Source organism: Tamandua tetradactyla, chromosome 5 (assembly GCF_023851605.1).
Source record: "Tamandua tetradactyla isolate mTamTet1 chromosome 5, mTamTet1.pri, whole genome shotgun sequence".
NCBI classification, from domain to species: domain Eukaryota; kingdom Metazoa; phylum Chordata; class Mammalia; order Pilosa; family Myrmecophagidae; genus Tamandua; species Tamandua tetradactyla.
The window spans coordinates 98,363,783-98,650,969 of NC_135331.1; the positions used below are offsets into that span (position 1 = coordinate 98,363,783).

General features: G+C 41.6%; 9 protein-coding genes and 1 pseudogene across 34 annotated transcripts; 6 read left to right on the forward strand and 4 right to left on the reverse strand.

Annotated features, from left to right (window-relative positions):
* Positions 1-88,419: 88,419 nt before the first annotated feature.
* On the reverse strand, positions 88,420-104,445 carry UNC5CL (unc-5 family C-terminal like). Of its 3 annotated transcripts, none has more exons than XM_077161726.1 (9): positions 99,872-104,445; positions 95,847-96,291; positions 95,027-95,327; positions 94,029-94,291; positions 93,245-93,346; positions 92,930-92,997; positions 91,960-92,060; positions 91,692-91,805; positions 88,420-90,140 (listed from the first exon to the last, which is right to left on the reverse strand). In XM_077161726.1, exons 2-9 carry the CDS (start codon positions 96,229-96,231, stop codon positions 89,918-89,920), a joined length of 1,557 nt encoding a protein of 518 aa, XP_077017841.1. In that variant the 5' UTR covers positions 96,232-96,291; positions 99,872-104,445; the 3' UTR covers positions 88,420-89,917. The 3 variants fall into 3 exon arrangements, with proteins under 3 accessions (XP_077017841.1, XP_077017843.1, XP_077017842.1); XM_077161728.1 differs by having other exon boundaries at positions 99,867-104,445; XM_077161727.1 differs by lacking the exon at positions 99,872-104,445 and having other exon boundaries at positions 95,847-99,719.
* TSPO2 (translocator protein 2) lies at positions 102,621-104,474 on the forward strand. The gene is made up of 4 exons (XM_077161752.1): positions 102,621-102,703; positions 103,110-103,302; positions 103,706-103,847; positions 104,065-104,474. Exons 2-4 carry the CDS (start codon positions 103,130-103,132, stop codon positions 104,263-104,265), a joined length of 516 nt encoding a protein of 171 aa, XP_077017867.1. The 5' UTR covers positions 102,621-102,703; positions 103,110-103,129; the 3' UTR covers positions 104,266-104,474.
* A 62-nt stretch (positions 104,475-104,536) lies between these two features.
* On the reverse strand, positions 104,537-131,422 carry OARD1 (O-acyl-ADP-ribose deacylase 1). Of its 8 annotated transcripts, none has more exons than XR_013176115.1 (8): positions 130,900-131,364; positions 130,180-130,258; positions 129,701-129,845; positions 128,650-128,708; positions 127,492-127,604; positions 126,110-126,167; positions 109,029-113,969; positions 104,538-108,440 (listed from the first exon to the last, which is right to left on the reverse strand). XR_013176115.1 is itself a non-coding variant. In XM_077161748.1 (8 exons), exons 2-7 carry the CDS (start codon positions 130,216-130,218, stop codon positions 113,916-113,918), a joined length of 468 nt encoding a protein of 155 aa, XP_077017863.1. In that variant the 5' UTR covers positions 130,219-130,258; positions 130,900-131,364; the 3' UTR covers positions 104,546-110,311; positions 113,871-113,915. The 8 variants fall into 8 exon arrangements, 7 of the variants coding, with proteins under 7 accessions (XP_077017862.1, XP_077017863.1, XP_077017860.1 ...); XM_077161748.1 differs by having other exon boundaries at positions 104,546-110,311; positions 113,871-113,969; XM_077161747.1 differs by having other exon boundaries at positions 104,537-113,969.
* Positions 109,971-123,604, forward strand: APOBEC2 (apolipoprotein B mRNA editing enzyme catalytic subunit 2). 3 transcript variants are annotated; one of them, XM_077161741.1, is made up of 4 exons: positions 109,971-109,987; positions 113,332-113,486; positions 120,280-120,819; positions 123,192-123,604. In XM_077161741.1, the coding sequence occupies exons 2-4, from the start codon at positions 113,356-113,358 to the stop codon at positions 123,226-123,228; spliced, it is 708 nt and encodes a 235-aa protein (XP_077017856.1). In that variant the 5' UTR covers positions 109,971-109,987; positions 113,332-113,355; the 3' UTR covers positions 123,229-123,604. The 3 variants fall into 3 exon arrangements, with proteins under 3 accessions (XP_077017856.1, XP_077017858.1, XP_077017855.1); XM_077161743.1 differs by lacking the exon at positions 109,971-109,987 and having other exon boundaries at positions 113,210-113,486; positions 120,280-120,843; XM_077161740.1 differs by lacking the exon at positions 109,971-109,987 and having other exon boundaries at positions 113,210-113,486.
* NFYA (nuclear transcription factor Y subunit alpha) lies at positions 131,188-163,420 on the forward strand. Of its 9 annotated transcripts, none has more exons than XM_077161730.1 (11): positions 131,188-131,203; positions 131,544-131,665; positions 141,695-141,842; positions 143,424-143,510; positions 146,290-146,436; positions 153,288-153,419; positions 153,614-153,719; positions 155,488-155,654; positions 156,749-156,922; positions 158,285-158,386; positions 160,877-163,420. In XM_077161730.1, the coding sequence occupies exons 3-11, from the start codon at positions 141,768-141,770 to the stop codon at positions 160,928-160,930; spliced, it is 1,044 nt and encodes a 347-aa protein (XP_077017845.1). In that variant the 5' UTR covers positions 131,188-131,203; positions 131,544-131,665; positions 141,695-141,767; the 3' UTR covers positions 160,931-163,420. The 9 variants fall into 9 exon arrangements, with proteins under 9 accessions (XP_077017845.1, XP_077017846.1, XP_077017850.1 ...); XM_077161731.1 differs by lacking the exon at positions 131,188-131,203 and adding an exon at positions 139,843-140,157 and having other exon boundaries at positions 131,519-131,665; XM_077161735.1 differs by lacking the exon at positions 131,188-131,203 and having other exon boundaries at positions 131,519-131,665; positions 143,424-143,507.
* An 879-nt stretch (positions 163,421-164,299) lies between these two features.
* LOC143684618 (adenylate cyclase type 10-like) lies at positions 164,300-202,364 on the forward strand. The gene is made up of 16 exons (XM_077161725.1): positions 164,300-164,629; positions 165,523-165,627; positions 168,517-168,555; positions 169,275-169,418; positions 186,287-186,492; positions 186,787-186,877; positions 186,964-187,052; positions 187,644-187,835; positions 189,231-189,352; positions 193,655-193,731; positions 193,836-194,025; positions 194,555-194,610; positions 196,593-196,746; positions 196,912-197,101; positions 198,301-198,387; positions 202,253-202,364. Exons 1-16 carry the CDS (start codon positions 164,473-164,475, stop codon positions 202,253-202,255), a joined length of 1,902 nt encoding a protein of 633 aa, XP_077017840.1. The 5' UTR covers positions 164,300-164,472; the 3' UTR covers positions 202,256-202,364.
* LOC143684619 (coilin pseudogene) lies at positions 198,400-202,362 on the forward strand (annotated as a pseudogene). The gene is made up of 2 exons (XR_013176114.1): positions 198,400-201,069; positions 202,249-202,362. The product of XR_013176114.1 is annotated as a coilin pseudogene (transcript).
* Positions 202,365-202,406: 42 nt separating the features above from the next.
* On the forward strand, positions 202,407-231,063 carry LOC143684617 (adenylate cyclase type 10-like). 4 transcript variants are annotated; one of them, XM_077161721.1, is made up of 17 exons: positions 202,407-202,520; positions 203,218-203,354; positions 203,897-204,038; positions 207,470-207,742; positions 208,592-208,927; positions 211,037-211,100; positions 212,485-212,704; positions 213,169-213,294; positions 214,814-214,986; positions 215,659-215,818; positions 217,825-218,029; positions 218,120-218,216; positions 218,690-218,808; positions 219,048-219,165; positions 219,656-219,854; positions 220,380-220,593; positions 221,124-231,059. In XM_077161721.1, the coding sequence occupies exons 2-17, from the start codon at positions 203,304-203,306 to the stop codon at positions 221,189-221,191; spliced, it is 2,565 nt and encodes an 854-aa protein (XP_077017836.1). In that variant the 5' UTR covers positions 202,407-202,520; positions 203,218-203,303; the 3' UTR covers positions 221,192-231,059. The 4 variants fall into 4 exon arrangements, with proteins under 4 accessions (XP_077017836.1, XP_077017835.1, XP_077017837.1 ...); XM_077161720.1 differs by lacking the exon at positions 202,407-202,520 and having other exon boundaries at positions 202,527-203,354; positions 203,913-204,038; positions 221,124-231,058; XM_077161722.1 differs by lacking the exon at positions 202,407-202,520 and having other exon boundaries at positions 203,189-203,354.
* Positions 231,064-233,822: 2,759 nt separating this feature from the next.
* On the reverse strand, positions 233,823-238,207 carry TREML1 (triggering receptor expressed on myeloid cells like 1). The gene is made up of 6 exons (XM_077161739.1): positions 238,136-238,207; positions 237,615-237,947; positions 235,840-235,942; positions 235,375-235,460; positions 234,808-234,860; positions 233,823-234,463 (listed from the first exon to the last, which is right to left on the reverse strand). Exons 1-6 carry the CDS (start codon positions 238,197-238,199, stop codon positions 234,173-234,175), a joined length of 930 nt encoding a protein of 309 aa, XP_077017854.1. The 5' UTR covers positions 238,200-238,207; the 3' UTR covers positions 233,823-234,172.
* Positions 238,208-259,166: 20,959 nt separating this feature from the next.
* TREM2 (triggering receptor expressed on myeloid cells 2) lies at positions 259,167-264,547 on the reverse strand. 3 transcript variants are annotated; one of them, XM_077161753.1, is made up of 6 exons: positions 264,276-264,547; positions 262,412-262,762; positions 260,555-260,593; positions 260,318-260,408; positions 259,492-259,685; positions 259,167-259,390 (listed from the first exon to the last, which is right to left on the reverse strand). In XM_077161753.1, the coding sequence occupies exons 1-6, from the start codon at positions 264,421-264,423 to the stop codon at positions 259,368-259,370; spliced, it is 846 nt and encodes a 281-aa protein (XP_077017868.1). In that variant the 5' UTR covers positions 264,424-264,547; the 3' UTR covers positions 259,167-259,367. The 3 variants fall into 3 exon arrangements, with proteins under 3 accessions (XP_077017868.1, XP_077017869.1, XP_077017870.1); XM_077161754.1 differs by lacking the exon at positions 260,555-260,593 and having other exon boundaries at positions 264,276-264,546; XM_077161755.1 differs by lacking the exon at positions 264,276-264,547 and having other exon boundaries at positions 262,412-262,774.
* Positions 264,548-287,187: the final 22,640 nt, after the last annotated feature.

Sequence of the window (287,187 nt, forward strand, 5' to 3'; positions counted from 1 at the left end):
AACATGGGATATAACTCCCAGGGATGAGCCTGGCCCTGGCACTGTGGGATCCATAGTGTCTTCTTGACCGAAAGGGGGAAAATAATTGTAACAAATAAGGTATCAGTGACTGAGAGAGTTCAAATACAGTTGAGAGGCTACTCTTATGCAAGCCTCAGCTAGATATTGCTACTTATCATGGTTTGTAAAACCCCAATCAAAACCATTCCTGACAATCCTACAGAACACCTAGTGCTTTATCTGAGATTCTACAAATGTTCCATGCACTATGATTACTTTCCAGAAGCCTACAGTCTCCAGATGGGGTCCTAGGCCAGGTAAGTCCTGAAACTCAGAGGGTCCAGCCTTTCTAGAACATCAACTAGTTACATCCCCCTATCTGATATTGTCAACAGCCCTTTCCAACATGAAAAAATTAAAATGGGTATAGCCCAAATACCCCTAAAGATTGGGAGAAATATCAAAGGAAAAAGTGGAGTTATAACAGAGAATATAGGGTTGAATAGATGAATATGACCGCTGAATCATAGATTTCTTTTTTTTTTTTTTTTTAGCCTCCAGTGTCCTGGAGCAGCTAGAAAGAAAAACCTAAAATTGTGGAACCATACCAAACTCTGAAATCTTTTCTATAAATTGTTGTAGTGTACTTTAAAATTTATTGCTTTATTGTATATATGTTATTTTTCACATTTAAAAAAAAGAGTAAAGCTTACAGAAAAAAGCCTCAGAGAAGCTAAGAGGTGACCCACAGATGCTCAGTGAGGAAACTACTGGAACCAGAAGCTGAAAAAAATGAACCCCAGGAGTCAAAAACCAACAGATGCCAGCCATGTGCTTTCTTATGTGGCAGAGCTATCCAGATGGCAACAGCTTTTCTTCAGAGTCCAGGTATCGTCCTGTTGATGCCTAGATTTGGACATTTTCATGGGCTAAAAACTGTAAATTGTAAGTTAATAAATCCCCATTGTAAAAACCAATCCATTTCTATTATATTGTATTCTGGAAGCTTTAACAAACCAAAACACCCAGAAACTTGGAAAATAGGGCAGGGGTAGAGGGGCAGAGATGTGGATATCTGATCATGGGAAGATATCCTCCTTCCATTTGTGTGGATGAATCCAGTCTCTCACAGGGTGGGCAACCACTGACCACCCTTGATTTTTGATTTAGCTTACATTGTTCAGAGTTAGGCTTAGGGAAAGGCTAAATGCCTCCTCTGACTAGAATTGCCTAGGGACTCAGATGGCTTTAGAGACAGCCCTTTTAGTGATATAGTTCTGGACTGTATGACATTTTGCGATTACTTTCAACTCTTATATATCATGATTCTAAGAGCAGCAGGATGGAGAGAGAATCTCAAACACACTTGCCATTGATTAGAGGCCTGCTTTCCAAACTGTGAGTCACGACTAATTAGCAAGCCATGAAATCAATTTAGCATTTTGAAAAACAAAATGGAACTCAATATAATAGAAAATATCATTGTGCATTACACATTTGGTAATCTATCACTGCATAATGAACCAACCCAAGGTGTAGTAGGCTTAAAACAATGTTTATTTGCTTATTATTCTGCACTTTGGGTAGGGCTTCAGGTGGCATCCATTGGGGTGGCCCAACAAGAACTCACCAGCTGCCTCACTCAGATGGCTGGCAAGTTGGTACTGTCTTTTGGCTGGAAGCTCAGCTGGTGGTCAGCTGGGGCCTTGGTGCTCCTCTGAGTCAACTGTCTATATGGCTACATTAGGCTTCCCACAACCCCATCCCAAGAACAAGCATTCCAAGAGGACAAGCTCCAACATGAAAACACCTATCAAATGTCTTGCATCCTTGCTTATCTGGCCAAGCCCAGAGTCAATGTGGGAAGGCACTACATGAGACATGAATAATGGGAGGTGTGGTTCCTGAAAAATAAAAGAATGTATTTTTAGCTGTATGTGTGTATAAGTATTGGATAGCAATGGAAAATATATTCCTCATCATTGATCACAATTCAACAGGTTTGAGAAACACAGAACCAGAAAACCTCAGGAAACAGGTAGAACACAAACTTATTTTCCTTGGTTTCTGTTTCTCTGTTCCATTTCTGTATCTCCACACCTATCTCCATTTTTCTGATACCTTCTGTATTAGTTTGCTAATGCTGCCAGAAAGCAATATACTAGAAATGGAACAGCTTCCACAAAGGGAGTTTAATAAGTTACAAGTTTACAGTTCTTGTGACAAGAAAATGCCCAAATTAAGAAAAGACACAAGCAAAAGGTTACCTTCATTCAAGAAAGGCTGATGCCATATGGAACACCTCTGTCAGCTGGGAAGAAACATGGCTTGTGTCTGCTGGTCCGTTGCTCCAGGGCTCTGTTGTTTTCAGCCCCTGTTTCCTAGGGCAGGGAGGGAGCCCCTCCATTGGCATATGTGGGCTTTCACTTAGCTCCTCTGGAACACAACTCTGGGTTCTGGCCTGCCCAGCATCTCATGGTAAAGCACATAGTGAAGCCCACCAGGCCCCACATTTCCAAACATCTGGGTCTTGCATTAGTTCTGTCAGCTCTAAAGCAACTGCCCTCTAGTGTCCGCATCTGTTTTGAGATTTCTTCAAAATGTTTCTCTTTTAAAGGTTTCTAGCAAATAATCAAGACCATCTTGAATGCATGGAGTCACATCTCCATCTAATCAAAAGGTCACATCCACAATGGGCATGTACATCTCCTGCAGATAATCTAATTAAAAAAAATTCCACCCTACAGTATTGAATCATAAAACATGGCTTTTCTGGGGAACATAATACTTTCAAACTGGCACACTTTCCCACCTCCATTTTTTTTCTTCTTTGTTTCTTTTTCTTCCCTTATCTCTTATCTTTCTCAATCTTAGTATCTCTGCCATGGAATCATTTTTTTACACCTGACCTTTCACATTCAAACATCTTCTCTTTCAAACACATGCCTACAGAAATATAAGCTGGGCTCCCCTGTGACTCATCCTCTACATGATATCACATATAAATGAGCACAGTCCAGTAGCCAAAGGTAATTTTACATTTATTTCAACTTTTCCTGAATCTCCTGAAGAATATTAATATAGATGCAGTTTAAATTCCACAGATTAACTCTAAAATTCTTCTTTCCTCCTCCAGTCCCCACCTGACAATACCTCTAGAGTCGCTCACTTCCCAAACCCGCACATTTCTCAACATACCACCAGGTAGGCTTGCCCCACCCATCTCCCTCCCCTTCCTCCCTCTTTTTTAGTATAGCTTAGTGTAGCTTACCTGATTTCAACCCTCCTAATATCTTGATTCTGTGTCACAGAGATCTAAAACCTAGATTGACAAGTAGAACTCAGAGAGAGGGGTAGAGACAGAATCTGAGAGGGCAACAGAATTCTCTTTAGGTGAGGGGGTTGGGGAGCACTTGAATTGTTATAAATTTTTATCCCAGTCATCACACATCAAATGTGGTGTCTTAGAAGTCCAAATGGTGAGTCAAGAGAAACTGATTTTAATTCTGTAACTGAGAAGTTAGGATTTAAAAAATGATTATGATTATTGAATCATTATATAGATATTTCTTTTTACTTTCTAGTGTATTAAAATATCCAGAAGGAAATACCTGAAATTGCTGAACTGCAATCCAGTTGCCTTGATTTCTGATAATGTTTATATAACTATATAGCCTTTATCTTGTGACCTTATGATTATAAAGACCCGTGTGACTGACCCTCACTTGTTCCCCTTTATCTGCTTTATCAACATCAGAGTCCTGGGATCACTAAACACACCCCTTAATGTTTATTAGTGAAGGGCCTTGAGTCAGCCCAGAATTAACCCACCCCAATTCTAAAACTATCTTGATACATGGAGCTGGATCTAACAAAATGGGCTGCCTAACATACACAGTAGCTTAAACTGTAACCTATAAGTGGCCTACACTTCATTATATTACTAAAAATCATACCCATCATCACATTAAGGCCACCCTTTTCTTACATACATTCTGTGACCAAGCATGTCATCAGTCTGTGCATGCTCAATAATTAGATCATCTCTAAATACCTCATCTCAAGCTATTGTGCTCATTATCCATCTTTTGAGGCTATAAAATAATCAGAATTAGTGCAGTTTGGAGAGACAGATTTTTAGGCCAATAGGCCATCTGATCTCCTGCTTCATGCCCAGCAATAAACTCTTTCTCTCCTTGAAACCCGTTTCTCAGGATTTGGTCATTTGAATGCATAGGGTAGAGAACCCACTGCTTTTGATAAGTATTAATTTGGTGACCCAGAAGATTCCTAAGAAGCAAGGAGTCCGACTGCCCAAAGTTTTAGAGCCCTGTAAGGATACGTAAACACAGCATCAAGCCTTTTGCAGCTGCTGGACTCTAAGTCTTAAGGCTCAGCAACCAGGTTTTTCTCTGCTCTGCTGGCACTTCAGACTCTCTTAAAATGCTTCGAAGAGACAGACAGTGTCCTGTTCCACGTCTGGACATCAGACTGGATGAGTGGGACATCAAGATCAAAGTGCATCCAGAAGTTTGAGTTCCCTTAGTCCCAGGTCCTGCTTCTAGAACAATCCTCCTCTGCTCTGATCTCTGCATCTTCCCATTTTTGAATAGCGTTCCATATGGAGTCTAAGGTCCTGCCTTGAGTTTATCTGTTGAATGTACTCCTAGAAAATAAGTAATGCAACAAATAATTGGTATTTAATGAAATTAAGTATATGATGCCTGTTTAACTGTTAACTGGTGTGTTACTTAGGAATAATAAGTGTTTTAATGCCTGTTTAACTGTCAATCAGCATGTTTTTCTAGTTATTAATTGATGTGTTATTTAAATATATAGTAAGCGTGAAGTGACTTTAAACCTGTTAGTTGGTGTGTTACTGCATTTTTATTGTTTAAGTATTCCTAACTGATTACTGATTGTGGAAATTCTAATTGGGAAATTAGAAAATAGGAAATTCTAATTCTAATAGCATTCCTGAATATAGGGCTTTGTACCATATTTTGAAAAATTGAAAAGATTTTAGTTATGAGCCTATGATAAAAACAACAAAAAATTTGTTTATTTCTGTAATATAGTCTGCCCCAATATGATTTAGAATCAGGAAAGAAATGGCCTGAAAATGGTCCTATAGAAAGTAACACTGTATTACAGTTGGAGTTGTTCTGCAAAAGAGAGCAGAAACGGGGTGAGATAGTGTATATTCAATCCTTCATTTATCCCTTTCAAAAGTATATTTCTATGTTTCTGGTTTGTTTGTTTTTTTGAGTGTCTAACTTTCTATTTCTATCTGTGCAATATATATTTTCCTATTTCTGTATGATAATAAGAAATTGCAAACACAAAGTAAATTAATAATAAAAGAGCTCTTTTCAAATTGCTTAAAGATAAATATGTGCATATACATATTTATTTATGTATATGTGTGTGTATATATATATATATATATATATATATATAAATCAGTACTCCTGGAATCCAGAGAAAAAGAAAAGCCCTCTGGGCACCAGGGTTCAAAGCCTTAGTTTTTGTAATTACTGTAAACAAACCTGGACATTGGAAAGAAAGAAGCACCTCTGGAATTTCCCTAAGGCAGTAGAGGGCTGCATTGGAAAGGGCAAAGACACAGCTTTAGGCAAAAATAGATCTAATAATTGGAAAAAATTAAAATGAAGGCATAAGAACTCTCATCAACACTAAGGCCACCTTAGGGGTCTTAAATCCAACTGTCCTCATTTAAAACTTTTAAAGCCAAGTTCAACAAACCAAGCCTCATTCTTTCTATCTCACCTATTCCTACTCTCAGGACCTCACTAGCTAAGGTAGCTATTGGGAGACAGTTGGGTGCAGAAAGATGGGGGAGACATGGACTTGGTTCAGAACTCTTTCTACTGGGCCTGGAGATTATAAATGGTCATCACAAAAGAAATGCTGTGGAATAGGCCATGCTTGTTCTGAAAGAATTCCCCACTTAAAATTATTTTTTCCAGTAACGCTTTTGCAACAGTAACCTAGTAAACAAATCATTGTTATAATATAAATAACCTTGGGATAGGAGTAACTGAATAAGATCAAATTGCCTAATTTCAGTAAGTTAAAAAAACTATTCTTGAGAGCTATGGAAAAGTTTGCCTGGATTTAGGCTTGGGGCAAATTAAACTATTGTAATGTATTTCCAGAGCTTGATAGACAATATATTTTTAAGATTCTTCTTAATTTTAGGATATTATGAAGACAAAGAGATTTTTTTAACCTACAATAGAAGGCATAAAAAAAGGAAATACAGTCACACAAAAAAATGCAGTGACTAAGTCTGGTCCTATTCCTGTTTTTATGGTGACTTTTTGAATCAGACAAATCCAATTTTGTTCTACTTAGATATGTTCTCCCCAAATTTATACAAGTTTACTAATTAAATAAGCTAACATTTTATCTATTAGATCTTTATTATGATAAAAAAGAGTGTAAGTTTGGGCTTAATGAAATTGTTATTTTTACAAACTTTATTTTAAAAATAATTATGTTTTATAAGATGTTTAAAGACAGTATCAAAAATCTTTTTAGTAGCTTTTTAAAGTATGATTGTATATTAAATATACAAGATGGGTTTTTGTTAAAGAAAAGTGTGTAGTTTTATCCTTGAGAATGTATAGGGCAAAACCTGAGTGAATATGGAAAGGTGTAGGTTTGCAAAAGTGAATTTTGTTTGTTGTAGTGATCACTGACTACAAGCCTTAATAGATTTGGAAAGTTGTAGAAAGTTTGTGAAAGTGAATTCTGCCTGTCATAGTGTTTTAGTTTACTAGCTGCTAGAATGCAACACACCAGAGTTGGATTGGCTTTCAATAAAAGGGGATTCATTTAGTTAACTATAGTTCTTCAGAGGAAAGGAAGCTAACTTTCAACTGAGGTTCTTTTTGATGTGGGTAGGCACAGGGTGATCTCTGCTGGCCTTCTCTCCAGGCCTCTGGGTTCCAACAACTTTCTCTGGGGTGATTCCTTTCTGCATCTCCAAAGGCCTGGGCTGAGCTGCAAGTGCTGAAATGATGTATGCTGAGCTGCTTGGGCTGTACTACGTTGCACTCTCTCATTTAAGCACCAGCCAATTAAATCAAACATCATTCATTGCAACAGGCAGCCTCTTAGCTGACTGCAGATGTAATCAACAACAGATGAGGTTCACATGCCGTCGACTCATGTCCACAGCAATAGAACTAGGCACCTTCACCTAGCTAAGTTGACGCCTGAACCTAACTGCCACACACAGTCAATGCTGACAAAAATTTGATAGGCCTGTTTATAATATTTTTAAGGAGACTTTGTGTCAAACCATGTATTCATATAAAACTGGAGTTTAGTTTTCTTTCTGTTAAGATGATGTGGATTGTTGGTCTTCTCTTAATGAACAGCTATAAAAAGTTTTTCTTAATTATCTCAATACTCTGTCTAAAAAACAAAGATGTTATATTATATCAGAATAATGTCCTTATTGATATTTATGTTGGCCTTATCATCCTTTATTTCAAAAAGATAAGTCTTCTCACTTTTAAAGGGAAACTGTTGCAAAGGATCTGTTCTTTCACCTTGTAAAAGTGAGGCACTCAAATAACATAACATATTACATAGGAAGTGTTTGGGAAGTATTACAATAATTAAAATGGATCTTCTATCCTTCTGTCAGCTAAATTGGCATGAGTGAAATGGGTTTTTTGAAAAATTCTTAAAGTCTTGACAGTGTCCACAGTTGCCCATGTTATATCCTGATACTGATCTGCATGGTGTTAGACAACAGTATGATGTTACTAGTCATGGTTTTACTTATTCTTATAAGAAGGTTGCAGATCATGGAAACAACCAAATTTACTTGCCAGTTATACCACTTTGCTCTAATGTTTCTCTAAAAATACATGTGATCAGCTATAAGTCAGAACTTCATCTTCAACAAAAAGGGACTTTAAGAGAGAAGTAAGACAATTATATAAATTATGTTCTACTTCTTAATTAATAACCCCAGTAAATATATAAAGGTGAGACAGGACAAAATTTCTGCTTAGTTTTTGGTTGATTATCCAAATATAAGTTAACTGTCAAATTGTCTATTTCTGAAAATAGCTTCATTTAGAAAATGTTTATCAGAAAATTAGGGCCTAGATCACAAGCTCTTACAGCAGTTACATTTGCTCCTGAGCTTTAACCATTATTTCTGAGTTCTGAGATGCTTTGCTCTTTGTGTATAACCTGATAGTTCCCTGGAACTTTGGGTATCTGTGTGACACCTGAGATTTGAGTTAGAGTTCTCAAGCTCTGAAAGTCAGCACCACTCCATATAGCAACTGTTAAAGAAGCTGAAAAAGAGATCAGACTTCAATTATAGATGTGAGTGAAGTGGACCTGGCTAGGACTAAGGTAAATCAGAATACCTGGTAAAAGATGATATTGTCTATATTTCACAACTTTAAATTCTGTGTGAGACCAAAGGAAAAGATGTTTATTTTATCCAAAGTTTAAATTTTCTGTACATGCTACCTAATTTAACCTATCTGGTCAGTTTATTAAACAACATAATTCAGCTTTATTTGACATGGAACCTAGAATAGAGAATAAAAACTTGATATTATATACAGGTTAATGTAATACCCTGATGCATTTCAGAGTATTTTGGGCAGAAAATGAAAAAGTATTTGCAAAGTCTCTTGAGGGACTGGAGAAAAATGTGGAAATATTAAATATCCCCACCTGGGGAATTCCTGCTAGTCTCTCAAGCAATAGGAGCTCCCAATTTAATAAGCCAAGTCCTCAATCTTGAGGCTTGCCCTTATGAAACTAGTTTCTGTAATGGCAAAGCTAAACCAACTCATATATAATGCCTAACAGTCACTCCCAGAGAAACTCTTTTGATGCGCAGATGTGGTCTCTCTCTCTAAGTTAAACTCTGCAGTGGCCAAGAGACTTCAAATAGAGTAAAGAGGTCATTCTGGAGGTTACTCTTATGCAAAATTCAGTCAGGTGTTGCAAATTGCCATAGTCTGCCAAGCCCCAATGAATAGCGTTCCTGAAAATCCAAAAAGATAGACTGGGATCAATCTATGAAAATGTTACTTATTAAGTTTATTTTTCAGAGACTTAAAGCCCCTGGATTGTTCCTATGCCAGATAAGCCATGAAAGCCAGAGGTCCAGTCTCCTAAGAACAACAACCAGTTTCATTCCTCTACCCCATAATCTGATGTCCCTTTTCAGCATGAGGAAGTTAGTGTGGTCATCACCCAGATATTCCTCAAGATTGATAGCGTGAACAAATGAGAGGGAGGAGTTGTAACTGAGAAGTTAGGACTTGAGAAATGATTAGGTTATGATTATTGAATCACTATATAGGTATTTCTTTTTACTTTCTACTGTATTAGAATAGACAGAAGGAAATACCTGAAACTGCTGAACTAATCCAGTTGCCTATGATAATGATTGTATAACTATTTAGCTTTTATCTTGTGACCTTATGATTATAAAAACCTGGTGACTGACCCTCACTTGTTCCACTTTATCTGCTTTTCAACCTTAGAGTCTTGAGATCACTAAACACAGCACTTAATGTGTATTAGTAAAGGGTCTTGAGTCAGCCCAGAACTAACCCACCCTAATTCCAAAGCTACCGTGATACATGGGGCTGGATCTATCCAAAATGGGCTGCCTAACATGCGCAGAAGCTTAAATGTTAACCTATAAGTGACCTACACTTTATTATATTGCTAAAAATCACACCCATCATCACATTAAGGCCACCATTTTCTTACATATGTTCTGTGACTAAGCATATAATCAATCTGCACATGCTCAATGATTAGAGCATCTCTAATGACATCATCTAGAGCCATTGTTCTCATTACTCTAACACCTGCCCACCTTTTGATACCATAAAACTATCAGAATTACTGCAGTTTTTGAAGACAGATTTCTAGGCTGATTGGCTCTCTGATCTCCTGCTTCATGCCTAGCATTAAACTCTTTCTCTCTTTGAAAACCTGGTATCTCAGGAATCGACCATTTGAGAGTATGGGGCAGAGAATCTCCTGCTTTTGATCGGTATCAGTTCTGGCCAGATACTAATTGAATTCATAACCATTGACAAATTGTTCCACTTCTGAGCCTCCACATGGTAAGTAATAATGCCTATTTCTGAAGGTTATTGTGAAGACTAAATGACCTGCTGTATATAGTGTGCCTAGTGTGCAGTGGTGAGCAGAAAATGTAAGTCCCCTTGTGATTCCTCACCTATAAAATGGGGCCATGACACAAGCCTTGTTCATCTTGCAGGGCCTCTCTAAGGATCAAATTAGAAAATGCATGTGGAAGCCCTTTACAAACTACAAAACACTGTGCTAATTGTGTGTATGCTATTTTTCTTGCTTTATTGAACACAAAAATCTCATCCTATTCATGTTTGTGAAGAGAACCTTGCTTATTATCGGGCTCAGAAATAGCTAACATGTTCGTGCACCAATTATAATCATAAGGAGGTAGGGAAACTATGCTTCTCCATTTCCTCCCTCCTTCTCGCCTTTCACACATGCACTTTGCATTCAAGCGAATGGTGCCATCAAGTTCACAGAAGAAAACTTTGTTATTTAACCTGAAGGGAAAAGATTTCTTTGGCTCAGTGGTTCTTGAAGTGTGAGTCTTGGACTGGCAGCCTCAGCACTACCTAGAAAGTGTAAGATAAAAATTATTGGGACCCTGAAGGGATGCAGATTGTGCAACAGGACTGATTGTAAAAACTCAGAAATGGATAGCACAATACTACCTGATTGTAGCACAATAATGAATGAAACTGAGAATGTTAGAAAGATAGAGGGAGAAGGGTTGGGGACACATATGAAACCAGAAGGAAAGATAGACAATAAAGACTGAGATGGTATAATTTAGAAATGCCTAGAGTATACAATAATGGTGACTAAATGTACAAATTAAAAAATGTTTTTGCATGAGGAAGAACAAAGGAATGTCAATATTGCAGGGTGTTGAAAATAGATGGTCATTCGTATTTTAAAACTTCAACTTCTGTGTGAGACTAAAGCAAAAAATGCTTATTTGGTACAAGATTTATATTTTGACTAGTGCATTTCCTAATATAATTTATATGGACAGGTTAATTGAAAACCATAAGTACATAGAACCTTGAATAGGGTATGAGATTTTGTAGGATTGTCCAGTGTGATGCCCCAAAAAATCCCAGAGTGATTTGAACAGTGAATAAGAAGTATTTACAATGTCCCTTTGGGGGGATGGTGAGAAAGGGGGAAAGTTCAACTTCCCCATTTAGAGAATTCCACATATTCTCACAAGCAATGGGGACAACCAAGTCAATGAGTGGAGCCCTCAATCTTGGAATTTGTTCATATGAAACTTATCCCTGCAAAGGATAGGCTAAGCTTACTTAAAATTAGGCCTAAGAGTCACCCCCAGAGAACCTCTTTTTGTTGCTCAGATTTGGTCTTTCTCTCTCTCAGCCAACACGACAAGCAAAGTCATTCCCCTCCCCCTTTCTACATGGGACATAACTTCTGGGAGTGTAAACCTCCCTGGCAACGTGGAATAGAAGTCCTGAATGAGCTGGGACTCAGCATCAAGGGACTGAGAAAACCTTCCCGACCGAAAGGAAGAAGAGAGAAATGAGACAAAATAAAATGTCAGTGGTTAAGAGATTTCAAACAGAGTTGAGACGTTATCCTGGAGGTTATTCTCATGCATTATATAGATATACCCTTTTTAGTTTAAGGTGTATTAGAGAGGCTAGAGGGTAATACCTGAAACTGTAGAGCTGTGTTCCAGTAGCCATGTTTCTTGAAAAAGATTGTATGATAGAGTTTTCGCAATGTGACTGTGTGATTGTGAAAATCTTGTGTCTGATGCTCCTTTTATCTATGCTATGGACAGCTGAGTAAAAGATATGGATTAAAAATAAATAAATAATGGGGGAACAAATGTTAAAATAAATTGAGTAAATTGAAATACTAGTGATCAATGAGAGGGAGTGGTAAGGGGTATATAAAAAAATAGGGGGAACAAAGGGTAAAATATTTTGGGTAGATGGAAATACTAGTGGTCAATAAGAAGGAGAGGTAAGGGGTATGGTATGTATGAGCTTTTTCTTTTTTCTTTTTATTTCTTTTTCTGGAGTGATGCAAATATTCTGGGAAATGATCATGGTGATGAATATACAACTATGTGATATCGTGAGTCATTGATTATATACCAAGAATAGAATGTTCATATGTTAAGAATGTTCATGTTTGCATGTTGTTATGTTCTGTCAATAAACATATTAAAAAAAATTATGAGGACCCACCACAGACTTACTAACACAGACATTCGGGGGTGGGGCTTAGAAAGTTGTGTTTTAACGAGGCCTCCAGGTGATTCTGATGCATACTCAGTTTCGAGCCTATAAGAGGAATGGCAGCAGGGAGGATGTGACTCTCCTGTGTACAGCTGGTAAGGATTTTTGGCAGGGAAGCCAATCTTGGTGGCACAAGATGAAGTTACTCTATTCAGACACTTGAGGATGAAACTGAAAAGATTCTAACTGAGCACAGATTGAAACATCATGGAAGAGGTTCTTACTCTCTTTCCTTTGGGGCACAGTGCTCTCTCCTTCTCTGTTTGTGGAAACATCAGCTATCTCCTAGGTAAAGTCAAGTGAAGGAATAGCTTTGATTCACTAAGTCAGAGGTGGTGAAACTTTGCAAGAGAGAAGCTAGAATCAGGGTGAGGCAAGGGAGGCATTGGGGTGCAACATTTAAAAAGGCACCCAGTCTCAGGATCCTGCAAGTGCAGAGTCAGCTGAAAAGGGAGCTTCTGCTTGGAGGGATAGTAAGTCCTGTAGCCTGCAAGGCTAAGACCGGGCAAAGGGGTAAATGCGGAGAAAAGACGCTTATTCATGAGACACTCTGGAAATGTAGGGAATAGTTATCATGGGTCATCCCAAAGGACTGGAAACTGAGGCCTGCTCTTGCATGGTGCAAGGAACAAGTCTACTAGACTAGAGGACCCAACAACCCTGCTCTCCATCTCCTCAGCCAACACTGCATATTTGGATTTACCACTGAACAGCTTGAATAAAGAGCAGATGACTCTTCTCTGGGGTGCATCTACAGGTGTAGGATTCATTTCACCCAATGCAGTAAAGGGAATTGAAGAACAGCCTTGGTTGCTCCATCAGTGGCAGGCAACAAAAGCATCTTTCGGATTGGCCAGAGGAGCAATAAGCCAAACTGAGTAACCCGCCCAGCCCAAGAAACACCATGCAAGGCTGAAACCCCAGACTTCCCACCACTCTGAGGTGAGGCCAAAACCACATCCCGTGGATCAAAAGAGAGGGAGGAGAGCATTCACTTTGTAGTCATAATAGCAATAAAGTAGCACAACTCTAAAGACTGCCGGTTAGTTAATGCTTATTATGTGCTCAGTTGCTGGGCACTGTGTAGGCATTTTACACACTTTTTCTTTAATCCTATCAACCAGCACAGTGATGAGAGGAAACTTGGCCAGGTCACTGTACTGCAGGACTCCAAGAGCACCATTCAACAGACAACACAGTCTGTATAAGTGCATAGTACCCAAAGTGCAGGGCCTCGTGCAGCTGCCCTGAAATTGAAACTAAGAATAAACTACTTGCTCAAGGCCACATAGCCATTGATTACAGAGTAGACAGCATCTGCTACAGAGTGGAACAGTAAACAGTCCATCTGGCCCTAAGGTTGGGAGAGAGGCACCAACTCTCTCATGCGAATGGGTGAGTAAAGGAGTTAAAGGAGATTCAGTGGGTTTCACAGTGGCCTGGTGGGGAGAAGAAGCAGCAGGAAACCTGTGCCCCTGAGGATGGAAGGCAGAAAGGGGACTGAATGATTTACTCTGGCAATTTCCACCCACAGGCGGCCAGAATTGGAGAGGGGAGAAACAGGTTCACATCCTGTGCCCTGTGAGGCCAGGCTTCATCCTTTCATTTTGCACACATACATGTGCACACATGCACACACAAGTGTACATATGCACACTGAGATCTACCATGGACCTGTCACTGTGCCAGGTGTCAAAAATTCAATAAAGATTTAGCCTGGCCCTGCCTTGGAGGAGCCATGGTCCAGAGGGGAAGCAGGTGATCATGAAGTAGTGTAATTAGTGCTGTACTAAGCTAACAGGGGACTCCCAGATACACAGAAAAGGGAGGCCTGATGCTACCTCCACTGTAGATGGGAGGATGTTGAGGCAGGGAGGCAGCTGGGAGCCAGATTGTGGATAATTTGAAGTGTTGAGCTGATTGTCTCAGAGATTGGATTTCTTCTCAAGAGTGAAGGGAAACCATGGAGGAATCCTAAGCAGGGCAGTGACATTATTGAATTTATTATTTGGAAATATCACTCTGGCTGCTGTGAGGATAAAAGATTAGGGTGGGTGGGCAGTGAGGGCTTTGCAGTTATCCATATCAGAGTTGTGGGTGCAGTACTGCCAGCACAGCAGAGCAAGGGGAGCGCCCCACCCTGTCTCCAAACCATGCCCTGCCATGGTGGGGAGATACATCCTGCCCTGCAACAACCCAGCCCTAGAAGAGCAGTGCACCTTGGCTGGTGGGTGCAGCCTATATACAGACTCACACACAGGATCTATAACAATGTCAAGAGAGAGGTGCACAGTGGGTGAGGCCCACTCTCAGAGAGGGATCCATATTGCTGTGATGGTAGGTGGAGGGATTGCAGAGCCTGCAGAGGTCTTGCTGCTGCAACAGAAGCAGACATGACTAGGGCCAAGGTTCTAAAAGCAGGCTGGGTAATGGGTGTTTGGTCTTGCATTCTTGTTGCCACTGTTACTTTGGCTCATATTCCTGACTTCTTAACAATTAGGCTGTCAGATACTTTTACACACACACACACACACACACACACACACACACACCAGTCTAGAACATAGAAAGGCCACTATAGGCACTTAAAATTTCACTAACAGGGCTAGAGCAACTTAGACAGAGGACAGCAAACACAGACCTCAGTTACTTCAGTGATAGGTGTTAGGGAATTCCTACTTTTACTGTTCCCCCACAGATGAACAGACTGAATATACTTCAAACTCTGCCCACTTCCTCTGTCCCACTAAACTATCCCTTGGCTAAGAAAGCTGAAGCTCAGTCCTGTGCAGCTGGCAAATGCTGGGGAAGTCCTTGGTCTTAGAGTCCTCTCCTCACAGTGGGCCTCAAGAAACTACATGGTAAGGGCAGAACAGGACCTTAGAAATCACCTAGGGTGGTCATTCCCTGATACTGAGGCCCAAAGAGGAAGAATTACTTACTCAAGATCATAGTCCATTCTACATTCATTAATTTATTCACTCATTCATTCACTCACTCATCAAAAAGCACCAACTGAACATGTACCACTTGCCACACCTTGTTCTAATGGTGGGATGTAACAGTGAACAAGAATGGTCCCTGCTTTCAAAGAGCTTACATTCTAGTTAATTATAGCTAGATAAAGCAGGATAACTAGGTAAAACATAGAGAAAGTCATATAGTAATAATTACTAGAGAGAAGAATAAATCAGAGAAGGGAGATAGAGAGTGGAGGCAATTTTAAGTAGGGTAACATTTGAGAAAAGATCTGAAAGAGGTAAGAGAGTCTCTTTTGAGGGAAAAGGCATAAAGGCAGTAAGGGCAAAGTTCCTAAGGCAAGTAAATGCCTAAGTATTTGAAGGAAAGCAAGGAGGGCAATACGGTTGGAGTGGAGTTAGCAAGGAGGTGAATAGGAAAAGATAAAGTTAGAGAGGTAGGAAGAGTTACGGGGGATCCATTTTTATGGGGCTTGAGGCAGTTGTAAGAACTTGGCATTTACTCTAGTGAGATGGCATCCCCCAGAGGGCTCTCAGCAGAGGAAGTCTGTGCTCTGACTTAGGTGTTAAATGGCCATTGGGCTGTGAATAGACTGAAGGGTGGCAAGAGTGAGATCACAGAGGTGAGTGTAGGAGGTGACTGCTAAAGCCCATGCAAGGAATAATGGTGGCTTGGACCAGGAAAGTAGCATTGGACATGGGGGAGATGACATTGTTCAGAATATGGGGGTAAAGGCAATAATATTTACTGGAGTACTGGATGTGCGATGTGAGAGAAAAAGATGAGTAAAATGTTCTCCAAGATTTTTGTCACAAGTCACTAAAGGTAAGATGCTGCTGTCGACCACAAAGGAGAAGACTGTGAGCGCAGGTTTCAGTTTGAGTGTGTTGAGTCTGGAGCACCATTATACATCCCAGTGAAGGTGTTGAGGAGACAATGGAAACACGAGATGGGAGCTCAGAGACAAGGCCCCCAGAGGCAGAGCCAAGACTTGAACCTGAGAAGTCACCCATTACACTGCTTTGACTGAAACATGACAGATGTGCCTGGGCAGTCCAAGAGCTCTAGAGTGTTGAAAAGTCCATCACATGAGAAATATTGCGCTGGCAATGAACAAGCTCCATGCTGTCTTTGGGAAAACACTGCACAGAGGGACAGCAGCTACAGGGTATGGGAATGGGGAGCTCACACGGTAAAGTATTGACATTTAACTCAAGCACCCACTGCGTCCAGATTCAAGTGAAGGTGAGTTCCTCCCCTAAGATCATCCATCCTTGAAGACACCCTAGGAGATCATTAGGGAACTTCCTCAGGCAGCAGAATAAGCACATTTGATTAATGTTCCTTAGATTCACAAATCCCAAAGGTCTGTCACCAAGAAGATGGTCTTGTTAGGAGAGAGGAAGCTACCTTCTGGTATTTGCAGAGCATCACTCAATCCACAAGTATGTAGACTACTGAGCTGAGAAGGAGAGAAGTTTGGGTAGTGTCTTGGTTGGATTCCTCAGAAGCAGACCATGAGACCAGGCATTGGTTGAAAGTAGTTTATGTAAGAGATGAACCCAAAAAGCACCAGTAGGAGAGTGGGGAAGTGTATTAGTTAGGGTTCTCTAGAGAAACAGAATCAACAGGGAACACTCACAAATATAAAGTTTATAAAAGTGTCTCACGTGATTGTGGAAATGCAGAGTCCAAAATCCGCAGGGCAGGCTTTAAAGCCGATGACTCCGATGGAGGGTCTGGACGAACTCCACAGGAGAGGCTCACCAGCCAAAGGGAACAGCAGCTGCAGTTGGAGTGACCCCCCAGTTGAGCTTACGATAATCCACTGTCATCCTCCAAGACCCATCTGTTTTCTGCACAGGCCAAACAGGAGAGTTGAATGGGGATGTGGTGGGAATTACCACCCCTGCATCCTTCAAGTCCTTAAGAGTGGCAGTAATCTCTGCAATCCCTCCAGGAATCCGGTATTGCTTCTGATTTACTATTTTGCTCAGTAGGGGGAGTTCTAGTGGCTTCCACTTGGCCTTTCCCACCATAATAGCCCTCACTGCCTGAGTTAGAGAACCAATGTGGGGATTCTGCCAGTTGCTCGGTATGTCTATACCAATTATACATTCTGGAACTGGGGAAATAACTACAGAATGGGTCTGGGGGCCCACTAGACCCACTGTGAGACAGACCTGAGCTAAAACTCCATTGATCACCTGGCCTGCATAAGCCCCATGTGGTAGTTAGATTCAGTTGTCAACTTGGCCAGGTGAAGGCACTTAGTTCTGTTGCTGTGGACATGAGCCAATGGTACATGAACCTCATCTGTTGCTGATTTACATCTGCAGTCAGCTAGGAGGCGTGCCTGCTGCAATGAATGACATTTGAGTTGACTGGCTGGTGCTTAAATGAGAGCGCTCAATGTAGCACAGACCGAGCAGCTCAGCATACCTCATCTCAGCACTCACAGCTCAGCCCAGGCCTTTGGAAATGCAGAAAGAAATCACCCCGGGGAAAGTTATTGGAACCCAGAGGCCTGGAAAGGCTAGCAAAGACCATCCTGTGCCTTCCTACGTAAGAAAGAACCTCAGTGGAAAGTTAGCTGCCTTTCCTCTGAAGAACTAACAAAATAAATCCCCTTTTATTAAAAGCCAATCCATCTCTGGTGTGTTGCATTCCAGCAGCTAGCAAACTAGAACAGGAAGTAAGACAGAGAATAAGTATGTTAATGAGCAGGTGACCACCGCAGGCAACCAGAGCTCAGTTCCACTGTGGACACTCTGGGAGACTATGGAGAACATATCTCAGGGTTGTCCCACCCAACAGACAAGGAAGCTTGGTGTTTGTCCACTAACTCATCCATTCATTGCTTGAGGACTGTTCCCACAGACACTAACTTCCCATCACTTCCAATGTATCCCATGCCTGAGTGGTGCATTCTCTTGGGTCAGAGAAAGCCCTCAAGCACAGAGAAGCAGATGTTCGCTGTAGGAAGCTGTCAGCATGCACTGGAACTTGGAGTGCCAAGGAGTTTTGGCAGGACAGTGATGGTATCCACCACAATGGGTACACAGGAGGTGCCTGGGGCTGCACTAGTAGAGACTCCATTTTTAGTTTGTACTTTAAGAACTATTTTCATCCCAGTGAACAGGACTGAGAAACTCCTCTTAGCAATCCTGAAAGCAGAGATGGGAATGCTAGGGCGAAGTCTCACTGGTCTCTGCAGAAATGAGGTAGACATAGTGTACTCAGATTGGAGCCTAGGGGTATGGCAAGCCTCAACCTCAGCTGGAATTTTACAGTGTGTTGGAGGGGGGCAACCCTCCCCAGGAAATCTACAGATAGGCCCACTTCTTCAGGCTCTTAGTGAGCATTTGCGTTCAGTACATATGCAGTGGCTAAGGCTCAAGAAGGAAGGTCCTGGAGCAGGAAGTAGATGTCCGAGCACAGAACTTCAAATCAGACCATTAGGCTAACATCCCAGCCCTTCTGCTTAAGGATCATCCCGGGTTCCTAGTGTGAGGACCTGAAAACTGAAATCACAGCCCTTATCCTTATCAGTTTAGTACCATACACCTGTACGTGTACCATATACCTGTGTAAATTCTTCATTTGCATCAACAAATCCTTTTGCCATCTTCATAAGGTCCAGTTAAAGCCCTCACCCTAGGTATCGTCAGTTGCAGACCCCTAGATGGATAGATTCTACTGACTATTGGAGACAAGTTTCTCTTGACCATTTTTGGGAAAAAAACACAAGCAGTACCCAATCCTTCCCTCCCTAAAATTCTGTCTGGATGTCCCTGATGTAACAAGCTAGAACTTGTGTGCTATTGACCATTTGTCAAGAAACTATGACAAGTAAGGTAATTACAAGATAAATGAGATGGGACCCCTGCCTTTCAGAAGCTCCCAGGTCCTGCAAATAAATACCTGATCTTTAGTGGGATACTTGCTGAAACACTTCCATGAATAGAATGTTAAAATGGTGACATCTGCCACCCCCTGGTTTTTAGACCCAAGTTGCTTTCTCCATCTGAACGCTGCCCATTCCCTCCTGTGCATATCAGCCTCTTAAATGCTCAAAAAGCTATTGTTTCTCAGTCATCAGTGCTCGCCACCTCATTCAAGTTGGATTTGCAGTATGTCTTTGCAATCACCTTTCCATGTTTTTGTTTTGATATTTTTTTTAACCGTGCTGGGAGGTATCACAATATGAAGAAATAACATAGGCTTTGGAATTATACAGCTATGCGTTGGCTACAGTATCTTCCACCAATAAGCTGCGTGACCTTGGAACAGCTGTTTTACCCCTCTGAGCCTGTCATCTGGAAAATGGGAGTGACATTAGAGTGAACCACATGAAAGTGTCTTTGTGTAGGTCAAAAATGGTTGAATACTGGCAATGTCATAGGGCCCCTCTAATACCAATGCAGAGTTGTGGAGAGTAGTGAAAGAATATATGTGTCACTGCTGAGCCCCAGATCTAACCAGCTTTGGGGCTACAAAGGAAGCTCACATTCCCCTTAGTAGCCAAATCACATTTCTCCTGAATATCAGCAGTATGAGGACTTCAAGTTCATTCTTCTATAGGATTCCGAAGTGCTTCTGAGACCCTGGTGGTCTCTCATCTCATCCGCCAGCCTGTCCCTGCCATAGTGATGTTTATTGCACATTTACTACCTGCCAAGTGTGCCAAGCACTTTGATTATATGCATTTATCTAGTTCTCCTCTCCACCGATGTGAGGCAAGTACTGCTGTTAACATCCTCATTTCACAGGTAAGGAAACTAGACTGCCGAGAAGTGTAATTGCCAGGGTCACACAATCAATACATGGTAGGGCCAGGACTCAAAGTCACCAGCCCACGTTTCCTGACTTCTGGGCTCTGCCACTGCCATCATATTGAGCTGCTTTCTACCTGGCTCCCACAGGTGCTCTCCATGAGTCATTGCACTGGCCTCTCTAATTCTCCAAAGGACCAAGGTCAGGCAAACTTCCAGAAGGCTGGTGAAGGGGGAAAAAAGAGGACAATATCAAGCAAAATTACGAATAGGAAAGGGGGCATAACCTTCTATGCATTAGAGATTAAAAGATTACAAGGGAATTCTACATTCACTCTCTGGCAACAAAGTTGGAAATCTAGAAGAAATGGATATTCACTTACTAAAGAATAAATTACCTAAGTTGACCCAAGGAGAAGTAGCAAATGAGAAGGCCAATTATCATAGACTAGAAAGGTGATAAAAAATCTACCATTATAAAAGGCACCAGGAACAGATGGTTTCACAATGGAGTTCAATGTAACCTTTAAAGAACAAATAATTCCAATGTTAATTAAACTCTTCCAGATCGTAGAAAAAGATAAAGCAATGCAGTCCGTTTCATGAAGCCTGCATATCCATAGTACCCAAACCTGATACAGATCTCTTACAAAAGGAAAACAATCATTTTTATGAATGTAAATATGAAAGTTCAAAATAAAACACTAGCAAATAAAATCCAGTCAAATGTCATTATGATCAAGTCAAATTTATTCTAATAACACACAGATTTAGAACAGGAAATCAATTAACATAATTCATTATATCAACAAATTCAAGGAAAAAACCTGTGATCCTATCAATAAATGATGAAAGTGTTTGATGAAACAAAAACTCTAGGTAAAACGGGAATAGAAGAAATTCATATATTTCAACAAATATTTAATGAGCGCCTACTATGTGTCAGACCCTGTTCTAAACCCTGAGGCTTGTAGCCATAACCAAAACAGAAAACTATTCCCTGCCCTCATGGAGGTTATATTCTATTAAGGGAGACAAACAATAAGCAACATGTATAAGTAGAATATACGTATTAATTAGGGACATGGGCTAGGGAGAAAAAATTACATGGGGGATAGTAAGTGTCATGGGGAGTTAGAATTTTAGACAGACTGGTCAGGGCAGGTATTACCGAGAAGTGACACTGAGGAAAGCAAGGGCACAGCACGTGTATGAGAAGGACATTTCAGGCACAGAGAACAGCAGTGTGGGTACCCTGGGGCAGGCACATGCACTCTGGGGAAATAGCACAAGGATGTCAGTGGCATGGGGTGGTAAAGGGCAAGATACTCATTATCAAGTTTCTGAGACCAGATTGTGGATGTTTAAAACAATTTCACTGGAAACCTGTGGGATAACAGGGACAACACAGGGAGGTGAATTACACTGCCTCCGGACACTGTCACTCTTGGGCTCACATGCTTTACCTCGGGGTTTCTGTCCACGTTTGGAAGACCAGTTGAGCACTTTACATCAGAGTCATCAGACCCTTCCCTCCCCAGAGTTCAGGCTCCAACAGAACCTTCAGACCCGCTGGCAAGAGGAAGTCCTGCCTTCTTCCACCCCAAGGTCAGCTTATTTTCCACAATGGGATGGCTGACAGGGAGATGATGTCACCCTTCCAGGGTAGCCCCACGTCTCAACCACCAGGCTGGGCTGACTCCCAAGACCAGACATGACCATCACAATAGCTGATAGACACATCTCCCACAGTCTGGGTTATTCAGCCTGAAATCACATCATGTCATCAACTTCAAAGATCTGTGCAAATCTATAATTCAAAAAACACATTTTGTAATTCTTCAAGGACACAGATTGGTGAAATACACCACATTTCCATGGCGAGACAGAGCACACGTTCTCTGTTGAAAGCATAGGTAGTCAGACTTGGGCAATGTCACCATTTTTTCCAAAAGTTTGTTCTACTTTTCTCTACCCAAAGGCTCATCCTAGTGGTTTTCCTAAAATGAGAGAAGTCTTCCCCAAATTTGAACCCACCTTTCCATTTCCAAAATTCTCAAACTGTCCTGCTGTCTCCAAGTGATGGTTCTCCTGCAAAAAGAAAATACAACTCTAATAGCCTCCCATACCTATGAAGCACCTAAAATAATGCTTGAAATGATGGAGGCACTTAAGTCCTCTGGCCCTTCCTTTCCTTGGCCTTTTCAGCTCTCCACAATGTAACCCCACAGATGTCCCGTCTTTCTCCTGTGTGCAGGGCAATGGAGCTTCATGTGCACGGTGACTCTTCAAAGCTCAGAAAGGAGCCTCATGAGAATAAATGTTTTCCCCCACCCTCTCTTGGAAAATATTGGTAAGGTTGTCCCCTTCTGTACATCCAATCTATAAAAATAATGGCTTAATAAAGCAAATGTGGAGTGTTAGATGCAAATAGAGGTAAGGTGAAAGAGTCAAAGAAGTTTCTCTCTGCTCATCAATTCCCAGTGCAGGGACAGTAGTAAAATCTGCATCCCTAGGGCCAGATGGAGTGGAAGCCTGGACCTATGAGTTGGGGTCTCCTCTGAAGACCACCAAAACCTCTTCATTGATTCTGACCATGTGGTTTTCATGTTCTAGAGGAGTTCATGCATCTTAAGTTCAGCAGAGCTATCAATAGGGAGAAACAGAAGATACAAAGAGTCTTCCTCTTACATGGAACCCATATTAGCCTTATAGCAAAACATTAACCCTAGGCTTGGTATCAGAAGACTCCTGGCTTCTGGGTGCTCCATTTGCCAGCTGGAGAACTGCAGGAAATTTCTCTTAAGTTTTCTGAACCACAATTTCATAATCTATAAGAGGGAAGTGTTAATAGTCAACAAGGTTGTTAAGAAGATAAGATGAAATAATGCTTGTGGCAGGATCTAGCTCATAAGAGATGCTTCTATGTTTAAAGCACGTGATTCTCTGAAGGATCTCTTGTCTTTCTATGGTTCACCTACTCTCCTATCTCATCCATTGACATTTTTCCCCCAACCTCACTCATCCATGTTTTAATCCCAATAAATATGTTGATAAAGCACCAGGAACATACATATAATTAAAGTTAGATTTATTCACTTGCTGCAGCAAGGAGAGCATGCATGAAGGGGAACCATGCAGCATCTCAATAAGAGGGAATTAGAATGGGCTTGCTATAGGATTTGGGGGAGAGCTTAAAGAATTGTTCTAGATTGGGTGCTGTCAGGAAGCAGGGACATTTTTATGATTGTGTCTCAGTCATTTTTATCTATGAAACAAGAAGAATAAAGCAGGGCTAGAGTTGTCATTGGTAAAGAAATGTCATGTTAGCTGGAAGAAAAGGATGTTCTTTCATTTTTGTGGTTTCACAGTATCCTCACATTTATCATGGTCCTTTATGGTCACAAAGAGACCTCATTTGAAGTTGATATTTTGTGAAATTGTTTATGTTCAGCAGGGACCGCTAGGGCTAGACAATAGTTGCCAGGCCCACTGTCTAGGCTGGTGTTTTTGTCTGTTTGATTTGTTTTTTAAAAAAATTTCTCAATACACAGCAGTAGATACCAATTCCTAGAGGACACAAGTGCCCCCTGGCTCAAGAGTGATTTATTTCCAAATTCTAGGCAGACAGGATGTCTAACTACCACCTGGCCCTCCTCCCCACTCCCTCAGTCTCTGCTCTCCAGACCTGTGTTTGCCAGTCCCAGGCTGGAGAGAGTTGTCCCTTCCTAGATGACCTTGTCTGCAGGAAGATGCTTTGCATTTTCCTAAACCAGGAGCACTGGTCTGAGAGAAAGCTACTGACTTTGAGCACTGGCCGGGAAGATGGGAGAAGTGGATCTAGGCCTCATCTCCTGTGCAAGGCAGGTTAGTCCTGAAGGTCCCCTCGTGTCTGGCATCATAGGGGCCTAGGACTATCACTGAGGGGCTGAACAAGTGAAAAGTAGGCACTTCTCCACTAAGGATTTAGACTGGTGATAGGAGTTAAAAAGAGAGCCAGAACCAGGACAACTGAACCAGGAGCTCCTGACCAACTCACCATGTGAATGGGCATCCAGATCCTCAGGTATTACTGATAACATCCCCTGGCATGTGCTAACAGGTGGCACTTACATAAGGCTCATGATGAACTAGGTGCTGCCCTAAGCACTTTACACAGTCAACCTTTCAAGCTCACAACAATCCTACAGGGTTATTATTAAGCCCATTTTACAGATGAGAAAACTGAAACACAGAGCTATGAAGACACTTGCCCAGGGTCACACAGCTAGTAAGTGGTCCAGCTGGAGTTGGAACACAGGCAGTGTGGTTGGTTCCCAAGTCTTGGATCTCAACCATACGTGACACCACAGTTCTGAAACATAAACAGCCCCTTCTCTTTATCATCCCCTTTGATTTCGGAGCCTAGAGCAGGTGTCAGCTTTGGCCTGAGAGCCTGAGAACTAAATCTGGTTGGCCAACTGTTTCCATAAATAGGGTTTTATTGGAACATGGCCACATGCATTCATTTATGTATTGTTTGGCTTTTCAGCTACAGTAACAGAGTTGAGTAGTTGCAGCAAAGATCACATGGCCCATCGAGCCTAAAGGGATAACTTTCCGTTTTTTTACAGATAAAATTTGCCTAGAGCTCTCTGACCTAGAGCATGCCCTGCCTGTGTCCTGAGTCAGTTCAGCCACTAACTTCCTATATGACTGCAGACAAGTTGCTTTTCCAAACCTCAGCTTCATCTATAAAATGGGTTTGTTGCGGGGCTTCAATGCAGGGACTGAACACCTGACCCATAGCAAGTGTTTAAAGGAGTCTGCTGTCACTGCAGTGATGACAAATATGACTGATCACTGGCGACAGGGCAGGGAGCTTTACTCCACTGACTCGGAGAGAAAATGGTTTGCCCAAAGTTTCGTGAATAGGAAGAGGCAAAGCCCATATCTGCCCATGAAAGTCCAGCGCTCTGTGCCCCAGCCTTACCTCCACCCTGCAACTCCAATTCAAATGATTATGAAGCAGCCCCTATCTGTTTGTGAGTTTTTGGAGTCTCTAAGTACTCACAGCCACACAGAATTCACCAGCAAAGACATCTGTCAAAGATGACACGCCAGTCATCCATGCCACCAGAGACAGTGACAGATGCGCGCTCCGGCTCCGCCATCCGGGCAGCCGAGGATGGATGGGACTCCGCACGCACCAGGCTGGGCCTGCACGGGGACCCGCGGACCAGGAGAGAGACAAATGGCAGCGCAGTCAGCGGGCGAAGGGGTTCACTGCGCCCTGCATGCAGATGAAGCGACAGTTGCGCAGCAACCCTGCAAGCCGCGTCCTGCTGGCCTCCCCAGCTCCCACCCCCAAAACACACCCACGACCCTCTCTTCTCTCTCCCTCACCCCTCCCCACTGCCGCAGGGGAGGCATAAGTCTGTTTAGGACTTATGTGAAGTCACTGACAAAGTGCATGTCATGGGGTTTGGGCGATGTTCTAGTTTGCTAGCTGCCGGAATGCAATATACCAGAAACGGAACGGCTTTCCAAAAAGGGGAATTTAATAAGTTGCTAGTTTACAGTTCTAAGGCCAAGAAGATGTCCCAATTAAAACAAGTCTATAGAAATGTCCAATCTAAGGCATCCAGAGAAAGATACCTTGATTCAAGAAAGCCAGTGAAGTTCAGGGTTTCTCTCTCAAGTGAGAAGGCACATGGCAAACACAGTCAGGGCTTCTCTCTCAGCTGGAAGGGCACATGGCAAACACGCTGTCATCTGCTAGCTTTCTCTCCTGGCTTCCTGTTTCATGAAGCTCCCTTAGAGGCATTTTCCTTCTTCATCTCCGAAGGTCACTGGCTGATGGACTCTCTGCTTCGTGGTGCTGCAGCATTCTCTGCTCTCTCCGAATCTCCAGCTTTCTCCAAAATATTTCCTCTTTTATAGGATCCCCATAAACTAATCAAGAACCACCCAAATGGGTGGAGACACGCAGCTTAGCAACCACTCTTGATTGAGTCATATCTCCAGGGAGATGATCTAATTACAGTTTCAAACGTACAAAACTTAATAGGGATTAGAAGAAATAGCTGCCTTTAAAAAATGGGATTAGGATTAAAACACGGCTTTTCTAGGGTACATAAATCCTTTTAAACCAGCACAGGCTATTTTCAGTAATAATAACAAACAGACAAAAAAACAGCAACAGGTGACCCTTACTTACGCAGCACTGTTCTAAGGGTTTAAATGCCTAACTCCTCTCATAATTGGCCATCCCTTGGTGGAAGGACAGGAACCTGAGGCCAGAGAGGTTAGGAAACTTCGCCAATGTCACACAGCTTGTAAGTGGTACAGACAGGATTGGAATCCAGCCAGTTTGGCTCGGGTCCACTGCCCCTCACGATTACTATTCTAGGCTCTGGAATGGAAGTGGAATCATGGCCAGTGCAGGACACAACAACAGGAAGAGGAAACAAGAAGCTTGGGTTCTTGTCCCAGGCTCATCATTTACTGAAGTGTGGTCAGGAACACCTCGCCCCATCTCAGTTTCTTCACCGGAAAAGTGGGCAGTTGCTACTGATGGAATATTTCCCCCAGGCCCCAGACCAGCTCCAGGGATGGCTTCTCTCGTTCTTCTGGGAACCCCGGGGACCAGCTCCTCTGCCTTCACAGCCAGGGATGCCATCCCGGCTTTCCATCCTCCCACACGTGCCATCTCATAGCTCATTAAACCACCGCCTCTGTGTCCCCGAGGCAAGCTCACAGTCCTCTGGGATTTTGTAGGGATGTTTATAGTTGGTGACAGGCAAAGGGAACAGACCACATAAAACAAAACAAAGAGAGGCAATCCAGAGCCATAAAAAATTTCCAAAGTCTTGCTCAACAGCTCCTCATGGTATTTAGTCACGCAAGATGACCTGCTTTCCCCTCTTCTGGCTGAGAGGTTTGAAACAATCACCATTTGGTGTCGGGTTTAACCAATCACTTGCTGTGAGGCCTTGCAGAAGCCCTTCCTTTCTCTGAACTTACTTTCCTCATCTGTAAAATGGGGATGATGATAATACCCATCACATACAATCCTTACTTAAAGATTAAACATGAAAAGCCCTTAGAACAATGCCTGACACATGGCAAGTGCTCCATAAATACTGACTGTTGTTAATCTCTCTGGCTTTCAGTTTCCTATATGGGAATGAGCGGGTGGGCTTCACGCCAAGAGCAAGCTCCCATGATTTGGTGACACTCTCAGGATGCCGCCTCCCACTCTCCTGCAGCTTCCTTTTCCTATCTGCGCGCCCCAGCCAATTGCTCACGAGTGTGTGGGGATGGAGAAAGCCACACAAATGGGAGGCATTATCCCTCACACTCATGGTGGTGAAATTGTTCCAACTGCAAGGTACCATCGCATGGATCCATCTCCTTTGGTCCACACAGCTGGAAAATCTGAGCTACCATGGCCGGGACCCTGCCAACCACACCCTGCAACAATGGACCTCACCGTTGGACCCAAAGCTTCTGTGGGAAACGGTCGACACCATTCCGCCTGTGTAGACCCAGCCTCATCAGCCCAATGTTTGCAGAGATAAATAATTCCAGCTTCCCTGAAATTCATGCACAGGACCCCCATGCTGGGAAAGGAGTTCTCTTGCTGTTCAAGCTCCGTAAACACTTGAAAAGTCATTTTGCTTTTCAGTCTGTGGGTGGGATACCACCAAACCAGGAAGCATCATTAAGTAGACCTTGGGGGACTTTTTTCAGCTTTTTGGGGGGAGGGTGGGATGGGGTTTAGTGTTGGCTTTTTCCTCCACTGATGCTTTTTGGGTAAACACATAAATCAGCATCATCTATATTCATTAGATAACGTGCCTTGTTCAGTACAAAATTACCCCTGTTTTGCATGATTTTCCCCCCTTGTGATTAATATAAATGACTTAAGTTAATTATGTTTCTCTTCATGGAAAAATGTATTTGTCAAAGTGCTGAAACATCAATAAAAAATAAACACTGCCATTTGAAGAAGGGCAGAATTGCAAATGAGCATTCAGGGGACAGGCAAGGGAGTGGGCTCACCCGTCTGGGGATGTCATTCTGATGGAGTAGGCACACTTTATATTTACTAACAGTGACAAAAGCATTTTTCTCAGTTAAGCACTCATAAGTCCTGATGAAATAGATTGATGTCATCATTATTAACAATAATAGCGCCTCGGGTAGTGAGAAAACAGTTTTCTCCAGGATCCCAAATGGATTATACCTTGTCTATCCTTACCAGGGAAAACAAAAGCAGGGCATTTTACCAGCTGAACCCCCAAAACCAGACTCAGCATGTGGACTTTGCAGGAACAGACAAAGAGGCAAATACAGATGATGGAGTGGCTGTGAGGTCGGTAGAGAGAAAGAAAAGCAGATCACTAGTTGTTGCAGAGTCCCACAGCAAGGAGAAGGCTTAGAGTTCAGACAGCACAGCTAGGTCAGGATGTGGCTAAGGTCCAGAGATGGGAAGGGATTTGTTCAAGGCTACATACATAGACACGGGCACACACACACACACACACACACACACACACACACACACACACACACAGAGCCCTCACCTTTTCCCTTCATTCAGCTACCTCTCTTGCCACTTGGGATGGAGGCTCCTTTTCTCTTGTCCTTTCTTGAGCAGGTGAGCAGTGCTGGAGAATCAGAACCACAGGGAAATCCCTGGGTTACTGACTTTTTCTACAGTATCTGGAAGGTCTCCATCCCATTCCAACTGTCTTGGTTTGGGTTTCCTGAAAGCAGACCCTGGGACAAGATCTTGGGTGCTTGGGGTTTATCTGGAGGTCATTCCAAGGCATACAAGTGTGAGGAGGGGAAGTGAGCCAGGGAGAGGAGGAAAACCAATAGGAGGTGCATTAGTTGGTATGTTACTGCTTTGGGCAACTGTGCTCGCTTGTACCAGGAGAGAATGTATAGAACAAATCTCGGCATTGTCCCACTGCTGCACAAGAAGCTGAAGTATTCATTCACTGACTCCCAGGGCCTTTCATAACTAGCCCTTCTTGGTTACCCTACACCCAGCTGAGCAAGCTTCTGAGCTACCAGAAAAAACAGAGAACCAGAGACCTCAGCCATGAATTGGAAGTGCCCGTGTGCACAGTCACCAGCTATTGCAGATGAAGATGAACCTGGATGAGGGGTGGAACAGCCCAGAGTCTGCCACACCACCCTGCTCTACATGCTCGCAGCCTTCTGAGACCCCTTGTTGCAAAAAAACATAATCACCCTGTCCTCTGATGGTAAGAAATAATTTACCTAGTTTTGCCATGAGCCATCTTTTACTTCACTTATCTATTTGGATATCTTTACTGTCTCCCCAAATATTCTATAAGCAATTAAGACCCTAGTCATTCAGTCATTCAACAATTATTTCTTGAACATCTGCTGTGTGCCAAGTCATCTTTAACAAAATGCAGTACCAAAGGTAGAGGAAATCCTTGTCCTCAAAGAGCTTGCAATTTAGGGGTGGAGATGGGCAATAGTCAAGTAAATAAATACTTAATTTCAGGTAATGATAAGTGGTTCAAAGAAAAACAAAATAGAGTAAGGGGGTGGGGTGTTATTTTAAATAGAGCAATTGGGGAAAACCTCTCTACGAAGGGGATATTTCAGCAAAAGCTTGAATGAAATAGAGAAGTGAGTCTGTAAGAACCCAATGGAAGAGAATTTGCAAGGGAGAACCTCAGTGTAAAGGCCCTAGGGTGCAGCAACAAACTTGTTTAAGGAATAACAAAATGGTTGGTGGGGCTGCAAAGAATGAAGAAGAGTATGGTAAGAGATGAACTGAGAGAGGACCTTACTTTTAAACAGTACCTGGCACAAAAGAAAATTACTCAAAGCAAACTTGGAGGATAGGTAAATGGGTTTGTGGATACATACAGGAAGGGATGGATGCATTGGATGGATAGATAGGGATGGTGATGTATTGATGGATGAAGAAAGAAAAAACATAACTGCTTCTGTGGGAAGATCCAAGTGTGGTACCAATGGGTCATTCAAAGCCAGACTTCAGAAAAAGCAAATTCTGGGCCAAAAGTACCCAGAGATTTCCCCTTAAGTCAAAGAGGCTGTTTAAGGAGCGTTGTCCCACTCTGGGCCTCAGCCAATGAGAATCTAGAAAGCCAAATGTCCTGTCGCTTTTCATTCCCTGCAGAAGCCTGGCCTTACTTCCTCACCCCACTTTCTACCCCCATGGTGAATATTAATTAAACTTTGGTGGCTGGAAGCTAGTGAATCATCTCCCCATTATATGTTAACATATTTACTCACCAGGGCTCCATTTTTAATACCAGTCTTTTAATTAAAGCATGTCACAACAGTCCATTAGTGGGGAATTTGGAGGAGGAGATGTGCACATCAACAGTTGCTTACTGAGCACTTACTATATGCCTGGCAGGCTGCAGATATTATGAGAAAAGAAAGTGTAAGTCAAGGGCCTCAAGAAACTTACACTCCAAAACCAAGCTAACTCACACTCACAAACAACTGATGTAGAGTGGAATAGTCATGACCCATTTACCAGCTAACCAGGATCCTTTATTTAGTAGTGTTCTCCACCAGGCTTTACTTTAGGGGAACCAAGCTGATCAAAAGAAAATCTCTGGAACATTATTTTTAATCAAACATACAGAGTATGCCATAGCCTAGACCCTGTACAAACTAGATGTATTTGGGAAAGTCTCCTAATCTTTGTGAACCTCAATCTCCTCGTGGTGAAAAGGAGATAGGTTGTTGTTATCTAGGAACTCTCTAGATCCCAGCTGTAACATTTTCTCATATTTAACCCTCCACACCCTCATGCCCAGATGCTGAGAATGGATTTCCAGGGTGATGACTCACAGTCACTCTAATATTTTCATTCACCAGAGAAAGATTCCATTATTTTCATGACAGTCTGTTTCCTACATCTTCAAAGGGGACCAACAAGATTTTCTTGTAACTACAAGAAATTATAATACAAAGCACTCTGTGTGCACTTAAGTGGGGTCGGGGGGCAAAGCAAACATAGGAGAACTTAGAGGAGGATGGACATAATTCATAGGGCAATGGGGTGGAAGGCATTTGGTCTGAACCCTGAAGGCTGAGTAATATTGTAAGAGCAGACAGAGGAGAGGGAGAGAGCCCTTCAAGGAAAACTCCTCCCCCCACTCTCGTCCTTTCTGCCTTTCCAGGATGTGATGTGACATCCAGTTCTGAGGCCATGAACCATCACAGACTCATGCAGGGTAGCAGAGCAGAAGAATGGAATAAATCAGGGTCTTGGATGAACCGCACCATAACAATCTTTCCCCAGACCTCTTAAGTTACACCTTCTGATTTACTCCACCCTTGGCAGCATTTCTGTTATTTGCAGCTAAAAGCATCCTAGCTCTCATACATCCCTTACCGGCCCTTCCTCTTCCTGGCACTCTCTTCTAGGCATACGTGCTGGATCTGCACATGCCATTGTTCACCCGTGCCCAGGTCGTGACTGAGCTCTGTGACCCAAGTTCTCTCACCTGAGCCTAGAACTTCCCTTCCGCACATAGCAAGTACTTAAATTATGAATGATGAATAAAAGAAGGGCCACCCAGGCCCATCCCCTAATGCTAATAAAACCAATTGCACCACAAGGCTCGCTTTGCAAGTTCATTTTTTTCATTAAATCAAATAACTCTGGCAGTGACCTGAAAACAAACATTTGCAACAGGAATGGGAGACATCCAAAAATTAAAACACTTCTCAGCGAGGGGGAAAAAAAGTATTTACCCAAAACAACACCTGCAGGAGATAGTAACATTTTCAAATTAAGCGCACTTTGCGCTTTCACCGCATTAACATATAGCATAGGCCATTTAGATATCAGACAGCTCAAAGTGAGCGTTTAGAACCTTGTTAGTGCACAAAAACACCCAGGGCACTTGGCTTCCACACAGGCCTCTGCTTCTGTGGTGTGACTCGTTTGCCACCAACAACCCTTTTCAGTGACTGATGGGAAGAAAGCCTACAGATGCCATTGCTGGGGCAGCATGTAAATCTCGGGTACATTCTCCACTGTCTGAACTGGCTCCAGCCCTCTTCCTCCTAAGTAATCCCAACTGGAAGAACATGCCCTTCTCTGCTGTTCCTGAACTTACTGGATTTAAACTGTATCTTTTCACTTTCCAACTTCAGTCACTTTCTTTTTTCTGAGCCTCTTCCTTCTACTGCTTCCCTCCTTGGGTGAGCTCCTCCAGTCCCATAGTTTAAATCCCATTTGTGCAATGATGGCTCCCACATTTCTATCTCCAGCAGGAGCCTCTCTGCTGAGTTCCACACCCACCTGCCTGGCCACCGCTTGGGCCGTTTTGGATGTCTCAAGCTTAATGTGGCCAAAATGTGGCTCCTGATTCTCTCTGTGTCCGACTGGCTTTTCCTCATCCTTCAGTTCTCAACTTAGGCAATGCCTCCCCTAAATGACACACATACTCACACACATCCTTACATATAGCTACATATATACACATGTGCATTGTGTATATGTGGAATGTGTGTGTGTATATATACATACATATATACACAGACATACATATACACATACATATTCCCCAGAATTTTATGTATTTATTAGGGAGGGGTCAGGCCCTTCCTGGCCCCTTTTCTACAAACATCCTGCATTTCCCTTCACAAACTTGTTACACATTGCCAGGATATCTTTTCTATATACATATTTGATTAATGGTTGCCTACCCTGCTGGATTTTAGGTCCCACATGGACCACACCCCATTTGCTCACTACTGTGTCCTGAGTGCCTGGAACTGTGCTCAGCATTGAGTGAGCCCTCAATAAATATTTGTTAAAGAAAAGGCTGGGCCTCCCCCCCATCCTAAGCAGTGTGGAGGCTCTGCTTCTGCACACAATCAGCACACAGCGTACAGGAGCTTGAATTCTTTCTTCATGCCGGGTTCTGAGTTAAGCCCTTTTTCACGCATTACCTCATAATTCTTACAACAACCCTGGGAAGTAGATTTTATTACTACTCTCATTTTATAGATGAGAATAAAAAGGCTCAAGAGAAAAGGAACTTGCTCAAGATCATACATCCTGTAGGGGGTGGGGGTTGGGGTCTGTCAGTCTCGCAAACCCACACTCTAAGCAGTCCCCTGCCTCACAAACACCACCACGTTTGATAATACCACAGGCTCTTAGTAAGCTTGGTGACACCACTGGCTTGGCGTCAGGAGGCCTGGGTTTGAGTCTCAGCTATGCCATTTATAAGTTGCTCTGTGGCAGTCCCTCAATTTCTCTAAGCCTCAGTTTCCCTGACTGTATCTTTCTACCTTCATAACATAAAATGTGTGGCATTGCGTGCAAAAGTCTTTTGAACTGTTTTAAGAAAAAATAATTCTACAAGCATTTGGGAATAGAATTGCTGCTCCCCTCTGGAGCAGCTGCTCTCAGCAACCTCTGAAGCAGCTTTACTGCCTCATCTGAACTTGAACGATCTCACCACCTTCTGGCAGAATCAAAAACTGGAGGCCAAGGGTCCAAATGGGGGATAGAAAGGTATTTTGTTTGAGTCACAGAGTGCTTAATACTTATTTTTCATCCATCACATGAACATGAAGAGATTTCTTCTAAGGGTCTAGACTTTTGCCTTCTCTTAAAAATTAGGAAAAGGCCCTGAAACATTGGTCCCAAAGTATTATGGCATCCATTGATTGCAGCTGAAAGGTGACCATCCTCTCCAGTTTGACACTGTCCCTACCTGAGGCTGGGAATCAGGTGTCATTTATCACATTGCCTGTTCCTTTGTCTAACAGTAGAAACACATTTTACTGCACCCTTGTCTATATCAGAGCTGGGGAACCCAAGCCTAGACCACCAGGACTACATAATTTGAGATAATATCAGTGAATGTCATCCTTGGTGGAAGTGAAAAATAATCGTAAAGGTTTAATATGCTAAATGCATGTGTTTTAAAGCAATACGACCTCTAAAAGATTTAGCGTCCTGCTGTTACCTCTCTGGTCCCTATGGTTTTTGAGTGTCAGGTGCTTGCTTTGGTTATACAAGTTTTCTGACTAAAAGTGTTCATTGCACCAGAACAGAGGTGCTGCCTCCTCCCTCTCGCTTGACCTGCCTCTTTAAGCCCCTGCCTAGTGACTAACAGCTGCTCGGCTCCCAAAACCATGAAGAGCCGGGTGACAGGAAGCATCCTACCAATGAACCAGACCCAAGGCAGCCTGTCTGCTCCAGTTTCTGGGCTACAGGAGAAACTCTAAAGGAATAGGGGAATGGCTACTAGTGATTAATAATATTGCCAGGTTCTCTTCTTGCACCTACGAGTTTGGATAGTAATCTCATTCATTCAACATATATTCAATAAATATGTGTTGAGGCTCTATCATAGGCCAGGCACCATGCTAGGCACTGCAGCATAGTGGAATACCAGCAGGTAGTCAAGGTCCCTACCCTCAGGAAGCATCCAGGCAGGCAAGAAAACATTTATAGAACTAACATTTCTCTAACACTTCCCATGAGCCAACCACTCTTACAGTTGCTTTCCAGGTAGCAAATCATTGCTCTTCACCGTAATTCTATGAGATAGATACTATTCTTATTCCCATTTCACAGATGAGGAAACTGAGGTTGCAGAGGTTAAGCAAGTTGCTCCAGGTCGTAGGGGGAGCCATCTGTCTGACTCACAGTAGCTTGTTGCTCTAGGTGGGCTTTTGTGACCGTAGATTGGGCAGCTGAGATCTTTACCAGTGAAGATTTCCAAGGTCAAGGACGCATGGCTAGATCACCCCACACCATGGCTCTGAACTGTTTCTCTATCTCCCCTAAACTAATAGGCACATGTTCATAGGAGAAGAACTCCCTGCATTGGTTGCTCTGGTCTAAGAATGCCAGAGCTGTACTGGCAGGATTTGCAGATCCCTAGGCAATTTGCATTTCCTGTTGGAAGTTTTCCTCATCAGAGCAAAGGAAATCAATATAGAAAATACAGTTATAATGAACTGATCTGCTTACATTCCTTGTCTCTTCCTAAGGAGGAGGAATTGCAAGAGACATATTGGTTCCAGCTTTATCACGTTCCTCTGCTTCATCTGGTCCTCCCACAGGGAATTCCCCGTGCTCCTGACAACAGCATTTGAGATGTACTGGGCTTTTATTGAGATGTTCTTTGTCACTGTGTCTGGGAGGATTCAACAGAGTCAAGATTTAAGAGCCAGAGGGAGTTTGACTTCTACTAAGGAGCAGCCATGGCTACCTCTGCCTTCCAGAACACTTCTCATGGACCACAGGGTTGGAAGACTGGAGAATATTGAGTGACTGCCTCATTTCATATATGTGGAAACTGAGGCACAGAGAGCAAGCATCCCACAGCACAGGACCAGTGCACCTCTCCAGCATCAGTTCATCCTGCCTTCCTGGACAGATAATGCAAGAATCTCTTCTGCAGAAATGCACTGACTTCTGGGAAGCATCGCTACAGTGCTACTAGTTTTGGTGTCACACTGCTGGGGCAGAATGCCTGCCCCACCCATTCCTAGCTATGTGAGACCCTGAGAAATTTTCTCAAACTCTCAGTTTCCTCATAGTAAAATGGGGATGGCAATAAAAGTATCTGCCCCATTGAGTCATTGGAAACCATTGGAACTGTGGTTGACACATAAGTGTTGAATAAATGTTAATGATGGGCATTAAAACAATAGTATCCCTAGGACTAACAGTTACTGCTAAAGGAGCTTAGTTACCCCTGACTTAGAACTCTGAGTCGGAATATGAGCTTGTGTTGCACTGAGAACCAGTCTGGCTAACATAGAAATGGCCTCCCTTTGTTTCACAGGTGTCAGTATTTTTCCCTGGAGAAGTGGTGAAGATAGAAAGCCTCTAAGCATAGGAGACAGGCTAGATGTTTCTGTGTTACCTAACACAGTGTTGAGCACAAGGAGTCTGCCTTACTCTTGGGCCCATAAGCCAGACCCACCTACTTACATCCTGCACCTGCCAGCTCATGAAAACCAGCCTCCACATGAACTGAGGTTGTAAGGAATTGCTCCAGTTGAGTCCCATTGGTTTTGGCTCTTGACTTTTTTCCACCACTTCAGCAACCTGTCTCTGGACTTCCCAGATTTGGTATTCTTTCCAAGTTTTATGTATGCTTTCTGACTTAGTTCAGCTTCTTTCCTATATATTCCAAGCCCTGCCCATCCCAAGTACGTATCGGGTGCCCATCTCAAGTGTGTGTCATTGATTCAGTAAAGGAACGATGGCTCCAACACTCAGCCCCATGGAATTAACCCTACCTTCACCCCCAACACACACACACCAGCCCTTTCAACTCCTTCCAAGCCAGTGAGGTGTTGTCTTCTCCATTCTCACCCTTCCCTTTCTTGCCTAATTTCCAAGAGTTGAAAATACTTGATATGCACTCTCCCAAGCTCTCTCGTGGTTAGTGGTGACTGTGTGACCCAATCCTGGTTACATGGAATGGAGGCCTGCCTCTTGGAAGGTTTTCCTTCATCACAGACAAGAGGAGTCTGTGAGGAGAATCATCCCTCTTTCCTGTCTTGGTTGTTATTATGTGAGGCTGTGACGCTTGGACCTGTGACAGGCATCTTGCTATATGAGGAAACTTCCACAAGAATTTTAGAGATGCTGACGCAAGCCCTATCACACTGGGCTGCTAAATGAATTAACTCTGATGTAATTCTGGAATCACCAGCTTCTAGATTTTGTATAACATGAAACAATTAAGTCTCTGTATTTTTTAAGCCACTTTTAGTAAGGAGTTGTAGTGCTTGCAGCCAATGGCATTCCAAAGCTCCATCAGTCAAACATGAGTCTGCCTACCACAGCCTCCATTGAGGTGTAAGATTGAACTTTGTAGATTGAAAAACAAATTCTCTTCTTTAGTCTAAAAGGGGTCTATGTTAAAAAAAAAAAAAAAAAAGGATCTCAGAATTGGGAGATAACTTAAAAGCCATCCATGCCTAACATATAAATCATTGGAATAAACTTTGAGAGTCCAGAAATAAGCCCTCACATTTACAGTCAATTTATATTTGACAAGGGTGCCAACACAATTCACTGGGGGAAAGAATAGTCTTTGCGGCAAATGATGCCTGAGCAACTGGATTCCCACATGCAAAAGAACAAATTTGGAACTTTACCTAACATAAGATGCAAAAATTAACTCAAATGGATCAAAAATCTGAATGTAAGAGCTAAAACTACTGAACTCTTAGAAGAACAAATAGGCATAAATCTTCATGAACTTAGATTAGGCAATGACTTCTCAGATGTGGTACCAAAAGCAACAAAAGAAAAAATACATACATTGAATACCATAAAAATTTAAAACTTTCGTGCTTCAAAAGACACAGTGAAAGTACAATCTGCAGAATGAGAGAAAATATTTGCAAATCATATATCTGATATCCAGAATATATAAAGAACTCTTAAATCTCAATAACAAAAAGACAAAAAGAAAACTATTTAAAAATGGGGAAAGGATCTGAATAGACATTTCTCTAAGGAAGATATACACATGAAAAGATGCAACTTAAATGCTCAGAAATAAGGGAATGACTACACAAATTAAAATATATCCATTTGCTAGAATAGACTTTAAAATAATTGAATGATATAGGAAAACACTCACAATATAATGCCCCATTGAGGATCCAAAAGGAAGATGTAGTTATTTTTTAATTATATTAAATCTTTGCCAATTCATGGAAATATGGTTGGTAAGAAATACTACAAAGTGCTGATAGCAGCACTACCTGGACAGTGGGGCAAGCAGTGACATGCATTTCCTTCTTTATTCTTTTTTGTATTTTCCAAATTTCCTCAAATGATCATGTACTGTCCTTTTTCTCTTTTTGAGGGAAAAAAAAACAATATTATTATTAAAAAAGAAAGAAAGAAATCGAAGATCTTAAATCATCCCAGGCCCTTTTATTTCCAGCTGAGTCATGTCTCCCAAGGTCTCTGAGATTCAGAAGCCTCATTGGTAAAATAAGGACAATTGCACCTAAGCCATTTCACAGAAGGGCTGTGAAGATAAAATAAGATGATTTATATGACATGCTTTGAAAATTGCAAAGTACTGTACAAATGTTAGCTGTTGTTAACATGATAAGATAAAATCAACTCCAACAATCTGGGAAGAGAGGAAAAAGCCATAATAAGTTGCTTCAGGTTTTGACATGGAACTAAGAAAATAAAAGAATGAGCTAAGAATAGAAAGAAGGAAAAAGTCCATAGGAATCCTGAAGAATACTAACACTTCTCAGGAAGCCCAGGGAAAATGTTTAACAAAAACCAAAGAATCAGGTGGGCCACGGTGGCTCAGCAGGCAAGAATGCTTGCCTGCCACGCCAGAGGACCCAGGTTTGATTCCCGGTGCCTGCCCATGTTAAAAAAAAAAAAAAAAAACCCAAAGAATATATAACTTACAAGCTAACAAATGTTAATAGCATTGCTTGGCTAGCAAGCTACGTAAGGGATGCTGTCTTCATTTAAAAAGTATTTCTCAGTATCTTTTGAAAACTTGAGAAATATTCAAATCTGGAGAATCGAGGCATTCACCTATTGTGACAGGCAGGTGAAAATTAGAAATAACTTAGTTGAAAATTTATTTGAGAAGCATCTTGCAGGGTGCTGACTCCACAAGCAAAAATAACACACCTAAGAATGAAAGCTGAAGAGGCAGACAAGGCACCAAATGATCACAGGGCCAAGGCTGGAGTCAGAAATGACTAGGGCCCAGCAAAAGGACTTAGATTCTTTCCCTTGCTGTCGCTAAGGAAGATGCCTTTGCTGACCACTGCCTCCTGTTTGAAACTGTCTCTACTGTTCTTATTTCTCAGACCCTCACATGTCATGCTTGCCTGCAGCTTCTTTTCCATCTTCCTTCCCTCCTTCAGACCTCCACGTGAGATCTGCTCCAAGGACATTTATTTCTCCCTGCTTGCTCTTTACAGTCTGCACTGAAAACTAAAATCACATGCATCTTCTTTATTGTTTTCAAGCAAACAAACCAAAAATAATTGGTCTTATAGATCCTCACCTGCTATTCCTGATAATAGTTCTTCTAGAAACATTGGCTTTCTCTGTGCTTCTTCCTCTCCTCCCAAACCAAATTGAGTCCCAAATCCTACCGGCAAATCCTTTCATGTTTTTCTTGCATCAGGCCCTTCTCCTTGTCTCCATCCAGGCCCAAATCTTTATAGGTTACTATAACAGCCTCCTAACTAGTCTGCTCATCAATAAATCTCCTCTCCCCAATCCCTTTTATTTATTTTATTTTTATTTTTTAATTTTCTTTTCAACGCAATCCCTTTTAAATGTCACTGTCAAAGGGAGTTTCCCAAGAGGACACTCTCCTGACTTGTATTCTCCCAACAAAGGCTTTCATTGGCTACCTATTGCCTGTGAGACAAAGAACAAATACTTTGCTTGACATTCAAAGCTCTTGAGCCTTGACTAAGGACTGCACCAATGGTATGGCCCAGTCCACTTGAACAATTGGGCCAGGATGTGATCGAGATTAGATTTCAAGATTGGAGTCTAAGGATAACAGTTGTCAAAAGCTGGCTGAGCATAGGCAGAGCTGGCAGTAGTCAAAGAAAGGTCAAGTCTAGAGAGGAAAAGTAATTGTCAACACCTGGATGCAGAGAACTACATATCGATACGGATCACGGCAAGAGAATCAGAATCATTCTAGAAATGAACATGTGTCCACAGGTGCGAGGCAAGAAGATGGGCTCCAAAAACAAGAGCTAGGTGGGCAAAAGCTGGAGTTGGAGCAAAGAGGCCCCTGAGCATGAGCAGATGAGAAGCGTGCTTGCTCAGAGTCTAGGAAGCTGATGTTGGGCAGCATGCTGCACCTGAGACCATCCCAGCTGGGCACCTGGTCCATACACAAGACTCCATGCATGTAAGGCAATTTGCAGTTCTGGCAAGGGCAAGAATGCAGTGTCAAGAAGTTAACTTAAAAGTAGTTCTTTGAGGCCATTTTTCTTCCATGTGAGCCTTGCACTCCATGCTCACTATCCTTCAAAGGCAGCTATGTATCCTCATCTCTGGTCCTCTCTATCATTTCTGCAGCCTAGAATTTCCTTGCTCTGAAATACTTAATTCTCATCCAAATTTCCAGCATAATTCAAGTCCCATGTCCTACCCCCAGTTCATGAGGTATTTACCTCCTGCTGAACTCCAAGAAAGGAAAGAAAAAAAAAACAGGAGCTTGAAGGATTTACTGGCACTGAGTCTGTGCTATTCCTTTGGCATTGAAACTGCTTTCGATTATAAGTGACATTTGTATGCTTATGGCTTCTCTTCTGAGGCAGACACTGCCAGCTGGCTAATCCAACACCGTTTCCCAATCTCCTTCTCCCTTACTCCCCTCTACAAAAAAGCTGGAAAACACAAACATGCATTTTTCCAGCCTCCTTTACTGTAAGAGGTGGCCGTCTGGGACAATGAAAGATGAGTTCAAGTCTGCTGGAGAAGGGGAAGGACTGGGAACATGCATCTGAAAATATTTTTGTTTTCCTGATAAAAAGAGGCATAAATAGTTGCTGTCCTTCCTACCCTTCCTTTTTGTTCTTGCCTCAAATATTAGCATGATTCCTGGGACTCCAGCAACCATTTTTTGATCATGAGGCAGTAAGCCCAAGAATGAGAGGCCAATAGCTAAGAATGAACCTATACAGCCTGTTCCCTAAGGATATTGCTGAGCAGCTGAACTAATATCAGCATTCTTCCACCTCCAATCTACTTATAAAAGAAAAATCAACTCTTATTTAATCCACTTTTAGTCAATTCTGCTGTTACTTGCAGCTGAAAGCATTCCTAATTCAATCATTTTCCTCACCAGACAGTGAGCTCTTTGATGGAAGGCAACATATCTTCTATAACCTTGCTTCCTCCACAGTATCTAGTACAGAGTAGCCATCCTTAATAACCATCTGCTAACAGATGGGAAAAGACAGGAGGGATTTTCTTATACCCCAAATTGTCTTCTGAAGCAGACAAGACATGGGTATTAGATGAAACAGTGATAAACAAATGAGATGTTCTAGACCTAATTGACTGATTAGATGTAAATAAACCATGCCTACAGATGGCATCCACCCAAGAGGTCTGAAGGGTGAAATTACAGAAATGTTGGTCATGATGTGTGACCTGTTATTATGAAAGCCTTGGGTGTCAGAAGCCTGGACAATGGCCAAAGGCCCACCTACTTACAAAACTGCCTCCAGAGGAAATTGGGAACCAGAGGGCAATGGTTCTGACCTCCATTTCAAGCATGTGGATGGAATCTGTACTAAAGATCACAGGATGTGCCAAGAGCATGAAATTGATAGAAAGCTGGCATGACTTTTCCTGAAAGAGACTCAAAATAGGCTCATGTGAAAATTCTCTTTTAAAGGGAACAGAAAGAGAGGCAAGATGGAATAGGAACTGATGGGCAGGGCACATTTGGAATATCAAAAGTCTGTGATGTGGTTTTTTAACATTTGTTTTTAATTGTGAAATAAAACATATATACAAAAAAGCAATAAATTTCCAAGTACATTTTAATAAGTAGTTATAGAACAGATTTTAAAGTTTGGTATGGGTTACAGTTCCATGATTTTTCATTTTTCTTGTAGCTGTTCCAAGACACTAGAGATCAACAGAAATATAATGATTCAGCAGTCATACTCATTTGTTAAATTCCATCTTCTGTATTATACTCCCCCTTTCTTTAAATAACATATATACAGAAAAGCAATAAATTTCAAAGTACATCGCAATAATTAGTTATAGAACAGATTTCAGAGTTTGGTATGGGTCACAATTCCACAATTTTAGGTTTTTATTTCTAGCTGCTCTAAGGTACTGGAGGCTAAAGGAAACATCAGTATAATGATTCAGCACTCATACTCATTTGTGTGATGTGGTCTCAAAGCACAGGCTCACAAAGCATTCATCTGCTCTGGGAATGTTGAGTCTCAAGTATGGAAATGGAGAGTAGGATTAAGTAAGCACCTTCCTTAGCTAAGACCCGCTCAAGGTGGGCTCCCCTGCAAATGCACTGAGACCGACACGAGTGAAACGTTCTATAAAGTCTTTGGGAGTATTCACAGCAGCATTCTCCTATCTACATATGATCCTAGCAAAAAGCTCAAACAAGGGGAACACCGCTGCCAGATAAAATACAGGACATCTATATTTCACAAAAAATAATTTTTTGATACCAGTATAACCCAAATATAAGATTGTCCCATGCAACATTTGGGACATACTTACACAAAATTTATTTGTTATTTCTCTGAAATTCCAATTTACTGTGCACCCATCTTTTTATTTGCTAAGCCTGGTGACCTTAGATGCAGAGAAATGAAGGGAAGACTGGGAAGGCTGCATGAGTAGACCCAGAGTCTGCAAAGGGGCTACAGGAAGAGATGTTGGCCAAAACACTAGAGAAGGAATAATCTCAGGTAAGCCTATGAAACAACGGGCCTTGGGTCAACTTGGGGGACTGAGGACAGAAGAGTGGAGATTAAGAGACACAAGCAGTGTAAGCTAAAGATTGAGAGCACAAACTCTGAAGCCAGACTGGGTTCAAACCCTTGCTCTGCCACTCACTACCTGGGTATTTTGGAAGAGTTGTTTAACCACTCTGTGCCTCAGTCTCCTCATCTTCAAATTGGCTTGATAAGGGTGCCAATTGGATCCATGTATATAAAGTGCCTAGAACAGTGCCTGGCTCATGGTGAATGTCCGTTATCCTATGAGAAATAGGCAAGAACAGGTCTACACATTGACATCACCCTCCAACTAGTGGCTTCACAGAGACCAGACTAGCCCTGATGACTGCACTTGCCACTTCCCTGTCAGTCAGCGCCTTGCTGGAAAGCCACATGGGATATCTCATGGCTGATTGCTGGCAGTGGTTAGGAATCTGGAGTGGGCTTTCTTCGGGACAACCATCCTCTCCATGGGCCACCTCCCTGGTCTCCAGCACGCCAGCTCCCCTCCCTCTGGCCCTGCCAGGAGCAGTGAGAAAAGTGATCGGCAATCACATCTGCGTCCCCAAGCCCAGCAGCCCACACTTGGGCTCCAATAAACTAAGGCTCCGGAGGCAGTAGCCTCTTCAGAGTATTCTGCTATGGCTACACGGTCAGCACTGGACTTCCTGGCCTCCCACATTCTGGACCTTGGTCTGACCTTGCTCCTTCCTGGCTCCAAGGCTCCTGGCTTACTGCTCACCACTGGGCAGTGCATTCTTTGGCCCCTCCAGACACCATCTGGCTTACAGGTCTGTCCTCACTTGACCTTTGATGACTACAATGTACTCGGTCTTCTACCTACCAGCCCCTGTCCTCGGTTCCCCAATCCCCTTCTCCTACCCAGTGAACTGACTGTCCCAGAATAGGCTCTGTTTTCCCCTGTCTTACCCTAAAATAAAGCCATGAAAGATTCTGCTAAGAAAGGTGGTGAGGGTGGGGAGGGTGCTGACATTTTACTTGATTTGGAGTGAAGGCTGCACTATCAATATTCTTGCTTCCTGCTCATTGGGAACTATTTAGAATTTTGTTTCCCCACTAGATAACCAAATTTAGGGTTCCTGACCCCAACAGTCTTACAAAAGACTTTTGGCATGGGGGATACTTGGGTTTAGTTTTCTCAGCCACGGATGCAAGTATTTTATGAATATTTCAACAGGATGTTTCTACATGTATTTTTCAACTTTTACCTTGAACAAATTATAAACTCACAAGAAGTTGCAAAAAAAGTACAGAGAGGTGCTGGAGACTCCATCACCCAGCTTCCCCCAGTGGTGGCATCTTGCCTTGTTAAATTCAGAAACTTAACATTGACACAATACAATGAACTAGATCAAAGAACTTAATCAGATATTACCCATTTTTGCAAGTATTTTTTTGTATGTCTTTGTGTATAATTCTATGACATTTTATCACATGTATAGATTTTTTTTTTGCCATCACACATCTAAATGTATTTTGCTCCATAGGAGCAACAAGTAACCTGATAAACATCCTACGGTGAAATGACAGCATGAGCTTTGGCATTGGACAGACCCAGTTTTGAATCCTGAATTCTCCTCTTGGTAGCTGGGTGACCTTGGCCATGAGTGACTTCATCGCTCTGAGGCTGATCTGTACAATGGGGATGACAAAAATAGTACCCCGCTCTCTGTTTTGTCACGAAGATGAGATGAGAGCATTCCCAGAAGAGTAAGTACTGCTATTATGGGCATTCCAGCATCAATGCCTTTTGACTTTACAACTCACGGAGTTGACTCAGCCTCCAGAATAATTAAGCTGTTCATGAGAATGAAAAAAAAGGAAGAGAACCATAATCTGATGTACACAACATCCCTGGAGCTGCATGTCTCAGCCCCATCCCCTTGCTAAGGCTTTGATAACCCTTGGCCAAAGTCCCCATTGGCCTGGCCAATGCATGTCTCATTGTGTCCCATTCTTGTAGATGGCAGAGAAGGAAAGCTCCTCAGAGGTTCCGTTTTATTCTTCTTCATCTTCCTTCATCTTTCTCAAGGTTCTTTGTCAAAATTTTGATCCTCATATTGGATCCTGCTTTACCATCCTTTCCCTCTCCAGACCCCCACCTCCTTGTTTTTCAATCATGCTCACATTGCACGTGTAATAAGACCACAGTATACACCACTGCGTTTGTGTAAAGCAAAATTTTGTTTAAGGGGAACTTGTTTGGAGATATTGGCATTGATTTCTCCCTCTGTCTATTCTCTATCTGTCCCCCTTACTAGACTGGGAGCTCTTTGAAAGTAGGGATTCTGTATTTCAGAACTGTCAAGGCAGGTTTAAGGCATGCATGTACGCTAACCTCCCAACCCCCCTCTTCCCCATATCATCATAGTTTCTGTCTATTGAGCACCTACCACCTGCTTGTCGTGGTGTCTGAAGGTCTGATTCATACAACATTCTGCACAGTAGGTATTATGATCTCCATTTGTTGGGTGAGGAAGCCGAGCCTCAATGAGATGAAGTAATAGCCGGAGCTTGTTCTGTTTTGTCCCCAAAGTCTATACTCTCCATCCCTGCCTGCCAGATTAAAAACAGTGAGCCCGGAAGGCAGCATCCTGGGAGAGTGTTCTTATCTGTAAAGCAGTGATCACGGGATATTTGGTGAAGCTCCAGCGCCCCCTGGTTGGGGTCAGCCCACTGTAAACTGTGTCCCGCTTCCCGCCTGCACTCATTCACCGGCTGCCTTCCCCTTCTGGGAGGATCCTTCTTGCTTTTTACTTCTTCTCTTTTACTCCACCAGTCCCTAACTTCACCCTGAGCACACTCTCCTAGGCACACAGCAGGAAGTAAGTTCAAATTCATCTCACATTTCCTAAAGCCAGCCTTTGTTACAGCCTCTTCTGTATGGGTATTTAACTCCCTCTCAGGGAAGGATAACAGCTCTGCAATGCCGGTTTTATTCTCACCCTTGTTTTACATAAGAGCAAAGTGAGGCTCAAAGAGATTAAAGTGATCTGCCCAAGATCACACAACCAACAGAGCAGGTTTTGAACCCAAGTCTGCGATTCCACATCTGATGCTCTTTAAAAAACAATGTGTGCTTAGATTTTTTAAGTTTAAAGAATGCATAAAGCTAAATCAGTGATTTCCTCTCTCTCTCTCTCTCTTTTCCCATGGCACTTGGTTCTCTTCCTCAGAGGTGATATTATTATCTGTGTTTTCTTCTAGGGTTATTCTATATATATTATATAAATATGGGAGTATATTCCTTTTTCTCACTTCTTTCACATTCTTCAGTACTTTGGGTTGTTTTTTTCCCCCCACTTAATTTTGGATCTCAGAGATCTTTCCATAATTGGGTCATAGAAATTTCTCCGTTTTTTTAATAGTTGCCTAATAGCCTAATATTCCATTGTATGGATGGACCATAATTTGTTGAACAAATTTAGAGGCTTCTAACCTCTGCCTAACAAATAATCCTGAATTGCCTTGCACTTTATATCCTATTGCTTGCATGTGAGTAGATTTGTAAAACAAAATCTTAGAAACTGCATTATTGGGTCAAAGAGGGTGTGCATTTGAAATTTTGTAGTTATTAGCACTTTGCTCTCTGTAGGGGTTGTACCAATTTACATTTCCCGCAGAGCTCCTTCCTCTGCATTGCGCCATCTTGGAGCAGGGGCCAAGCTCAAGGAAAGGGGGTGTACCGCTGGAACACGTCTCTCTTGCTCTGCCCTTGAGAGACAGCCAGGTCTCCTGTCTTTCTTGTACTGTACCCTTTCTCACCCCCAGGGAAGTTACCAGATGTTTTGCTGCTGGAAGAAGGGGAGATGCTTTCCCTAAACAGAAAACACAAATATATCTGTTTACAAGTGTTTCACACCCAAAGCATCTATGAACTCTAAGATCCTTGGCAGACTCCAAAGGAAGCTCACAGCTGGAAGAGCCGGTGGTAGGGACAGTCTGCAGGCTTCAGTAAAATATTAATAAGGCTATAAAACATTTACTGCGCACTGATTCAGGGAACTGTGCTAAGCACCTTATATGATTACCTTATTGAATCCTCATGATAACCCGGCAAGATGTATACTGTCATTACCCCATTTTATGGAAGCAGAAATGGAGATACAGGGATTGTTTCCTAGGAATGTAGAACTAGCAAGTGGCACTGCTGGGATTTGAGTCCTGGCTGTCTGATTTCACACTCTTAATTTCTACACCAAATCACAACACTTAGGAGAGCAGAGAATGATCTGACTCCTTCTCTCTTCCATGCTTTGGTTTCAGAAAGAGCCCCTCCAACTTTTCCCCGCTCCCCCACTATCCTATCCTGCCTTTACTCTGGCAAGACTCAACTAGTTCCACCTTCTTCTCCCTCCAGAAACATAATAGATCTCTCCTTGTCCCGGTCCCTCAGCTTTTAAGCTGCACTTCCCAAGGTACAGTGAGTACAAATATATTAACAAACAATGACAACAATGTATGTCTCTACCAGACCTTGACCTGGTGGAATTTCAGGTGTTGAGGCGGTCAGATGAGGAGATCTTTTAGAGATGGGTGTGTGTGTGTATGTGTGTTATACCCTCTTAAATCACACTGCATGAGCAACTGCTCACTGAGAATGCTGGCTGAGGGGCTATTGACAGGAGTTCAGGAAACCTCTGCCTCAGTAGCTGCAATGGCTAAGGAGGAGAGTTGTCTGCTTGCTGGGCCCAGTGCCCCACCCATTGGCCTGAACTTCCCACTGGCCAGCAAAGGTGATGTTGGAAAGGACACAAGGAGAAGGCCAAGGTCGGCCTGGTAGCTATGGAAGGAGATGGGGTTATGTGTGTGTGGAGGTGGGGAGATGCTTTATTTCCATCCACTTATATTCCTATGTCCACCCTCCCCTCCCTTCAATGACAAAACCTTCACAAAGTGGTTGAGACATACCAGCTTTGAAACTCAATGGGTCAGTGACCTCAAACAGGTTACTCATCTGTAAACTGGGGTTTACAGATATGCCTCCTTCATAGAATGACTGAGGATGTGCTTTCTGGAAAGGAATGGAACTGAGATAAGAGGCAATATGCATGTGTGCTATGCTTTGGGACGGGGGCCTGGTACAGATTAAGAGCTTAATAAATGGGTGTTACTGTCATTGTCATTGCTTTATTTAATGACATCAATTCCCGTCTCTTTTTGCTGAGTCCTTCCCCTGCTTCTGAACACATTTCTTCTTTCCTGTCCTTTGGTTAGCCAGAGGGCAGGAATGCCTGAATGATTCCCCTGCTGTGCGAGACCATCAGAGTTTAATGGGAAACACCAGCTTATGTTTCCTGAGCAAGACGGGCTCTGGGGGATTTGTCGGACTGACTCAGCCATCCCTGGAGTCTCAGGGGCCTACAGCAAGGGCCAGAAAAGTAAAGTCCCCAGCCCTTTCCCGAACCATAAACAAAAAGACATTTTTACTTATTCCAATTCAGAAGATTTTGCTTGAGAATCTAGTATGTGTTGGAGAAACCCAGGGACCAAAGAAACATGGACATGCCATTTGGGGCTTCTTATTGCAGTTATGATATGGACACTGGGGTAAATAACTCCAACACAGGAGAGCTGTCTCCACTGGCTCTCTCCAATCCTCTCCTCCTTTCCTCTTGGCTACTCTCTGATCTAGGTTTCTAGGACACCCTCTCCTTAGACCTCACTGGTTGGCAGCCCCTTCTCGGTCTCTTTTGCTGGTTCTTTCTTGTCTCCTCAACTTCTGATGATTGGAACCCTCCAGACCTCAGGTGAGCCTTCTGTCTGCAATCATGCCCTCGATGATCTCGTCCAGTCCTCTGGCTTTAAGTCCCCTGGCTTTAACTTTTACGTCTCCCAAGTTCATGTCTCAGAACATGATGTCAGACTCAACCACCCATCTGCTCCTCACCTCCATTCCCACCTCTGCCCCTCTCCATCACTGCCACTCTCTTGTTTTGTTTTTCTCCACAACATTTCTCAGTATCTGAGAGATGCATTTACTAGTCTGTTTCCTCAGGCAACAACATGAGCTTCCTGGAGACAGACACTCTGTTTTATTCATTGCTGTATTCCCCAGCATACATACCTTCTATACTACTAGAGTATAGTAGGCACTTGAAAAATATTTGTCGAATGAATGCGTGAAAGAGAAAGAGAAAGGGAGTGGGAGAGAGAAAGGATGCAAAGCTAGAGGCAGTCAAGGGAACAATGGAGTGCCACCATTTATTGAACAACTATAAGGTGCTCAGGACTTGAAATACATTATTTCTAATCCTCACAATAACTCTAGAAGTGAGAAAATATCACTTCTATTATATAGAGAAGGAAATTGAGGCACAGAGAGATTAGGTAATTCATCTAAGGTCACAGAGCTTGTGAATGGCAGCCAGGATTCCAGTGCTGCTCTGTTTGACAACACAACCCAGGTTGCCTGACTCTTCCTTTACCTCCTGACTGGGGCATCTAGGAAGGCTTCCTGGAAGAAGCATTGCATTTGGCTTTGTGTATTGATGCAGGGTTTCTCACAGCCTCATCCATAGCAAGAAAGAGTTCTGAGGGCCACCCTCTCTTCCCATCTTGTTCTTGGTAGATCCTGCCCTGGAAAAGAAAACCGAGCCATTTTTGTGCAACTGGCCACTTGGAGCCTCTTTGCTCAGCCTGGAAGCCAGCAAAGAGCGGCAACTCCATCAAGAGGGTTCTGATTTACTAGCTGGTGTGGCTGGCAAGTTTCTGGCAGAATAGATATCCTCCTTCCCCTGGGAATCTTGGCAACCAGAGAGGGAGGAGAGGGGGCTGGTGGTGAGTAGAGTGGCCAGTCATCCCGGTTTGCCTGGACTGAGGGTTCTTCCAGAATGTGGGAAAGTCCCCAGCAAGGAAGTCTCCAGAAACTGCGATGAGTTGGTCACCTGAGCTGCAAGCGCCGCTACGCAAAAAGCTTCGACTTCTGGGGGTTGCCTCACATTTTCTCACCTCTTCTTTCTCATCACCCCTCACTGCTTCCAGTTTTAAAAGCTCCAGACTCTGACATCTCCCAGGGAGATACTCATTTGAAGGGCTTGAGGTGGGGTCCAAGCTTTCCCCACATCAACTTCTTATTTAGAAGAACTTCAAATCTATAGCTCAATTGTAAGTACCAAGTATACCTGGTACTTTCACTTTCATTTGCCACACATAAACTATATCTTTATTAAATATATCTATCATCTCTATCTCTATCTATCCATCATCTAACTAACCTATCCCTACCTGATCTATCTTCTATCTATCCCCTTCTTTCTTTTGCTGAATCATTTGAGTATAAGTTGCAGACATCATAATCCTTTCCCTTAAATACTCCATCAGGCATCACCTAAAGATATTATCCTACATACCCACAACACCATACTGCACCAAAGTGATGTAATAGTAATGTAATATTTTTAATATGCATCCGTATTCAAATTTCTCTCCTTGTCCCCAGAATGTCCTTTGTTTTTTTTTCCCAATCAAGGATCGTGCATTGTATGTCTCCTTATTCTCCTTTAAGCGAGAATAGTTCTCCCCAGTTCTTTTTTGTGTGTGTCCTTCACATACTGATTTTGTTTTGAAGAGTCCAGATCATTTCTCTTTTGGCATGTCCCACAATCTGGGCCTCCCTTATTGTTTCTCTGTGATTGGATTTAGGTTAAACATGTTTGGTTAGAACACTTCCTTCCAGTCACAGCACACCAGGAACCATTTAATGTCAGTAACTCCTATTATTGGTGATAAATGTGATCCTTTTGTTCAGGGGTGTCCCCTGTATTTTTCCATTGTACATTTACCCTTTATATTAATAAGAAATTTGAGGGGTTATATTTTGATTGTATGAATATCCTATGAAGCATTTACCCAATGGTAACAGAAGGCTTTGATGATCCTTAGCTGAATAAATTATGGCATGGTAAAATGGTAAATTTCTAACTCTATTATTCTTCCTACTTCATTAGCATTCATTCTTCTGTAAAGATGAATTTTCCCACTCTTTGGGATATTTTCATGGAATTGAAGAATTTTTTAAAATTCAATGTGTTATACTCCATTTCAGACACTAAAGCACTAATTGTCCCACCTTTGGCCCATGGGATTCTCTAAGTTGACTCCTGTGTTTCTTTGACATATCTCCATTAGAATTTGAATGCTTTCTTGATTTCTTGTATCACCCAATATTCTAGGCTTATCTGGTACTTTCTTTGCTCCATATGCAAATCAGTCATTTCCCCCAAATAGTGCTAGATCCCTTTAATGGAGAAAGGATGTTGAGAAACCAAGATCTGGGCACTTGGTGTGTCATTGCTATTGGGGTATCATTATTTTGAGACCCTTTCAGGGGATGGAGGTAGAAAATACTTTTTTAAAAACAAACCTTGAATTTATTTGGATACTTCCAGTCCAGAAACCTACACTGCAAGGTCTTCCTCCCTTTCCCACATTTCACAGTGATAACTGCTTTCTCCCATAGCGAGAACCTGTTCCCACAAACACCAATACATTTGTTCATTTTCTCCATCCTACTATACACACAACACGGTTTCAGAATTTCTACACCGGTAATACCATCAGCAACAAACATACCAAGTCAGGTCTAAGATTTCTTTGTGGTTCTTTTTCTCTTTAGAATGAATCTCATTAAGGATATTGAGATTTGGACATAGTCAGGGTACTATGTCCAAAATTACGTGAATTGCATTTTTTCCTATGTGATTTGTCATGTAGTTGGATTTGTTAAAATTCAATTTGAGATTTCACTTTTTTCATCCTTGGTTTAATTTCAATTTTGAACATGATTGAAAAATTAAAAGGTGTATTTAGAAAAGTCTCATTCCCATCTCTAATTCTTCTACTACATTTGTACCCACCCCCTGTAGATAACTATTTTTGTTAGATTCTCATTTACTCTTCCTGGCTTGACATTGTTTTTTTGTTTGTTTGTTTGTTTTTATTTATTTATTTTTGTTATTTTTATTCTAAAAGCATTGATCCAGAAGAAGAGGAAAAGGGGGGATTTAGCTAGAGAAACTAGGCGAATCTGTCTTATGGCTTAGCTTTTTAAGGAATAGTTCAAAATGCAAGGGGAAATAGTAGTAGGAAATTCAGGAACATAAGAGGCAGAAGCCAGGAAACCAGGGGACTTTTCAGGCCAGAGAGTCTCAAAACTTCAGAAGGCCCTGAAGATAGTGACGTTGGCAAGCTGACTTTGGGGGAAGTGAGCACTTCCTGACGATGGAGTCAAGTTCTGCTCCCTCCAAATTGATGGAGAGGGACAATTTCATGACTCTGCCCTTAGGTATAAGAGCAAGGTGATTGAAAATATTGTCTCAGGGATTGTGAACTTTTTAGTTAGCCTTTTAAGGAAGGAGATGACAGACAATTAGAAAGGGATGACGGCTGTCACTAAGAGAAGAGAACAGGAGGAGTCCCCAAAGGTTGGCCTGGGAATCAGAAATGGCCATCAGGTGAAGGGCCCTAGGGGTTCCTAATGACACAGGGTGAGGGCCAAATCCAGCAGTGTGGTCTCATCTGTAAGAAACAGGGCAGGGAAGACTGATGCCTTGAATGAGCTAAGGGTTGTGAACTCTCTGGAGACTCCCATTTATTTCTGTTCAGCCTCAAAACTGTAAGGACATTCATTGCTTAGAGAAAATGATTTAATGTCAGCTGAAGACAAAATGAGGGCAGTGCTGCTAATTATTATCTTAGCTCTTCCCTCTCTAGTAAGGAAAATAGTCTTCGAATTGGAAAGGTAGAGCAAACATCGCGAAAGGGGATTGAAGTCAAGGACAGGTGAAGAAGCAGTAATGAACCCAGGGCTCCAGGCCTGATGAGTTATGACCTGCAGCTCAGAGGGGACTTGACATGAGATTTCAGAGCTGCCATCATTAATCTTTGATATATTATAGAGAAAGGGATTGTGCTCAAAGACAAAAGATGGGCCTTTGAGCTTTTGACATTCAAAAAAGGGAAAAAGAATGAATCCTGGAGTGGGCTGGGAAGTTCTCACCATCAGGATTAAGGGAAGGTGTGTGCATCTTCACTGAAGGCAAGTTGGGGTCCCAGATTAGGTCCAGGACCAGGACAGGGCCAGCACGGAAATTCTGAGGTTAAGTCCCTGCTTTCAGGGCCAGGGTTGTCTGGAAAGTGTCAAACCCAGGGAAATATGGATGCTCTGGACTGTCCCTTCTCTAGTAATATTGTCCCTTCTCTAGTAATAACTGATTTTCCACTCTAGACTTCCAGCAGCCATGCTTGCCTGTCTTAGATTGGTGTCCCCAGATGCAGACCCTGAGATGAGGATTTGCATGAAACTTTTAGGAAGTATTCCCAGGAAAAATCAGTTAGGAGTATGGGGAAGAGAAGCAAGTAGATATCAAGCAAAGTCCCATCGAGAGTAACTTTGACTCAGTCCCAACAGGGAGAGGGCTGGAGTATCTATCCCTCATAATCAGTCACTGACTCAGGGATACCCTGGTGGGAGGTGAATTTCCAGGGATGAGGCAACCTGAGAGCAGTCCTCTGACAAAGCGACTCAGATGCTAGCTGCTGGGAATGGACCCACACCCACCAGGAGCTGGTGTGCATCAAAATGGGAGGGGGTCCTGAGGAGAACAGAGGGAGCACTGACAGCCTCCCCAACACTGCCTAACCTGTTAGCTAGGGCTGAGCCTGTGGAAAGCAAGGCAGGACAATCAAGTCCCCTCTCCTTGAAGCTTGGAGTAGGGCTTGAGATCTGCAGTTTGGGGGCCCAGGCTCTGTGAGGCAGCCGCATTCTGCCACTGGGGCTTCGTGGTCGTTTATCATGGTGTCTGACTGCTCAGCATTTTAGAACTACGAATGCTGATGCTTGCTCAATTCCTGATTTCTAGGAACTGCTGTTCTAATGTAGACCCAGAGTACTGGGATTTGGGGCGTCTTTTACAGTGAGGGCCAGGTCTGTGACTCGGGCTGCACCCATCAGGAGAGGCTCCATAAGACTTCGACTTGGAGGCAAACAAAAATCTCTGGGTGGCAGAAGCCTAGACTCCTTGCTTTGGGGATGCAATGCCAAATTCCTAACCCAGAAGTGGCAGCAGTACTGCTGTTGCAAAATTGGGTCCCTGACGTCCAGTGCAACCCACTGTGTTTTGCAGGGAAGCATTAAGAGACAGATCTGAGGAACGCTGTGGGCAGAAGGTCCTTAGGGTCCAAAGGGGGATTTGACTATCCCAGTGGACAGGTGGTAAAAATGTGATGCGCCAACCACTGTCCTTACCAAAAAAAAAAAGAGCTAACTAATGCACTGATAACTGGCTGGAAAGAAGTCTCTCTCGGCATACCACAGGGATCTGTCTTCGGCCTTGTCCCTTTCAACATTTCATCCATGACTGGGACGATGACACGGGCAATGTGCTCCCTGACAATGTGGAGAATACAAAGCTGACAGGGTCAGCAAACACGTAAGGTCACAGGATCATCAAGATGTCCTGGAAAATGGGCTGAAAATAAAACCTATTGGAATATGCATCAGTTTTGCATTGATTGGGTAAAAAAACAACCACATAAGGACAGATATGACAACAATGGGTATAAAGAAAATTTTGGAGGGAGAGGGAAATAAGTGTTTTTTATATATTTATACCTCCACTTCTTCCATGAAGGGTTTTCGAGGCCTTAATATGAATGGAAAAGAGTTAAAACATGGCAAACAGAATTGGGACAAAGTTAAAATAAAAATAGGAAAATATTAAAAGCACAGTTAAGATGATGCCCCAGCCATGCATATCTGCCACTCCTGTAGATGTTACAAGAGGTGCCCTGAGCTTCCCTGTGACCAAAGCAAAGAAAAAAATTACCTAAATTTATATACACTAGTACACATAAAAGATAAACAAACTATTTATCCAGGAGAAGTACTGCTTTCCTTTATAGTGAGACTTGAAAGAAAATGCTCCTCTGGATCCTTACTTTGATGAAACCTATGAGGCAGGGCATAAAGTACTCAAAAGGCAGTATGTCAAAGCAAATTCACTGAAAGCAGTTCTAGCTGGAGCCAGAAACATGTTGTCCAAGCACCAGCTCTAGACTGGGGTAGAATGTTGTATATCTCTCAAATGCAATGTTCCCCAATCTTTCCTTCATTATTGGCCCCCCTATGGAAAATATTTAATTTAAATTAAATTAATCTATTTAATTTAATTTCTCCCCATCCTAGATAAACTAAATGCTAAGAAATGAGAATTTTTCAGGTAAGTTTGATCTTTGGCACAGGGTCCCAAAATTGTACTATCTAATTTTTTCATTACTACTCCCCCCCAAGACTAGTATGTCCCCTCTTCAAGCACTATTGCCCCATGCTCTAACAGGATGGAGGGGGGTGTCCTTTCCACAGTGCTCCTCAATAATAGCTGCTCCAGGTGTATACTCTCTAGAAAGCATACTCCTATTTGGTGAATTTCCTCTCCTGGTGTAATTAATTTTTTGATCAACCTAACCTTGATGAGGTACAATTAGGAGATAGCTTTACTTTTCCCTAACTACTGTTTTCAAACTCTCTATCGCATTTCCCTTTTTTACCCGTTGGTGTATTCTCAGGCAGAGCCCAGAGCTTTGGGGCCACTTTCAATTATAATCACTAGTCTTATTTTGACCACCTCAGCCTACTTTTATGCACTGAAAGGCTTAGCTTAGGCTAAATCAAAGTATTAACCTCACACCCAACTCAAGGACTTTCCTCTCTCTCCATCACTTGGCTCACATCTGACCTGGAGGAGAGGCATAATCTGCTTTTTATTTCCCTCCCCACTTTTATGCCTCTTGCTTCTGGGGTCTCCTTTTGGGTTGGAGTCTCATCTCACCCTGGAGGAGGGAAGCATGTGAACTCACTCATCCTTGTCATACCAAATATTGAGAGGGAAACCACTCCCATGCCCTATCTGCATCTCTGCCACTGCAGGCTCCTCCAGCCAGCTGCCCACGTCCTTTATTGTTGTCTGGGCAAGAAGCAGGTGCCAGCCTCGCTGTTCCAGAACCAGGGGAAAGGACGAGGATGCTCACAAGCTCTTCTCCAGTGGGAATGCCTGTGTCAGTCTACTGGTTTCTGTGGTTCGGCCAGCACCCAGCTGGGCATTAGGTTCACTCTTCGCCCCTGGAAGCCCTCCTCATCTCCAGGCTATTCTACTGAACCCCCTTGCCTCTCCTGAGGTGTTCTAGTTTGCTAGCTGCTGGAATGCAATATACCAGAAATGGAATAGCTTTTAAAAGGGAGAATTTAATGAGTTGCTGGTTTATAGTTCTAAGGCCAAGAAAATGTCCCAATTAAAACAAGTCTATAGAAATGTCCAATCTAAGGCATCCAGGGAAATATACCTTGGTTCAAGAAAGCCAATGAAGTTCAGGGTTTCTCTCTCAAGTGAGAAGGCATGTAGCGAACAGTCAGGGTTTCTCTCTCAGCTGGAAGGGCACATGGCGAACATGGCGTTGTCATCTGCTAGTTTTCTCTCCCAGCTTCTGGTTTCATGAAGCTCCCCGGGAGGTGTTTTCCTTCTTCATCTCCAAAGGTCACTGGCTGGTGGACTCTGCTTCTCATGGCTATGTTGTTCTGCTCTCTCTGAATCTCTCATTTTCCAAAACATTTCCTCTTTTATAGGACTCCAATAAACCAATCAAGACCCACCCAAATGGGTGGAGACATGCCATCCCCTAATCCAGTTTAACAACCATTCTTGACTAAATCACATCATCCAGGGAGATGATCTCATTACAGTTTCAAACATACAGTATTGAATGGAGATTATTCTACCTTTATGAAATGGGATTTATACTAAAACATGGCTTTTCTTAGGGGGCGTACTTCCTTTCAAACCAGCACATTCCACCCTCTGGCCCCTAAAAAAGACATGTTTTTCCCATATACAAAATACATTAATTTCATAACAATATCAGAAATCCTTAAACCTTTCAGTAGCAATACAATGAAATACAAAATTAGAGATAGTATAAAATCTCATCAAGTCAGTTACGGGCATAGTCTGTCCTAAGGCAAAATTCTCTACATTTGCTCTGGACCTTTGAAAATCCATAACAAGTTATTTGCTGCCAACATACAAAGGAGGAACATTCATAGGATACATATACACATTTCCATAGGGAGGAAGGAACACAGGGGTCACCGGACCCATACAGTTTCGAAAACCTGCAGGGCAAAGTCCATTAGATTTCAAAATCTGAGAGTCATTTATCCTCAGGGCTTTAGAAAGCAGCGGTCCCACCCTTTCCAATGGCCTACACAGAGGCCTGCCTCTTTCCGAATACAACCTTGGGGGACATTGGGGAGACCACCTTTTTCTCAGCTCCATCCTCTCCAAGGATTGGTGCTGTCCTCAGGCTCTCTGCCATCTCCGGGGCACACGCTCAACTCCTCCATGTGGTGGTAGCAAGGCTCTCCCCAAACCCCAAGGAATGTGCTTCACCCTCTCCAAGGCCTGAGGCAGCATAACTCTTCCACTGCAGAGTTGGTACCGAGAGTGGGGTGCTGCTGTGGTTTGCAAATACCAGATCTGTTGGAACGGTGTTTTGGATGGCTAAGGGGAAGACTTAGGAGGAACTGTGAAGAGATTGATGAAGAAGTCCTGGAGTGTTTGAAGAGACTGTTGGTGTAAATGGAACCACTGACAATCTTGACAAAGGAGGACACAAAAGGGAGAGATTGGAGTTTGCAGAGTAAGGACCATGGAAGCTCGGGTCTGAAGCCAAGAAACTTCGGCCAGAAAGTGGACCCACCCATATACATGGAGAGGGTGAGTTTACCCTGAAGTGTGAGGATGAGCCTCTCATCTTGTTGCAGTGGAAGAGTTGTACAGCCTCAGGCCTTGGAGAAGGTAGAGCACGCTCCTTGGGGGACTGGGAGAGCCTGGCTGCCACCACATGAAGGGGTTGAGCATGTGCCCCAGAAGTGGCAGAGAGCCCAGGGGTGGCCCTGATGCCTGGAGAGAGTGGAGCCAAGAGGTGGTCTCCTTGATGTTCCCCAAGGTTGATTTGGAAAGAGGCGGGCCACTGCATAGGCCCTCGGAAAGGGTGGGACTGCCACTTTCTAAAGCCAAAGGATAAATGACTTTCAGACTTTGAAATCCAATGGTGTTTGCCCTGCAGGTTTTCCTTCCAGTTTCTCCCTATGGATCCTGTGTTTATCCTCCTTTGCATATTGGCATCAGATAACTTGTTTTGAGATTCACAGGTCCACAGCAAGAAGAGAATTTTTTGCACCTGTTTAAGGTGATGCTTGACGTTACCAAGTTGACAAGGGGTGGATATGTGTTAGTTAGATTCAGTTGTCAACTTGGCCAGGTGAGCATACCTAGTTTTGTTGCTGCGGACATAAGCCAATGGTACGTGAATCTCATCTGTTGCTAATTACATCTGCAGTCAGCTAGGAGGCGCGTCTGCTGCAGTGAGTGATGTTTGACTTAATTGGCTGGTGCTTAAATGAGAGAGCTCAACGTAGCACAGCCTAAGCAGCTCGGCATTCCTCATCTCAGCACTCGCTCAGCCCAGGCCTGTGGAGATGCAGAAAGAAGTCACCCCGGGGAAAGTTGTTGGAACCCAGGGGCCTGGAGAGAAGACCAGCAGAGACCATCCTGTGCCTTCCACATAAGAAAGAACCTCAGTGGAAAGTTAGCTGCCTTTCCTCTGAAGAACTAATGAAATAAATCCCCTTTTATTAAAAGCCAATCCATCTCTGGTGTGTTGCATTCCAGCAGCTAGCAAACTAGAAGATGAGGGCTGGAAGAAGCTTCTCCCATGTGGAGAGAAGAGAGAAAAGGAAGAGGGGAGAACATTTCAACCCTCTTACCTGGCCGACAACCCACTTCTCTTGAAAATGCCCTTACCTTAACTCTGTGAACTTCTGTTTGTCTTGGGAAGGTGGAGTGGGGGTGGCAGGACTGGGTCATTTACCTTTTAGTAAATCCAGCTGGTATGGTCTAAGTATGACCTTTTTATAATGTGGGGCACTTCAGCCTAATCTCCTCAATATCAGGGCTTTCTCAAAACTTCTGAGACTGCAGGAAAAGTCCCATTCAATACACCATTAGTTATTCAAACTTCCTCCTTGGTGTAGCCACATTTCTGGGGACTTGTTTGTACAGGCTTGTCTAACCCCTGATTCAGGGCAGCCCTGTCCAGTGGTCACAGGAACCAGATAAATGGCCATAGCACAGCCTGCTCCCCAGGTCCGTAGTTGTTCCAGGCCCTTTCTTTCTGCAAATTGCTAGGAAGCTTCTCTTAGAACTTCCTCTCTGCTGCTTTTAAGGTTAATTTCTTTTAGGTACTGATTCCTGGAGAAGGGAATCAGCTGGGCAGCATGTCTGAATTTTAAGAGAGCTGTATAGAGCAAAAGAACCTTCCCCTAATGGTGAGGCTGTGGCCTTATAGTGAGCAAACTTGGGGAATTCCAGCCATGCTTTATTCCCATGGGAGATATATTAGAGAGGCTAAGTTTTGCTATAATAATAAGTGACCCCACAAATTTCTGTAAACAGAGGTTTATTCCTCACTCATGCCACATGTCCATTGCAATTCAACTGTGGCTCTGCTCCATGTTTTTTTCTCCTGGGAGCCAAGTCTGTTGCATAAGGCACTAAGTCATTCCTGGTCACCATGAGAGCAGGACAAAGGAAAGCCAGAGTACCATGGGCTAACCCCCGTACCCCAAAGTGACATATAGGACTTCTGCTTACAGGCCATGGCTGTCTATACCAGGCAGAGAGATGTATATTCCCTCCAAAGGGAAGGGCCTGAACATTTGGGACAATAAAAGTCTTTTACAGGAGGCTACCTATTCTATTTACACACATGGCAGTTGCATGCCATTTGGAAATCTGAGAAAGATTATCAGAAAAGATTTGAAGGAAGCCGCCATATAGGGATTTGTGTTATGTCCCCCTTTTCTAGTTTGCTAGATGCCGGAATGCAATATACCAGAAACAGAATGGCTTTTAAAAAGGGGAATTTAATAAGTTGCTAGTTTGCAGTTCGAAGGCTGAGAAAATGTCCCAATTAAAGCAAGTCTATAGAAATGTCCAATCAAAGGCATCCATCCAGGGAGAGATACCTTGGTTCAGGAAGGCCGATCAAGTTCAGGATTTCTCTCTCAAGTGAGAAGGCACATGGAGAACAGTCAGGGCTTCTGTCTCAGCTGGAAGGGCACATGGTGAACACGGCATCATCTGCTAGCTTTCTCTCCTGGCTCCCAATTTCATGAAGCTCCCCATGAGGCATTTTCCTTCTTCATCTCCAAAGGTTGCTGGCTTGTGGACTCTTCTGCTTCGTGGTCTGCAGCATTCTCTGCTCTCTCCGAATCTCTTTCATTCTCCAAAATGTTCCCTCTTTTATAGGACTCCAGAAACTTATCAAGACTCACTCAAATGGGTGGAGACATGCTGTCACCTAATCCAGTTTAACAACCACTCTTGATTAAATCACATCTCCAGGGAGATGATCTGATCACAATTTCAAACATACATATTGAATAGGGATTATTCTCCCTTTATGAAATGGGATTTAGATTAAAACATGACTTTTCTAGGGGACATACATCCTTTCAAACCAGCACACCCCCTAAAGATTATTTCATGCTTATTGGAGCCATCATATTCTGATGTCCTTTTGCTGCCCCACAAGTATTGATAAGTTTTAACTGTTTAGTCTCTCACATAGCCATTAGCCACATCTGTTACTCCCTGACACACACCTCCTGGCTGGCTTATTTTCTGCCATTTCCATTCTGTCTGTTCCCCCAACACACCCACTCCTTCCCCCACCTCCACTCCCGCCACTTCATTTCTTTCTGGTTTCCCAAAACCACACAACTGCAACTTCTCTGTGGTCACCAAAGGTTTCCAAATGCCTCCCTCCTCCCTGAAGAGGCTGGGAATTTCCACTCAGGGAGTTTTCCTACTCTTTCCTCTAGCTAAGCCACAGGGTCTTAGGAAGGCTTTCTGTCTGAGGAGCTTTGTTTCCATTAGATGAGATTCATCAGGAGAACTCAGCATGCTTTTCGTTCTCTTCATCATTAAGAAGACCATTTTATTAAATCATCTGTCCAGAAAATAAATTAATAAAATCATAGCTATTAAAAGCACTTTAACAAAATAAATACTGGGTAGCCGTTTGGCACTTTTCTCATCATTTCTTTCTTTTATCAGCCCTGGCTAATCCTCTTCCTTGCTCTATGCCCCGAATGGATGTGGGCAAAGTGTCTTTCCGACTTCTAAGGGCGTCAGTGCCAGTGGTTGTAGCTCCGGGACTTTAGGCCCCCAGAGATCAGAAATCTTTCCAGGAGGCCGGCTTGTGTTCCGCTTCTACAGATGTTTCTGGGCCCCAGCTACAAACAGCCCACTCAGCCATCCTGGTGGGGAGAGCCCATAAAGAGGCAGACTTTTTCGTATTTTTTGCCTCCTTATCAACTGGGACAGTTTGTTTTTTCCTCTGACTCATAGACTCAGAATTTCAGGACTGGAAAGGGGCTTCCCTGCTGTTTCCTTCCAGTGACAAAAACACAAAGATAGAATTTAGCTACCTATAGTGCCTTGGTACATTTCAGCATGAAGAATATTTGTAATTGTCTTTTGGCCAGTCTCCTGGCCAGTTTACCTTCATTTGATTTTGAGGAGGCCCATTCCCTACCTTATTTTGTTTTATTTTGCTTTGTTCTTTAAAGACCTAAGCTGGGTCTTTTGTGAGCCTGTAATTTGCTCTCTGTGTCTCTTAGCAACCAGGAACTTTTCCAGCACACTGCTGAATCAGACCTTGGAGTTGCAAAGTTTATAAGAGAACCTGCTGAAGGCCAGTATCTCTCACAGAGCCAACAATTTTAAGCCAACGTTCAAATGAGAAAATTAACCAAAGTTTCAGGACAGTTATATCCAAAAAGGCAACAACTAACAGAACACATGCCTGGCTCTCCAGAAGGGTTGGCTTCTCTCCTGTTCCCAGTCTCAGATGGTTGAGTTCTCCCTGACTTTCTTTGCCCACCCCCCCACACACACACCCCCAAACATACACTCCCAATCCCATCTCACCCACCCCACCTGCAGCACAAGGCCTTCTCCACTCCCTCTTCCTGGGCTGCCGTGAAGCAGGTGGAGGCTGCCTCATTAGAAAACAGCTCATGCCCTGCCTGAAAGAGCATGAAGAGGTCCTGGGCCTGCGGTGGTTAGTAGAGGCCCCAGCTGATCATGGGGGCCTTTGCCAGTGTCATGCCATGCACATTATCTCCTGCCCACTCTGTGCCAGGCAGTGAGCTAGGGAACTGCATAGGACACGTTGTGGCCCTGAAGAGCTCACAGTCAAGTGGAAAAGACAGACAGAAACAAATCAGTTATTATCCAGTGGGATGAAGCTGCATAAACAAAGGACAGTGGAAGGAGAGAGCAGAGCTTTACCTGGGGAGTGAGTGAAAGCCCGTGAGAATGGCTGCACTGGGAACGGGTCAGGGGCCGGGGGGATATGGGAGGCAGAGGAGCTGGGTTAGCTGTCAGTAACTTCAGCGTGTGTGTTCAGCTATGACTTGCAACACTAGTCAGTCAGGCAGAGAGCCCAGATTCAGTTACTAGCCAGTGTGAGAGTTTTCTTGTTCTTTAGGTTGTGTATTGCAACATTAACAAAACACCCCACAGCTTAGTAGCTAAAATGACAACTGTCCTATTATGCTGTTGATTCTAGGGGTCAGGAATTAGAAAAGGGCACGGGGTGGGGGGGAGGTGACTCTTCCTTGCTCTCTGATGTCTGGGGCCTCAGCTCCAGGTAACCTGAACAGGTGAGGGCTGGAGGATCACTTCCCAGATGGCCTCTTCATTCACATGGCTGGCACCTGGGCTGGGGTGGCTGAAGTATGGGCTTGGCTGGGGCTGTTGTCCAAAGGGCTCCAGCATGGAGGTCTCAGGATGGCTGAACTTCTTACATGGAGACCCAGGGCTCTAAGAACAAATGCTTCTTTGAGAGCCAGGCAGAGGCTACCTAGCCTTCTAGACTCTATCATCAGCCAGAGAAGTAGAGAGTTTGCTTCTGGTTTGGTTTCTAAATTTTTCATACCAGCCATATCCAGAAATGGTTCTTGTACATACATAATACTGTGATTGAATTAAATAGTAAATGATGAGAGGTCATGGGAGGTGGGAATAAAAGGCAAGGGAGAAGAGGTCTGATTTCAGCTTAAATTAGAAAGGACATCGAGCTGCTAAGAAAAGGAGATGGGAGAGGAGAAAGGCCCAGTGGTGACAGGAACAAAAAAGGAACTGGCAGAACAAAACCCCATGGGTTGTTTTAGTCCCAGGGAAACTGCAGAGAGAGGTCAAACTCTGTGTTGAATATTAACAGGATATTGGGTAATTAAAAGGGGGGGGGACCCTGAAATCTGTTCTAAAACTAACTGTTACAATGTGCTTTGAAATTTATTGCTTTTTTGTTTATATGGGTTTTTTAATAATTAAAAAATATATAGTGAGAAAAACCTGAAGTTGCATGTAGTGCTGAGGTGAAGCAAAAAACAAGAAAGTGGTGCATGAAGGACTGGATATTTGTGATAGACGGGCTCTTTCAGAGCTGGATCCATTCCAAACATGGCTGCAAATGGAGTGACCATGCAAGACTGATTTATCAGGTCCTTTGGACATTGGGAACAAGGTTTGTCTATGATAAGCCATCCACTGGGGAGCTGGGGAGGGCAGACAGGAGAGGAGACATCGGAGAGGCCAGCTGGGCTTAGTGGAGGGAACCTGACTCCTCTGTCTCATCTACTTCATTCTGTTACCTGCATCCTATCATTCCCTCTCCAATCCACTGCCTCTTCCTGTCACAATTCATGTTAGACCTGCCTCCTTTCTCATACCTTCCCAGTCCCAATCCATCACAACCTTCAAAGCAGCCCATTCCCATCCCAGCTCCTTCACATGTTTATCCTCCATCATTTCATGTACAGATCCCTTTATTTGGTGCTAATCAGTATGATAGCCTAAGCGTTTATAGGATTAAACCCTCAAGACAGTAGGCCTTATGTTCAAGGAACTTGATGTCCCTAAAACAGGGCTTCTAGGCTTTTTCCTTTCATTACTACAGAGAGGATATTTGTACACTTCATTGAGGATAGGTTCCAGATTAACCCAAGCCTACTTAGCCACCCCCACAGCTGAGGAGATTGGTATCGAGGCATACCTGCACATTGCTTGGCAGGCTTTGCAAAGAACTATAGGATTAATTTTTTTTTGTATCCTGTATGGTGGAGGTCACATTTCATTCTTTTTCCATGTGAGTATCCCATTATTACAGCACCATGTGTTGAATTTTTGTTTATTTGTTTGTTTGGGGAAGTACATGGTCTCGGAATCAAACCTGGGTTTCCAGCATGGCGGGCAATAATTCTACCACTGAACGACCTTTGCGTGCCCAGGACTCTAGGATTTTGCATCTCTGCAGTCACAACATATTTTCCCTACAGAGTTGTATGTTGCCTATTTGCCCTTTGGCTGACTCAACAAGTGACATTGGCTCCAGTAACCTGAAGTCCTCATCCCTCTTCCAGTATCTAAGATAGCAGCAAAATACAGTAGGTTGGTGGTGGTGCAGTTCACAGCAGGACCAGTAGTTCATTTGCCTTAGTCAGCTAAAAGCAGCCAGGGTGTTAAAACACATTTAAGGGGAAAAACCATCACGCTAGTTATAGTAACAGTGCTAGGGTCTGCAAGGTACACAACAGAGAGCATGATGTAGTCCCTGCTTTTCAGAGCTTTTATTCTAGTAGCAGGTATGAGACATGCCTGGATGACTATTAAAAAAGACCAGAAAGATAAGCACCTGGGGATTCAAAGGAGGCAGAGAGCTAGTCCAGCTGGGAGAGACCCACACTGAGCTTCACCAGACTCCTGACATTTCAGATGCCTGAGGGAGGGAAAGGGTTTCCCTGGGAGGTAGAGTGGGCTGGAAGAGCATATTCCAGGCCCAGCGAAAAACATGAGAAAAGGCATAAAGGGCAAAAACAACAGATGGGGTGGAGAAAGTCATATGGTCCAGGAAACATGGAGAGTGTAAACCGTAGAGGGACAGCTGGAGATGATTACAGAGAAGTAAATTGGAAGCAGGTCAAGTAAGGCCTTGATGCCAGGGTGAGGGGTGGTATGAGCTGCTTATCTGAACTCTTCTTCTGAACCATTGGAAGCCTGAGGGACGGACTGAGAGAACAAAGTCAACAAGCTCTGATCTGGAAGAGGTAGAACCAAGGCGGCTTGGGATCAAATGGTTCCCAGAGACTCCTACTGAGTCATAAATTCAAGGGGATGCAGACAAGAGGTGGGGCCGAGATAGGAGACAAAAGTCTGGAAAACTGTGATGCCAGACCTGGAAAAATGGACCCTACAGAAGTAAAAGAATACATGCCTGGGCTCCTGGGGCATATTCATAGTCTTTTTAAGATAAATCTCTACCATATATGGGGAGGGAGTGATTAAGGGCCCCAAGCCAGCTCAAACACTGCCTCTATCAGAGGTGAGGACTTGGTCAGCCGTGGTCATTTGGGAATGCTTTCTGGAAGTCGCACGTAGATGTTGGAAGAGGCAGTCACCACAGATTCAGAGCATCCCTGCACATGCACGTTCTTGCTGAGAGTGCTGGGTTAAGTCTTCTCTGTCTCCTGATACTGTATGGTTTCTGTGCCAGTGACACAGGCAATCAAGTAGGCCAAGGCGCCCCCAGTGTGGCTGCTGTGTAACCTTCCCCTCCCTGCGAGGAGAGGTGGAGGACGGGTTCCTTTGTTGCGTGCCGCTTGGGTGGGCTCTGGGCTCTGGGGTCTTCTGTAGTGCAACCCACTGTATATGCCAGCTGGGTGGTCACTGTGGGACAGGGAGGAGCGGGGTAGAGGGTGTGTGTGAATATTACTACAGGTAGTTAGATCATTTAATTTAGACCAGCATTTTTCCAATGTGAGTGTGTATCAGAATCAACCAGAGGCCTTGTTAAAGCACAGATTGCTGGGCCCCAAACCCAAGCTTTTGATTCAGTGGGTCTGGGGTGTGGCCCAAGAATTTTGATTTTCTAACAAGTTGTCAGATGATGTTGCTGCTATGGGGGCCCAGAATTTATACTTTCAGAACCACTGGTTTAGATCAATGGTTTTCAACTCTGTCTAAATGCAGAAGAAATACCCAGGAGATTTTAAATATACAGTATTACATATATGAATAGATAATTTAATGATATATATATATAACATTACATATACACACACATATACATGCATATATATATATATATATACATTAAAAAAGTACCTGACCCTGTGCCTGACCAATTGAATCAGAATTTCAAGTGGTGATGGCACCTGGGCATTGGCCTTTTCTAAAAAATTCTCCCAAGGGATTCTAATGTGAAGTCAGGGTCTAAGTCAAAAATGATTCCACCCATGGGGATGAGCATATTGCTGCCTGATGTCTCTTAGTGGATCAAGGGGCCAGTGGGCAGGCATGCTCAGGCAGGAGCCTGGTGCTGGCCCCAGGGCGGATCACAGTGCTGTGAGCAAGCCCCTGAATGGGGGAGGGCAGCGCAGCGCAGCGGGACACAGGACGGTGGCTCTGTAGGTCTTTAAAGGGATAAACAACAATCCCTGGTGAATGATTCGATTCACTGGGAAGAGAGGGAGAGAGAGGGGTCTACGAAGACTCAGAGGGTTGGAGGAGAGTTAGGAAGACCTGGGGAAGGAAGCTCTGAGGGACTATGACAGTTCCAATACTGATGCGATGAGTTGTTGCCAGTGGGACACCTCTGGGCGAGGTGAAGCAGCAGCTGAGTGTGATGCAGACTGGAGACGCGTGATTAAGAGGTGAGGGGAAGGTGTTTGGAAACAGTGGTGGTCTCTCTCTGGCAGCAACTGATCCCAAGCCCCATGGCCAGTCATTGCATTCAACTACACGGCCTCAGAGCCACACATTTTCCAACCCACACATCTCAGCAGGATGCTGCCTAGTCCCTTGTTTTACTCACTTCTAATAATCCACTTTCTACCCAGTTCTCATCTGATCTTCCTAAGACAGGTCTGTGAGCACTTAACTCCTTTTCTTAAAGCTCTTCCACCCCCATTGAGTGGCTGCAAAAAGGAATGAAATTGTGAGGCTTGCAACTAGGTGAATGAACATCAAGGACATTATGTTGAGTGAAATAAGCCAGAAATGAAAGGACAAATATTGTAAGGCCTCACTAATATAAACCAGCTATAATGAGTAAATGCTGAGGATTGAATTTGAAAGTATAGGTTATCAGGGGATAGAATGTGGGCAGAGATCAGGCAATCAGTGATTAAGGAGTACAGAATGTACAATAAGGCATACTATAAAGTTTCCTAGATTGTAAGCTCTTACAGCAGTCACTTTTATTCCTTAGTGTGCTGGTTTGAAAGTATGACGTAATTATTAGGTACCCCAGAAAAGCCACGTTTTAATCCTGATTCAATATTATAGGGCAGAAACTTCTGATTAGATTATCTCCATGGAGATGTGGTAGACCCAACTGTGGGTGAAACTTTTTTATTAGATGGGGATGTGACTCCACCATTCAAGGTGGGTCTTTTATATATATACATTTTTCTTTTTTTTTGAGAAATCTTCACACACATACAGTCCATCTGTAGTATACAATCAATGACTCACAATATCATCACATCGTTACATTTTTCTCACAAAGATGATTTTTAGAACTTTGCATCTCTCCAGGAATGAAATAAAAAGAAAAAAGAAAAAACTCATACATTCTAAACCCCTTACCCTCTTCTCTCATTGACCACGAGTATTTCAATCTACCCAATTTTTTACTCTTATCCCCCCGACCCAGTGCTGATTTGAAAGCATTATGTACCCCCAGAAAAGCCATGTTTTAATCCTGATTCCATCTTGTGGAAGCAGCAGTTTCTTTTAATCCTAATTTAGTAGTGTAGGTTGGAATCATTTGATTAGATTATCTCCGTGGAGATGTGGCAGACCCAACTGTGGGTGTTAACTTTTGTTTAGATGGAGATGTGACTCTACTCATTCCAGGTGGGTCTTGATTGGTTTACTGGTGTCCTTTGAAGAATGAAACATTTTGGAGAAACCCCAGAACCAATAGAGCCCAAGCCAGAGACCTTTGGAGATGCATAAAGAAACACCCTGGGGGAGCCATTTAAGAAGCCTGGAGAGAAAGCTAGCAGTTGTTGCCATGTGCCTTTCTAGCTAAGAGAGAATGAACATCATTGGCCTTATTGAGCCAAGGTATCTTTCTCTGGATGCCTTAATTTGAACATTTTTATAGACTTGGCTTAATTTGAACATTTTCACAGCCTTGGAACTTACTAAATTCCCTTTTCAAAAGCCATTCCATTTCTGGTATATTGCATTCCAGCAGCTTTAGCAAACCAGTACACTGAGTTATAACTTATTTCTAAACTCTGAGATGCTGAGCTTGTTGTTTAGAGCCTGGTATTTCCTTGGAACTTTGGGTATCCATGTGACACCTGAGACTCAGATTTGGGGTTCTAGAGTTCTGAAAGTCAGCATTACTCCATATGGCAGCTGTTAAAGAAGCTGAAAAGAAGATAGACTTCAGTAGAGATATGAATGAAACAGACTTGATTAGGACTAAGGTAAATCAGAATATAGGGTAATGGATGATTTTGACTATAGTTTAAAATTTCAACTTCTATGTGACACCAAAGAAAGAGATGTTTTCTTGATACAAAATTTATATTTTCTGTACCAGACTATCTAACTGAACCTGTATGATGGGAATGACATATTGTTATTCTATATCAGTTAATGTAATACCCTGATACATCCTAGAGTATTTTTTGGCAGAAAATAAAAAGGTATTTGCAAAGGCCCCTTGAGGGACTGGGAGAAAAATGTAGAAATATTAAACTTTCCCACCTGGGGAATTCCTGATATTCTCTCAAACATTAGGGACTCCCAATTTAATAAGTTAAGCCCTTGATCTTGGGGCCTACACTTATGAAACCTATTCTTTCAAAGGAGAAGTTAAACCTACTCATAATTATGCCTAAGAGTCAGCCCCAGAGAACCTCTTCTGTTGGTCTCTCAGCCAAGTCTGCAGATAAACTCACTACCTTTCCCCCAACGTGGGACATGACTCCCAGGGGTGTAAATCTCACTGGAAACATGGAACATGACTCCCAGGGATGAGCCTGGCCCTAGCATCATGCAATTAAGAATGACTTCTTGACCAAAAGGGGGAAAACAAATGAAACAAAACGAAGTTTGGGTGGCTGAGAAATTTTAAATAAATCTGAGCGGTCATTCTGGAGGTTATTCTTATGCATTATTTAGATATCCCTTTTCAGTTTTTAGTGTATTGGAGTAACTAGAGGGAAATTCCTGAAGCTGATGAACTGTAACCCAGTAGTCTTGATGCTTGAAAAAGATTGTATAGCTATATAACTTTTACAGTGTAACCATGTGATTCCAAAAAGTAGTGACTGACACTCCCATTATCCACTGAATGACAGATGAGTAATAAAATAAAGACAAAAATAAATTTTAAAATGGGGAGGCACAAGGGGTATGGGATGTTTTGGGTGTTCTTTTTTATTTTTATCTTTTTTCTTGGAGTGAAGCTATTCTCAAATTGATTGTGGTGATGAATGCACAACTATATGATGAAAATGTGTGTGGTTTATTATATACTTTGGGTGGATTTTTTGTGTGTGGATATATCTCAATAAAATTTCATTTTTAAAAAATAGCTCTTTTGCAAATCCCTGATACTCTGGTGATGCCCTGACCCCAACCACACACTAGGCTCACTTGCGGAGTGTTGAACAAATACTGGGGTCACTACTGCTCCCACACGCACAGATTTTCTGATCTAATTGCTCTGAGTCGGGGCCTGGACATTTGTATTTCTGAAAATCTCTCCCAGTGATTCTAATGTATAGCCAGAGTCGAGACTCCTGAGTCACAAGATGAAGTCCAAACTCCTGTGTGTTGCATTCAGGCCCTTCCTGCAACGCTCCTGCATATCTTGCTGGTTTTATCTCTTCTTCCTCCCAGAGCTCAAACCATATCCCCTTGCATGCATTCCCTGAACCTGCTGTGCAGTTTCATGCCTCTCTGACTTTCTGCTGCTTTCTCTCTTGGGAAGCCCTTTCCTGCTTTTTGGCCTCATGGACATCTTTATTCAAGGCTCGCTCAGCTTAAGCAGCCTCTCCATCTTCAGGACTTCCTTAGCCTCCCAAGGTGGAGTTTCCCCCTTTCTGTGGGGTGCTCCTACCTTCTACTTTTCTTCCATTAAAGCACCCAGAACTTTGAATTGCCTATACATGCATTCATCTTGCTGATGGACTTTGGAGTCCTCTAAATTGGCCACTTTGTGCACTGCTTCTCTGTGACATCAGGCAAGATGTCAGCCCTCTGAGTCTCCACTTCCTTAGCTGTAAAAGAGGATAATGATCCTCATTGCATGTGTTTGTTATGAGGATTGCATGTGCTAACATGTGTAGAGGGCTTACACTGAGGCTGCCACAGAGTAAGCCCTCAATAAATGGTAATTGTTTTCTGACTCTCTACCTCTAGGTCAGCCTGGTCCAATAGAAATGTCACATGAGCCACAAATGGAAGCCACGTAATTTTTAATTTTCTAGTAACTGCATTAAAAAAGTAAAAAGGGAAATTAATTTCAATAATAAATTTTATTTAACCAAATATATCCAAAATATCATTTTAACATCTGATCAATATAAAAACTATTCATTTTACTTTTTTAAAAACCCAGAGTGACAGCATATCCCAATTCAGACTAATCACATATTGAGTGTTCAGTAGGCCTGTATATCTGGTTGCTACTGTATTGGCCAGTGCAGTGCAAGATTCTAGCAATTCTGTAAGTTCCTTGAGGATAGGCATGTTTTCTGATTTTTCTCTGCCTCATTTAATGTTTGGCACATAGTAATGTCTAATAAATGTTTACTAGTTATTATTGAATTAAGTCAAATGTTTACAGGATCATGTCATTGGGCAGGTTGCCAAAGGGAATAATTTGTATGTTATCCTCAGCTATAATGACAGACTAGGGAGCCCAGACAGTGACCCAAAGTATGGCTGTGCTTGATGCTGACAGAGCCAGGATGGAGGGGGAGCACAGACCACTCTATAGCAAGTCTGAGGTTATAATCCTGAAATTGGAAAGACTCAAATTTAGTCTTGATGCTGGTGACCACCAAGATTTGGGTTCTTTTCAGATCAGTCTCATGCTAAATATGCACCAAACAACCTCACCCAGTGGCAGAGTAGAAGGCTTTCTTGGGAGGGTCTTGGGACTCCAGTGGAAAAATCCCTTGACTCCAGATACCTCCCAACCAGGCTGACCTCCAGTGAACACTTATAAAAACAGACTGTGTTTGAGTTCTTGTTCCTCTACCATCTAGCTGTGTGACCTTGGAGAGCTTACTTTCACATCTCTGAGCTTCAGTTTCCTGACATGTGAAATGCAGAGCATAATGAGAGTCTATCTCATCAGATTGCCTTGAGAAGATCATGTATTGTGATCATGTCTTGAGGCACGTACTTCTGACATGGATCCTATTAGTCCCTGCCTCCTGGTACTTACTCCATGAGTGGGAGTGGGACCTAGTGACTTGAATCTGACACATAGAAAGTGGCAAAAGTGATAGAACACCAATTCCAGGATTAGGTTCCAAAAGTCTGTGACTTCCATCTTGCTAGCACTCTCTCTTTTTGGTACTCTCTCTTGCCTTCTCACTTGCCTGGTCTGAAGCATGCTACCATGTTGAGAGATGCTATATAGAGAGGTGCACATGGCAAGGAACAATAGACATTTCCAGCCTAAAGCTCACAAGAGCTCCACGAGGAACTGATGCCTCAGTCCAACAATCACAAAGAAGTAAATCTTGGCAATAACCTTATGAGTGCTTGGAAGTGGGTCCTTTCAAGATGAGCCTTGAGATGAGACTGCAGCCTTGTGAGAAACTTAGAACCAGAGGACCCAGCTAAGCCAGAAAAACTCAGGACCCAGCTAAGCCAGAAAAACTGACATAATAAATGTGTGCTCTTTTAAGCTGTTAAATTTGGGGTTATTTGTTGTACAGCAATAGATAGCTAATACATACATGCATTAGTTTGCTAAAAGCAGCTGGAATGCAATATATCAGAAATGGAATGGCTTTTAAAATGGAAGTTTAGTAAGTAACAAGTTTACAAAAATATCCAAATTAAGGCACTAACAAGAGGTTACCTTCACTCAAGAAAGGCTGATGCCATCTGGAGCACCTCTGTCAGTGGAAAGGTATGTGCTGGTCCCTTGCTCCTGGGATCTGTTGCTTTCAGCCTCTGTTTCCTGTGGGGGCTCCTCACTTGGCTTCTGTGGGCCTCCACTTAGCTCCTCTGGGACATAACTCTGGTTTCTGACTTGTTTAGCATCTCATGGGAAGACACATGGCAATGTCTGCTGGGTGCTTCCTGTGTCTAGGCATCTGCTCTCTCTGTCAGCACTCCAAGCATCTCCAAACACTCACATCTCTGTCAGTTCTGAAGCAGCTGTTCTCCAAGCCTTTACATCAGCTCTGAACTTTCTCCAAAATGTTTCCTCTTTTAAACGACACTAGTAAACAAATCAAGACCCACCATGAATGGGTGGAGTCACATCTCCAGCTAATCAAAAGGCCAGATATTTGTTTAAGAAACAAATATGATTGCTAAGTTATTAATCATTTAAATTTAGATCTAAATCTTTTAGATTACACTAAAAGACTAACTTTTAGTCTCCAGTATCTTAAAGCAGCTAGAAATAAAAACCTAAAATCATGAAATTGTAACCCACACCAAACTCTGAAATTTGTTCTACAACTACTTGTGCTGTGCTTTGAAATTTATTGCTTTTTTTTTGTATATATGTTATTTTTCAAAAGAAAAAAAGGTCAATTGTGATGTTAAAAAAAATATTTATTCCTTCTAGCCTCCTACATTTTGGAGCAACTAGAAAGAAAAATCTGAGATGATGGTATGGTAACCCATCACAAACTCTGGGATCTGTCCTGCAACTACTTGTTGAAGAGTGCTTTGAAAACTATTGTTTATTTCTTTCTTTGCTTTGCATATATGTCATACTATACAATAAAAAAGGCCACACCCACAATAAGCCATACCACACCTTCATGGAGATAATCTCATCAAAAGGCTTTCCACCCTACAATATTGAATCAGGATTAAAGGACATGGCTTTTCTGGGATACACAACACTTTCAAACTGGCATAATGCATGCAAGAGTTTGATACAGCATCTGAAATATAGAAGAGACTCAGTATTTGTTACTCTTAGCAGTTGTTTTAGTTTCTTAAGCTTCTCAAAGCAGATATCATAAAATGGGTTGGCTTTTAACAATAGGAGTTTATTAACTTACAAGTTTACAGTTTTGAGGCCATGCAAATGTCCAAATTAAGGTATGGTCAATATGATGCTTTCTTCCCAAAGACCAGTCGCCAGCGATCCTGGACTCTCCTGTCACATGGCAAAGCACGTAGTGGCATGTGTTAGTATCTCCCTCCTCCTCCGGGTTCCCTTGCTTTCAGCTTCTTGCTTCTGTGTTTTTCTCTAACTCTGTCTGTATTCATCGCATTTATAAAGGACTCCAGTAAGAGAATAAAGACCCACCCTAGGCCACACCTTAATGGAAGCAGGCTCATCAAGAAGTCCTGCCTACAATGGGTTCACACCCACAGAAATGGACTAGCTTTAAGAACTTGATTTTCTGGGGCACATACAGTTTCAAACCAGCACAGCAGTAGTACCAGAAAATTCTGTTATTGGTAAGGAACTGTTGTCCTATACCAGAGAAAACCTCTAAGCTAAGCAGCTCGTGCATGGTCTCCGTGAGCAGCCAGAATTCAATCAGACAGGCTTAAGGAGATACATGATTCTTTTTAAACTACAACTCATTCTTTTGCACTGGAGTTGGCATTTACTTGCTCCTTCCAGGAATGGTTTCCATTTCATCCTATCACATTCACCTTCACAACCAGTATCCACAATATACACACTGTGAAAACACAAACCGGACTTTTTCCTGAAACAGGGACCGTCAGCAGACTTGGGGGCTGAGAGCAGCAACAGGCCTGAGGGCAAGTGTCATGGGCTCCTGGGTCAGAGGAGTGTCTTTTTTTCCCTTTTGTTCAGTACTTGGTTGTCCTCTGAGAGCAAAGCTAGCAAGCAGAATCCATGCATAATGGAGTTAAGCATCTGTGATTGTGAAATCTAATCAATTGTGAAATCTAATCGATCACAGTGTGGCTTGTCTGAGAAACAAATGTATTAACCGAAGGGGGATGATATGTGCAGAGTTTAGAGAAAGGGGACCCAAGTAGATTTGTCAGTGTTTTTGCAGAGCTGTCCAGAGTAAGGGGACCCTGTCTGGCAGACAGAAACAGCCACTGTGCTTGACAGGTGGGCCTGAGAGGAGCCAGGCCATTAGGCCCCCACAGCTTACTGGCACAGGTCCTTAAGACCGCCCCGTGCTCTCGGCATGGAGTCCTCGCTCACCACGCGGCCTCCTGACGTCCCTTACCCATGCTCCTGGGTCTGCTCACCAACGAACATGAAGTTCTGGTTTTTTTTTGGCAATCATAGCTCTCTCTGGAACCAGTGAACTGATACTCTGGTTTATTCGTCAGTTGCTTGAGAGTTTGTTCAGACTGAGTCAGTCTCAGAACTCTAGGGCACTGATCCAACAGAGCTGCTGCCTCTTGGAGTGGAGAGCTGCCTGGGACCTAGTGGGTTCCTGCCTCCCTCCTTCCCCACTCCCTTCCTGCCTCCTTCCCTCCTTCCCCACTCCCTTCCTGCCTCCTTCCCTCCTTCCCCACCCTCCACCCCCACCTAATCTCACTTTCGTATGAATCATGTATAGCCTCCTGGTTAAGTGAATGGATTCTGAAGCCAGTGGGGTTTGAATCCTAGTCCTATCACTTGGTAGTTGCATGAGCTTGGGCAAATCACTTTAAGCTCTCTGTGACTCATGTGTAAAATGGAAATAATAGCTTTTACCTCGTAAGGCCGATGCCAGGACTAAATAAATTGGAACAATGTCCAGCACTGATAAGTGCTCAGTCAACATTAGCTAAAAAACAGAAGTGCCGGGATGGAGCTGGGTGCTGGTAACAGAAAGTACGAGGCACAGCCTGTCTGCTTGTGCTCTCTGGGAAAAGAAGGAGCCCTAGAAATCAACAGGCTGCTTCCAAGCTGCCCACCCAGGTGCAGGCCCATTGGGTCTCACGGCTTTGTTTGCTCACGGCTTTGAGAATCACTGCCCAGGGCTGAGGGAGTACAGCAGGAGGGTCCTGGACCTGGCATGGAAGTGAGCCCAAGAGAGGGGTAAACTTGCAAAAAAGAAGGGTGGGAAGGACCCTGGAGCCCAGGTACGCCTCTGTACTGGTGTTCCTGGGTGCCCTTTCTTTGACTGCAGAGCAGTGGTCTGCAGTCTCTGCACTGGGTGGTTCGTGAACTCGGCAGCTCATCGGGAAAGTCTTCTCTCCTGGTTTCCGGCGACTTCAGCCTTTGGGCCTCCTGCGTGGACGGGAGGGCATGTTGGCAACAACGTGGACGTGTCCGGACACTGGTGGATCCATGCTGACGTTGGGACTGATGTCTGATGGCCGGGGCTGCAGCTGCTCAGGGAGACCCTGATGTCCTCAGTAAGACTGAGTGAAAAACTAAGACAGCTTCCTCGGTGGTGAGGAAGGAGCTGTACATCTCACCACTCGTCCACCCCTTCTCCCCTGAGCCTCCCTCTAAGGGTCTGCCAGCTGAGTTGGCTCTCCAGAGGCCTTGGATGTCCCCTGGCCTCCTTGGATGTCAAATGCATGAGTTCTGCATCTTTGCTAATAGGCTTTCAATTTTTAAATAACGTAATAATAACTAAATTTAATTTTGGAATAGGTGATATATGGGCATGCCTAAAATTCTAAAGATATTAGAGGATATGCAAAAGGCTTCTCTCCCACCCCTGTCCCTAGCCATCTAGTTTTTGTCCCCAGAAGCCATTAGCATTATTAAGTTTCTTGTGAGATATAAGATTTTTAGATAAAAGGGTTCACAATTTATACGATTCATATCAATTCAACAGTTATTTACTGAGCACCAACCGAGTACCAGGCTCAGACTCTCCACCCTCAGGGATCCCACAGTCCAGTGCAGGGGGCAGCTAGGGTTAAGGAGAAATAGAGATGCGTGGGAGGAGCAGAGGTGGACCGAGGAGTGAAGAGAGAAACATAATCCAACAATGAGACAGCAAAGGGCCCATAACCCACCCAGATATGGGTATTAGAGAATTCACTTCCTTGTTGGTGAATTAATTTTTTATTGTGAAATTTAACATATATAGAAAGAAAAAGCAATAATTTCCAAAGTTCACTTCAACAAGTAGTTACAGACCATATTTCAGAGTTTGTTATGGGTTACCGTTCCACTATTTCAGATTTTTCCTTCTAGCTGCTCCAAAACACTGGAGAGTAGAAGGAATATCAATATGATTCAGCAGCCATACTCGTTTGTTAAATTCTGTTTTCTCTATTATACCTCCTCCTTCTCCTTTGACCTTTTTCCAAATCTATAGAGATCTTTAGGCAATGCCTGTTCTGAATTTTCATGTTGAGAAGGGGTGTCGACACTGAAGATAGGGGGTTGTAATTAATTGATAATACTGAAGAGGCTGGTCTCTCTGGGTTTCAGGATTTATCTGGCCTAGGAACCCTCTGGAAATTATTGGTTCCAGGAGTTAACAGGAGTGATGTTGGTTGGGGGGTTAGCAAACTACGGCAATTAGCACTGTGTAACTGAGGCTTGCATAAGAGTAGCCTCCAGAATAGCCTCTTTACTCCATCTGATCTCTCTTAGCCACTGAAGCCTTATTTTATTACACCTCTTTTCCCCCTTTTGGTAAGGAAGGCATTGTCAATCCCACAGTGTGAGGGCTAGACTCATCCCTGGGAGTCATTTCTCACATTGTCAGGAAGACTTTCACCCCTGGATGTCATGTCCCATGTATGGAGGAGGGTAAGGATTTTCCTTGAAGAGTTGGGCTTAGAGGGAGAAAATCCATATCGGAGCAACAAGAGGTTTCCTGGAAGCAACTCTTAAGCCTCATTATAGGTACTTAGCTTCTCCATTACAGAAATAGGTTTCATAAGGGCAAGCCTCAAAATCAAGGGCTTAGCCTATTTTCTTGGAAGTTCCCAGTGGTTGAGAGGGTAATCTGGGATTTCCCAGATGGGGATAAAACAGTTTCCTTTTTTTTTTTCCCTTTAGACCCTTAAGGGACTCTAGCAATACTCTGTAATTATCAGCCCACAATAGTCTGAAATGAATCCTGGTATTATAGTAAGCTATACAGAATTACGAGGCCTTATTCCTGTTCTGGACTCCAGGAGTTTGGGTTGTTTAAATGAGCCATCCAGACAGGCTGATTTAGGTTGTGTTACAGAAAATTTAGTTCTAGGCACAATAAACCTCTCTGCCTTTTGTCTCATATAGTAGGTGAAGATCTAGAGTACATATACTATATCATCTTTTAGCCTATATTGTGATTTACCTTAGTCCCAGCCAAATTGGCTTTGTTTATCTTTAATTGAAGCCTGATTTCTTTTTTTTTTTTGGTTACTTTAACTGTTATTGTATATAGCTATGCTGACTTTCAGGGCTGCAGCACTCCATTTCTGGGTCTTAGGTGTCACAGAGTTACTCAAAGTTTCGGAAAATATCAGCTGAGACATATATAGCGCAGTGTCTCAGAATCTAGAAATACAACTTCAGACTAAGTGTGGTTGCTATAAGGGCTTACAGTCTATGCTCCAATTTTCTTATAAGTATTTTCTGAAAGAGACCTTAGTGTATTTGTTCTTTTGTTCTGGCTTATTTTACACAACACATTGTCCCCGAGTTTTATTCAGTTCATTGCATGCCTCTTAACATCCTTTCCTTTTGTAGCCACACCATATTGGTGGATTAATTTTTTATTCCCTCTCTTAGCCTGGTCTCTTAGAATTGAAATCTCCTTTTTGGAGTATCTGCCTGCTTCAAAATTTTGATTTTTCTTCCAGATGCTCCTGCTTGAATCACCCACTTTGCCCTTCACTCTTCTGCCTCTGGACTTTGGGTCACTCCTGGGCCCACCCCAGCCCTCAAGCCCCCACTGAGCCGGTAGCAGCCTGGGGCAGAATTCCTAAGTTGTAAATATCTTAGGTGTTTTAACTATGGGCCACCAGGCCAACACATGCTTCTGGAGACCAGAAGGGGAAGGCTGTAGGAAGCAGAGAAAGGGAGGTGGGATCTATACAGTAGCGGTGCTGAGCTCCCTGTTCACTCCAGAACTGTGATGCTGCTTCTTTCTCTTACTCCTTAGGGTAACTTAAATTTTCTAATCTCACCCGCCTACAAAGGGACCCACATTTTTAGATGTCACCCATGTTTCACCAGCTTTTGCCCCCACTCATTATTACAGAGTTTCCGCCCTGTCCCAAATCCCCAGTTATTGCTGGGGGTTGCTGTTGGTGTCTCACGCAAAACCACGGGCCATCTGCTTATGTTTGCCACACACCCACAGGCCCATCTGCGATGCCCTCTGTCCACAGGTGCTGCAGGGTGCTGCGTCCCAGGCCCTCGGCCAGGTCTGGAGAACACTGGGATCTGGGCCCAGGAAGCTGCCTCCTGATATTGACAAACTCAAACCAAGCCCTGGGGCCTTGTGTCCACTGGACTTCCCTAGCCTGAAGCCACTGCAGAAGAAAGGAAAATACCCTCTTGGGCCATGTTTGGTTGCCTGGACACCAAAGCAGGCAGCCCAAGTATCACAGAATCCCTGTGAAATGGCTACTAAATTCTCTGTCAGCCATTCAGAGATAAATCCAAGGTTCTGAAACACAAATACAATCATAGTAAGAGCTGACATTTACTAAGCATTTACCATTTGCCAGACCCTGTGCCAAGTGGTTCCTGTTGGTAAACACATTTAATTCTGACAGATGTGTAGGCTGCTGTAACAAAGAGCCCCAGCAACAGTCCAGTGACACAAAGGAGTTAGAAGTTTATTTCTCTCTCACATCACATCAGAGGAAGTCTTTTTCAGTCAGGGGTGGCTCTATTTTAGGCAGAGATTTGGTGATCCAAGTTCCCTCCATCTTGTTTCTCTGCTTTTCCCCAAGATATGGCCGCATCCGCATGGTGGGAGCTGGGCCATTGCCGAGCTGGTTTGCCGCAGGTGAGAAGGATAAAAGAAGCGTGAAGGAAGCATACCAATTACATAAGGCACTGGGCCTGGAAGCCTCACACATCATTCCATTCACATTCCGTAAGTGAGAACTTAGTCATATAGCCTTATCCAACTGCAAGGAGATGGCAAATATGTGCCCAATACAATTTTTTTATAGCGAGAGAAGGGAAAAGTCCATTCTGGTGGACAGCCATAAACCTTGCCTCATAGTTATGCCCAAAGCTTCTCAATTAGGATAAATGCTTGCCGTAGGTAATTCAGATAAACTATATGTTTTGCATGTTTTAATAGGGATCTAAAGGAGATGCAAACTTAACCCAGAAGTGCGGCTCTAATGGGGGTGTGGATCTTGGCAGATCTTTTGGATTGGCATCTGAGTCCAGTTTTTAGGAAAGGGAGTCTTGGAGTTGAGTCTAGGGCTTACACTTAGGTAAATAACTGAACTTCTCTGCCCTCCATTCTTTGTAGGAAAGAATCCAAGGAGGGCCACGGTGGCTCAGCAGGCAAGAATGCTTGCCTGCCATACCAGAGGACCCAGGTTCGATTCCCGGTGCCTGCCCATGTAAAAAAAAATTGTTAAAGAATCCAAGGAGATGATAGATGTGGCATGGCCTAATAGATGGCAAGGTGATATCACCTGTGATATCACCAAAGTTACCCTGTGGGAAAGTGACAGGTAACCTTTTCCAAGGTTTGGGCTTAGGATTAACAGATTGAGCCTCAGGAATGTGGCAGGAGTTTGTGTGCACGTGTGTACTTGTGTGTGTAAGCTCACATGCCCTCCTGTGTGTTGCTCAGCCAGCTGGGTAAGCCAGTAATTTATCCACATGGGTGACTTGATTTGATTGAGTTAATAAGTACTAACTGAAAACAGTTTCCTGAAGGCCTGCAGTAAATTGGGTGCTATAGAAGAACCCTATAAATTTTTACAGCCCCACATTCTGCAAATATTGGAATAGTATAAAAGATAACTGAGGAGTAAGGGGAAGGAAAAGCAAACACTAGAGAAGGAGGGGCCACGGGAAGGGCATTAGAAGAGAAGGTGGAGGGTTGGTTGCTCTTGTGGTTTCCAAGCACTGGTGAGGGTGCTCGCCTATGAGATCTAACCAACCCACCCGCCCAATTACTGAAATACATAATCTGTCCTAGTCTGAGCAAACACTCATTAAACAGCTCACATTTACTGAGTGCTTATTAAATGCCAGACATTATGCTAAGTGCTTTATATACAATACTTCATTTAACCCTACAACCCTGAAGACCGCAATATGATTATGGCACTATTGTTAGTCCCATTTTACATGTGAAGAAATGAAGGCAGACTTGAGGTCACCCAGTTAATAAATGGCAGATTCAGGTTTGAAACCCAGGCCTGTCTGAGTGTGACACTGTTCCCTAACCACCATGTCTGACTACCATTTGCTGGCCATAAACCTCAGTCTCCTCATTGTGAAAATGAGCCATTGTATCCAGCTCTGCTTGCCCTATAGAGTCATTGTGAGGACCCAGTAATGATTGCCAAGGTGCATTGTGAACCTGCAAAGTTCATGTGAAAAGTTTAAACAATATTGCCCCAAGTTTTGCTACAATGATACTACTTTAAGCAGCTGGGGACTAAAACAGTTAAAAAAAAAAAAGTGATCAAGATTAAAATAAGCCTACTCTGCTTGGAAACAATTTTAGTTGTTGATTCACCCTGCAGAGAAGAGTTCTAACCAAGTCCAAGAACGCACAGCTGTTTTAACCCTGGACATCAGAATATCTAGGAATCAACAGTGAAGCTCTTACAGGGTGCTTGCCCCTGCCAAGGACACTTGTCACTCAGAATCCCAGCTTCATCAGCCTCTCTGGATCCTTTCTGGATGCTTGACAATCAGTAAACTCAACTGCTACTCCTAAAACTCCACTGCTGAAATTTAATCCCCATACAGTAAAAGTATTACTATGCTTTAAGTTTATACCAATCAACTACCAAAAAAAAAAAAAATAGTGCCCACTGGGTGACTTTAAGTGCTTAAAAAGATTATTTAAAAATTACCATGGATCTAAGTGCTGCAGAGTGTCCTCCACACCTCCAGAAGCAATAACAATCTTATAAATGTTGCCACAACTTTTGGGATTCCACACACAGAAGGTTTGGGAATTCCTGAGGAGTCTCAACCTTAGCCCAGTTGGCTCCAATTCCTGACCCCACCCTATTCATACACATTACCTCCTACCTCAGAGATAAACCTGAACTCAGAACAATCTTGTTATTGAATTATGTTGCTCAGGAGCACAGAAAGTGAGAGGGGTGGAGAAAGAAGGAGATCAGCAAAAGTCCTTGAAGGCCTCCATCCACACTCAACACTCCACCTCACACTCTAAGGAACAAACCAACCAGATCAATGAAAGAAGAGACAGTGCCTATACTGAGCTCCCCAGGAACATTCTCCACTCACCCAGCACTGCCATCTGCACATGCCCACATCTGTGAAGGCCTTGCTTGTTTTTGTTGATTATTCATATTGCAGAAAGAAGAAAATGAAGAAAGGCATGTGGGAATTATCTGGGAGCCTATAAGAGTCAGCCTCCAAGACAGTCCCCAGTGACACACATCTCCTGATGATGCCCTTGTGTGGTCCCCTCCCAATGTGAATCAGGGCTGGCCTGTGTACCCAGTAAAATCCAGAAGAAGGGATGGTGTATGACTTCTAAGGCTAGGCTGTATCAGCATTGCAGTTTCCTGAGAGAAGCCAGCCCTCATGCTAGGAGGACTCTTGAGCAGTCCATTGGGGATCCTCACAGGAGAGAAACTGAGATGCCTACCTTCATCCCTGCCAATAGGCCAACATCAACCCACCAGCCATGTGAGTGAACCACCATGGAAGGGGATCCTCCAGCCCCAGTCAAACCTTCAGATGACTGCAACCTTATGAAAGCCTGAGCCAAAAGCTTCTCCTGAATTCCTGACCCATAGAAATCACAATAGACAATAAATGACTATTGTTTTAATTCACCAAGTTTGGGGGTGATTTGTTACACAGCATTAGATAATTCATACAGAGCCCATGAAATAATTTAGGATTAAGGGGTGTTAGTCAGGGTTCATGGTTCCAAGCAAGAGAAACTAATTCCAGCAAATATAAATCAAAAGGGAACGCTCTAGGGGTGGGGAGAGAGGGGTCATCAAAGTTCACCAAATCTGTGAGAAGGCTGGGAGCCCAAAATTAGGGCCATCTGGCAACAGGAGCAACAGAATGCCAGCCCTAGTTCAGAAAGAGGAAAAGCCAGGTAGACATACGTCCATGGCTCTGAAGAGCCACTAACCCTTCCACCCTTCCCCAATCTACTCTCTCAGGATTCAGTGTCAGGGGAGAGAGGGATACAGATTACATCCAAGCCCCTGGCTGCATCAAGGCAGGAGAGAAAGTTTCTGTTCCCATGACTATCTCCCTCTAAGAATACTCCCGGGGGGGAGATGATTCCTGAAAGGAAATTGGGATGCTACTGGAGAGGGCTTGCTGGCTGCAGAACACAGAGGGCTGTTCTGCAGCCAAATCAATAAATGTTCAGCCAAGAGGTTACTGCATAGCATTACCAAGAGAAAAGCCCCAAATATTACTGATTCAGATCACATGCAGGTGGTAGACAGCTATTTACAGTCATCACCTCCTTATCCCCACAACAGTCCTTCAAGGAGGGTGGTGTGATACCCACCATCCAGACAGGGAGAGGGAGCCTCAGAGAGGTTGAGTAACTTGCCCAGGTCTGCACGGAAAGTGATGGAACTAGTTTTTAAATTCAGGAATATGGGGAACCAGAGTCCTTACCTGTCCCACATTATCAGGCTTCCAGGACTTGGAGTCTAGGAAATGCAACCACTGTTGTGATGAAATCAAATGAAGAGTTCATTAAGGAGAAGATACAGAGTCTGAAGTAAAGGGGCCTCCCAGTCTGCTCCCAATGAAGAATGTACCTGAGTTATATCTGACCAGCTGAGCCCGGAAAGAAGGGGATAGTCATAGCAGGAAGGTCAGCACAACCACACAGAAGTGGGGTTCCAGAAATTGAAGCTTGCCAAGGGCCCAGGCCACGATAAGGGGCACATGTACTGAAAGTGGACCTCTTCTGCCATCTAGCCACAGATGTCCTCTTCAACCAGAGTGCAAGAAGAGCAACTTTGGAGAAGTACCTTAGGTGGGTATATAGTGGGCACAAGCAACACTTGAAGGTTTGCCTGGTAGATCTCCAAGGAGACAATGTCACTAGGTCCTTCTTGGTTGCATACCTTCCTTATATTTTTCTGGGATTCCTAGCAGCAGGCAGCTGGCTCCTCCCTGGACCAGGTGTTAAGCCCTTTCTTGCCCCATCTCCACAGTCTACCCCTTTTGGAAATTTTTCTACAATCCCTCCCTCATCTACTTTAGCATTTTCACATAATATTCTTAATTTTAGGATTACTTCTTACCTAATTTCTTTGAAAAACAAATTTATTTATTGATAGCTTATATGAAATATATTCTCATCCTTGGGCTAAAGTTTTCACAATGTTGAGGCCACAAACAGCAAGTACTGACGTTAGCTTTTTGTTGGCCAAAAGCCATTATGTCTCTACCAAAGAGAAACTAACAGAGACTGGAAAAAAAAACTAGTTAAGAAAAGATAAACTAAAAATAAGAAAATAAATGAAGGCCCACCATGATTCCAAGTACATAGTAAGGAATCAAATATTACAGTAAGTAGTCAAATATTTAGCTGAGTAAATGAATAAATATACCTGGGTAAGACTCTAAAAGGAAGAATAAAGATGAAAGGTCTCATAAAAGAGTATTCTCAGGCTTTTGTATTTCACAAACCAATAATTTTGTTTCATTTTGTGTTTAAATCCGAGGATGGAAAAAATCAACATAGGATTATTTCCCTTCATTTTGCCTAGTAAGGACATTTTAGTAAAACTATGATCTATATCACTATCTGTTCATAAGATAATAGACCCTTTGACATCTGCAAAGTAGGAAAGGCATGATAACAGAGAAAAAGAGTCTTTCTAGAGAAGGAATCATGGGCACATTGGATGGGGATCTTATTTATACAATATATAGTCCCCCTCCAGCTAGTTTAAGCACAAAACAATATATTATGGAGCCTACAAATTTCAACAAATCATTGGAAGAGTCAAAGAAGTAGACCCTTAAGCTGTCCAGTATCAACTTCCCAAACCACACAACGCAACTGGGCCATCAGGGAAATTGTTGCCTGTGCCGCAGCCACTAAGCTCCCACATCAGGAAGCTCCTGCCACACAGTTTCTGGCTCCTGGACCACTCCAGCTCCTCAAAATAAGTACCAGCCTCAAATCCTGTTCAACTCCCCACATTATTCAGTTTCAAATCCAAGTTTTACCTAAGTTCGGCTGATTGATGTAATCTAAATATATCTAGATCCTCATCTACCAAGGAGACTGGGAAATGTGGTTTCAGTTTTGCAGGAAAATACCTGAGGTTGGAAAGGTTTTGAGTAGAGCAATTCACCATTATTGGCAAGCTTTTACTGCATACCTGTGAACATGTAAAGATTTGATTATGGATTATAAAATCACATTTTGGTGTACTGGCATGACGGTTGTCTGAGGAATGTGCCCAGGCATGCTTTACTGAGAAGATTCTGAAAGTTGGTGATATCTCGCAGGCACCTGCTGCGGGTATGACCTTTCTTGTGAAGAGTTTGCTGCCCGGGGCCCTGGCATTAATCATACTCTGGCTATAGTAGACATCTGTCATATCTTTGTCTGCCCATCAACCTTTGAGAAACTTTCCTAAATTTGGGGATATTTTTGTATGTAATGAGTCCCCATCTCCCCAGTATTGAAATCAGAATTCAAACTGCCAGACTCCTTTGCAGCTAGAATCAGGCATGTGATCTGGACTCTGTCAAGCAGATGCTGGCATTTGAGATTTAATTCAGAAGTGAGTAGCACAAAGAAGTAGACATGGTTCTGTCGTGGCTCTCTTGTTTTCTCCAAAATGTTTCCTCTTTTAAAGGATTCCAGTAAAGTAATCAAGATCCACCTGACATGGGTGAAGTTATATCTCCGTGGAGATTATCTAATCAAGTTTCCAACATACAGTGCTGAATAGGGTTTAAAAGAAAGGGTTGCTCCCACAAGATTGGACCAGGATTAAAACATGGCTTTTCTGGGGTACATAGTCCTTTCAAACCGGCACATCCTGCTATCTGGTACTCAGTAGCAGCAGTCACAGCAATACCATTTTCCTCCATGAGCTGGCTCTACAGCACAATAGAGCTGAGACTTATTTTTCCCAGGCCTCCAAATGACTATTTATCCTTCAATATCCTTTAATAAACTCCCCCTGTTCATTAACCAGTTATAGTGGAAAGTTGTTAGCAACCAAGAAGCCATCTGATATGCTGGGTAAGTTGGGAGCACCTGACTTTGAAGTGCCTCTGCCCCAACCTGCAAGGTGAGCCATTTCTACAGCAGAGAGCATCTTTCTGGACCTTGTTCCCACTTCCTTCTTGAATTAGATGGGGAGAGAGATGGAAGGCAAGTGCCCTTCCCTCTGATTCTACCATCCCAGGAACTCCAGGAGAATAAGAATGCTCTTCTTCATTATATTTTTATTACCAACACTTTGCACAGGGCTTTGCACAGAGTGGGTATCAAGCAAATATTTGGTGAATGAATAAATGAATGGTCAAGTATACACTATAAATAATACCAAGCTGGGGGGTGCAAGGGTAGTTCAATGGTAGAATTCTCACTGCCATGCAGGAAACCCAGGTTCGATTCCCAGCCCATGCACTTCCCCACACACACACACAAAAAAAAACTTTAACAAAATGGTGCTGCAATAACAAGATACTCACATGGAAAAAGAATGAAATGTGACCCCCACCATACAGCATCATATAGCATACAAAAAAAAAAAACAATGAATACCAAGCTGGATCCATGATCTAGACTTGTGCCATCCATTTTAGTAGCCAATAGTCACTTAGTACTTAAAATGTAACTACTATGCTCAGATGTGGCCTCTCTCTCCAGCCAACACAACAAGCAAACTCACCGCCCTCCCCCTGTCTACGTGGGACATGGCTCCCAGGGGTGTGGACTTCCCTGGCAACGTGGGACAGAAACCCTGGAATGAGCTGAAACTCAGCATCAAGAGATTGAGAAAAACCCTAGAATGAGCTAAGACTCAGCATCAAGAGATTGAGAAAACCTTCTCGACCAAAAGGGGTAAGAGTGAAATGAGACAGAGTGTCAGTGGCTGAGAGACTCCAAACAGAGTCAAGAGGTTATCCTGGAGGTTATTCTTACGCATTAAATAGATATCACCTTGTTATTCAAGATGTAGTGAAGAGGCTGGAGGGAAGTGCCTGAAAATGTAGAGCTGTGTTCCAGTAGCCATGTTTCTTGAAGATGATTGTATGATGAGGATATAGCTTTCACAATGTGACTGTGTGATTGTGAAAACCTTGTGTCCGATGCTCCTTTTATCTACCTTATTAACAGATGAGTAAAACGTGGAATAAAGATGAATAACAGGGGGAACAAATGTTAAAATAAAATTAGAGTGAAATGCTGGGATCGGTGAAGGGGAGGCGTGGGGGTAATGGTATGTATGAATTTTTTTGTTTTCTTTTTATTTCTTTTTCTGAATAGATGCAAATATTTCAAGAAATGAACATGATGATGACTATGCAACTATGTGACGATGTTGTGAATTACTGATTATATATGTAGAACGGAATGATCAAAAGTTACAAATGTTTGCGTTTGTTTGGGTTTTTTGGGTATTAAAAAAAAGAAAAAAACGTAACTACTAGGACTGAGGATCTAAACTTTTATTTTGTTGTATTTCATTTCATTTAAAGAGAAAAACTGATACCCAATTCAATTTTTGGAAAGCTTTTAACATGTTTAGCTTGTGTTTGTAAATCCACTTTTCTAACAGTAACTTTCTAAAAGCTAAATACAGGTCAAGCATTTCTGATGAAAATTTAGAGTCCAAATTGAGATGTGCAGAATTGGGAAATTCACACTAGATTCCAAAGGCTTAGCATGTAAAAAAATAATGTAAAATAGACCGTCAATAATTTCGATATTGATTACCTGTTGAAATGATACTTTGGATCTATTAGATTAATTTTTTAAATATTATTAAATTTGACTTCACCTATTTCTTTTTACATTTTTTAATGTGGCTACTAGAAAATCTTACATTACGCATGTGACTTATAGGGTGTTTCTATTGGTCTGCACAGATCTGGATGTTAATGTGAATGTCCTTTAACAATCAAGAGAGGTACTGAGGACACTTCTTGACACTGAGCACTGGAGCCTATGACCCATAGACCTCATTTCCCTCCCAGATTCTATTTAAACCAGCAGGAAGAAGTTCATACATGGGCTTCTATGACTTGTGTAAAGGCAAAAGTTACAAATTTGGTGTTTCTCAGGAATTAAGCAGGTAACGCATATCAGAAGAAAAGGCTGGAGGTAATGCACCAATTGTTCTATGTAAAGGTGCCATACAAAGTAAAAATTCCCAGGTGAATGTTCCTCGGTTGAACCAGAATTGAAGGAGGGCCCTTGGAGAGCTTCTAATATGGTTGCTTTGTGCCAAGGGTGAAGAGACAGATGCCCAAGTTAGGGCAACTCACATCTCCAAGGGTGCATGCCCCCTTTGTAGTTGGTATCAGTAAATACATACCAATCTTAAATTGATTTGAGAAAGGAACCACACACACACACACACACACACACACACACACACACACACACACACACACACACGGGAATCACACAACTGACCCCCTACCCCAAGATTTCCAAACTTCCCTTTCCGGTCCCTTCTGAGGAATTGCAGCGGAGACCAGTACACATTATCCCATCACAGGAACCTCTGAGGCTTCCCATCACAATTCAGGAAGACCTGGAACTCTTAAAATTATTTGTTCCAGAGTTATTGGGAACACAAGATAAAGATGCCTTTGACTAGCTTGGAAAACAAGGAGGAAACATGGGAGCAACTGGGAAAACAGTGGTGGGACTACAGGGGAGAAAGACACTCTTTGCAGTGCAATTCTGAAGCAAGTAGAGGGCAAACAGGCCGAGGCACCAACCGGGAGTGGCCTGGCAGCCTCTGACGAAGTAGGGAGAGCTGATAAGAAGGACGGGAGAGGTTGGGTGGGTCTACAGAGGAGGGAAGGGATGTGAGTGCCAGACTCTGAAAGCTGGCTTCCAGCAGAAAGGAAAGCAAATCCCTCCCGATTTACTATGCTGGACCTAGAAAATTTTCATACTGGAAGTAGTCTGCAAAAGGCTTCTCTCCAACTTGTCCTCATAGGTACAAATTTACCAAATGAAACCACTCATACCCACATCAAAATTTACCAATCTGAGCAAAATAGTAACAAAGAAAGACAATTTTCATATTTTATCATATAATATTTCTTTTCATAGAAAAAGCTTTAATATTTTTAATTAAATACAGAAGCAAATTGTTTTTGTTGTCAGATGAATTGTTTTCCTGCCCTTGAACAAATTAAAACACCTGTTTGCACACAACAACATTGCCAGAATTGAGTCAAATCCCCTTTGTTCACTTTCAAGATTCAGCCTATTCATCTCTTTTTCCATGCAGAATAGGTACTGAATAAATATTTGTTGACTGAATGGGGTGTTTTATTTTTTAACCCCTATCCTTTATTTCCTGATCCCAAACTGGATTTTTGGTTTATGGGAAAATAACCCCATCCATCCATTGTTAGGGTAGCTCGGCCTGTTTCAATAGCTTTTGGTACATAACTTTGGCATACAGACATTTGCCTGAGTTGAGAGAGACCCATCCCAGAACAATAAGCAGGCAGAGACAAAAAGATACAAAGACACAACAGAGAGACACAGAGATCCAGGGGTGGGGACCCCAAGAAGACAGCCACAGAAAGATAAAACCAGAGAGACATAGAGCCCTCTTAGTTTAAGATAGAGACAAAAAAAAAAGTTAGGCAAGAATGATAATCATGACATTTATTTTCAGCTTTAATGCTTCATAATAAAGAGAATGGCAGAAAGAGAGGGCGACAAGGCATGAGCATTGCCTTGGAGGATAAGGTACCCAAGAAGACAAGAGTGGCCAGTCAGGTATGACTGACCATCTCTACATCTGGCCTTGAACGCTGCCCTGACCTCACTTCAAACCCATTGGGCTGGTGCCTCTTTAAAGCCTCCAGTGTTCCATGCTTACTCTCGGTACCTACTGAAAGTCTAATCACTATCTTGCCCCCTTCCTGTAACTAAAGATCTCTGAACCACTCTTTGAGGGTCCAAATCCTCTCCAACATGCTCCAGGAAGCATTCTCACTGCCCCAACTCACACTCAGCTCCCTCCCGTCTCAACTCTTGAAGCACATATGGTTCATTGCATACCCACATCTCAACTCCCCAAGAGAAATGGGTACTTGCCAAGGCTCCAGCTCCTATCATATATATATATATGATATATATGATAGGTATATTCTGGTATTCCCTTGGGATGCTCAGCCCAGGGCTGGGTATGTACCAAGTATGCAATGAATACTTGCAGACTGACAAGTCCCTAAAGGGTGCCAAAAGGTCAACCCACCGTGCTGACAATCCAGTTCGTCTATTAAACAGCGGTCAGGAGGCTGGCCATCTCCTGGGCTCCTGCACCCCCTGCTGGCCAGAAAGAGATCTGCCATTTGGAGAAAATTTTCTGGCCGGAAAGAGCAGGCCTCACTCCTCCGGGAGCACTTGGGCCTCACGGGTGGGCCCTGAGCACTGGTCCAGGGTTCTGCTGAGGTCGTTGCGCACCGCCTGTAACCGCTGCTGTGTCCTTCTTAGAGGTGGAGGGCCGCCCTAGGGCCGGAGCCTTTCCTTACTGCAGTGCTGCAGACAGACGCCCACTCCACCCTGCCCCAGCTGGGTGCTCAGAGCTTCACGTCCAGCTCCAGGCCCTGGTTGTCCTGGGCGCCCCTGAGTGCGAGGAGTGGGCTGCTGCCGTGGGTCTGGCCCAGGTAGTTCTGGATGGCAGAGGCGCAGTCCAGCCGCTCCATGACGGTCATGAGGTAGTGCAGCTCCTGCAGGCTGCCGTTCTGCTCCTCAAACAGCTCCAGGATGGCGGCCGCAGGGCTGCGCTGGCAGGACAGGAACCTGCCGGGAGGAGGGAGGTGGGGGGGACCCCGTCCCTTCTCTGGCACCGCTCTGCCACTGGCTTCTCTGCCAGACCTACCCCTGTCCAGGCTCTTGTCCCTGGCTGCCAACCTTCCAAGGGGGCAAGGAGGCCCGAGGGACCAGGACCTTGAAGCCAGACACTGTCACAGCTCAGAGGCTAATTTTGGGGGCTGAGGCCCACTCCTGTCTGGCCCTCAGTTTCCTCTTCTCAAAATGAGGGATTGGAAGAAATGGCCTCTAAGGTCCCCGCCAGCTCTGAATTCTCTTTACTTCTTTGTGCCCATGTCCCACCCCCACCAGAACACACACTTCTTGTGTCACCCTGCCTCCCTACTGGCCTCCTTCCCCCACAGACCACATCATCCTGCCCACTACTGAGGAAACAATTGTTCTAACACATGGCTCTTACCCTGACCCTCTCCTGCTCCAGAGTCTTCCAGGATCTCTTCCCTCTACTAACCAGGCCCACGCTCCTGACTTCACCTGCCACCTGGCCTTGCCCTTTTCTGACCGTGCCTCCCACCCTCTCATCCTGAACCTTCCTTAGTCTGCCCCTTTCCCACCTCACACGTGCCACACTCACAACCACCTCTGCTGCTCCCCCAAATGGCTGCTCTCTCCTTCCTCACTGCCTCCTCCCTGAAGCCCTTTCTAATTCCTACCTCCCAAGCAGAAAGGACCATTCTGGACTCCCCAGCTCACAGTGCAGACTTCCTGTCATCCCCCCTCCCAAGCTTTATTATTCTTATTTCAGCTATTTTGTGTCTCTGTTCATTTTCAACCATCTCTACAATATTACATAAAATAAGGTGCTAGGGATGCTTGCCTTTATTTTTTAATCTCTCTGTATTCCTCCCTAGAGTGTGTGCTCCCAGGGACAAGAACCATGACTCATGCACCTTGAATCCCAGTGCCTAGCAGTTTCCACAACATAATAGGTATTTGATCAATGCTTGTCACATGGATGATTTTAAATTCCACCCTGTCTTCAGGGTCCAGCTCTAGTCCTGTCTCCTTGGTGAAGTCTTCCCTGATCATAGCACTCATAATCTGGGCACTGGAGTTTAGCTCAGAATATTTCTTCGACTGATTCCTTTGTGAGACTTGTCTACCTTTCCCAGGCAGACCTAGGATATCACATTGCTCCCATTATTACCTACATTTTTTTAACAATTAGCATGTGCCAGGCACTAGGCTACATGCTTCACATACTTTATTGTATGAGCTGCTATTCTGCCTCTCAGGGCCCTGCATGTTAAACACCCAATATGTACCCAACGGCTCGCACATTAATTGATTCATATAGAAGTATTTATCGAGCAATCTACTATGAGCCAGGCATCATTCTAGATACTAAAGATACTAGGATAAATAGAAAGAGCTGCTCTTTTATGGGAAATAGGGTGGGGAATAACTTCTCTAATTTCCAAGTCACTCCCTTGCTTATGGCTCAGTCCCCAAGATGTCCTGAGGGCCCCCTGCCCTATCCCACCCTCCCCACCCATCCACAGTCTTCACCTCTTTTCTTACCGGATTTTCATCCCACAGAGCCCTAGGTGGGAGGCCAGTCTGCGCCAGTCATTGCCTGTGATGCTGTTTGGCTCCAACAACATCTGCAGTTGCTCAAAGAGCTCTGGGGGCAGCCTGAAGCAAGGGGGAAATGGTGCGCTCAGAGGGGAGGATCACTGAGAACCCAGTCTGGCTTCTCTCCTCCCCCAGACACAAATCCATTCCGTGGAGCACTAGGGCAGGAATCCCAAGCACCCCTCAGGTAGCAACCCAGGTGGCCCCCCCTTACCTATTGCATGGCGTTGGCTGGGAGACTGGGGGAGGCACTGCCCAAGATTCCTCCTCTGATGCCTGGAACCTGAGGATCTCCATATACTTGGTCTCCAAGCCCTGCACCAACACAAGGGCAGGCAACACACTAGGGAACAGCAAGAAGCTGGGGAGCCTACCTCCCTCTCTCTTGTCTCTCCTTTAGCTGTCACCCAGAGCCATTTTATCAGGGAAGGAAGCATCCTGCCATCCAGCACGCTTTGCCCTCTGCTTTCCCAGCCCCAGAATCCCCTTTCAGCCTTAAGCTTGTCCACTGAGCTTTTTGAGAATTGGGACATGGAGACCAGCAGAGTGCATCCTAAGACACCTGGAGATGTCTCAGGTGGTTTCACAATAAAGACATACGTGTCCCCTTCCCTCTATTCCTCCTGTCCTGTCCCCTTCCCTCTATTCCTCCTGTCCCTGGTTCCTTCCCCCAGTAGCCCAAGTGATGACCTGAGGGATATCAGCTCACCCTCCATTAAGATGGTCACTTGTTTTTCCCCAAAGACTGTTCAACCCTGATTTCTCCATACCTTCCCTTGGTGGGAGAGGCAGAAACTTAACCCCTATCCCCTCTACTCAAGACCCCATTCCTGGTCATTCCCAACACTGAGGATGCACATCACCTCTCAGATGTACAGTCAGCCTAAAAAAGAACCATTTTGCCCTGAGTTTCCAGTAAGTCTGGATTGGGAGAAGTAGTTAATCGAAGGTCTAGTTCTTTCTTCTTCCACTGGATTTATCGAATGGCAAAAAAGAGAGAGGAAGGTTCTCTAGAGGTCACATGGTCCCAGCCCTCAAAGAGCTGGTATGGCAGCTCTGTGAAAAATGCGACCTCTGCCTGCTTAACTATGTGATCGGGACCACCCTCACCAGGCGCCAGGCCCCTCGCCCATTGCACCCGGGATTCCCCAAGGCCCTGCCGCTGCCCCTGAACTCCTACTCACATCCTGGAAGGTGTGCATGGTGACAATGATCTCATTGGTCAGTGACGAGCAGTCCTCACTCTCACTGGCTACAAAGAGGAAAGGAAGTGGCAGACGAGACAGCAGAAGTTAAAGGGGCTCTACAGTAAAAAGTCTTTGGAAATCTGGGGGAAACTGGGGCAGGACCCTGTCTCTCTCTCTCAAAGATCTAGGGTGGTGGCTCGCCTTTAAGAGAAGGTCTGTGTGCCTGGCCGCGGGGGAGCTGCAGAGCCCCAGGGCTGCCCTGTACAGGCTGGGGAGGAGAAGGGTAAGGTGCACGCAGAGCTCCCACACTACCTGCTTTTCTCCGGAAGCAGAAGGAGCGGAAGGGGCACTTTCCATGCCAGATGTGGAGGTACGGAACCAGCTGGCAGCTGCTATCATCCACATTCTCCCAACCTGTGGAGCAGGCAGAGGGAGAAAGGGCCTCAGAGAGTGGTTCTTTCCCCGCATACTTAGGGAGGGCCTGTTCTGTAGCAGGCACCTCACTGGGTGCTGTGGGGAAGTGTCAGGGAGCGAACAGAGGCAAGAGGGTCTCTAGAGGATGTGAATCTCCAGATCCTGGGCAGGAGGTGCTCTTGGAACCATCTTCATGCTCCCACCACACAACCCCTCCGCACACAAAGCTTGCCCCATCCCATCCAGTAGAGAAGCAGCCTTGCACACAAACTCCCTAGGAACCACCAGCAATTCTAGCAGCCCAAGCCATAAAGGAAAGAGGACCCAAAACAGAAGTCTGGGAACTCCTGCTCCCAACACCAGCTCCATCCAGATGGGAAAATAAAAGCCGCACCCTCACCCCCTTTCCTGTGGCAGACAACACCTCTCTTCCCTACCTCCCACCTGGAATCTCCCTGTCCTTCCACAAATGCCAGGTGGGCAGCAGTGGGAGAAAGTGGGCAAAGACATGGGCTCCTGGAGGCAGCAACAGAAGCCAAGCATTCTCCTTAAAGCTGCTTCCTGTCCAAGTCGCAGAAAGAACCTTGAGGTTCCAGGATTTCCACCTCCACAGGGAGGCCCAGCACCCCTTCCTCTGTCGGGACTCCCTACCATCCTTTCTCCTGTCCCCAGCTTCCCTCACCCTCAGAGATGTACTTGAGCTTCAGGTACTGGTCCCCTCGGGCCCCAGTGAAGTCGAAGAGCTGGCATGGCCCGCGCAGACGTCCACCGTGCGGCTGCTCATTGGCCATGGCCCACTGCAGGGCGCAGGGCGTGTTGTTGAGGAAGTAGACGCGGAGCTGCAGGTGGGACTGCCCCGGCACCAGGGGCGAGCAGAAAACAGCCAGCTGCAGCCATTTGCGGGCTGCCCACCCTGCGGGAGCTTCCAGCACACAGGTGTAGAGGCTGCAGAGCAAGACGGTGGCAGGGACCCGTGCGAGGTGGTCCAGGGGAGCCTAAGGTGCAGGCGCACCCACCACTTGCTCCCACCACACTCAGGCCCTCTGTGGGAGGACTCCAAGGAGGTAAGGAGGATAGACAGCAAGCTAGGAGGAGCTGGTGGGGGGTGACTAGGCATGGGGGTGGGGGAGCCACCAGTCGGGGAACCAGCCAGTACTCTGGGGCAGGAGAGAGAGGGGAGATGCCCTCAGGGTCCCCACGCTTGGGGGCAGGATCCCACACTGGCCCTGTGCTCGTCAATGAGTGGCAAGGAGAATGGGAGGCAGAAAGGTCTAAGATACTGGAGAGACAGAGAGGTGAAGGAGGCTAGACATGAAATGGGACAGTCTTAGAGATCTGGAGGGAACAGACTACCTTACACAGTTTGGGGACAGCCTGACAATTTTAGAGCCCGGGATGAGGATGGGACAGGTCCTAGACAGATGGGGTAGGGTCAAACCCTTCTACACAGGCAGAGAGACAGAAGTGGGAGGCACAGTCCTGGACAGGATTGGAAGGAACCAAGCTGCCATAGACACTTGGATAGAAGGACAGGAGAGGGACATGGGGGCAAAGGGGTTTCCAAACCATCTCAGATAGATAAAATAGCAGTTCTATGCAGGGATGAGAAGGAGGCAGAGAAAGGGGACAGAAAAGGCAACCCCAAAGGGATAGGAGCAAGAAGACAGGCCAGTGGTCTACCTGAAGTGGGAGAGGAGGATGCGACACTCGTCCCGGGAGGTGTGGGCTCCAGGCCGCCCCAGGGGTCTCCAGTTCTTGGCGTCGAGCAGGGCAGTGTTGCTGCTGTAGGTGCAGGCATGGTTGGGCTGCTGGGCGCAGTGCTTGAACGAGAGGGTGCAGGGCTTCAGGAACGAGGCCCCGTGGGGGCTGCATGCCACCACAGGGCTCACCAGTGCCTGGGCTCTGGACAGCGACGGGGCTTCCGACAGGTCCCAGACCAGGATCAGTGACACCCGCTCCTGGCGGCCCACAGCCACAGCACCTGGGGAGAGGGAGAGCTGAGATGGGGCTGGCAGAGGTCAGGGTGGGAAGGAAGTTGGTGGTAGTGGGGTGGGGAGCTAGGAGAGAGGGTGCCCAGCAGGGACACAAAGAGGCAAGATGATGAACTGGCAAAGCAAATGAGCTGACTTGAGGTATAGTCAAGTCACCCCCGTCCCTTCCAGGCCCAGTATTAGCCTATTCAGTGCCTTCTGTGATCTGCAAAAGGTGTTCTTTCTTCAGATGCTTTGCTTCTGTTTATTAGAGAATTGTCATAAAATACTGATTCTGCTACAACAAGCCACTTCACTTCCATATGCCAGAAAATTTTCATAACAAATATCTTCTGATTTGTCCATCTTTGGAGTTAATAAAAATGTAAACAATTTTCAAAACCATAAGGACACTTATAATGGTGCTCTCTTTAATGTGGTGTCCTTGTGCAATGCACAGTCTGAACAACTGTACACTGCCACCTCTGAAGGTGGAGGACCCCACCTAGAAGGGGACCAGGAGCCGTTACCTGGCGGGATGAGCAGGGAGATGCCCATATCTTGGAGCATCAGGCAGCCGCCCCGGTGATCTACCTCCCGAGCTGAAAACACCAACAGTTTGTGCATCAACTGCCGGACGACGGTCTGGCCTTGGGTAGGCATGTGCAGTTCCTGGTAGAAAGCAGCCATCTCGGACACAGTGACGGGTGGGCACTGCCTTGGAGGCTCATTTTCTGGTAGAGGGACCGGCAGAGGGGCTGGCTCCTCTTGACCATCTGGCTTCCGGCAGGCCCCCTGCAGCCAGCGAGGACAGTGCCATCGAAGGCACTGGGCCAGAAGGAGGACACTTGCCATTGGGACTCCCACCAGAAGTAAGAACTGGGAGGGTTGGAGGGAACTCTCATGGGGGTGCATTCGCCTGTCCTTCGATGTCACTGGCTCCCTTACACCCAAGTGCCAGCTAATGCCAGGGGCCTGGGGGAGAAAGAAGGAGTCAGTGCCAGCCTAAAATGTTGTGGGGTCAAACCTGGCTGCAATGAGGGAAAAAGTTGTCTTCATTCCAGTGCACCCTTTACACTCCAGTCAGATTGAGTTCCTTTAACAGGATTTCATCTATTTCTCTCCTGCTCAAGAACCTACCATGGCTCCCCATGACTTAGCAGATCAAATTAAATTCCCCTGAGGTAGAAAGAGCTTGGGTTTGAAGTTAGGGGCTGTCAGTTCAAATGCCAGCTTGGTCACTGTGGTTGGGAGAGCGTGTCCCATTGCTTAATGTTTCTCCATTTTCTCATGCATCAAAATATCTAATCTGCTTGTGCTGACATGGAAAAATATGTGGATAAAGCAAGTCACAGAGAAATAAATGCTTTATGATCTCATTAATATAAAAACACATAATTATCTACAAGTACATATACATATTTAGGGAAGTGTACATGGAAATGTAATACATAGAGAAAGGTCTAGGGTAGTTCTCTGTCAAATAAAAATATAATACAAGAAACAGCTGTAATTTTAACTTTTCCAGTAACTACATCAAAAACATAAAAAGAAGCAGGAGAAACTAATTTTAATAATGTATTTTTTTACCCTCAAATAGGCAAATTATCAATCTTTCAATGGGCAATCAATGTAAGATTATTCATGAACTATTTTATACTCTTATTTTCCCATACTGAGTTTTTTAAATCCATGTGTATTTTACATTTACAGCCCATCACAAGTGGGACTTACTACATTTCAAAGTGCCCAGTGGCCACATGTGGCAAGTAACTACTGCTTTGGACAGCAAAGATCCAGAAGATTACAAATAATTCACATTGGTTTCTACTAGAAAGAAGAGAGACAGAGACAGTAGAAAGAGTGAACAGGACTTTCAACCTTCTTCAGCTCTTTTTCCCATTTTCTTTGACTGTTGCACACTAAGCATGTATTTTGTATTAATTTTGCAATTCTTTTTAAAAGCTCTTAAAAGGGAAAACAAAATATATTACCTCCCAGAGTGATTGTGAGAATTGCATGAGATTGTGCAAAAAGCAGTGATAGATGATAAATCACTGTCCAAATGTTTTGTTTATACCCTCCTTGTGTCAGAAAGGTCTGAAGGAACTCACAGGGATACAAGATACACAAGAGTAACAAAAGTTAAAAGTAGAAGATAAAAAAAAGAAAGAAAAACAAAGGTGGAGGCCTACAGTGAAGCTGGCATGAGGCAGGGCAAAAGCGCACAGTAAACGCCAGCTCACCTGGTTACCCAGCCGAGGCCACCTTGGCTTTCAAGCAGCCTCCCCTTACAAATGTCAGCTCTTCCCGAGGCCCTCCAGGATCGCCTTCTCCCCTCCTACCTTCTTTCTTCCCCACCAATTTTCAACACCCCTACCATCTGTCCAAACTGGGCTCCTCACCTCTCCTTAACTTTAACCCCTGGCTTTTGCTCCTGTGTTTTTTTGCTTAGCCCCTCACCTGCTCTCTCCACCCTCCCCACCAGCCTCACCTGCACACCTCGGCTCCCTTCTGCTCCAAGGGCCTCCCTGCCTCATCCCATCCTTGACAATCTCACCCCTCTCTCAAATCTGTCTCCTTCAGACTGAGTAATGCTTGATTGTTTGCTGCCTTATAAGGTTTTCCTACTCAGCTGAACATTTTCTGAGCACCAGCTCTGTACCAGGCACTATGGGGAGTTCAGTTCTGCCAAAGATGAACATCATATTTGGTTCTCGAGGGCATGGGATTCATTCACTCTGTTACCATTGGTGAGAGCCTACTGGTTATCTTTGGTTGAGACTCTGTGGAGCATGATGTCTTCCCAGGCCCCTCAGGTTGATCCACCAGGGTCTGCACTGGAAAAACTTCTTGCATCAACCCTTCTCCACTTCCTTCACCTTGCACCGTCCACCTGGAGCCGAGGCTTTGCCCCAAGCCTCCAGCTCCTTCCTTACCCCCAATCGCACACTAAATCTTCTTCCCTCCTTCCCCAGTCCCCAGGAAGACCAAACCCTCCCTAGCTCCTCCCACACAGGGGCAGAAATTCCTCAGCATCCTCAGGTTCGAATACTAAAGAAGGAACTGTTTCCCCTGCATCCTCACTGAAAATGTAGACAGGAAGGGAAGGTTTGTCATTGTTCCTTCCGTCTTAAAATCCAACCCTCCAGACGGCAAACCAGCCTGCTTGGGGTGGGCCTCTTGCAGGCCATACAGGTGAATCAGGAGAGTTGAAAATGCTCCAAATCTAGTGGGAACGAAGGTTGGAGCAGCAGACTTCCCCCTACGTCCCATCCATTTTTTGGTTCTTTCACATTAATAATAATAACAATTATAATTGTAATAATATCTCACATTTGCAGAGCTTTACTCTGTGTCAAACAGTGTTAAAGCACTGGACAGGACATTTCCTCAATTGAGTTCTCAGAGCAGCTTTATGAGCCAGGTGTGATTTTAATCTCCATTTCACAGATAAGGAAGGAAGCTGAGTTTTATTCCCACCATGAGGATGGGGGGAAGGGGCTCTTAGGCCACAACGGAAGGTAGAAGTGAAGGATGAGCCAAGATGATGAGGACTTCCAGAAATACCCCCTTTCTCCCCACTCCCCTATTTTTTCCCAGCTCTCCTCCTTTCCACCTCTAGAGGAAATGAAGTTGGGAGAAAGAGAAACAAGAATAAAAATAAGGAACACATTCTCAGTTCCACAGTGAGTGATGTCTCCCATTCCCTGTTCCCCAAGGCACCAGGGACAGAGGATGGGCCAGCTAGGTGAAGAAAGGAGGGGGCCTGCTCCATTTCTATAGCAACTACCCCTTCCTGGGGCCTCCAAAGACCGGAGTCCAAATCCTCTCTATCCCACTGGGTTTCACAGCCGAGTCCCCTTGCCCAGCCTCCCAACCGGGAGCTCTGATTAGCTACCATTCCACCAAGGCCCTCTGGGCCTATCACAGGGAACCCGTTCAACAGCCTGGCCTGGAGCAGGTTAACTCCGCCTCCAGCTCAGCCCTGGGTCTCCCATGCTCTTAGCACTCCATCTCCACCTTGTCCCAGTGCTTCCCAAACCCATGCCTGGTCTCTTCATTACCCATTCCTCCACTTCATCTTGTCCCAGACCCCAGCTCATCCTGTGCAGCAGGTCCCCAAGGTAAGGGTCCCTTAGAATGCAGCCACCTGACCTTCAGCAGTTGCCTCCTCTAGCACAAAGATCCATGCTCCTGCTGCAAAGCTTTGCTCTTCCCCTACCCACTGATTCTCATTGTGTCTACCCAACACCTGAGAGGTCTCCAGTTATTGCAGGCATGCCAGGATGGATGATTCCAAATATATGTCCCGAACCTCATTCATTAGCGTAATATAAATTTCCATGCCACATAGTATCAACCTGGTCCTCACACCCACCAGCAGCGGCCCTTCCCCAGTCTCATTTTACTCCCCTCCCCCAACACAGGGTCCCCACACTGGCTTGCCAGGCAGAGATTACCTGCTCCTCCCCTGAACCCCAGGTGACCCCATCACAATGCCCAAACCCTACCACCACCCCTACCAGCTGTGCCAGCCAGGTCCTCACCTTACCGTCTAGGGGCGCCCACAGGCTGGTGGCTTGTCCAGGAACAGCAGTTCCTTCTCTGGGAAAGAGAGGCCAGCCAGACCCAGTCACCAGGCCAGCAGACAAGTGGAGGTAGGCGGGGAATTGGGCAGGAGTGACCTGGCGCTTCCCAGCAGAGTCCTCCCTCCCAGTTGCCCTCAAGATGGGCGGAGGAGCCTGGCCCTGTCTGCTAGCAAAGTCCAGCTGAGGTGGGGGAGTAGCTGTGGATCCTAGAAGTCCGTGGACTTACCAGTCTGGAATGGGGGGGAGGGTGGAGACAGCCTGAGTACAGGTGCAGCACCTGAGAGCCCTCCCTATAGTGCCCTCTACTGGTCTGTGGCCATCCCCAGCCAGAGGCAACTAAAACGGCTAGAGGAGGAGGGGAACTTAATGTACACACCTAGGGATCTTGCTAAAATGCACGTTCCGATTCCATAGGCCCGAGGTGACCTGAGATTCTGCATCTCTAAGAAGCTCCCAGGTAAGACCCGTGCAATGGACCCAGGGAGTCTACCCGGTAACTAGTTCCACCTTTCCCCTCACAGAGAGGAGGCATCAAGAAGGTGAATGACTCGCAAATCAAGTTGCTGGCAGCACTGCGGTGGGCTGTATCCTCTCTCTTCCCAGTACTCTTTCCACTCTTCACACAGGGCCCCCAGAATTGGCAGGGGAGACCTGAACTTGGGGGCTGTTAGCCAGCCAGAGTGCCCAGGAGACAAAGTACATGGGAATGGAAGCTCCCCGTGGAGAGGAATTTTTTACAGCTGTTTGCTGCTGTATTCTCAACTCCTGGCCCAGCCTGAGACATAGTAGGTGTTCAGTAAAGACTTGTTCAACAAATGAGAGGAAAGAGGATATGTTCTGGATCCAGGCTGCAAACCCTGAACCCAGTTGGCTATGTACTCTTGGGTAAAGTTACTTAACCCCTCTGAGCCTCAATTCCCTTGTCTGTAAAATGTAGATAATAATATCCTCCTGGGGTGGGTAATAATTGTCATTATTAAGTTAACAAGTGTAAAGCACCGACCACAAAATGGGTGCTAAATGAATGGGGACTGTGATCCCTGTGAGCCGGCCTCCTATACTTGAGGAACCAAGGTGAACTGCCTCAGCCCCAGCTATCCTCTCCCATGGGAAATAAGTAACTTCTGCTGCGTTGTCTCAGTTAATGATTCCCCAGTCTCTTGTCCCTAGCTGCAAACTACCCCCGCTCCCACTTCTTTCCCAGAGTGGAGGAGAGAAGATGGGATAAACACCTTCCAGGGGAGCCAAGTTCCCCCAGAATGCACTAATGTGGCAAAGGAATGGATGGAGAGCAGCCGACTCCTGGAAATGAGACCACCCACCTAAAGGTCAGCTAGAAAGGGGTATTTAGTGCTCTGAGAGAAAAAGCATTTGTCTTGGTTGGACAAAAGCTCTGAGTCACAAAGAACACTCTGCGTTCACCTCTGAGTCACACAGTTCTAGGGGGTTGTGAATAATCTGTCAGGTTAGAGTTCCAAGCCTGGACAGGTCACACACCAACTAGGAGGCTATAACCAGGAGCTGTGTCGGTATGTCATGAATTCATTTCCAAAGCTGGTACTTGCTTCACCCAGGGACAATCCCAGTTGCAGAAAGGCACTGGGGAAATCTGAGGACCGCCCCCCCTCAAGTGGAGACACCCACCACAGACAGAAAGCCGGCCCACAGGGACACACAGACCAGGCAGCAAGAGCCTGCTAGCTGTCTCAGGAGGTCACCTTCTCACAGTGCCGAACTCTCAACCCCTCCATCAAGAGGTTCCCTCCAAAGGCCAGGCACCATGAAAGGTCTAGCAGGCCAGGGTGACCCCGGCTGAGAGGAACCTGAAGGGGGCCTCTCCACCTAGGGAGAGGAAAAGGAAAGCCAGCTGGGAGCCCCACTCAGCCCTTCTCCTCACCCCCACCCTCCTCTGCCTAATACACGTATCATCAAGCACCGGGTCTGGGAGCTGTGCAGCCAGAGGGAAGGGGAGTACAGGACTGGGAAGAAGGAATCACTGAGTGGGATGACCACAGAAGAAAAGGGGATGGGGTGGGGAGGGGAGGAGGGACCTCCAATACTAGATAGAAAAATAGAAAATAATGAGATAAAGAGACAGGAAGGCAGAAGATGAGCAAATGGACAGTGGGGAGCAGAGAAAGCAAATAATAAGATGCACATGCAGGCAGCATCAGCCCTGTCCCAGGAATCTCTAAGGCATGGCTAGGGATATTTTTCAGGAAAGGATGGATTAGGCAGTCACTCCAGGACACTGAAATAAAGATTTTCCCCCTTTCAAATCCTGTCACTCATGGGCAGGAGGCTGATTTATCACATGCCAATGAGAAAAATGTTATTAGATAGGGGCCTAGGCTGGAGGAGGGACTGTACATTGTCCCACAGGCAAATGACATGCAAAGCAACATGCAAATGAGCATTGCCACTTTTTAAATCAAAGACCAGCGTAGTTTGTTTCCTTGAAAAGTTAGGTCACAAGAAATCTGCGCTTTTGAGTTTCTAGCCTGACCTCTAGAAGTGGAGAGACATTGGGGAACCATCTTCCAGGCCCTGAGGCTCCAGGAGTAGAAGAGAGCTAAGGTTTCAGAGAAACTCAGGGTGTTAGAATTGGGGCAGGAGATCAGTTGGGTGGGTCCTTCAGTTTGCCAGTCTGGTGTGGTGAGATAAGGCCTGAGCAGAAGGGCCACCCACTCTTAACTAGAAGAGACCCCTAGGAATCTCCAGCTCCTGCCTCCAGAGCTCGGTCCTTCCAAATGCAGGAGGAACAGGTTGGTTACCAGCAGTTCAGCTGAGTTCAGGTAAGACACTGTCCTTGTTGAGAGGCTGCTGTGTGTACCTGGTCAAGTGCTGTATGCTAGGAGAGGTAGAAAAGACTGTCAGATCCGGACCTGCCTCCAGGAGTCGGTTGCACATTGGGGAAGGGAAGCCTTTCACCCAGAAGCAGTTATCAACACTAGAAAGTATCCTCCAACTGCCAAATGAATAGTCTGGAGAAAATAAATCGATGGAAGGCAGAAAACAGGCAAGGCAGTGTGGGCTGCTGAGGGTGGTCTCAGAAGAGGCAGGACAGAAGTTGGGCCCAAGGTGAGGGTGATGGCCTGGATGACTAGATCTCCTATGAGGGGGCAAGAGGTGAAGACAAACCAAGAGACACAGGGAAAGAATCAAGGCTAAGGCTCAAATATCATGCTCTTTGCCTCCCAGATTTTGCTTCCTGTAAGAGAATGTGGCCTCAAGGGGCCATCTTTGTGGCCCTTCCCCACCTGGGGCCCATTCTGGTCTGGCTGTTTGCCCACCATCGGATGCCTGATTGGTGTGAGGGTCCACAGAAGCTGGCCTGGTGCCCACCCCACAAAATCTTGTTGCTTGTATGGACAACCATCTACTCTGTCACAGGGTGAGCACCCATTTCTCAGACCATGGCCCTGGAATCCACTAGGTGGAAACAAATTCCCCTATACCCATACCATTGATGCATACTGGCCTACAAAGGGATGGCACTGCATCCTGTCCCATATGGGGAGCCCCACAACCACAACCTCAAGTTCTATAAAACCCTCCATGCTTGCCAAGGATGCCTTCCAGTACTCTTCCTCCACCCTCTGCAAGTCTCCCATCCTCTCCCCTACCTCAGTGTCCAATTCCTCTCAACAACTCCCCCTTGGGCCTAGATCCTCCAGCTCCCATTTTAGCCCACAGAAGTTCCCTCATGGTAACCAACAGTCCTCTTCCCAGAGGCCCTCCCCCATTTACAGTGGAACTCCCTTCCTCTAAGTGTTTCTGACACCATCTCTCCACAGTTACGCCTCCTACCTGGTGTGGAAAGACCTGGGCGGAGGCTTTGGGCGGCCCCTGGCCCTGCCTCTAGGCCTCTATGCTGTACAGCTCGCCATCAGCTGGACCGTCCTAATCCTCTTTTTTGCAGCTCACAATGCTGGTCTGGTAAGGCACATAATGCTCAGCAGAAGAGGTGGAGTAGGAGAAGGTGACACCATCAGTCACCAAAAATACATAAAAGCAAAACAATCAGGGGCAGGCTGGTCACAGGTGGGCTGACCTCTGAATTCTCATTGAGGACACTGAGCCCCAATGGGCTGCCAAAAGGGAGAGGGGATGGTTCCTGGGGCAACATGCCTAATGGCCTCTGCCCTCTGCTCAGGCCCTACTGCACCTGCTGCTGCTCTATGGACTGGTGGTGAGCACGGCACTCATCTGGCACCCCATCAACAAGCTGGCTGCCCTGCTTTTGCTGCCCTACCTGGCCTGGCTCACCGTCACAGCATCCATTGCCTACCACCTGTGGAAGGAGAGCCTTTGTCAAGGCCACCAGCCTCAGCCTACCTGGGAGAAGGGTGACTGAGGCACTGGGGCACAGAAGGGGACAGCAAATGGCAGGGAGGGGTGGAGGAGACCACAGGCTGGGTTGTGGAGCCAGGGCTGGAAGAGAGGAGGAAAGGGAAGCAGCCAGAAACTGAGGAGTCCCTAGAGGTAACTTGCCCCAGTGCAGCCGCCATCCTGGGTCATCCTGGCACCCTGGTGAATGCCGGTTTTCATTAGAATCCAGAGAAATGGGAGAGTGGGGGTGGGGTGGGGATAGGGGGACGGGGGGGACTTGTTTTACAATTAAATAATAAAATCTTGTCACTAACTTTGAATGTGTGCTGTGAAGGCAAGTGTAGAGGGCTGCAGGGTAGGAACAGGAGTGTCAGTATGTGCGTGTGAAGGGATGGCTTAACGTGTGCTTGGGGAGGAGAGGGCACACACTTTCCAGCTCCACTCACGTGAACCACCCCCCCTCCCACAAATCTGGCATAAAGATCTAGGACTTCGATTTTTTAATGCAATTTTATTGAAATATATTCACACACCATACAATCTTTTCGAAGTATACAACCAATGGCTCACAGTATCATCACACAACTGTGCATTCATCACAACCAATTTTAGAACATTTTCATAACTCCCCCCCAAAAAAGAAGAGAAAACCAAAATACTCCATATCTCTTACACCACCCCCACCCCAACCCCATCACTGACCCCTAGCATTGGTGTCATGTGTCAATGTGGCCAGGTGATGGTGCCCAGTTGTCTGGTCAAGCAAGAACTGGTCTAACTGCAAGGACATTTCATGGCTGGTTAATAAATCCAAAGGCTAGTTTTATTAAATCATCATTCATTTGATTGCTTCTATGGCTGATTACATCTATGATCAACAAAGGGAGTGTCTTCCTCAATGAGAAAATCCAACCAGCAGGATTTAATTCAATCATCTGAAGACTTTTAAGGTAGAAGAGGGAACTTATTTTTCCCTCAGCCAGCCAGCCTCTCCTGAAGAGTTCACTGACGACCTTCATCAGAGTTGCCAGCTAATAGCCTGTCCTATGCAATTTGGACTCGTGCATCCCTACAGTTGCATGAGACACTTTTATAAAATTTCATATTTACAGATACCTCCTATTGGTTCTGTTTCTCTAGAGAACCCTGAGTAATACGATTGGTGTGGTACATTTGTTACTGTTGATAAGAGAATATTAAGCTGCTACTGTTAACTATATAGTCCATAGTTTGCAAAAGCGCATCATTTTTTTCCCATATACTACTCTATTATTAACTCCTTGTTCTAGTTTGTGGAAGGAATTTTTTATATTTGTACTGCTAATCACAGTAGGCCTTATATTTTTCATTACCCAAAACACAGAACCTTTTTAAAGTTACATGAAAGCAAAACAGAAAACCAGATCAAGTAAAAAAGGATCCTAATTATATATATCATGGGACTATTCTAAGACTTTATGTGATGATCTCTGATAAGCAAGATTATAGTTGATTTTTAATTTTTAAGATACTCATACTCAGTGGTTTTACTATTGTTATGTATCAATTACTATTATAAGAAAAAGGCTGGGAAAAAAAAGAGATGTAAGCCTTAGGGTGCTGAAGGATGAATCCAGTAGGAGCTCCTAGCCCAACCTTCCCATTTGCTTTATGCCTCTTCCCTCCTATTTTCTACTGCTCTTGTTTCATAGCCCTAATGGTGGCTAAGAGTGACTCTCTGTGGCTGTCTCCCAAGTCCTGCACAAGGGCAGCTGGAAGGTGTCTATACCTTGCCATGGGAACTTGTGAGAGCTGATAAGACCCTTGGGGGAAAGGAAGGACATTGTTTTGTTTTTAACTTCTCAGGTGGTTCCGATATGGTTTTAATGTATAGGCCACTGCTGCTCAGAGTACAACCCACTGGCCTCCTGGGGTGCTTGTTAAAGTTGTGGTACCCATCTCACCTGCACAAGGGCAGTGCTTGGCAGTTCAGGCCCTGGAGTCAGAGCCTGTGGGACTGAATACCGACTCTGTCGTTTATTAACCGGTAACGTCTATAATTGTCTGCTTCATGTTCCTCCTCTGAAATGATGATCTCACAGGATGGCTGGGAAGTGTAGGAGAACGGATAAAATGGTGTCTGGCATAGGGTATTCAGTGTTGGCTATTTCTTTCATACAGGCATGGGACCAATTCGGCTGCCCATTTAATAGGTACCTAAGGTTCTCAGGCACCCTACAATCTGAGGACCTCTCTGCTCTAACATCCGGACGGTCTACCCAAACTTTCCAATGCCAGGAGTGTGAGCAAACTTCTCAGATCTATAGGCTAGCCTGTCCTGTACCATGTGCATAAAATAACTGGCTTTTTCTATATTGCGGATTTTGTTTTAACCTCAAATTTTTAAAAGCTGCTTTTAATTTATAGCTCCATTTATATATGTACATTTATAAATTATGCTATATAATACATATTTCGTATTGTATCTCATTATATCAAATATTATAAAGTTTATAAATAATAATTTACAGAGAATCAGTTACTGAGCCACTCAGCAGGGATTTTTATCCTGCTCCACTCTGTGACCATGGACAAGTGAGCAGCCCAGAGTATTCTCAATATCATCATCATCATCTTACATAGGCATAATAAATATTTGCTCCCAATTTTATTCATGTTACTCACCAATTCTAGAAGTTAAACTGACCCTCTTGAAAACGCATCATGCCTTTATCTTTGACCTCCCCCTGGAAAAGCTGAAGCCAGGAGCCCAGAGACACAGATGCCTCTAGTTTTGGACACTTGGCTCTAGAAGGAACCTGGACAGAGGCAGTGTCCCAAGTTCAGGATTAACACAACTTCCTAATACAGGGGCCAAACTAAAGGGCTTCCTGACATTGTGCATGGTGTATGTCCATGTCTGACTTTGTGCAGAAACTCAGCCTGAACAGCAGGATCCTGTTCCCTAACTTTCATTCTCTGACCCTAAATGCTGTCCTTTCTGCCAGCACCTTGGTTCCTGGGCCGATGTGTCTCATTGGGCAGTCCCCAACCCTGCCTGGGCCTCTTGCTCTTCCCTTACCCCACCTCCAGTTCCATGCCCTGGCCTGGGGCACCCACTGTCCTCCGCCCCCTCCTCTCTTGTTATTTTAGAGTTGTACCTAAATAAAGTTGGAGCTGCCTCCAGTCTTTGCCAGATATATCCCAGGATTCCACCATCCAAATCGTGTGTGTGCTTCTTTGACCTTGAGCAGTGTTTTTTCATTTGCATATGAGTGGGTACCTGGTGTCTGAATGATTCATTTGGTGGGTGGGGAGAGAGACCAGCCCTTCATAGGGCTGAGCAGATCTCCTAGCTCTGGAGGTGAGGAGAGGTACCTATTAAAACCACAAACCCAGAAATTGGGATTCTTCTCAAACGCCTACTTCTCCTAAACCATTTTACTCTTCCTTGCTTTGCCAATTTCTGCAAAATGGACACACTGAGGGAAAAGGTGAGGTGGGTAGAATGGTAGGTGTCTGTCCAATGGATAAAGGCAGGTCAGCTGGGTTGGAAGAGAGACAGAGGGAGGAAAGGTACCTCTTACCTTCAGGCAGTAGAGCTGATGGGGATGAAGTGCAGAGACCCTTGAGCGTGGTCAGGCCCAAGCCAGAGCTCCAAGGTCTCCTTTCTTCCTTTGTGGGTCACCATCATTCACTCTTATCTCTTGCATCCCAAGCCCATATTGTCTTTCTAGAGTTCCTCTTTTTTATAGTTCCAGAAAACAAACACAAAACCCTTTTGTTTTAAACGTTTTACTGCTGATCCTCATTAGCAGCTCAAAAGTGACCCAGTCCCCACAGTCACAGCAATCCAGCTTCAAACTCAGGTCTCCCTCCAACATTGACTTTCTTTTTTTATCCTCAAGTAGAGCTCCCCTCCCAGGCCCTTTCTTCTTTCTAGCTTTTGAGAACGTTCCAGCAACTAAGCTGGAAGAAGCCGCTTTGGTCAAACCAGAGGCCTCAACGTTTATCTGGGACCCTATGGCATAGTTTTTATATCTCCAAGGTTCCCCAGCCCCACAAGCAAATTATCTACTCAGAGTACCAGAAAGCCCCCATCCCTCTGCCAGGGACCTACTCCAATACATTCCTCATTGGAAAACCTGAAGTGCTCTTCTCAAAAGTTGATTGCAAGTTTACAGCTTTCTCCCAGTAGGTTCTTTTGCCTTGTAAAGGTCCCTTCAAAGTGGAATACATTACCATCTTAATATACATGATTCTTATCAGATCCTTTATTCAAAAACTCAAGAGCCACCAGCCTCTGAGCTAGTTCTGGGAGTGGATACTGTAATGGAGGGCCATGGTGACCAGGACTAAAGTCTCAATGTCACCATTTTACCCAGGGCAGCGTGTCCTGCACAACCAGCCAAGCATTATGCCCTGTACAGGAGAAGATTTAAAACCCTGGCCTGCTCTGTGATTCTGGTGCTTTCTCTGACCCCAGCCACAAATTCTGGGAGACCCTGGGGCCCCTCCCTCTCACCCTGCCAAGGCTGCTCAAATTCCTGGACACTGGTATGTTTATGTCAACAGAGTGAATGCCAGAGAAGACTCCTGGTGCCCGTGGCACTGTTGTTTGTGTACCTGGTCTCGGTAGTGATGGTAGTGATGGGAGGGGCCGGCACGCCTGAGATGGATCTCTGGGGCAACACACTGTTAGAGTCCCAGCTGTCCATAAAGCATCCACTCCTTCAATACACCCCTGAGGTATCTTCTTTCACAGAATGAGAATTTAAACCTTCCACCCCATCCCCCTCTCTGGCTTACCTGCTTCCTTCCTGGTGAGGACAGTTCTGTATCAGGCCAAGAACCAAGGGATAGTCATGTCTGATCCTTCCCCTCCTCCCCAGTCACCTCCGAAAGCCTCCATAAATCTCCTGAAATGACCATGGGAAATGGGACAAGGAGAGACAGGCTGCAGGTTTCCTGGGCCTAATCCAGCTCCTTCCATCCAGGAGGGGCTGGGGCATGGAAAGGCAGGTTGGGAGAATTCCCTTTTTGGTTTCCATCCCCAGTCACCAGCCATCTGATACCTCTATACCTGTACCCCTCAAACACAAACACACATGCACCCCTTGTATGCCAATAACTCTTACTACTTTTAAAACACCTTTCTCCTTGAGTTTTTTTCAGGGAGAAAAAAATTGGGGGCTCCCCCTAGTCCTGGCAGCAGTAGAAACTAAATGATGATGTGGTTAAGAGCATGCCTCTGGACGCAAAGGGCTCTGCCTTCACTAGCTGCATGACCTCAGGCAAGTCACATAACCTCCCTCAAATATTCTTCCGAAGAGTGAAGCAATTAACTTACCTGACATGCTGAGAGTACACAGCTCTCATTACTACTGAATTCTAAGCAGTAAAACACTTGGAATGAAGAAAGCATGGAACCTGAAGGCCGACAGACCTGGGTTTCAATTCCAGCACTCCACCGACTTTGTGTGACCTTGGCCTCAATCCTGACTGCCTAGTTTCCTGCTCTGCAGGAAAGGCGTATTGCTAGAAGCCTATGCAATAAGGTTAACTTGAGGAACAGGGAGCTGCTGCCCTAAAAAAGAGTATAGAGTAGCTGCAGGGGGAGGAGTCAGTCTGGCTCCCGGCACCTGATCTCCCAGATTAACTGCTCCACTCTGGGGCCAGCAGGGGAAACTGGTCTGCCTTGGAAGAGAGAGTCATGGACAAAGCTAAGAATTCAAGCTCCCAGAAGGTGCCATAAATAGCCAGAGCAGGTCAGAGGAACCTCCAGAGATGGTGGAGTGGGGGTGGGGAAGGGATGGAAAGGAGCCGTGGAAAAGGAAGCTGTCTGTCATCAGTCTAGGGACTGGCCTAGGGCACTCTTCCAAATGTCAAAGGAAAATAGTGTATATGGTTATGCTGGAGGGGGCCGTCACCTCTTCAGAGAGGATAAGCTTGGGGCCACCACCGCCCCAACTCCCAAACTCACTCAGAGCTGTTGTGAGAGAGAGGAAATCTTCGCCACATTGTTCACTGTCACCCTAGAGCTCTTTGGAAGCCCATCCTGTTTCATCACCTTTTTCATCCCTTTGATTATCCTGGAATAGGGAACAGCTCAGCCAGTGTCACAGGTCGGAAAACTGCAACCCACAGATGTTAAACAATTTAGCGAAGATCACAGAGTCAAAGGCTGAGAGGGGACATGAACATGGACTTTTTGTGTGTGCCTTCAAATCCAGGATTATATCTGGGACAGGCAAATATGTAAGAACCCAACCTTAGAAAGGAAGACATTCCCACAGGGGAGCATAGCTGGGTCCTCAGTAACAAGTTGAAAGGACCCTCCCTGCTTTCCTCCCCCAATTTTACTGCTCCTCAGCTGATCCAAGCACATCACTGTAGCTGGTGTTGGGAGGTATATTTTATAATGCTTTAGAATGTATTGATCAGAGGTAGCTGGATACAGCCATGGAAGTAAGACTTAACCAAAGTTCAGAAGACCTAGACTCAAATCCTTGCTAAATGATCATCTTCCTGAGCTGCAGGTCCCTAACCTGCAAAACAAGGCCAAGAAGTCACCATGCCAGACCGGTGTGAGGACTCAATGAGATAAGGCATGCTTGAGTGCCTAATGCTCCAGATGTTATAAAGACAGGGAGCTCCTGGGGAGGAGCTTATTCATCTCTGTATTCTGGGGTTTGCTCAAGTGCTCAGCATACAGCAGGCCTTGATAAATGTTGACTAAATGAAAGAAGGAAGTAAACTCTTACATTTAAATGGCATGGGGCTGTGTAATTATAATAAACATTCATTGCTATTCAGCAGTTCTTACTGCTTTTTCTTTGTGGGCACAGGCACTATTAGCACTACTCTGTGTTTTACATCCCCTTAAAAAGTGCCTGGAAAAATCTCAGGATAAGAATGTCTTTTAATAATACACCTAAAAGGTTATGGTGACCATATAATTTATTGGCCACAATGGGACAACAATGGGGAGTGAAAGGTGAGCTATTAATAATTGCCTGGACAACAGTATAAATTATGATCGCCCCGGGAAAACCAAAATGTTTGCATATCACACTAATAGAGCACTATGATGCTCAGAACCCTCTTGAGAAGGGAGCCCTGAACACCCAAACCATTCTGACTCCATGCTCTAGTCAGTCCCTTGAAATGGTGCCAGTCCTTCTCATCCCAATACCCCACAACTGAAGCTGTTTTCACAGTGTGAAACCTAAGTCCTCAGTGTGCTTAGGTTCCTCAATTTCAACCTGCAGGTGACTGTGGAATCCCTCCTTGCCATTGCTCTGAGAATGTCCTGGGTATTTACACTGCCCCAAACATTAAAATCTATGGCCCCTGGTAAACACCCAACACGTGAGCTGCAATAATCATCTAGTTATCTTTTGATGCTGTTCTAGCACCGGAATTTTTCTAAAGATCCTTCTCCTCTCTCACTAGTTTCAAAAGGCTTCTGCCTCTTCAATAGTTTCAAACCTCTCCTAACAATAGGCTTCTGCTCTTTTTCCACCTATGGTCATTCTCAATCCAGCGGCCTGGGTGATCCTATAAAAATACCTCACATCCTGTGACTCCTCTATTCATATATAATGGCTTCACATCTCATTCAGGAAAAACTTAAGTCCTTATGATGGCCTTTTATGCCAGAGTCTATTTAGTCCCTGTAAACTCTTTGGTCTTAACTCCTAGAACTCTCCAACCACATATATGTCTTGTTTCTCAAACATATCAGGCATGCTCCCATCTCAGGGCCTTTGCACCTGCTCTTCCATTTCCTGGAACACTTTTCCCTTATATATATATATAATCATATATATATGATTACTTTTCTCACCTCCTTCAGGTCTTTTCTCAATTTTCTTCTTTTCAGAGTCCTTTCCTGGTTACCCTATCAAAATGCAACATCTACCCCTTAATATATCCTCTCCCTTCTCTGCCTTTTCTCCTTAGCACTTACCACTGCCAAATATACTATATATTTTATTTCTCTTGTTTATTGTCCAACTCCCCCATTCTCCACGAGGGCAGGAATTTTCATTTGGTTTGCTCTTTGCCATACCCCCGGTATTCAAAATGGTGCTTGCAACTGTATTATTTGTGGAATGAATAAAAAAACCTGCCTGAAAAGGTAGCACAGGATGAAGTTTGGCTTCTGGACTGAAAAGCTGAGACTTGAATCCAATGGCTCAGCCACTCATGAGCTGTATGACCTTAGGCAAGACCCTTAATCCTTCTGTGAGTCTCAGTTTCCCCATGTATACTGGGACTAATACACATTGTCCCCCAGGCTGTAAAGAACATTAAGTTACATTCTACACATAAAACCACTTCACTCACTGCCTGGCCAATTTCATGAAATCTAAGCTTAGTAAATGGCAGCTATTATCAACTACTAGCGGCTCTAGGTAGATCTGCCACTGTATTATGGACCCCTAACAGGCCAATTAGGACCCACACCCTCTGAGTCAGAACTCAGATAGTTTCTTTCCTAACTGGCAGTTCTTACCCCACCCTCATCAGGACCTTCCTTTCCTGAATCCCAATTCCCCCAACCATCCTGGCCTGGGTCTCTTTGCAACTATCCCCTTCAACATACTCTTCATCTTGCTTAAGCTTCTGAGAGCTTCTCTCCTAAAATATCTCAGGATCCCTTGCCTGATGCCCCTTCCACAAACTCCCATTAATGGAACTAGAAAAGCTGGGCAGGAAACAAAGGAAGAGATATAAGGTGAGGAAGGAGGGCAAAGAGCATATGTGTGTGAGCCTGCAGGGAGGAGGGGCCCAAAGAGAGGGAGAGGAAGCCAAGTCATCCCCACCTGCCAGCTTCCTGTCTTTCCCTGCTGATAAATAAGGGATACTAATGGCCAGATTTTCCATTCCCCCACCCCAGCACCCGCTGTCACTCAATTAAAAAAAGATAGCAGGAGAGGGCCTGGGGGAGGGGGAAGTGGCCTCTGGTTATAAAGCCTGCAGCAGCGGGGGTGGAAAACACTAGGCTTGGCCTGCCCCAGCCTCCAGCCAGATTTAGCTGGTGACAGCTGCTGGGGACCCTGCCATCAGGCCCTGCCCTATACCCACTGCCTCTGTTTTCTCTCAGTGACTCCTGAGTCTCAGTCCCTCCATGGCCCAGAAAGAAGAGGCCCCTGCAGCCGCTGCACCCACCGACCAGAATGGGGAGGATCTGGAAAACCTGGATGACCCTGAGAAACTGAAGGAGCTAATTGAGCTGCCACCCTTTGAGATCGTCACAGGGTAAGTCCCAGGTGTGGGCCAGGGAACTCCTCCCTAGAAGAGCACAGGCTGGGAACATGTTGTGGAAATGTAGGATGGTAATGGTAGGGGTCAGGGTCAGCTCCACCTTGCAGCAGTGTGTATGCATATGTGTGCATGGCAGGGCTTGCAGGGGACACAGCAGCAAGTCTCTCTTGGTTTCTCAGGTTGACACTTGGACTTCTCTTCGGGGGAAGCAGGAGAAGCTCCTTAGAGGCAAGGGCCCCGAGAATAAACCACCCCTCAGGCCTTCTGGTATTGGGACAGTCATCCTGCCTCTCTGGGTAGAGACTGTTTAGTCCTAGGGAGTTTGGTAATCAAATAGGATGAGACTGGCACCTTTAAATATGGCACCCTTTAAAGTACCTCTTCCCCTCAACTTCTTTCTCTGCCTCCGAATGAGTCTTTCCTCTAATTGTATGTCTCCAGCTCTTTCTTTAGAACTTCTCTCTGGAGCACAAGGTCCTGAAACAGAAATACAGATCCATCCTTACCAAGGCAAAATGAGAAGCATCTTTTTACTACAACTTTTCTGAGTCTCCCCAGAAGCTGTCCACACCCACCCTGAGGGAAACAAAGATGTTATAGTGCAAGTAACACAGGCCAGGGCCAGAAGCAAATGGATGGAGAAGGTAGCCCAATACCCTCCAGCCTCAGCCTGGAGGAACTGGGGTCCAGAGCAAAGTATCTGGAGCATTCAAAAAGGAGGCTATATGCCTTTGTCTTGTGCAAATTAGGACATTTCTAGGAATTAAACCAAGCAGTCTTCCTCTTTTTCCCTCTCTCATTCCTGTACTGGAAAAAAAGCAAAGAAGGAAGTATGCAGGGCCAAATTTCCTCCTTAGCCTCAGGATTTACCTCTAGGGCATGGCGGCTCTCCATTAATGCCCACAGGTAAGACTGGGCAGCAATTTTTTTCCAACCCTGGACTCAAATTTTTTCATTGTAAAATGAGGAAGTTGCATTAGTTGATTCCTAAGGTTGCTTCTAGATCAGATATTTTCTAATTTTTAAGAGAACCTGAGGGACAATGTGTCATAGTTCCTGAAGGCTGAGCAGCCCCTGAATTTCAGCTTGTCCATGCCTACCCAACTAACCTCACCCTTATACAAGATTAAGGGAGCAAGTGGGCACACACACACTCTACTCTGTGCAATGTTCTGATCTCCCTAGCATAGAGGCAGGGCAGGTCAAGAGTGGAATTAAACAATATTTCTTGAGTTTAACATAATTGGAGTCCCAGGATGGTGGATCTTGAGGTTAAGTCCTCCAATATAGCTTACATTTGTCCAAAGCCTTACAAATCATAACATACTTTGGCATGCGTGAGCTCATTCAACTCAATGCAATTTAGCAGAGGGAGATATTTTATTGACACTTTAGAGATGGGGAAACTGAGAGATTGGGTGACTTGCCCAAGACCATACAACAAGCAAGTGGCAGGTCAGACTCCTAGCCAAGTGTCCTCTCCACTGGTCTCTTCTTTGTTTTAGGTCCTTGGTTTCCCAAGCAAAGCTCCACCTATCTCTATCTGCATGGTAGTGAGGATCAGAGGCTTCCCACCCATAATCCAAAGCTCAGAAAAAGAGGCAAAGTGGGGTAGCTTGATGGACGCTCTGAGAGCTGTTCAGGTAGAGTATTTCCTGGCCACAAGCAACAGATGTCTCCTGTATAAATAGATGCTTAAAATAGCCCAGAACTGCAGCTATGTCTCTGCAGGGACACAGTGAGGGAAGAGCTTTCCTCTCCTTCTCTATCCAGTTGCCCTGGAGTAAAAATGCCCATCAAAGAAGTTCCTTTCCTAGCCTGAATCCTAAAGGCAATGGATCTATCCACAGGGTTCCTTAGATTTGAGCGGCAAGCTAGCAGATGAGCAGGTAGTTTTTCAGGAAACAGTCTTACCTCGAGGAGGAAGTACCAGGTAAGGAGTAAGGAGAAACAGGTCCTACTCATAGCGATTCTGATTTGACTCAGACACACAGTATAGAAAACAGGTGGAAAGTGCTAGCAAAAAAAGTCTAAAACTGCAGAGGTGTGCTAGAGCCTGCTCATATTGGGTTGTGAGTCAACTGCGTACATCTCATCCCAGCCCTGTGTTCAGTAACTTCACATTGGTAGCTTAAAATCAGCCAAAGTAGTATTTACACTATGGAAGTCAGCAAATGCTAGTCATTTTTCTTGCAGAGAAAAAACCAATTTCTTGAAAGAGAAAAACCTCTGTGAGAATAGTGTAGATTTGGTAATGTTTAAGAAAGAGCTCTGAATAATAAGCTATGAGGCCTGGAGAGGGCACCACTCATCAGTACTAACCTTAATTCCTCGAGTTTCTACTGTTATCTAAAATCTGAGTGTCTGGATTACTTACCCATCTTTAGATGAGGAAACTAAGCCCCTGAGGGATGAGTCATTTATGCCTATAGCTAGTTGGTGGAGTAGGGTGTGAACCCCAAGATTGTCAGACCTCTAATAACCAAACTGTGACAAAAATCATGATTATTTTTTTATTTACCAAATATTTACTGAATAGAAACTGTTCATTTATTGCCTGTGTCCCCAACTAGCATTTAATTTTCAGGAGCACAAGGGACATTGTTTGTTTCACTATTTTATCCCTAGCACTGAGAATATTACCTAGCTCCTAACAGGTACTCAGTAAATTTGTTGAATGAATGAGCACCTATTGTATGAATACCTATTGTACATTAGATACTATGCCCAGATAAGGAATTAACTGGAAGGAGGGCTTCTTGTGGAAAGAAACTCAGAACATATGAAGATCCAGCAGTACTAAAAAGAGAATTTTACTGGTCTATCCCTGTCTCTGAACTCAGCATGCTTTGGGGAAGCTCTGGAGCCCTGGAATTGGTTGTCTCCCAAACTCTCAATCCCATTGGTGAGTGACTGTGCTCTGCCTGGCAGCACCCCTTGTTGTATATTTGGTTTTGTCTCTAGTTGTGCTGTATATGTGCTTGCCTAAAGCTGAATCTGCTGTCAAAGGTATTATTAAGGAACAGAAATCAATGGTACATTGGGTGATTCTGCTTTTTGCCACTTCTTCAACTACCAGTAGTTTATCCTTGTCATGCGGGAAACACAGAGGGAAGAGGCAGGATCCATAAGAGAAGGGACAGGCAAGGAGTGAGGGGCCTTCAACACAACTGTTAATGCCACAAGCCTCTCAACCTCCCCCACTCCACCTGTACTTCTGGCATATGCTAGGAAGGTTGTTCCAAAAAGAAACGACGACTTGAAAACAGCAAACTGACTTTGGTCACCCTGGCCTCCACTGACGGGCCAAGGGTGGTCAAAACCCTAGACGCAAAGATGGCACCTCCCACAGTAAAAGGGAGAGCAGAGGACTTGCGTTGGACAGAATTTCATCTAGTCCTGCAAATGAGAAGCAGAGAGCCCTTCAAATCCCTTTTTAGCTCTAGGAAGTGAGGCTGCTAGACCCCTTTGCTTCTGCTCCTGCACTCCTCCTTCTCACTATGCCTACTCCTTAGCATCAGCTCATTGAAAGTGGTCTGAAAAAGGGAGAAATGAATTGAAACTGGCAGGTCAGCCTTTTTATGAGGTCACTAAAAGGTCTACTGAGGGAAAACTGAATCGAGCCAACACCCAATTACCCATGAGATTTTCCACTTCATGGATTATTTTGGAGCAAATACCACCCTCATGGTTACTTCCTTTCTGCGTGTTTAGGAAATGCAGATGTCTTTTAATATTAATATTAATGTGAGAAAAATATAACATCACTTCTACCTCCATCAAGTAGATCATCTTCCCAACTTTTTTCTAGATAGTAAAATTCTGTTTCTTCACTAGAGAATTCCAGTATGCAGGTAATTCTTAGGCTGCTGGGTCTAAGCAAGTAAAGTGTGACTGGCCTTTTTTGCAGAAAGTCTAAGGAAGCTATGCTTAAAGAGGTGCCATCTGAGGCTGGCAGAGAGGGGATGGGAACTGTGCTGTTGGCTTCTGTGTCTGAAGAAGAGGCTGAGACCAAAAAAGCTTGAAGTATATCTTCCAGCATCTTTTTCCTGGTCACCACTCTATACCCGCCTCCCTTACACATATAACTTTAGCAGTGAAATATCTGCTGGGATGGAAGAAAGGGGCTACCTTTCGTGATTCTATAAAATCACCTAAGATGGCCATGTTGACTAGCTCACTGAAAAATGTTGAGACATCCTGGGTACTTTCTCACCTCTGTTTTCCTGGTTCCCCTATGGGACCTGGCTGTTGTAGCCTGTAGGAAACCCAAAGAACCTCTTCCAACCTTGAATTCCTTCTGATCAAGAACCCCATTGAGATGCCAAGCAAGCTCAGTCTCTCAGCAAACCCAAAGGAAAGGCTGGGAGTCAAAACACTCCATGCCACCACTTTGCCTCATGAAAGTATTTCTCTTCCTGAGGCATATAGTCCAGAAGGCCCTGCTAAGTGGCAGAGGAGACTCTGGGGCTCCTGGCTGGAGGGGTAGGAAACAGGATATTTATAGAGAGGTGACCTTTCTTCCTCTCTTGGGTTTCAGATTTCTCTGGGTCCTCTTCTATTGCCTGGGAAAGAGGGAGAATCAGAGTTTAAGAGGGACTGAGAAACAACGATCTCATACCATCCAGCCAAGTTTGAAATGCATGCTGGCTAAATTCCTATTTTCTGCTTGGTACAATTAGGGGTTCCAAGAGACCTGAGGGCCCACACAGGTAACTATCCCTAAAGTTATCAAGCCAACCAAGTAACCATGAATACGCCCAAGAGTTCTACCTGAGAATCCATCATATAGATGGCTTGAAATTAGAATTGGGATAGGGGTAGTGGTCTTGCAAAAGACTGTGAAGAACAAAGAAGGTTTGAGGCAAAAGCAAAACAAAAACAAGGCAAAACAAAAAACCTCACAGGTAAGCCCTGTGCTTCTTGGAAGCCAAAATCTGCACCAAGAAGGAAGGGACCACTTATCAGAGTTAAGGAGTGGTCAGGAAGGATAAATTTAATTAGGGAGAGCTGAGTCTAAGTGAATTCCCTGCGAGGTCTGAAAGAGGAGAAGGGAATCATCATCTCCCCATCCTCCTAAAATGTTAAGTAAATAATAAACACTGCCAGAACAAGGACAGAGGGGTTAAGAGAGCTAAGTATAGAACCTGAAGGAATTCTGGGGCTGGGATTTCAAACACATCTATCTCCAGAGTAGAAACTCAACCTTACAGCAAGGGACATGGAAACTTGGGTAGAAGTTTGATGATGGGGTCTGGGGACAGGCCTGCAGAGTAATAGCACAAGTTTACTCAGCTCCTTGGCAGCTACTGCTTATTCCTAAGAATCCAAGGCCCTGGGACACTAGGGATTTCCCTGTAAGCAAGGAATCAGGTGATCTCTCAGGGGAAGAGCAGAATTAAATGTGTCACAGTATATCATCTGGGACAGCCAGAGAGATTCCTTTATTTGGGGGTGGGTATGTGATCCGGGAAGCAAAGAGATTCCATTTTTGAAAAGGAAAACATTTGTCCTCTCCTCTTCTGACATTTTTTACCTTTCCTGCTAAAATCTCTTCATTCTTTGGTCTTCAAACCTACACAAATCTTATTTTAGAAACACACACTATAAATGAAAACAGAATTCAACTTTGATGCTCTCTCAAGTACCTCTCCTTTTTCTGTACTTCCTTTGACTACCAAAATTCTTAAAGCACCAGGGCTTTTTCTGCTGCTTCCATTTCCTAACCACCCATCTCCCCTTGAAGCCACTGGACACCTACACTATTCATCACCAAGCCTGGACTTCCAAAGACACACCTAGTGGGCTTTCATAATTTCCGGCTTTTTCCCAGCTTCACTCTATATGCCCACATGCCGTCAAACTTAATTTCTTTGGACTTCACTTTTATTATGCCTTTCTCCTACCCAAGAACCTGTAACAATTCTGTATTGCCTCCTGAATAAAGGCTAAACTTTCAACAACTTCCTTAAACAACATATCCTCTACTCTATCCATTCACTTTTACCAGTCTTCTAATCAACTGTTTTCTTCTCTGTCCAGTTAGAATCTAGCTGCTAGATTATAAACAACAGGACAGAGGTCACATCTTCCAAGATTCTGAAAGGCTAAATTATACCTAGGTGCTCTTGGACCATTACCACGTGACAATGCTTCCTGCACCTAAGCAGAAAAACAGACTCAATGATCAGTCACTAGGAGAGCAAGACTTAGGCCACTCCATGCACAATGTGCAATTTACAAGTTAAAAGCATGAAATGTTCTGCAAAATTTTTGTCTTGCTCTGTCATGAGAAATTTTATATGCCTGACACTTTGTAAAATTGCTATTAGAACACTGTGAGCTTTCAAAGATTACTCATGCCTGGCCCCCCTCTCCAAATGTCCTGATTGAACTGGCATAGGATGGGGTCCCCGCATCAACATTTGTAGAATTCTCTACGTGATCCTAATCCATCGCCCGGTTAAAAGAATCATCGATTTACAAATGTAGAATGGTGTTATGCTGTCAGGATTGATGGCAGAGGCAATGTTTGGAGACCCTTCCAAGTGGGGTGACCAGAAATGTACACCCCAATCCAAATTCCCTTTTCCTCTAGATAACTCTTTTTGGATTCTTTCATGCCTTTGGGCCACTGACATTTAGTGTAGGCAAAGTCTGTTTCAATACCAAGAGTGAATTTGTCTATCAGGCACTGATCCTAGAGAACTATATACTCCAAGTTGGTCCTAGGGACAAGAACTCATTATTCCCTTTTTCCCTGTCCCTTTCTCCCCTTGACCTACAGAGAGAGGCTGCCTGTCAACTTCTTTAAGTTCCAATTCCGGAATGTGGAATACAGTTCTGGGCGGAACAAGACCTTCCTCTGCTACGTGGTTGAAGTGCAGAGCAAGGGAGGCCAAGTTCAGGCATCCCGGGGATACCTAGAGGATGAGCATGCAGCTGCACATGCCGAGGAAGCCTTCTTCAATACCATCCTCCCAGCCTTCGACCCGGCCCTGCGGTACAACGTCACCTGGTACGTGTCTTCCAGTCCCTGTGCAGCTTGTGCTGACTGCATCGTCAAAACCCTTAGCAAGACCAAAAACCTGCGCCTGCTCATTCTGGTGGGGCGACTCTTCATGTGGGAGGAGCCAGAGATCCAGGCTGCCCTGAAGAAGCTGAAGGAGGCTGGCTGCAAACTGCGCATCATGAAGCCCCAGGACTTCGAGTACATCTGGCAGAATTTTGTGGAGCAAGAAGAGGGTGAATCCAAGGCCTTTGAGCCCTGGGAGGACATTCAGGAGAACTTCCAATACTATGAGGAGAAGTTGGCAGATATCCTGAAGTAAGCGACAGGGCTCAGCCTCATGTGAGTTTTCCTGGTGACACGGAACCGTCACTTTTATTAACTGTTAACTTGGTAGAAGGCTGGAGGTCAGGTGGAACGAGTGGTAGGTTTTGATTTCCCTTTAGAAGGATTTCACTTAATTGCTCTTCTTTCTTTTTCTTTATTCTGACTCCTTCTCCTTAAGCCCCTTCCCTCACCCCCATAGTATTCTATTAAACTAACTTTCCTAACTTGCAATTCTCAAGGTTGATAGGGACCCTAAAGCCTGATGAAATGGAATGACTCTTTTTATTACACGATTTAGATGGGGCAAAGACCTGTTACTGAATGACAGCAGAGGAGTAGTTTAAATCCCCTAAACATGCCAGGTACATATGTTCAAACTTAGTAAATCTGGACACCTACCTTCTAGATGTCCTGCTCCAGCCCCAATCTGCAGTCTTATTGTTCCTGTTCTCTCTAATGCAAGTTTTCCATTCCTTTAGAGGTTTTTTGTTTTGTTTTTCTTTTTTGGTAGATTTGCAATTCCCCAAACAGATTTGTATTCAATTATTTTTTTGGCCAGAGAAGCTTTCATGTTTTCAAACAAATGATAGTGCTTTGAGGGAGACCGACAATTGCTACGTGAATGTATAATTCAAGAACATTTTTCTTATGTTGAGAAGATCTCAGAAGAACTCATAGGAAAATGTTCAATGGAGAAACGGGGATAATACAGCAGTAAGTTTTTCTAAGCAAGAATGTTTAAAGGATTAAAAAGACATTTGTACATCAGGTAGCAGCACAGAATCAGGTAGCACCTACATATATCAAGAAGTGATATGGAAACCGAAGGTAAAGATTGGCTCTTAAAGCAAACAATTAGGACACAATTAAGGCCAGTTTGGCTTCTTGCTTTGGGTAAATTAGATTCTTACATGAACAGGCTGATTACCCTCAGGAAAGAGGGTAAAGAATCTTTTACTATCTTTTTTTGAATTTGGTCTGCTCTAGTTTGCTCCCACCAAAAATCCTGTAACTAAGTCCCTTTGTGAGGCTTGAGTTACTGATCAAAATCCTCCAATAACAGAGAAGGATCTTTCACCACCTTCTCTTCAACTTGAATTCTGGAACAACTCACCTATTAACAAAATATACAACCAATATGCTTCCATTAAGATAGTCAATTTATTGTTTTGTGTCTCTCACTAATACCTATAAGAGAAGCTGTCACTTCATTAACACACTTTGGGAATATCGACAGCTTGATGTTGACAGGTGTTTGCTATCAGACATGCACATAGGGATCTGATAACTCTCCAGCTGAGTATTCACAATCCACGATGCCATGACTTTCAGCCAGTTCTTACAAAAAGCAAGATCCACTTACTGAATTCAGTAAGACTACGATAGGGGAATGCAATGTAGTACTCTGCTCACATAAAGTAAGGTACCACTCTTGAGTGGTGATGAGTAATAGTGAAAGCAGATTAGGGAGTGACCTCTGAAAATACAAAACTTAACTAGTTATCACTGTCTAACTACACGCCCTAGATAGATTCTAGAGAATGATGACAGATAGCTTAATTTTAATCTCAGTATATTCTCCTTTTGAAAAAAAATCTGAATAACAGGCCACTTATTTTAGCTACCTAAATAAATAGCAAGTACTCAGGAATTTTTTTTTCTCCATTTTAAGCCCCATACTTCAGTAGCTAAATCTGCTATAAAAATTAAACATTTCAAGGAAGATTTTTTTAATCTTTTAATTTTGTACTTATTCTACATTAATCTTAACAGAAATAAAGACGATAAGTCTGTTTGAGGGAAAATTCCATTTCTTAGTCAAATTGTTTCTAAAAATATCACTGGGTGTTTTCCACATTACAAACCTCCATCCATTTAGTGTACATAATTGTATTATCTAAATCCATTAACATGTTTCCCTGTTCTCTATTTGAGTTGGTCATGTTCCTGAAAGGAAAGGTTAAAACGTACCAAGTTAATACTTAAAAAAAAAGTGCAGGAAATAGAGTTGTAATATAAAAATCCAAAAGAATCAACTTGCTTAATTAAAATGGACAACTGTTAAATAAAATCTGCCCCATCTTTCTTTCATCTTTTTAAAAAAATGAGGATTTAATCAATACATTTATTCAAAAGAATAGAGTTAAAGCAGATCTCTTCTGTTAGCATCTTCTCTGTGACCCTCAAAACAAAAATGAAAGAAACAGATCCAATCCTAGTTTACCCAGAAATCATAGGAGAATGTGGAGAAATACAGGAACTGGTTAGGGAAAGCACACACAAACTCTAGCTCAAAAAAGAAAGTCCTAATTGCTTGGACCCGCAGGGCTCTGGGTAATATGCTTTCTGTTTTTTTCCCCAAGGTCTGCCTGCTGCCACCAAGAAACACCAGTGACATGAATGGCCACCTGGGACATGCCTGTCTTCCTAATACCACTTGGAGCCAAACAGGTGACACCAATCAATCCTACCAGACAAGGCCCTCAAAGGACTCAAAATACACTTCTCATGCTATAATTCATTTAGGCTGTGCCTCTTTCTATAAGGCTGCTCTTGGGAAAGAGGAAAGTGAGCATCAAGGAGAGAAATGCAACCACACACAGGCAGCAGGCATCCATGGGGCTGAAGGTCCCAATTACTCTCCAGAAAGGGTCCTTAAGGCAAAGATCCTCAAGAACCAAGGGGGAGATTTTTGAATACGTCCAGAAATGCATTTTAGGTTGTTGTTTTTATTAAGAAAGAAAGATGGCAAATTAATAAAAGAACTGAAGTGTTATGGATTGTCTGTGGTCAAGTTTTTTAAGGAATATAGACATTTGGAAGTTGCCATGGATAGTGCACAAGTTCCAAGAACAGGGATGTCCAGGCTATCAAACCAAGCCATGACATTATAGAGCAGGAGAGAGGCTTAAACCAGGATATATGTGCCTAGGAAACACAGGATACTGATTCTCCCATGTAGAGTTCGTACCATGGACTTAACTCGCATAAAATACTTCCTTCTTAGATTACTTATAAATGAGCCTTTTCTCTCTTCTCAAGTCAAGGAATATGGTAGAGGGTGGAACAAAAGGCATGGGAAATTTGTTATAAAGTATTCACATCCTAATTGCCAATTAATAAGCAATTAGCTTCTTGATTAAAGAGGAGGGGTAAAAAGCAGGGGGATTTAAATGTTCAGATACACACTGTATGAGAGTATTCAATATATGGTTCTTGATGGTGATAGGAGGGTGAGGTCAAAAGCCTTATTTCTTAAAAGATTTGCTGAGTACTATGTAGAAGTAAAACTTCACATGTGAATTTATGGGTGTTTGCCCAACTCTAATTAGGTTTCCAGGAATAATGTATTCATTCTGATTATCAGACCATGCTTCCTTTCCCCAGGCTCCAAGTGTGATAAGTCATCGGAATTTGACCCTCAAGACAATCTGAAAACGACAAAGCATTTACTTACTTTATCACATCCCTACTGAGTCCCAGAATTCCACTTACAGCCAATACTGGATGAGACTAGGCTTTCTTAAAAGAATCATAAAGGCCCATATTTTATGAAAAAAATTAACCTTAAGTAGAAGCCTGGAAAAAGCAATTTTTGACCCAAGTGTTGAGAGTTGCACAGAGTTAAGCAAAATTCTTTAATTCTTTAAATTTCTTATCACCCCACTCTCATTTTCAATTTTGCGTATTTGGGCATTCTCTCCCTTCTTTTGCTTCAATTTTATTTTGTTTACATAGGCGGAAACAAAGTTTCAGGAAAAGCCTCAGTCTTAATGTCTGATACCCCTGCACTGCCCCTGACCAACAACATGAAGAACATGTCTCTTCTGTATAAAAATACACAAGAAGTGAAAAACTTTCTGAAACTACTGTCTCATATCTGGCTGAAATGTGATTAACAACACAGGTCTAAAGTACAAAGATTATATATAACCATTGCTTTCCAGGTGTTTCAACAAGCCCCTTCTAAAACCCAGTTGTTTCTTCACACTTGAAAAACCAGCAAGTCCTGTGACAGGCACAGAATTCACTCTAGGGAGAAAATCAATAACAGGTCTGGCTGTTTTAAACCTCAGCAACAGTGGAGGGGAGAGGGAGACTTCCTACTTTTCCTAATAGTTTTGATATTAAACTACTGTGCTAAATCCATGAACTTTATTCTTGCACCATGAAAACAAGAGCAGACAAATTACTGCTCTCAGCATACGAAGGGGGGCTGATATTTATCACAGTGTTCTTGCCCCTCATTGGCTGCACATTATAATCATCTGTGGAACTTAAAAAAACAGAAAGAAACATAAGCCCCATACCACATCCACCAAATGAGACTTTTTCAGGGAGGAGGTGGGCTTTTATTATTTTTTTTAAAGATTCATATGGATTTTATTGAGAACTATGATTTACCTACTTTGTGCTAAGCTCACTGCCAGGCATTCAACATACATTATTTAATGTTTCATGATTAAACTCAGACAGATCCAATCACACACTTCACAGCTGATAGAGGAGGAAGAGTTCACCATTAAAGGATTCTAACAATCCTTACCTGTATTTTGACCCATAGTTCTAATCTACTCTTATTTCTCACCTTGCTGCTCTTCCCATCAGGCCCAGCTGTATGACAGTGAAATTAAACTATGCAGATCCTCCAATACCCAAGCCCAGACCAACAGACATGAGCACAGAATCTCACTGAACCCCAAGAAAAAGATATTTATTTTTCCATTTTTGTAACTATGCATTCCTTATTAAAAACACAGAATTCAATTTTGTAATTAAAAACAAAACAACCTCTAATTCTCTAGGATGAATGTGATGAAATAAAGATAACACCAAGTAAATGTACAAATGAAAAAAGATGCCAAACTAACTGAAATGTTCATCCTCCCTGAAATCTCTTAAAAAGCAGAGTAGAACCAATGCTGCCACCTACCAGCCAGCCAAGCAAATCCGGTAGCATACGAGAGCAAAACAAAGGTCAACTATCTGGCTTCCCTGCCTAACATCAGGCCACCTACTCCTTACCTCCCCACAAAAAAAATACAGCCACATATTCCAAACAGTTCATCCTCCAGAATCCCAGGCTGATTATTTGAATATGGCAACCCAAGTCTGGCCTGTGAAACAGGCTACTTCACATGAAGCCTTCCTCTGTCCATTTTAACGTCTGCTTGCCTAGTTCTATGGTCCAGCAAGGATCACAGAGAACATGGACACATCAAGAATGCTCATCTGTTCAGAGTGTGTACACAGTAATTTTGATGTCTGTTGCGTCAAATACCTCCTCAATCATTGCAGACACCTTCTCCCAGTGCAGACGATCAAGACCACATCCAATTCTGAAAAAGACAAAACATATTCATTGGTTGCAATGAAGGTATCTAGGAAATTGCTCTTCTTTCTTCCTTTAGACTGTATCTACCCAAAACATAAAGACAAGTTATCTGGCCTTACACCTATAGGAAGCCATGGTAGGAGTTTGGAAATCAATTCTTGTTGTGAATCACTCAAGGCTGTTCCTAGATAGGCCCAAGGTTCAAAAGCTGTCACTTCTCTTTTGCATAAGATATCACTTCCCAATTATTTCATGCTACATTTAGACATGTGTAACTCTGCCATGACTTGGGAGAAGCACTGTATCTCTATACCTACTGGCAAAAACTGACTATGGATGAAATGGCAGAAGGTTGCCATTTAAAAAATATCACCTACCATAATGGAATGTTAAAGGAGATAAAAAAAAGAAGGGACAAGGGAAGTCCAGATAGAATGTTGAGAAATGTTCAACTGCTGGCACTCCAAGAGTAAGGTCTTTGCAATATCCTGGTAAGAAGCCTCAATTAGCCCACAAAACTATATTCCCTTTCTTCCAACATGTTACTTTATTGATCCTCAACATCCTTGGTTAAAAAAAAAAAACTGCTGACCAGTTTCTGCCACATAGACCATGAATATATTTAAGACCACCTAAGACAAAGTGATACTGAAGACAAATAAGTTGGGACTTGGAAAAAACCTGCATACATGGTCAGCATCAACCCAAAACTATCAGGATGACAGGAAAAGAAGAGGTGATGATTTCCTGAAAAGAAAGCAAGGAGGTGACTGAGTACCAGTGTCATTCCCACAAGTTCCCAAAGGCTAGGGTCTAAGAAGTCACATCAGAGATGTACATTCTGGCTACAACCCCACTGAACACAAACAGGTGGGCAGTTTAAAGGGCAGTGATAATTTATAACTTTCTTGACCCAGGATTAACAGCTTTAGGAGCCTAGAAGTGCCTAAAAGGCAAATCACAATTGCTCAGCCTTGCTTCTTTAGCATATAAAGAATAACAAAGTTTCATTCTTCCCTTTAAGCAGCAAGGGCTGAGGCAGGTGCTTGTTTCAAAGTTTATTATCCTACTTCAAGGGTTGAGGCAGGTGCTTGTTTCAAGTTTATTATCCTAATTCATTCAACCCAAATAAGGAAATAAGTGTAGCTCGGCCTGCAATCAGACAACTGGTTCATTAGTGATTTTATAGTTTTGAAATTTGCCTACCTTTAAGTGGGTATTTTGCGTTAAAGACAGTTTTTAAGTCATTTGTCTTTGGGTAAGACACTAAAAACCCCGTAATTGAATCTTTCATTTAAATCTCCATTTAAGGCCTTGGATTTCCTTACCTGGGCATGGAGAGGTCAGTGACTCCATTCATCAGACAATGGGATTTCATGGCTTCTAAGCTCTTCTGTAAATTTTCATAAGTTGGCTTGTGTGAAGCCCTTTTCTTTGTAATCTGAGTGCAAAGAAACAATGCAAACTTTCACTAGTCCAAAATGATAGCTAACGAAGTCATCACAGACCCTAAGATCCTGATCATTAAAAGAAGGTTTATTTTCATAGCCTAGCGCAGGGATGACAAATGGTATGCTGCTCCTTCCATAGTGTATGAAAGGTCCTTTGGAAAAATCCTCTGAATCGGTCATGAAAAACCCAGACACAGCCATATAATCTTTCCTTGTTGTAGTAAATCCATGAATTAGCATACCCTGTCCACTGACTATTGTTTTTAAGGAACATAGGCAAAAGTCTTTGTGTCACTTTAAGATACAGGTTGCCTAACTCTAACAAGGAAGAACCAATACCACCTGAAAATTCCCTGTGAAACGTTTCTATTTATTTAGAGACCATGTTTGCTTGCTATTTCTCTATGGAAGAAAAGAAACTGGTAGTATCTCAAACAAGATAAAAACACTGGATATCACTAGAGCCAAAAATGCCAACTTAAAGTAGCAAGAACATCTCCCCACTTAATTTTCTGTCTAGATTAAGCTTTGTAGTAGGTTGTCTGTTGGTCACTCACCCTCATCACTAAGAAAGTCACATTTTGGCTGGGACTTAAGACCACTGGATAGGTGAAGAATCCCACCTTCAGGAAGAGGGCAAGAAAGGGGCTGGGTATTTCTAGGTACTGCACTAGATAGGGAGATAATGACAGGAAAAATTATTTCTGCAATCTGTCTCCTGAAATATTATTGTTTCTATCTTACATGGTTAAGAACCAAAGTATGGTTTGGCTTAGTGGAACAGCATCTCTAACTTTTGAAAGTCTCAGAACACATGCCTGTGGTGATCACAGTACTCTTTCCCAGAGCTGGGATGCAGCCTCGCATTCCTAACAATGCTCCAGATAGCCACCACCACCAGATCTCAGTCGATCTGAGATCAGAAGTTTTTTGACATCCTTGGTGGTCTAGAGTGGGGCATCATGATCATGACAAAGGCAGTAGAGCCCACTATTTACCAATCCTTAGAGGATATGAGAATTGGCCCCAGCTTACCAAGTAATATATATATCGCCCATCTCTCTTCAGAACAGCCACTTCTCCAGATTTCTTTTCTAAGAAAAAGAGTTATTTACTAGTAGAAAGGAAACAGAAAAGCAAATCACCAATTCCATTCTTATATATTTTAATCTTTACAGATCTGGTCATTTTCAACTTGGAAGAAATCTACTGTCTCCTATAAATCAGCTTTCTTGAAATACCGCATTCCTTAACTTCCAGATTTCTAATAACCATGTTTTCTTCACATTTCATCTTTTGTCTTGCCCCTAATTTCTAATATACTTTCTTCTCACTTAAGAACTTTAATATCTATTGTCTTGAAATTATGTTTTAGAATGAACAGCATTTTGACTTACCAACTATTTTCACTCAATAATTATCTTTTCACATACAAACAGCTGTGACAAGTATTGCGGGAAAGAAAGATGTATAAAAAGGCTCCTAGCTATTAAAGGCTTTTCAGTTCCCAAGTGTCATGTTTACAAACGACTACAACACAAAGCACTGAAAAATTGCTTTTGTCTAAGGCTGAGTTCAGAATTACCCATTCATTAAGTCTGGAATGCAGTCTGATCAACTGCATTGTTTCAGAAGTTCCTCGTGATAATACACATTTCTAGTTGAAAACCACTATTAAAATGTGATGGGAGGGGTCCTTAGGAAGAGATTTGTAACCCCCCTTTGAAGAATCAGTAGAGTATCAATAAATAAAAGATCTTGAATGCCAAGCCAACACTTAGAGGCTTTGCTAAGCACTTCATATTTATTAAAGTTTTAATGAAAATGGCATAATTACAAAGCATTTTAAAATAAATCTAAAGTTTTATGATAAGGAAGAGATTAGAAATATTTATAAGAATTTAGGTTTGGTGTGATAAGCACCTGAACTAGAGGCCATTCTTGCAGAGGAATAGTTTTAAAAGTACTCACTGGTTAGGAACTCGCTCTTTGGATGCAGATCTTGTTTAATAATTAAATTATTAACAGGCCATCAAAGGATTACCTATCCAGGAAAGAATATGTAAATTCTGTTTTCAAAACTCACGTTGATTTAACAGTTCCTGCATTCCTCCGAATTTCTTCTTGAAGAGGACTGCTATCCCAGCACCCATCCGGCAATCCTCACTGATGCAGTGGGCTAAAGAGTCTGTTTTGGGGCATGCGAAAAGATCTCCTTTCACATACACAATCTAAAACGTGCGAAAGGAAAAAACATGTCTTATTAGATAAAGAAAACTACTAAGTTATTTTCCTTACACTATGTCCCCTCACAGACCTGGCAATTTGATTTAAAGCCAAACCCTCAGAATTTATTTTAAGGCGTTAACCAGAACTAATTAAAGCAGTGTAAAAAGAAAAGTGACGTATGGTCCCAACCTAATTATTTTATTAGCCTTTCCGAAGCAAATAAGCTAAAGAGAGAAATAACGCAATTCAATTACTGGTTTAATTTAAAAGTGCTTAGCTTTTGACCTCAATTATCCTGAATTTCAGTTCACCAATAATTTAATAGTTTTTACGCACTCTGCTTCCTTCTGGATCTTCACTAGGGCTGCCGGCCATGATACCGAGTCGATATTTTCAGGATTGAATGCTTCTTCAGCTATGAGAAGGGAAGAGGAAGTAAAAAAACCTTAGGCAGTGTGGGACATTATGTTCAGATTTCCTTAACCATTCACTTATTAAATTCTTCCCCCAACGTTATCACTGGAAGTGAATTCGCTCATCCTCTAGGAAGTAATACAAAACTATTCTAGACAAAGTAGAGTTATAACGCCTAGTTTCGGAGGATGCTCTGACCCTCGGGCAGAAAAATTTCGCGCTTTTCTGAGCGGACCGCAAGGCCAGAAGAAGCAAAGGGAGTCCCGAGACACACCTCCTCCTCCTCTTTTTCCCACGCCGCCGAGTAAGGCGGATTTAGAAGTCTCCCTTCTCTGCACAACGCAAAAGTGCTTCCCCAGTGCCTATGGCCCAAAAGGAAACAGGAGGACCTGGACACAGTCCTGTTAAGTCGCAACTAGGGAGTGTACTGTCAGGAGCGTGCTGAGCCGTAGGCAGGGTAAAGGAAAGGCGGCTTCTCATGGAAGGTTTACTTCCTCTCTTTATATTTGTCTGGAGGGAAGGGGAAGTCTAAAGAAATCTCCCATTCTGCCTCCAACCCTAGAGTGGGTCATGGTGGAAATATGGTCAGTCCTGAGATTTCGTGGAAGGGCGCAGGAAGGCTCGCCAAAAGCCTCAACGTACCACGGTTCCCCTTCACCTGGAAAGGAGTCCGCCGCTAAGAGGTCCCCACCCCGGGGGAAAGGCTCCAGATCCGCTCTGGTAGGTGGGGAGCAGCGGACAAGCCCAGATACGGAGCCAATCCCGCCACAGCCCCATTTGCACACACCTAAAATGGCGCTCAACACCCAGTAGCAGGGCGGAAGCAGGCTCCTCTAGCTAACTAGCAGAGCCCGCACTCTTTGGTGATGAGCGCAGGACTTCCGGCGGTAAGATCCGTGATCTCCCGCCGCCTGCCGAGCATGCGTAACGAGAAAGCCGTACGCGAGTAAGGAAGACCGGCGCTTGCGCGTTTAGCCCCAGGGGTGTGTCTCCAAGGATAGCAAAGGAGGGGTGTACAGTTGGCCAAGCTAGCTGGTTAGCGCCTGCGTGATACTTTTTTCAGGGCAGTGTTTGAGTTGAAGGTTCTGGCAGGACTTGAGGGCGCCTGCGTAATCCTTCCGCCTAGAGGCTTGGCAAATCAGGGGAATGGGCGTGGCTTCAGAGTTCGCCTGCGCAGTGCTCTTTCAACGGGGGGTGGGGCGAGCCCAGAGCCGGGGTAGGGGCGTGGTCTTAGGGGCGCCTGCGCGGAGGCGGTTGGAGGAAGGCCCGATTCCCCTTTGTTCGAGTTCGCCATTTTGCGAGGCAGCGGCAGTGGCGGCGGCAGCGGCGGCTGGAGCCTCTGATTGGGTTTCGGGGTCCGGTACTGGAGCCAATCAGCGCGGGCAGCGAACCGGGGGAGCGAGGCACGGTGAGTATGAGGAGCCAATATCCAGCGGCCCAGAGCCGGCCCCAGCGCCCCGATTGGCGGGTCTCGCTGACCACTCAGAAGAGGCCCAGGCGCCCGTCGAGCCCGGGGAGTCGAGCTGAGCCTGGCCGAGCCGGGCTGCCGGCGCCCCCGGTCGGGAGCCTGAGAGCGCCTCGGGGCACTCCCGGCCAAGGCCTGCAGGGGGCCGCCCCGCGCAGGGATGGCGTCCAAGGGAGCAGAAACCTCGGGGTCCGGATCCTTGCAGGGTGCCAATACCATTTGGAGATGCGTGCTCAATCCCTGACCCTTAGGCATGGGTTCTCAGGCCCTAGGCCTAGGGCTCGGCTTGCCTTGCCACAAATGCTTCTACGCTTTGGTACACACACGCGTCCCTGTCCTCGGCGGTTCCCACGTCGTCGTTCCGGCCTCACGCTTAAATATTTCCGCGTACTTTCCATGTCCCGGTCCTCGGGACGAGAAACCTATCCCTGCGGGGCCCCAGCCTCCCAGCCCTCCTTGAGCCGGATCTTCTCTTTGTAGGCACCCACGCCGCGCTCCCACCGCCGAGCCCGGGGAAGATGCGCACCGCGGCCGCAAGGCCCGGAGTGCGGCGGAGACAGGGGCTGGCCTGCCCCCGCCTCCGAGCGCTGTGGGCCCGCCCCTATCGCCTCCCTGGCCTGGGGGTGTGGTTCGTTAGTTCGCCTAGTCCCCCTGTCCCATAGTACCCCTCCTCCCAGCCCACTCGGCCCGGGTCTCCGGCCTGGCACTGTTACCACCCCCTTTTGGCTCGTCATTTCCTCTCTTCCCCGCCCCACTCGCCGGGGCAGAACTGCACACCTCCGATTTGGAGCTCAACCAAGCGGCCTGCGTTTCTTGTCCGGGCTGTAAGGCCAGTCCATTCGGTGCCTGGAACCTAACTTAGAAGATTGATAGCCCCGTGCATTCTTTTTCCTGGGGGGTGCACAACTTCCTTTTCGTAATAACCTTACGCATTTCTCATTTGGTGAATTCTCCCTCTGTTGAGAATGTACTTACTCTTTTTCTCGTTCACCTTTCTATATCATTTTCAATGTGTGAAACTTCACTTATTAGCTCAATTCTCGGCCATCTCGGTTCTTTTTCTTTTGGTAAACTTTCTAATCTCGCGTTAATGTTTTCTCAGCAGGTGTTCGTAGAAACTTAAGAGTTCTGTGGAGTTTTCCTTAGGCTGAGAGAAAGTATCCGTTGGTAACCAAGTATTATACAGTTACCGTGTATCGGGCATGGGTATGTGCCCTGGGAAGGAAGTGGGTCCCCCTTGAGATTGACAGACAGGAACAGCTAATACCTAACGGTTAGTGGTGTAATGCAGCTAAGTTCAGAGTCCTGTGGAAGTGCTGACTTGTGAGTTACCAACAGTCTGGGTGAAGGTTAACACTGCCACATGTTTGAAGGATGCTGGCATTTCTTTTGGCCGAGAAAGAATGGAAGAGCATGGAAAAAGAAAAGCATATACAAAGGCTCTGAGTTGTCCTTTGTGTTTGAGGCGGAAGATGGGGTGGGGCAGTGGGCCCTACTGGTGAGAACTTGGGCTGGAAAGCCCAGGTGGTAACATGCCTTAGATAGCTTGCTAAGGAATTTTTAAGAAGCGTGTTTTCTGTCCAGAGGTTCAAGTGAAAAGGCTCTAGAAATATATGTTTTTCCTAAGATTGAAAAACAAGTTTCTGTCTTGTGAAGTTCTGATCCCTGGTAGCGTCTGACTTGTTTTCAGGACGAAAAGATTTTTTCTTCAAAAATTGTTTTTACTCATGTGAAGGCCTGCTGTATTTCTTGGCACTCAGAATAGGTCTTCAGTATAAGATGCCCGTTCTTATAATCACATTTACTAAGGTCATACTGCTGCTAGGATGGGGAATACTCCTACTCCAGTGTTCTTTGTACTACTAAACTTTAGGAACAGTTTTAGTTTTCTTTTTTTTGAGTAAGTTTGTCAGTGCTGTTGTTTAAATCGTTCTCTAACTTCATTTAATCCTTACATTATCCACATAAATAGGTGGGGCAGGCTTTGACCATTTTAAAAACAATTTCTATTTGCCCATGGCATTTAAACATAAATGTGTCTAATGAATTCCAAACCACTAAAAGCTTGATAGACATCTTTCTGAAGGGTAGTTATGGTCTGTTCACTTTACTAAACACTCTGTCTCGGAAAGAACTTCTCAATCTAGCATTTTAGAGACTGTAGCCTAGCCTCTAGCTTTCTCCCAGTGTGTGGGACCTTTTAGTCTGCTGTTTATGTGCTGAAATTTTTCCATTCCTGTTTTTATCCTGCTCCTTTGACTTGGAATACTTCACCCCCTCCCATATCATCATGTATCTAAAATTCTTCTCACACTTAAGACCAGTTCATATGCCATTTTTTCCTAAAGCCTTCCTCGGTTTATACCTAGCTGAAAGAAATCTCTATCCTCCAAACTCCCATAGTACTTTAGTACTTTTATGATTCAGTACAAATTTTTACTGCTATACTAAATGTCAAGACTCAGAAGTTAGGATCTTGGAGAAATTTTTCTTTTTATCTCTAAATCATTTAATTCAGGACTGTGTGTGCACCTGGTTCAGCTGTTTGTGGAAAGGCGTGAATTAGGAAACTAATCCAGAAACCTCCTTATGATGATGGGGAAGTTACACAGCCCATTGTTCTCCTGCTTTCTCTTTATCAAACACAGATCAGGACCTATTAAGTTGTGAACTTAATTTGGTGGGCCAATGAGAGTAATTTTTCAGTAGTAGAATAGAAAATGTAAGAGCGCATCTTATGTCGTATAATGATAAATATAGTTTTATGAAACTTTTGCTTTAGTTTTATGTTTTTATATGTATGTCCAGGCTGACTTTTGATATGAAATATTTTTTACGGTGGGTATTGAAGAAGTTTGCAAGACCACTGTTCACTGGAGGTTGACTGGAAGTTTTAGCTTTAAAATATGTGTAGTTCCACATAAAGGAGGTTCCCAGTCGTGGGCTACATTTCATATAGCTTCAGCACCTTGAAAGGAAGGGAAATTTCTAGGAAGAAAATTTTTATGCTAACCAGAATAAACGTACATTCTTTCTCTCCCCCTCCCCTTCTCCCACATGAGGGAAAAACATTCAAGATTTTGTGTTAGGTACAATAGCTACACAGACTAAATCTGACTGGTTTAATTTTGTCAGAATCTTGGGCACATGAGGAAAGATAGTGTCAGATCCTGCTAACTGAAGCTCACAGTAGTAGGAACATATGGCTTCCCTGAAGCCAGTTGCTCTTGAGTACAACATTCACTGTGAGCAGTCTCAATATCAGACTCCCAAACTGAACCACTGTTTCATTAGTGAGAGTCAACTGCTTATTGGATTTGAAACTGCTTCCTTTTTTACCTTTCAAAATCTGGTGAATTTAAGTGTTCTTAAATTGGGGCATTTGTATTTACCAGGATAAATTAATTAGGAAGAAAATCTTAGTGTTGTTATATTTATTTAGTCAATTCACATATTTCAAGGAATATTTTAGTCTCATACAATTTAATTTCTAGAATTTAATAGTCAAGGAAAAATCTCATAAAGGAAGAAGATGGAGGGGGGCTGAAATATAGAGGACATTAATCACTCCAGTAGATTCTGGGTCCTACTTTTCTCTCTTCCTTTTCCCTGTATTTTCCAGTCCCAGGCAACCACTGATCTACTTTCTGTCTCTAGATTACTATTGTTTTTCCTGGGTTTCTTATAAGTGGAGTCATATATACTCTTTGGTATCATGACCTTTAATTTTCTTAGTTGAGAAACAAAGGTATTCTGTGTGCTGCAGTTAAAGACAAAATAAGGTTTACGGCAGCCAAAAAGGACTCCTTGGCAGGGCCACTTAGCCTGACTGAAAATCTAGTTTTCTGTACTGTATCCAGAATCTCTCAGAAACAACTCAGTCATCCAGTTCAGAAGAGGCTGGTGGAGAAATCAGAAAGCCATTTTGTCTGTGCGGTGAGAAGTAGCTCTCAGATTTACTTGTATTGCTGATCATATTTGTGCTGGCTAATGTACATGTAAATTAGAGCATTCCATTAGAGCAAGACCAGGGAATTGGAGAAATCTTATGACCGTAGGCCTTCATGCGATGATTGTCCTGCTACTTCACTGTACCTCTTATACACTTCCGCTGCATTCCATTTTGGATATGAGTCTTCACTGGCTTGATTATTTTTTTATTAGAGATTTTCCCAATATTTTATTAAGAAAATCTTCAAACATAAAGTTGGAAGAATTTTACAATAAATGCCTGTATAATACCTTCTACCTTCTGTCATTAACATTTTACTTTACTTCCCTAATCAGAAAACTGTACAGCTATCAATAGATCTCATTTTTTGTTTGCATTTCAAAGTAAATTTTAAATGTCGATATACTTCTTCCTAAATACTTGGGCAGGCGTTTGATTATGTTTTCCCCCTATTATTTATTTCTTATCCATATTTTTTATTCATCTGTCCTTACCGTAGACGTTTAATTATAATTTGATTACTTCCTTCATACCATATTGAGACACTTCATAAATGACTACTTTCATCTACCATGTGTGGATTTATGGAGAGTGATGCCTTAAATTTATGGGTCAAAGTTTAGAATTTTTTATATAGGCCTGGAGAAAAATTGGGAGAGGGAGTTTAAGCTACAGTTTTTGGTATATACTCCCCTGCCTTTATTTCCAAGGTGGATTGCCATTTGGCAATTTACATAGATTAAAAGTTACATTGTTAATTTTTTAAAAGTTGAAGTCCTTATTCAAGAGTCTCAGAATCACTTAATTTTATCCAGTGGTGTCCTTATTTTGAAAAGGGGTCTTCAAGTGTTAAAATGTATGAGAAGGGTAATTTGAGTTTTTGGTATTTGGATCTGGTGATATTAAGACTTACTAATCTGTGAAAATGATGTTGAGGAGATACACTATCATGATAAAATGGTAAAAATAAAAGTCTTTATTTTTTAGAAATAACCTGCTGAAATTTTTGTAGATTTTCAAAATAATATGGTGTCTGAGATTTGCTTTAAAATACTCCAGAGGTGGAGTCTTATTTGCATTCAAATTCAAGACCGGGGTAAATCTTAAGCTCTGTTTTAGAGAAAATCACACAGCCTTAGTCATTTTTAAATGTGCTTTACTCTAGATCTTGTTGTCATTAATATAATTCCTTTTTATTCCTTGCCCTTGATTCAAATGCAAACTCCTAAACATTCAAGACCTCCTAGGATCTTCCTCTTAGTGCTACCTCATGGAGATTCTGTTAAAGAAAATCTTTTATCAGGTCTGGGTAATCTAAATAAATCCTGAAGTATTATTTATCATATGTAGCAGACTAAAGTCGTATGTCTGGCAGCTAATATATGTTACAAACTAAAGAAACTGTTTAAAGTAAATGTACAGATCTAAAAATTAGGGTTAAATATAAGCCTTGTAACAGTGATAATTGTAGCTTCAATGAGTATTTCTGAGATGTTGCTGTGGTAGTATTGAAAGGCAATGTTCCCACTAATAGATACTAAAAGCAATTTTTTAAACATGTAAAAATAACATTATAGGATCTTTGTTATGATTGTGCCATAGGTACCAATTGGAAATGATGGAGAATATAAGCATCTCCTATTGTCTTGTCCTGCTTGCTTCCAAATAAATGCAGTGATAAATTACCAATTTTAATCATCTAGCAAGGCCTTTCTCTTTTGTTTATGTTGTAAAGCAGTTTCATTAAGATAAGTTAACATACCATACAGTCTGTCTAAAGTGTACAATCACTGCCTTCTAGTGTATTCACAGAGTTGTACATTCATTACCACAAAACATTCTAGACCATTTTTACCCACAAGAAGGGTTCACTATGTTTTACAGTCTCATGTTTCATCCTCTGGCTTTTCTTCTAATGACATATACGACCCTACACTTTGCTTTTCAACCATCATCGTATCCACATATCATCACCGTTAATTACACTCACTGTAATGTGGTACCATCATCTCTGTACATTTCTAAACGTTTACCATTAGCCTTGTTATATATTCTACACAAATTAAGCATCAGCTCCCCATTCTATACCCTCATTCTATCTTCTGGTGACGTATGTTCTAGATATGAACCCATGAGTTTGCTAGTTAAATTTAGTTCATATTAGTGAGGTCATACATTGTCTTTTTGTGCCTAACTTATTTCACTCAACATATTGTCCTCAGGGTTCATCTGTGTAGTCATATGTCATCTGTCATCACTTAATTTCTTGTTACAGCTGAATAATATTCCATCATATATATATAAACTACATTTTGTTTATCCATTCTTCAGTTGATGAAAACCTGGGTTGTTGCTGTCTTTTGGCAATTGTGGATAATATCACTGTGAACATCAGTATGCAGATGTCTGTTCACATCCCTGCTTCCATTGTTCTGAGTATAAATATAATAGGGAGATTGTGGAATCATATGGCAGTTCTGTGTTTAGCTTCTTGAGGATCTGCCAAACTGTCTTCCATAGTAGCTGTACCATTCTATATTCCCACTAACAGTGAATGAAGTGTTCCTATTTCTCCATGTCCTCTGCAGCACTTGAAGATTTCTTTTTTGCTTTTTTTTTTTTTAATAGAGACCATTCTGGTAGATGTGAAATGATACCTCACTGTAGTTTGGATTTGCATTTCCCTGATACTGATGTGCTTTTTAGGCATTTGTGTAGTACTCTTTGGAAAAATGTCTGTTTGTGCACATTGTAAAATTCGGTTGTCATTTTATTGTTGAGTTGTAGGATCTCTTTATATATCTGAGATATATAAACCCTTGTCAGATATATGGTTTCCAAATATTTTCTCCCGTTGAGTAGGCTGGCTTTTCACCCTCTTGACAAAGTCCTTAGAAATTACGAAAGCATTCAGATTTGGGGAGATCCCATTTATCTGTTGTTCTAGTTTGCTAGCTACTGGAATGCAATATACCAGAAATGGAACAGCTTTTAAAGGGGGGAATTTAATAAGTTACTGCTTTACAGTTCTAAGGCCATGAAAACGTCCTAGTTAAAGCAAGTCTATAAAAATGTCCGAATAAAGTCACCAACAAGAGATTGGTTACCTTCCCTGAGAAAGGCCAATGAAGTTCAGGGTTTCTCTCTCAATTGGAAAGGTACATGGTGAACAAGGCGATGTCTGCTAGTTTTCCTTCTAGGCTTCCTGTTTCATAAAGCTCTCCCAGGGACGTATTCCTTCTTCATTTCCAAAGGTCGCTTGCTGGTGAATTTTGTGGTTCCTTCATCATTCTTGCGGCTCCCTCAGATCTCAAGCCTTTCCCAAAATGTTTCCTCTTTTAAAGGATTCCAGTAAAAGTAATCAAGACCCACCTGAAATGGGTGGAGTCACATATCCATCTAATCAAGTTTAATACCCACAGTTGGGTGAGTCATATCTCTGTGGAGATTACCTAATCAGGTTTCCAACCTGTAATACTGAATAGGAATTAGAAGAAACCGCTGTCTTTATAAAATGGGATAGGATTAAAACATGGCTTTCAAATCTGCACATCTGTTTTTAATTTTGTTGCTTGTGCTTTGGGCATAAGGTCTAAGAAACCACTTCCTACTGCAAGATCTTGAAGATGCTTCCCTACATTTTATTCTGGGAGTTTTATGGTTCTGGCTTTTATTTTTAGTTCTTTGGTTCATTATGAGTTAATTTTTGTATAAAGGTTTTGATGGTCAGGTTCATGTATCAGGTTGGCCAGGTGGTGGAGCCTGTTGTGTGGTGGGGCAAGCGCTGGCCTGTCTGTTGGTGTAAGGATATTTCATAATCATGCTAAGGGAATCTGCAGTAAGTGGTGTTTAATCTAATCGCAGGAAAGCTTTTAAGGAGGATTCAGAAGAGGCAATCATTCTTTTTGCTTCAGCCAGCCAGCCTCTCCTGAGGGTTCATTGAGGACCTTCATTGAAGCTGCCAGCTCGCAGCCTGCCCTACAGGTCTTGGACTCTTACATCCCCACAGTTACATGAGACACTTTTATAAGTATTATATTTACATATATCTCCTGCTGGTATCTCAAGCACTGCCCTGTCTGTTGCGATGGGGGCATTTCATGGACTTAAATCATGATTACATCAACTGTATCCATAGCTGATTGCATTTGTAATCAAATCATTACAGATGATTGCATTTGTAATCAGCTAAGGGGAGTGTCTTCTGCAATGAGTGATGCTTCATCTAATCACCAGAAGGCTTTTAAGGTGGGTTCAGGAGAGACAGTCACTCTTCCTGCTTCAATCGATGAACCTCTCCTGTGGAGTTGGTCCAGACCCTTCACTGAAGTCACCAGCTTCACAACCTGCCCTACGGATTTGGACTCTTCCATCCCCACAGTTGTCCAGCCAGCGTCTCCTGAGAGTTCGTTGATGAGCTTTGTTGGAGTTACCAGCTTGCAGCCTGCCCTACAGACCTTGGATTCTACATTCCCACAGTTATGTGAGACACTTTTATAAATTTTATGTCTACGGATATCTCCTAATTCTGTTTCTCTGGAGAACCCTAACTAATACAGGGGTTCTCTTTCATTCTTTTGGTTATGGCTATCCAGTTTTCCCAACACCATTTGTTGAATAGACTGCTCTCTTCCAGTGGATAGATTTGGCATCCTTGCCAAAAATCAGTTGACCATAGATGTGAGGGTCTATTTCTGAACTGCATCAGTCGATACATCTATCTTTATGCCAGTTCCATGCTGTTTTTACCACTGTAGCTTTGTAGTATGCATTAAAATCAACAAGTTAGAGTGCTCCAACATCTTTTTCCTTTTTCAACGTGATTTTGGCTATTTGGAGTCCCTTCCCCTTCCAAATAAATTTGGTCATTGGCTTTTCCAATTCTGCCCAGTGTGCTGTTGGAATTTTTACTGGGATTGTTTTGAATCTGTAAATCGATTTGGGTAGAATTGACACCCTTAACAATATGTAGTGTTCCAGTCCATGAACATGGAATGTCCTTCCATTTATTTAGGTCTGCTTTGATTTCTTTTAGCAATGGTTTATAGTTTTCTGAATACAGGTCCTTTATATCTTTGATTAAATTTGTTCCTAGATACTTGATTCTTTTAGTTGCTATTGTGAATCGAATTTTTTTTCCTGATTTCTTCCTCAGATTGCTCCTGAGTAGTGTATAGAAACACAACTGATTTTTACTTGTTAGTCTTATACTCTGCCACTTAGCAGAACTATTAGGTCTAGTAGGTTTGTTATAGATTTTCCAGGTTTTTCTAGGTGTAGAATCATATCATTCTATGAATTTGTGAATTTTACATTTTCGTTTTTGATTTGAATGTCTTTTGTTTTTCTTGCCTAATTGTTCTGGCTAGAACTTCTAGCACAGTGTTGAACAACAGTGGTGATAGTGGGCATCCTTGTCTTGGTTCCTGACCTCAATACAAATATGATCTCATCAGGAAAACGTTCAGTCTTTTATTGAGTATGATGTTAGCTATAGTTTTTGTTTTTGCTGCTAGGTATTTTTTTTTTAATATATGCCCTTTAGCATTTTGAGAAGGTTGCCTTCTATTCCTACCTTTCAAAGGGTTTTTATCAAGAAAGGATGATGGAGTTTGTCAAATGTCTTTACTATAATCAATTGAATTGTGATGTGATTCTTCAATTTGTTGATGTGGTATATTCCATTAACTGATTTTTTTTAACCACTTTGCATACCTGGGATAAAACCCACCTGGTCGTGGTGTATAATTCTTTTAATGTACAGTTGGATTCGATTTACAAGTATTTTGTTGAGGATGTTTGCATCTATATTCATTAGAGAGAATGGTCTATAATTTTCCTTGAAGTATCTTTATCTGGTTTTGGTTATAGGGTGGGGCTGGCTTCATAGAATGTATGAAACATTTCCTCCTTTTCAATTTTTTGAAGCGTTTGAGCAGATTTCATATTAATTCGTCTTAGCAAGGCCTTTATTGACAATCTCACTTCATAATTTGTTTTTTATCCAATCTTTCTAATAGGAGTGCACCTCATAGTCTTCTAGGATCTCCAGAGCAGAGCTCACTGTGGAAGAGATTCTAACTTGGAGGGATCATGGAGCAGTATACAGCAAACAGCAATAGTTCAACAGAGCAGATTGTTGTGCAGGCTGGACAGATTCAGCAGCAGGTATGGAAGTAAAACTGCTTTAAACTTACAGCAATGGAAATAATGACATCACAGCTCATTTTGTTGGTATATTACTTTGGGGAATTGGAACTGAGAGGTGCCAGATCTTATGAAATATTGAGTCTGATGTCTTTACTGAAGTGTTTTTTGAAGATTGAATTTATTGTGATTTCCCTTATGTTTATGTTAGAACTTTATATGCGGTCCATAACTACACTTGGAATATGCTCTCCTTGGGGGCCTGATATAACAAAAAACAATTCCTTTTATCTCATTAAAAGTTAAACACCTAGTCTGTTTTCAGATGGAAATGTATAGTGTTTCTTTTTTTTTTTGGATTCAATTTGGTTGTTTCTTTGTTGTAAGTTAGTGTGTGATTTAGTGATTTAGTGTGTTGTTTAGTGACTGTTTGGCCACAGCAGATACACCCCATATAGTCAGCATCCAAGAACTCTGTTGTTCTTTGATTTTGTTCACCACTGAACTTATTCTGAAAAGTTCTAGTTTAACATCAATATATTTAGAGTTCAGCTCTTAGGAATAGACATATTAGAAATGAATTCCCTGCTGCCGATTTATTCTTGAATTTATACATGGGTATTACATTTTCTGATGCTTTATAACTGGGTTTATTGTAATAAAAAAGACATCATTATTTCCCCAGAAGAAAAGTACTATGCTTCAATATGACCTTAGGCCAAGATTGATATCTTGGAATTCCACCCCCTCCTCCCAAATGGAACTCAGCCCATATGCAAAAGGAGTTAATGGGGAGGACAAAACAAGTTTTACAAGTTTTGATGGTAAGCTCTTCTATCTAATGACTGAAAGGAAAAAGCTACTCTTGATTAAAAGAGATTAGTTATTTAAACTCCTTGCTGCTTTTCCCTTCCTCACAGCTTCCTTCATCTGCCTCCCTATAGAAAGGAGTTTCCACAAAAGAATTCAATTCAGACAGGTACCTTTGAGGGTAAATGTTTGTTCCATCAAAACCTACCATTAGGAGATAAAGAAAATTAAAAATTGAGTCACTGAAAACATTGCTTCTAAGGCATTCCAGTTGGTTAAAAATAATCTTAGTTTGGGGACATGGGGCAATAACCTTATGAAGATTATTTTTGCTCACAGTGTTTGATACTTTCGTTCTTGTTGATTATTATGTAAACCCAGAAATTTTTCATTGTAGTTTCAAGGCTGTTAAAAGCTGATAACTTTGTTCTTCTGAACTCATTTGAGGAAAGAAAAATAGCAGTAGAATGACTGTCTAAGCAGAACAATTAAGTTCTTATTTCTGAGGGAATGACTGCATTTCAAATTGAAGAAAACTATTTGACTTTTTTGAGTCATGGAAATGTGTTTTGAGTTTCACTCTGGGGGCCAAGGGCTAATGTTTTTGATCCAACTCTCTACAATAAAGCAGCTTCAATATAGGGATCCTGCTGTGTAAGATTTAAAAGTTCTGTGTAAGATGGGGCTTTTGAAAGACGACTCCCACCCCGCCCCCCCCCCCCCAAGAGGTAAGGTAATCTCATATCATTTCTTTCCTGATACATTTCAAGTTTTTCCTGTTCCTATTCTCAGCAGCAGGGTGGTGTCACTGCTGTCCAGTTGCAGACTGAGGCCCAGGTGGCATCTGCCTCAGGCCAGCAAGTCCAGACCCTCCAGGTAGTGGTGCCCTCTCTGATTCTCTGTCAGCACTGCATGAACTTCTCTTCTCTTCATGTCTGGTGCTGTTTGTGTTAGCAGCTCAAGTAGGAATGGCAAAGTCGGTTGCATGTCTTGGATGCTGCTAACCTGTCTTTAAGGCTTGTAAAATGCCTGTTTCCTAATGTTTCATGCAAAGTCATTTAGTAGCCCTGTATCGGTTTCTGAAAACCACATCTGGCTTGTGTGTTTCTTTGGGAATGCCAAGGAAGGGAGCAGTACAAGTCACAGGAAGAAATTATTCTAAGTGGCATTAGAACCTAGTCAGAGCTCAAATTCCATACTCATATTGCATGGTAAAAGTTTGTGAATTGGTGTTATAAAAGTAGAGGAGGAAACATATATGTGAATTAACTATGCTAGACTACTTTGTTTTTGTTAAAAGAACAACTCAGCTGTGAAATAGTCATTGCACTTGGCAAGGTTTATCTAATCACTGGATCTTGTTAATCTCGTTAACTGCTGCTTTTTCACTACCTTTGCTAGGGAAATAGTGACTTGTCTTATTACAGAATCTGTGAAGATTACCCCATGCCTCTTGGTTGGGCAGGGGTAAGATATGCTTTTCATAAATCTTATGTGTTGTAGCCGCTATAAGAATTCTTTGTTAACCAATAGCAGTTTCCTTACATAGTATATAGCCATGTTAAGTATCCTAAATTGGATTCATAAATTTGGCAAATTCCTGTTTATATATAAATAGGAGCAGAAGCAGTAGTTTTTGTGTCTGCAGGTTACTTGCACTTACATTATTTTAAAGAAATTGCTAAGATTTGGGCACACTACCTTTTTTCTTCTGTTTATTTGGAAATGATTCAAAGTAGGACCTGGAATATAGAAGTACCATCTCACTTTATTACTAGTGCTGGTAAGCATCCTGCAGCTTTATTATAATAGTTTCATTTTACACTTTCAGGTTCCCCACTCCGCCACTATTTAGTGTTTGATGATGCTATACACCAACTCTTAGCATAGATTAGGCTGAAAGAAGCTTAGTTTGTCACTGCTCCCAAATTATATTCATATTTCAGAGTTCAACAGCTTATTATGTGTGTTTTTCATGCTTGCTTCATCTTACTGATATCTGAAACAGTATTATGGATTGTCATTAACCATTTGTGGAATGGGAATGTGTAATATGCTCTTAACTGTATGGCTTCTTGTCTGATGCATGTGTCCTTGTACTTATACATAAATACAGTGGGTCCCTTGGAGTCCCGAATCATTTCTCATGTGCACATAAAGTATGTCAGTGAGGGAAGAAATTAAGATGATGGGTGGCCAGAAAATTAAAAATGGTTGTGCCTTAAAGCTTGTCTTTAGATTTTATTAAAAGAAATGGAAATCTTTCCTCTAAGGATCTCATTATTTTGGAGAACTTTTTGAATTCTTATTCATTCAGTAAATATCCTGAAAAATATTTTCTTGATAACAGCATTGGTGTGGCTAAGGGAATTTCATTTGCAATGGGGAAGTAATAGAAAGAGAAGGTATAAGAGAATCTGGCAATAAAGTCCTTAAAAGTAAAGTCCTTCCAGGGACAGTTTAACAAATGTTTAAATGTTCTTGCTGATTCTGATATGTTGCTGGTGGCATTGGGGGTGTGGTGGCAGTGATGGTGGGAGAGGGAACCTTAATAACTTAACACTTATAGGACACATTGATCTTTTAACTAATTGCTATTATTTGAACATACTTTTCCACTGGCATTAGTAGACATTTTTGTCATACAAATAGATATTCTTTTGTTCTATTACAAATAATTCCTTAAAACAAAGAGTCTGAAAGTGAAAGTTTGGGGCTTTTTAAACTTTTTATTGTCTTCATCATCTGATGATTTCTTGATCATTACACTCTTTAACATTCCTTTCTGGCATCCAGAAAGCATTCTATTAGCTAAGTATTTTTATATTGAGACTTGAGTGCTTGGGATGCCCTAACTTCTAGAATAGAACTTTTGTTCATTAGAGCTTGAAAGTTGGGGTTTCATTTGTTTGTTCACTTGACTACTGTGTAATTTCATTATTTGTCATTGCTTCTGTTAAAGGTAAACTAACAATGCAGACATTGCAGGGTCCATTGTGAGGAATTCCACTATGGAGATTGCACACTGACCAGAAAGTTCTTCCAGGCAGTCTTTAGTAGTGGGCTGTTTAAACAACAGTAACATATCTAGCATTCCCAGAATATGATGAGGAGAATGAGAGGTGTACATTTCCTTTATGCTTGAGAGATATGGCAGAAAGGGTCCTCTGCAAAAGCTGGGAGAGCTGCTTGCTACTCAGCCTCCTGGAGTCTTTGATGGGCTCAGTTTAATTTCTTCCTCCAGGGCATTTAGAATTTGCATTCGACCACCATCACTTTCCATCTCATTACCTCCTCTCCAGTCCTCACGGGAGACCAGATATTGGTCTAAAGAGTCAAATAGCCCTGGTGTTTTGACTAATGTTTGTCAGGGATTTAGCCTATGTTTGGTGATAAATACCTCTATTTAGATTTTCCAAAGACTCTGGATGTATTCCATTATGTCTGATTTCAAACCATTTATTTAACTTGACATTTAGTCCAACATAGTGTAGATATTTGAAGAAGATAATCTCAGGACTTTAAGACTTATTTTCTTAGTCTTTCTCCTAACTTTTCCCCTCCAGCAAGGCAGCAGAATAGTTCCAGTGATTGTCATTTGGTAAAAGCCTTTTTCTATTTTATGTTATTTCATTGTTCTGATTTTATTACCTTCTAGGTCCAAGGGCAGCCATTAATGGTGCAAGTCAGTGGAGGCCAGTTAATCACATCAACTGGCCAACCCATCATGGTCCAGGCTGTCCCTGGTGGGCAAGGTCAAACCATCATGCAAGTACCTGTATCTGGGACACAGGGTTTACAGCAGGTAAATAGTGTGAGAATGTTTTGTACAGAATCTCAAAATAGAAATTTTAAAGGATAGATTGTTGCAAATTGATTGCCAATTGATAATGCTTTTATTGTATCTCACACTCAACCACCATTTATTTGATATTCTATCTTTGTAGTACCAATGATATGAAGCAGAAGTATATGGATGACAACTCTAGTAAGGTCTAACGTAATAGGAATGATCTTTTTTTTTTTTTTTAAATTGAGAAATCTTCACATACATGCATTCTATACATGGGTACAATCAGTGGCTCACAATATCATCATATTCATCACCTTGATCTTTTTTTTTTATTAATTAAAGAAAAAAGAAATTAACATAACTTATATTTAGAAATCATTCCATTCTACATATGCAATCAGTAATTCTTAACATCATCACATAGATGCATGATCATCATTTCTTAGTACATTTGCATCGATTTAGGAAAAGAACTAGCAAAACAACAGAAAAAGATATAGAATGTTAATATAGAGAAAAAAAAATAATAATAGTAAAAAAAAAAGAAAAAAAAAGACAAACAGACAGACAAAAAAAAAACTAGCTCAGATGCAGCTTCATTCAGTGTTTTAACATGATTACTTTACAATTAGGTATTATTGTGCTGTCCATTTTTGAGTTTTTGTATCTAGTCCTGTTGCACAGTCTGTATCCCTTCAGCTCCAGTTACCCATTATCTTACCCTGTTTCTAACTCCTGCTGGACTCTGTTACCAATGACATATTCCAAGTTTATTCTCAAATGTCGGTTCACATCAGTGGAACCATACAGTATTTGTCCTTTAGTTTTTGGCTAGACTCACTCAGCATAATGTTCTCTAGGTCCATCCATGTTATTACATGCTTCGTAAGTTTAGTCTGTCTTAAAGCTGCATAATATTCCATCGTAGGTATACGCCACAGTTTGTTTAGCCACTTGTCTGTTGATGGACATTTTGGCTGTTTCCATCTCTTTGCAATTGCAAATAACGCTGCTATAAACATTGGTGTGCAAATGTCCGTTTGTGTCTTTGCCCTTAAGTCCTTTGAGTAGATACCTAGCAATGGTATTGCTGGGTCGTATGGCAATTCTATATTCAGCTTTTTGAGGAACCGCCAAACTGCCTTCCACAGTGGTTGCACCATTTGACATTCCCACCAACAGTGGATAAGTGTGCCTCTTTCTCCGCATCCTCTCCAGCACTTGTCATTTTCTGTTTTGTTGATAATGGCCATTCTGGTGGGTGTGAGATGATATCTCATTGTGGTTTTGATTTGCATTTCTCTAATGGCCAGGGACATTGAGCATCTCTTCATGTGCCTTTTGGCCATTTGTATTTCCTCTTCTGAGAGGTGTCTGTTCAAGTCTTTTTCCCATTTTGTAATTGGGTTGGCTGTCTTTTTGTTGTTGAGTTGGACAATCTCTTTATAAATTCTGGATACTAGACCTTTATCTGATATGTCATTTCCAAATATTGTCTCCCATTGTGTAGGCTGTCTTTCTACTTTCTTGATGAAGTTCTTTGATGCACAAAAGTGTTTAATTTTGAGGAGCTCCCATTTATTTCTTTCCTTCTTCAGTGCTCTTGCTTTAGGTTTAAGGTCCATAAAACCGCCTCCGATTGTAAGTTTCATAAGATATCTCCCTACATTTTCCTCTAACTGTTTTAGAGGAAACTAACTGTAGACCTAATGTTTAGATCTTTGATCCATTTTGAGTTAACTTCTGTATAGGGTGTGAGATATGGGTCTTCTTTCATTCTTTTGCATATGGATATCCAGTTCTCTAGGCACCATTTATTGAAGAGACTGTTCTGTCCCAGGTGAGTTGGCTTGACTGCCTTATCAAAGATCAAATGTCCATAGATGAGAGGGTCTATATCTGAGCACTCTATTCGATTCCATTGGTCGATATGTCTATCTTTATGCCAATACCATGCTGTTTTGACCACTGTGGCTTCATAATATGCCTTAAAGTCAGGCAGCGCGAGACCTCCAGCTTTTTTTTTTTCCTCAAGATGTTTTTGGCAATTCGGGGCACCCTGCCCTTCCAGATAAATTTGCTTATTGGTTTTTCTATTTCTGAAAAATAAGTTGTTGGGATTTTGATTGGTATTGCATTGAATCTGTAAATCAATTTAGGTAGGATTGACATCTTAACTATATTTAGTCTTCTAATCCATGAACACGGTATGCCCTTCCATCTATTTAGGTCTTCTGTGATTTCTTTTAACAGTTTTTTGTAGTTTTTTTTATATAGGTTTTTGTCTCTTTGGTTAAATTTATTCCTAGGTATTTTATTCTTTTAGTTGCAATTGTAAATGGGATTCGTTTCTTGATTTCCCCCTCAGCTTGTTATTACTAGTGTATAGAAATGTTACAGATTTTTGAATGTTTTGATCTTGTAAGCTGCTACTTTGGTGTACTCATTTATTAGCTCTAGTAGTTTTGTTGTGGATTTTTCCGGGTTTTCGATGTATAGTATCATATTGTCTGCAAACAGTGATAGTTTTACGTCTTCCTTTCCGATTTTGATGCCTTTTATTTCTTTTTCTTGTCTAATTGCTCTGGCTAGAACCTCCAACACGATGTTGAATAATAGTGATGATAATGGACATCCTTGTCTTATTCCTGATCTTAGGGGGAAAGTTTTCAGTTTTTCCCCATTGAGGATGATATTAGCTGTGGGTTTTTCATATATTCCCTCTATCATTTTCAGGAAGTTCCCTTGTATTCCTATCTTTTGAAGTGTTTTCAACAGGAAAGGATGTTGAATCTTGTCAAATGCCTTCTCTGCATCAATTGAGATGATCATGTGATTTTTCTGCTTTGATTTGTTGATATGGTGTATTACATTAATTGATTTTCTTATGTTGAACCATCCTTGCATACCTCGGATGAATCCTACTTGGTCATGATGTATAATTCTTTTAATGTGTTGTTGGATACGATTTGCTAGACTTTGATTGAGGATGTTTGCATCTATATTCATTAGAGAGATTGGTCTGTAGTTTTCTTTTTTTGTAATATCTTTGCCTGGTTTTGGTATGAGGGTGATGTTGTCTTCATAGAATGAATTAGGTAGTTTTCCCTCCACTTCGATTTTTTTGAAGCGTTTGAGGAGAGTTGGTACTAATTCTTTCTGGAATGTTTGATAGAATTCACATGTGAAGCCGTCTGGTCCTGGACTTTTCTTTTTAGGAAGCTTTTGAATGACTGATTCAATTTCTTTACTTGTGATTGGTTTGTTGAGGTCATCTATTTCTTCTTGAGTCAAAGTTGGTTGTTCATGTCTTTCCAGGAACCCGTCCATTTCATCTAAATTTTTGTATTTATTAGCGTAAAGTTGTTCATAGTATCCTGTTATTACCTCCTTTATTTCTGTGAGGTCAGTAGTTATGTCTCCTCTTCCATTTCTGATCTTATTTATTTGCATCCTCTCTCTTCTTCTTTTTGTCAGTCTTGCTAAGGGCCCATCAATCTTATTGATTTTCTCATAGAACCAACTTCTGGTCTTATTGATTTTCTCTATTGTTTTCAATTTCATTTATTTCTGCTCTAATCTTTGTTATTTCTTTCCTTTTGCTTGCTTTGGGATTAGTTTGTTGTTCTTTCTCCAGTTCTTCCAAGTGGACAGTTAATTCCTGCATTTTGGCCTTTTCTTCTTTTCTGATATAGGCATTTAGGGCAATAAATTTCCCTTTTAGCACCGCCTTTGCTGCGTCCCATAAGTTTTGATATGTTGTGTTTTCGTTTTCATTCGCCTCGAGCTATTTACTAATTTCTCTTGCAATTTCTTCTTTAACCCACTCGTTGTTTAAGAGTGTGTTGTTGAGCCTCCACGTATTTGTGAATTTTCTGGCACTCCACCTATTATTGATTTCCAACTTCATTCCTTTATGATCCGAGAAAGTGTTGTGTATGATTTCAGTCTTTTTAAATTTGTTAAGACTTGCTTTGTGACGCAGCATATGGTCTATCTTTGAGAATGATCCATGAGCACTTGAGAAAAAGGTGTATCCTGCTGTTGTGGGATGTAATGTCCTATAAATGTCTGTTAAGTCTAGCTCATTTATAGTAATATTCAGATTCTCTATTTCTTTATTGATCCTCTGTCTAGATATTCTATCCATTGATGAGAGTGGTGAATTGAAGTCTCCAACTATTATGGTATATGTGTCTATTTCCCTTTTCAGTGTTTGCAGTGTATTCCTCACGTATTTAGGGGCATTCCGGTTCAGTGCATAAATATTTATGATTGTTATGTCTTCTTGTTTAATTGTTCCTTTTATTAGTAGATAGTGTCCTTCTTTGTCTCTTTTAACTGTTTTACATTTGAAGTCTAATTTGTTGCATATTAGTATAGCCACTCCTGCTCTTTTCTGGTTGTTATTTGCATGAAATATCTTTTCCCAACCTTTCACTTTCAACCTATGTTTATCTTTGGGTCTAAGATGTGTTTCCTGTAGACAGCATATCTTGATCATTTTTTAGAACATTTGCATCACTCCAGAAAAACAAATAAAAAGAAAAAACTCATGCATACCATACACCTTACCCCCTCTCGTTGGACCACTAGTGGTCCTCTCGTTGACCTAGTGTTTCCATCTACCCAATTTATTTTGCCCTTTGTCCCCCCTATTATTTATTTTTTTAATCCACATTTTTTTACTCATCTTTCCATACCCTGGATAAAAGGAACATCAGACGCAAGGTTTTCACAACCACACAGTCACATTGTAAAAGTTATATCTTTATACAGTTATCTTCAAGAATCAAGGCTACTGGAACACAGTTCAGTAGTTTCAGGTATTTCCCTCTAACCACTCCAATACACCATAAACTAAAAAGACATATCTATATAATGCATAAGAATAACCTTCAGGATAACCTCTCGACTCTGAAATCTCTCAGCCACTGAAACATTTTTTGTCTTATTTCTCTCTTCCCCCTTTTGGTCAGGAAGACTTTCTCAATCCCTTGATGCTGAGTCCCAGCTTATCGCAGGATTTCTGTCCCACATTGCCAGGGAAATTTACACCCCTGGGAGTCATGTCCCACATAGAGGGGGAACTCAGTGAGTTCGCTTGCTATGTTGGCTTAGAGAGAGAGGCCACATCTGAGCAACAACAGAGATTCTCTGAGGGTGACTCTTAGGCCTAATGTTTTTTTCAATTATTTATGATACATAGCCACATACCAACACAAACATTCTTATCATATGATCATTCTGTTCTTGTTATATAATCAATAACACTTTATCATCAGATACTTACATATTCATCATCATGATCATTTCTTAGAACATCTGCATCAATTCAGAAAAAGCAATAAAAAGAAAACAAACAAAAAAAAAAGGTTTTATTTCTGTAACTACCCTGGCCTCACTATGATTTAAAATGAAAGTACTACTATTATAATTAAAGATATTGCAGTGAGAATTTTTCTCCAAAAATGTAAAAAAAATTCATACATACCATACCTCCTACCCCTCCCCATTCACCGATCACCAACATTTCAATCTACTAAATTTATTTTAACATTTGTTCCCCCTATTGTTTACTTATTTTTAATCCATATGTTTTACTTGTCCATCGATAAGGTAGACAAAAGGAGCATCAGACACGAGGCTCTCACAACCACACAGTCACACTTGACAGTCGTATCATCATACAATTATCTTCAAGAAACGTGGCCACTGGAGCACAGCTCCACATTTTCAGGCAGTTCCCTCCAGCCTCTCCATTACACCTTAACTAAGCAGGTGATATCTATTTAATGCGTAAGAATAACCTCTCGACTCTGTTTGGAACCTCTCAGCCATTGACACTTTATTTTGTTTTATTTTACTCTTTTCCCTTTTGGTCAAGGAGATTTTCTCAATCCCTTGATGCTGAGTTCCAGCTCATTCTAGGATTTCTGTCCAACGTTGCCAGGAAGGTCCACACCCCTGGGAGTCATGTCCCACGTAGAGAGGGGGGAAGGGCAGTGAGCTTGCTTGCTGTGTCAACTGAGAGAGAGAGGTCTTAGGCCTAATTTTAAGTAGGCTTCACCTGTTCTTTGCAGGAATAAGTTTCATAGGGGCAGACCCCAAGACCAAGGGCTCAAATAGGCATGATCTTGAATCAACATAATGAATATAAAGGGGTGAAAATCCAGTTTAATGAAAGTAACTTACTGGACAAATTTAAAAAATTGTTTTTGCATGAGGAAGAACATAGGAATGTCATTTGCAGGGTGTTGAAAATTGATAGTAATTAATATTTAAAAGTTTTAACTTATGTATGAGACTAAAGCAAGAAATGTTTTTTTGGTACAGAATTTATATTTTGACTGGTGCATTTCCTAATGTAACTTACATGGACAGCTTAATTGAACACTATAAGTACATGGAACCTTGAGTAGGGCATGAGGTTTTGTTGGGTTTGTTCAGAGTGATGCCCCGATAAATCCCAGAGTGATTTGAACAGTGAATAAAAACAGTATTTGCAAAGCCCCCTTCGGGGAATGGTGAGAAGGGGAAAATTCAGCTTCCTCTCTAAGCATCTGTTTTATCTCCAAGCATTGCCAAATGTCTGTGTCAGCCCTGAACATTTTCTCTCTCCATGAGCTCTTTTAAAGACTCCAGTAAGCTAATTAAGACCCACTTCAAATGGGTGGAGTTACATCTTCATCAAAACAAAAAGTCACACCCACAGTTGGGGTGTCACATCTCCATGGAAATAACCTAATCAAGAGGTCCTGCCCCACAATACTGGATTAGGATTAAAAGGCTTTTCTGAAGTACCTAATAATTTCAAACCAGCACAGTAGGAAACCATACTCTTTTTGTGTTCTGTTCTGCAGATACAGTTGGTCCCACCCGGACAGATCCAGATCCAAGGTGGACAGGCTGTGCAAGTGCAGGGTCAGCAGGGCCAGACCCAGCAGATCATCATCCAGCAGCCCCAGACAGCTGTCACTGCTGGCCAGACCCAGGTAATTTTACTAACTGAAACACAGGAGTGCAGCCGATGTGGATGGGTCAGACAACTGAGTTAAATATTCCACATATAGTAGAACTGAGGAAGAAAACCATTAAAAGATGATTTTTTTAGAAAAAGGAAAAATGGTCCTTTTCTTTGTGGGCATTTTTGGAGTTTATTAAATATGCCATGTTTTATTTCCTACAGACACAGCAGCAGATTGCTGTCCAGGGGCAGCAAGTGGCACAGACTGCTGAAGGGCAGACCATTGTGTATCAGCCAGTTAATGCAGATGGCACCATTCTCCAGCAAGGTAAATTTTTTTTTTTATTGTTTCTATTTATTCCATTTATATTGCTTTTTTTTTCTTATTTATTCTTTTTTAATTTTTTTAATACCAAAAAACACCAAACACAAACATTATTATTTTGATCATTCCGTTCTATATATATAATCAGTAATTCACAGTATCATCACATAGTTGCATATTCATCATCACGATCATTTCTTGGAATATTTGCATCTATTCAGAAAAAGAAATAAAATGAAAACAAAAAAATTTGTACATACTATACCCCATACCCTTCCCTTTCATTGATCACTAGCATTTCAAGCTATATTCATTTTAATATTTGTTCCTCCTATTATTTATTTTTATTCCATATGTTCTACTCGTCTGTTGACAAGGTAGATAAAAGGAGCATCAGACACAAGGTTTTCACAATCACAGTCACATTGTGAAAGCTTTATCATTATACAATCATCTTCAAGAAACATGGCTACTGGAACACAGCTGTACATTTTCAGGCAGTTCCCTCCAGCCTCTCCATTACATCTTGAATAACAAGGTGATATCTACTTAATGCGTAAGAACAACCTCCAGGATAACCTCTCAACTCTGTTTGAAATCTCTCAGCCATTGACACTTTGTCTCATTTCACTCTTCCCCCTTTTGTTGGAGCAGCAAGGTAAATTTGCCCTTAAGTCTCTATGGGACTTCTAGGGACTTTTTTTTTTTTTTTTGCACCCCTTAAGCAACTTACTGCTTCAAAAATTTAGCTACACAACATTATTTTAAAACACTTATTGGGCGGGCCGCGGTGGCTCAGCGGGCAAAGTGCTTGCCTGCTATGCCGGAGGACCTCGGTTCGATTCCCGGCCCCAGCCCATGTAACAAAAACAAAAAAAACAAAATACAATAAAACAAGAAAATGTTTAAAGATGTTTCCCTTTCTTCCTTCCTTCCTTCCTTCTATCCTTCCTTCCTTCTCTCTGTCTTTCCTTTAAAAAAAAAAAAAAAAAAAAAAACACTTATTATGTACCTACTGTATATACACAGCACTTTAATAAGAAAGTAGAGTTCTCTATTCTCAAAGAACTTCAGGGCCTCTAGTCTAGTAGGAGACATATATGTGAACAAATAAATACAATTCAGGGCTCTTATAGAAGCATGCTCTAGGTAAAGGTGTGGCTTGAGATTAAATTTTTTGTAGAATACAAGATAGAGTGCAGTTACAGTGTGCTCTCATATGACTCAGGAAAGGGCCAGAGAATGGTGAACAATAAATTCACATAAGGCAGTTGGGATTTTTGGTAATTTATGCCATCTATTGATATGTTGGGGACTCGGAATGCTTGATTTAATTGTTCCCTTTAGCCCTCCAACTGGGGCATCATCATTTGTTTATTGTCATTTGATAAACAAATTATAAAATCTCCATCCCAAAGGCTGTTCATATGGATAAGAACAGTAGGTATAAGCCAGTCATGCTGACTCATAGAAAGGGAGCCATCAGCTTTCTCACCTCTTTGAAAACTATTAATGGAATGCCCAGGAAAGGATACATTTCAAAGAGTTGCTTGGAACTGGGTCCCAAACAGTTAATAGAATTTCAAAGATTGTGATTCCTTGGATTATATATACTAGTAAACCAGGCAGAAAGTAGAACTTTTTCTCTTTTCCTTTTTAGTATGTTCTTCCAGGGTGAATGAGTGTGTGCCAGATAGAAGAGGGACTAACTGTTGTTCCCTTCTTTCTGTGTGCCTGTTTTTTGTTTGTTTTATGTTTTATTTTCTTAAAGTTACAGTCCCTGTTTCAGGCATGATCACCATCCCAGCCGCCAGCTTGGCAGGAGCACAGATTGTTCAGACAGGAGCCAACACCAATACAACCAGCAGTGGACAAGGGACCGTCACTGTGACACTACCAGTGGCAGGCAATGTGGTCAATTCTGGAGGAATGGTCATGGTAAGAAAATCTGACTTTCTCTTCTCATATGTGATTTGTGTTCTGTATGTCCATTTGTCTAAAATTGCAATTTGATGTCTTCTGTTCTTAAACCTTTTTATAATCTTGACCTCCTGGGGCTGAGATTCTGGAGGCACTTTTACAGAGTTACCTTTACAATAAACAATACAATGCACCATAATTCATTTTGATCACCTGTGTGTCAGGGACCATTTTAGGTGCTAGAGATATAGCAATGAATAAACAAATGTAAATATCTGCTTTTATGCAGATACTTAATCAGAATTCAGATAATGAAGGTAGGCATAGGGTACTAATCTTTGGAAAGTGAATGTTGATGGAACAGGAAATGAACTCAAAATTAGAAAGATTATAACCAAGAAAGCAAAAAAAATAAAGTATAATATAAATATTTTTGGAAGAATGGGAAGGATTCCTCATATGTCAAAATAGAAAATGTCAGCACACAGTACCTAAAATGTGTAAATTAAGAATGAGTGCTAGAAGCCAACACAGTGAAAGGAGCTACCAGAAGAAACAGTATAGGACTTAATTGTGGTTATAGTTGAAAGGGGTGGGACACAGAACCCTCTCTGTTACTTGTTTCCTCATACATATATAGTAGGTTTTTGTTTGTTTGTTTTGTTTTGTTTAGAAAAGTTAGGGTCAAATTATATAGTAAGTCAGCTATTTAGTTTGATTTCTTTTATCACTATAGACATTTACAGTAGCACTTGGTCGATCTGTACCCACCTTTATTTGTGCAGTTTTCTAGTCTTATAACTACTGTTCCTGACCATTAGATGGCAGCAGACATTCCTAGGAAATGAAACCATGGGTGGACATGATCTATTTTGTTTCTCACTGCCTCCTGAACCCTCTGTGACAGAATCATTTGGGATGCTTGTTACAAATGCAGGCCTTTAGTATAAACACTGTCCAGGGTTGGGCCCAGGAATTTGCATTTAACCAAGTGCCCTATAAAAACTACTGTTAGTAATATCCAGAAGAAAATAGATTTGTAGTGACTAAGAAACAGGTTCCTAAATCCATACTTCATGCCAGTAATAAACTCTGGTTTCCTCTTCATGCAGATGGTGCCTGGGGCTGGTTCTGTGCCTGCTATACAAAGAATCCCTCTACCTGGGGCTGAGATGCTCGAAGAAGAGCCTCTCTATGTAAATGCCAAACAATACCACCGTATTCTTAAGAGAAGGCAAGCCCGGGCTAAACTAGAGGCAGAAGGGAAAATTCCAAAGGAAAGAAGGGTATGTATGACACTGGAAAGGAAGAGGAGAACAGCTGGGTACTACTCTTTTTTTTTGGCATCCCTGGGTGGGCTCAGACCTGGGTATTTTGAAATTATCTTTTCTCGTTTGTTTTCTTGAGAATCTTGCAAACCATTCAAGTTAGATTGCTGTTTATTTTTGTAAGAGTAGGCATTTGTTGCTGTATGTAGTTACAACTACAGTACAACAACAACAAAAAATAGCAGTGGCTTAAACAAGATTTTATTTTATTCTCATATAAAAGAAGGCCAGAGATAAATTGTCCCCGGCTGGTAGCACAGTTCCACAGTCCACAAGAGCCATTCTCCTTCTGTTTTACAGCTCCTTATAGTCTTAATATAGTATTCATGATCCAAGATGGTTGCTTAAGCTGTAACCCAAGAGCAGAGGGAACAAGAAAGGCATCCTCTCTTTCAAGGAAATGTCAATAAGTTCCATACAACACTCCCATTTATATCTCATTAGCCAGAACTCAATCACATGGCCACACTTACCAAGAAAGGCTAGAAAATGCAGTCTTTTTAATGAGCAGCCATTTGCCCAATTAAATTGTGGTTCTGTTATTAAAGCAGGAGAGAATGGATATTGGAAGTTAAGTACCAATCTCTGTTTTTTGAAAACTGATTTTTAAATTAATTTACTATTTAAATTCTTACAGTAATTATATATGGTTACTGTTCTAGTTTTCAAGCTGCTGGAATGTGATATACCAGAAACGGACAGCTTTTAAAAGGGAATTTATTCAGTTACATGTTTGTAGTTCTAAGGCTATGGAACTGTCCAACCTAAGGCATCCAGGGAAAGATACCTTGGTTCAAGAAGGGTGATGATGTTCAGGGTTTCTCTGTCAACTGGAAAAGCACATGGCAAACATCTGCCAGCTTTCTCTTCAGGTTTATAGAAGCTCCCCCGGGGGTATTTTCCTTCATCTCCAAAGGTCTGTGGCTGCATGGGCTCTTATGGCTCTAGAGCTTTTTTTCAAAATGTTTCCCTCTTAAAGGGCTCCAGTAAGCCACCCCACCTTGAATGGGTGGAGACACACCTCCATAGAAACCATCTAATCAAAAGTTACCACCTACAATTGGGTGAGTCACATCTCCATGGATAATCAGGAAGCTCCCATTCAGCAATACTGAATGAGAATTAAAGGACATGGCTTTTCTGGAGTCACCACAGATTGAAACTGGCACAGTTACTATGTAGATTTTCTCTAAAATTTATTGCAAATTCAAAATCATAATTACCCTTGTCAATCACAGCTATCCTATACTTTTGAGGATGAATTTTAGATATTTGCTGGTTCTGGCTAATCATTAAATGGTTTTATTTCTCTTGTTTTAGAAATACTTGCATGAATCCCGGCACCGTCACGCCATGGCACGGAAGCGTGGTGAAGGTGGACGATTTTTCTCTCCAAAGGAAAAGGATAGTCCCCATATGCAGGTGAGAAGGCTTAAACCGTTCACTCTTCTCTTTATTACCTAGACTTCCACAGTGTCTTCTTGCTCTTCTTTCACACTTGGGCTAATCACATTTTCTAAATTGGGTGCAATATTGTGTCTCTTAGATTCTCTTTGGTTATAGAAGCACTAAAAGATGCTTTTCAGAGACCTGTCTTCCCCCATTTTTCCAGGTTATCACTGTTAATTTCTTCTTGAAATTCACTTTTTTTCATTGAATCTTTTTTTACGATGAAGAATCTGAGGTTTAGAGTAATTTGCCTTAGGTAAAATACTTGATAAAATGTTGCAACTGAGTTTCAGTCCCAGCGGCTTAATTGCAGAACGTATTCTGTTAACTACTATACTATTCTGTCTGTTACATCTCATTCTGTGGATTTTATATTCTAGGTATTTCATTATGTCCAAGATAGAACCCTTGATTTTTTTTTTTCTGCCTAACACAGTCTTCATGCATCTCAAGAAGTGATACAACCGTCCACCCAATTACTGAAGCTAGAATAGTCCTATTCTTTAAGAAGTCCTCTTGATTTTATCCCTAAAGTATACCTTAAGTCAGTCTGCTTTGCCTCCTCTCTGCTATCAGCCTGGTCTAAGTCTCTGCCTTCTTTTGCTGCCTGACTGGTCTCCCTTCTTCATTCTTTTCCCCTTCTATTCCATTCTCTGCCTCCTGGCATGATCTTTTGAAAATTATATCAAATCGCATCACTGTCTTGCTTTAACGACTCCTGTGCCGTTTCCCATTTGCTCTAAGACTAAAATCCAAAGTGCTCACCATGGCCAATAAGACCCTGCATAAGCTAGCTCCTGCCTACCTGTAAGTTCATTTTTCCCTACCCTTGGTCTCTGTGGTTTTGCGATGATGCTTTTCTGTCCATCTTCTGCCACAGGACCTTTTGTCTTTATAACTTCCACCTTCCAAAGCTCTTCAGTCATCTTTTTTCAAGACTATCTCCTTATCATCTTTTAGGTCTTGGGCAACAAATCCTCATGAGAGGCCAACCATAAATCACTCTATCTAGAGTAGGTCTCTTTTATCCCATCATTATTTCCTCACAGTATTTTTCTTTTCTATACAGTATAATAATAGTCTGTTTGCTTTATTTGTTTGGTGGTTATCTCCTTCACTAGACTATAACCTTTGTAGACACTAGACTATATAACTGCTGTAGAGAGCAGAGGATTATTTAGTTTTCCCTGGTATTTTGAGTACATAGCATAGTGCCTTATACAGAATAATCACAGAAAATATTTGCTGAATGAATGTATTCCTTCCATTTCTAGATACTTCATTCTATACAGCCATCACATCCCACCTGCACTAATGCAGTAACCTTCAAATTCATCTATATCTTCCTCATAACTCTTATGCAGTACTACCAGATCAATCTTTGTAAGATAGTGTGATATTTTTTTAATTATGAAAGCCTCCTGTTCATGGATGTATGGTATTTCCTTGTTTCTTATTTGTGTTGAGTTGCAAAACCATTTCTGTGCAATGTCTAAGCTACTTTGTCTCATCACCCTCAACAATTAGACCAAATTTCCTGTGTCCCCACACATGAGCACTAATTCTTCATGAATGTTATTAGTCCTCACTTGTGGCCTGAGAGTTCCTTTCTCCTTCTTACTCATTCATTCAGTGTATGGATGTAAAGTGCCAACTATAGAAGAGCTTTGTGCCAAAAACTAACTATGTCTGCTAACAATATGATCTTGTTCAAGTTACTCATTTTCTGTTAGCTTCAGGTTCATCATCTGTAAAGCTGGAAACTAAGACTGATCCTTTATACTACATGAATTAAAGGGCAGTGGATAAGGTTTAGTAAGAAGAAAATTGAATGGGAGTCAAGAGATTTGGGCTCCTGACTAACTTTTTGACTCTATCACTTTACTATCTAGGTTCCAGGTTTAACTACGAAATGAGTACATTTAAAATAAATAAATTGTAATGTTCTTTCCAGACCTGCTATGCTCAGTATTTAAATGTGATAATCATAAGAAAATGGTATAAAAAATAACAGCATGAGGGCAGGCAGTGGTAGTGCAGTGTCAGAGTTCTTGCCTGCCATGCCGGAGACCTGAGATCAATTCCCAGTGCCTGCCCATGCAAAAAAAAAGAAAAATAACAGCATGAGATTCTGTGGGTCTTTTTCTTAGCTCCCTTAATACTCTAAAATCTCAAGGGTAGAATATAACATAGGGTACTTTGGAAAGAGAGATACACAGTCAACTTTGGAATGTTTGGTAATGGAATGCTGGGATAGCCTAATCCTTTTAATAATAAAGTTTATAGTTTCTTCTTCCTAATGTAGTTCAAACTCTTAAATCATCTATGCAAACTAAGACACATGACAGGCATTTGGTTTACTTAGCAATGTTGTGTGTTCTTGATGATAAATAGTGAGAACCTAGAGTTCCCTGTTGCTTTGGCAAAAGACCTTAATCATTATAATGCTTTTTTTGGTTCTAGGATCCAAACCAAGCAGACGAAGAAGCAATGACACAGATAATCCGAGTGTCCTAACCCCAGGCCACATACTGGAGCTGATCAAGGTCATGTTCCTTGCCACTATTTCCCACTGTTCCAGGAAATTGATCATCTCTTCCAATGGGACACCACAATCGCATTCTGCCCTTTTCTACAGGACAGAAACCACTTAGTTTTTAATAAGTGGTTCAGTATTATAATTGCAGCAATGTCTGGCAAATTGAAGTTGCAAGCCTTTGTCTCACCTTTTCAGTCAGGACCTGTTTCAGACTGTTGGTAACATTGACATTTCATGGATTAGGATGATGCAAGGGACCCATGCCAGCCCAGCAGAACCACACAACACTTATGTTAATGAAGCCGTTCATCCATTTCAGCAGGGGACAGCAACCTTCTCATCCTAAATTGCAATTGGAGAAGCCACAACCCCCTCCTTCCCACAGGAATTTGGTTAGACAGCATCTGTCCCTCTGGTGGGGGATCTCAATCTGACTTACTGAATGGACACTTTGTATTTAGAGATGGCTTCCAGGCAAGGAAGTTCCATCTTGTTACATGCAAACAATAAATTCACTGAGATATATTGATCTAATCTGTGGTAATAATAAGAATCTTGGTCTGCCCAGAGATTAGGTTGGTATTTTTGGACTAAGGCCAAGAAACAACTAACTGGAGATAGAATGATAAAAGACTCAAACACTAAAAATAGATAATGCTGAATCTCTTTTAGCTTTGGCAATTTTTGGTCTGTTTGTCCTGTTGAAAGGTCATCTGGACCTTAGTTTTTGCTATGGCTACTTTTAAGACAATTTAGATGATATTGGACATTAAAGTTGAGGACGTTTGTCATAACTCCTAAACAGAAAACAAAACTAGAGATTTTCAATCATAGGCTTTGTGATAGCATATGGGGAATAGGGGGTTTGTATGTGTTTCAGCCTAGGAGGAGAGCAAAAGAGTCGTTATATACACCCATGTGCTGTCATTTGATATGCTTCTCCAGTGGATGCCTGGGATGGATCATTAAGATGAAGAGAATAATTTACATTTACACTAAAACATTTTAATAAGTATGGAAAGGGAAAAGTCTGAGATTTGGTCCTTGACAGTTTCCAGAGATCACTGTTAAGTCAAGCTGTCCTGGACATATTCCACATTATCTGCTAGCATTTGTAATGGACTTGGCTTCACTCCTACAGTGCTTTGTGCTGGCCTCAGAGAACGAACATTCTCATTCTTCCATTGGCAGCTCATTATTTGGTGCCAGTTTCCATTTGTTTTCCCTTTTTCTCCATAGCATTGTGCATAAAGATTTTTACACTGGCTTCTGCAATGGTGAGATAAACTGCAGACTGGAAATAGAAATGCCTGTACGGTCAGGTGCTGAGCCACGGTTCCAAGAATGGTTGTGCCTCAGGAATCTATTTCTATTTTAATTGTTGAGCCCTGGGAGAACTAAGATACTTCAGAAGAGTTGCTGCCTTCTTTGGAATAAAGAAGGAAAGTATACTCAATTCTGAAGAAATTTGGGGTTAATTTAAAATACTGAAGTAAAGACTGGGTTTTTCTGACTTCATTCTAAGTGTATTAAGAGGGAGGAGACATTAAACACTTTAAAAAAAAAATGTAATGGCAGAAATAGAGATCAAGAGCCATGCAAATGATGAAGGAAGTGAAATATCTTCCTAGTCACTAGAATCTGGTAGTCTGTCCTGGCTTCCAGTTATCAGGAGGAAACATAGGACTCTTTACCTGAGTTTCAGATAGTTTTAGTCAGTAAGCCCCAGGTTTTTCAGATCATAGATTACTAAAAACAATAAGGAGTTTTATCCCTTGATTAGTTTATGAGTCTTTCAGAAGGAGAATTCAAAAAGAATTTCTCAGACCTAACTAGTGCTTAAGCCACGAACAATTCTAAAATGCTATTTATTTGTGTCTATGAGTTTGTACATAGTAATACCAACCTCATATTGTTGCTGAGATTTTGGGGATTTTTTTGTGTGTATGTGTGTTTTTTATTTTGTTTGAAATGAAATGTTTCAGTTGTCATTTTGTCATTGCATTTCAGATAGTTGATGACCCTTTTATTGTGGTCATCTTAGCATACCTTAAGAGCCCACAAAGTGGGAGGTTGGAAGTTTGGGTTATTTTCGTTTGTTATTAAAAGTTCTTTTACTCCTTGTGACTCTAGTAATGACTTGACAGATGCAGAAAGAGTGAATGGATGAATGAATAACTAATTTACTACATAGTATTTCATTTCTGGAGGGTTTTTTTTTTTTTTTGCAGGATAATTGTAAATGTATATATTTATAATTGCACTGGTATATTGAAATGTCAGCGTCTATACCACTGGACCAACAGCATTTTCTGGCTATTGGATGCCTGATGATAATGTCTTGATTTTCCTTTGGGACTCAACAATATTGAAGGTTTTCCCCCAGCAGTAGGGGAGGAGTACAGATGATCAATCATTGATGCCATTACAATTGTTATTTTTTAAAATAAATTTATAAAAATACTAAAAAGTGACTGAGTTTTGAGGAATCTTCATCTTTTGGGTTCTCTTTGTATTTATAATATTCAGATTTTGGTCCCTGTAGACAGACATGATCTCAGCGGACAGTGTCAACTTTTGGTGTCCAAGCCAAAAGCTATATTCTCTCCCCCTTCATCTCTTTTTCTTCCCTGTATGGCTTTCCCACCTTGCTGAGAAAATATTTTCTGTCACCTGTGTGCTGATCATGACATTTGGGCATTCTACTAGAAGTGTTCATTACAATGTGATGGATTAATTCCGTGGGTAAAAATTAGACCTTTAGTTATCAAAACAGCCTTGATTCCATGTTATTGTAGACCTAAACATACATAATATTTAGGTTTAGATTTTATTTCCTTGGGACGGACATTCCTGGTTGTTAAAAATCCACAAGCAGCTCATCTCTTTTTACCTTGTCTCCACGAATCTGAGCGAACTCCAGCAGTCTCCAATGTGTCATTTTCATTCAAAGGTCACAGAAGCAGGAACTAGAAAGAAAAGCCCTTGGGAGAGCACTCTCATGGGACACAGTATTCTATCCCTGGCAGTCAATAGAAATAAAAGAAACTCCATAACAATTACGGAAAAAGACGGGCAGAGTCAAATAACTTAATGATGTTCAATTTTAAAAATGACCTAGTTTGCTTTAGTCAGACTTGTGCCATTAAACTTGTCCTCACTAAGTTCAGGGACGACTCAATTTCCTCTGTGGTATGGGGGGAAAAAACCTGCCCAGTTGATATTTATCTCAGGTAATGTGCTTTAGGATAGAAGCCTCACGTCCGTATCGAGATTTTGAAAAAAAAGCCTAGCTATTCGGAACACGCGCCACCCTTCTGGCTCCGAGGAAACCAGGAACTAGGGCTAAGGCCGCAAAAAGTCAGTGGGGCGAGCTTTGCGGCCGCTCGGAGTAACGGTACCCGAAGGGATCCTGCCGGGATTGATTGGTGGGAGGGCCCCGGGGCCATGACTCCGAGGATTGGCTGTTGGGCAGAGGGACGCTATTTCCGGTAGTTAGGCGGGCAACCCCGCCGCCGCTATGGCGACCGGCAAGCGGAAGGTGGCGCTGCCTCTGTGGCCCGTGGAGGCCCGGTTGGCAGCGCTGCTTCCCGACCTGCTGGTTTTTAGGAAGCCCCGGGGATCGGAACCCGAGCTCGCCACAGCCCATGGCGTCCTGCTAGGCGTCCACGTGACGGGTGAGGGCAAAAGGAGGACCGTTAATCTCTCGACCTGTTGTGGCGGCCGTTGGACTTTTTTCCTGGAGGCCAGGCCTGTAACCGCCGCGGCCTCCAGGAGAGTTAAGGCAGGATTCAACCACGCCCGTCATCTCCGTGGGAAACTTCTATGGATCTTCGTTCTCAGAGCGAGGAGACTTTAAGGATTATTTGATTTAGCCCTTTCAATTAAGCGATAATGAAATTAAGACTCAGAGAGGGGAAAGGACTTCCCAACGTCATATGGCAGGCTTTGAACCAGGATTTCTCCCCATCCGGGACATTTTCCAATAAGCATTCTGGTCATGCAATTATTGTATTTGCTCAACTGAGTCACGGATGCCTGCCATTATTCTAGAAGTTAAGAGATACAGCAGCTACTTTGAGTGTCATTCATTTAACAACATTTCTGGAGTTTATTTAGTGTGTCGCGGATATGAAGATGAGTTATATAAAGATGTCAGTCTTCAAGAAGCTCACCATAGGACTTCTGCAAAACAAAGCTTTAAAATCTGTCCCTCTTGTGAATGGATTCCCAGTCCTTCATTTGGGGAGAAATCCATACCCTTGGCCACAGAGCCTTAACCAGTGGAAGAAGAGGAAGCAGGCCTCAGATTCAGTGGATGCTTGCTGGTGTATCTTCACCATCTGCATCTCTTGGAAACATGGAGAGGGTGGTTATTGGGAATCTGGATTTCCAGAGGCAACAGCAATCAGCCTGGCCTGAGTGCTTTCTAAATAAAACTATGTTAAAGGATAAAGGAATTACTCAGTTTGAAGGGATCTGCTTTCTTAAACTGGTCTGATGTGTGGAGGGAATAGGGCTTAAGAATTAAGGATTTTCAGCTAATAGTAATTTTTGTTTCTTTGGTCAGGGTTTACGGCATTAATGGACAGGTTCAGTTTGACCTGCAAGTCGGAGCATGACATGGACAAACTGGCCCACATCTTCAGTTATTACATTAGTGACATCATAGAGCGTAAGTGACCATTATAGGAGAACAAGGAAGCGTGGTACTGGACTCCTGGGGATTTGTAAGGAGAAGGGGCCTGGAATATTTTTAAAGGTATCTCAAAGGGTTATTCCTTGAGTGGTACTCATCTTTGGTTTCTTCAGTTTGCCAGATCTTTGCTTGTATCTACCATTCTACCCAGTCTTGCATCCTGTTGACTCAGTGTCCAGAAGGGGAAAAAATTATTTTTTACTTTGCATATTTGTTTGTTTTTTTTTGTCACGGACAGGCTCCGGGAATCAAACCCGGGTCTCTGGCAGGGCAGTCGAGAACTCTGCACATTTGTAAATGAACAACATTCTTCAAGTTATCTCTTCTGATAATAATATGCCTTATGTTTGTGTATCAGATGGAGTTTACCAAGCACGTTTCCCATTCTATTACTGTATTTTGGTCCTATAAGGTAGGAATGGGTGTCATTTCCCTTGTGATATTTGCTTAACCTAGGAAAAACTTGTTTGTGGAGTAAATATGTTTTCAGTATCTTACTCTGTGACATGTACTATAATAGGTGCAGGGGATGCAATAATTCACTCTTAAGGAGCTTTCAGTCTAGTTAAGCCTACTCAACAGAAACTACTCTGACCAGTATTCCTCTCCTATATGCATTTTGGTTTTTATATACCATTCCCATCCTTTATTGACTATGTCCCATACAGCTGTTTCCCCATCCTGGAATTAAACAGTATAATTACTTTCAAGCATCTACCCTCTACTTTAGGAATTTGATTATTTGACTCACCCCTTACTTCTGAGAAACAAGTATAAAAGATCTTTCCTTTTTTCTCATCAAGTATGGATTAATTTAGGAATTATGTTTTATGTATGTATTATACACCAGGAACTGCTGGGTGCTAGAAATACAGAGAAAAATACAGCACCTGTCCTCATGGAGTCCTCCTTCTAGTAGGAAAGACAGATTATGAATAAATAAGTAAAATAATTATAGTTTGTACATTCTATCAAAATAAAGAGGGTGCAGTAATAAATAATGTTAGGGTGGAGGAGTCTCTGAATTAGGATGCTCAGAGGAAGCCTCTTGAGGAGGTGTATTTAATCTGAGATGTAAAGGATGAAAGGAATACTTAAGAGTTAGAGGTATAGCTTTTCAGGTAGAAGAACACCAAGTACGAGGGGCCTCAGTTGAAAGAAAATTTGACATATTCTAGAAACCCACAGAAGGCCAGTTAGGAAAGCCTAGCTAATGGGAAAAATGACTTGAGGCAAAGTTAGAGGAAGGTGGATCATCAAGTTCTGTAGATCATAGTACAGAGTTTGGGTCATATTTTTTTGTACAAAGGGAAACTGTTGAAAGAAAATTTCTAAGAGGAAAATTATATAATCTGATTTACAGTTTTAAAGTTCTTTTGACTGCTTTATGGAGATTGGATTATAGGGGCTGGTGAAGGGTGGGTGGTAAGACAGGAAGCCAGAATATGCAATTGCAGCAGTTGCAGAGAGATGATGGAGATTTGTCTAGGGTGATAGCTCTCAACCTTGGCTGTACATTAGATAATGACTTGACAAGTTTTTAAAAATCCTAATGCCTGGGCTTCACAGCAGACCAATTAAATTAGATTCTCTTGGTGTGGTTTCCAGATATAAGGATTTTTAAAAGGTTCACGGACAAAGGTTGTCAAATTTGGCTCCATGGACAATTTCACTGTGCAGCCAAGTTTGAGAACCTTTATTCAAGAGCTACAATAGTGAAGATAAATTAATTTGAAACATTTTATGGATTCAACTCCATAGGAGTTGCTAATGAATTAGATTTCAGTAGGAAGCAATGAGGAAGGAACTTGCAATGTTTTTTACTTTTGTAACTGAATTGATGGCAGCTTCACTTACCAAGATGGATTTTAGGAAAGAAAACCAAGAGTTCTGTTTTGCATGTTTTGAGTTTGAAATGCCAATAAGTCAAGTTGTACGTATGATTGAGCCTGGAGCTCAGTGAATAGAGCTGTGTTAGAAATAAAATAAGAGTTGATGGCAAATAGATGGCATTTAAAACTAGAACTGATTGAGTTAACATGAGGCGAGTGTAGATAAAGAGTATACTGAGGCTTGAGGAACTCCAGGGGAGATATATGAAAAAACCTGCGAAAGAGACTGTACAGCAGCCATTGTGGTAGGATAGTGTGGTGTTCCTGAAGCCAAATGGGAAGTACTGTCTCTAGAAGGAGGTAGCAGTCAGCTAGGTTGAAAATAAGAGATGGCAAGTAACTTGAGATCAGAAAAAAATCTGAATTTGATAAGATGACTGCTACTGATAATCTTGATCATTTTAAGTAAATGGTAAAGATAGAAGCCGGATTGCAGTGAGCTGAGAACAGAATGGTAAAGAAAAACATTTTAAAGAAAGAGTGGATGGGAGATGGGAAAAGGAGAAAAGTATTTAGGCAACACTTAAGTTTTGCTGTGAATGTGGCAGAAACAGTATTAATAGCTAGAGAAGGTGGAGTCAAGAATAAATGGTTATGTTATGTATGTGTGTGCTTTTAAGATGCTAATGGAAATGATCCAGTAGATAAGAAATAAAGGAGGGAGTGAAGTCTTTGAGAAGGTGAAAGGGGATAGGATCCAGAGCACAAATAGGGGAATGGCTGTTAAGGAAGCAGGAATACTTCTTCCATTTTACCTGGAAGGAAGAAGATAAGTATAGGCACAAATGGATTTGGGGAGAAGGTGGGGAGAAAGAAGGCAGAGCATAAGCCTATGCCTTGGAGTGAGCAAGTAGACCAGAGAAAATATGAGGAAAAACTCACTAGGTCATTCTCTTGATCATAAATGTTTTTTCCATAATCTGGTATATCTCTCATTTGACTCATTTTCCTCTCTTTTCCTACTTGATTTCAGATGTGCTCTGTTTTGGAGGAGATATCCTTAATATCACAGGTATTTTTCAGTCTTTCTGAATATTTAAAGAACTGTGAGGAAGAATATAGTTAAGTGGAATTTGGCCTATTTCCTTATTTAGCATTGTTTGATTATTGTGCAACGTCCTGAGAATACAAATATGAAGATGACACAGTCTTTGCCTCAAAAGATCTCCCAGTCCAAAGGAAAAGACTTGTCCTTATTAAGCGCACATATACTTTATATTACATTTAGGTTGAATGACAGGAAAATAAATGGGAAAACTGATAAGAAACTTGGTCATGAACAGCAGAAGCTAAGTGTGAGACAGGGAGGATCAGGTGTTTTCTATCTGGATACCTCATAGGATCATTAACACCTGCACTGCCCCACAGTTGGCCTGTGTTCTCAAATGCACTTAATTGAAGTAACCATAAAATTAGACTTGAACTTGACCTACATTTTTTAAACTTCTTTGGTAGTACCCCTCCCCCTATTTTAGTAGACCAGGAGTAGTGAAGATTACCAAAAATATCCTTTAACCTTGGAAACATTTCAAACTGCTCAATAGACATGTGTCATATGCGGAATGGTTTAGAGGATCTAAGGCATTTTTTAACCTAGCATAATGCATAACATCCAGAAACTTTGCGGTCCTTGCATGATATCCACCCTGGATTTTCTGCTATATTGGGGACTCTGCCCTGACTAAGTCAGTGCAAGTATTTGACCTGTCACCCTATCCTATGTTTCTGCAGGGAATGTACTCCTGGCCCTCTGGACAGTGAAAAAGAATCAACTGAGTGACATCATTACTCTGGTGGCAAAATGCAGTCTGGAGATACAGGAGAAATTTGGGATTTACCATACCAGAGAAGGCCAAGACCTACAGCTAAAGATAGGTAGTAGCTCCTAAAAGAGTGATCCAATTGAAAAAAACAGAAAAAATTTCAAAAGATAAACAGCAACACAGCATTATGAATGTAATTAACACCACTGAACATTATACTTAAAACTGGTAAAAATGGGAAATTTTAGGTTGTATGTTAGAATAAAAATTAAAATATATATAGAGAGAGAGAATTATATGTGAAGAGTAAACCCTAATATAAACTATGGATTATAGTTAATACTGTTTCATCAATTGTAACAAAAGTACCACATTAATAACATAAAGTGCTAATAATAGGGAAAACTGATTGGAGGGGTAGTTACTTGGGATCTATACTTTGCAGGAATTTTCTGTAAATCTTACACTGTTCTATAAGAAAAATTTTTTAAGATGAATGACAAACTGGGGAGAAAATATTTGAAACTTCTATAAACAAAGGGTGCATTTCCCTAATGTAGAAAAAGCACCTAGATATAAAGAAAAGACCACCATTCTAAAAGAAAAATTGGCAAAAGATATGAATAAATAATATTTAGACAAAAATATACAAATGATCTTTGAAAAGATGCTCAGCTTCATTCCTAAAAAGAAAAATGTCAATTGAAAGTACATTGCGATGTCATTTCTTACCTATAGATAGGCAACAGATGATGGACAACACACTTTATTGGTAACGCTATGAGGAAACAGCCTTCTTATATATTACTGGTGGGAGTGAAAAATGGTACAACTTCTACAGAGGGTGATTCAGTAATCTCGAGATTTCAAATGTGTTTGTTCTTCAACATAGCAATCCCCCTTCTGGAAATTTATCCTACAGATATACCTGCACATTTATAAAATGCTATATGTACAAGATTGTTGATTGCAGTGTGGTTCATAATGAAAGATTGAAAGCAATCCAACTATCAATCTGTATAAGACTGGTTAAAAAAAATAATGTGTACTAGATGAGAGTCTCTGTACCTTAAAAATAAAAGATGTTCTGATAAGGAAATATCTCTAAAATATAGTTAAGTGAAACAAAGTAAGATGCAAAACACTGTGTTTAATATGCTACCTTTTCTGTTAGGAAGGAAAATAAGACTGTTTCTTCTCATTTACTAGTATTCCTGGTATTCCCAGATGTTTGTTAAAGAAACACAGCTAGGATGCATTGTAAAACTAATAAAAAAATGACCTATTGGGGGAAATAGTATAGATGGATATATAGGTGAAAGCAAAACTTTTTCATATATATATTCTTTATTTAGTTCAGATTTTGAACCATGTGATTATATTATGTAATCAAAAATAAAATACAATAAATTTAAACTGCTAACAGAGGCCAAAGTTCTAGCACTGGGAGAGTCTGGATTGGAGCGTATCTGTACCAAAGCTTCTTCACAGGAAACTAGAATCCTCATCAAGAGATTTTGAATTGAGAGCAAAAGTTTATTCCAGGGAGCAAGATGGCAGCACAGTGAGGTTTGGAATTTAGTTCATCCTCCAGAGCAGCTAGTAAATAGCCAGGAACAGCACAGAAAAACTGCTGGGGAAACATCAGTTACTGGATACACAGTGAACACCAGTCTAGACCAGGTGGAACAGCTGAGACCCCACACAGAACTGTAAGTCCCCCAGCCCATGGAGGCTGGCATCACCTCCCCTACAGGCTGATTCCCCAAGGGAAAAAGAAACAGATTTTGCTAACAGCAAGGGCTTAGCTCAACCAATCTCCAATCGCAGAGTTAATTAACAAATTCTGACTACTGAAAATAGGCCCCCAGCACAGATAAACCCGGAGTAAACACTAAAGGTAGTAGGTGTTTTTGTCCCAGCAGAGACAAGACAGAGCTGACAGGGAAAAAAAAAAGGCTTTTTGAGTTGGATAGCACAAAATGCTGGAAAAGGGCTGGACTCCAAGAAAAGGGGGCACGTAGAGCCACATACCAAGTTAAGCTCTTGATTAACAAATCTGAGGAGGAGCAAGGGTCTGGCCCTAAAAAGGCTTTTGTTTCCTTTTTCTTTTTTTTTTTTCTTTTACTCCTTTATAGTTCATCAAATAGAACTGCAAGCACTCTCAGGCTCCAGCACTGCCCAGGCAAGGGCAGAATTAAGCCTGTCTGAGAGACAAAGTAGTCAAGTGAAAGAAGTTTCACTTTCAAGTCAAGATATACCTTTAGGGTATATCTTCACCCAAGAGAAAGGTGGGGCCCAGCTCAAGTTGAATCCCTCCTTCAAGGAATTCAGGCCCCAAGCCCTGGAAAATTGAAGCAATTAAAGCCATGCTTCAACTTCACCTCTGTCTCAAATGTGCCCCTGGTAGGGAGAGTCTGCTGAAATTAAAGGCACCACATCACTTTACACTGGTGGGAAGCTGGGGGCAGACAAGTGCCACATGCTGGGAAGGACATGAAAAGCACAGAGTCCAGAGGTTTCATGGGAAAGTCTGACAACCTGCTGGGTCTCACACTCAGATAAAACTGATGCTGGCTATTCTTTCCTCATGAGAGGTGGGTCTGTCTGGTCTGGGAAAATCTGACTGGGGTCTATAATATCTGAGGAGACCCTCCTCAAAAAAAGAAAAAGCCTCATATAGGCAGGGCAAGAAACAGAAAAACAAGAATGAAAAAATTCTGTTCAATTTAACAGAACCCGTGCTAGCAGTCTAGAATAAGTTGAACTGAATGTCAAAGATAGAGAACAAAGCCACCCAGCAAGAAAGTCCTGCATAAAAGAGTGAAGACCTCTGGAATAAACTAATTAAGGAAATCAAATACCTAGACACCAGCAAGGAAAAACGAGGCATGCTAAGAAAATTGAAGATTATACCCCAGTCAAAGGAACAACCCAACCCTTCAAATGAGATACAGAAGTTGAAACAAATTATTCAGGATGTTCAAACAGACGTGGAAAATCTCACCAAAAATCAAATGAATGAGTTGAGGAAGGATATAAAGAAGACATTGGGTGAACAAAAAAAGAACTCAAAGTTTGAAGAAACCACAGAATTTGTGGGAATGAAAGTCACAGTAGAAGTGATTTTTAAAAAATTGAAACCTACAACAATAGATTTGAAGAGGCAGAAGAAAGGATTAGTGAACTAGACAATAGGACGTCTCAAATTCAACACACAAAAGAAAATGTAGGGAAAAGAATGGAAAAATATGAGCAGGTTCTCAGGGAAATGAATAACAGCATGAAGCACACAAATATACATCTTGTGTGTGTCCCAGAAGGAAAAGAGAAGGGGAAAGGAAAAAGACTAATGGAGGAAATAATCATGGAAAATTTCCCGTCCCTTATGAAATACATAAAACTATAGACCCAAGAAGTGCAGTGTAGATCCAAACAGAATAGATCCAAATAGACATACTCCAAGACACTAATCAGATTGTCAAATGTCAAAGACAAAGAGAGAATGTTGAAAGCAGCAAGAGAAAAGCAATCCTTCACATACAAGGGAAGCCCAATAAGACTATGTGGATTTCTCAGCAGAAACCATGGAGGAAAGAAGGCAGTGGGATGATATATTTAAGATTCTAAAAGAGAAAAACTGCCAACCAAGAATTCTATATTCAGCAAAATTGTCTGTCAAAAATGAAGGGACATAATGAGGGGGAGATTAAAATATTTTCAGACAATTACTGAGAGAATTTGTGACTAAGAGACTGGCTCTGCAAGAAATAGTAAAGGGAACACTACAAAAAGACAGAAAAAGGCAGAAGAGAGAGGCCTGGAGAAGAGTGTAGAAATGAAGACTATCAGTAAAGAGAAAAAGAGAAAAAGAATTAAATACGACATATGTCATGGTCAGGTTCATGTGTCAACCTGGCCAAGTGGTGGTACCTGTTCGTCTGGTTGGGTAAGTGCTGGCCTGTCTGTTGCAATGAGGACATTGCATAGAATTAAATCATAATCATGTCTGCTGCATCCACTGCTGATTCCATTTGTAATCAGCCAAGGGGAGTGTCTTCTGCAATGAGTGATGCTTAATCTAATCACTGGAAGCCTTTTAAGGAGGATTCAGAAGAGACAGGCTCTCTTCCTGCTTCAGCCGGCAAACCTCTCCTGTGGAGTTTATCCAGACCCTCCATCAGAATCGTCGTCTCCACAGCCTGCCCTGCAGATTTTGGACTCTGCATTCCCATGGTTATATGAAACACTTTTATAAATTTTATATTTGCAAGTGTTTCCTGTTGATTCTGTTTCTCTAGAGAACCCTAACTAATACAATTGGTGAGTTTAGTCCATTAACATTCAAAGTTATTACTGTAAAGTCATTACCATCTTATCCTTTAGTTTTTATTTGTCAGATCTATATATTCTTTTCCCTTTTCCTCTTTTTATCCTCTAAGTTAAGTTTATCCTTTAAGTTTCGTGATTTTTGAAAAATCTACAGCAAAGCTACTAGAGCTAATAAGTGAGTTTAGCAAAATGGCAGGGTTCAAGATCAGCACCCAGAAATCAGTAATGTTTCTATACACTCGTGTCCCAGTTTGAAATCATTATGTACTCTAGAATGCCATGTTTTAATCCTGATCCATCTTGTAGAGGCAACCATTTCTTTTTTTAAAAATTTATTTATTAATTTAAAAAAATTTAACAAACGAATTAAACCATTAACATATAATCAGTAATTCACAATATCATCACTTAGTTGCATATCCATCATTTCTTAGAACACTTGCATCAGTTCAGAAAAAGAAATGAAAAGACAACAGAAAAAGAAATACAACGAAAACAGAAAAAAAAAGATTATACATACCATACCCCTTACCCCTCGCTTTCATTAGCATTTCAAACTAAATTTATTTTAACATTTGTTCCCCCTATTATTTATTTTTATTCCATATGTTCTACTCATCTGTCAACAAGGTAGATAAAAGGAGCATCAGACACAAGGTTTTCACAATCATGCAGTCACATTGTGAAAGCTGTATCATTATACAGTCATCCTCAAGAAACATGGCTACTGGAACACAGCTCTACATTTTCAGGCAGTTCCCTCCAGCCTCTCCATTACATCTTGAATAACAAGGTGATATCTACTTAATGCATAAAAATAACCTCTAGGATAACCTCTCAACTCTGTTTGGAATCTCTCAGCCATTGACACTTTGTCTCATTTCACTCCTCCCCCTTTTGGTCTAGAAGGTTTTCTCAATCCCTTGATGCTGAGTCTCAGCTCATTCTAGGATTTCTGTCCCACATTGCCAGGAAGGTCCACACCCCTGGGAGTCATGTCCCACGTAGACAGGGGGAGGGTGGTGAGTTTGCTTGCTGTGTTGGTTGGAGAGAGAGGCCACATCTGAGCAACAAGAGAGGTTCTCTTGGGGGTGACTCTTAGGCCTAAATTTTAAGTAGACTTGACCTATCCCCTGTGGGGTTAAGTTTCATACGAACAAACCCCAAGACTGGGGGCTGAGCCTATAGCTTTGGTTGTCCGCACTGCTTGTGAGAATATCAATTCAACTTGGGGAAGTTGAATTTTCCCCCATTCTCACCATTCCCCAAAGGGGACTTTGCAAATACTTTTTTATTCACTGATCAAATCACTCTGGGATTTATCAGGGCATCACTGTGGACAAACCAACAAAATCTCACATCCTACTCAAGGTTCCATGTACTTATGGTGTTCAGTTAAGCTGTTTACAAAAGTTATGTTAGAAACGCACTAGTAAAAAATATAGATTTTGTACCAAATAAACATTTTTTGCTTTAATTGGGGCATTTTCATGGCCTTAGAACTGTAAACTTGCAACTTATTAAATTCTTTTTAAAAGCCATCTATTTCTGGTATATCGCATTCTGACAGCTTGCAAACTAGAACAGATGGTATATGGGAAAAAGTACAATCAATGCAAACTAGGATCTATGGCCAACAGTAATATTCCAATATGCTTCCACTGAATGTAACAAAGGCCTTATGCCAAAACTAAATGTTGGTGGGGGATGGGGAGCATGGGGGATTTTTTTTGTGGAAGAAAAGGAAATATCTTCATATAGATTATGGTGGCAAAGTCATGTCTATACCCTTAGGTTGTATTGTATGATGTATGAATAAAACTGTTTAAAAATAAACAGAGAAATAAGTACTAGGGAAAATGCAGAGAAAGAGATGTACCTATTCATTGTTGGTAGTGAAGCTGAGAGGTGCAGCACCTTGAAGGGCTGTGTGATGATTCCACAGGAAGCTAGGGGTGGTGTTGTCATATGATCCTGAAACCCCGTTGCTTAGTGTATACCTGGAGGAGTGGAGTGTGTTGACATGAGTGGACATTTGCACACTGGTGTTATGGTGGCAGTGTTCAAGATTCACAATGAATGGAGCTGAACCTAAGAATACAATGACTCTGGAATAGAAGGGGAAACTATGGTGTATACATACAATGGACTACTGAGTGGCTGTGAGAAGGAATGAAGTTGTGAGGCATGCAGCTAGGTGTATGAACTTTAAGGACTGTATGTTGAATGAAGTGTGAAAATAAAAAGACATATTATCATGCCTCAATCATATGGACTAACTATAATATAAAAATTCAGTGAACTAAAGTCGAGACATGAGTTATCAGGTTGGGGCCTATTGTAAAGGGTTCTATATTGTAAGCTCTTTCAGCAGTCACATATATTCAGGAGTTGTAACTATTCTAAATTCTGAGATACTGAGCTCTTTGTATATAACCTGGTCATTCCCAGAAACTTCGGGTATTTAGGTGACAACTGAGACTCAGAGTTAAGAGCTCTGAAGCTATGAAGTCTGCAGTACCCCACACAGGAACTGTTTGAAAAATTGAAAAAGTAGAGATATGAATGAAGCTGATCTGGAGAGGTCTAAGGCAGAGCGGAACACGGGGTTCAGGATGATATGGTCTGTGCCATTTTGAAATGATGTATGTATCCTAAAAAAGTCATGTTTTAATCCTAATCCCATTTTGTAAAGGCAGCAATTCTTCTAATCCCTATTCAGTATTGTATGTTTGAAACTGTAATTAGATAACCTCTCTGGAGATGTAACCTAATCAAGAGTGGTTGTTAAAATGGAGGTTGTTAAAATGTTAAAATGGAGCTGGAGGCGTGTCTCCACCCATTTGGGTGGGTCTTGATTAGTTTCTGAAGTCCTATAAAAGAGGAAACATTTTGGAGAAAGAGAGATTCAGAGAGAGCAGAGGAAGCTGCAGCATCATGAAGTAGAGAATCCACTAGCCAGGACTTTGGAGATGAAGAAGGAAAACACCTGCTGGGGAGCTTCATGAAGCAGGAAGCCAGGAGAGAAAGCTAGCAGATGACGCTGTGCTCACCATGTGCCCTTCCAGCCAAGAGAGAAACCGTGACTGTGTTCACCATGTGCCTTCTCACTTGAGAGAGAAACACTGAACTTCAATGTCCTTCTTGAACCAAGGTATCTTTCCCTGGATGCCTTTGATTGGACATTTCTATAGGCTTGTTTTAACTGGAACATTTTCTTGGCCTTAGAACTGTAAACTAGGAACTTAATAAATTCCCCTTTTAAAAACCATTCGTTTCTGGTATATTGCATTCTGGTAGCTAGCAAACTAGAACATGGTCCATATTTTAAAACTTCAACTTCTGTGTGAGAACAAAGTGAGAGATGTTTACTTTGTGTAAAATTTATATTTTGGGTAGTACATTATCTAATTTTACTTATATGGTCAGTTTAATTGAACACTGTGAGCATGTGGAATTCTGAAAAGGGCATGAGATTTTGTTGGTTTACCCAGGTTAGTGTGATGCCCTGATATAATCTAGAGTAATTTGAGCAGTGAATAAGGAAGTATTTGCAAAGTGCCCTTAGAGGACTGGAGAAAAGGGGAGAAATCTTCAACTTCCCCATTGGGAGAATTTCTGATATTCTCCCAAGCAGGGGGGACAACCAAACCAATAGGCTGAGCCCTTGATCTTGGGGTTCACCCCTGTGAAACTTGTTCCTGCAAATAATAGGCTAAGCCTACTTAAACTTAGGCCTAAAAATCACCTCCAGAGAACCTCTTTTGTTCTTCAGATGTGGCCTTGCTCTCTAAGCCAACTTGGCAGGTGAACTCACTGCCCTCCCCCCACCCCCGTTATGGGACATGACTCCCAAGGGTATAAATCACAGAGACAAAGCCACTGGCCTTGATTCTTGAAGACGATTGTATAAAGATAATGTTTACAATGTGACTGCGATTATGAAAACCTTGTATCTGATGCTTCTTTTATCTAGGGTATGGATAGATGAGTAAAAACATATGGATAAAAAATAAATAAATACTATGGAGGATGAGGGATAAAATAATTTGGGTAGATGGAAATATTAGTGGACAATGAGAGGAAAGGGTAAGGGGTATTGAATGCGAGAGTTTTTTCTTTTTTTCTTTTTATTTCTTTTTTTGGAGTGTTGCAAATGTTCTAAAAAATGATAGTGGTGACAAATGTACAACTATGTGTTGATATTGTGAGACATTGATTGTGTACACCATGTATGGAATGTATGTATGTGAAGATTTGTTAATAAAAATATTTTTTTAAAAAGTTTATTCCAACTATTCACTTCTATTTTGAGGATCAGTAGTAAAGAATCATAATCTATCTTATATGGCATCTCCCCTATTCTGCCATCTTTTTTATTCTTTTGTTTTAACAGCTTTACTGAGAGATTATTGATAATTGATACTGCATAAATTTAAAGTGTACAATTGGAAAAATTTTGATACATTAATATACTTTGAAGGCACCATAATGAAGATAATGAACATACCCATCACTCACAAGAGTTGCCTTTTGCCCCTTTATAGACCCTGTCTTCCCCTACTCCCTACCTTTTCTTCCAACCTAAAACAACCACTGATCTCTTTTCTGTCACTAGAGATCATTTTGCATTTTAAAAGGATGCTATATGAATGAGATCATACAGTATGTTCCCTCACCACTTTCATTCACTGTAATTATTTTGTATCATATATACTCATAAATATATCAGTTAGTTCATTACTTTTTATTACAGAATAGTATTCTATTGTGTGAATAGAACATAATTTGTTTATCCATTTGCCAGTTTGAAGCGCTTACAAATAAAGCTGTTCTGCATATCTATGTACAGATCTTTGTATGGGCATATGCTTTCATTTCTCTTTTGGGTAAATGCTTCATTGTAGAAGGGCTGTGTCATAAGGTAGGTGTCTGTTTAACTTTTTAAGAAATTGCCAAACTTTTCCAGAGTGATTGTACCATTTTACATTCCCACCAGCTGTGTATGAGAGTTCCAGTTGGTCCACAACCTGAACAACACTTGTTTGGTCAGTCTTTAATTTTAGATAGTCTAATGGGTATATAGTGATTTCTCACTGTAGTTTCCATTTGCAGCCCCTTAGTGACTAATGATATTGAGAATCCTTTATGTGCTTATTTGTTATCTCCTCTGGTGAAGAGTCTTCAAAGTTTTGCCCTTTTCTTCCGCTTTAAGTGAATTTTTTTTTATTATTGAATTTTTTATTAATTAAAAAAAAATTACAAGAAACACAAACATTCCCAACACATACACTCAGCAATTCACAATACATCACATAGTTGCATATTCATCATCACGATCATTTCCCAGAACATTAGCATCAATTCAGAAAAAGAAATGAAAAGACAACAGAAAAATAAAACAAACAAAAACAAATTTTACATACCATACCCCTTACCCCTCCCTTTCATTGATCACTAGCATTTCAAACTAAATTTATTTTAACATTTGTTCCCCCTATTATTTATTTTTATTCCATGTGTTCTACTCATCTGTTGACAAGGTAGATAAAAGGAGCATCAGACACAAGGTTTTCACAATCACACAGTCACATTATGAAAGCTGTATCATTATACAATCATCATCAAGAAACATGGCTACTGGAACACAGCTCTACATTTTCAGGCAGTTCCCTCCAGCCTCTCCATTACATCTTGAATAACAAGGTGATATCTACTTAATGAGTAAGAATAACCTCCAGGATAGCCTCTCGACTCTGTTTGGAATCTCTCAGCCATTGACACTTTGCCTCATTTCACTCTTTCCCCTTTTGTTCTAGAAGATTTTCTCAATCCCTTGATGCTGGGTCTCAGCTCATTCTAGAGTTTTCCTCAATCCCTTGATGCTGAATCACAGCTCATTCTGGGATTTCTGTCCCACATTGCCAGGAAGGTCCATACCCCTGGGAATCATGTCCCACATAGACAGGGGGAGGGTGGTGAGTTTGCTTGCTGTGTTGGTTGGAGAGAGAGGCCACATCTGAGCAACAAGAGAGGTTCTCTTGGGGGTGACTCTTAGGCCTAATTTTAAGTAGGCTTGACCTATCCCCTGTGGGGTTAAGTTTCATATGAATAAACCCCAAGACTGGGGGCTCAGCCTATAGCTTTGGTTGTCCACACTGCTTGTGAGAATATCAAGAATTCAACTTGGGGATTGAACTGAGTTTTGAATTGAAAGAGTTGAGTTTTCCCCTCTTTCCCCATTTCCCAAATGGGATTTTGCAAATACTTTTCCACTAACTGATGAAATCACTCTGGGATTCATCAGGGCATCACCTGGACAAACCAACAAAATCTCATGTCCTATACAAAGTTCCATGTACTTAAGGTGTTCAATCAACTATCTACATAAGTTATATTAGGAGATGCACTAGTCAAAGTATAAATTTGTACCAAATAAGCATTTTTTGCTTTAGTCTCACACATAAGTTGAAATTTTAAAATCTTAATTACCATCTATTTTCAGCACACTGCAGTAATGACATTCTTTTGTTCTTCCTCATGCAAAAACATTTTTTAAATTTGTACATTTAGTCACTATCATTATACACTCTAGGAATTCCTAGATTATACCATCTCAATCTTTATCGTCTGTCTTTCTTTGTGATTTCATTTATGCCCCAGCCTTCCTCCCTCTATCATTCTCACATGCAGCTTCATTCAGTGTTTTAACATAATTGTATTACAGTTAGGTAATATTGTGCTGTCCATTTCTGAGTTTTTATATTCAGTCCTGTTGCACAATCTGTATCCCTTCATCTCCAATTACCCAATATCTTATCCTATTTCTATCTCCTGATGGTCTCTGTTACCAACAAAATATTCCAAGTTTATTCACTAATGTCGTTCATATCAGTGAGACCATACAGTATTTGTCCTTTTGTTTCTGCTAATCACACTCAGCATAATGTCCTTAAGGTCCATTCATGTTGTTACATACTTCCAACTTTTTTCTGTCTCACAGCTGCATGATATTCCATCTTATGTAAATGCCACAGTTTGTTTAGCCAACCGTCTGTTGATGGACATTTTGGCTGCTTCCATCTCTTGGTAATTGTAAATACTCCTGCTATAAACATTGGTGTGTAAATGTACATTTGTGTCCTCGCCTCATGTCCTTTGAGTAGAGACAGCATATAGATAGGTCCTGTTTTTTAATCCATTCTGCCAGACTATGTCTTTTGATTGGAGAGTTTAATCCATTAATGTTCAGTACTATAACTGCATGGGTAGTACTTTCTTCTACTATTTTGCCTTCTGGATTTTATATGTCATATCTAATTTTCCTTCTTTTTACCTTTACTCATAGTCTTCCTTTCTACACTCTTCTCCACACCTCTCTCTTCTGTCTTCGTATCTGTCTCTACTGCTCCCTTTAGTATTTCTTGCAGAGCTGGTCTCTTGGTCACAAATTCTCTCAGTGATTTTTTGTCTGAAAATGTTTTAATTTATCCCTCATTTTTGAAGAACAATTTTGCTGGATATAGAATTCTTGGTTGGCAGTTTTTCTCTTTTAATAATTTAAATATATCATCCCACTGTCTTCTCGCCTCCATGATTTCTGCTGAGAGATCTGTGCATAGTCTTATTGGGCTTCCCTTGTATGTGATGGGTTGCTTTTCTCTTGCTGCTTTCAAGATTCTCTCTTTCTCTTTGACCTCTGACATTCTGATTATTAAATGTCTTGGAGTACGTCTATTTGAATCTATTCTCTTTGGAGTACACTGCACTTCTTGAATCTGTAATTTTAAGTCTTTCATAAGAGTTGGGAAATTTTCAGTGATAATTTCCTCCATTAGTTTTTCTCCTCCTTTTCTCTTCTCTTCTCCTTCTGGGACACCCACAACACATATATTCGTGTGCTTCATATTGTCGTTCAATTCCCTGAGTCCCTGCTTGTATTTTCCCATTTTTTTCCCTATATTTTCTTTTTCTCTCTGGATTTCAGATGTTCCGTCCTCCAGTTCACTAATCCTATGTTCTGTCTCTTGAAATCTACCTTTGTAGGTTTCCATTGTTTTTTCAGACTTTCAATTTCTTCTTTTTGTTCATTCCTTGCCTTCTTTATATCCTCCCTCAATTCATTGATTTGGTTTTTGATGAGGTTTTCCATGTCTGTTCGTACATTCTGAATTAATTGTTTCAGCTCCTGTATGTCATTTGAATTGTTGGTTTGTTCCTTTGACTGGGCCATATCTTCAATTTTCCTAGTGTGATTTGTTATTTTTTTGCTGGCATCTAGGCATTTAATTACCTTAATTAGTTTATTCTGGAGATTGCTTTCACTTCTTTTACGTAGGGTTTTCTTGCTGGATGAATTTGTTGTCTATCTGTTCTTTGACATTCTGTTCAGCTTTATCTGGACCTTTAGCTTAAGTTTTGTTTAACAGAGGAGAATTTTTCAGTTCTTGTTTTCTTGTTTCTTGCCCTGCTTGTGTGGTGCCTTCCCCCCACACACACTTAGGAGGGTCTACTTAGATATTATAGACCCCAGCCAGATTTTCCCAGACAAAACTGGCCTCCTATCAGGAGAAAAGAGTCACCTGCATCGGTTTTCCCTGAGGGTGAGACCCAGCAGGTTGAAAGACTTTCCTGTGAAGTCTCTGGACTCTGTTTTTCTTATCCTTCCCAGTATGTGGTGCTTGTCTGCCTGCAGGTCCCACCAGTGTAAGATGATATGGTACCGTTAACTTTGGCAGACTCTCCCTGCTGGGGGCATGGTGGAGACAGAGAAGAGGTTGTAGGCTGGTTTTAATGGCTTCAAATTACGAAGCCCTGGTGTCTGAATTCCTTGAGGGAGGGATTCCACCTGAGTTGGGCTTCACCCCTCCCCTGGGGAAGGCACAGGCTCCAGACAAGCCCCCAAATGAGCTCGCTTCTGCCTATGTCTGAGGCAGTTGCAGCCTGAGAAGTCCTGCCGCTGTATCCAAAGGCAGTCAAGCCTTTGTAGAAACACTACCACAAAAACCTCTGTTTCCTTCTTTTTTTTTTTTTTTTCCCTTTTTCCGTCAGCTCTGCCCCCTTGGCACTGGGGCCAAAAGGAGCAACCTCCACTTTGATCAGGTTGGCCTAAGCTGACGGCCTATTTTTAGTAGTCAGAATTTGTTAATTAATTCCACAGTTGGCGTTTGATTGTGCTCAGTCCCTGCTGCTAGTAAAGTCCTTTCCTTTCCCCTCTGGGAAGCAGCCTATGGGGGAGGGGTGCCGGCCGCCGCAGCTTTGGGAACTTATGGTTCTGGGAGGGCTCACAGCCGGTCCAGCTGGTCCAGAGTGGGGTACGCTATGTGTCCGGTCACTGACGTGGCCCCAGGAGCTGTTCTGTACTGTTTCTGGTTATTTAGTAGTTGTTCTGGAGGACGAACTAAAATGTGCACAGTGTTAAGCCGCCATCTTGACCCGGAAGCCTCTGTCTGTTCTTTATTCTCATTTTTACTTCTTTGATTTTATTTTTTGTTCTTTAATGTCTTATGAGCCGTAACTCGTTCTTGTGTTATTTTAGTGGTTGCTTTAGGGCTTATAGCATACATCTTTAAATTATCACAACCTTAACTTCCAGTGGTACTATACCACTTCCTGTAAAGCCTAAGAATCTATTTTTCCATATCTTCCCACCTGAACTTTGTTACAATTGTTGGCATATACTTTTTCTTCTACATGTATTACCTAAAATAAGGGTTTTTTTAACTTTTTTTTATTGTATAAACCAACATATATGCAAAGCAAAGAAAGAGGAAAGCAATAGTTTTCACAGCACTCTTCAACAAGTAGTTACAGAACAGATCCTAGGGTTTGTCATGGGCTACCATACAATCCTCTCAGATTTTTCCTTCTAGCTACTCCAGAATTCCTTCTAGGAGGCTAGAAGGAATAAATATTTATTTTTTATCATCACAATCAACTTTTTTTTTCTTTTTTTTGTGAAGAATAGCATATATACAAAAAAGCAATAAATTTCAAAGTACAGCACAACAATTAATTGTAGAACAGATTTGGGGGTTTGGTATGGGTTATAATTTTACAGTTTTAGGTTTTTACTTCTAGCTGCTCTAAGATAGTATAGACTAAAAGAGATATCAATTTAATGATTCAGCAATCATATTTGTTTATTAACCCCTACCTTCTCTGTATAACTCCACCTTCACCCCCGATCCTTCTATCCTACTTTCTACGGGTATTTGGGTTATACCCCTAGGAAGGTATATACCCCTTCCAACTTTTTAATAACTTGGTTATTAAATAACTTGGTTATACCCCTTCCAACTTTTTCATGTTGGAAGGAGCTGTCAATAACATGGTGTAGGGAGATGGAACAAGCTGATGCTCTGGAGAGCCTGGGCAGTCTAGGTTTCAGGACCTGTCTGGTCCAGGGACCCATCTGGAGATTGTAGCCTTTGTATTATTGTTGTCATATATTTTACTTCTACATATATTATAGACCCTAAAATAAGTTTTTATTATTTTTATTTAGATAATCAATTATATTTTAAAGAGATTTTAAAATGTTATTTTTAAAAAATCTTTATATTTATTCACATAGTTGTCATTTCCAGTGCTCTTCATTCCTTTATGTAGCTTCATCTGAAGTCATTTTCCCTCTGTTTGAAGAACTCCCATTAGCATTTCTCATGCTATACATTATTTCTTCAAATACTTTTTCTAACCCCCCTGCTCTTTCCTCTTCTTTGAGGACTCTAATTAAACATATATTAGGCCGTTTAAATTGTCTCACAGCTTACTGATGCTTTATCTTTTTATCTGAATTTTTTTCCCTATTGCTCTGTCTTCAAGTTTACAATCCTTTTCTTTGCATGTCTAATTTGCCTGCAATCCATCTCATACATTGTGGTTTTAATCCTTATGAGGTTGATTTAGGTCTTTTTTATATCTTATCTCTACTTGTTCAGTCTTTTCTCTAATTTTCTCTCTCTCTCTCTCTCTCTCTTTTTTTCTTTTGCATGGACAGATACCAGGAATTGAACCCAGATCTCAGCATGGCCAGCGTCTCTAGATTCTCTTTTAATATCCTCGTCTTTCTATCATTTGTGTCATTTCTGGAGTGGGTTCAATTGATTTATTTTTCTCCTTGTTACGGAACAAATTTTTTTTCTTCCTTGTACACCCAGCAAGTTTTGATGGGTGCCACACATGTGGTGGACACTAGATTTTTAAATATATTTCTATAGATATTTTTTCCACTTGTTTCTGGGATGTGGTTTATCTGATCCTTTAGAATTTTGCTTTTAAGGTTTGCTGGGGCTAGTTTTCTATTCTTGAGTACTGTACCTAGTGTCCTGTGAATTATTGGACACTCTGACTAGTGGAATCAGAAACTATACCCAGCCTTGTATGATATTTGAGGACTGTTTCTTCTAATCTTTTCTTGTGATTATTTTCTATGGCATCAGATAGTTCCCTCACATGCACGCACTGATCAATACTCAGTTGAAGATATGAGGAAACCCAGTACAGATCGCTAGAGTTTTGTCTATCCGTACAGTTCTCTTCTCTCTAGTACTCCTCACAGTGCTCTGTGAGCTCTAGCCACCTTGGCCTCCTCAGACTCCCAGCTCTGTCTCCTCAACTCAGGGAGTCCTCTGAGCTCTACTTTCCCTGCCTTAATATGCAGAATGAGAATTCTCAGATAGTTTATTCAGAGTGTATAAGTGTTTACCTTGTTTGTTTCCCATCTCTCAGGAATCACTGTCCTTCACTGCCTAATGTCAGATGTCTTGAGAACCCACTGTAGCATGTATTTTTCTAATTGTTTTTTCTAATTGCTTCAGATTGCCAGTGTAAATTAAGTACTTGATATTCCAGCTTGGCCAAAAGTAAATCTCTATTATTCTTTAAAAATTTTTTCCCTTATTTTTAGGTTACATTGAGTGCCTTAGCTAATGAAGCAGATTTCTCTTGGTTATAGTAACTTTTCCCCTAGCAATCAAGCCATTTTTTTTTCAGTTGTATTTGCAGTTAGAAATCTTCAGGAGCTAGGAAAATAGGTCATAAGAATTATATGGAAAGGCTCATGTCTAGTAAAATAATGATTATCTACTCACTCAGCTCCTTCTATAATTGAGGAGGGATGATTTAGTCAATTAATATGCTAGATTAGAAGGTACTTTTCTGCCATGGGAGTGTAGCAGCAGCTTCTGAGTATAACCATTTGGTTTCCTCCCTAAGTTCTCTGCATCAGGACTAGCTGTCCATTAGAAGAACAATTTAGAGACACTCAGAGACCTAGTATCTCATATTTTTCCCCACACAACCCAAATATTTGTTTCTAGCTGTATCTAAGGCAGAAGCAAATCTAGGGCAAGGTATTATTTTTAAAGGTGAACTTATTTAAGACTTCTGTAGATGAGATCAATAACCAAGCTAGTAGGATGCTTTGAACTACAGATTTTCGATATCCTTGTCATTAGGGATTCTAAAAACCATTAGGGCAGAAAAATTATTCTCCACGTTTCTACATCTGAATATAATCAAACTCAAAAAAAATGTCATTTGCTCATGGTTGTATAGAGCAATATGAGGATTCCAGGCCCTATCCTTTATATAGTTTCCCATTTGAGTTTGACTAATCTCCACTTGTCTCCATTTTCTGCATAGGTCTATCTGCAGGTTGGATTTCCCAGATTATTATTGGAGATGAGCAGCGGCAATATCTCTTGGTGATCGGGCAGGATGTAGATGATGTCCAGTTAGCTCACCGTTTGGCTCAGGCAAATGAAATTGTCTTGTCCTGGAACTGCTGGAAGCTCTGTGAGCAGTACATGTTTGAAGTGGAAATCATGAGGGAGGATGAAGCTGTGAAGGTAGGAAACTGGCCCCATCCATTCCACATCCTGAAAAAGCCTTCCTACTACTAGGTCAGTGCTTTGATGGTGTTCACATATTGCCTGACCAAACCAACAATCACTGGAACTCTATTTTGGAAGGAAGCTGGGGATATTCTCCCTGAAAGATAGGTGAGGCAGAACAGTAAGGCTCAGAAAGTTAAGGATAAATGAGAGAAAGAGAGAGAGTCTTCAGCCACTGTGCTGAAGAACCAGAGTAAATCAAGTTGGTAGGAGGACAGAGAATTGAGCAGTTTCCTTTCTATTTTTTAGTTAAGAGATATGCGGATCATTGACCCATTTGATTTTGATGAGCATTTTGATAAGTGCCTCCGTTATCTGCCACATTACCGTACAAGTGCTGGTGAGTTACTATGTCCTTTCTACGTTGCCCAAAATTATTAATTTTTCACATAACCTGAGACATTTTATTTGTTTTCCTTTTCTCAGACACTCTAAGAACTGCATTGGACTTGGAGCCAGACTCTGCGCTCGAGCAAACCCTGCGGAAACACATAATGAAAACCCTTGTAGAAAAGGTATTTCCAGGTTATTGAGTCATTGTGTAGACTGTGTGTATTTGAGTAAACAAGTGTACATGTATCCTTATTGTATTGATCCATTTCATCTCCAGTTCCCCGTTGTAGTCCCCACAGATTTCCCTATCGGTATCCATCATTACTATGATGTCTTAACTTTAGTTAGATTTCTCAATCCTAGAAAGCAGAAACCATATTTCTTTTTAAATTTTCCCCTGAGGAATCTAGGATACTGCAAGCAGGATATATGGTTTGGTAAATATGTGTTGATTATATATGCATGAATATATGTGAAACCCTTCATAAGCAATATAATGTCTAATGGAGTTGCACATATCAGACTAACTCTTAGGAAATGTAAAAACGTGGAAATATTTCATCAGTGAATTTAGGTTTAAAGCTAAATAGTTTTATTTCCAGGTACACAGGTTTGTACAACCTCTGTAATGTTCAAGTCTGATTTTTATTTTGTTTTAGCCTGATATCCCTAAGTTATTTTCCCATACTTAACATAGGGCATAAAATTAAAATGCCTAAATGTCATGCCAAGAGTTGAAGGTACAGGCAAGGTAACTCAATCAACCTTTGCAGATTGATGAAGGTCAACCTATGGAATATGTATCCGAATTCCGTACTGTGACTATAGTTTTGGTCAGCCTAGAGTTCCACAAGACAGCATGGATGTTGCATTTATGTCACCTTATCCAGGAGGCTGCCTTATATATCTCCACAGTCATTGAGAAAGGGGGTGGCCAGCTAAGCCGAATCTTTATGTTTGAGAAAGTAAGTACAAAGGAACTTGACCCATCAGCATTAAAGGTAAGGAAGAATAAAAGCCTCATGTGACCAGTTTATCTCACATAGTATGCATGTAAGTCATATTCTATACCACTTATTTTTAAAAATATTTTTAAACTTTTTTATTGTATAATATAACATATATACAAAGCAAAGAAAGGAAAAAGCAATAGTTTTCAAAGCACTCTTCAACAAGCAGTTACAGGACAGATCCCAGAGTTTATCATGGGCTACTATACCATCATCTCAGATTTTTCCTTCAAGCTGCTCTAGCACATAGGAGCTGTGCCACTTATTTCATAAACAAGTTCTATTGCATTAAGACTTCAACTAATAGTTGAGGAATAGTATACTGTAGTTAATTTAATTTTTTGAGGGTTAACCCCAAATAAAGATCTCTTTATTTAAAAAAAGTTCTTATTGAAAAATCCATATAGGAGCCTAAAGAATATTTTTCAACTTGATTAGCAAAGTAAATATGATTAGAAATTTCTCACATAATTGAGGATCTTGGAGAGGAGCAGCATCGTAATACTTAACATTCTAGATGAAGAATATTCAACATCCTAAATGAAGAGTTTTTCGTGGGCGCTCAAGCACACACCATACCATGGGTTGGCTTAAACAATGGTTATTTATAAGCTAATGGTTTTGAGACTAGGAAAAAGTCTAAATTAAGGTGTTCAAGGCAATGCTTTCTTCCCAAACACTGATGTGCTGGGGCTGTCCACCTATGATCTTGCTCCTGGGCTCCTCTATCACGTGGCAAAGCACATGGTGGCCTCTCCCTTCTTTTCTGGGTTCTGTTGACCTTCAGCTTCTTGCTTCCTGTGGCTGAACTTCATTCTGCTTATAAAGGACTCCAGCAATAGAGTCATCATGGGTCAGTAAGACCCATCCTGCTTAGGTTGGGCCACAGCTTAACTGAAAGTAACCTCATCATCCTTAAATTGGGCTCATATCCACAGGAATGATTTTATGAACATGTTTTTTGAGCCTGCACATGCCAAAAAGAAAAAAAATATATGTTTTTCTGTAGTTCCTATCTCCAAATTACCATGTAGGTTTACCCCCAGTTATATTCTAGAAGTTGAATTTTTGAAAAGTTCTTGGTATCAGATTTTCTTGTGTTTTAAATTTCACTTCTTTGAATAGTTATGAAGGGTTTAATTAAATCAAGATTTTATTTCATTTTTTAAAAATTTTCATGTTGATGTGGTCCAGAGTGTCCATTGCATGAATCTTGTCAAGTCCTGCATTATTAACAGAAAACTAGTCAAGACGAGATCTGGTTTCATTCAAGGGAGTTAGTTCAATTGAGGCAAACCCTATTTCTTCCCCAGTTAAACTTCTCTTTTCCTTTTTTGTCATCATTTCCAGGGCTGCATGTTCCTCTGTGTTTTTGGCCTTCCTGGAGATAAGAAGCCAGATGAGTGTGCCCATGCCCTGGAAAGCTCCTTTAGCATCTTCAGTTTCTGCTGGGAGAATCTTGCTGAGACCAAGTGAGGAGGAAGGTGGGGCAGAGAAGAGCTTCTCAGGCCCCAGGGTGTTCTTAAGGCAGGGTAGGAGGTAGTGACAAGTAGCAGGGGTTGAAGGTTTCAATAATCGATCTAAAGGGGAGGAAACATGCCAAGGGAAGTCAGCAAATAAGATTTACTTAGAAGTCATTAGACACAGAACTCTGCTGGATACCCAGGGAACGTAAAGTTTCCATCCAGTGGAAGGAACAGAACTCCTATAGCAAGATTCAAGAATATGGCAAAGGAATAAGCAATAAATCGATTTGATGGGAATAAGATATTTACAAATATAGGAGATACAGAACAAAGGCAGCCTGTCTACAGGAGGCGAGGAGAGAGAAGTTAATGGAGCAATTACCTAGAAAGAAAAGGACTACAAGTGATTGTTTCCTTTTTGACTTTGCTCTTGGTCTGTCCCAGATCCCATTGCTTTTCTAGGCTTCACCCTGAATTAATTTCCCTCCTCCAACTTTACCTCACCCACCCCACCCCAACTCCACACACACACCTTCCATACGCTCTAGTCCTAATAATGGTATTAAAAAGACACATTTTCCCACTAGTTTTCCATGAAAAGGTTGGTTGGAATTTTTCAGTTTTTTTTCCTAAAGCTACTGGGAAAGTATATACATGAATGAGTTTGAAAACAGTTATTTCTAATACTATAACAACAAGGCAAAGATTTGCTATAATTTCAAGATGAATAAAAATTGCTTCACATATGTAGATAGTGCTTTAATATTTAGAGAATGTTTTGTATATACTACCAGAACGAAAATTTTTATCCCTCTTTTACACAGGAAGAAACTAAGGCCATAGAAGAGAAGTTATTAGCAAATAGCAGACAGAGCTGGTAATGAAATCCAAATCTTCTGTCTTCAAATCCTGTATTTTTTCATTACCTCACAGCTGCCTCATACAAAATGCAAATACATCCCTGAAAGGGATAATACATATTACTGATGTGATGTAACTATAGAGATGGAGTCATAGAATCTTATTTCTGGAAAGGAATTTAAAGATTATCTGATCCAACTCCTTATTTTACAGATGAGCAAGATACTACAGTTTCTTATAGATATTTTTAGCCTAGGGCACATTTGCATTGATGGTTCTTACAGTGTTGGTGGGATCCTACAACCTATCTCCCAGTCTTATCTCCAGTAGGTGTGTACTGGGCCATCTGTTCAAGTGTTATGCTTTTCTGTTCTTGAATTTTGCATTGACCCTTGGCCTTCAAGGGTCCAGCCCTTGGCTCTTACACCAGATTGAGATAGACATGTCTTTGCACTTCAGTATGTCTTACAATGCACTTTAGAATGTGTTCTGTGACTCTTAGGCCCTTATTTGGTCCTTTCAGTCTTTCTCAGCTTAGAATATAATCAATTTAAGGAGAGCTAAATGGGATTTTAGAGTTCATCTAGTCTGACCTCCTTAATATAAAGAAACTAAGATCAGGAGAGATTACCTTGGCAAGACAAATAGCTTGGCAATGTCAGAGCCTGAAAGCTAGGTTTCAAGGTCAATGTTTTCTTCCCTGAAGCATAATCACCAATTCACTATGTCCCAAGTGTGTTTCATAGAAGACTAGACCCTTAATAAACTCTTAAAAACGAGGTTTTCATAATTAAATACATTTTTGAAGTGAGGCAAATTATATTTCCTTCTTGGGGGTTCACAATGTACCTTTAAATATCAGTGGTTCAGAGTAGTCTTGCGGTAAAGAAATCTGTTACATTTAGTTTTACTCAACGTCTCCCAAATTTACTTAATCACCAAACACTTTTCTCTAGAAACACCTATAAACGTCAAGGAGAACTAGTGTTCTGAGAAACGCGTTTTGAGAAATGCTGCCCAAAGCTTGGCTTCTTCACCTGCAATTTAAATGCAGGACTTAGTCTCAGAGATTCCTCTATGGCTCACTAGCAGGTACCATTGCTCAAGCCTCTCTCTATCAAACCAACTCTTACCCAGAACCAAAACTACATTCCATATCTCTTTTTTCAAAGACGATTTACCTTCAGTTTTCTTCTACATTGCTCTTTCTCATCTGAGAAATACCTTCAGTTTTCAGCTCACTTATAGAAGAAAAATGATTCTCTGTTTCCAATAATTCATAAAACGTTTTCTAGCTTGTTTTTACTATTTCTCCAGGATGCTTTTAAGACCCAAAGAGTGCAGCCTCAGAATCTCATCATTATGGTTCTTCAGCACCAGAAATACTTTGCCTATATTTACATATATATTGAATAAAGAAGTAATTCTTCATCAATGGAGAAAGGTTTTAAAAGAAAAAAGGAACATGGGCTGTCAGGAAGATCAAGGGGAGATTATAAAGCATAATAGAAAGAAGTAAGAAATAACCTAGCAAGAAAAGTATTCTTTGTTTCATTAACATAGTCTTATTAATAGCTGAGTATCTTGCACGCATAAATGCATTTATTCAATAAGCATTAATTGAGCATAGCTGTGAGGCAAGCACTGCACTAGGTGCTATAGTTCTAAAGATAGATGAGACACTAAATCCTCAGCTAAGTAAACAACTAACTTCAATACATTGAAATTCAAGTGCAGAAATACAGTGCTATAGTTGCTGAAACAAAGTCCTATGCAAGGAAGTAGTGATTTTTCCTGGAGCCACCAGGGAGGTCTTGACCATAGAGATGATTTTTGAGCCAGGTTAGGAAGGCAAGGAGGAGTTCAGCAGGTGAAAAGAATAGGAAAGGGCAGTTTAGCATGAAACTTTAGAAGATTATTAATTTTGCTCTTGGTATGAGAGCAGAACCAACTGCCTGGTTCTTGTGCCTCTTTCTTACCCCAGGCTGTGGGCCCAGTGAATAAATGATGAGAACTTTAAAGCCTATCCTTAGAGCTAAGAAGGAGTACTTTGATGCCTTAGGAGATGTAATGTTAAGATTGTTGCCACTTTTCATGATCTGTCTGAACACCTGAAAATTATTTATTTGTATCTTTAACTTGAAACTAATTATGATTCATTGCATCCTCTTTCTCCATCTGCATATGTTTTGCCTATCATAAGAAATATTCACATCTGCCAAGTAAATGTGCATATTCTCTGCTATGTGAATTGCTTATTGCCACTTTTGATCTTTTGCCACAACTGGAACAATGCATGCCCTCTTTTTTAGTAATTCATATTTCTGATGCTTTTCCATCCTGACCTGGGTAGGACCTCTTGTTCCTTCATCTCTCCCTATTCCAATCAACTTCTGTGCTCTAGCTCCCTTAAGCTACTCAGTTTTGCAGAGGCATCAGTACTTTCAAAGCTTGTGTGTTTTTTTTCCCAAAGGATAGAATCCTACTGCCCCACTTTGTCATCTTCAACATTCAAGATCCAGATTGATTTCTCCTCCTTTCTGAATACTCTTTCTATCCTCCAGTATGAGATGGCCCATCCTTTCTGTTTCTCTATTAATGTGCTATACTGACCACTGACATATAGTATTTGTCTTGCTGACCTATAAATATGTCTCTTTTATCTTCTTCAATCCCTACCATGTCTCTCCCCAGGCTGAACTTCTCCAGGGAAGCCCAGCCCAGTATGACGTAGTATAGGTACTTCTTAATGCTTGTTGAATAAATTAATATATGCATGCATGAATACATGAACCCATGGTACTCATTTAAAAAGTATATTCCAAGATTAATATGATTCAGAAAGTCTTCCATCAAAAGCCCCAAGAAACCAATTATTCCTTTACTTTGACATTCTAGCATTATTTGATGTTAACCTATACTGGTAGCTGTCGTTTTCATTTTTGGCTTTTATCTGAGGCAGCATGGTATAGTGGAAATAGCTTGGTTTAGAGTCAGGAGGCCTGGATTCTCATCCTGACTCATTGCTGACTTTTGCTATGTGACTCTTAGAAAGTTAATTAACCCCTTTGGTTTTTCTTTTGTCAAATAGAATATTTGCCCTACCTACCTCACAGGTTTACTGTTAGTTACCCTTTAAAGATCAGATGAGGTCATCAACTTGAAGGTACTTCAAAAAGCATCTACATACATAAGATTTTTTAAAAATCTTTTTTACAGGTAATTCACCAATTAAAATTCTGGAGTAGGGACAGCATTCCGTTCCTTTTAATTATCTCCCTCATATTCAGCACTTTGTACCCATCATGAAACGTAGACTGACAACAGCCCCTGGACTTTTCTGTTCTGAGCTCTGAAACCGGAGTTCTGAATCTGGGGAAGTGGCAGATATTATGCCTGAACTGGAGTTTTGATTGTATTTATCCTTGTTGCTTTTCTGATCCTTAGGCTTGTTTCCATCAGCATTACCAATGGACCAGTATTCTGTGGCATGGTTGGAGCAGTAGCAAGACACGAATATACAGGTAGACTAGAACACTGAACTGATGGCTCTGTGACTTAAAAGATGAAGGTATTGGTGGTAGTCCAAAAATTCTCTGCCTTTCTATTTACTGTCTTCCTGACACAGTTATTGGCCCGAAAGTGAGTCTAGTAGCCAGAATGATAGCTACTTATCCAGGTTTGGTGTCCTGTGATGAGGTAACATATCTAAGATCAATGCTACCTGCTTACAACTTCAAGAAACTCCCAGAGAAAATGATGAAAAACATCTCCAACCCAGGGAAAATATATGAATACCTTGGCCATAGAAGATGTATGTGAGTATCACTGTTTGATCATTCATTCCCATCTTTTACAGAATCAGGGTGTACAACTACTAATCAATTGTAGTTCAGTTGCATGAAATTACAAGGAAAGATGCTGCTAGTACTGGCCTGCTGGAATATGAGACATAGTAGGGTTTAGTGTCTGAGATCTTTAACTTTTATGTTTGACTCTTAGCTAGTTCCTCAGTGACTTCTTGCTCTCTAGCAGGAAGTAAATAATACTAGGTTACTAATTCAGATATTCTTTTCTCATTATTCCTTCATACTTTATTTATTTCCCTGAATCAGAATCAATCAATAGTACTCTACAACCAACAATACCCCTTTTAGTTTCTTTAAAAAGACTTTATGCAGAGCTCTGCACTTAGGTATCTGAAAATACTTGCATATAAGGACAGTCTGTTCCTGAATCCAAAAAAAGAGCCTCCAAAAATTTTGTATGATTTGAATGATTACATGGTATGTAATTCTCATTGAATCCATTTTTAATAGACATATTTCCCTTTTTTCTTCTTCCTAGAATGTTTGGAAAGAGACATTTGGCCAGAGAGAGAAGTAAAAAGCACCCTTTGTTAGGTAAGTTTTCTTTTCTAACTTAAATCATATTTTTTTCAGCTATAGGTAGCTAAATGTGATTTTCAAACTCCTCTTTATGCTCTTTACTGTCTTCTTGATCTCCTTTATGTCATTTGCCATCCCACTTGTTTTAGTAAGTAGATTTATATGGACATCTTTGATTAGTTGTTCCAACATCTCTGTCTCGTCTGGTGTTTTAATTGGGTCATTTGGCTGGGCTAATATCTGTCTGTATTGTGATATGCTTAGTGATCTTCTGTTGTTTTTGTCGCATGTAAATAGCTTGATTGATTTACTTTAAGAGTTGATTTCCTTCAATAGTCTAAAGCCTTGTGTTTGTAGGATGGATGTGTAGCAGGGTGCAGGGTACATGGCGAGGCTCAACAGTGCAGTGATGCATTGCGGCACAGGTATAGGCACAGGTTGGAGATATTACGCTGGTGGTGCTTGTGAATGTGGACACCCAGCAGCCAGGAAGGATGTAGTTGTACAGGTGCACAGGTCTAGGGGGCGTAACCCTGGGGTGCACTGGTCTAGGGCATGCAGCCCTTTGTGTGCATGTGCAACACTACGGCAGCAGGTCGGCATTAAGCCTTCTGGGCTGGGGGCAGATGTGACCCGGCTGCGCAGTTCAGCGCTTTCTCAGAGTTGGGAAGCATGACACATGTGCATGCGTGTGTCTAGGAGTACAGTAAACTGATGTTCCCAGAGCTGAGGGGTGTGACAGGGGACCGAGCACATGCATGGGTCAGAGTTCAGGCCAGGCGGGGCGAGGTTGTGCTACACTATGGGCGAGGGGGTGGGTGCCAGTGTAGCCTGGCTATATGCGCTGGTGACAACCTACAGGGAGCAGGAAGGGGGAGATAGTGCTCGAGGGGGTGGGGGGGGTGCAAGAGAGGTGGGTTGGGCTTCATTCGGAGTGGGGTGTGGGGTGGGTACACACGCTGGGGTTTGGTGGTGCATGAGCGCTTGGAGTGTGGGGAGTGGGGACGGGTGATGGGGTTCTGGTGCATGGGGTATGGGGAGAGTCTCGGGTCACAGGGCTGTGCTGGTGAGGGTGGCGCATTCAAGGAATACTGCTTGGCTTACCTCCTAGTCCCCATCTCCCCATCCGTGTACTCCTGTGGGTTCTGCGCTTTCACATTAGGCTCCAGTATTCTGCTTCTCAGTTCCTCAGCTTTAGCAACCAGCGCTGCCTCAGTTGTACTCTTGAATCGCCATCTCAGTTGCCCTCCCGTCCACTCTCTAACTTTTCCTTGGAGCAGGGCTGGACTTGATCTACCCTATTCAGCCATTTTCCCAGAACCTCTAAATGTGATTTTAAAAACAAAATCCAGAATTGAATGTTCTGAGCTTCTATTAAAAATTAAAGAAAGCAGCATTCTTACTGAATGTATGTTTACTTTGAAGATTCATGTTTCTTTTTCCATGTCGAATGCTCAGATATCAGGTACAGTCCTGTCACTTTACCTGAGAAGTATCAACATTTGGTAAGAAACTTTATGAGACCAGCTTATTGTGGATCATCTTTAGAGGGAAATTTCTCATCCTAAGGGGAATGAAGATGGGTGGCACTAAGACTGTTGCCACCCATAATATAGTACCTCTCTTTGTATTTCTTCTAACTATATTTATTAATCCATTATCTTTACAAGGAAATGATGATATGAAGACTAAATAGTTATTATGGAGATTTTTACAAAGAAATAAGAAGATATAGAAACCCTCATGTCTATATGGTGCCTAATTGTTCTGAAAGGTATTACTTAGGTTCTGGAGCAAACCCTCAAAACCAGTGAACATTTCTGTAAAGTGAAGAGTTGACTTTTTAGAAAGAGATGTGATGCCTTATTAAAAATGGGATTCTCTTGAGCGTTCTGGGGGGTGGGGTGGGGACACCTTGCTGAGACTTAGCTATACAAATTAAATAGACTGTCTACCAAAATGCACAAGGGTATTAGGTGCTCCCTTTCTCTCTGCAGACCGGAAGAAAGAACTGGAAGCCTTCCGAATGGCACAGCAGAGGTGTTTGCACCAGAATAAGGGACAAGTGATTCTGTATGAAGGTGGAAAAGGCTATGGAAAAAGCCAACTGTTAGCTGAAATAAGCTCCTTGGCCCAGAAAGAAGGGCACAGGTAAAAGACTCCTACATTGTGATGAGTCAAAACCTGCTTCTCTTAGGACTTCTTTCCCTTGTTGTTGAAACTCTTATATCGCTAGATTCAGCATCCTTGGTCTTATAGAGTGAACAACTTTTCTGTGGGTGAGGGACCTGCAGTGACCGTAGTAACATTCACCAGGGTGTTGCCGATGGAGCTGAAGGAAGCAGATTCCAAGCAGTGCTTTTATGCCATCCAGACTCTCATGGCCATCTTCTTTGAGATTGATGTGTGCCCATCCTATCGCCGGCAAGAGTGCCTACACAGACAGCTCCACGGGATGGTGGAGGAACCACTTCATTGCCTTTTTAATGACCTCTTCTTTGTGAAGGTAATGAAAGCAGTAGCTTTCTGAATTGGATTACTGATGTTGTTTTTCATGGATGGTTGGACCCAGGATTTTGTCTTCTAATCTAAAAACTATCTATGGCACTTTTTGTTTTTGTTGTACTTTTTATTAAAGTTTTAAAAAATCTATTCTAAGGCAAATGTCTAATGAAGTAGAAGAATACAAGATGGAAGTCTGGGGAGGGCAGGAAATAGTCATCAAACTTACACTAAATGCCAAACACTGTGCTAGGTACTTTGCCTGTATTATTTCATTTAATCATCATTGCTACTCTGAGAAATAGATTTAAAACGCAGAGTTTCGTGTGCGTGTGTAGCCTAAGGACACATAGTTAGCAATAATGGCAGGATTGAGATTTTTTTTTTTTTTTTTTTACATGGGCAGGCACGGGGAATCAAACCCGGGTCCTCTGGCATGGCAGGCAAGCATCCTTGCCTGCTGAGCCACCGTGGCCCACCCTTGAAAACCCTTTAACACCAAAACTGAGGCTTTCTCCTTTTTGAGGAGAGTGGATCCTAGAACTGGCTCTGATACTTGCTAATTATATATCCTGGAGCAAAAACTTAGCCTTTTGAAGCCTTAACCATTTCACCTGTGAAATGACAATGACAGTACTTTCTATAGTTTTTGCATGAATTTTAAAGGAGACATTATATGAGAGGTTACAGTGTAGATTTTAATGTGCTAAATATAAAGGTTATCCTGACCAAGAGCGCTTCCCCAGCAATTATAGCCATGAGTTCTTGAGCCAGTTACAATTTTTTATTCTTTAGCACACTACGTTCCTTTCCCTAGCCAACAGAGTATGTCTGAGTCATCTCTGTCTGACATCCCATGTACAGATTCATCTCAGTGTACTTGGCACAACTAGGGTACTAGAGCTACCCAAAGTGACATAGTTAAGTCTAACCCATCATTTTAGTATTTAATAACAACTCTTTAAGGGTTTTCAGTCTAGTATGGAAAGGAAGATAACTCTTTCTATACCACAGTCAACTTTCATCTTCACCTTCTGAACTGTTATATTGATGTTTTAGATTGGCATTTGTGCTCTATGCCCAATTCTGCAAAAACCGTTTTTTAGTCAAAATAGAATAATTTTCTGTTCATTTTGGAGAACCTACATGTTTTCATTAGGCTATCATTTTAAATACTAATACATGAATAATTTTCCTGGTTAGTTTCCTTTATCCTTCAAAGTTTCGCACATGGATGACCTGGCCAGACAAAAGAAGATTAAAGCGTGCTTTATTCATGTGCTTCAGGAGGTGGGTACTTTTGCTACATATCATTCATTAACTCTTATTATGTGGAGGTTTATGCTTATTTTAATCTACCACATCACATCTTGACTTAGACATTTCTTTTCTATCTATTTATTGGCATGTTTTTTGTCCATGTCTATCGTAAACCTTAAATTTGTCCTATAGCACAACGTACAAGAAAAGGTCTTTGCTCTTTCCTGCTCCTGTTTATTAACAAAAGTTTAGTCCCTTATTTACAACAGTGGTTTCTAAATACAATTATTTTATCTACTATTTATTAAGAATATAAATATTCAGGCTCTATCCCAGTATTACTAAATCAAAAACCTTGATGAGTAGAAACTGATGCAGCCAATTTGAGAAGCATTCTAGAAGTAGCTAGTCAAATTTTAATGATATGTACCCTCTGGAACCAGAAATTCCACTCTTCAGTATATATCCCCAGGAATGTGTTCATTGCAGTGTTTGTCATAGAGGTCAGGGAATTAAAGGCATGAAAAAATGGGTGGACACAATGGAGTATAATATGGGAATTACAAGTTAAGAAATAAGTGAAAACATGCTATTATGGAAGGCTTTCAAATAGATTCCTGAGTTTAAAAATAGAGAAAAAGAATGATATTATTTTATATACATACTAATACAGTAGCATGTACATAAAAACAATTTGTTTGACTAAACAACAGTACACATTTTATAAAAATTAAGTACAGAACAAGATGGCAGCCTCTGAGACAGTTAAATTATGACTTCAATTTGACCACCCACCACCAGCTACCCAACACTGAACGGTCTTTTGTCTTCTGGTCAACTTAAACAGATCCCAAGTAGTTACCAGTCTCATTAGTCTCATACACCAATGGTTCAACTTCAGTTCTGGATCCTTCCTAGGTCTCTACCTGGATGAGGAGCTCCCTACCCAGAGCATGTGCCTGGTATGAGACAATGACTGCCTTAGAGTTAAATTAGAAGAGAGATCTGTTGCTGAGAATTCCACACTAGTCAGTAATGGTGGCAGTACTCATTTAATACCTTGAAAAGCAAAGAAGCAGGTGCTTAAGTTTGAGGAGGAAGAAGCTGAACTAGGTTACAAATATTCAAAGAAGCAATGGAAGAGGCAAGAAAACAATAATGAGAAGACCTTGAATTGGAACCAAAAGTTGCCACAGATCATAGTATGAGGGGAAAAAAACAAGAAGAAAAATAAACAATATGTGTGTAATGGATGATGAGGAGGAGGGGAAGACCAAAAGAAAAGCACCAAAGAAAAAGGAGAAATCTGAATATAAAAAACAGACAAAGAATCCTAAGTCTCCTAAAGCACAGACAGTGAAAAAGTGGACCATTCAGAACTGTAGTTCTCCAAAAGGTTCTCCTGGAAGAGACAACCTTGTTAAAGGTAAAAAGAAGATGGTGGAGGCATTTGTGCAAAAGGTAGCCCCAGTTCCTGCTCAGAGTTAGAGTCTTCTAATGAATCATCCATTGAGGAGCTCAGCAGTGTCATTTTGGAGGTCACTAAGTCCTCTGAGAAAATATCAACTGAGCTACCAAAGGAAGGATCCTGTCTGAAAACCACACCCGCAGAAAACTGGCTGCAAAAACTGGCTTTAACCATACCCCCATTAAGGACAAGATAGAAAAAACATCATCTTCTAGTTCAGACTCCATTTCAGTCAGATGAGCAGTGCATGATATCCGAGAGCATGGCAGAGTATGCTACAGATTTCTTAAAGACAACAGGCCTCTTTGCAGGGAGTGGTTTTCCAGAACCAGGGGTGTCCTTACAGACTCCAAGTGCTACCAGATGGAAACTCTCTGACTCAAATGGTGACAGACAGGCTCCTAGTTCTCCTCCCAACTTATCTGTCCCCACCCGTTGGGAAGAGGATGCGGTATAGGAGAGGACATTCTTTCTTGGAAAGGAGCTAGGGGAAGGGGAATGTGGGAGAGAGGTTGAGACTGAGGGCAAACCATTCCTGTGTTTTAAAAAGAAACAGTGACTGTCAAAAGCAGCTGCAATTAAATGAATCGCTAACAAATTCATCTACTATTATTCAGAATCCAGTAGAGGTACACAAGAAGGACTACAGTCTGTTGCTGCTATTAGCAGCTGCCCCACCAGTTGGAGAAAAGACAACATTTAAGCTTTTGGAACTAACATCCAATTACTCTCCTGATGTCTCTGACTACAAGGAAGGAAAAATATTAAGCCACAATCCAGAGACATAGTGAGTAGATACAGAAATCCTTTCATCTTTACCTGCCATGAAAGAACCTAGGAAATTTGATTTGGTATATCACAATGAAAATGGAACTGAAATAGTGGAGTATGCTGTCACACAGGAGAGAAAGATCACTGTATTTTGGAGAGAATTCATTGACCCAAGATTGATTATTGATTATCCAAATAATAACACATCAAATACATAACTTGCCTGAACATGACCTTTCCACCTCATAGTTTATAAATGTCTGTTTATGAAAGTGACTATAACCTGAATTTTTTTTAAAAAGAAGATTTGAAAATTGTATGCCTTTTTATTATCTTCACTTTACTGCTTAGGATAAAGATTTACCTCATCATTTAAAATAACATAAGTATTTGTTTTGTAAGATTTTTTTTTCTTTCAGTTTCAGTTATAACATTTAAAATATGACATTCCCTGCAGGCGTTGTTACATACCAGTATGTATGATTTCTTGTCTTTTATTTTTTTGACCATCAAGTAGCAACCATCAGTAGGAGTTTATAATACCAAGTACAAGAAAGTACTGTATATCTTGTTTTAATAAATTTCATTAAATAACATTTTAAAGCATTAACACATGCGAAATGACATAATTTTTTAATATTTAAGTTCCATTAAATGTAGAATATCTTATAAATTGTAAGTATTTTATATTTGCAGTTGTCAAGAGTTAACACTTGGTAGTTGTATTTGATGCAGGCAATTTGAATAAAAAGGAATCCTTTCACATTTTTCTCAACTTTAAAATAAAGATTCTCGGGGCCTTTTGTAAAGCAATGAACATAAGATCTCATGTGTGTGCCTGGGGAAAAACTGGCATTCTACTTGGGTGAGAAGTTTTCTGTGAACTTCAGCCCAGGGAATGTGTCATCTTGCCATAAGATCCCAAGCACCTGGATAAGTGTGCTGGAGTGAGGATCTTGAACAGAAACTTTCTTTTCTGTTATTTGACACAAAACTAAAATTGCTAAATATATACTGTGAAAATTGCTTTCTTTTAACAAAAGATCAGATCCCTCCTTCAGCTTTGCAGATTTAAAATAAAATTATATTAAGTGAAAAAAAAATTCATTACAAGCAAAGGTTATAGGTTAAACACATTAGCATGGTTACCTGCAGCAGTGAGGCATGGAATGGGAGTAGGGAATGTGGATAAAAATGAATACATTTTTTTGAACTCAACATGAGTGGGGTCTGGCAATATGGAATTTTGCAAGCACTCCTGGTTTGAAAATTGCTGGTTTAAAATATTATGAAGTAAATTTAAAAATTAATAAAAAAAATATTATGAAGTCCCAGACAGGACAAAATCTTTATCAAAATATTTGAAAGCTTCAAGTTTGGTTTGGAAAATATATTGATGTTTGCACCATTTTCCAGTTAGAATTTTTCCTTGTCTCAATATCTTAGTACATTTCTTTAGTAATTAGACATGCAGCTATATTTTATATTTATAAAGCAAAATATTACCTGGACTCAGGATACATTTTACTCAAGTCCCATTTTGTGTTGACATTTTATTTAAATGGTTGATGGGAAATTAATGGTAGATTTGAAAACCAGATAACTTCATTTCTAATCAGAAGTTGTTATTGTTTCTTTGCTCTTATTTCCAGGCAGTGAGGGAAACACCACTGATTTTCCTCATTGATGAGGCCCAATATATGGATGCAGCTTCCTGGGAATTTTTGGGCATACTGCTGTCCAGTGTGCCCATCAGCATGGTGATGACATTGACCCCTACCTTCTTCTTATGTGGCTGGGCCCAGCACTTCCTGAAGAGCTCTCAAGCTGTCATTGTGCCCATTTCGAAGTTGACAGCAACCTCACTGTTGAGAATGGCATGTTGGGAACTGGGGGTGGTGAGCATCCCCCAAGAGCTACAGATGTGAGTAGCTAGGAATACCTGGGCACTTCATTAAGGGAGGAGCCAGAGCCACAATGTAAGTGAGAAAGCTCAGGTCTCACTTAGCAAAATTGGGGGATAGAATGGCATATGCAACCATAAGGCCCAAGATTAGATTCAAGGGCAGATGGTTCCCCTTTCTGTACTGTTTTCACAGTACAGTTAGGACTTGAATGGTCTGCTTTCCATGTGAATTACATGTGTTCAGGCCAGTTCTTGCCAGGCCCTTTAGCAAGGAGGTATTAGTTCCTTTTAATATCAATAGAAGCAGGGGTGCAAGGGTAGTTCCGTGGTAGAATCCTCACCTGCCATGCGGGAGACCTAGGCTTGATTCCTGGCCCATGCACTTCCAAAAAAAAAAAAATATTCAACAAATGATACTGCAATAATGGGATAGTCACGTGGAAAAAGAATGAAATGTGACCCCCACCATACAGCATACAAAAAAATTATCAATAGAAGCAAAACAGTTGAGAAAGAAAAGTTACTGTCAAAATGTATTTCAAAGACAAATAGAAATTACTTTTTTGCATTTCTGTGCCACTTCTTTCTTCTGTTAAATCATATCATCAAGAGTTGACTTTAACAGAAGAAGAATGATTCCTCAGTATGAAGTACCCTTATTCTTGGCTCCCTTCAAATGGCCATCTTTAGTCAGTAATTCCCTACCTCTCTACAGCTACCTTCTCCACAGGTGCTTTGGAAACCCTCTTTACTGTGAGGTCCTATGCCAGGACCTTCTCTCTAGGGACATATTGCTCTTTCATGACCTACAAGAAGAACATGAGGAGAACAGCAAGTGGGAAAACCTCTCAGGTAAGCTCAGGTTCCCAGGTCCAGCTGCTGGAATTCATTCTCCATCATGGTATCATGCCTATCTCCTGCTGACAATTGTAAACCAGATTAAACCTACCCAGCTAAGCGCATTCTGTAAATGTTTATCAACTGGATGAAAACATCTGCCTCATATAACTTAATTCAGTCAATCAATCTACAGTAGTTCCTTTTTTAATAGCCCAGGGCTGGGGATAGGGAAATGGGGTTTAAAAACATGGGTCCAGAATAGAGACTTGTACATTATCAATGAGAAGGCTGACTTGAGGTTTGTATGGGGGATGGGAGAAGAGAGGAGAATGTGAGAGGAAGAAAGGGTATAAATATGTGTAAATCCAAAAAGGTGCCCTAGAGTTGTGATGTAATAGAAGCAAGGGCTATTGTAAGATGAACGGAATCATGAACAGCTGCAAGATAGCAAATAGTTGTTAGTTTATAAGACAAATTTAGAGAACAGGCAAGATGGGTGGTATAAACCACTTTAAACCCTTAATCTTTGAGCATGATGTTATTCTCAGCCATAGTTTTCTTTCCCTACAGCCAATGCCATGAAATCCACAATGTATAGTATTTCTCCTGCCACCTCTAAAGATCAGGAACTTTTTGTCTGCACAGTCAAAGATGATGTTAACTTGGATACAATGCTTCTCCCACCATTGTTAAAAGGCAAGTTCTTTGAGGACCTCAAGTGAACCAATTACAGATGCCATCCATTGCAGTTAATAATTTGGTGGGTAATTGAGTATGTCTTTCATTATCATTATGGCTTAATTTCTTTTTCTTTAAAAAATTAAAACAAAAACCCCTACCTTCCAGAAATACTTTCTAGCATTATGCAAAGAACCTTTGAAGATTTGTAATGCTACTTGAGTCCATTGTTCCCTTTGGCGCTGACTAAAACCTAGAAAAGCTTCCTAGTTATCTAATAAAAATTAGGTCCTGAATTTTGCTTTTGTGCATATTACCATACTGGAGGAGACAGTTAGCAAAGAAGATAGTATTGCTGAGATTTAGGGAAATCCTTGGTGATAATTAAGAGAGTGTTATGTACATTCTGGGAGTTCAGTGGAACTCCCAGACTACAAAGTAAGTTTATTATGATTGATGAGATAATGAATAAAAAGCCATCAGAACTGGGTAAGCATAATTGGAGAGAGGAGATATTAGAGGAGATGAATTTTAGTTTCTTTTCTTCATGTTCGATTCAGATGTTTGGTGAAAGTACTTGTTCCAGTTTGCTAGCTGCCAGAACGCACTATAGCAGAAACAGAATGGCTTTTTTAAAAAGGGGAATTTAATAAGCTGTTAGTTTGCAGTTCTAAGGCCGAGAAAATGTCCCAATTAAAATAAGTCTATAGAAATGTCCAATCAAAGGTATCCAGGGAAAGATAACTTGATTCAAGAAGGCTAATGAAGTTCAGTGTCTCTCTCTCTCAAATGAGAAGGCACATGGCAAACACAGTCAGGGATTCTTGCTCATCTGGAAAGACATGTGGCGAACACGGTGTTATCTGCTAACTTTCTCTCTTGGCTTCCTGTTTCATTAAGCTCCCTGAGGGGCATTTTCCTTCTTCATCTCCAAAGGTTACTGGTTGGTGGACTCTGCTTCTCGTGGCTATGTCGTTCTGCTCTGCTCTCTCTGAATCGCTCTCATTCTCTAAAATGTTTCCTCTTTTGTAGGACTTCAGAAACTAATCAAGACCAACCCGAATGGGTGGAGACATGTCGTCACCTAATCCAATCTAACAACCACTCTTGATTAAATCACATCTCCAGGGAGATGATCTAATTACAGATTCAAACATATGGTATTGAATAAGGATTATTCTGCCTGTACAAAATGGGATTTTGATTAAAACATGGCTTTTCTAGGGGGCATACATCCTTTCAAACCAACACAGTACTATATTAAGCCCATTTGAAGGATATAATGATGAACAAGCAAACCATCAAGTATTGTTCAAGTATATTGAGAATGTAAGACGTGCACATGAAACAGCAGTGCAGGATACCATGGTGGTTAAGAACCTAGACTTTGGAGCCAAAGAAACTGAGACACCATTGGCTCTTCCATCACTGGCTATGGAACTTTGGAAAAGTTTGCTAGCATATCTAAGCCTTGGTCTTTTGTAAATCAAATGAGAATAATAATAGCCCCTACCTTATGGGATTAGTTGCAGATTAAATGAAATGAATCGTGGCACATAATAAATATTCAATGAATGTTAGCCTTATAAACTGTATAGGTCCAACTAGAGAGTTCACACTCACACAACTACTATAGGCCACACTTGGTATTGGCTTTACTTAGAAGCATTCAGGTCAAGAAACTCAGCATGCTAGCAGGCAGCAGCAGACAGACTTCTTCAGTGGGAGTTCTTGCAGCAGTTTGTGCAACAGTCCAATAATTATTTTCTGTCTCCTCAAGTAATAGCTCAGGTGTGGGGGAATGAGTCCATAATGGATGGGTGCTGAGAAGCCCATGTCCCAAATAGTTACCAATGGTATCTCTTATAATAGATCCATAAGCATAGCTTTCAGGCCCAGCAAGGGACATGACTAGTTACAAGAATTATTACACCTAAGGAGGCCCATGGTTTATAATCAGATATTTATAGTTAGTTCACAGTTTCTCAGTCCAAATTCAGTTTCCCATTCAGCCCATTTTTAGTGTAAACAGTGTTTTCTGGTAAAACAGCTAACATTCTAATTTTATCAGGATACCGGGAAACAGGTTAGAAAGTTAACCCAAGGTGAACATTATCCAAAGGGAAAGGAAAAAATGTTTGTTAACTCATAAACTAAAATAGATAGTCAAAGCCTTGGACTAAATAAAAGTCCAAAGCTAGATTGCTAAAGTCCATATAAGTTACAAAAATGTTTAAGAGAGGAACTGACGTAATTATATTTGTGTTTTTTATATATAATTCTGTTGCGGGGTTCCGGTTTCTAGGTTCTTGACCATGCTGTGAGAAAGAATTCAAGGGCACAGCAGATTCAAGTTCACAGGTAGAAAGTTTATTGAGTACACATGCAGAGAAGGAATATGCAGGCACTGTCACAAGAAAAGTGGGGTGAGAGGCAAGAGGCCCCAGCACTGTGGAGCAATCTGCTTTTATTGATTTTTGTTCCTTTTCTAATTTTTATTAACTATTTTACTACCGTACCCTTTTTCCTCCATAGTTGATGCTTGAGCGTAAATGACTCACTTAGTTGGGGGTTGAATAGCCCCCAGGTGCTGTTTACTGCTGCTCTTTTTAGAGATACCTTTCTCCTTGCTGCCTCACTACCCCTTGGAATTTACCCTTTGCTCATTAGCCAGCCACCACCCTAATTCTAACCCTACTTCAATTCTGCCACTAGTTAATGTATTTTTGTCTAAGAATGAGAGAAAATTGGAGATAGCTGAAACAGAATACTGTAGTGATACTAATGAAAATGACTACTTGCACTAATTGTTTAAGAGAAAACATGTTCAAGAGGTATTTATAAGGAGAATGAGTGGCTGCCCCTTGGTTGTAAGGGAAAGGAAAATGTTTAGAATTATTGTAAGAATGTAGACTTGGTGATTTATTGGTTCATTACCAATTGCTTTAATGTCAGGGCCAGAATACAAAGAGATGACTAAAATGCTTGGAAGTTAATTAAGGTCTTTATAATTATCAGAGACATGGGACCAAGAGCCTGGCCTATATGTTTAGTTTAAAGGGAGAAGAAAAGGATTTGAGTACCAATAGGTCAGGAAGATTGGAAGAATTGTTAGTATAGCTGAGTAGGATTTAGTAAAGCTGATTTAGAGCACAGCTTTGGGTCTACCATCAAAAGGTTTTGGTGCCTATGGGGAGAGCAGTTTCAGTGGTACAGACCTAATTGTTTGTTGGTTAAGGAGTGAATGGGAAATGATGACATGAAGATAGAGGTTTGGCTAAGTGGGGGAAGGGAGGATTAAGGCAAGGCAATAGCTAGGGGTGGACAAAAAGCAAATGTATTTCTTCTTTTTTAAAGGATGGACAGATTATCAACACAATGTATTATAGGTTTGTAGAAGACTTGTTCATTGGCTGATTTTATTGTTTTTTGTTTGTTTTATTTTTAAGAAATAGCAGTAAACCAACTGGATCAGTTGAGCCCAGAGGAACAGTTGCTGGTCAAGTGTGCTGCAGTCATTGGTCACTCCTTCCATATAGATCTGCTGCAGCACCTCCTACCTGGCTGGGATAAAAATAAGCTACTTCAGGTGCTGAGGGCTCTTGTAGATATACATGTGCTCCGCTGGTTCAACAAAAGTCAAGATCTTCCTGCTCAGCCAATATTAGAGACTTCCTCTATTGAGATCATTGAACAAACTAAAGAGAAGGAAAAAAAGTCATGTAAGAAAGGGCTGCTCCCTTGTTCTCAGTCCTGAACAGAGAGCCCCAGATGGAGTATCAATATTACATATCAAGAAAGACCATAAAAATGATATATCAAGGGCTTCTGTCTCTTAAAACTTATGACTAAGAAACAGGAGAAAAGTGATCATTTTTAATCATGCATAAGCTATGGTTATAGTGAACAAATGTTCATGTTTTTCAGGATTGTCTTGATTTCAAGAATTCTGTCTCCTTGTTAACCCATATGTCAGTATTGTGTTTTGATTTTTGGTTCAGAAAATATTGCCATAATCCTTTATTGCCTTCTAGGTGCAAATGATGAGAAAATAGGAAAAACTGTTCCTACTTTTAGAAATTCACAAGATAAACACGTGGTATTTGAAACAGACATGAACAAAGCAGTACATACATTAGGATGCAATTTCAGATTCTTCACATGAAAGAATAAAATTGAGGCATGGACTACTCAAATGAATATAATCCACAAATAGTTTCCCTTTGAGTTTGAAATATGTTTGGACCCTTAATTTGAATAGGGCATTTCTGCTGATTTGCTGTTTATTTGAAGTGAAGGAAAAAAAGTTCAGTTTAGGAGATGAGCAATTAAGAAATCTATCCAATTTACCTCTGATCATTTCTTCCCATTGTACTTTATACTAGATATGATCACTATCACTCTCAGAATGGTGCAAAATTCTTTATACAGAGAAGACAGTAATACTAACCAGGAATTGTAAATAAAACTTTCTTATATATAAATTAGCAATCATGTGTTTGGAAATTTGCCAAATAGTGGCATACAAGGACTTTAAGAGAGACTCTCACTTCGATTTTCCTGAATTTCAGATGCAGGCTTAGCCTATCCTCTCAGGCTACTAGAGGAACCATCCCCACCTCAGACTGAGATGCTGGAATTTGGAGTGCCTCTATTACGGGAAGCTGCTTGGGAGCTATGGCCCAAGGAACAACAGATAGCCCTACACCTTGAATGTGCCTGTTTTCTTCAAGATTTGGCTTGCCGCTGTAGGAGCTGCCATGGAGGGGACTTTGTCCCCTTCCACCGTTTTGCCATCTGTTCTACTAAGAGCTCCATGAGAACCTCCCAATTCTGCAGTTACAAAGATACTGGCTCAGTGCTAACACAAGTGATCACAAACAAATTGCAGTTGCCATCTTCCCAAGGTAAACCCAAAGGGCAGAAAGAGGACATGTGGGCAGCACTTCTCTTTATTCATGTACTTGGAGGTTTTCATCAAAAAGTTGAAATCAGATTAAAGAGAAAAGTAGGTGGAAAAAAACATTTATCCCTAGAGTACTAGAGATAAGAAAAATGGTCTCTCAGAAGTAAAAGAAACCTTTGAAATCACACTTCTTTTGGTTGGCAACCTTGGGCAAGTTACTTAACCTCAATTGTTCAGAGAAAATAATGATACCAACTCCATAGGACTTTTGTGAGAATTAAATGAATTAAAATATGTAATGTGCTGTGAAGGGTACCAGGCACATGGTAAGTGCTCACACATTGTTGTTGTTATTTTTATTCAGCTTAGTCATATATTGAGCCCTTATGAGTATCAGACAACTATGCTAAGTATTAGGAATACAAAATGAATAAGCCTCAGTCCCTGTCCTCCAAAGCTATCAGTTTGGTTTTTCTTTTTTTTTTGTACTGTATGGACACATAGAGAATTCCAATATGGCATGGTAAAAGCAATGAAAATGCTAGAGTCCTTAATTCAGCCTGAGAAATGAGTCAGAAAGCACTCTCCCTGGAAGGAGTTAATACCAGAACAGGGCCTTGAGGGATAAGTAGAAGTTAGTTGTTTGAAGAAGGTTGGATTAGTGGATAGATATTCCCCATAGCCTGTTACCCTTCTACTGCATTCCAGATTAGAGTCATCCATCTTTAACATTTTCTGTTAGCTTCCCCTACAGGAAAGCCCACTTTATTGTCTCCAGCTGTTAGAAAGTTTCATCTTTCATGAAAGTGAAATCTATCTCCTTGTGTCACCCATTTTTCATCATTGTGCCCTCTTCCATATTTTTAGGCAGCTGTCAAGAGCCAACCAATTCTTCTCTGTCTCTACAATTTGATAGAAGAGAAGATGGAATTGGGGTTGGGGGGTTGGGCATGGGGGTCATGGTGGATTGTTGGGCTAAAATGAGGGATTTGATCTATGATCCTAATACGTCTTCTAGTTATAACTAGACTATGATGACTATGAAGATAGAGCAGTTACTGAGGTATTGGCTGACAAACTCTGTGTTCATCTGTACTTTTTATACTTTGAGAGGGGAAAAGGGAAAATAGCAGTGAAGGTCCTGGGCTGCTATTGTGAATAAATTGCTCTATCATTTAAATTTTCCATATAGCTCTTCAATTTTGAAAGGTCAGGGTCAGTTTTAGACAGCCTAGTCATTCTACATGAGAGAGGCTCAAGACCTTCCCAACACAAATGAACCCTGAGCCGGCTTCCCAGACCCAAGGCCTCTGTACATAGCCATGTAGGCCAGGCATTGCACAACTCCAGAGGGTGCTATTCGCAGAGGCTATGATATGATGGTGCCCCTTGGAAATGTGCACTATGGCAGTGCTGCCAAAACCCCAGTGTTATATGACATCCTTGCTGTTATGTGACATCATTACTATCAGAGAGCCAGTCTTTTTAATTAAAACAAATCCTATAACAGTTCTTTTAGATTCCTTATTAACCCCACCCGCCCCCATGCTTCTGAGTCTAATTGATAAAACCTCAATGTCATTTCCAGTCTTTGCTCTTTTGCATAATAAGGTAGAAGAACAGTAGCAAAGCTGATAACCTCTGTTGTGTCACTGTGATTCTAGTAGACTGTGGCATCTTGTGCTCTCACAAGACCAGCTCTGAGGTTCTGCTGTTCCCTCTGACCTGGCCATGGATTTCACTATTGAAAGTAGACATCTAACCGGGACAGACAAATTCTTTATTCATTTCTTTTCATTTAGCAGATGTTGAGTGCCTCCTGTGAATTAGGAACTGTTTTATTTTTTTGTTTTATGTTTTTTTTGTGTGTGTGTGGGGGGAGGGTGGTTGTGAATGAGAGGAGTTGCTGTTTGAATCCCAAATTGTTACCATTAAGGAATCCATCCTAATTTTGCTTTGTAGGCTGATATTAAACCCACTTAACATTTTTATAATGTGGAAGCAATTAGGTCATAAGCTGAGCTTCAAAGAAAAGGTATTTGGAAATTTGAAATGTCCTCAATTAACCAAACCAGGATAATTAAAGTTAATCATCTTTTTCTCCCTACAGATAGTCTTCAGTTCCAGACAAAGCCATCCAGAAGTCAGGAAGACTTTTCAAGTGATCACTGCAGGTAGCTGGAAATGCTGAGGGTGGACGTGGAGGAGTTTAGAAAGTGAGAGACAGAGGACCATTCAACAGGGGGACATTCACCTTATTCTCAGATTAAGAGGTATATTTTACCTCCTAGGAATGGTGAATTTTTTACTCAGTCAAAAATTCCAAGCCAACAGAGAAGATTTGGAAAGTCAATTCTCTATTAGGGAAATTATTTCTTATTGGTAGAGAAAAACTTTTATGGCTTTCAAATGCATTGTACATATAGCAGATTTTTTTCAGCTATAAATCTGTCTTCTTTATTCTTTTGACCCCTAGATGATATTAAAATGGATTTACATTTCCTAACCTTGCACCTCTGGCTTTTTAATGCCTATCACTTCAATTTTAAAAGTCCCTACCTTGAGATGACTATCAACTTTGTATACAGTTCCCTCATCCCACTTATCTAACCTGATTTCCTACAGTTTTCAAACAAAATTCTATATTCAACTTGAGCCACTTCTACCCTTACCTGTGTATCTTTGTTCACACAACTCTCCCTTTCTAAAATGCTGAGTGACCCGCAAATCCTTCAGCTTATCCAGATGTTCCCCATCTTTCATGGGGCTCCTCAATTCCCACTTTTTAAAATTTTTTATTTTTATTTTTATTAATAAACCAATCAACATATAATATGAACATTCTTTTTTTCATTACATAGTTGTGTATTCATCGTCATGATCATTTCTTAAAACATTTGCATCAATTCAGAAAAAGAAATAAAAAGAAAACAGAAAAAAAATTCATACATACCATAAATTCTCACTTTTTAAGATCATTCTGCCTCTCAGAGATCCTCTTTTGAACTCAGAGTGTCTGTGGAAATTATACTGTACTAGTAGTTAAAAGAGGAGAGATCTGGTTTGGGTTCTACTCAGTAGTTATGAGTCCTTATGTAAGTCACTTAATCTCTATAAGCCTCAATTTCCTCATATGTAAAAGGAAGGTAATAATTATAGGGTTGTTGGGGGATCAGGTAAAATAATCAGGTTATAGTGTTGTATGAATTAATATTCAATTATGCCATTACAAAATTCAAATATGCTAATATTAAATATTAATTATTGTCAGATATTTGTTAGATCTTTATTTAATTACATTGTTAGTCTACTCTTCAGGTATGATATTTCCCCATTTAGGTTGTGAGCTGCTTGATTTGGCTTTAGGTTTCTTAAAATTTCTAATAGAGCTTTGCTGTTATAGATATGGTCCCTGACTTTCAAAACTTATGAGGTGATGGAAGAGAAGGACAGATAGCATTAATGAATTATATAGCAAAGCTTCCTGCAAAAAGTGATTTTGAGACCTGATAATACCCTGACGAAAGTGGCAGTTCTTCATCTTCTCTCTCTATAAAGAACAGAGGCAGAGTTCCTGGATCAAGTGGATAGGATACTGGCCCAGACCAGCCCTGAGAAAGACATGTTGACCACAAAGCCCTGTCACTGTGAGGAAATCCTGAAGTTAGTGCTCTCGCCCCTCATCCAGCACTGCTTGGTCATTGGAGAAACCACTTGTGCATTTTATTACCTGCTAGAGGCTGCCGCTGCCTCCTTAGACCTGTCAGATAATTACATGGTGAGCAAGCTCTGCTCTTAGCCTTTTTCAATTATTTGGGGAATTTGATTTCTTTCTATCAAATAACCTTGAGAGAAAGGTGGAGGAAAGTGGGAGAGAGAGGGGCCTTGGAAGGATTTAAGAGAAAATATGAAACAGGAATGTGGTTGCAAAAGAGCACCAACCAGCAGGCTACGGTGGCTCAGTGGCAGAGTTCTTGCCTGCCATGCCAGAGACCTGGGTTCATCTTCCGGCACCTGCCCGTGTGAAAAAAATAAAAGAGCACCAACCACTGTCAACACTGCCTCTGATTCCAGCCTGAATAGTCCAGCTCCTTGTTCCTAACTTTAAATTCAGTTTCTATTCAAATTCTCCCCTTGACCATCATCCTAGCCTAATTTCAGACACTGTTGCTCTCATTCCCAGCATCATCCTAATCCAAATCCAATTTCTTCCTCCCCACCACGTCTCTGTTTTGTTTGGAGGCCTTCTTTTACTTGAGGAAAGCAAGCAGCCTCCTGGGACAACCCTCTACATTCTCCTTTTTGAAAAAGCACAAGGTGAAGATCTGTCAGTTTGAGGAGGCCACTTTCTGCAGTCTTCGGTCTGAGGTGAGAACAGGAGATAGCCTTGAAGCCTTGGCTATTTCTCACTGAGGATTATCCTGTTATTTCTTTTAAAAATATCTTCATTGTTTTTGTGTGTGATTATAAAGTCGAAAAAAGGTTTACAAATTCAAAACAGAAGTATATAATATAAAAAGTGAAAGAAATCCCATATCATCCCGCTATAGTTAATAAGTTGGTGCATATTGCACCAACTCTATGCACACAACCACATCATTATCGTTTTTCATTGTGTTTAATAAATTTATATTCTATATTCTCTTCTGCAGTTGGCTTTCATTGTTAGTGGTACAGTTTGAATTTATTTGCATATTGCTGTACATATTGGTCTATCATACAGTTAACAGCTGCAAGCACTCTGTTGCATGGATATCACACTTTATTTAGTCATTCCCCCCTTCATGTGCATTTAGGATGTATCTAATTTTTGGTTATTATAAACATTGCTACAGTAAATGTTCTTATAAATATGTCTTTCTTCCCTTGTGAGAGTGTTTCTGTAAGAGAAATATCCAGACATGGAAATGCTAAGGCAAAAGATGTGCACAATTTTACATTTAATAAATATATTCCCAAATTACCCACCAAAAATATTATTTCAATTTGAGTTTTTCCCATTTCTTCATATCCTTGCCAACATCAAACATTATCAGTCTTTTTGTAAACTTGCTAATCTGTAGATGAAAGTTATGTCATATTTTAGTTTGTCTTTCTTAATTAATAAAGTATATTCTCATATGTTTATTGGTCATTTGTATTTATTTTTCTGTAAATTGCCTGTTCATATCCTTTGCTCATTGTGGGTATATACTAAGTTATTTTAGTATAAACTTTAAGATACTCTGGTTAGGAGAGTAAACCAAATGTGTATGATACATGGAAGACCAAAGGGAGTAGAGTTGTCCAAGGAATTGCCTTATTGGTGCTTCAAACAAAAGGTCATTACTGCAAAGTTAAAAAATTATTTCTTTCCCTTTATAAGAAGAAAAAATGTTGTTCAGCCTTCCCAAGATTATTCTGGAATCAAATAGACCTTGTCACTTTCTTGGGAATTCAGCCTTAGAATGTGAAGGCCTAGGGAACCTCAAGGTAGCTCCCCAACTCCCACCTCACATCACTATGGTGGTGCAGGCTGTTAAGGAATCTGGTGATATTTCAAAACCTTTCCATGGAATATCTGAGTCTCCCCCCAAAGGATGATCCCCTCCCAGTCTAGCAACATTCTTTCTAAATCACAGCCTTCCTCTGCTGTTCGCTGCCAGATAAAAGGAAGATGAGAAAGGAGAAGGCTTTCTCCATTAGCCTATTCCATCATCCCTTTCCTTACTTATGACCCTACTGGTGCTTGTTAGGTGCTAGAGAGAGCTGGGTAGGAGCTCACTCTAGCACCTCAGTTACTCCAACTATACATCCCAAAATGAAAGAGCCAGGATATTATATCCAGACCCTTGTAATGCTACTCTTCTTACATAGATATTACTGTTTCTCATTTTCCCATCTCCAGGTCTGCTTCAACATGGGACAGATCACCTTGGCCAAAAAGTTGGCTAGGCAAGCCCTTCGACTGCTGAAAAGGAATTTCCCTTGGACCTGGCTTGGTGTCCTTTTCCAAACCTTCCTGGAAAAATATTGGTGTTCCTATTCCCTGAACCAGCCTCCAAACAACCCTAATGAGAAGTGAGAAGCCAGGCCAAATTGCCCTGGTTCCCTTCAGGGCCACAGAGAAGTGCAGCTAAAGTAGGAGCCAGCCTGGAGCTTTGCCTTTATTAACCTAAGACTATTCTCTTCAAGCATATAATAGACAGCTCTGGGTCTTTCACCTTACTCCTTGAACCAGTCAAATATTAGCAGAATGAGACTCCTTTTCTTGGAGTGTGGTGTTACCCTTTATCTTTCAAATTAAAATATGTATATGCATTTCTATATATACAGACACAAAGATATACATATGATTATACATATATGATGAGGAGAAGTAATACTAAATTGTCACCTAATTATTAAGCTATAATAATTTGTTGGAAATACATTCAGCCAAAATAGAATTCAAAAAATAAACTTGTTATACAAAACTCTCTCTGAATTTTTCTCAGTCAAGAGGGATGAATTAAAATAGCATGTGGGATTAGAAGCAGCAAGATCCCGGGAACAGCAATTAAAAGAAAATGTTAAAATATTACTTAAAATGAAAGTAAAAGTAATGTTTTCCACCAAAAAAAGATCCCAGGAACATTTCTGAGTTTGAAAAACTGGAGATGGCCCATGTTGAGAAGACTTGGATTTCTTGTGGGGAGGGTCAACTGGGCCTTGGTGAAAAGTAAGATGTGCTAACCAGCCTGTGCTTCACAGCAGTAAGAAGAAGTTGGCAGTCCTACAGCAGCAGGTGCATTGCTTATCCCTGCTCTGGCAACTTTATAACCTGGAGGTTACAGCCAGCAGCCGCAGATTTGCCTGCCTGGCGACTCTCATGCAGAAGAATTCAGCTGAGGAGTTTGCAAATGAAGCTCAGGTGAGCAAATCCTTGCTTTACCTCTGGACCTGGCTCAGGAACCTAAAGACCTAAGGGAGAGACCCTGCCAAGTTCCTAATTTTAACTTGGTGTCACAATGACCCAGACTTATCTGGAGGTACCACTCACCATAGGCTCATAGATGGGTTTGCAGGTATAGGTTATCCATAAAGTCACTGAACTGAATGTAGAATTTTGTGTATATGTTCAAAAGAACACTGGGGCAGGGATCGGGGGTGGGAGGAGGCAGGAAGTAGGAAAGAGGGCAAAGCTTTCTTCAGATTCTCAAAGACGTCCATGATTTAGAAAAGAATTAGAAAAAGAATTAGAATTTAGGAAAAAAGAAGGAAGGGAAATGGGCCTTTCTAATTTTAGTGTCTGTCTTCCTGTCTCTTTCTCTTTTATCTATTTTTTTGTGCAAATACTTGATGAGCACCTGTTATATGTCAGGCAGTAATCTTGGCTGGGTCTGGGGAAACAATAAGTAAGATATATGGTATGTTATGTGATAATAAATGCAACAGAGAAAAATAGAGGCAGGATGATTGGGGGATCTGGGAGGTAGAGGTTGCAGTTTAAACAAGGTAATTAGAGAGAGCCTCACTGAGAAGATAACATTTGACCACATGTCTGAAGGAAGTAAAGAAGTGAGCCACATAGATATCAGGGGAAGAGTATCCAGACAGAAAGTGCAATAAATCCACAAGGCATGCCCTTTGTTTTGAGGAACAATGAGGAGGCCATTGTGTCTAAAGGATAGAAAGAGGAGAGAAGAACCAGGAAATGTGGTCAGAGAGATTGATGAAGGGTAGGATGGCAATGATGTAGGCCACCGTAGGGCTTTGGCTTTTACTTTAAAAGAGATAAGAAAGCATTGGTGGGTTCTAAGAGGACATGTGTCAGGATCCACTTACATTTTAATAAGATCATTCTGTTTGTTGTATTGAGAATAAACTACATGGGCAAATGCAGAGGCAGGGAGAGCAATTAGGAGGGTATTGGTATAATACATGCAAGAGGTGGTGGTAGCTTGGGCTGTGGTGGTGTCAGTGGAAGTGGGAAAAACTGTCTTGTGAAGGTAAAGCCAATAGGATTCACTGTCTGGTTTTGGGATATGAGAGAAAGAGAAGAGTCAATGATGACTATATAAGATTTGTGGCCTGTACTTCTAAAAGATAGAAATGTTCTTAATTGGGATGAAGACATCTGCAGAAGGAACAGACTTGAGGGAAGATCAGAAACTAAGTTTTGGTCCTGTTTCATTTGAGATGCCTATAAGGTATCCATATGGAAATATTGACTAGGCAGTTGAATATACAAGTCTAGGGTTCAGGGGAGATGTCTGGACTGGAATAGAAATATGGAAGAAATTGATGTATAGATGGAATTTAAAGCCATGAAACTGGAAGAGATCACCCAGAGAATGAGTACGGCAGAAAGAAGAGGGCCACAGATTGAGTTAACATATCCAATATTAGGAGGTCCACAATGAAGAGGAACCAACAAAAGGAACTGAGAAGAAGTTACCTGAGTAGAAGAAAAACCAAGAGAGTATGGTGTCCTGGAACCCTAAAAGAGACATTGTTTCAAGAAAAGAGAGTCATCAATTATGTCAAATGTGCACAAAGTTATAGTAGAGGTAGTAGGCAGCAATTCTGAAAAGTTCTAAGGAGCAAGAATCAGAGGCTTTAATTAGATAAAACACAGAAAAGGTACAGCTTGACCAGTGTTTTGAAGGTGAAAGTCTTTGATTGGAGAAGAAGAAGAAGGGCAGGCAAAGTGGTTAGTTTAAAGAAAAGGCAGTGAGAATGATCAAATTATAAGGGTAGAGATGGGAAGGAATATGTTTTTGAAGCTGTAATAGAAGAGAGTAGTAGGGACACCAGGAATCCAGATTGATTGAGCAACAGGGCACCATAGTGAGTTCTGGCAGGAAAGTAGTAAGATGGAAACATAGTGTGAAAGTATGATGGGAATATTTTTGTCCCATGTTTGTTGCCCCACAGGTTGTCTCTACCTATGTGGACCTCTCCCAATTCTCACAGAACATGGGTGACATGGAGAAGTGGCTGCACTGTGAGCAGATGGCCATTCAGAAAAGCAGCCTGTGTTGCTTCTCCAGAGAGGGATTGTTGACAACAGCCCAGCTCTTGCAGGCTTTGGCCTATTCCAAGCTCTGCTTTGGTTATCTTGACATCTCCATCAAGCTGGGTAATAGTGCTTGGTACTAATGGGTTTAGGGCTTTTAGAGAGTTCAAGTTGTACAGCTAGACCTCACACAATGCTTTTTAACCTCCTTAGGTTTTCAAGCTCATGAGATATGCAGACGCCTCAAGAAACCAGCTCTGGAGAATCTGGTTCTCTCAGTTCTCTTCAGATCTGCATTTCTGAAGAAGAAGTATTAAGATCATTTTATGTCCTTTGTCTTTGTTGTATAAGAGGGGTTAGTATGTTCTCCCAGAGAAGTTTGAGAGGAATAGCCTGTTCTTTTTCTACAGTCAGAGTTGTTTCTACCCTGACCACAAGAGGAAGTATTGTCTTAAGTATGTGAGGACAAGAGTAGAAATGTAGAGTCAGAGCTTCTACTTATTCCTCAGCACCTTGGGTTCAAGGGAAAGCTTTCGTTTTTTTCCCTGTAGGGAGGTAGGGAATTGCTGCAACTCAAGACCTTGGAAACCATCTCAGAGATATTTTCCCATCTTCTTTGACTAGATAAAGATCAGACCCCAGGCAGAGATATGCCCTATATAAATGTGATTGCGTAGAGAAGTTCTAGGGGATATTAGGCTGCTTTGAAGGAAAAGATCCCTTCCTCTCCTCCACCATCCTCCCCACTCCCTAGCTGGTCCCAGTGGCTCTGTCTCTCTGCAGATTTGATCTTTGTGTCCATGTGCTGGAGAGTCAGTGGATGCTCATTTCCCAGGGTCATGATATCCTTGGCCTGGCCTGCTTCTATTCTGCTTGCTTAGATCTGCTGCTCTACGGAAAAGGTAAATCTTGCACTGGACTCAGACCTCAGTTGGGGCCCTGGGTTTGGAACACAGGCAGAGTCATGTGGCTGTCCCTCAAACGTGGCCTCTGTTCCTGGCCCCTGGTTCCTATAGAAGCATTTGTGGTTCAAGGGTGTCTGCTTTTCAGATTTTGTTTTCTTCCCTGTACCACAAGCATTCCATACTCCAGGTTCTGCCTTGACAACATATACCAGCCTCATTGCCTTCTCTGCCCACAGGATTGCTGTGTCGGCCTTTTGGGGAGTGTCTGCGTTTCATTCAACACTATGAACACAGCTGTGTTCTAGCTTCTCAGAGCAATGTCATGCTGGGGGTCCACTCTTCTCTGGCCATGTGGTAATGTGGGGCATCAGAGTTTCACTCAGATTTTGTGGGAAAGGGTTGAAATTTAAAGCTGCCCAGATGTCATTTAGACTATCTCCTTTCACCCCTCCAGGCAGGAGGGCTCAGCATCCCTAACCCACTTTTAAGACCATTTAGCTTCCATGCTTTCCCATCTTACTTAGAAGCATTCTTCTTTTCCTTTAATAAGTTTTTGCCTATGGATTGAGGGTTAAGTTTAAGTGATATGATAATCTTTTGTGGGTTAGGGTTACATTTAACTGCTAGAGTAACCTACGGCAAAGCTGAATATCTTGGTCTATTTGCATAGGGTCTATTTGCAGGGTAATATTTGCATATAAGTTAGTGGCCTTGAACACTTTCCAGCATCTCAATTCTGATTGTCTAAGAGATCTTAGAGCCTTAAAGAAGTGAAGATTTTTGTAAAACAGCCATGGTTGGTAAGCAAGAAATAGAGCTGACAGGTTTGACTCCTTCCCTCCAGGTTTGCCCAGGACTCGAAGTGGGACCTCTTTGAGCACCACATTTCCAAGGCTCGCCAGTTAGTGAAAAGAACCAATGCCTCTCTATTTGGTTCACATGGCTTTGTCCGATTCCTTGAGTGTCAGGTGCTGATGTTTAAGAAAACACTAGAAGGTGTTTTCATGCAAATTCCCCCAGAGACTCACAGCCAAACCCTCAAGGTACCTGCTTTCTCTGCTGTCTGTCAATTAATACCTAACTCATTTGGTTACACCCTCTCTCACTCTTTCACTTATATCTCTTCCTTACTCTTCTTACTGGCTCTGTCTTCCTTTCCTCCCTGAATCTTTTGTTTTTCCACTTATTAAGTCTTTCTACCCACATCATCTGTCCTCCCCAGTATTCTTGAATCTGTGTCAGGACTGGATTTATTAACTCTTTTTCTTTGCACAGCCATTAAAATGCCAGTAAATTATTAGCATTTAGCCCTTTTCAATCGATCGATTCTGTGACTCAGTCTATGGTTTGACACATCTCCCTATGGCATGGCTTTTGAGTCTTCAAGACGTATTGCAATTTCTCTGTATCTTAGAATATACTTTATGGGCTTACTCCTCCATCAGTAACTCCTCCTTGTCTCTCCATCTCTGAGTGAGTTAGCTGAGTAGGAACTGTTATAAGTTCCAGTGAAGAGTGAGGGAAGAAAGTAATAATCCTTGAGCTAATGGATCTTCCTTTTCTTTCAGTACTTTAAAGAGTTCTTCTCTCGATGTGTCACCTGTCCTGTCTATCACCAATGGGTTTCTGAACTTAAAGCATCTGTAATAAGATGTAGAAAGAGAGAATCTGTGCCCTTGATTAATATCTTCAGGCCCTTTGGCACCTGCTTGACCAAGATTTGGATATCAGGAGAATTCCAGGAGGATAATAACCCTTTTGAAGGAAATTTAGGAATACAGGGTAAGCATTCCTCCCTGAAATCTTTTTCTGGAAGTCATGAAGAACAGTCTCAGATTCTTAGTCACAAGCAGTTAAAGACTACACCTTTAAAGTAAAGAGGGACTATAGATATAATGAGTCAGTCATTACTTGAGATGTAACTGTAGTCCTCTCATTGGTGATGGACCCAGCCTAGACAATTAGGGATCCCTTATATTGTTAGACACAGCAACTTCTTCAGCTTCTCTCAGCCCTGTGTTTCAGTATCTATAACCCTTAGGCATAGAAAGTTCTTTCTTGGTCCTAGCTTAAACCACTAGGTTGTCCCCTTGGAGTAGCTGAATGGTCAGTAAGGGGGAACAAAGGCCCTAGAAGTCACAATGTAATGTCTGTGAAGGCAAATGGTAAGATATGGGACAAGAAAAAGAGAGGAAAGGGTTTAGTTCCTTAGGGCCCAGCAAATCACCGTCTTTCTCATAGCCATGAGTGAAATTTGTAATTGCTGAAGACATTCTTTGTATTTGTGATAGTCTTTATGTGCCTACTTTCAGGATTTGACAGAGTGGCTGATGTCAAGGAGAATAAGGATGAAGAAGAAACTCAAGAATGTATATGTTAAAACAAAAATACTATCTGAAGGGAACATGATTTTCTTTATTGTATATAACACTAGGAAGTACCCAAAGTTCTCCTTTTCAAGATAACTGTACAGAGTACATATTAAATATACTAGATTTAACAGTCGCTACTCTCTACATCTTTGTCAAAATAAAAGCCTGTGTTTCTGAGGCATGACGTATAGATTTTTCTTAACTCTTGAGTCATTAGCACAACTGTAGCAGAATTAAAACTAAGGGTAAATCTCTGAAATCTGTTCTATAACTAATTGCTGTGGTGTGCTTTGAAATTTATTGCTTTTTATAAGTATGTTATTTTTCACAATGAAAATAAAATAAAACCAAAGATAGGCAGGAGCTCTGGGAAGCTTTGGGATAAATTGATTCCATCTTGTGTAAGGTGGGATCCATTTAGCAGATGGAAAAATAAAACCCTAATAAAGAGCTTATCATTACTTAAGCAAGGCTAGTAATGCAGGCATTTGAGATTTTGCTCTCTCTTAGCACAGATGTGGTAAGGAGCTCCTAAGAAGTCAAGAAATCTTTCGAGAGGTATATTGCAGTATGGGGATCCATTTCTCCTTTCCACTGTGTGATCTGGGAATTCCCAGGTGAAATTGCAGAGTTGCCAGAGTATATATGACTCTAGCTCTCTTTTTATTTCAAACTTTTAGGAAATGCCCTCTTTGACTTTTAACTGTTGGTATTTCTTCCACAGAGAATGATCTTCCCATTGATTTTTTAAAAACTTTTTTATTGTATAGTATAACATATATACAAAGCAAAGAAATAAAAAAGCAATCATTTTCAAAGCACTCTTCAATAAGCAGTTACAGGACAGATCCCAGCATTTGTCATGGGCTACCATATGATCCTCTCAGATTTTTCCTGCTCCTGAATATAGGAGACTAGAAGGCTTAAATATTTTTAATCATCACAATTGACTTTTTTCCTTCTTTTTTTGTGAAAAAAATACCATATATACAAAAAAGCAGTAAATTTCAAAGCACAGCACCACAATTAGTTGTAGAACATATTTCAGAGTTTGACATGGGTTACAATTTCATAATTTTAGGTTTTTACTTCTAGCTGCTCTAAGATACTGGAGACGAAAAGAGATATCAATTTAATGATTCAGCATTCATATTCATTTGTTAAATCCTATCTTTACTGTATAACTCCACCATCATCTTTGATCTTTCCATCCCTCTCTTTAGGGGTGTTTGAGCTATGGCCATTCTAAATTTGTCATATTGGAAGGGTCTATCACCAATGTGGGGTAGGGAGATGGAACTAGCTGATGTCCTAGAGAGCCTGGTCCCTCAAGGTTTCAGGACTTATCTGTACCAGAGACCTATCTGGAGGTTGTAGATTTCTAGAAAGTTACTTTAGCTCGTGGAACTCTTGTGGAATCTTATATATTGTCTTAGGTGTTCTTTAGGATTGGCTGGAATGGCCCTGGTTGTGGTTTGGCAGATTATGATAGGTAGCAAGTTCTAACTGAAACTTGCATAAGGGCAACCCCCAGAGTAGCCTCTCGGCTCTATTTGAACTCCCTCCACCACTGCTACTTTATTAGTTACACTTCTTTCCCCCCTTTTGGTCAGGATGGAATTGTTGATCCCACAGTGCCAGGGCCAGATTCATCCCTGGGAGTTATCTCCGACGTCTCCAGGGAGACTTTCACCCCTGGATGTCATGTCCCACATAGTGGGGGAGGGCAATGATTTCACTTGCAGAGTTGGGCTTAGAGACACTGAGGCCACATCTGAGCAACAAAAGAGGTCTGCCAGAAGTAACTCTTAGGCATGACTATAGGTAGTCTAAGCTTCTCTGCTACCTACATAATATTCACAAGAGTAAGCCTCAGGATCGAGGGCGTGGCCTATTGATTTGGGTATCCTTAAAGTTTGACATAGTATCAGGGGATTCCCTGATAGTAAGGTTTAATTAATAGTTCCATATTTTTCTCCTTTCCCTCAGGGGACTTTGCCAATACTTTTTGATTATCTGCTTAATATACCCTAGAATGTATCCAGGCATTACAATAATCTATATAGGATTAAAGGACCTCTTATTCTGTGCTCCCTGTGTTTCAGTTGTTCAAATGAGCTATACAGATAGGTTGAATTTGATTGTGCACTACAGAAAACTTCAGTTCCAGACCAAATAAACCTTTCTTCCATTGGTCTCAAAGAGTATGTATGGCTCTAAAATAGACACTGTCTTCCTTACCCCTATGTTCTGAATTACTTTAACCCCAACCTGTTCGGCTTTGTTCTTATCTCTAAATATCAAGTTTATATGTATTTTATATATATAAAACAGCCTCTCAAAATCCAGAAATAGTAGTCACCACTCCAGACTTAATGTGTCAACTCTAAAAATTTACAATCTAGGCCCCTGTTTTCTTAAAAACATTTTCTAAAGGTGGCCATACCATTCTTGTTCTTTTGTTTCTGGCCTATTTTGTCTCGCCAGATGTCCCACATGTTCATTCACATCATTCCATGCCTCACAGCTTTGTTTCTCTTTGTAGCAGCACAACCTTTGTTCATAAGTATACACCATCGTTCACCACTCTACTTCTCCATCAGTGCATCCTTCAGCCACCTGCATTCATTGAGCATCACGTAGCAGGCCCAAAGTCCAAAGTCCATCAACATTCCCAATTTTAGATAATCTCATTGTTTCCAGGAGAAAGAAAAACAATAAACACATCCTCACGAAATAGAAAATCTAAACCTCCTCTTAACTCTTGTCGCTCCCGCCATTATTTACCTCTACTGTTGCTGTGGTAGTGGTGATGGTTTTCTTTTGAACGTAACTCATAGCATGCAATAGCAGTTTTCCCCATGTACCCTGGATTTAAACATTCTTAATACAAGAATCATATCTTTGAAGTAATTCTTGCAAGAGTTCATATTTCCAGTGTTATTCAGTGGGACATGCAGGTCTATACAAACCCTTTCAATCTTGTTCATCTTCAATATGGTTCTATTACTTACAGACCCACTAGAGAATCACCTTCGCTCTATTCCCTTATATTGGAGTTCAACCACATTAGCTAACAGTTCACCCATCTCTAGCTTCTACGTAACTCTAAGTCCCCTATATTCTGATTATAAGCCTCTGATTATAACTTTATGTTGGTCATAAAAGTAGAATCATACAGTATCTATCCTTTAGTGTCTGGCTAACTTCACTCAGCATTATGTCCTCAAGGCTCATCCATCTTGTCATGTGCTTCAGGATGTCATTTTGTCTTACTGTTGTACAATATTCCATCATGTGTATATACCACATATTGTTGATCTACTTGTTTACTGATGGGCATTTGTTTTGTTTCCATCTTTTGGCAATTGTGAATGCTGCTATGAACACTGATGTGAAAATGTCTGTCTGTGTTGTTGCTGTCAACTCTTCTGGGTATACCAAGAAGTGCTGTTGCTGGGTCATAGGGCAACTCGATATTTAGTTTCCTGAGGAACCATTAAACAGTCTTCTATAATGGCTGCACCATTATACATTCCCACCAGCAGTGCATAAGTGTCCCAGTTTCTCCACATCCTCTCCAACGTTTACAGTTTCCTGTATGTTTAATAGCAGCCATTCTTATAGGTGTGAGGTGGCATCTTGTAGTCTTGATCTGCATTTCCCTTATAGCCAATGAAAATGAGCATCTCTTCATGTGCTTTTGAGCCATCTGTATCTGCTTTTCAGAAAAATGCCTATTCATATCTTTAGCCCATTTTATAATTGGATTGTTTGTTCTTTTGTTGCTGAGGTGTATGATTTCTTTGTATATACAGGAAATCAAACCTTTGTCTGATATGTGATTTCCAAATATTTTCTCCCATTGAGTTGGCTGCCTCTTCACCTTTTTGACAAAGTCTTTTGAGGTGCAGAAGCATTTGATTTTGAGAAGTTCCCATTTATCTATTTCTTCTTTTGATGCTTGTACTTTGGGTGTAAAGTTTAGGAGGCTACCTCCTATTACTAGGTCTTGAAGATGTTTCCCTACATTTTCTTCTAGAAACTTTATTGTGCTAGATATTATATCTAGGTGTTTGATCCACTTTGAGTTAATTTTTGTGTAGGGTGAAAGATAGGAGTCCTCTTTCATTCTTTGGGATTTTGATATCCAGTTCTTCCAAACCCAGTTATTGAAAAGACAATTTTATCCCAGTTCAGAGGATTTGGGGGTCTTGTCAAAAATCAGTTGACCATAGATTTGGTGGTCTATTTCTGCACTCTCGATTCAATTCCATTGGTCAATGTTTCTGTCTTTGTGCCAGTACCATGCTGTTTTGACCATTTGGCTTTATAATAGGCTTTAAAGTCAGGGAGTGTTAATCCTCCCACTTTGTTTTTCTTTTCTTTTCTTTTTTTTAGGCTGCTTTTAGCTATTCGGGGTCTCTTTGCCTTCCAGATGAATTTTGTAGTTAGGTTTTCCAGATCTTCAAAGTAGGTTGTTGGAATTTTGATTGGTGCTGTGTTGAATCTGTAGATCAACCTGGGGAGAATTGACATCTTAACTATATTTAGCCTTCCTATCCATGAGCAGGGAATGTCTTTCCACCTATTTAGATCTCCTTTCATTTCTTTTAACAGTGTTAATAAATTTTCTGTGTACAAGTCCTTTATATCCCTAGTTAAGTTCATTCCTAAGTATTTGATTCTTTAAGTTACTATTTTGAATGGATTTTTTTTCCTTAAATGACTCCTCAGCTAGCTCATTGCTTGTGTATAGAAATGTTAACTGATTTTTGCACATTAATTTTATATCCCGCCACCTTGCTGAATTTGCTGTAGATTTCGCAGGACCTTCCAAGTATAGTTTATATCATCTGCAAATAATGAGAGTTTTACTTCTTCCTTTCCAATTTGGATGTCTTTTATTTCTTTGTCCTGCCTGATTGCTCTAGCTAGAACTTCTAGCACAAATTGAATTGCAGTAGTGACGGTGGGCATCCCTTGTCTTGTACCTGATCTTAGGGGAAAGCTTTCAGTCTCTCACCATTGAGTATGATACGGCTATCGGTTTTTCATATATTTCCTTTATCATATTAAGGTAGTGACTTTTGATTCCTATCTTTTGGAATGTTTTTATCAGAAAAGCATGCTGAATTTTGTTGAACGCTTTTTCAGCATCAATCTAGATGATCATGTGATTTTTCTTTTTTGATTTGTTAATGTGCTGAATTATATTCATTGATTGATTTTCTTGTGTCAAGCCATCCTTGCATTCCTGATATAAACCCCACTTGGTCATGGTGTCTAATTCTTTTAAAGTGCTGTTGGATTCTATTTGCTAATATTTTTATTGAGAATTTTCACATCTATGTTCATTAGAGAGATTGGCCTGTAGTTTTCCTTTCTTATAGCATCTTTACTGGTTTTGGTATTAAAATGATATTAGCTTCATAAAGTGAGTTTAAGGTAGAGTTCATTTTACCTCAATTTTTTGGAAATGTTTGAGCACGGTCAGTGTTAGTTCTTCATGGAATGTTTTATAAAATTCCCCTGTGAAGCCATCTGGCCCTGGGCTTTTCTTTGTAGGAAGATTTTTGATGACTGATTGAATCTCTTTACTTGTGATTGGTTTGTTGAAATCTTCTATTTCTTTCTGATCAGTGTAGCTTGTTTGTGTGTCTCCAGGAATTTGTCCATTTCATCCAAGTTGTCTAATTTGTTGGCGTGTATTTGTTCATAGTATCCTCTTATGATTTCTTTTATTTCTTCAGGGTCTGTGATAATGCACCCCTTCTCATTTCCGATTTTGTTTATTTTCATCCTCTCTCTTTTTTCCTTTGTCAGTCTTGCTAGTGGCCCATCAATGTTATTGATTTTCTCAAAGAACCACCTTTTGGTTTTATTGATTCTTTCTATTGTTCTTTTGTTCTCCCATTCATTTATCTCTGCTTTAATCTTTGTTATTTCCCCTTTCCTGTTTGCTTTGGGGTTAGTTTGCTGTTCTTTCTCAAGTTCCTCCAGGTGTGCTAAGTCCTTATTTTACACTGAGCTCAGGGAGGGTGGAGTGAGGCTGTGGGTCACTATGGGTTTGGGAAAGGGTAGCCTAGTGTGCTGGTTTGAAAGGATGTATATCCCCTAGAAAAGCCTTGTTTTAATCTAAATCCCATTTTATAAAGGCAGAATTATCCCTATTCAATACCGTATGTTTCAATCTGTTATTAGATCATCTCCCTGATTGTAACCTAATCAAGAGTGGTTGTTAAGGTGGGTTAGGGGAGATGTGTCTCCAACCATTTGGGTGGGTCTTTATTGGTTTACTGGAGTCCTATAAAAGAGGAAAGATTTTGGAGAATGAGAGTTTCAGAGAGAGCAGAGAATCCATGAGCCAGGACTTTGGAGATGAAGAAGGAAAACACCTCCCAGGGAGCTTCAAGAAACCAGAAGCCAGGAGAGAAAGCTAGCAGATGATGCTGTGTTTGCCATGTGCCCTTCCAGCTGAGAGAGAAGCCCTGAACTTCATTGGCCTTCTTGAACCAAGGTCTCTTTCCCTGGATGGATGCCTTTGATTGGGCATTTCTATAGACTTGTTTTAATTGGGACATTTTCTCAGCCTTAGAACTGTAAACTAGCAACTCATTAAATTTCTATTTTAAAAAGCCATTCCATTTCTGGTATATTGCATTCCGGCATCTAGCAAACTAGAACACCTAGGTATGGAAGTTAGTGCCCGCAACCTTTATGCACTGGCAACAGCCTGCAGGGAACAGGAAGGGGGAGGTAGTGCTCAGAAGGGGTACAGGAAAGGTGAGTTGGGCTGCACTTGGAGTGGGGATATGGGGCAGGTAAAGGCACTGAGGGCTGGTGGGGTGGGAGTGTCTGGAGCACAGGGATGGGAGAGGTTGGTGGGGTTCAGTTGCGTGGGGTGTGGGGTGAGTCACTGGTCACATGGCTGTACTGTTGAATGTAGTGCGCCCAAGGAACACGGCCTGGCTTACTTTCTAGTCCTGCACTCCAGTTCGTGCACTCCCACAGGCTCCGCAGCTCTATCCTCTGTGACAGGCTTCAGCCTTCTGCCTCTCAGTTCCTCGGCCTCCACAAACAGGGCTGCCGAATGTAGTGCAGAAGGCTCTTCCAGGTCAGTCAGCTGCAATCCCGAATCGCTGCCTCAGTTGTCCTCCTGTCCCCTCTCCAACCTTTCTATGGAGCAGGGCTAATCTCAAGCCACTCTAGTTGGCCATCTTCCCAGAAGCTTGTCCTATTCAGTATTTCTTATAGGGTAGGACTGCTAACATCCTCTCAGCTCTTGTTTATCTGGAAATGTCTTAATTTTCCCTTCATTTTTTTAAGAGTAAACTTGCCAGGATTCCTCACTGACAGCTGTTTTTTTTTTATTTCAGCACATTAAATGTGTGCTACCTTTTGTCCTCTTGGTTTCTGATGAGAAATCAGCCTTTAATCTTATTGAGTATCCTTTGTACTTAATGAGTTGTTTTCTCTTGCTGCTATGTGGATTCACTGTTTGTCTTTGTCTTTCAGTAGTTTATGATATATCAAAATATGGATTTCTTTGAGTGTATCCTATAAGGAGTTCATGGAGTTTTTGAAAGTGTAATGTGGGGATTTTTTAAATCAAATTTGTGAAGTTTTCAGACATTATTTCTTTAAATATCCTTTTTGCTCATTTCTGTCTCTCTTCCCTTTCTGGAACTCCCATTATGCTATGTTGGTAATCTTTTTTTTAATTATTGTTTTAACATATATAACATAAAATTTGCCATGTTAGCTATTTTAAAGTGTACAATTCAGTGGCATTAATTACATATATAATTTTGTCCTACCAACACTGCCATTCATTGCCAAAACTTTTCCATCACCCAAATCAGAAACTCTGAACCCTTAAACAATAATTCCCCATTCTTTCCCTCCATCAAGCCACTAGTAACTTCAAATCTGTTTTCTGTCTCTGAATTTTCTCTAGATATTTCATTTTAGCGAAAATTATGCATTATTTGTCCTTTTGTGTCTGGATATTTTACTTAATGTGCAGGTTTGAAACTGTTATGTACCCCAGAAAAGCCATGCTCTTTTAATCCAATCTTGTGGGTATAGGCTTACTGTGGGTGGCATTTTTTGATTAGGTTTTTCATGGAGATGTGACCCTGCCTATTCAAGGTGAGTCTTAATTAGTTTACTGGAGTCCTTAAAAGAGCTCATGAAGAGCTCAGAGCTGACACAGAGAGCAGAGATATGAACCAGGCACAGATATTTTGTGATGCTAAACCAAGAGATGAAACCCAGAGTGTGCTCTGGAGAAGCTAAGTGAGGACTCATAGATGCTTAGAGAGAAAGTCACAGGAGACAGAGCCATTTGAAATCACAAGCTGAGAGAGGACAGCAGACTTCACCATGTGCCTTCCCCTGTGACAGACAAGCCCTGGATGCCATTGACCTTTCTTCAGAGTCAAGGTATCTTTCTCTGGATGCCTTAATTTAGACATTTTCATGGACTTAGGGCTATAAATTTGTAACTTAATAAATCCCATTTGAAAAATCCAGTCCATTTATGGATTGCATTCCAGCAGCTTTAGCAAAGTGAAACATTTAGCATACTGTTTTCAGGGTCCATCCATGTTATAGTATGTATCAGAACTTCATTTCTCTTTTATGGCTTAATGATACTTCATTGTGTGTATATGCCATATTCTGTTTATCCATTCATCTGCCAATGGACACTTAGGTTGTTTCTGCCTTTTAGGTATAGTGGATACTACTACTATAAACATTGGCATACAAGTATCTGCTTGAATCTCTGCTTCAGTTTTTGTAGTATATATGTAAAAGTAGAATTTATGTTTATGTTCTGTCATGTGTGGCCACTGAAATCTCTGCTTGATTAGCTTAGGGGTTGGCTAACGGTTGATAAATATCTCCTTAACTGCCTTAAGCCAATAAGTATCCTAGTCTTTTACAAGGTGCTGTCTGTGAGATTTGGGGCACACCTTCAACACTCAGCTAGGCAGCTGACAGCCACTGCTAACTTTCATTTCCTTGTGCAGAGCCTCAGGTCACCCACAGGTGAGAGATTCAGGTGTTTTTATTTGAGCATCTTTACTGAGCATGCACACAGCCCTGGGCGTATGTATGGCAATCAGGATTCCCAGGTATTCCATATTTATTGGAACTTTTCAATATTCCCAGGTATTCTGTATTTGTTGGAACTTTTCAAATCTTCTATGAGCATCTGATTCCCCAATTTTTCCTTTTACAATTAGTCCATTGTTTGCCTCTCCTGTTATCCTCCCTCTCATGCAGCCAAAAGTTTGCCCTGCCTGTGGTTGCTTTTTCAAACACCCCTAGAGAAAAGACTTTTCACAATTGGCAAGCTCCTAGTCACTTCAAATGCAGACAGCCTTGCAATTACGGTGTTCCCGGGAACGAGACATACGATGCACATTCTCTGAGAATGAGGCTTTAAAGAAGCCCCAACTCCTTTTGCTCCCTTTGATGGATACCACTACTGTTTTTCTCCTTAAATGTGGTCTGTTAATTTTCAAGGGTACTACAGAGCCGAAGGGTATGGGAGTATGACATGTTAAAATGTCACAAATCTCACCATTCTTAGATGTTTTTTCTTAAGTAAACATTCCCCAGATTGATGCAAATATATGGTTAATTTCCAGAGTTCTGAAAAAGTTGATTTTGACTATTTTTGCCAGTTTTCTCATTGCTTTTATGGAGGACAGGATTTTTGGAGGTCTTTATTCTGTCATTTTCACCAAAGTCACTCTCAATGTCCTTTTAATTTTTTTACTAATGTACTTTTAATTTGCATTTTCCTTAAATGAAGTTAAACATCTTTACTATGTTTATATTTCCATTTTTGTGAGCTATGTGTACATATCCTATGATCATATTTCTATTAAGTGTTTATTATCTTATTCATAAGGGTTAGAAAAATTATCATAGATGTTGCACAATGTATCTTCATTTTATTTTGTCTTTTGTTTTTGATGATTTTGCCATGGAGAAAAATGTATCAGTCTTGTCTTAATGTAAATGTATTCATCTTAATGTACCTATGAGTAAAGTCTCTTATGACTTTTCAGTTTTGTGTCATACTTTAACAGGTTTTTTTCTCTCTGAGATTATTTTAACTATTCTTCATGGTTTTTCAAGTTTTTTTAAAAACTAACTTTATCTAAATATAATTTATATATAAGAAAATTCACCCATTTGAATGATAGCTTTTGACAGATATGTATACCCATGGAAACACTGCCACAGTCATGGCAGAGAAATTTCAATTATCCCCAAAAGTTCTTTCAGGCTCCCTTACTATCATTCTCATCCCCCAGCCTCAGCGCAATAATAGTTTTTCTCGTTTTCTTTTTATCTATGTTTTTTTCTCCCTTATTGTGGTAGCTAGGTTGAGGTGTCAACTTGGCCAGGTGAAGGTGCGTAGTTTGTTGCTGTGGACATGAGCCAATGACATGTGAACCTCATCTGTTGCTGATTACATCTGCAGTCAGCTAGGAGGTGTGCCTGCTGCAATAAATGATGTTTGATTTAAATGGCTGGAAGCTTAAATGAGAGAGCTCAATGTGGCACAGCCCAAGCAGCTCAGCATACCTCATCTCAGCACTTGCAGCTCAGCCCAGGCCTTTGGAGATGCAGAAAGAAGTCACCCCAGGGAAAGTTGTTGGAACCCAGAGGCCTGGAGAGGCCAGTAGAGATCACCCTGTGCCTTCCCATATAAGAAAACAACCTCAGTTGAAAGTTAGCTGCCTTCCTCTGAAGAACTATACATTCTTAATTAAATAAATCCCCTTTTATTAAAAACCAGTCCAACTCTGGTATGCTGCATTCCAGCAGCTAGCAAAGTAGAACACTTGTCATTTATATTTTACCCTTCTTCTTGACTAAGTTAGTGAACAGTTTATCTCTTTTATTTCATTTCATTTCAAATGATCAATTATTTTGTTTATTCTCATCATTTTCTCCTTTTAAAATTAACTAGCTATTTGGGAAAGATGCTTAATTCTTGCTAAGAATGTGAATTTTCCTCTGAGCACCTCTTTAATTGAATTCTAAAAGTTCTGATATGAGGCACTTTTCAGTATACTTTTCCAATCTTTTATTTTCAATCTTTAAAAATCACTTTGTATCAGGTTTGTCTTTTAAATGCAGGCCAGAGTTGTTTAAAAGGTAGGTTTTAGCCCACTGATGTTTGCTAATATGATGACATATGTTTGGCCTTAGTTCTGTCATATGTTATGCTTTCTTACTGACTGTGTCGCTATTTTGCCTTCATTTTCTTTGCACTGTTTTGTGTGTGTTTCTTATAATTTGGAAGGTCAGTGTTTTTATTTTCGAAGTTATTTTTATAAGTGTGACTTTGGTCAGTATTCATAGTCTCTACAATGGGTATTGGTGGATATTAATTTATTTCCTCTTCCTCTCTTTTCTCTGTCAGTCAATTGATTATGCTATCTTCCTTCATATTTTCTTTTGCCCTATTAAATATACTTTACTTCTATCAGGTTCCAAGAAGTTCCAAGTACATTCAGACCTGAGTAAGTTTTTTCAAGAGAGTTCTTTTTAGACTATTGTACACTTCTACACTTCCCACCCTCTCCAACTAGTCATCTGTACCATGGTGAATTGATTTTTGAGCAGCCTGAGAGCTACTACCTCCACAGAAGCCAAACATTGTTTCTGTCAGAGCCTGAGGTTCTATCAGAGGAAACTCCCTAAAAATAGAATCACTATGCTTATCTAGCTTGGAGCCCAGGGCACAGCCCATGTTCTGTCTCCTGAGGTGCCTTGGCCAAGCTTGGGGCCCCTCCAGATTAAGAAAACCTCTTTGTACCTGGCTTCCCCTGATTATAATAAGACTGGATTTCTGAGCACCTCATCCCCTCCACTTAAGTCTCCCTTCACAATATGTTCAAATATTTTCAAGTTGAATGGTTTCAGAAGAAATCCTGGTGGGGACTTAAGAGTTCATCCCACCCCCCCCACCCCAGCCTGGACTAGCTTTCATTTATACTTAACCATGGTCACCCCCTTACCATGCATCCCCTTCTACTCACTTCTATCTGCATACCTTTTTTTTTGTACTGGGCTTTTCCCAGGCTCCAGAGTTCAGGCCAAAGGGAACAGTGATGCCAGGTGGTCACCCAGTTGAAAAAGCCAGCTCTGATACAACTGATGTCCTTAAAAGTTTTTTTTTTTTGGATCTCTTTTGTCTTTTTCAGTTTCTGTCCTTACTCCTATTTCTTTTCAGCCCCATCTCAAATGCCCAATTTGTCCTGGGTCTCCTTTAACTTGTCATCACACTCCCCCACCATCACAAGATATTAGGATGTCATTTGTTCACAAGGTATAGAGCAGATAGTTGAAGATTTTTCATTTTTTTTTCTTTTTTACATGGGCAGGCACCGGGAATCGAACCCGGGTCCTCGGGCATGGCAGACAAGCACTCTTACCTGCTGAGCCACCATGGCCCGCCCTGAAGATTTTTCTAGACCCAAACAAATGAAACTACTTCAGACATCATGAGAGAGGCAAGAAATACTTTCTGAAGAATCTTCCTTGGTGCCCTTTGGGTTAAATTGCATTGCAATATTCTGAGTTGGGAATAAAACCTTCCCCACTGTCAGGACAAGCAATGTATCATGCAGCACAAACTCTGGCCCAGTCTTTCCAGTCCATAGCCATGTAATTGGTCAAACTTGAGCCTCTTTCCTTACCCCTCAAACATCAAGAACTCACACATCATCATCATTTGGGTTTATTTAGACCAGTGGTGTAATTGTAGAGGAACCAGCATGGGGGCACTTCCCCAAGACATCCCAATTGTATTTGAGCATTACTTTCCTGATCAGTAATGTCAGGACATCAGATGGGATCCTAAAGTTCCTAGGTTCTCTGGTACCCTAAGGATCTAAGGCATGAACTATATGGATGGGTGCACAGAATCCCCAGGGATGGTCTCTGTGAACAGCTTAGCAAGGTAGAGTCTGGCTATTAGGTGGATCCTGGACTGGTTCACAGGAGGCCCCTTTACCCTCGTCCCCTCTGGGAAAAACAGCTGTGGCAAATGTCACAGGCTCAGAGCAGCTCAGGACCCTAGGAGATGAGGGTGGGGGGTTTTCTGATGAGGGATCAAGAGGTAGATTGGTATAGATGGTATTGTCAAAGAAGGATGGCAAGTTGAACCTAGCATATGGTACATTCGATGGCAAATCAGCAGCTAGTCCAGAGCCACTAATGTGGCAACCCACTGAGGAAGGGTCCTATAACAAAAGCAGGCAAATTAGGAAAAGAAGGAACACCTCCCTGTGCTCAATTCCCTTTGGTGGGAAACATGGGACCATACTGGATCTGTCTCTCTCAAACTTGAGTCTGTCAGTGGCTATGTGGGCTTTACTAGGCTCCCTTTGAAGATTTTTGAGCACCAAGATTTTCCCCCAAGTTTAGGAAAGTGGGAGGCCTAAATTTCTAGCATTTAGTAAGAAGGTTTAAGCCCTGAATGGGTCTCAGTCCTTTCTCTAACCTATCATGGGACCTGTCAGTGAATGGTACAGATAGATGGAGGGTCTGGGTCATTTGGTGCTTGGGGTCTGCAGAGGCCTCTTACCGTTCCTGAAACTCTGCTACTCTGGAATTGGCCACAGACATCAAGCCTGTTCCCTGGCAGGACAGAAGACAAGCAGCAGTCTGTTTCCTGTGCTGGCTCAGAGTGCATCCTTTCACTCCCTTCAGAATCCTTTGTTTTCTAGTCCAGCCTGACCTTCCACCACTCCCACCACCAAATCTTTATCCCCTCAGTCCCCTCAGTCTCCCCAACCCTCCCAGCCTCCCCTAGCTTTCCCCACCCACTTATTGCCTCCACAGCTTCCTTCAATCTGCCTCAATACTCAGCCTACCTCCCTAAACCCTGTCCCCCACCTCCTCCAGTCACCTTTCCTCCAGTTTCACTGCCCCATTTTTTCCAATGTTTGTCTTTCCCCAGACCTGCTCCCACTGAATCTCATCTCCCCTCCATTCCTTAGCCATGTGGCTTCTGGGGTCTGAGGGCCTTTACTATAACCCAGACAATGCTATTTGTAGGGGGAACAGATCTAGACTCCTGGCTTAGTCTGTAAAACTAATTGATACAGGACCAGTGCGCCCAGCTGTGATAAATGGAGAAACAGCTACCTACCTTTCCTTTTGGCCATCACAGCAAACAGCACTGCTGCCACCACCAGCAGGCACAGTAGGAGCACAGCACCCCAGATCAATGGGATGCTGAGGAACAGAAAGGGATAGATAGGCATGCTTAGCCCTGAACCCTGCAGGCTGCTTGTTAGGAGCCCTGGGGAGATGGCAGAGGTTCACATTCTTGGCGACAGATGGTTGGAAGATTTTTGGAATGGAACAGGGAGGGCAGACTCAGCCAGAACAGGAGACACATTATCAAAGTTTCCAGGCTGAAGACCCACCAGGAGGGAGCATTGTTGATCTGAGGTGAGGTATGTCTGTCTGCCTAATCAGAAGTTCCCTAGGGATGGGAGGAATGATAAAGTTTCCCTTTTGATTTAGTCGGGGGCTAAATGATTTAGTCTGGGGCTCTTAAGTCATATTTTCACCACCCTTCTCCTGGCCACCCAAATCCAGTTCTCAGTACCTCTTTTCATCCTGGATGGGTTCTAAAAGGCTAGCACTGCCTTCAGGGTCTGAGGAAGGATCATCAGCCAAATTGCCAGTCTTCTTGGTCTTCAGATCAGGAGCTGAGTCAGGAGGAAGCACTTAATGAGCTTCCTTTACCCATTATAGGAACCCATTGTATATATGTTCCTATAATGGGTATCCTATAATACCCATTATAGGAACCTCTTGGAGTTTGAGGGACGGGAAACGTGGAGCTTAGGAAGAGAGGTTCTGAGTAAGAAGCACAAAGAAGAGGAAGCTTGGAGTATTCCTAAGAGTCCTCTCATTCTGAGAGCCAGTGCACAGTCCTGGCTCTTGATGTCTTTACCTAGTTGTGAAAATATCCATTTTCCCCTCTACCTTCTTGCCTCCTTCCCTTCCCCTGCATTTCTTCTTCACCTGTGCTACCCCACACCTCTTTGGTCTTAGGCTATTCTGACTATGTAGAAACACTGTCTGAATTATCTGTGCCCACCTCCCCTTCCTATCTCAGAACAGGTTTCTTCAGCTCTTATTCCCAGTCATTAGCCTCAAAAGGGACTTCTGCATAGCTGGCTAAGCCTCTCCACATACCTGTAACTCTGTGACCCTACCTATAGGTTGGCTGAGCCCCATATTGAGCTCTGACCTCAGAGGATTTAAAGAACTCTGAGTCAGCCCTAATGTGATGCAACCCAGTTGAACCTTACTAAAAGCCTTGCTTGGTCCCTGAGACTCAGTTTTGTGACAGGGCATCTGTCATTCCTACAATGTACTTGACTCCTGGCTGCAGGATTCAGGGTTTGTGTCTCTATTTGGGCTATGTAGCCAGTCCCTCCAGACCCTCTGGATGGTCTCCTTGACTTATTCTTGAGACATTCACCATTTTTAGCCTTCACCCCATACCAAAGCAGGAACTGGAGATACTGTGGCCCAAATCTCACTGCACATGTCCTGCACTTCTGGTGCCTATTTGGCCACCTTGGACAAACCTCTCTGAAGCTAAATGCTTGCTTGAGCTACTGCCCACAGCTTCCCTGGACACCATGCCCCACCTGCCTGCCAGAACATCCATCATCTATAGCCGGATGCTATAGCCAACAAAACCACCTGCTTTGTTGCAGTGGGTGGAGGACTCCAGGTACCTGCCTCACTGCCCCCTTTTCTTCTGAAAATGAAACCTATAAAAATATTTTCTATACTGAAAATAGGGTTGCAAATATTGGCTTAAATATTGCTGACACATTTTCCAGTTTTTAAGACTGAGTATGTTTAAGTAGCTGAGGAATTGAATGTACCCTGCCGGGGGGGTGAGGCAAATACTAGATGCTCAGTGAAGACTTATAACATTAAATAGCATAAAAATTCAGCAACTTGACATCAAACCCATTATTATAGAAGTAAAAAACTAGAAGCTATAAAAATAGTTCCAGTTTATATGCCTGAATTGAACTTTGTTTAAAATATTTCTAGATAAAAACCAGTACTAATTTGAAAATGTTGACAAAGAGGACAAGGCCATTTTGGGTGGGGAGGGGGAATGGGCCTTCCTGTGGGAAACCAACTTATATTGGAGGGGAAAGGAGACTACTGTTTGGCTGATTTATCTCAAATTTCCCAACCAGTATGGTTTCCGTTCCCTGCAGAGATGGGGAAAGGATGTCTCCTCCCAGTTCCTCCACCCCCTAGGGACCCAAGAGCCATCCGGCAATGGCCGGGATGTGGGTGGGGTGAGGAGAGAGGTGGAGCAGGAGGTGGTCCAGGATAGCTTACCTGGAGAGTATACTTGCAGAGCGACTCTGTGCAGGGTCTGGGGCCCCATGGCTCCCTGCACCACGCAGCCATACTCCCCAGCATCCTCCTTCTGCAGGGTTACCATTTCCACTTGGAGCAGGCCTCCACCTAGGTCAGTGAGAAAAGTCCGCCCACCCTCTGGGGCTCTGCGATCCACCCCTGAAGATACCAGGGTTTGGCACTCCTCAGGCAAGAACCGGCACCACACCTTCCGAGCCTTGACATCCTGGAGTCGGTAGTGGCACTGCACCACGATGGAGCCCCCCACAGGCACCTCTAGCACCTCAGGGAGGCTACCAGCTGAACCCTGGCCTAGGGGAGGAAAGGGGATGGGAATGTTGGGCAGGAGTTGGGGCCACCTCCCAGCCCACCCTTAGCAGAGAGGCACTGGGACCTAGAGATTCACCTTCTGGGTGGGTGACATCCAGCATAATGCCAATTATTCCTAGGCATGGGGATGAGTATATGGGGCCTGGGGTGCAGCTCTTTCCGAACCTTACCTGCTAGACCCAGGAGTAGCAGCAGGAGCAGGTTGAAGCCCATGGCTGGGCGGAGAGGTTTCATCTCTGGGGCTTGCTTGGGCAGTGACACAGCACTCCCCCAAGGGCAGGAAACATCTGCCTAGACAGTCACGTGGGCCTCTCAGCGACCATGGGGCGGGTAAGCTGGGACTGATGGGCACCTCCATGTGTGAAGATAAGGAGCCACTTCTAAACCCTGGTCTGCTCAGTGCTCTGAAACTGACCCTGGGAGTAGGGAGTTGGGCAAGGCAGAGTGGAAGGCCTGAAGAAAGGCTTGAAGACTTGGGGCTGAAGCCCAGCTAAGAGAAGAGGATTGTGGCAACTGGTTAGCAATAGAGAAGATGCTCTTCAGAATCTTCCAAATAGAGGATGAAGAGCTGTAAACAGGGAGGCAAAGTGCCCTAGCCATGGTGCAAAGCCATTCTTACTCCAAATTTTTTCTGGCCCTCCCCAACAAACTTTTAGGAAATTGGCTTTCTCCCGGCTGTTCAACCTCACAACTGGAAGTTACACCTTGGTGATATGCCCTGGACTGGGTATTTTTTTCATTTATCATGCTTAGGCACTCTCTCTGCCCTTTCAGTCTGGATCCACATTCTTCAGTTCTGAAATACATATTTCTGAAAAATGTATTTATTTGATAATTGTGGTTCCATTTGGTTTTTTTCTCATCTGTTTTCTGGGCCACCTTAATTAATTGGCTATTGACCTCATCTCAATTCCATATATTTTAATATTAGTTCATATATTTCTTATATCTCTATCATTTTCCATCTTTCTATTTTGTCTTGCTGAAAAAATTCCTCATCCTTTTCTTCCAACTTTATTGTCTTTTTAAAATGTATTCTTTAATATTTTTAATTGACAAGATCTCTTTCTTATTCTCCACTTATTCTTCAAATATTTCTTTCTTATAGCCCTCTATTTTTGTTTCATGAATATGTTATCTTCTTTGTTGGGAGACAGTTCCTCATGAATATTTTCAAACTTCTACATGGTCTGGGCCTTCTGAGCAAAAAACACTGACCAAGCTTTGTTCAAAGACAACTGAAAGGTAAACCTGCCCTGGAGGGTAGGTAAAGAGAGCATATTGCTCCAGAAATTTGCTTACACCCTTCCCCATACCCTTCCCTTGGAGGAGACTTTTTATAAAGGTCTCTCTTTCTTCAGAGGAGAGGTCAGGCACCCTATGTAAGGTCCAAGTCTCATAATTTTGGGGTTCCCCTCTTGTGATGCAGCCCACTACCTGTACAGGCAACATCATATCACTCTATGGGAAAGTGGGGTATGGGAAGCCAACACAAATTGTGACTAATACACTGTCTGTGTTTTAACCCAGGGGTGTAGTGTCTTCTACCACTTCTGTGGTAGGCTAATTTATTAGCTTGCATATAGGGTAAAACTCAGGCTTGTCAGTTTCTAAATTAATATTTTATTCTCTAAGTATTTCTTATTCTTTAAATATTTCATTTCATGAATATACCCCATCTTCTCCTTTCTCATTCAAATTAAAATTTTTTTTCTTCCTTCAGTGTCCCTCTTCCCTCCAAATATGTGTGTGTGTATGCATTTGTATGTGTAGGTATACATATGTATATATAGTTATATACATATATATGTTATACATATATGAAATTATACACACATATATGTAGTTATACACATATATATTTGTTCTGATATATTTTTCTAGTCATAAGTTTTCCTTGGGTGCCTCTTGAGTCTTGGCTGCCCATTTATTTTTTAGAGTCAAGAGCTTAGAAGCTCTGTCTATGCTGAGGAGTCTTGTTGACTGATAGACTTCACCATAGGGTGATCAGGTGAGGTCTTGGCCATTTTGGAGGTTGGGCTGTGGAACCCCCATATGTTACCATCTATAAATCATTTTTTCTGGGTTGGTAAATTTCTCCTCTAGTTTCCTGCCTGGTGGAAAGGTGGTTCAGTTTGGCCTCATCTTAATAGGATCTTCAAAGATCCTATTTACAGATGAGTTCACATCCACAGGACAGGGGTTAGGACTTTAACATGTCTTTGTGGGAAATGTGATTCAATCCATAACAATACCACAGTTAATTTTACCAACTCTGGGGTCCTTTCCAGTCTTTTCTACTATAGATAATGGAATTGTTGTCCATGCTATCATTTTAATCATGTCTGAGTATATCTGCAGGACAAATTCCTAGAAATGGAATAGCTGGGGTGGAGGGTATGGACTGTTTGCAATTTTGATAGATATCAACAATGCGGGTAAAACGTCTTTGTTTCATCCATACGCTCCCCAGCATGGTGCATTATCTAACTTTCTATGTTTCCACATCTGATAGGAGAACAATTATATTTCAGTGTAGTTTTCATTTACACTTTATCATATTCTAAGTGAAATGATTATCTTTTACTATATTTTTGAGTCATTTATTTTTCTTCTTTAGTGAACTGTATCATTGCCTCATCTTCCTCTGTTGCTCTTCTGGAGCTATGACCTCTTTACTCTAGACCAGTGGTTCTCAGCCTTGATAGCATATTAGAATTCTGGGGGTGGGGTGGGGGTGGGGAGAGCAGTTAACGAATTCTGTAACCCAAATGTTTTAAATCAGAATCTCTGGGGAGTGGGGCCCAGGCATTAGAACTTCTTAAAACTCCCAAGGATTTCAATGAGTAGCCAAAGTTGACAGATACTCCTCTAGGCTCTGTCTGCCCTCAGTCTGAAGCAGAGGATGTGCTAACCCCGGGTATGGAGAGCTCCTGGGCAAGCAAGGTATTCTAGTTTGCTAACTGCTGGAATGCAATATACCAGAAATGGAATAGCTTTTAAAAATAGGAACTTAATAAGTTGCTAGTTTATCATTCTAAGGCTGAGAAAATGTCCTAATTAAAGCAAATCTATAAAAATGCCTAAATTAAGGCACCAACAAAGAGGTTACCTTCACTCAAGAAAGGTTGATAAAGTTCAGGATTTGTCTCTCAACTGGAAAGGCACAGGGCGAACATAGAGACATCTTCTAGCTTCCTCTCCAGGCCTCTTACTTCATGAAGCTCCCCCAGGGGCATTCTTCATAATCTAGGGAAGTATTTTGTATGATTTCAATCTCTTTAAATTTATTGAGACTTGCTTTGTGACCTATCCTAGGCCTAAGCATATGGCCTATCCTTGAGAATGATCCATGAGCACTTGAGAAAAAGGTGTATCCTGCTGTTGTGGGGTGTAATGTTCTATAAATGTCTGTTAAGTCTAACTCATTTATTGTATTATTCAAATTCTCTGTTTCATTATTGATCCTCTGTCTATATGTTTTGTCCAGTGATAAAAGTGTGGAATTGAAGTCTCCAACTGTTATTGTAGATGTGTCTATTTCTCTTTTCAGTGTTTGCCTCATGTATTTTTGAGCATTCTGGTTTGGTGCATAAATATTTACGAATGTTATGTCTTCTTGTTGAATTGTTCAGTTTATTAATACACAGAGTCCTTCTTTGCCTCTTTTAACTGTTTTACATTTGAAGTCTAAATTGTTGGATATTAGTATAGCTACTCCTGCTCTTTTCTGATTGTTATTTGCATGAAATATCTTTTCCCAACCTTTAACTTTCAACCTATGTTTATCTTTGGATCTAAGATGTGTTTCCTGTACACAGCATATAGATTGGGTCCTGTTTTTTAATCCATTCTGCCAGTCTATGTCTTTTAATTGGGGAGTTTAATCCATTAACATTTAGTGTTATTACTGTATGGGTAGTACTTTCTTCTGCCATTTTGCCTTTTGGATTTTATATGTCATATCTAATTTTTCTTCTTTTTACCTTTACTGATAGTCTTCCTTTCTCCACTCTTCTCCACATCTCTCTCTCCTGTCTTTTCGTATCTGCCTCTAGTGCTCCGTTTACTTTTTCTTGCAGAGCCGGTCTCTTGGTCACAAATTCTCTCAGTGGTTTTTTTGTCTGAAAACGTTTTAATTTCTCCCTCATTTTTGAAGGACAATTTTGCTGGATATAAAATTCTTGGTTGGCAGTTTTTCTCTTTTAGTAATTTAAATATATCATCCTACTGTCTCCTTGCCTCTACGGATACTGCTGAGAAACCTACACATAGTCTTAATGGCCTTCCCAGGGGTGCTCTTCATCTTCAAAGGTTGTTTCCTGTTTTAAATGTCCCCAGTAAGCTAATCAAGAACCCCCTGAAATGGATGGAATCACATATCCATATAAACAAAAAGTGACACCCACAATTGGGCACACCACATCTCCACCAAGATAATCCAATCAACAGTTCTCCCTGCAGTGTTAAATCAGGATTAAAGAAAATGGCTGCCCCCACAAGATTGGATCAGGATGAAAACAGCTTTTCTGGGGTACATAATACTTTTGAACTGACAAGGATGGCATTCCTTTTTCTTCAATTTTTTGGAAGAGTTTGAGTAGGATTGTTCTTAATTCTTTTTGGAATGTTTGATAAAATTCCCCTACGAAGCCATTCTTAAGGTCCATCAATGTTGTTACATACTTCATAACGTTGTTCTGTCTTACAGCTGCATAATATTCCATCGTATATATATATACCACAGTTTGTTTAACCACTAGTCTGTTAATGGACATTTTGGCTGTTTCCATCTCTTCACAACTGTAAATAATGCTGCTATAAACATTGGTGTACAAATGTCCATTTGTGTCCTTGCCCTCATGTCCTCTGAGTAGATACATAGCAATGATATTGCCGGGTTATATGGCAATCCTATATTTAGCTTTTTGAGGAACCGCCAAACTGCCTTCCACAGCAGTTGTACCATTTGACATTTCCACCAACAATGGATAAGTGTGCCTCTTTATCCACATCCTCTCCAGCACTTGTCATTTTCTGTTTCATTGATAATGGCCATTCTGGTGGGTGTGAGATGATATCTCATTGTGGTTTTGATTTGCATTTCTCAAATAGCCAGGGAAGTCAAGCATCTCTTCATGGGCTTTTTGGCGATTTGTATTTCCTCTTCTGAGAAGTGTCTTTTCAAGCCTTTTTGGCCATTTTGTAATTGGGTTGGCTGTCTTTTTATTGTTGAGTTGAACAATCTCTTTATAAATTCTGGATATTAGACCTTTATCTGATATGTCATTTCCAAATATCATCTCCCATTGTGTAGGCTGTCTTTTTACTTTCTTGATGAAGTTCTTTGATGCGCAAAAGTGTTTAATTTTGAGGAGTTCCCATTTATTTATTTATTTCTTCAATGCTCTTGCTTTGGGTGTAAGGTCTAGAAAACCACCTCCAAGTATTAGATTTATATTTCCCTCCATTTTCTTCTAACAGTTTTATGGTCTTAGATCTAATGCTTAAGTCTTTGATCCATTTTGAGTTAACTTTTATATAGGGTGTGAGATATGGGTCCTCTTTCATTCTGTTTCATATGGATATCCAGTTCTCTAGGCACCATTTACTGAAGAGACTGTTCTGTCCTAGGTGAATTGGCTTGACTGCCTTATCAAAGATCAATTGTCCATAGATGAGAGGGTCTATATCTGAACACTATTCAATTCCGTTGGTCAGTATATCTATCTTTATGCCAGTACCATGCTGTTTTGATCACAGTAGCTTCATAATATGCCTTAAAGTCAGGTAGCGTGAGACCTCTGATTTCATTTTTTTTTTTTTCCTCAGGATACTTTTAGCTATTCAGGGCACCCTGCCCTTCCAAATAAATATGATTATTGGTTTTTATGTTTCTGAAAAATAAGTTGTTGGGATTTTGATTGGTATTGCATTGAATCTGTAAATCAATTTAGGTAGAATTGACATCTTAACTGTATTTAGTCTTCCAATCCATGAACACGGTATGCCCTTCCATCTAATTAGGTCTTCTGTGATTTTTTTTTAACAATTTCTTGTAGTTTTCTTTGTGTAGGTGTTTTATCTCTTTAGTTAAATTTATTCCTTAATATTTTATTCTTTTGGTTGCAATTGTAAATGGTATTTTTTTCTTGATTTCCCCCTCAGATTGTTCATTACTAGTGTATAGAAACACTACAGATTTTTGAGTGTTGATCTTATAAGCTGCCACTTTGCTGTACTCATTTATTAGCTCTAGTAGTTTTGCTGTGGATTTTTCGGGGGTTTTGACATATAGTATCATATCATCTGCAAACAGTGAGAGTTTTACTTCTTCCTTTCCAATTTTGATGCCTTGTATTTCTTTTTCTTGTCTAATTGCTCTGGCTAGAACTTCCAACACAATGTTGAATAAAAGTGGTGATAGTGGACATCCTTGTCTTGTTCCTGATCTCAGGGGGAAATTTTTCACTTTTTCCCCATTGAGGATGATGTTAGCTGTGGGTTTTTCATATATTCCCTTTATTATGTTAAGGAAGATCCCTTCTATTCCTACCCTTTGAAGTGTTTTCAACAGGAAAGGATGTTGAATTTTGTCAAATGCCTTTTCTGCATCAATCGAGATGATCATGTGGTTTTTCTGCTTTGATTTATTGATATGGTGTACTACATTAATTGATATTCTTATGTCGAACCATCCTTGCATACCTGGGATGAATCCTACTTGGTCATGGTGTATAATTCTTTTAATGTGCTGCTGGATTTGATTTGCTAGAGTTTCGTTGAGGATTTTTGCATCTATATTCATTAGAGAGATTGGTCTGTAGTTTTCTTTTTTTTTTGTAATATCTTTGTCTGGCTTTGTTATGAGGGTGATGTTGGCTTCATAGAATGAGTTAGGTAGCTTTACCTCCTCTTCAATTTTTTGGAAGAGTTTGAGTAGAATTGATACTAATTCTTTCTGGAATGTTTGGTAGAATTCACATGTGAAGCCATCTGGTCCTGGACTTTTCTTTTTGGGGAGCTTCTTAATGACTGGTTCAATTTCTTTACTTGCGATTGGTTTGTTGAGGTCATCTATTTCTTCTTGAGTCAAAGTTGGTTGTTCATGCCTTTCTAAAAAGTTGTCCATTTCATCTACATTGTCATATTTATTAGCATAAAGTTGTTCATAGTATCCTGTCATTACTCGCTTTATTTCTGTGGGGTCAGTGGTTATGTCTCCTCTTCCATTTCTGATCTTATTTATTTGCCTCCTCTCTCTTCTTTTTTTTTGTCAGTCTTGCTAAGGGTCCATCAATCTTATTGATTTTCTCATAAAACCAGCTTCTGGCTTTGTTGATTTTCTCAATTGTTTTCATGTTCTCAATTTCGTTTATTTCTGCTCTAATCTTCACTATTTCTTTCCTTTTTCTTGCTTTGGGGTTAGTTTTCTGTTCTTTCTCTAGTTCTTCCAAAAAATCGGAAGCTAATTCCTTGGTTTTTGCCCCTCCTCCTTTTTTGATATAGGCATTTAGGGCAATAAATTTCCCTCTTAGCACTGCCTTTGCTGTGTCCCATAAGTTTTGATATGTTGTGTTTTCATTTTCATTTCCCTTGAGATATTTACTGATTTCTCTTGTAATTTCTTCCTTGACTCACTGGTTGTTTAAGAGCATGTTGTTGAGCCTCCACATATTTGTGAATTTTCTGGCACTCTGCCTATTATTGATTTCCAGCTTCATTCTTTTATGATCTGAGAAAGTGTTTTGTATGATTTCAATCTTTTTAAATTTATTGAGACTTGCTTTGTGACCCAGCATATGGCCCATCCTTGAGAATGATCCATGAGCACTTGAGAAAAAGCTGTATCCTGCTGTTGTGGGGTGTAATGTTCTATAAATGTCTGTTAAGTCTAGCTCATTTATTGTATTATTCAATTCTCTGTTTCTTTATTGATCCTCTGTCTAGATGTTCTGTCCATTGATGAGAGTGGGGAATTGAAGTCTCCAACTATTACAGTAGATGTGTCTATTTCTCTTTTCAGTGTTTTCAGTGTTTGCCCCATGTATTTTAGAACATCTGGCTCAGTACATAAATATTTATGATTGTCATGTCTTCTTCCTGAATTGTTCCTTTTGTTAATACATAGTATCCTCCTTTGTCTCTTTTAACTGTTTTACATTTGAAGTCAAATTTGTTAGATATTAGTATACCTACTCCTGCTCTTTTCTAATTGTTATTTGCATGAAATATCTTTTCCCAACCTTTCACTTAACCTACATTTATCCTTGGATCTAAGATGTGTTTCCTGTACACAGCATATAGATTGGGTCCTGTTTTTTAATCCGTTCTGCCATGTCTTTTGATTGGGGAATTTAATCCATTAGCATTTAGTGTTATTACTGTATGGGTAGTACTTTCTTCTACCATTTTGCCTTTTGGAATTTATATGTCATATCTAATTTTTCTTCTTTTTACCTTTACTGATAATCTTCCTTTCTCCACATCTCTCTCTTCTGTCTTTTCATATCTGCCTCTAGTGCTCCCTTTAGTATTTCTTGCAGAGCTGGTCTCTTGGTCACAAATTCTCTCAGTGACTTTTTGTCTGAAAATGTTTTAATTTCTCCCTCATTTTTGAAGGACAATTTTGCTGGATATAGAATTCTTGGTTGGCAGTTTTTCTCTTTTAGTAATTTAAATGTATCATCCCATGGTCTTATTGCCTTCATGGTTTCTGCTGAGAAATTTATGCATAGTCTTATTGGGCTTCCCTTTTATGTGATGGATTGCTTTTCTCTAGCTGCTTTCAAGATTCTCTCTTTCTCTTTGACATCTGACATTCTGCTTAATAAGTGTCTTGGAGTATGTCTATTTGCATCTGTTCTCTTTGGGGTATGCTGCACTTCTTGGATATGTAATTCTTGGGGAAATTTTCAGTGATATTTTCCTCCACTAGTTTTCTTCCTCCTTTTCCCTTCTCTTCTCCTTCTGGGACACCCACAACACATGTATTCTTGTACTTCATATTGTCGTTCAATTTCTTCTTTTTGTTTATTCCTTGCCTTCTTTACATCCTCCCTCAATTCATTGATCTGATTTTTTGATGAGGTTTTCCATGTCTGTTCATATATTCTGAATTAATTGTTTCAACTCCTGTATCTCATTTGAATTGTTGGTTTGTTCCTTTGACTCGGCCGTATCTTCAATTTTCCTAGTGTGATTTGTTATTTTTTGCTGGCGTCTAGGCATTTAATTACCTTAATTAGTTTATTCTAGAGTTTGTTTTCACTTCTTTTACCTAGGATTTTCTTGCTGGATGAATCTGTTGTCTGTTCTTTCACATTCAGTTCAGCTTTTTATGGACCTCTACCTTAGGTTTTGTTTAACAGAGGAGAATTTTTCAGTCCTTGTTTTCTTGTTTATTGCCCTGCCTGTATGGTGCCTTTTCCCCCCACCCTTAGGAGGGTCTACTTAGGTATTATAGACCCAAGCTTGATTTTCCCAGACCAAACTGGCCTTCTGTCAGAAGGAAAGAGTCACCTGTGTCAGTTTTCCCTGAGGGTGAAACCCTGCAGGCTGAAAGACTTTCCTGTGAAGTCTCTGGACTGTTTTTCTTATCCTGCCCAGTATGTGGTGCTTGTCTGCCTGCAGGTCCCACCAGCATAAGATGATGTGGTACCTTTAACTTTGGCAGAGTCTCCCTGCTGGGGGCATGGTGGAGACAGAGGAGAGGCTGTAGGCTGGTTTTAATGCTTCAAATTACCAAGCTCTGGTGTCTGAATTCCTTAAGGGAGGGATTCCACCTGAGTTGGGCTTTACCCCTCCCCCGGGGAAGGCACAGGTTCCAGACAAGCCCTCAAACAAACTTATTTCTGCCTATGCCTCATGCAGTTGCAGCCTGAGAAGCCCTGCTGCTATATCCAAAAGCAGTCAAAGCTTTGTAGAAACACAGTCACAAAAACCTCTGTTTTTTTTCTTTTTCCATCAGCCCTGCCCTCTTGGTGCCAGGGCAAAAATGAGTGACCTCCACTTTGACCAGGTTCACCTGGGCTGAGGGCCTATTTTTAGTAGTCAGAATTTGTTAATTAATTCCACAATTGGCATTTGGTTGCACTTAGCCCCTGCTGCTGGTAAAGTCCCTTTCCTTTCCCTGCTGGGAAGCAGCCTATGGGGGAGGGGTGCCGGCCACCGTGGCTTGGGGAACTCATGGTTCTGGGGGGCTCACCATCGGTCCAGCTGGTCCAGACTGGGGTACGCTGTGTGTCCAGTCACTGATGTGGCCCCAGGAGCTTTTCTGTACTGTTCCTGGTTATTTAGTAGTTGTTCTGGAGGACGAACTAAATCGCGCACCTTGCTAAGCTGCCATCTTGGCACCTCCCCCGAATTCATTTATTTCTGCTTTAGTCTTATTTCTCCTCTTCTATTTGCTTTGGGGTTAGTTTGCTGTTCTTTCTCTAGGTCCTCCAGATGAGCAGTTATGTCCTCAACTTTTGCTTTCTTCTTTTTAAATTAGGCATTTAGGGCAATAAATTTCTCTCTCAGCACTGCCTTTGCCACATCTCATAAGTTCTGATGTTGTGTATGCTCATTTTCATTTGTCTTCAGATATTTACCATTTCTCTAGCAACTTCTTTGACCCCCTGATTGTTTAAGGGTGCATTATTTAATCTCCATATATTCGTGAGTGTTCTGGCTCTTTGGTGGTTACTGATTTCCAGCTTCATTCCAATATGGTCAGAGAAAATGTTTTGAATAATTTCAATCTTATTAAATTTATAAAAAATGTGTGTTTTATTGTTTTTATTTAGAAATTAGGTATGATTTAAGGTGATATGTATAGCTGCCAAGTTGACAAGGGGTGGACTCTCATGGTCAGGTTCATGTGTCAACCTGGCCAAGTGGTGGTACCTAATGTCTGGTTGGGCAAGTGCTGGCCTGTCTGGTGTGATGAGGACATTCCATAGAATTAAATCTGATCTTCTCAGTTGCATTCACAGCTGATTCCATTTGTAATCAGCCAAGGGACATGTCTTCTGCATTGAGTGATGCTTAATCTAGTCACTGGAAGCCTTTTAAGGAGGATTCAGAAGACACAGTCTCTCTTCCTGCTTCGACTAGCAAGCCTCTCCTGTGGAGTTCGTCCACACCCTCCATCAGAATCATCAGCTTCATAGTTTGCCCTGCGGATTTTGGACTCTGCATTCCCATGGTTATGTGAGACACTTTTATAAATTTTACATTTGCAAGTGTTTCCTGTTGATTCTGTTTCTCTATAGAACCATAACTAATAGAACTTGTTGCCAGGCATGGTTCTTAAGAAACAGAATCTAAAAATGGGTTTTTATGAATGGTTTTCTACTCTGATTGGTCTCAAAGGCACTAAGGATTCTGATTCCCATAATCAGAATGACACTCCCAATCCATGGAGTGAGTTGGCAAAAGAGATAATCAAAATATCACCATTCAATTCTCCTAATGCTTCGCCTGTACGAAACCAGGCTGTGGGGGATAATGTTTTTTTACATCTTTACAGAGTTTTGTGGAAATAATTGGTATAGAGATATTGGCTGGTTGTTGTTAGATACACTATATACATTAATGAGTGAAAGGGATGCACTTAGGCTTCAAACGAGAAGCTTAAGCACCATCTGACAGCTGTAGAAGTTTCTATGAGTATACTGAAGGAAAATCTTATTTCCTGTAGCCGTAGACTTGAGATCTCAAAAAATCAGACTCAGAATCTTATTGTTAGAGTAGCAACTTTACAACATAAACTAAAATCTCAATGTTGCATGGGGTCTGCCGTTAAAGTGAGAGCATTGACTGGAAAGGAGTGGGACCCTGAAAAATGGGATGGTGACATATGGATTGATAATGATGTCGGGGGTGAGATTGAAACCCTAGGTCATGCTGAGTCTTCTCTAGATAACCCTGTAATAGTCTGCCCTGAGGACATAGCCGCCCCACCTCCAGCCTGCCTTAAGGAGTTGGCCACCCAACCACCTCCTGAAGGGATTGGCCCTAGAGTGATTAATCCTGTTCCACCAGATGAAACTGCAATTGAAAGCCCTGAAGCAAATATCTTGGAAGATATTTCTAATTCTTTTCATGATCCACCCCCACCACCCCTCATTTCTTCCAGACCTATAACTAGACTAAAGTCCCAACAGGCCCCTAAAGTTGAAGTACAAAGTATCACGCATGAGGAGGTATGCTATACTTCAAAAGAACTGTGTGAGTTTTCCAATTTATATAGACAGAAATCAGGGGAATATGTGTGTCAATTGATTTTAAGGGTGTGGGATAATGGTGGGAGGAATATAAGGCTGGATCAGGCTGAATTTATTGATATGGGCCCACTAAGCAGAGATTCTGCATTCAATGTTATAACTTGAGGGATTAGAAAAGGCATTAACAGTTTGTTTGGATGGTTGGTTGAAATATGGATCAAAAGGTGGCCAACATTACCTGAGCTTGAAATGCCAGAACTGCCCTGGTATAATGTAGATGAGGGGATCCAGAGGCTTAGAAAGATTGGAATGTTAGAGTGGATTTACCTTTTACCAGGGTAACTGTGCATTGGGGAAAAGGAAATGATCAGATATTTGGGGGATTATTAGACACTGGTTCAGAAGTGACATTAATTCCAGGGGATCCAAAACATCACTCTGGTCCACCAGTCAGAGTGGGGGCTTATGGAGCCCAGGTGATCAATGGTGTTTTAGCTCAGGTCCATCTCACAGTCGGTCCAGTGGGCTCTTGGGCCCATTTTGTAGTTATTTCCCCAGTTCTAGAATGTATCATTGGAATAGACATACTGAGCAACTGGCAGAATCCCCACATTGGCTCTCTAACTCATGCAGTGAGGGCTATTATGGTGGGAAAGGCCAAGTGGAAGCCACTAGAACTGCCCCTACCTAGCAAAATAGTAAATCAGAAGCAATACTGGATTCCTGGAGAGATTACAGAGATTACTGCCACTCCTAAGGATTTGAAAGATACAGGGGTGGTGATTCCTACCATATCCCCATTCAACTCTTGTATTTGTTCTGTGCAGAAAACTGATGGGTCTTGGAGGATGACAGTGGATTATCATAAGCTCAACCAAGCGGTAACTCCAATTGCAGCTGCTGTTCCAGATGTGGTATCATTGCTTGAGCAAATCAGTACATCCCCTGGTACTTGGTATGCAACTATTGATCTGGCAAATGCTTTTTTTCTCCATAGATGTTAGTAAGGACCACCAGAAACAGTTTGCTTTCAGTTGGAAAGATCAGCAATATACTTTCACTATCCTACCTCAGGGGTATATCAACCCTCCAGCCCTATATCATAATCTTGTCTGCAGGGACCTTGATCATTTCTCCCTCCCACAAGACATCAAAGTGGTCCATTATATTGATGATATCATGTTGATTGGACCTAGTGAGCAAGAAGTAGCAACTACTCTAGACTTACTGGTAAGGCATTTGTGTGTCAGAGGATGGGAGATAAATCCAACAAAAATTCAGGGGCCTTCCACCTCAGTGAAATTTTTTAGGTGTCCAGTGGTGTGGGGCATGTTGAGATATCCCTTCTAAAGTGAAGGATAAGTTGCTACATCTGGCCCTTCCTACGACCAAAAAAGAGGCACAATGCCTAGTTGGTCTCTTTGGATTTTGGCGATAACATATTTCCTATTTGGGTGTGCTACTCCAGCGCATTTATCGAGTGACTAGAAAAGTTGCTAATTCTGAGTGGGGATCTGAACAAGAGGAGGCTCTGCTACAGGTCCAGGCTACTGTACAAGCTGCTTTGCCACTTGGGCCATATGATCCAGCAGATTCAATGGTGCTGGAAGTATCAGTGGCAAATAGAGATGCTGTCTGGAGCCTTTGGCAGGCCCCTATAGGAGAATCACAACACAGATCCTTAGGATTTTGGAGCAAAGCCTTACTATCTGATGCAGCTAACTACTCTCCTTTTGAGAAACACCTTTTGGCCTGCTACTGGGCCTTAGTAGAGACTGAACGCTTAACCATGGGCCACCAAGTCACCGTGAGACCTGCATTGCCTATCATGAGCTGGGTGTTGTCTTACCCACGAAGTCATAAAGTTGGGCATGTGCAGAAGTACTGTATTGTAAAATTGAAATGGTATATATAAGATAGGGCCAGAGCAGTAAGTTACATAAAGAAGTGACCCAATTGCCCATGGTCTCCACTCCTGCCACATTACCTTCTCTTTCCCAGACCAGAGCTATGGCCTCTTGGGGAGTTCCTTACAGTGAATTGACTGAGGAAGAGAAAACTTGGGCCTGGTTTATAGATGGCTCAGCACAATATGCAGGTACCACCCAAAAGTGGACAGCTACACCACTACAATCCCTTTCAGGGGTGTCCTTGAAGGATAGTGGTGAGGGGAAATCCTTCCAGTGGCAGAACTTCGAGCAGTGTACCTAGTTGTTCATTTTGCTTGGAGGAAAACTGGCCAGAGGTGCATTTGTATACTGACTCATGGGCTGCTGATAATGGTTTGGCTGGATGGTCAGGGACTTGGAAAGACCATAAATGGAAAATTGGTGACAAAGAGGTCTGGGGAAGAAGTATGTGGATAGACCTTTCTGAGTGGGCTAAAAACATGAATATATTTGTGTCCCATGTGAATGCACACCAGAGGGTCACTTCAGTAGAGGAAGTTTTCAATAATCAAGTGGATAAGATGACCCATTCTGTGGATACCAGTCAGCCTCTTTCCCCAGCGACTCCTGTCATTGCCCAATGGGTTATGCACGGGCAATATGCATGCATATTAGTCATGGTGGTAGGGGTGGAGGTTATGCATGAGCTCAGCAACATGGACTTCCACTCACCAAGGCTGACTTGGCTACAGCCACTGCTGAGTGCCCAACCTGCCTGTAGCAGAGACCCACACTCAGCCCCCGATATGGCACCATTCCCCGAGGTGACCAGCCAGCTACATGGTGGCAGGTTGATTACATTGGACCACTCCCTTCATGGAAGGGGCAGCGATTTGTTCTAACTGGAATAGACACATACTCTGGATATGGGTTTGCTTTCCCTGCACGCAATGCTTCTGCCAAAACTACTATCCATGGGCTTATAGAATGCCTTATCCATCGTCATGGTATTCCACACAGCATTGCTTCTGATCAAGAAACACACTTCACAGCAAATGAAGTGCAGGAATGGGCACATGCTCATGGAATTCTCTGGTCTTACCATGTTCCCCATCATCCAGAAGCAGCTGGATTGATAAAACGGTGGAATGGCCTTTTGAAAACTCAATTACAATGCCAACTAGGTGGCAATACCTTGAAGGGCTGGGGTAATGTTCTCCAGGAAGCTGTGTATGCTCTGAATAAGAGTCCGCTGTATGGTGCTATTTCTCCCATAGCCAGGATCCATGGGTCCAGGAACCAAGGGGTGGAAATGGGAGTGGCACCACTCACTATTACCCCTAGTGATCCACTAGGAATATTTTTGCTTCCTGTCCCTATGACCCTGAGCTCTGCTGGTCTATAGGTTTTAGTTCCAAAAGGGGGAGTGCTTTCACCAGGAGAAACAACAATGATTCCATTGAAGTGCAATCTAAGACTGCCACCTGGTCACTTTGGGCTACTCATGCCCCTGGATGAACAAGCCAAGAAGGGGATTACATTATTGGCTGGGGTGATTGACCCTGACTATTAGGGGGAAATAGACTGCAACTACACAATGGAGGTAAAGAGTTTTCTTGGAATATAGGAGATCCCCTAGGGAATCTTTTAGTGCTACCATGCCCTGTGATTAAAAGCAATGGAAAACTGCAACAACCCAATCTAGGCAGGACTACCAATAGCTGTGAAACTTTAGGAATAAAGGTTTGGGTCACACACCCCCCCCCGCCCCCAGGCAAAGAACCACAGCCAGCTGAAGTGCTTGCTGAGGGTAAAGGGGACACGGAATGGGTAGTGAAAGAAGGTAGTGATAAATATGAACTACAACCACATGATCAGTTACAGAAATGTGGACTGTAATGCTCTTTTGTTCATGTTATACTATTTAAGTTGTAAGATATCAAGTTTAAGAATGAATATTACCCAAGAACTTGCACCCTATTCTGGAGAGATTTAATGTGTTTCCAATTATATACAGGACAGTTGAGTATTGTTAGGCGAAAGGAAAAAATGTGTGTTTTATTGTTTTTATTTAGAAATTAGGTATGGTTTAAGGTGATATGTATAGATGCCAACTTGACAAGGGGTGGACTCTCAAGGTCAGGTTCATGTGTCAACTTGGCCAAGTGGTGGTAGCTGTTTGTCTGGTTGGATGTCTGGTTGGACAAGTGCTGACCTGTCTGTTGTGATGAGAACATTTCATAGAATTAAATCTGATCTCGTCAGTTGCATCCACAGCTGATTCCATTTGTAATCAGCCAAGGGGCTTGTCTTCTGCAATGAGTGATGCTTAAATCTAATCACTGGAAACATTTTAAGGAGGATTCAGAAGAGACAGGTTCTCTTTCTGCTTTGGCTGGTGAGCCTCTCCTGTGGAGTTCGTCCAGACCCTCCATCGGAATCGTCAGCTTCACAGCCTGCCCTGTGCATTTTGGACTCTGCATTCCCATGGTTACATGAGACACTTTTATAAATTTTATATTTGCAAGTGTTTCCTGTTGATTCTGTTTCTCTAGAGAACCCTAACTAATACAATTGGTGAGTTTAGTCCATTAACAAAGTTATTACTGTAAAGGCATTACCATCTTATCCTTTAGTTTTATTTGTCATATCTGTATTCTTTTCCTTTTTCCTTTTTTTATCCTTTAAGTTACCCTTACTGGTACTCTTCAATTCTGTGCTCTCCTCCAGTCCTCCCTCTCCTGTCTTTTATTTTCAGCTGACAGAACTCCCTTTAGTATTTTTTGTAGGGCCAGTCCTTTGTTAACAAATTCTCTCAGCCTTTGTCTGTCTGTAAAAATTTTAATCTCTCCCTCACGTTTTTTTGTTTGTTTGTTTGTTTTTGGTTTTTTTTTTTTTTTTTTTTTTTTTTTTAAAGGAAAGACAGAGAGAAGGAAGGAAGGATAGAAGGAAGGAAGGGAGGAAGAAAGGGAAACATCTTTTTAAACATTTTCTTGTTTTATTGTATTTTGTTTCTCCGTTTTTGTTACATGGGCTGGGGCCGGGAATCGAACCGAGGTCCTCCGGCATAGCAGGCAAGCACTTTGCCCGCTGAGCCACCGCGGCCCGCCTGTTTTTGGTTTTTTTGAATGGGCAGGCACTGGGAATCAAACAAACCCAGTTCTCTACCTGTGAGCCACCATGGCCCACCCACTCCCTCATTTTTTTTTTTTTTAAGCATAACAACATACAAATACGAACATTCTTACCATATGATCATTCCGTTCTTGGTATATAATCAGTAACTCACAATATCATCACTTAGTTGTATATTCATCACCACAATCACCTCTCAGAGCAGCTCTCCCTCACTTTTGAAAGACAACTTGGCTGGATAAAGAATTCTGGCTGGAAGTCTTTGTCTTTCAGGATCTTAAATATATCATAGCACTGGTCTTCTTGCCTGCATGGTGCCTGTTGAGTAATCTAAACTCAGTCTTATACGGTTTCCCTTGTATGTGATGAGTCCCTTTTCTCTTGTCACTTTCATGACTCTCTCCTGCTGTTCAACATTTGAAGGACTGATTAGTATGTGTCTTGGAGTAGGCCTATTTGGATTTATTCTATTAGGGATTCACTGGGATTCTTTGATTTGCATATTTATGTCCTTTATAAGGTTTGGGAAGTTTTCCCCCATTATCTCCTTAACTAATCACTCTAGAACTTTACTCTTCCCTTCTCCTTCTGGGACACCAATATTCTTATATTTGTGGATTTTGTGTTGTCCATCATTTTCCTGATATCCAATTCAAATTTTTCCATCTTTTTTTGCTATTTGTTCTTTTGTGCATTCAAATCAATTGTCCTGTCCTCTAGTTCACTTATTCTTTCTTCTGCCTCTTCAAATCTGTGATTGTGTGTCTAGTATATTTTTTAACTTCTTCTACAGTATCTTTCATCTGTGATATCCATTATTTTTCTACTTATTCTTTCAAATTCTTCTTTATGCTTTTTTCTAGTGTCTTCTTGATATCCTTTATGTCATTAGCCAACCCACTGAATTTATTTATGGAAGTTGTATGAACATCTTTGATTAGTTGTTCTGAAGTGTTTGTCTCCTCTGGAGTTTTAATTTGGTCATTTGGTTGGGCCATATCTGTTTTCATCTTCATAAGCTTTGTGATTTTTTTATGGTTTCAAGGCATTTGAGTATCTTGACAGAGTTATTTTGAAATTGAATTCCCTCAGTTGTCTAAGGTTTTGTATTTTCTTGGGTTTGCATTGAAGGTTTCTTGGCTGGAAGTCTTGTACTTGGCTCATCAGTAATTCTAAGCCAAACCAAGGCCTGGATGTCATGCAGGGGATGCAACTCTACTTGAGGATCTGTTTGAAGCCAGACAGATAGGCAGTTTGCCAGACTGTACTTTCCTCTTCTTCCCAGCAGATGGCATTCTTTGGCGTCCTCTCCCCACCATACCCACCTCTCCCTGACTGTGGCAGCCTGATGAGCTGAATGGAGACCTGGTGCAATTCCAGCCAGGTCCACTGGTCCTGGTCCATGCTGAAAGTTGCCGACCCTGGGGCTAGTGGATAGGTAGCATGCATCTCAGTGGCGATTCCACTTGAGGGCCAAATTGGATTTGTGGTTCCCAGGCTCCTATTTGGAATTACCTTGGCCTGTGGGACTGGGCAAGTCAGCTGCCCCCATCCACAGACAGCTTGAAAATGCCTGCTAGCCAGGGCACAGTATGTGGCACAGGAATGGGGTGTGATATGGGGTGCAGAGGCAGTACAAAGTGGGGCACAGAGTGCAGCACAGGGGCAGGGGTGCATGGGTGGGGCATGGTGTGGGGATGCGAGTAAGTGAGGTACAGGGTAGGCGTGGCATGGCATGGGGGTACAGGGTGGAGAGTGTGGGATACAGGGGGTGGCACATGTGGGCATGGTGTACAACATGCATGGGCCCCAGGGTACAGGGTATGGCATGGCTTGCTTCCTCATCCCCACCTCCCTGTCTGTGTACTCCTAGAGCTCTGGGCCTCTGTATGGAAAGAGGAACAGCAGGCTCTATGCACTAGCTGGATGGTCTCTATGAGCAGGGAAAACACATTTACTGGCTTCCATGTTCCCTGAGGGAGCCCCAGGCTGTGGGGCTGAGGAGGCTGATATCCCAGTCTGGGTGTGGCTTCTTGTCCCTGGTGGAGTCCCAGTGGAACCCACTCATCCTGTTCTCTGTGTCCTGATTCCTCAGCTTTTTCATCCAGAACCTCTCTATATAGTGTGAAAGATCCTCTCAGGTCATTTGCACCCTGGAACTGCTATCCTGGTCATTTTTCTATCAATTCTCTAGTTGCTCCTTGGAGCAGGGGTGAACTCAGCCTGTCCTATTCTCCCATCCTCCCAGAAGTCCCAGAGTTGGAATTTGAAACCAAATTACTATTCTTCTTCAGTCCACTATGCTCCACAGAGAGTCCAAGACAGGGAAAAGAATGGTGGTTTGAATCCAGAGGTGGATGTCTCCAATGTGGCAGAGTAGAATAGAGGAAAGGCCACAGTCCCAAGGTGGGGAAAACTGGATTCTGGGCTCATGCCTCTGGGTGCTTCCCATGCCCATTTCATTATTGTTTGTGCCCACAATGGTGGCAGGAGTAGGTAGAAAGAACTCAATTCAGGTCCCAGCTCAGTCTTGGTACCTAGACTATGTGTCAGCATTGTGGGAAAGAGGTGACAGCCCCTGAGACACCATGAGGAAATTTCACATGCTGCTAAGTCAAGGAAGACAAAGAAAAGCAGTTGGACCTGAGTTTAGGGGCTCTACAAGTGGCCATTGGAGCAGCCTGAGTTGGGGAAAGTGGATAAGGCAGGCTGGAATATGGCTGGGACCGGAAGAGGAAGGGGTTGATGTGAGGCTGGAGCATGGGGGCTGCATTGGGGGCTCCTTTCCAAGGATTCAAAACCCAGGTGCCCAAGCCCAGGTTGAGTGGCAAAGCAGCTACAAGAGACCATGGCCAGTGGGGCTCCTGGACATCCAGTGCATAGAGCCTAAAGTGTGGCTGGTTCTTTTTCTCCTCATCCCTGCAATTCACCCTCAGAGAGGTCTCAGCCCAATTTCCCTCTCACTTTTGGCCAGGGTGGTGGGTGTATATTGGAGTGATGAAGCCCATGAGATGCCCTGACTGTCTCTTCAGCCCTACACTCTTCCTGCTGATAAGCTCCTGAATCACTCCCTTGCCTCCTTCAAGTGTCTCTCAAAAGGCCCCTTCTGACCATCCCATCTGTGCTCCCAATACTCCTATGCCTGCTTTCTTTTTTCTTTAGTTTGGTTTTGTTTTAAGCCTGCTTTATTTTAATTTTTTCCTTAGCACCTTTTATCTTCAAACATATGAATGGATTTACCTACTTATTGTGTTTACTGTCTGTCACACCACCACCCCCTCTTTGCCCACTACATCATGAGCTCTTATGGGCAGAAATCTTTGCCTGTTTTATTCACTGCTGTATCTCTATGTCTAGAATAGTACTGGCCCATAATAGAAGCTCAAATTATTTATTGACTAAGTGAATAAGTAACTGAGCAAGATAGAGCTAGAGGGAAGGATGCCTTGAATGTCAAGTACAGTAAGGAGTTTGGACCAGGAGTTCCCATTCTGGTGTACTACACTCTGATTTGAGCCCTTGTCATTTCTTTGGAGGGGAAGTGGCATGACAAAAGCAAAGTTTTAGGGAGATGAATAGCTGAGTCATCTGGAAATTAGATAGACTTGGCTGAGGGGGAGGCAGGAATGGGGTGACCTAGAGCAGGAGGGCAGCAAAAGTCCAAGGAAGGGTGAAGGACAGGAGAAAGCAGGAAGAATAGAGAGGAAGTCTTGATGCTAGAGAAATTCCAGAGGAGAAGAAGGCAGGACTTGGTAATTACATCTAGGGAAGGGAAGAGAAAGAAGAAAAATTCAACTTCCTAGTTTGGAGTCTTTGAGAAAGGGGGGACTTGGTATCTTAAGACCCTAGACCCAAGGAGTGAGACCTTTTTCTCATCCTAGGTGATCCTCCAAGCCCTGTAGAAGGAGACAAGGCCCATCCAGTGAAGTGTGAAAGTCTTAGATTTATTTGTGAGAATTTTTAATGTCCAATCCCTGGAAGTTGACGTATACCCTTCCCACCTCCCATCACCCACAAGTCCCTGCTCTCAGGGTCCAGGGGAAACAGGGTGCAGGCAGAGTGGCTTCTTGCCAGAGCAGGTATCTTGGTGGCTGAGGAGGTGAAGTATAGCCTGGAGCAATTCCTGGCTTGACTTCTCCTGGGCCTCTCCTCCCCTCTGGGGTCCTCTAATCGTGGGTCTCTCTCAACCCTGAAACAGAACAAGTACTCGCAAGGCCTTCTCAGCACCCTTCCCTTGTCCTTTGTCCCTGCCCAGTCCATCCCCCAGCCACTCGTGCTGCCCAAGCTCACCTGTCAAGGTTTGGAGCTGGTGCCCTGGGTCACAGCCACAGTCAAGCCCACGAGCGAGGGGTGCCTCCAGCTTCTGTCCATGCCAGGTCATGGCCCAGAGGACGCTGGCTGCTAGAAGCTTGCTGAGAAAGATGCAAGCCAAGAGGAAAAAGATGGAAGTGGGAGAGAAGGGGATTTCCTCTTCAGAGATGCTCCTTGAAGACAAAAAGAGGGCATATGAGAGGGCTTCAGGTGATGCACAGACCCAAGTGCACCCTCAAAGAGAGGAATGGAAAGAAACCAGGAGCTCCTAGTGGCTCTGAATCTCTGATATGGGGCTTTGTGGGGCTCAGAGGATGCCTGACATCAGGAGACCTAAGTTCTAGACATGGATCTGCCACTACCTGCTGAGTGCACTTAAATATATAACATTTCCCACTCTGGGGTATGTGTGTGTGTACATGCACACTTAATGGTTGTATTAAATATTTAAACATCAGTGCATAGATATGGACCAATCAGACCAATTCTGATCCTACCCAAGAAGCAACACTCTGGGTCCCATATTTGTGTGCTACTAACATGTTCATTATTGCTGAATTGTGGTGATGTCTGGGGCTGCCAGAGAGTAGCAGAAGGAGTCCATTCAGGAGTCTTAGAGCACAACTATTCACAAACCATTATGGAAATATTTCATTATTTTAAGAACTGGCACAGTCATATCAGCATGCTCTGGCTGATTGTAGGGATATTTAGACAAGACCCTTTCATCCTCTAATTGGCATGGGACTTGTAGTTCTGGGACCCCCACCCACCCAGAGGTCTTAGTAAAGACCCATCACAGTACCTGGAGATGCTGTGCTCCACTTGGGGCTCCTCAAACTTCTCAGACTCCTTGGAGGCCCAGAGATCTCCAGCATCTTGGAGATCAAGGGGATCTGTTGGAGATAGAATCTGTTAACTTCTAGCCCCCTCCTCATCAAGGCTGCCTGCTGTAGGGGGGAAGAACCGTTGCAGGTGGGGCCAGGTTCAGGGGTCTGGTCCTTGCAGATCAAGTCATTTAACCTTTCCGAGCAGTCCTCACCTATGGGGGGGTGTGCCAGTTTGAAAGGATTCATGTACCCTAGGGGAAAAAAAAGCCATGTTTAATCCAATCTTGTAGGAGCAAACTTTTCTTTTAATTCCTATTCATTAATGTTGGTTGGATTCTTTTGATTAGATTATTTCCACAGAGATGTGACTCACCCATTTGTAGGTATTAACCTTGAGTAGAGGGAGATGTGACTCCACCCATTCCAGGTGGGTCTTGATTAGCTTACTAGAATCCTTTAAAAGAGGAAGGATTTTGTAGAGAGCAACATGAGAGAGGCACGAGAACCACGAGAGCCCATGCAGCCAGAGACCTTTGGAGGTGAAGAAGGAAACGCCCCTAGGGGAGCTTCATGAAACAAGAACCCTGGAGAGAAAGCTAGCAGACATCTCTATGTTCACCAGTGCCTTTCCAGTTGAGAGAGAAAACTTGAACTTCATCGGCCTTTCTTGAGTGAAGGTAACCTCTTGTTAGTGCCTTAATTTGGACATTTCTATAGCCTTACTTTAATATAGGATGTTTTCATGGCCTTAGAACTATACATTTGCAACTTAATAAATTCCCTCTTTTAAAAGCTGTTCCATTTCTGGTGTTTTCGTATTCCAGCAGCTAGCAAACTGGAACAGGAGGCTATTAGGAGCACCTTCTAATAACAGTATTGCCAAATTCAGCAAGAGAATCTCTATATAGTGCCTAGAGCCTCATAGGAGCTCAATAGCCACAAACCCCATCCTCCCAATGCAGACCCTTTGTGAAGATCAAATGGAGTGAATGTATTTCAAAGTCCCAAGTCAACTGTTGACCTGTCTACATAAGCTGTGGATGATGAGGATGATTTTCCTGCTCCCCTCCTGGAAGTTGGCTAAGCCTTAGACCCTGAAAAGGCCAAAGATTCCTGCCCCCTCCCCCACACGCACTTTCTAGAAAAGCTTGAAGGTGAGGCTTTGTGGGGGGTGGAGGGCAGGCCCTCCTACCTTCCCCAAGCTAGGTGAGTACTATCCTTGACCCTCACTTCCCTGATGAGCAACGATGTTGGGAGCAGGAGCTGGGAGAGGGGAGAGTCGGAAAGGGACAGATAATTGCAGCTGTGTTCTCCTTTGGGATGCAGTTGTGTTCTGGAGACACAGGCAGAGCTCTCCTGGAAGGTGTTCCTGATGCAAAGCTCAGGGGTGGAAAAGAGCCACCCTGTCCAGGCACCCGTTCAGGCACGGGACATTACTGACTCTGAACACCTTTAACTCTGTTATGTGTGCCTCATGGGAACCCTGTTGTGTCAGCAGGACAGACACCGTCATCTCCATTTAAAGTTGAAGAAACGGAAGCCTGGAGAAGTGAAGCAACTTGTCCAATGTTACAAGCAAGTGTGCCTTTCTAGGGTTGTATTTTGGGGGGGGTATGCTGGGGTGGGGGGGTGAGGACCAAGTTGGTACTTAATTTATGTTGGTAGGTTTGTTGGTTGGTTGGATGTAGAAATAAATTAATCTTCTTCTATTACTTACAGACTGACTATAGTATTCTCATATTAACCCCATGTCAAATGGATAAAATTGTTTGAGGAAGCAAAGCAAGGCCATGGCTAGCTTATACAGTGCCTTGTGCAAACTAGAGAAAGGCACCATTCTTGCAAGCAATGCAGTCCAGGACCAGGGAGCACAGCCTAACAAGACCATCCCCCCTGTGCCATAAGCAGCCTGCTCAGCCAACCATGGTGGCCCTGAGGTTGGGGAAGCAAAGTCTACGCTGTAGGTTTCTCAGGTTTCCCGACAGTCAGAGAATGGTCCTGCCCACAAATGTCAAAGACATGAATCATGGCCCAGGGTGAGCCAGAGATTTGGTCAGTTGCCCACTCACCAGCCAGCACCTCCACCACAACCTTCCTGAGAGTGTCAGCCTTGTTGCCATGGAGACTCTGGCACTGGTAGAGGCCAGCGTCGTGGACTTGAAGGCTCCTCAGCATGATGGTAAGTGTGCCACCCAGGGCATCATCCATGATGACTGTGCTCCCATTCTGCCTCTTCAGGAAGGACAGCAACCACGAGCGATGGGTGCTGACTACCTGCTGGCATGGGCCTGTCTCATCCTGCTGGCGGCACCAGGACTTTCTCCTCCTCCAGTGCTTCGTGGAGTCATAGGGGCAGGAGACCTGCAGGGTCTGTCCCTCCATGCCCTGGAATACTGTGGTATTATAGGCTCGGGACATTTCTGGAGAGGAGAAATTCATTTACATCTTCACTCATTAACCAAATAATTATTGAACAATTACCATGCACAGTGAACCAAACCCACAAAAATTCTGCTTTTAAGTTTTATGTTCTTGTTCAAGTTGGGAGAAGGTGACACAGCCCAGGCTTGAACACAGAAAAATTGGGAATGAGGAAACTGAGTACTAGACCTGGCTTTATCAATATTGGATTTGCTATGCATCTTTGGAGAAGTCCCTGACCATCTCTGGGCCTATTTGCAGAGACACTTGGTCTTGAGGTCCCCACCGGTTTTATTCTGTACATTTTCTCCCTATCATTTGGGGCTAAGACTTCCTGGCTCCTCTCTCACCTCAAGAGAGCACAGCCAGTGGTCCCTTCAGGCCCAGGGCTGGCTCCCCAGAAGGCTAGGCTGGGTGGCCTCTACCTGACCCTGACTATACTTACTCTGCAACTGCCCACGCATTCTCCATTGTCCTGACATTTAGGTTCCAGCTTCCCTATTTCTGTGGCTTTGTTCCCCTTTCAGGAGGGACTTGTCTCATAGCTATTTTGGGGAGGACATGAGGCTGCTATTTTGGGGACTCTCCTTGGTGTGACTTAGAGCACCAACCGTTGCCAGTGCAGGGGCTACAGGAGAATTGTTCAGAGCCCTGTGCCTCAATTTCCCAAGCTTGGTCTTCCTCCCTTCACCCATCTCTCAACTATATGGTAACTGAAACTTGAAAGATGGTGTGTGGGGAGCTAATGGCCTGCTTTGTGGAATCAGAGAGACTTGACGGTCAGTGCACCTCTCTGTATGCCACCCCATCCATCCTTCTTCCTCCAAGCAGGACAGCATACCCTGCATCCCCCTTTCCACCTCCAGCTAAGAAGCTGCAGGAGCAAGACTCCATTGGGTGCTCTTCTGCTGCCCAGATTTGCCCGTTGCTCTGGAGGAGCAATGCGAAGAAGTAGTTGGGTTCAAGAATTTGGGTGTTAATCACTCCATCACAATGACAGAAGTCTTCAGCCTGGTTACTTCCCATCAAGGGCTGAGGGCAATAAGGACAAGAGGACCTTTAGAGTGTAGGAGGGGGCTCCCCAAAGACACAGATAGCCAGTCTCAGGTTCCATTCCTCCTTCTTCCCCTCCCACCTGGCCACTTCTCTGGCTTAGCCCTATGCTTAAGCAGTGTGCAATTTTAAGGGCTCTTACCAGAGTCCCCCAAAACTTTCTCCCACTGCAATAATGCCTGAGATGCCACCATCAGAGTGCCATCCCTGTAGATGCAGCCCTCCATCCCTTGCACCTCTGTGTGCATAAAGAGTCTGACAGCGGGTTTTGATCCTGAGAAGGAGGGAGAACGTGAAGTATAGGGAGCAGAGGGACAAGAGAGGCGGGCGGGACAGGAAGCTCGGGTATGCTGGGGATTCCCACCTCCTTCATAGTTCAAATGCATCCCTCTCCTTACTACCTTATCAGCTCAAGGAAGGGGAGGCAACGAAGGCATCAGATGAGGGAGGGGCTCCTACCTGTGACACAGAGCAGGACTAGCAGCAGGAGAGGCTCCATGCCACTCTTCTCTGGTGGAGGGTCGACGCAAGGTGCCTTGTGCAAGATCTTGTTTTTCCCTTCAATTGCTGAAAGGAGAGGATCAGGCGCATCAGGCACTGCCCACATGAGCTGGGCTCCTGGGGATTGAGCAATGCTTAAGACTGGGGTATAGTTGCATGATTCAGTGGGGGAGTGCAGACTAGGGAGGAGGGGAGAGGAGGAGCCAGCCACAGCAGCCCCAGCCAAAGGAGGCCAGAGGAACCCAGATCTCTGATAGGCCACTGTACCCTCCTGCCAGTGCCAGCCACTTGGGCATACCGAGGCCCGTGATGTCCTTGCTGAGCCTAGTCCAGGGATCATCCTCCTCACATCATGTTCAAACCCTGCTCCAGCTGCTGTGCCATCCTCTAGTTCCAGCCTTGCAAGGGATCCTGGAAAATGGACTGTTCAAGACAGAATATTCTCTCCTGCCTGGAATTTCCTGCCAGAGGTGAGCTTCCTTTGAAGAGTTGGATGTCTCCTATGATTATACACTTACACTGGTGTTATTTTGTGCATGTACATGCACACACACACACACACACACACATACACATATCCTGGAACTCCCAACCATCCTATAGATGGGACAGGGTATGATGTTTCCTGGAGTTCCTGGGGGTGGGGTTGTTTTTTTACCATAGGTGTGGGTCCCTGTGAAGAGTGATCCAGGCACTGGAACCCACCTGTGCAAAGGCACCAAGATGTGAAATGGCACAGTGAGTCGGGGTGGGGTTGACTTGAAGCACGTCCCAGGAGCCAGCAATTGAGTTGTGCTGGGGGTTGTAGAGGGAGAGACTTGAGAAGCTCAGATTATCAGGGTCTACTTCAGTTTCCTTCAAATTCATTTCTTTTTCTTTTCCCTTTCTCTTTTATATTTTTTTCAGTTTAGCAAAATCATTACTTATTTTTAACTGTCTAATCAATGGACGCTCTTAGCACAAAACAATACAATGAAATCTAACTGCAAAGTACAGAATATTTACCATATTTACTAAAAATACAAATTTAGGGGTGCATGAGTGGTTCAATGGTAGAATGCTTGTCTTCCATGCAGGAGACCCGGGTTCGATTCCCAGACCATGCACCGCACCCCCCCCCAAAATACAAATTTAGAGTGCATTTCAGGTGGTGTAATTTAGTCATGAGCTCCATGGCTAAAGTTGTTTTGTGAATGTTTCATTTTTTGACTCCTCAGAGTGTGTCTCTATGAGTGAACATGTGTGATGTTTTCAAAATATGTTCACAGTCAAACTTTGACGATTTCTGGGAATAACAGGCCACATCCATGTGGCCCCCTGGTTCCTCTCTACAGTCAGCCACTCCTGAGAGGCTCTGCCCCTGACACTAAATGCTAACATCTTTTCTCTCTCTCTCAACAGCTTTGAATTATATGTCATAAAATTCACCCATGTTTAAGTGTACAGATTGTTGAGTTTTAAGAAATATATATAGTTGTGTAATCATTACAGTCCAGTTTTAGAATATTTCCATTACCTGCCAAATTCTCTTGTATCCACTGTAGTCAGTCTCTATTCTATATTCTTTAGTTCATTTATTTGCCCCTATTTAATGTGGAATAGGGAATGTGCTTGGAGATGGACAATCCTTCCTTTAGTTCTCTACCTAAGGGTCTGGGGAAGGAGGGGCCTGATGTCCCCGGAGGATAATTCTGTAGGTGCCTCTCTATGGTCTTTTTTTAAAAGCCAGGTTTATTTGAGTAAAATTTATGCAGAGCAAAATTCACCCTTTAGGTGTCTAGCTCTGAGTTTAACTAACTCATACAGCCATTTAAGAACTTCTGCAATCAAGATACAGAACCCCAAAAGTCCTGCATGCCGCCTTTAAGCCATTTTCCTCTTCAACAAAGGCCCTGCCACCTACTGGTCTGACTTCTGTTAGCTTTTCCTTTTCTAGAATATCATACATATGAATCATAGAGTATGAAACCTTTTGAGTCTGGCTTTTTTGCTTATCCTAATAAGTCAACATAGTTGATGTTGCACTTCTCAGTAATTCATTGCTTTTTATTGCTGAATAGTACAGATGTGTCCCAGAGAATTTATCCATTCACTGGTTGATGGACATTGGGGTTGTTTCCAGTTTGGGGCAATTATGAATAAAGCCTCTGTAAACATTCATGTATACATATTTTATGTGGATATTTTTTTCATTTCTCTTGGATAAAATCCTAGGAGTGGGATTTCTATGTTACATGGTAAGTGTATAAACTCTATAAAACTGCCAAATGGCTTTCCAATCTGGTTGTACCATTTCTGCATCCTTGTCAACACTTAATATTGTCAGTTTTATTTTTTGGTTCTTTAAGCCACTCTGTAGGTTTGCACTGGTATCTTATTATAGTTTTAATTTGTGATTCTCTAGTGACTAATGATGCTGGACATCTTTTCATTTGTTTATATCATTTATCTGTATACCTTCTTTGGCAAAATATCAATTCAAATATTTTACCCACTTTTCTATTGTTTATTATTACTATTGAGTTGTGAGAATTCTTTTAAAATTCTTAATGCCATTCCTTTATCAGACATGTGATTTTAAAATATTTTCTTCCATTCTGTATTGTCTTTCAAAGGACAGGAGATTTTAATGTTGATGAAGTCCAATTTATTGATAGTTTTAAAGATTTGTGCTTTTTGTGTTCTACTAAGCAATTTTTTCTCCTGTTCTGTCATAAGTGAGATAGTCCACACATGCCTTCTATCCTTGGATGGAGGGGAGGAATCCTTTCTCTCCATGAATTTCAGGTTGCTTAATGGCCACCTGATGGGTCCAATAAAATTGGTGACCGTGTAGTTTATCCAGTTTCTTCTTGTTAGGGTGGGAATGATGCTCTTTCTAGATTTCTATATCCTAGACAGAAGCAGAACCCAGAAGTCTCATGACTTTCTGGCCCATGGATGTTCCATTCCCTCTCCCCCATTCCTTCTTCCTGAGGAAAGGGTCTTGTAACTTTAAATCCCAAAGCAAAGGGCAGACACCAAGAAATCCATACTGATTACTCACAGCACACACATAGCAAATGCTCTCCTCTTTTAGTTTATACTAATTTGTGTTCAATTGATCCCCATATTTAAGCACAGGAAACATTTCTGCACCACCTCACTCCCAAACCCAGGGTCTGTCCTTTTCCCTATGCTAAATAAGAGTTCAAAGATGCCTACTGCCTCACATTTGAGCACCTCTGTCATCACTTCTGAACCCTGTCATTCACTGATGCATACATCTGTTAAACCAGCTTGCATATGCCAGTTGCTCTGCTAGACAACTCAGCACCGGCCCCAGAGTCCCGAAGGGAATAATGGTCAGAAAACCCACTGGGCCCTCCCTCCTACTGGGAGACTGGGGAAATAGGAGCTGATGGTGTGGGAGCCCCCTGGAGCCCAGAGGGTTCCTGGTTTCCCTAGGACCCCCCAGGAGAATATATATAACTTTAACCTGTGTTATTATAAGGCTTTTATGAAAAAAATGAAATGTTGTTTAAATATTCAAAAATCAGTAAAATTCACACCCTGTATATCAGATTTTGAAATAAATCACACACATATCATTTAATCTATAGTAAAAATGATTTCTTAAATAAAAAAATGTAGTTTTAAAATTTCCCATTATTTCAACAGCTACCAGGTTATTTTACATATATATATATATATTTTTTAAATCAGGATCCAAACAAAAATCTAAGCATTACTTGGTTTTCCTTTCAACTTTTTTCTTCCCTTTCAGTTTATTTGTTAAAGAAACCAGATTGGTTGTTCCATAGAATTTCCAATAGTGTAGCATTTGCTAAATCATCCCCACAGTATTGTTTAACTCTCTCTTCTGTCCTCTGTATTTTCTGTTAATTATAGTTAGCTATAGAGGCTTCTCAGATCTCCCCAGCAGTTACTTCATGGGTAAGGGGTTTTCTTCCATCAGGAAGTAACTGGCACATAATGTTCTCCATTTTTGTGATACCAGCAGCTGTTTTTGCTCAATGCCTAGATTCATTCATTCATTTCAAGCTGAAAATGATGATATTCTGATGCAATCATTCCTTCTTCATATATTATCCAGAATATTTCTACAATGAGCAATTTGCCCTCATCTACTGTTTGGATTGTGTAAGAAAGATGGAATACTTTATCCTTTTTTATTATTTTTACTTATGTTTTAAAATAGTGAATTGAATCCCTAGCACTTCCCAATGGTGACCAATTGGATTTTAATTTTTGGCGCCATTATAAAGAAATTATTTTAATATTTGCTGCATTTCAATTCATTGGTAGTTCAGACAGTGGCTGTTTTCTCTATGGTCCATAGCTCCAATCTGTGGCCCCTATTCCACAGCTACTGCTCCCATCCAGCTCCAGTCCCACAATTCTCTCTCCTTGCTTTTCCAAGCCCAGGGATGCTAACAGCTGCCTGTTTTGGGATGCATCACCATCCATTGCATCACCATCCAGTTACTTTATCCTGCCCACTCCTCTGAAGAGAATCTAGTAGTCCAACCCTTTTGTGTGTGCAACCTGTTTCCAGAAGGGATGTTGACCTACAATTACCTCCACCTTTTAGGTATTCTTTTCATTCTTACGTGAGTGAGTGAGAGAGTCAGGAGTAGCTCTTCACAAAGGAAAATGAATTTATTCACAGCTGTTTTCTGAGCGTCTACTTGTGCCAGGAACCATACTGGGTTCTGAGGAAGGGGCAGTAAACAAAAGAGGAAATGCCTTTTGTTGCTAGAGGTGGAAGGGTTGAAGGGTTGTTATATTGTACATTTATAGTGACTGGATACTTGAAGGTCAATATGCTGGGTTGAGGAAGTTTGGGGAGGCCCTTAAATGATTCATCACAGAGAATCTGAGATGTATTGGAGCTGGGCAACTCAGCCAGAAAGGCCATGTTAGGGCTTCTGGCTTGAGCATGGGTTGAGAAGGCAAGATGCCCTTCAGAGCAGAAACAAAAACTTCAGCTTTAACCAGACATTTGCCAAGGAAGAATGGTCCTGACATGGGTGGAAGCTTAAGTCCTTAAAAAAGAAAAGAAGGTTGAAAGAACTTTCTTTTTGAAGAAAGGAAGGCTCTGAGTCCATCCGCTAACACTGAGCTGGCCCCCCAGATGGTGGTGCTGTGTCTCTTTAATGCTCTAATCTGACCTGGGTCACACGAGGAACTTCCTTCTCCAGCCACAGCACACTGGGCAACTCCAGGATTCAACAAGGTGGTAAATGCTGAGGAGAATGTGCATCTACCTCAGACCTTCCTAACATTATTTAACCATGAAACACTTTGAAAATTACTCTAAGTTTTTGGAACATCAGCAGGAGATCTATAGTTTATCAATTGTGCTCAGATTAGAGAAGAAAGCAAAATACTCCAAAAGACAAACTTATGGCTACAAAATCTGATTGTTTTTTTCAAAACTTTGTTTTTGGTTTTGAATTTTTTTTCACACAGGCAGGCACCGGGAATCGAGCCCAGGTCTCTGGCACAGCAGGTGAGAACTCTGCCACTGAGTCACTGTTGCCTGACCATTTTTTTTCAAAACTTTTAAGCAGAATTTAAAATACCAACTTTAGAAAGTTAAATAAATTTAAAGATCTATGTGTTGAAATTATAAGTATCAAGATATAATAGCATTTATTAAGCAGGTGACATACATCAATTATATCAACAGTTACTTGGTAAATAATTCATAAGCAGTTGAAACACCATTCCTTCAAGCCATAGACAATTTCCTTTTTAAAAAAGTTTTTTTAATATAAAATATAACATATGTACAGACCAAAAAAAGAAAAAAAGCAATAATTTTCAAAGCACACTTCAGCAAGTAGTTACAGAACAGATCCCAGAACTTGTTATGGGTTACCATTCTACCATCTCAGATTTTTCCTTCTAGCTGCTCCAAAACACTGGAGGCTAGAAGGAATATTAACATAGTGATTTAGCGTTCACACCCATTTGTGAAATACTATTTTATCTGTTATATCTCCTCCTTCTCCTTTGACCCTTCTCCCAGTCTATAGAGATCTTTGGGCAATGCCCATTCTGACATTTTCACATCGAGGAGTATTGACACTAAAGGATAGGCAAATGTCATTAATTGATAATTTTGGAGAGGCTGGTCCCTCTACGTTTCAGGATTTATCTGACCTAGGAACATTCCTGGAATTATGGGATGTTGGTTGGAGTTTAGCAAACCATGGTGATTAGCATTATTTAACTGAAGCTTGCATAAAAGTAGCCTCTAGAATAGCCTCTTGATCTCTCTTGGCCACTGACCCCTTATTTCATTATACTTCCCTTTTGGTCAGGAAGGCATCTCATGGTGCTGGAGCCAGACTCATCCCTGGGAGGCATTACCCACATTATCAGGGAGATTTTCAAACCTGAATGTCATGTCCTATGAAGGGGGAAGACAATTTTCCTTGCAGAGTGAGAGAGTGGGCTTGAGAGAGAGAAGTCATGTATGAGCAACAAAAGAGTTGCTTTCCTGGAAGCAACTCTTAGGCCTTATTATAGGTAGTCTTAGCTTCTCCCCTACAGAAATAAGTTTCATAGGGCAAGCCTTAAAATCAAGGGCTTGGCCTATTTTCCCAGGAGTCCCCCATCATTGGAGGGTACCTGGATTTCCCAGATGGGAAAATTTAATAGTTCCATTTTTTTCCTCTTCAGATCTCATGGGACTTTACCAATACTTTTTTTAAATTTTTTTTTATTATGATCATTCTGTTCTACATATATATAATCAGCAATTCATAATATCATCACATAGTTGCATATTCATTATCATTATCATTTCTTAGAACATTTGCATCAATTCAGAAAAATAAATAAAAAGAAAACAAAAAAATTCATACATACCATACCCCATACCCCTTCCTTTCATTGATCACTAACATTTCAATATAAATTTATTTTAACATTTGTTCCCCCTATTATTTATTTTTATTCCATTTGTTTTACTCATCTGTTGATAAGGTAGATAAAAAGAGCATCAGACACAATGTTTTCACAATCACACAGTCACATCGTGAAAGTTATATCATTATACAATCATCTTCAAGAAACGTGGCTACTGGAACACAGCTCTACATTTTCAGGCAGCTCCCTCGAGTCTCTCCATTACATCTTGACTAACAAGGTGATATCTACTTAATGTGTAAGAATAACCTCCAGGATAACCTCTCGACTCTGTTTGGAATCTCTCAGCCGTTGACACATTATTTTGTCTCATTTCACTCTTCCGTCTTTTGGTTGGGAAGGTATTCTCAATCCCTTGATGCTGAGTCTTAGCTCATTCTAGGATTTCTGTCCCACATTGCCAGGAAGGCCCACATCCCTGGGAGTCATGTCCCATGTAGATGGGGGGAGGGCAGTGAGTTTGCTTGTCGTGTTGGCTGGAGAGAGAGGCCACATCTGAGCAAAAAAAAAGAGGTTCTCTTGGGGTTGATTCTTAGGCCTAATTTTAGGTAGGCTTGACCTATTCTTTGTGGGGTTAAGTTTCATATAAACAAACCCCAAGATTGGGAGCACAGCCTATTGCTTTGGTTGTCCACACTGCTTGTGAGAATATCAGGAATTCAACTTGGGGAGGTTAAATTTTCCCCCTTTCTCACTGTTCCCCGAAGGGAACTTTGCAAGTACTTTTTTTTTTTCACTGTTCAAATCACTCTGGGATGTATCAGGGCATCACTCTGGACAAACCAACAAAATCTTATGCCCTACTCAAGGTTCCATGTACTTATGGTGTTCAATTAAGCTGTCTACATAAGTTATATTAGGAAATGCACTAGTCAAACTATAAATTTTGCATCAAATGAACAGTTTTTGCTTTAGTCTCACACATATGTTAAAGTTTTAAAATATTGATTAGTATCTATTTTCAACACCCTGCAGTAAGTAATGACATTCCTATGTTCTTCTTGCAAAAAACGTTTTTTAAATTCTGTATATTTGTCACTATCATTATACACTCTGGGCATTCCTAGATTATACCATCCCAGTCTTTATTGTCTTTCCTTCTGATTTCATCTGTGCCCCCAGCCCTCATCCCTCTATCGTTCTCACACTCAGCTTCATTCAGTGTTTTAACATAATTGTATTACAGTTAGGTAGTGTTGTGCTGTCCATTCCTGAGTTTTTACATTCAGTCCTGTTGCACAATCTGTATCCCTGCAGCTCCAATTACCCAATATCTTACCCTATTTCTATCTCCTGATGGTCTCTGTTACCAATGAAATTCTCCAAGTTAATTCACTGATGTCAGTTCATGTCAATGAGAACATGTAGTATTTGTCCTTGTGTTTCTGGCTAATCTCACTCAGCAGAATGTCCTCAAGGTCCATCCATGTCATTACATATTTCATAACTTCATTCTGTCTTAGAGCTACATAATATTCCATCGTATGTGTATACCACAGTTTGTTTAGCCACTCGTCTGTTGATGGACATTTTGGCTGTTTCCGTCTCTTCGCAATTGTAAATAATGCTGCTATAAACATTAGTGTGCAAATGTCCATTTGTGTCCTTGCCCTCATATCCTCCGAGTACATACCTAACAATTGCCAGGTCATATGGCAATTCTATGTTTAGCTTCCTGAGGAACCGCCACACTGCCTTCCACAGCGGTTGTACCATTTGAAATTCCCACCAACAATAAGTGTGCCTCTTTCTCCACATCCTCTACAACACTTGTCATTTTCTGTTTTATCGATAATGACCATTCCGGTAGGTGTGAGATGATATCTCATTGTGGTTTTGATTTGCATTTCCCTAATAGCCAGGGAGGTTGAGTATCTCTTCATGTACCTTTTGGCCATTTATATTTCCTCTTCTGAGAAGTGTCTGTTCAAGTCTTTTGGCCATTTTGTAATTGGGTTGTCTGTCTTTTTATTGTTGAGTTGAAAAATCTCTTTATATATTCTGGATACTACATCTTTATCTGATATATCATTTCCAAATATTGTCTGCCATTGTGTAGGCTGTCTTTTTACTTTCTCGATGAAGTTATTAGATGCACAAAAGTGTTTAATTTTGAGGAGTTCCCATTTTTTTTTTCTTTCTTCAATGCTTGTGCTTTGTGTGTAAGGTCTAAGAAACCACCTCCTATTATAAGATTTATAAGATCACTGCCTACGTTTTCTTCTAACAGTTTTATGGTCTTAGATCTAATGTTCAGGTCTTTGATCCATTTTGAGTTAATTTTTGTATATGGTGTGAGATATGGATACTCTTTCATTCTTTTGCATATGGATATTCAGCACCATTTATTGACGAGACTTCTGTCCTAGGTGAATTGGCTTGACTGCCTTATCAAAGATCAATTGTCCATAGATGAGAGGGTCTATATGTGAACACTCTATTCGATTCCATTGGTCAGTATATCTATCTTTATGCCAGTATATTGCAGTTTTGAACACTGTAGCTTCATAATACACCTAAAAGTCAGGTAGCGTGAGACCTCCGATTTCATTTTTTTTTCTCAGGATACATTTAGCTATTCGGGGCACCCTGCCCTTACAGATAAATTTGGTTATTGGTTTTTCTAGTTCTGAAAAGTAACTTTTTGAGATTTTAATGGGTACTGCATTGAATCTATAAATCAATTTGGGTAGTATTGACAACTTAATTATATTTAGTCTTCCAATCCATGAACATGGTATGCCCTTCCTTCTATTTAGGTCCTCTGTGATTTCTTTTAACAATTTCTTGTAGTTTTCTTTGTATAGCTGTTTTTTCTCTTTAGTTAAATTTATTCCTAAATATTTTATTCTTTTGGTTGCAATTGTAAATGGTATTTTTTTCTTGATTCCCCCCTCAGATTGTTCATTACTAGTGTATAGAAACACTACGGATTTTTGAGTGTTGATCTTGTAAGCTGCCACTTTGCTGTACTCATTTATTAGCTCTAGTAGTTTTGCTGTGGATTTTTCGGGGGTTTTGACATAGTGTATCATATCATCTGCAAACAGTGAGAGTTTTACTTCTTCCTTTCCAATTTTGATGCCTTGTATTTCTTTTTCTTGTCTAATTGCTCTGGCTAGAACTTCCAACACAATGTTGAATAAAAGTGGTGATAGTGGACATCCTTGTCTTGTTCCTGATCTCAGGGGGAAAGTTTTCACTTTTTCCCCATTGAGGATGATGTTAGCTGTGGGTTTTTCATATATTTCCTTTATTATGTTAAGGAAGTTCCCTTCTATTCCTACCCTTTGAAGTGTTTTCAACAGGAAAGAATGTTGAATTTTGTCAAATGCCTTTTCTGCATCAATCGAGATGATCATGTGGTTTTTCTGCTTTGATTTGTTGATATGGTGTATTACATTAATTGATTTTCTTATGTCGAACCATCCTTGCATACCTGGGATGAATCCTACTTGGTCATGGTGTATAATTCTTTTAATGTGCTGCTGGATTTGATTTGCTAGAATTTTGTTGAGGATTTTGCATCTATATTCATTAGAGAAATTGGTCTATAGTTTTCTTTTTTTTTGTAATATCTTTGTCTGGCTTTGTTATGAGGGTGATGTTGGCTTCGTAGAATGAGTTAGGTAGCTTTACCTCCTCTTCAATTTTTTGGAAGAGTTTGAGTAGAATTGATACTAATTCTTTCTGGAATGTTTGGTAGAATTCACATGTGAAGCCATCTGTTCCTGGACATTTCTTTTTGGGGAGCTTCTTAATGACTGGTTCAATTTCTCTACTTGTGATTGGTTTGTTGAGGTCGTCTATTTCTTCTCGAGTCAATGATGGTTGCTCATGCCTTTCTAGGAACTTGTCCATTTCATCTACATTGTTGTATTTATTAGCATAAAGTTGTTCATAGTATCCTGTCATTACTTGCTTTATTTCTGTGAAGTCAGTGGTTATGTCTCCTCTTCCATTTCTGATCTTATTTATTTGCATCCTCGCTCTTCTTCTTTTTGTCACTAAGAGTTCATCAATATTATTGATTTTCTCATAGAACCAGCTTCTGGTTTTGTTGATTTTCTCAATTGTTTTCTTGTTCTCAATTTCATTTATTTCTGCTCTAATCTTCATTCTTTCTTTCCTTTTGCTTGTTTTGAAGTTAGTTTGCTTTTCTTTCTCTAGTTCTTCCAAGTGGAAAGTTAATTCCTCAATTTTTGCTCTTTCTTCTTTTTTGATATAAGTATTTAGGGCAATAAATTTCCCTCTTAGCACTGCCTTTGCTGCATTCCATAAATTTTGATACATTGTGTTTTCATTTTCATTCGCCTTGAGATATTTACTGATTTCTCTTGTAATTTCTTCCTTGACCCACTGGTTGTTTAAGAGCATGTTGTTGAGCCCCCACATATTTGTGAATTTTCTGGCACTCTGCCTATTCTTGATTTCCAGCTTCATTCTTTTATGATCTGAGAAAATGTTTTGTATGATTTCAATTTTTTTATATTTGTTGAGACTTGCTTTGTGACCCAGCATATGGCCTATCCTTCAGAATGATCCATGAGCACTTGAGAAAAAGGTGTATCCTGCTGTTGTGGGGTGTAATGTTCTATAAATGTCTGTTAAGTTTAGCTCGTTTATTGTATTATTCAAATTCTCTGTTTCTTTATTGATCCTCTGTCTAGATGTTCTGTCCATTGATGAGAGTGGGGAATTGAAATCTCCAACTATTTATGGTAGATGTGTCTGTTTCTCTTTTCAGTGTTTTCAGTGTTTGCTGCATGTTTTTGTGAGCATTCTGGGGCTGTGAGTAAATATTTATGATTGTTACATCTTCTTTATGAACTGTTCCTTTTATTAATACATAGTGTCCTTCTTTATCTCTTTTAACTGTTTTACATTTGAAGTCTAATTTGTTGGATATTAGTACAGCTACTCCTGCTCTTTTCTAATTGTTATTTGTGTGAAATATCTTTTCTCAACCTTTCACTTTCAACCTATGTTTATCCTTGGGTCTAAATGTGTTTCCTGTATACAGCATATAGTTGGGTCTTGTTTTTTAATCCGTTCTGCCAGTCTATGTCTTTTGATTGGGGAGTTTAATCCCTTAACATTTAGTGTTATTACTGTATGGGTAGTACTATCTTCTACAGTTTTGCCTTTTGAATTTTATATGTCATATCTAATTTTTCTTCTTTCTACCTTATTGATAGTCTTCCTTTCTCCACTCTTCTCCACATCTCTCTCTTCTGTCTTTTCATATCTGACTCTAGTGCTCCCTTTAGTATTTCTTGCAGAGCTGGTCTCTTGGTCACAACATTCTCTCAGTGATTTTTTTGTCTGAAAATGTTTTAATTTCCCCCTCATTTTTGAAGGACAATTTTGCTGGATATAGAATTCTTGGTTGGCAGTTTTTCTCTTTTAGTAATTTAAATATATCATCCCACTGTCTTCTCGCCTCCATGGTTTCTGCTGAGAAATCTATGCATAGTCTTATTGGGCTTCCCTTTTATGTGATGGATTGCTTTTCTCTTGCTGCTTTCAAGATTCTCTCTTTCTCTTTGACATCTGACATTTTGCTTAATAAGTGTCTTGGAGTATGTCTATTTGAATCTGTTCTCTTTGGGTACACTGCACTTCTTGGATTTGTAATTTTAAGTGTTTCTTAAGAGTTGGGAAATTTTCAGTGATAATTTCCTCCATTAGATTTTCTCCTCCTTTTCCCTTCCCTTTTCCTTCTAGGACACCCACAACATGTATATTCATGCACTTCATGTTGTCATTCAATTCCCTGAGTCTCTGCTCATATTTTTCCATTCTTTTCTCTATATTTTCTTTTGCTTGTCAGATTTCAGATGTTCTGTCCTCCAGTTTACTAATCCTATCTTCTGCCTCTTGAAATCTGACATTGTAGGTTTCCATAGTTTTTTTCATCTCTTCTACTGTGCCTTTCATTCCCATAAGTTCTGTGATTTGTTTTTTCAGACTTTCAATTTCTTCTTTTTGTTTATTCCTTGCCTTCTTTATTTCCTCCCTCAATTCATTGATTTGATTTTTGATGAGGTTTTCCATGGCTGTTCGAACATTCTGAATTAATTGTTTCAACTCCTGTATCTCATTTGAATTGTTGATTTGTTCCCTTGTCTGGGCCATATGTTCAATTTTCCTAGTATGATCTGTTTTTTGTTTTGTTTTGTTTTGTTTTGTTTTTTGCTGACATCTAGGCATTTAATTACCTTAATTAGTTTATTCTGGAGATTGTTTTCACTTCTTTTACCTAGGATTTTCTTGCTGCATGACTTTGTTGTCTATCTGTTCTTTGCCATTCAGTTCAGCTTATTCTGGACCTCTAGCTTAGGTTTTGTTTAACAGAGGAGAATTTTTCAGTTCTTGTTTTCTTGTTTCTTACCCTGCCTGTATGGTCCCTTCCCACCCCCACCCCCCACCCTTAGGAGGGTCTACTTAGGTATTATAGACCCCAGCCAGATTTTTCCAGACCAAAGTGGCTTCCTGTCAGGAGGGAAGAGTCACCTGCATCAGTTTTCCCTGAAGGTGAGACCCAGCAGGTTGAAAGTCTTTCCTGGGAAGTCTCTGGACTCTGTGTTTTTCCTATCCTGCCCAGTATGTGGCACTTGCCTGCCTGCAAGTCCCACCAGCATAAGGTGATGCAGTACCTTTAACTTCAGCAGACTCTCCCTGCTGGGTGCATGGTGGAGACAGGGTAGAGGCTGTGGGCTGGCTTTAATTGCTTCAAATTTCCAAACCCTGGAGTCTGAATTCCTTGAGGGAGGGATTCCACCTCAGCTGGGCCCCACCCCTCTCCTGGGGAAGGCACAGGCTCCAGATAAGCTGTCCAACAAGCTTGTTTCTGCCTATGCCTGGAGGCAGTTGCAGCCTGAGAAGCCACTGTATACAAAGGCAGTTCAGCCTTGTAGAAACACAGCCATTAAAAAAAAAGAGAGAGAGAGAGAAATATCCTTCTCGCAGGACCCCCGTTCCTCAGGTTTGCAATCAAGAGCTATTTTGCTTTGTGTACCTTCAGATCCTATGTGCTCCCTACTTTCCTTCAGGACCCAGACCCTTTCAAGTATTATGTGCTATCCGATTCAAAAAACCTCTGTTTCTTTTTTGATTTTTTCTTCAGCCCTTCCCCCTCAGTGCTGGGGCAAAAATCAGCAACCTCTGCTTTGAGCAGGTTCAGCTGAGCTGGGGGTCTATTTTTAGTAGTCAGAATTTGTGAATTAATTCCACGATTGGAACTTAGTTGCACTCAGCCCCTGAGCAAAGTAAAGTCCCTTTCCTTTCCCCTCCAGGAAGCAGCCTGTGGGGGAGGATAGCTGGCCACCACAGCTTGGGGAACTCATGGTTCTTGGGGGCCTTGCGGCCAGTCCAGCTGGTCCAGACTGGGGTACGCTGTTGTCTGGTCACTGACATGGCCCCAGGAGTTGTTCTGTACTGTTTCTGGCTATTTAGTAGCTGTTCTAGAGGACGAACTAAATCCCACACCTTGCTAAGCTGCCATCTTGGTGCTCAACCACCATTTTGGTACTCTCTACCAATACTTTTTAATTATCAGCCCACCATAGTCTGAGATATATCCTGGAATTACATTAAGCTATACAGAATTACAAAGTCTCATTTCTCTTCTGGACTCCAAGAGTTTGGGTTGTTTAAATGAGCTATACAGACAGGTTGATTTAGATTATGTGTCACAGAACATTTAGATTCTAGACATAATAAACCTCTCTGCATTTGGTCGCATACAGTAGGTGAATGTCTAGGGTTCATAGACAGTCATCTTTTATGTTGTATTCTGATTTACTTTAGAACCAGCCAGATTTGCTTCATTTTTTAACTCTAATTGCAGTCTGATCTCTTTTTTGATTACTTTAACTGTTACTATATATAGCTATGCTAACTTTCTAGGCTGCAGCACTCCATTTCTGGGTCTTAGGTGTCACAGAGTTACTCAAAGTCCCAGCTGATACACACATACCTCAGTGCCTCAGAATCTAGAAATATATTTACTACTTCAGACTAAGTGTGGCTGCTTTAAGGGCTTAACAATCTATGCTCCAATTTTCCTGTAAGTACTTTCTGAAAGAGACCTTAGCATATTTGTTCTTTGTTTCAGGCTTATTTTGCACAACACATTGTCCCCAAGTTTTATTCAGTTCATTGTATGCCTCTTTTTTTTTTCATTGTATGCCTCTTGACATCCTTCCTTTTTGTAGCCACATCATCTTCCATCATATAAATGTATTATGGTTTGCCATTCTACTACTCAGTCTTTGTACCATTTGGCTCCCTCTATCTACCTGGCATTATGGATAATGTCCAAAATAAACAAGCCATGTCTTACAGTATCCTCCGTTGATTGTACAATCAGTAGCACTCACAATTTTAGAAAGTTTTCATTGGTCCATTACAACAAAGAACTGACAAACACATCACCAACTCTCAAATCAAAATTACCCCTTATCACTTATCCCCTCCCCCCACCATTAATTGTCCCTGGTGGTGCTGTGACACTGTTGATGTCTTCCAGTTAACTATAGGCTATAGCATGCAATTTTAGTTTTCTCTCTATTAATAACAATTTGTCCACTATCAGACCTTTGAAATAGTTCGTGCAAAAGCTTATTTATAATTGTAGATTTAATCAGTGGAATATATGGCACTTTACATCCCCTTTCAATCATATTCACCTTCAATATGACAATGTTACTTACAACCCCACTAATTACTTGCCATCATTTCTTATCCATTCCCTTGCATTTAGGTTCAACCCCATTGGGTAGCCTGTGTCTCATCTCTAGCTTCTGTGTACCTCTAAGTCTGCTATATTCTACAGTATAACCTCTGAGATTACCTTTACCACAGTCATAGTAGTGCAATTATTCAGTATCTGTATTTTTGTGTCTGAATTATCTCATTCAGCATTATGTCCTCAAGACTCATCCAAGTTTTCATATGCTTTGGAACCTCATTTCATCTTACTGCTACATAATATTCCATCATATGTATATACCACATTTTATTTATCCACTCTTCTGTTGATGGGCAATTGTGGATAGTGCTGCTATGAACATTGGTGTGCAAGTGTCTGTTCATGTCACTGCTTTCAAATTCTTCCAGGTATATACTGAGTGTTAGTATTGCTGGATCACAGGGCAGGTTGATACTTTAACTGTCTTCACAGTGGCTGCAACATCATACATTCCCACCAACAGCAAATAAGTGTTCTGATTTCACCCTCTCTAACATTTGTAGTTTTCAGTTTGTTTAACGGCAGCCATTCTTATAGGTATTAGGTGATATCTCATTGTAGTCTTGAGCGACAGTGTTATAGCTAATGGAAATGAGCATCTCTTCATTTGCTTTTAGCCATCTATATTTGTTCTTCAGAAAAGTATCTATTCATATTTTTAGCCCATTTTATAATTGAGTTGTTTGCTCTTTTGTTGTTGAGTTGTATGGTTTATGTACACAAGATATCAAGCCTTTATCCAATATGTGGTTTCCACATATTTTCTTCTATTGAGTTGGCTGCCTCTTCACCTTTTTGACAAAGTCCTTTGAGGCACAGAAGCTCTTGATCTTAAGGAGTTCCCATTTGTCTATTTTTTCTTTTGCTGTTTGTGCTTTAGGTGTAAAGTTTAAGAAGCTACTTCCTATTACCAGATCTTGAAGATTTTCCCTGCATTTTCTTCTAGTTTTATGCTATAGGCTCTTACACACAGGTCTTTAGTCCATTTTGAATTAATATTTGCATAGGGTGTAAGATAGGGGTCCTCTTTCATTCTTTTAACTATTGATAACCAATATTTTCATGTTCATTTATTAAAAAAACTATTCTGTCCCAGCAGTGGATTTGAGCATCTTATACAAGATAAATTGTCCATAGATTTGATGGTCTATTTCTGCACTCTCTATTTGATTCCACTGGTCAGTCCCCTATGTTTGTGCCAGTACTATGCTGTTTTGACCACTGTGGCTTTGTAGTAAGCTTTAAAGTCAGGAAGTGATAGTCCTCCCACTTTGCTCTTCTTTTTAAGGATATCTTTAACTATTCAAGGTCTCTTTTCCTTCTAAATAAATTTAATAACTAGCTTTTCCAGGTCTTCAAAGTAGGTTATTGGAAACTTGATTGGTATTGATTGAAGCTGTAGATCAATTTGGGTGGAAATGTCATTTTAACAACATTCAATCTTCCTATCCATGAGCATGGAATGTCTTTCCATCTATTTAGTTCATTTTTTATTTTAGCTGTGTTTTGTAGTTTTCTCTGTACAAGTTCTTGACATCCCCAGTTAGGCTTATTCCTAGATACCTGATTCTTTTTTATTTTAACCTGATTATTTTTTTAATGGAATCACATTGCTATTTTGAATGGAATTTTTCCCCTAATTGTCTCCTCAGTAAGGCCATTGCTTGTGTATAGAAATATCACTGATTTTTTAACATTAATCTTGTGTCCCTCCAATTTGCTGAATTTATTTATTAACTTAAATAGCTTTGTTGTAGATTTCTCAGGGTTTTCTATATATAGGATCATGTCATCTGCACATAATGCAAGTTTTACTTCTTCCTTTCCAGTTTGGATGACATTTATTTCTTTCTCCTGTCTAATTACTCTAGCTAGGATGTCTAGTACAATGTTCAATAATAATGGTGACAATTGGCATCCTTATCCCATTCCCAATCTTAGAGGGGGGGATGCTTTCAATCTCTCACCATTAAGTATGATGCTGGCTATAGTTTTTTCATATATACCTTTTATTATATTCAGGAAGTTTCCTTTGATTCCTACCTTTAGTGTTTTTATCAGGAAAGGATGCTGAATTTTGTCGAATGCTTTTCAGCCTCAATTGAGATCATCATGTGATTTTTCCCTTTTAATTTGCCAATATGCTATATTATATTGATTGATTTTCTTGTGTTGAACCAAGAAAATCTTGCATTTCTGGTATAAACCCCCCCCCCCCTTGGTCATGATGTATAATTATTTTAATGTGTCATTGGATCCAATTTGCTAGTATTTTGTTGAGAATTTTTACATCTGTGTTCATTAGGGAGATTGGTCTGTAGTTTCCCTTACTTGTAGAGTCTATACTCAGTTTTGATATTAGAGTGATGTTGCCTTCATAAAATGAGTTTTTCCTCAAATTTTTGGAAGAGTTTAAGAGGACTGCCGTTAGTTCTTTTTGGAATGTTTGATAAAATTCCCCTGTAATACTGTGTGGTCATAGGCTTTTCTCTGTGGGAAGATATCTGATGACTGATTGAATCTTTTTACTTGTGATTGATCTGTTGAGATATATTTCTTCTCAAGTCATAAGTAGTTTTTGTGTTTCTAGGAATTTGTCCATTTCATCTAAGTTGTCTAGTTAGTTGACATATAGTTGCTCATAGTAATCTCTTATGATTTTTATCAGGGTCCATGGTAGTGACCCCTATCTAATTTCCAATTTTGTTTTTAGGCATCCTCCTTCTTTTTTTCTTTGTTAGTATGACTACGGTTCCATCAATTTTATTGATTTTTTTCAAAGAACCAACTTTTGGTTATGTTGATTATTTCTATTGTTTTATTGTTCTTCAGGTCATTTATTTCTGCTTTAACTTTTGTTACTTCTCTTCTTTTATTTGCTTTGGGGTTAGTTTGCCAGTCTTTCTCTAAATTCTCCAGGTGAGCAGTTAAGTCCTCAATCTTTGCTTGTTCTTATTTTTTAATATAGGCCTATAGAGCAATAAATTTCCCTCTCAGCACTGCCTTTGCCACATCCCACAAGTTCTAACATGCTGTATTCTCATTTTCATTCATCTCCAGATATTTACTGATTTTGCTAGCAATATCTTCTTTGATTCACTGATCTGCCTTCTTGCTTCCATGGTGCTTGCTTAGAAGTCCAAACTCAGTCTTATGTTTCTTTAGTATATAGTAGATCACTTTTTTTCATGCTGCTTTCTGGACTTTGTTTCTCTTCAATATTTGACAGTTTGATTAGTGTGTGTCTTGGAGTAGACCTATTTGAATTTATTGTATTTGAAATTCACTGAACCTCTTTGATTTATGTATTTATATCTTATAGAAGAGTTGGGAAATTTTTCCTGATTATATCTTCAACTAACTTTTCCAGCCCTTTACTCTTCTTTTCTCCTTCTGGGACACCAATGATTCTTTTATCTATGTACCTCTTGTCCATCATTTCCTTAAGATCCAGTTCCATTTTTTTCCACCTTTCTTTCCATTTGTTTTTTTGTGCTCTCTAGTTCAACTGTTGTGTCTTCTAGCTCACTTAGTCTTCCTTCTGCTTCTTCAAATTTGTTATTGTGTCTCTCCTGTATTTCTAATTTGGTCTACTACATCTTTCATCTCTGTGAGAGCTGACATTTTTCTATTTAATCTTTTGAGTTCTTCTTTATGTTCTTCTAGTTATTTCCTGATATCCTTATTTCTTATAAATATCCTTAAGTAGATTTTCCATGTACTGTGTCCCCTCTGGAGTTTTGATTTGGTCATTTGGTGGGGCCATTTCTGTAGGTCTTCATTTGCTTAGTGATTTTATGTTGTTTTCAGGGCATTTGATTATCTTAATAAGGTTATTTGGCAAGTTGGTTTCTTTCACTTGTCTAAAGTTTTGAATATGCTTGTTTTTGTGTTGAAGGTTTCCTTTTGCACTTGGTTTTCAGTAATTCCCCACCAAACCAAGGCCTGCATCTCATGTGGTGGGTGCAATTCTATATGAGGTTCTATTAAAAGCTAGGCAGAGGAGGAGGATGGGCCAAGATGGCAGCTTAGCAATGTGCGCATTTTAGGTCATCCTCCAGAACAACTACTAAATAACCAGAAACAGTACAGAACAGCTCCCAGAGCCACAATAGTGACTGGACACACAGCGCACCCCAGTATGGACCAGCTGAACTGGCTGCAAGTCTCCGGAACCGTGAGTTCCCCAAGCCACAGTGCCAGGTGCCCCTCCCCGACAGGCGGCTTCCCAGAGGGAAAGGAAAGAGACTCTAACAGTAGCAGGGACTGAGTCCAACCAAGCACCAATTGTGGCATTAATAAACAAATTCTGACTACTAAAAATAGGCCCCCAGCTCAAGCAAAACTGGTCAAAGCAGAGGTCACTTATTGGGCTAACTGAAAAAGAGGAAAGGGGATGGAACGGGTTTTGTGGCTGTTTCTATGGAGGCTTGGCTGCCTCTGGATTCAGCAATGGGGCTACTTGGGCTGCGACTGCCCCAGGAATAGGCAGAAACAGACTGCTTTCAGGGCTATCTCCCACGTGTGCCTTCCCCAGGGGAGGGGTGAAGCCCAACTTAGGTGGAATCCCTCTCTCAAGGAATTCAGATCCCAGGGCTTGGCAATTTGAAGCCATTAAACCCAGCCTACCACCTCTCCTCTGTCTCCACCACGCCCCCAGCAGGGAGAGCCTTCCAAAGTTAAAGGAGCCACAACATCTTTTGCTGGTGGACCTGCAGACAGACAAGCACCACATACTGGACAGGATAAGAAAAACAGAGCCCAGAGACTTCACAGGAAAGTCTTTCAACTGGCTGGGTGTCACCCTCAGGGAAAACTGACACAGGTGACTCCTTCCCCATGATAGGAGGCCAGTTTAGTCTGGAAAAACCCGGCTGGAGTCTGTAATACCTATGTAAACCCTCCTAAGGGTGGGGAGGGAAAAGGCACCTTACAAGACGACAAGAAACAAGAAAACAAGAACTGAAAAATTACGCTCTGTTAAACAAAACTTAAGCTAGAGGCCCAGAAAAAGCTGAACTGAAGGTCAAAGAACAGATAGACAACAAACTCATCTAACAAGAAAACCCTAGGTAAGACAAGTGAAAGCAATCTCCAGAATAAACTAATTAAGGTAATTAAATGTCTAGATGCCAGCAAAAAATAACAAATCACACCAGGAAAATTGAAGATATGGCCCAGTCAAAGAAACAAATCAATAGTTCAAATGAGATACAGGAGCTGAAACAATTAATTCAGAATATACGAACAGAAATGGAAAACTTCATCAAAAACCAAATCAATAAATTGAGGGAGGACATGAAGAAGGCAAGGAATGAACAAAAAGCAGAAATGGAAAGTCTGAAAAAACAAATCACAGAACTTATGGGAAAGAAAGATACAGAAGAAGAGATGAAAAAAACAATGGAAACCTACAATGGTAGATTTCAAGAGACAGAGGTTAGGATTAGTGAACTGGGGGATGGAACATCTGAAATCCAAAAAGAAACAGAAACTATAGGGAAAAGAATGGAAAAGTATGAGCAGGGACTCAGGGAATTGAATGATAATATGAAGCACACAAATATACGTGTTGTGGGTTTCCCGGAAGGAGAAGAGAAGGGAAAAGGAGGAGAAAAACTAATGGAAGAAATTATCACTGAAAATTTCCTAACTCTTATGAAAGACCTAAAATTACAGATCCAAGAAGTGCAGTTCACCCCAAAGAGAATAGATCCAAATAGATGTTCTCCAAGACACTTACTAGTCAGAATGTCAGAGGTCAAAGAGAAAGAGAGGATCTTGAAAGCAGCAAGAGAAAAGCAATCCATCACATAAAAGGAAAACCCAATAAGACTATGTGTAGATTTCTCAGCAGAAACCATGGAGGCGAGAAGACAGTGGGATGATATATTTAAATTACTAAAAGAGAAAAACTGCCAACCAAGAATTCTATATCGAGCAAAATTGTCCTTCAAAAATGAGGGATAAATTAAAACATTTTCAGACAAAAAATCACTGAGAGAATTTGTGACCAAGAGACCAGCTCTGCAAGAAATACTAAAGGGAGCAGTAGAGACAGATACGAAGACAGAAGAGAGAGGTGTGGAGAAGAGTGTAGAAAGGAAGACTATGAGTAAAGGTAAAAAGAAGGAAAATTAGATATGACATATAAAATACAAAAGGCAAAATGGTAGAGGAATGTACCTCCCAAACAGTAATAACACTAAATGTTAATGGACTGAATTCCCCAATTAAAAGACACAGACTGGCAGAATGGATTAAAAAGCAGGATCCTTCTATATGCTGTCTACAGGAAACACATCTTAGACCCAAAGATAAACATAGGTTGAAAGTGAAAGGTTGGGAAGAGATATTTCATGCAAATAACAACCAAAAAAGAGCAGGAGTAGCTATACTAATATCCAACAAATTAGACTTCAAATGTAAAACAGTTAAAAGAGACAAAGAAGGATACTATCTACTAATAAAAGGAACAATTCAACAAGAAGACATAACAATCATAAATATTTATGCACCGAACCAGAATGCCCCAAAATATGTGAGGCAAACACTGCAAATACTGAAAAGGGAAATAGACACATCTACTGTAATAGTTGGAGACTTCAATTCACCACTCTCATCAATGGACAGAACATCTAGACAGAGGATCAATAAAGAAATGGAGAATTTGAATATTACAATAAATGAGCTAGACTTAACAGACATTTATAGAACATTACACCCCACAATAGCAGGATACACCTTTTTCTCAAGTGCTCATGGATCATTCTCAAAGATAGACCATATGCTGGGCCACAAAGCAAGTCTCAACAAATTTAAAAAGATTGAAATCATGCACAACACTTTCTCAGATCGTAAAGGAATGAAGTTGGAAATCAATAACAGGCAGAGTGCCAGAAAATTCACAAATATGTGGAGGCTCAACAACACGCTCTTAAACAAACAGTGGGTCAAGGAAGAAATTACAAGAGAAATCAGTAAATATCTCAAGGTGAATGAAAATGAAAACACAACATATCAAAACCTATGGGACGCAGCAAAGGCAGTGCTAAGAGGGAAATTTATTGCCCTAAATGCCTACATTAAAAAAGAAGAAAGGGCAAAAATTCAGTAATTAACTGTCCACCCGGAAAAACTGGAGACAGAATAGCAAACTAACCCCAAAACAAG

Bases quoted from the DNA above. Each gene is read 5' to 3' on its own strand.
- OARD1 (XM_077161745.1), bottom strand. From the start codon at position 130,218: ATGGCCGGCAGCCCTAGTGAAGATCCAGAAGGAAGCAGA. The intron at 127,605-128,649 runs GTAAGCTGGGGC...CTTTGCACTCAG, and splicing joins GGCGATATATATATTACTTG to ATTACAAAGAAAAGGGCTTC. The intron at 118,058-126,109 runs GTATTTGACGCA...CCTCTTTCCCAG, and splicing joins TGTCTGCAATGATTGAGGAG to GCAATAGAAGAGGACCCAGA.
- LOC143684618 (XM_077161725.1), top strand. From the start codon at position 164,473: ATGGCGACCGGCAAGCGGAAGGTGGCGCTGCCTCTGTGGCCCGTGGAG. The intron at 186,493-186,786 runs GTAGGAAACTGG...TCTATTTTTTAG, and splicing joins GGGAGGATGAAGCTGTGAAG to TTAAGAGATATGCGGATCAT. The intron at 186,878-186,963 runs GTGAGTTACTAT...TCCTTTTCTCAG, and splicing joins ACATTACCGTACAAGTGCTG to ACACTCTAAGAACTGCATTG.
- LOC143684617 (XM_077161720.1), top strand. From the start codon at position 203,135: ATGATTCCTCAGTATGAAGTACCCTTATTCTTGGCTCCCTTCAAATGG. The intron at 211,101-212,484 runs GTAGCTGGAAAT...CTCTCTATAAAG, and splicing joins TTTTCAAGTGATCACTGCAG to AACAGAGGCAGAGTTCCTGG. The intron at 218,030-218,119 runs GTAATAGTGCTT...TAACCTCCTTAG, and splicing joins TGACATCTCCATCAAGCTGG to GTTTTCAAGCTCATGAGATA.
- APOBEC2 (XM_077161741.1), top strand. From the start codon at position 113,356: ATGGCCCAGAAAGAAGAGGCCCCTGCAGCCGCTGCACCCACCGACCAG. The intron at 113,487-120,279 runs GTAAGTCCCAGG...CTTGACCTACAG, and splicing joins CCCTTTGAGATCGTCACAGG to AGAGAGGCTGCCTGTCAACT. The intron at 120,820-123,191 runs GTAAGCGACAGG...TTTTTCCCCAAG, and splicing joins AAGTTGGCAGATATCCTGAA to GTCTGCCTGCTGCCACCAAG.
- TREM2 (XM_077161753.1), bottom strand. From the start codon at position 264,423: ATGTGGGCAGTGCCTGATGCGCCTGATCCTCTCCTTTCAGCAATTGAA. The intron at 260,594-262,411 runs GTGAGTGGGCAA...TTTTTCCCCTAG, and splicing joins TGTGGTGGAGGTGCTGGCTG to GGTACATGAATCCTTTCAAA. The intron at 259,391-259,491 runs GTGAGCTTGGGC...GTTCTGTTTCAG, and splicing joins CCAGCTCCAAACCTTGACAG to GGTTGAGAGAGACCCACGAT.
- NFYA (XM_077161730.1), top strand. From the start codon at position 141,768: ATGGAGCAGTATACAGCAAACAGCAATAGTTCAACAGAGCAGATTGTT. The intron at 146,437-153,287 runs GTAAATAGTGTG...TCTGTTCTGCAG, and splicing joins GGACACAGGGTTTACAGCAG to ATACAGTTGGTCCCACCCGG. The intron at 153,420-153,613 runs GTAATTTTACTA...TATTTCCTACAG, and splicing joins TCACTGCTGGCCAGACCCAG to ACACAGCAGCAGATTGCTGT.
- TSPO2 (XM_077161752.1), top strand. From the start codon at position 103,130: ATGTGGCCTCAAGGGGCCATCTTTGTGGCCCTTCCCCACCTGGGGCCC. The intron at 103,303-103,705 runs GTGAGCACCCAT...ATCTCTCCACAG, and splicing joins ACCATCTACTCTGTCACAGG to TTACGCCTCCTACCTGGTGT. The intron at 103,848-104,064 runs GTAAGGCACATA...CCCTCTGCTCAG, and splicing joins CAGCTCACAATGCTGGTCTG to GCCCTACTGCACCTGCTGCT.
- UNC5CL (XM_077161726.1), bottom strand. From the start codon at position 96,231: ATGCACCCCCATGAGAGTTCCCTCCAACCCTCCCAGTTCTTACTTCTG. The intron at 95,328-95,846 runs GTAACGGCTCCT...CCCTCTCCCCAG, and splicing joins CTCCCTGCTCATCCCGCCAG to GTGCTGTGGCTGTGGGCCGC. The intron at 91,806-91,959 runs GTAAGGGGGGGC...CCCTTGCTTCAG, and splicing joins CAGCCAACGCCATGCAATAG to GCTGCCCCCAGAGCTCTTTG.
- TREML1 (XM_077161739.1), bottom strand. From the start codon at position 238,199: ATGAAACCTCTCCGCCCAGCCATGGGCTTCAACCTGCTCCTGCTGCTA. The intron at 235,943-237,614 runs GTAAGCTATCCT...CTCCTGACTCAG, and splicing joins TCTGCAAGTATACTCTCCAG to CTCCTGATCTGAAGACCAAG. The intron at 235,461-235,839 runs GTACTGAGAACT...TCTGTTCCTCAG, and splicing joins CCCATCCAGGATGAAAAGAG to CATCCCATTGATCTGGGGTG.